At 36.9% G+C, this 288358-nt stretch overlaps 2 non-coding genes across 2 annotated transcripts; one reads left to right on the top strand and one right to left on the bottom strand.

Annotated features, from left to right (window-relative positions):
• Positions 1-142761: 142761 nt before the first annotated feature.
• Positions 142762-142833, bottom strand: TRNAC-ACA (transfer RNA cysteine (anticodon ACA)). Its single transcript has one exon. It is a non-coding gene; the product is annotated as a tRNA-Cys (tRNA).
• A 10317-nt stretch (positions 142834-153150) lies between these two features.
• On the top strand, positions 153151-153222 carry TRNAC-ACA (transfer RNA cysteine (anticodon ACA)). The gene has a single exon. It is a non-coding gene; the product is annotated as a tRNA-Cys (tRNA).
• Positions 153223-288358: the final 135136 nt, after the last annotated feature.

Here is a 288358-nt window from a genome sequence, read left to right as displayed (position 1 = left end):
CTGAAAGAGGAACTCCCCAGGTCAGTAGGTGCCCAATGTGCTACTGGAGATCAGTGGAGAAATAACTCCAGAAAGAATGAAGGAATGGAGCCAAAGCAAAAACAATACCGAGCTGTGGATGTGACTGGTGATAGAAGCAAGGTCCGATGCTGTAAAGAGCAATATTGCATAGGAACCTGGAATGTTAAGTGCATGAATCAAGGCAAATTGGAAGTGGTCAAACAAGAGATGGCAAGAGTGAACATCGACATTCTAGGAATCAGAGAACTAAAATGGACTGGAATGGGTGAATCTACGTCAGATGATCACTATATCTACTACTGTGGGCAGGAATCCATTAGAAGAAATGAAGTAGCCATCATGGTCAACAAAAGAGTCTGAAATGCATATGATAGGGCAACACTCTTATCACCTTGACACAGTTGTATATATTGGGGGTCTTGCTCACCTAATTTTTTGTGTATACAAATAAAGATGGTATTCATGCCACAAAATGGGATGTATTCTATATAGCGTATTATAAGTAGAGATAAATTGTTTTAAAAACTAAGAAAAACAGTGTATAGAACTGCTAAAATCAAGTAGTCTAAAGATTTCTGTTCATTTAATTGCTAAGTGAGCTTTACTTAAGTAATCCCATATCTATTTTTGTCAATTTCACATTGCATTTAGTTTTCTAGTTGCATTATATTTGTGAGTAAGCAATTATGAAAATACTCCATGATTATTACAACTGATGTTCAGTAGTATGGAAGGAAAATCTCTAGACTGCATTTGAGTGCCATTATTTCATGCATGCATTCTTTCAAAATCGAGTTTGTTTGTTGTTCTTTGTACCATACGTGGTTGATTCAGAGGGAAAAAAAAAATTCTCATTGTCTTCAAGAAGCACACTGTCAGGCTAGAGAGGGGCAATTGAATACATTAAACAGCTAAACAATTATTAATATCAAGCATGTTAAATATAAACTCTTACATGGAAGAGGGTTGGAGAAACCATTGAGAGGTTCCCACTCAACTGAGGTTTAAAAATGAGAAGCAGTTACCCTGTATAGATCTCTAAAGTTTAAATTGTGACACCATTTTATGGTCTCAAACCTGGCTGCTTTTTAAGTATCTCTTGAGGAGCTTCTGAAAACAAAACATAAAACAACAACAACAAAACCAAAATCAAACAGTGGTAATCCCCCACCCCTCCCACACAAGATTCTGACTCTTAAGGGTAGGGTGGTCCCAGATAATGGAAATTCAAATTTCTCCAGATGAATATAATTTGTACTGAAGGTTTGAGAACCACTGTCTGTCAAATCACAAAAGGAAGAAAATAGCTTTTAATCTCATTTTTGCACTTCTTTTAACTTATTTTAGAATTGGTAACATAAAATAATTAAAGTATTTTAGGACCCTGAAGCCTATCTATGTTGATTGTAAGAACTTAATTTGTCATCAAAATTACTTAGCTGTGTTACTTTTTTCCTTAGTCTCTTGTCAGGCTGGATTTATGTAGAAACTTAGGACTAGATCTTATGTCAACCTCTAGGAAATAATACTTGGATAGGAACCAAAAAGATAATTCTGTTATTTGGGAATATAGTACTTGTATAATTGTTTTTGTTCTTTCAATTGTAATGGCAATTTTTCAAAAGATTCTTAATTTTTTTCCCAAGCTAACCCCAAAATGGAATTTTATTTTAAATGCTTCATGATTGAAACAATTTGCAGAAAACATGTGCCTTATTAAGCCAACACCCAGGGAATGCTTCATGCAGACAGTTTCTACAACCATATAAATAGTGAGATGCTTAATAGAAATAATATACTTATATATTTCTATTTCTCTCAGCTTAAAAGTAAAACAGAAATGTGATCTAGCCCAAGTAGTTCTCCATCTTTCACACTTTACTTCTCCCAAATATTCTGTCAAATAATAAAATTTCCAAATTATTACAAATAGGGTGATATTTCATATACATCACTTTAGAAATTAATATGTGTTCAAAATTTTTTATTTGGAATTTAGAAATATTATCATTTGATTTCATTTAAAATGTCCATAAAGCTTCACTTATTCTATGACTTATAGTAAAGACAACTTGATATAACTTGAGTAAAGACAATTTGATTTAACTTGTAATATCGGAGCAAGAGGGGACTTTGATTTAAAATAAGTGATTTTTTTCTGTACCATCAACTTTAAATACTTCAGTGAAATAAGGAAGAATAAAGTATTTAAAATTAACATATTTTCAAGCTACACACATCTATAATGACAGTTATACTTATGTAGTGAAGTGAAAGTCACTCAGTCGTGTCCGATTCTCCAGGGTAGAATACTTGATCCCTTCTCCAGGGGATTTTCCCAACCCAGGGACCAAACCCAGGTCTCCCTCATTGCAGATAGATTCTTTACCAGCTGAGCCACAAGGGGAGCCCAGGAATACTGGAGTAGGTACCCTATCCCATCTCCAGCAAATCTTCTTGTGCCAGGAATTGAACTGGGGTCTCCTGCATTGCAGGTGGTTTCTTTACCAACTGAAATATCAGGGAAGCCCCTATACATATATATAAATGTAAATTTGCATATAGACTATATACATATATGTTATTGAAGAGTGAGTGAGTAAAAGTTGCTCAGTCGTGTCTGACTCTTTGTGACCCATGGACCCTGGAGAGTCCATGGAATTCTCCAGGCCAGAATACTGGACTGGGTAGACTTTCCCTTCTCTAGGGAATCTTCCCAACCCAGGGACTGAACCCACGTCTTCTGCATTGCAGGCAGATTCTTTACCAGCTGAGCCACAAACGAAGCCCATTATTGAAGAGGGTTTGCAGTAATTCTGACTTTCTGAAGTTGCATGGTGTGGAAATGAATGAAGTATTTGAGGAGGATAATTTTATCCTAAAGATGTATACAGCTTTGCAATAGGAAAAAGGCTTAGTGATAAGCTTTATTCTAAGAGAGATTATTTCAATAATCCTATTTGTAGTAGGGCTATTGATAACAGTGACAATGGCGTTCTGAAACCTGAGACACTATAATGCAAAGGGAATTCGGAAACCTCCTCACACCTATTGAATATTTCAATTCATTTTACTAAATCCTGACTCTTTCAGATTTTGAAAAAATACATTATTTATTATTATTATTACTAATATATTTCTACTTTCTTTACCCAAGTATTAAAATTTTCCAATTCCTTTTTTCTCTGATTCATACTTTGCTTTTTATTTTCTAAGATTCTTACTGTCTATCTCCAAAATACTAGGTTCTGTGTAATTGTAACACACACACATGATATCTTGAACTCTAGCCCTTCTTCCTGTTGAAAAGATTTTTTTTTATTGGATTGAGGAACAACTACCTTCCTCAAACATTTTAATCTCCTTGTAACCCCTTATATCAGAATTATCCCATATCTCTTATTGCACAACCATAGTCACATTACATGTATCTCAGATTATCTGATAAACATTTGTGCCTTTACTTTCTGGGCAGTGTGGTTAGAAGTGAATGAAGTTTGGAATGAGACAGGTTTTAGGGAAATTTATCTGGATTTCTCCTGGCCTCAAAATGGTGAGTACATGAAAGTGAGTTGCTCAGTCATGTCCATCTCTTTACAACCCCATAGACTACAGCTTGCAACCCCACAGACTGTAGCTTGCCAGGCTCCTCTGTCCATGGAATTCTCCAGGCAAGAATACTGGAGTGGGTAACCATTCCCTTCTCCAGGGGATCTTGCCAACTCAGGGATCAAACCCAGGTCCCCTGCACTGCAGTCAGATTCTTTACCATTTGAGCCACTGGAAAGCATACATAATTCAAATTTTACCGGCTGGTTCCTTCATCTTTAAATCCTATAATCTCTAAGAATACCCTGGAGTATGTACTGTGTGTTTATAATACTTCCACCCACTAGCCTGTCCCGACAGCCCAAGGTGTGTATTTACTTATGTCTCACACTTGTTTGCAAGATACAGAGGCCTCTGTTTCACTAGATCTCTCCTTGATCCCACACATTGCCAGGGCTGGTGACCCAAAGGGCAGATTGACTTCCTTTAGTTTGCTCTTTGTTATAAGATTTTCAAAAAAGTCTTGTGATGATTTACCAAAAGTTATCTGTAATCCTGTTTACTCTTGCTCTCTACATAGTTATAAACAGTTATCTCTTTTTGTGCTCAAAAATAGCACAGTTGCAGACTGACAGATAAAGGGAACAAATGAGTGGTTACTAGCAGAAGGTGGTGGGGGAAAATAAAGGGGTAGAGAAGTGGGAAATCTGAATTATTGGGTAGAAGATATGCTACAAGGGTATATTGTACAACATGGGGAATATAGCTTCTATTTTGTAATAACTGTAAATGGAGTTAACCTTTTAAAATTTTATTTTAAAAAGTAGTATAGTTGGGATGAGAAATTATATAGTCACTTAGTTAATCAAGCCTTTATGCCTCATCACCTCCCTCTTTCTTTCAAACCACAAACCCCCTCTGCCCGCACCAAAAAAAAAAAAAAAAAAGAAAGAAAGAAAGAAACAAAAAACACCCCTCTTGTAGTCCTAAAAAGGGAATTCAAATATTAAAGACCAAAGAGAAAGAGGCTGGGAAACAAGTTTCAGGTATAGCAACACTAGCCCACCTTTGGGAAAAAAACTATACCTTTCTTCCTGGGTTTTTCATATGTTATTACATTTAGATTTATTCCTTCTAAGATGGTTCTTCAGTGTCATATGGAAAGAGACTTCTGGCAAGTCTAGGTTCTCAGCAGTTCTCTTGGTGTGGGTAAATTATATTTGAGCTGAAACACTGTCCCCTATTCTAAACATCAAACAGCCACCCCTCTATAAATCCAAATTTGTCATCTAAACTCTTACCAGCACTCCAGCCCATGCACTCTCATTCTCACGCTGTGCTATTTTAACTATTTCTTTTAACTTCCATATGGCACCTCTTCCTAAGCCAAATTAATTTGCTTAATACCCTACAATCTTTATTTTATTTTTCCAATTGCAGTACCCCTTGCATTCCCTTTAGGGTAAAAACTATTTCCCTCTAAATTATGTCAGTATATGTCTATCAATTCAACTGACATCTGTGGAGTGCCCAGAATGTCCCAGGTACAGGGCTGGATGGTATTTCTCAACTCCTTAACAGTTGTACCTCACAGACTTTCAGAGCAATGTAATCTAGTGCTTTTGTTACACTTGACAATGGCTCCAGCTCCAGCTACCTGACTTATGTATCAATTTCATATAAGTTGACATAAATATTGACTAGCAATTTTTTCAATTTTCTCATCGTTTCTCATATCATTTTAAATTATAATGACAAATATAATATATACAAATAATTTGTATTAAATCATACTGCCTAGTTGCTTCCAGATGGGACTAGCACAAGGAGTTGCAGGAGATAAGGGTTTGATCCGGGGGTCAGGAAGAAATGACCCCCTGGAGAAAGAAATGGCAACCCATTCCAGTCTTCTTGTCTGGAAAATCTCATGAACAGAGGAGCCTGAAGGGCTACAGTCCATGGGGTCACAAAAGAGTGTGACACAACTGAGCAACTGAGCACACACAAACACACATACACACACACACAATGCCTAGTACAGTGTTCCCCTGAAATCCTGTGCACAGCTATTAAGGGCAATATTTCAAATTACATCTATTTCAGGTTAGTTTGATTATATTCTTTGCAGCCAAAGATGGAAAAGCTCTATACAGTCAGCAAAAAGAGATTGGAGCTGACTGTGCCTAAGATCATGAACTCCTTATTGCCAAATTCAGACTTAAAGAAGGTAGGGAAAACCACTAGACCATTCAGGTATGACCTAAATCAAATCCCTAATGATTATACAGTGAAAGTAACAAATAGATTCAAGGTATTAGATTTGATAGAGTGCCTGAAGAACTACGGATGGAGGTTCATGACATTGAACAGGACGTAGGGATCAAGACCATCTCCAAGAAAAAGAAATGTAAAAAGGCAAAATGGTTGTCTGATGAGGCCTTAAAAATAGGTGTGAAAAGAAGGGAAGCTAAAGGCAAAGGAGAAAGGACAGATATGCCCATTTGAATGCAGAGTTGTAAAGAATACCAAGGAGAGATATGAAAGCCTTCCTCAGTGATCAGTACAAAGAAATAGAGGAAAATAATAGAATGGGACAGACTAGAGATCCCTTCAGTAAAATTAGAGATACCAAGGGAATATTTCATGCAAAGTTGGGCATAATAAAGGACAGAAATGGTATGGACTTAACAGAAGCAGAAGATATTAAGAAGAGGTGGCAAGAACACAGAAGAACTATATAAAAACAGATCTTGATCCAGATAACCACGGTGGTGTGATCACTCACTACAGCCAGACATCCTTGAATGCGAAGTCAAATGGGCCTTAGGAAACATCACTACAAACAAAGCTAGTGGAGGTGCTGGAATTCCAGTTGAGCTATTTCAAATCCTAAAATGTAATGCTGTGAAAGTGTTGCATTCAATATGCCAGCAAGTCTGGAAAGCTCAGCAGTGGCCATAGGACTGGAAAAGGTCAGTTTTCATTCCACCCATGGCGGATTCATGTCAATGTATGGCAAAACCAATACAGTATTGTAAAGTAAAATAAAGTAAAAATAAAAATTAAAAATAATAAAAATAAAAATAGTATCAAAAAAAGAAAGTCATTGTGAAATAGTCTTCAAACTAGCCCAAAATTGCACTGATCACACATGCTAGCAAAGTAATGCTCAAAATTTTCCAAGCCAGGCTTCAACAGTATGTGAACTATGAACTTCCAGATGTTCAAGCTGGATGTAGACAAGGTAGAAGAACCAGAGATCAAAATGCCAACATCCGCTAGATCATCAAAAAAGCAAAAGAGTTCCAGAAAAACATCTACTTCTGCTTTATTGACTATGCCAAAGCCTTTGACTGTGTAGATCACAACAATCTGTGGACAATTCATAAGGAGATGTGAATACCAGACCACCTACCTGCCTCCTGAAAAATCTGTATGCAGATCAAGAAGCAACAGTTAGAACTGGACATGGAACAACAGACTGGTTCCAAATTGGTAAAGGAGTATGTCAAGACTGTGTATTTTCACCCTGTTTATTTAACTTATATGCAGAATACATCACGTGAAATGCCAGGCTGGATGAAGCACAAGCTGAAATCAAGATTGCCGGGAGAAATATCAATAACCTCAGATATGCAGATGACACCACCCTTATGGCAGAAATCGAAGAGGAACTAAAGAGCCTCTTGATGAAGGTGAAAGATGAGAGTAAAAATGTTGACTTAAAGCTCAACATTCAGAAAACGAAGATCATGGCATCTGGTCCCATCACTGCATGGGAAATAGATGGGGAAACAGTGGAAACAGTGGCTGACTTTATTTTGGGGGGCTCCAAAATCACTGCAGATGGTGACTGAAGCTATGAAATTAAAAGATGCTTGCTCCTTGGAAGAAAAGCTATGACCAACCTAGAAAGCATATTAAAAAGCAGAGACATTACTTTGCCAACAAAGGTCCATCTAGTCAAAGCTGTGGTTTTTCCAGTAGTCATGTATAGATGTTAGAGTTGGACTATAAAGAAAGCTGAGCACCAAATAATTGATGCTTTTGAACTGTGGTGTTGGAGAAGACTCTTGAGAATCCCTTGGACTGCATGGAGATCCAACTAGTCCATCCTAAAGGAAATCAGTCCTGAACATTCATTGGAAGGACTGATGCTGTAGCTGAAACTCTAATACTTTGGCCACCTGATATGAAGAACTGACTCATTTGAAAAGACCCTGATGCTGGGAAAGATTGAAGGTAGGAGAAGAGGCGGATGACAGAGCATAAGATGGTTGGATGGCATCAGTGATGCAATGGTCATGAGTTTGAGTAGGCTCCAGGTGCTGGTTATGGACAGCCTAGCTGGTGTGCTGCAGTCCATGGGTTCACAAAGAATCAGATACAACTGAATGACTGAACTGAACTGAACAGGTTAGTTAATAGACATATATGCCCCTTCCATCCAATATCAATCTAGTCAGTGTATTTTGCTAAAAGAGCACAAATTAATGACTGATGCAAGGCTGAGTTTCTTATTCTTCTTTCTAGTTTCTTGTAGTGCTAGAAAGTAAGAAAATAGTCAAATAAACAAAATGCAACACACACACAATACATATGTGATGAGTGTATAAAAGAGTCAAATAAAATAGCTCCCAATAGCATAAGCCAAAATAGTTTGACCAACAAAGTAGTATTAGACTAAATCCTAAGTCTTCCTGGTGGCTCAAGGGTGAAGAATCCATCTGCAATTCAGGAAACACAGATTTAATCCCTGGGTCTAAAGGATCCACTGGAGAAGGAAATGGCAACCCAATCCAGTGTTCTTGCCTGGGAAATTCCATGGACAGAGGAGCCTGGTGGGCGAGAGTCCATGGGGTTACAAAGAGTCGGACATGACTGAGCAACTAAGCAACAACATGAATCCAAGTTGATGTGAATGAATGAATACATAAATAAATATGAATAGATAAAATGTCTGAAGAAGAATAATTTCAAATAATTTGTGTAGTGTGAAAAGAAAATCAAAGTGGAATTAGTGTTGCTAAGATGTTTCTCTAAAATGAAGCCAGGAGGTCATTGAGGAAACATGACTTATGCATGTCTCATCCCGGATGGAATCTGACCTTTCGACCACTCATTGTCCTAAAAAAAAAAAAAAAAGACATTCAGAACATTTGCCAGAAAATCAAGATTTTTATCAGACCCTTACCCTAAACTAACGTATGAATACTTAAGGACAAAATGTCCTGACTTGCGGCGTCAGAGTTAATCACAATTCTCACCTAGCAACTTTGTCAGTCTTGTAGCTCTTTGTCTTTATAAGCCCTTGACTCTTTGACTTCTCTGGAACACTCTAAGTTTTACCCTCTTTGCAGCCTTGATACTAATTATTACTTGACAATGTAAGTACTCCCTTTGTGTTAAGGTTATCCAGAGAAATAGCCCACTGAATTGTGTGTAAATGCATACAGATTGAGAGATTTGTTTTAAGGTATTGCCTCATGTAATTGTATAGGCTCGGTAATTCAGAAATCTGCAGGGTAGGCTAGCAGGCTGGACACTAGGGGAGGAGTTACAGTTTCAGTCCAAAGACTGCTGACAGGATTCTTTTATCTCAGGAGAGGGCAGTCTTTTCTATTAAGACCTTCAACTGATTGGATGAGACCTACTCACTTTATGGAAGGTAATCTGCTTTACTCAGTCCACCAGTTTAGATGCAAACCTCATCCAAAAACTCTCTTCACCAAAACATCCAGAACAAGGTTTGACCAAATATATCAGGGTACCATGGCCCAGCATGGGCTTTCCTGGTGGCTCAGAGGTTAAAGCATCTGCCTGCAATGCGGGAGACCTGGGATCGATCCCTGGGTCGGAAAGATCCCCTGGAGAAGGAAATGGCAACCCACTCCAGTACTCTTGCCTGGAGAATCCCATGGACAGAGGAGCTTGGTGGGCTACAGTCCATGGGGTCGCAAAGAGTTGTACACAACTGAGCGACTTAAAAAAAAAAAAAAAGCCCAGCATAGTTGACACATTAAATGAACCATGATACTCCTCCAAAGATTGAGGATAACTCCCCTCTTCTTAAATATGGGGTGTCTATGGTGAATTCCTTCAGTGAGTACAGTTTAGAAAGAGGGGCAGAAGAATAACTTTGCAGTGGAAACATCAGCAAAGATAAACCATACTGATGTCTGTACCCTCAATATGATGTGATTTTAGCAGTTACCTCTGTGATCTTCTCCAGTACTCAAAATTCCAGTCTAATTATGAGAGAAACAGCAGACAGACAGATTCCAATTGATGAGCAATAAACAAAACACTTGGTCAGTACACCTCAAAACTACCAAGGTCATCAAAAACAGGAACGATCTTAGAAACTATCACAGTCTACAGAAACCTACGGAGATGATGGTTAAATGTATCATGGTGTCCTGTGGGGGATTCTGGTACAGGATAATGACCTTAGGTAAAAACTAAGAAATCTGAATAAAGTATGAATTTTTTTTAGTAATGACATTACAATATTGATTCATTAGTTGTGGCAAATGTACCAAAGTAATGTAAGACACTGGAAAAGAGTTGGACTGTGAAGAAAGCTGAGAGCCGAAGAATTGATGCTTTTGAAATGTGATGTTGAAGACTCTTGAGAGTCCCTTGGACTACAAGGAGATCCAACCAGTCCATTCTGAAGGAGATCAGCCCGGGGATTTCTTTGGAAGGAATGATGCTAAAGCTGAAACTCCAGTACTTTGGCCACCTCATGCGAAGAGTTGACTCATTGGAAAAGACTCTGATGCTGGGAGGGATTGGGGGCAGGAGGAGAAGGGGACGGACCCAGGATGAGATGGCTGGATGGCATCACGGACTCGATGGACGTGAGTCTGAGTGAACTCTGGGATTTGGTGATGGACAGGGAGGCCTGGCATGCTGCGATTCATGGGGTCGCAAAGAGTCTGACACAACTGAGCGACTGAACAGACTGGACTGAATGTAAGACACTAATAGGGGAAACTAGGTGTGGGTTTTGGAAGAACTCTCTAAAGGAATTCTCTGTACTATTTTTACAAAGTTTCTATAAATCTAAAACTCACCTAAAATAAAACACTTTTTACAAAGAAAATGAAAGAAACAAAACAAATATATATGGATTTTTATATCAGACAGGTCTTTAAGCAGGAAGGCCTCAGTTTAGTCGCTCAGTTGTGTCCGACTCTTTGTGACCCCATGGCCTGCAGCACACCAGGCCTCCCTGTCCATCACCAACTCCTGGAGCTTGCTCGAACTCATGTCCATCGCGTCGGTGATGCCGTCCAGGCATCTCATCCTCTGTTTCCCCTTCTCCTCCTGCCCCAAATCCCTCCCAGCATTAGGGTCTTTTCCAATGAGTCAGTTCTTTGCATCAGGTGGCCAAAGTATTGTAGTTTCAGCCTCAGCATCAGTCCTTCCCATGAATATTCAGGACTGATTTCCTTTAGGATGGACTGGTTGGATCTCCTTGCAGTCCAAGGGACTCTCAAGGGTCTTCTCCAACACCACAGTTCAAAAGCATCAATTCTTGAGTGCTCATCTTTCTTTATAGTCCAGTTCTCACATCCATATGTGACTACTGGAAAAACCATAGAGCTTTGACTAGACAGACCTTTGTTTTCAAGGTAATATCTCTGCTTTTTAACATGCTGTCTAGGTTGGTCATAGCTTTTCTTCCAAGGAGCAAGCATCTTTTAATTTCATGGCTGCAGTCGCCATCTGCAGTGATTTTGGAGCCTCCAAAACTAAAGTCTGTCACTGTTTCCATTGTTTCCCCATCTATTTGCCATGAAATGGTGGAATTGGATGCCATGACCTTATTTTTTTGAATGTTGAGTTGTAAGCCAGTAAGAATCCCTAAACTCACCCAATTTTATTATTCATACATATCACAAGATTGTAGAGAAAGTAAATTACAGAGTGAATATGTAAATTTACTAACAAATTGTGTGGCACAAAATATGAGCTCTATGACGTTAATTTCCTTGCTCCACTCATACCTCTTCAACAAAAGGTGTTATGCTCATTACTATTATTTTATGTTAAAATGTTAGCAAAACAATTGCTAACCTATTGTGACTGATTCATTGAGAAAATTAATTTTAAATTCAAAACTACAGCTCTACCATGCATACTTACTAAAAAATCTCCATCACTCATGGGAGGGAAGCAATAAAATCATGGAGAGAACAAACTTTCACTGCAGGTAATCAATAGTCTTGGAATATCTCAAAAGAAAAGACTAAAAGGAAAAGAAATCAAATAACCTACCACTGGCAGCATATGATGCTATATACTTAAACTGATGTATGTTGAATCTGGCAGTTTCCATGGCATTTAGCAGATAAATCTCTTTACCAGAACCCTCAGGTCAGCTAAAATGCACAGTAGACACATTTATGTCAGACTGCTTCAGTGGAGGAAACTCTGTTGGTGGTCATAGACACCGAAGATTCAGGTAAAGGAAATTCTGAATTAGGCAGTCTCCAATTTAATTATCCCCTGTACCACCTCTCTCCCCAGCACCCCCAAAGACACACACACACACACACACACACACACACACAATCACAATCTGTTTCTCTCTCAGAGAGTCCATGTCTAACATTTTGGATTTCAGGTTGTTCAACTGTACCTATACACTCATAAATTTTAAAACAAACACTGATTAAGCATGTGTGTCTAAGCTAGAAGTGTTCTTATTTTCAGACAGATGGCTAAAATTCAAATAATTTGCTTTGGGGAAATCTAAACATACTTTATCTCCCTGCACCCTAGACAGTGTGAAGTACTACGTTAAGCTGGGGTCAGTGCCTACGCTGCAAGCCATTAAATACCCCATGGTTCTTATTAAAGGAAATTATTTTCAACTGTGTGCCATGTGGCTCATCCCCACAGTCCATCAGATGGTTGAAATGATGTGTGAGTAGAGGAGTTTGTATATACAACCATACATACAAACATATAAAATCTTAAATGTGTGCAAGTAATTTAAAAAATCCTAAAAACCTTTAAAAAGGAATTTTAAAAAGAAAAATATTAAGTGAAACGTATGTGGATGTCTTTATATTTTAGTATCTTCGTTCCTGATTTTCATCAGAAAAGTTTAATAGCAATGTATTTGAAAAATTTATTTTCAAAAACAAGTAAAATAATTTGTATATTACTAGCTTGACTTATTTCAAGGCAGACAGTTTTAAAGTTTTAAATAAATTGCTCTTTTAAAAGAGCAATATTGAGCATTCTCAGTTTAGTACTTATATGCTCAGTTCAGTTCAGTCGCTCAGTTGTGTCCAACTATTTGCAACCCCATGAATCGCAGCACGCTAGGCCTCCCTGTCCATCACCAAATCCCAGAGTTCACTCAGACTCATGTCCATCGAGTCACTGATGCCATACAGCCATCTCATCCTCTGTTGTCCCCTTCTCCACCTCCCCCCAATCCCTCCCAGCATCAGAGTCTTTTCCAATGAGTCAACTCTTCGCATGAGGTGGCCAAAGTACTGGAGTTTCAGCTTTAGCGTCATTCCTTCCAAAGAAATCCCCGGGCTGATCTCCTTCAGAATGGACTGGTTGGATCTCCTTGCAGTCCAAGGGACTCTCAAGAGTCTTCTCCAACACCACAGTTCAAAAGCATCGATTCTTCGGCGCTCAGCTTTCTTCACAGTCCATCTCTCACATCCATACATGACCACAGGAAAAACCATAGCCTTGACTAGATGGACCTTTGTTGGCAAAGTAATGTCTCTGCTTTTCAATATGCTATCTAGGTTGGTCATAACTTTTCTTCCAAGGAGTAAGCATCTTTTAATTTCATGGCTGCAGTCACCATCTGCATTGATTTTGGAACCTCCAAAAATAAAGTCTGAAACTGTTTCCACTGTTTCCCCATCTATTTCCCATGAAGTGATGGGACCAGATGTCATGATCTTCATTTTCTAAATGTTGAGCTTTAAGCCAACTTTTTCACTCTCCTCTTTCATTCTCATCAAGAGGCTCTTTAGTTCCTCTTCACTTTCTGCCATAAGGGTGGTGTCATCTGCATATCTGAGGTTATTGATATTTCTCCCAGCAATCTTGATTCCACCCTGTGGTTCTTCCAGCCCAGCGTTTCTCATGATGTATTCTGCATAGAAGTTAAATAAGCAGGGTGACAATATACAGCCTTGACGTACTCCTTTTCCTATTTGGAACCAGTCTGTTGTTCCATCTCCAGTTCTAACTGTTGCTTCCTGGCCTGCATACAGACTTCTCAAGAGGCAGGTCAGGTGGTCTGGTATTCCCATCTGTTTCAGAATTTTTCACAGTTTCTTGTGATCCACACAGTCAAAGGCTTTGGCATAGTCAGTAAAGCAGAAATAGATGCTTTTCTGGAACGCTCTTGCTTTTTCGATGATCCAGAGGATGTTGGCAGTTTGATATCTGGTTCCTCTGCCTTTTCTAAAACTAACTTGAACATCTGGAAGTTCATGGTTCACATATTGCTGAAGCCTGGCTTGGAGAATTTTGAGTATTACTTTGCTAGCATGTGAGATGAGTGCAAATGTGCGGCAATTTGAGCATTCTTTTGTATTGCCTTTCTTTGGGATTGGAATGAACACTGACTGACCTTTTCCAGTCCTGTGGCCACTGATTAGTTTTCCAAATTTGCTGGCATATTGAGTGCCGCACTTTCACAGCATCATCTTTCAGGATTTGAAATAGCTCTATTGGAATTCCATCGCCTCCAGTAGCTTTGTTCGTAGTGATGCTTTCTAAGGCCCACTTGACTTCACATTCCAGGATGTCTAGCTCTTGGTGAGTGATTACGCCATCATGATTATCTTGGTCTTGAAGATCTTTTTTGTACAGTTCTTCCATGTATTCTTGCCTCCTCTTCTTAATATCTTCTGCTTCTGTTAGGTCCATACCATTTCTGTCCTTTATTGAGCCCATCTTTGCATGAATATTCCCTTGGTATCTCTAATTTTCTTGAAGAGATCTCTAGTCTTTCCCATTCTGTTGTTTTCCTTTATTCCTTTGCATTGATCACTGAGGAAGGTGTTCTTATCTCTTCTTGCTGTTCTTCGGAACTCTGCATTCAGATGCTTGTATCTTTCCTTTTGTCCTTTGCTTTTTGCTTCTCTTCTTTTCACAGCTATTTGTAAGGCCTCCCCAGACAGCCTTACAAATATGCTATTTATATGCTACCTGTTGGAGAGGGCAATGCCATTCCAATCCAGTACTCTTGCCTGGAAAATCCCACAGACGGAGGAGCCTGGTAGGCTGCATTCTATGGGGTCGCTAAGAGTCGGACACAACTGAACGACTTCACTTTGACTTTTCACTTTCATGCATTGGAGAAGGAGATGGCGGCCCACTCCAGTGTTCTTGCCTGGAGAATCCCAGGGGTAGGGGGAGCCTAATGGGCTGCCGTCTATGGGGTCGCACAGAGTCAGACATGACTGAAGTGACTTAGCAGCAGCAGCAGCATGCTACGTGTACCTAATGCATATCTTGTACTTATATGCTACTTGAACCTAAATGCATATCTAATCAAATAAATATCATTCACCATTGGCATATAAATGAGACACACATAAATATATCTTAATAAAACACTTTCTATTATGTGAGGCAAATTTGAAACCACTAATTTGCTAATTTATTTCTTTCCACAATCCTGTGAGCTAAATGAATATAGACATTACTGTTTGTATTTTACAGATAGTATTAGCTTACATGTCTAGAGTTCTTAACATATTATAAAATTTGTTTTAAAAATATTTAATATTTCACCCTTACACAATCCTATCATGTAGTATGTTTTTATTATTGTCATTTTAGAAGTGAGGAAACTGAAGAATAGAGAGTTTAAATATTTTAAGCAAGGTCATTCAGACAGTAACAAGACCCAAAATTCAGATACAGGTAGTATGACTCCAGAGTCTGATTGAGCCTGATCAATTATGTTATATTGTTTTTATAGGATAGATAAACAAACCAACCCACTAACAAAACTGACAAAGATAAACCAATGGCTTTGAATAAATTGTTTAAATTCACAGAGCCAACCAAGTGATGTCTTTAAAATTTTGTGCAACTCAAAGATAAGGATACATTTTGCCTTCATGCAAGTTTGGTTCAAATCAAGGCTCTACCATCTGACAGCTGTATAAACTTACAAAGTTGCTTAGTGTCTCTGAACCTTATTCCTTATCTTCAAAATAAGGTTGCTGGTATTTATTTTATAGATTCATTTCAATAATTAACTAAATAATTGAGTGTGTTTATGTTACCAAGCAAGGACTCACTGGCTGACACGCAATGAAGGTAATATTATAGCGCCACCTTTTGATGAAAGAAAAGGCTTTATTGTGCGTAGACTGGCAGGGAAACAGGAGGCAAGGCTCTCAAACCTGTTTCCTGATCTGCAGTTCAGTCAAACTTTTATGAGCTAGGGAGGAGAGCTGGTATGCAGAAGCATTAGTAAGGCAGGTTTTTATTGGAGGGCTTTGGAACATGGCCAATTATGCTAATATATGGTAAAGGGGGCGCAGGATCTTCCCAAACAATGGACCCTTCACTTCTGAAAGAATTTTCTCCTCTGCACATGCTTTAGCCGTATGACTTGTAGTTTTGTTCTGTTCTCTTGTGAAAACCAACTTAGTATCTTGTTATCTACAGAACAGAACCAGGTTGAGCTGGTCCTGCCTGCAGTTACATAACATATGTGAAACACTTGGATCTTAATAATACATTTTCAATAAATAGTAACTAAGTATACTCTTCAATAAATAGTATACTCTTCAGTAAACAGTAGCGAAGCAGGTTGGAGGAGATGGTGAAGGACCTGGAGGCCTGGCATGCTGTAGTTCATGCGCTTGCAAAGAATCAGACACGACTTAGTGACTAAACAAGAAAATACTCTTCTAAATTAAAAAAGCAGACTTTTGCTTCAAATTTAAGAACTGAATTATTTCATGGCAAGTGTAGTTATTTTGTTAGATGTAATCATTGTTTTGTCTTTTAAAGATGGGAATTCAATGATAATTTTTTTAATTTAGAAACATTAAAATTAACAAAGACATTTCCACAAAATATTAAGGTTATGATTGCATTTATAATGCTTCAATTAGCTCACATTCTACAATTTTTAATATGAATTAGAAATTGAACATTTAAAGATACACAGAAAATAGGAGTACAATTAACTTGACCCTAATTTTCCGGCCTTATATTGAGTTTACCTTCTCAATGTTTCCATCTTCATATTCTAACTTCTTGGAAAATATGTGATGGGAAAAATTAACCAGAAGGTATTAAAAATATTTTGCATATATTTTAAACAGGAATATGTCTGTCCCTCCAAATTGCCTATGGAAAAATCTTACATGTGTGTTTTATTTTTTTAAGTTTTAGTTAATCTTGTTGTAACAAATTTTATTATTTTTGATTACTTCTTTTAGTTATTCTCTTCAACAGTATCCTTTGCTAATGATTCCCTGTCCACATTTTCAAGCCCAACTTTATGTAGCCTGTTTATTATTTATTCAATAGTTATACATTTAGCTATAATGGAAATAGAGGCATAAACTGTGGACTGTGTAACCAAGAACCTGTAACATACTTGGGAATTTACGAACAATGAACATCAAACACTCATCAGAAAATCAAGGCAATGTGTGTGTGCATACTTTTCATAAAGAGTTCAGAGAAGAATAACAATAAAGTTAGTGATAACAAGGAACTTTAATTATTTACTCTGTGCCACACACTTCTTATGTCTTCTTTCACCTAATCCTCTCAACATCCTTAAGAATTAAGTATTATTACCATCCTCATTTTATCATTAAAACAACTAAAACATCAAAACGTTTAGTAGTTTGCCTTTAATTGTGCAAATATTAAATGGTACATTTGGGACTGGAAGTCAAGCAGCTAGACTCCAGAGTCAACGCACAGAACTCCATTGCTAATGCTTTACCTGCCCTGCGACCAGAGGAGAATAGTAAGAGGATAGAGAAGGATAGAGTTTATGACGGAGGAAGAGAAGAAAGGGAAAAGTATGACAGAAGAGAGGACAAAGGAGTCAGAGTTTGGAAGTCCTAGAAATATGAAATTCTTGAGATAGTCTAATGGGACTAAAACTGCCAAACCAGGTAGAGGTACTTCTGTTTCATGAAACTTTTGGAGATTTTGTGGAAATAAATCATTTAATGCAATAGGCACTAATACAAGTCATCTTCAAGCTAATTAAAGATGTACCAAGAAGGAAAGCAATCAGACTCAGAAAAGACATGTGGAAGACCATTTCTGCAGTATATGTGGTATGTAATTTAGATGTGAATTTTTATGATCACAGTAGAACAAAGAAAAGTTGGAAGGAAGGAAGAGATCTTTGGAATAACGTAATTTTTATATAAATGTCTGTTTATGCCATAGGCAACCACCTTCACCTCAATTAAATATATAATGATCTGTTCCCCATGCCTCATTAATTTTTCTCCTAACCATCATTTTTTTCAGTCAGTGGAGTCATTCATGAAGCTTCTCATTTGGCCCTATATGTAATCATGAAAACCCAGTCTTCCTAAAATAATGTTTCCATGTCCACAGCTTTCTCTTACTTAGCCTTCAAACGATTGTAAGAGTAATTTCACTAATAATTAATAATTTCACTAATATTGTGCTAGATTTTGCTTTCCTTTATTTATAGTCTGCTTTTGAACTATTCATAGATGTTTCTGCATGAATATCAATTTTATGATTTTTCTATTCTGTTTAAATATTCCTAAGAGATAGCATTGAATCCATAGAATTTAATCAATTATATTCACCACATATACCTAAAACTGCAGTATTGTCAAATAGGTAATGATTTAGCATATCAAATGAACTGAATCAGAAGCCAAGTTTTTTTTATTTTTTATTTTTTTGAGCTGTGCTAGAGCTAGTTAAAAGAGATAATAGCTATAAAATTTCCACTAAAGTCCAGATATTGAGTTTTTTACTATAAGAGATATACAAGCAATAAGAAAATTTATCAAAAGTTTTAAAATCTATAAGATGTATACAGTTGACCCTTGAACAACACAGGTTTGGACTGCATGGGTCCACTTATACATGGGTCTTTTTAAGTAATTATACAAAATATAAATGTACAACATTGTTTGCAAGACTTGAAGTGAATAGCGTATCCTTACATAGGCATAATATGAATCATATTTAACGTAAAATCAATAATGTGTTAGGTTTTTTTTTTTTTTGACTGTTCTATGACTCTGCTTTCAAATAACTACATCACTGTATAGAATACCTCTTCTTGTAATAGGAAAAATTGCCTATTAGTCAGACATGACTGAGCGACTTCCCTTTCACTTTTCACTTTCATGCATTGGAGAAGGAAATGGCAACCCACTCCAGCATTCTTGCCTGGAGAATCCCAGGCATGGGGGAGCCTGGTAGGCTGCCATCTATGGGGTCACACAGAGTCGAACACGACTGAAGCGACTTAGCAGCAGCAGCCTATCATCACATATATTTTTAAAATATAACAGTGTTTCCAAACTATATTATGAATATGACTTAAATGCCATATACTATGAAATTTTTATAATGATTCATTTATTAGTGTACAGGCTAGGCTACCATGAATCATTCATATTGCTGCTTCTTCATTATCAATAAATCACTATACCGGTTAATAAATATTAATTACTTTTTCACATTATCTTTTTATTTTTGGTGTCTAGTATTAGTAGTAGGAGAAGGCAATGGCAACCCACTCCAGTACTCTTGCCTGGAAAATCCCATGGACGGAGGAGCCTGGTAGGCTGCAGTCTATGGGGTCGCTAGAGTCAGACACGACTGAGCGACTTCACTTTCCCTTTTCACTTTCATGCATTGGAGAAGGAAATGGCAACCCACTCCATTGTTCTTGCCTGGAGAATCCCAGGGACGGTGGAGCCTGGTGGGCTGCTGTCTATGGGGTCGCACAGAGTTGGACGTGACTGAAGCGACTTAGCAGCAGCAGCAGCAGTGTTAGTATGTATAGCACATATACATACTGTGATCATATATCACATGATCAGATGATACATCTTGTAAACAAAGGATGTAAACTTATGATATCAGTAAATAAATGCTTTCTCTTTATGATTTTTAAAATAATGTTCTTTTTCTATAGTTTATTATAAGATATAGTCTGTAACATATAGCATGCAAAATGTGTGTTAATGGACTGTTTATGCTATCAGTAAGACTTCCTGTCAATAGTAAGTTATTAGTAATTAAGTTTTGGGGGAGTCAAAAGTCATGTGTGGATTTTTTAACTACACAGGGATCAATGTCCCTAACCCCTGCATTGTTCAAGGCTTAACTATGTACACACATATATCTCCAAATGAGCATAATACATAGAAAAGAAGGAGTCTAAAGTAGTAGTGATACTTCAAGCCTAAAGAAGAAAAAAAGAAAAACATAATCTGTTGAGGACATGGAAATTTTTTATGGAGGAAGAGTATTTGGTTAGACCTTAAATGATATGTAAGATTTAGACAAGAATTCAAGACTGAGTTGAAGAAAACAGTATAGTGGGTGCCCATTCAGGAGGTTTTGTCACCAGGTGGGAAATGTGAGGAGGAGAGACACAAAAGATAATAACAGCTAGCACTTATTAAATACATTCTATATCTAAAATACCTTGTAAAACACTCTGTTGAGAAATCTCGACCCCTTGTTCAGCGTCCTAATAACGTAGTGACTATTATGATTAATTTGTAAGTAAGGAAATTATATTAGACTAGTATAAAAATGTACTAAATCACTGAAGCAGATTCTGCCACTGCCCCACCTATATTGTCTTGGCCTGCTTGCAGGTAGCCTACAGACAATTCCCATAATCACAGAAATTGTCCTGCATCTCTATAGAAAAGCAGGGTTCAGTTCAGTTCAGTTCAGTCGCTCAGTCGTGTCCGACTCTTTGTGACCCCATGAATTGTAGCACGCCAGGCCTCCCTGTCCATCACCAACTCCCAGAGTTCACTCAGACTCACGTCCATCGAGTCCGTGATGCCATCCAGCCATCTCATCCTTGGTCATTCCCTTCTCCTCCTGCCCCCAATCCCTCCCAGCATCAAAGTCTTCTCCAATGAGTCAACTCTTCGCATGAGGTGCCCAAAGTACTGGAGTTTCAGCTTCAGCATCATTCCTTCCAAAGAAATCCCAGGGTTGATCTCCTTCAGAATGGACTGGTTGGATCTCCTTGCAGTCCAAGGGACTCTCAAGAGTCTTCTCCAACACCACAGTTCAAAAGCATCAATTCTTCAGCGCTCAGCCTTCTTCACAGTCCAACTCTCACATCCATACATGACCACAGGAAAAACCATAGCCTTGACTAGCCAGACCTTAGTCAGCCAAGTAATGTCTCTGCTTTTGAATATACTATCTAGGTTGGTCATAACTTTTCTTCCAAGGAGTAAGCGTCTTTTAATTTCACAGCTGCAGTCACCATCTGCAGTGATTTTGGATCCCCAAAAGATAAAGTCTGACACTGTTTCCACTGTTTCCCCATCTATTTCCCATGAAGTGATGGGACCAGATGCCATGATCTTTGTTTTCCAAATGTTGAGCTTTAGGCCAACTTTTTCGCTCTCCTCTTTCACTTTCATCAAGAGGCTTTTTAGTTCCTCTTCACTTTCTGCCATAAGGGTGGTGTCATCTGCATATCTGAGGTTATTAATATTTCTGGCAATCTTGATTCCAGCTTGTGTTTCTTCCAGTCCAGCATTTCTCATGATGTGCTCTGCATATAAGTTAAATAAGCATCTGAATGCAGAGTTCCAAAGAATAGCATGAAGAGATAAGAAAGCCTTCTTCAGGGATCAATGCAAAGAAATAGAGGAAAACAACAGAATGGGAAAGACTAGAGATCTCTTCAAGAAAATTAGAGATACCAAGGGAACATTTCATGCAAAGATGGGCTCGATAAAGGACAGAAATGGTATGGAACTAACAGAAGCAGAAGATATTAAGAAGAGGTGGCAAGAATACACAGAAGAACTGTACAAAAAAGTTCTTCACGACCCAGATAATCATGATGATGTGATCACTAATCTAGAGCCAGACATCTTGGAATGTGAAGTCAAGTGGGCCTTAGAAAGTATCACTACGAACAAAGCTTGTGGAGGTGATGGAATTCCAGTTGAGCTATTTCAAATCCTGAAAGATGATGCTGTGAAAGTGCTGCACTCAATATGCCAGCAAGTCTGGAAAACTCAGCAGTGGCCATAGGACTGGAAAAGATCAGTGTTCACTCCAATCCCAAAGAAAGGCAATGCCAAAGAATGCTCAAACTACCGCCCAATTGCACTCATCTCACATGCTAGTAAAGTAATGCTCAAAATTCTCCAAGCCAGACCTCGGCAATACGTGAACCGTGAACTCCCTGATGTTCAAGCTGGTTTTAGAAAAGGCAGAGGAACCAGGTCAAATTGCCAACATCCGCTGGATCATGGAAAAAGCAAGAGAGTTCCAGAAAAACATCTATTTCTGCTTTATTGACTATGCCAAAGCCTTTCACTGTGTGGATCACAAGAAACTGTGGACAATTCTGAAACAGATGGGAATACCAGACCACCTAACCTGCCTTTTGAGAAATCTGTATGCAGGTCAGGAAGCAAGAGTTATAACTGGACATGGAACAACAGACTTGTTCCAAATAGGAAAAGGAGTACGTCAAGGCTGTATATTGTCACCCTGCTTATTTAACTTCTATGCAGAGTACATCATGAGAAACGCTGGACTGGAAGAAATGCAGGGTGCTCTTTAGAAAAAATGTGTTTGACTCACTCTGGAAAAATGCTCAGTCAACTAGGGAGGAATGCTGGCACAATTCTGAAACATCTCCCAGAATAGCTCCCAGAAAATCTCTAATGAAATTGAGCTCCAATTACCTTAAAGTATAACCCATCCGTTTACATACTTTCTCCCATTTGCCTACTCCTACAGTTCTTCCTGTGTTTATCTTCCAAACAAGCTACCTTGGATTCTGACTTCAGATTCTTCTTTTGAAGTAAATCAACATAAGTCACTGGGTGTCTAAAACGTAGCTGCTGCTGCTGCTACTACTACTGCTAAGTCGCTTCAGTCATGTTGGACTCTGTGCAACCCCATAGATGGCAGCCCACCAGGCTCCCCCGTCCCTGGGATTCTCCAGGCAAGAACACTGGAGTGGGTTGCTATTCTCTTCTGCAATGCAGTGTAGCTAGAGATCATATTCTCAGAATAGAATTCTGAACTTGGACTGCTTGTCAGTCAGATGGCTCTGAGGATCACCATGTAGACAGTGAGTGGCATAGTGGTCCTTCTGTTATCTCGCAACATCACAGTACTATTAGATTGTTACCTATGGTGGATTGGAATGATACATAAGTAGAGAAGCACATGCACAAGCTCTTAAAAGCTATTGAGGGGACGTAATATTAAGGATTATGGAATTGGACGGTTTTTGTTAAGTGTTGTAGAAACCATTAAGAAAGAAAGAAAGACTCAGATCAGCTAACTTGAACTCAGATACTCTGTGAAAGCTAGAAAGTCTCCATGGAAACATTTTAAGAGACTGTCATCTTTTATATTCAAAAGGGCAGACTATGCAGAAACTCAGACTTATCCTAAGGGTGGAGGATTTTCAATGGGAAATTAACTCATAGCCCCAGCAAGCTCTTAAGGTCAGTGACTCTGTAGGGATAGAGATACCCTGAGAGTGGCAAGAATGTCATTTGAATGAATGTGCTTAAAAACTAGATTTCCCAGATTCTCTTAAAACTTAAGATTGGAGTGTGGCTCCCCATATTCTGGAGTTTATGCAAAAGACAGCTGAAACAGGTCTACCACAAAATTATGTTTGTTGTCTTCAAGAACTGCCCCTTCACTACCCCCTTGCCATTACTTCTAGGATAATAACTAGAGTCAGATCTCAGCATGAGCAGAGAAATAAAGTGCTATTCCTGTTGGGGGGAATAAAAGATTATTTATTGAAAGGTTGCAGAGCTCATCTAAGATATACTAAAACAGAAGCTGGGGGTACATACGTGAAAGTGGAGTGTTAGAGTGTTGAATCAGGTCCGGGATACTGGCAACTCAGATAGGGCAATGTTTATTGACATGGTGGCATTCTCCCATGAATCAGAATTTAACATCCTGGCAAGGATGCCTGGATTTAGTCCTAATATACTCCAGGAGTGACATCTTGAACTTTGTAGATGATGTATTGTTAACGAGATAGCAATGTTGCAATGCTTTGGTAAAATATTGAGGAAAAATGCAAATGTTCAGAAAGATGAGTATGCTAGAATGGACTAATTATGTTAAGCCAGATAACCAGCAGCTGTTTACATCTCCCAAGGGAACACAGAAGACTCTCCCTTCACTAAAATGTAGAAAAAGGGGACACTGACATCATCTAGAAACTGGTAGTGTCCATCCTAGGCCAAAATTAATGGGAGAAGAAAGACACTGTAATTGATCTAGGTTACCTAGTGTGAATAGGTATAATATAATTTAAAAAAATTAGAAGCCACATGGCAACATTTAACCATCAGAGACAAGGTTTCTTAATTACCATGATGGAGAGTGAGGCAAGAATTGAGTTTCAGGAGCCTTGGTCTTCCAGGATCTCTGGTATGGCTAACAGATCATGACATTCATAAAGCAAGATGTACTAGCCAGTGATGCTATTGCTTAACTTACATAACAAAATATGATTGAGATATCAAGAGCAGAAGAGTAACATCAGCCACAGTAATGAAAAATTACTCTCTCTCACACACTTTCCAGACTCTGAGATCTAGAGGCTGTTGACTGAAAGAGAGATCAGGAACATTTGAGGATGACTCTGCAGTGCTGCAGTAGGAATATGAAAAACGTATTTTCCAAATTCTTTCCCCAGAAGGCTTTTGACGTTACCTGAGCAACTGGGTGCTGGGATAAAGGCATATACACGTTCTAAGAGGTCTTGGACACATCATCTGAACTGACATTAATGCCAGGGGAATCAAAACACTATCCTGTCCTTGTTAGAACAGGCTATGCAGTGGTCAGACAGGTGTAGCCTGAGCTGTGTCTGCATTGAAGTTCAATCAGTGAGTCTACCAGATTTCCTGAGGTTATTATTGAGATGGACATACATTGCTGTAGACAGAACTCTCAGATTATTTCCATGATATGTGAGTAAGACCCATATGAGGGTAAAGGAAAATGACTTCAGTTTGAAAACTGGATAAGGACTCTCATCAGAACCGAAACATGCTGGTGCCCTAATTTCAGATTTCTAGCTTCCAGTAGGGTGGAAAATATATTTCTGTGTTTGCAAGCTACCAAATCTAGGTACTTGGTTATAGCAGTAGTCCCAAATGATGAAGACATCAGCCTATTCAGAAAAATCTGCAGATGGGAATCACATGTCTTATCTTTCAGTCCTCCTTTAGCAGACAGTGTATCAGTTCTGCTCCACATCACTAGATCCTTGTTACAGAGTACAGTACATAGACCTGAAGCACTGATATCATCTGGTAGTTTGTTAAAAATGCAGAATCTCAGCTCCCTTCCCCATCCTACCCTTTGCCCACTGTCCTAGACCAACTGGCCCAGAACCCACATTTTATTAAGATCCCAGTTGATGTTTGTACAGTACTATTTGGGAAGCATTGACTTAATTTTTCAATTGGATATTGAGCAATATGTCAATAATCAGCAGAAGCAGGTACTTGCTCAGAATGGATTCAGTGGATACACAGGAGAATGCTTTCATTAAGTGCATGAACCTGGGGGCATGTTACAATAGAGCCTATGCTTACCAATTTGTGGTAGCAATTTTCTATTCAGTTGCTGCTAGGATATTTTTTCCTTGAGGTAGTTAACTAAAAGGTGACCAATTCTAAAGATTTTATTGCTCATTACTATAATAAGATGAAAAGGCTATCTCCTTAAGATTATGTTAATGGTTTTGACCTCCCTTGAATTTCATCAAGAATGCGTCATTTAGGCCAGTATCCATTTCAGAAGTCTCCACTGTGCCAATTACCCTAGAACTGAGACATGCACATGCCTCTTGCCAACATACTTTGTAAAGTTTCTGATTAATATTATTTAATTAATGTATATGCTCAAGTACAATCTCTTTAGAGAGCTCTTCACTCCTGGTTCTATATAAAATAGAATGTATCTTCTATTTTATTAGTTTTTAAACATCTTCCTTATAGCAGATACTTCTAGACATTATGTTACATATATTTAAAAAATATTTTATGTCTCTGCAATTAGTTTTTAAGATACAATGAGGACAAGAAATTGATGTGATTCACCACCATACCCTAGTACCTAAAGTAATATGTGGCATATCATTGGCACCTAATACATGCATGCTAAGTTGCTGCAGTCATATCCAGCTCTTTCAGACCCTAGACCATAACCTGCCAGGCTCCTTTGTCAATGGAATTTCCCAAGAAAGAATACTAAAGTGGATTGCCGTTTCCTCTTCCAGAGGATTTTCCCAACCCAGGAATCAAAACACTGGTCTCTATGTCTCCTGCATTGGCAAATAGGTTCTTTACCACTAGAACTACATAGGAGGCCCATGTATTAAACTAAGAATCAGTGCCATTCGATAGTCTCCATAATTTAGATGCAAAGAACCAAAAGGTTAATAGCCTCCCCAGGCATGAATATTTCCAGCCTGAATGCCAGTTTGCTGTGCTGTGCTGTGCTGTGCTTAGTCATTCAGTTGTGTCCCACTCTTTGCTACCCCATGAACTGTAGCCTGCCATGCTCCTCCGCCAATGGGGATTCTCCAGGCAAGAATACTGGAATGGGTTGCCATGCCCTCCTCCAGGGGATCTTCTCAACCCAGGGATCGAACCTAGATCTCCCTCATTGCAGACAGATTCTTTACTGTCTGAGCCACCAGGGAAACCCAAGAATACTGGATTGGGTAACCTATCCCTCCTCAGGGGATCTTCCTGACCCAGGAATCAAACTGGAGTCTCCTCCAGTTTGCAGGTGGATTATTTACCAGCTGAGGACGAGCGAAGCCAGAATTGTAAAGATTAATCTAAGCCTAAGGGGATCTTTTGAAGTAGTCTCAAGTAGGTGCAATTATTAGAATGAAAAACCTGTGTTATGGCACCATTCTAATGGTTTCCTTCATCTGCACTCACTGAATTTCTTTACTCATATCTCAATAGCCTTTATTATCCCATATGCTTAAAAGGATATGCCAGTACAAAACTAAAAAATGGCAATGAAAATGTTTGACTATTAACTGTTAATTTACTACTCTAAGTGAAAGAGAAAAAAGGTTGATGCATATCTATAAAGTATTTATATCCCACCCAGACTCAAAAAAAATTTTTTTTAAAGTTAGTCAAGACAGAGAGAAGTGAGTTACCAAGAACAAGAAGGCAAGAGAAATGCAAGAACAATAGGTAACATGTTAGTTGATGTGAATTGTTGTTCACTTGAACAGTAAGATGGAAGACAACTAGGCGCTGAATTAGATTCCATGTGACTCCAAGGCAATGATGTTATTTAAAGAATGATCCCATATGTTTCTTTCTGCCAGTTTTCCCAAAGCACAACTACATATTCATGACTATGCTTTCTGTTACTTTATAATTTTAAGTTCTGGAACTGTTTGTGCCTTTTTTTCTCAAGATTATCATCAATGAGCTGAGTTTGCAAATGGTCTCTTATCTCTTTGTATGGATTCTTGTTTGTATGCTCTCAAAACTAATTTATCAGGACCTGCATAACTGTCTTCACATTTGTTCCAGATTGTGAAGTTAAAAGGTTCCCAGAGGATCAGATTAATCATAACCAACATCTGTTTACAAGCTACCTTTCTGTAAACTCAAATGCAGATGTATAAAACCAACTGATCAGAACTCAGTCTAACATATATTTGTTTATTTTGCCAAGAAAAATGGTTTTGACATATTAAATGATATTATCAATGAATATATTTAATTTTTAAATTTGTAAGACAGTGATTCTTAACAGTTGTTTTTAGAGATCAGATTTACTCATTAAAAAAAACAACTTTAAAAAGCAAATTTATCAAAGTTCAAAAAGTTAACTCATGCCATTAAAATTGGTCATAAGTACTGTCAAAATATGAGTCTGAATTTCACAATAAGGAGCTTATGATCTGAGCCACAGTCAGCTCCAGGTCTTGTTTATGCTGACATTAGAGTTTATCTATCTTTGGCTGCAAAGAATATAATCACTGATGTCAGTAATGACCGTCTAGTGATGTCCAAGTATAGATTCATCTCATGTGTTGTTGGAAGATGGTGTTTCATATTGAGAGAGTTAAAGTTTAGGGCCGGTTAAGGAGGAGGTGAACCTTCTCCCTCATTCTTTCCTTCACCTTATGCAACACTGTATCTTGCCTGAGAACTGGCCTTTCTTTTGGTCCAGAACTAATGATCACAGAGCATGTCTTACTCCTGGAAATGCTTTTCTTAGGCTCTTTTTTAATGATTCTAATTGTAACAAATCTTGCCTGGAAACCTGTTTCTCAAGACTTGTCCCCCTGATTCCTCAGCAACAGTATGTCTCTCCTGAGAGGTTGCCTGGAACCTCTTCTCCTTGGCTAATCTTGTGCCACAGTTATCTCAGTATGTGCGATTTGGGAAAGTGTCTGGTGGAAATTTTACAAACTTTGAGGTATTTTTTTAAACATATTTTCAGCAGCCAATTGAGAAGTATATAAGGCCCTCCCTAAACCAGTGAGAGTGGGTGCTCTCCTACCCTTTCTCATGTCTATGTCAGAAGCTTTTTTGTCACTTTCACTCTAAATAAAAATCTGCACAAAGCTCTGAATGACTGAAACTGTCTTTGGTCTCAGAGTGAAATCTTCTCCTTTGGAGACCATGAATCTGGCGACACCTTTCGCTATACACACGTTATCACCATGACTGCTTGTGTTCTCCTGGCAAAACTCTGTTAGCCTTTGCCCTGCTTCATTTTGTACTCCAAGACCAAACTTGCCTGTTACTCCATGTATCTCTTGACTTTCTACTTTTGCATTCCAATCCCCTATGATGAAAATGACATCTTTTTTTCAGTGTTACTTCTAGAAGGTCTTGTAGGTCTTCATAGAACCATTCAACTTCAGCTTCTTCAGCATTAGTGCTTGGGGCATAGACTTGGATTACTGTGATATTGAATGGTTTGCCTTGGAAACAAATGGAGATCACTCTTTTGTTTTCGAGATTGTACCCAAGTACTGCATTTTGGACTATTTTCTTGACTATGAGGGCTATTCCATTTCTTCTAAGGAATTCTTGCCCACAGAAGTAGATATAATGGTCTTCTGAATTAAATTTGCCCATTCCTGTCCATTTTAAAATTATTTCTATGTGTTTAGAAACTGCATCCAGACACTGAATTAAGTATATCTCATGGCATCATGGCATTCAATAAGCAAGATATGTGATAAGAAGCAATAGTCTGTGAATATCTAGGGCTAAATAACCTGTTTACATGTCAAACATGTTCTAAACAGTATAAAAAGTATGTGTTCACATTATTGAAACATACACATTACTGAAAAGAGGGCATACATTAAACTTGTCATATCTGACTCTATGTGACCTGCTGGTCTGTAGCCTGTCAGGCTACTTTGTCCATGGGATTTTTCCAGGCACAAATACTAGAGTGGTTTATCATTTCTTCCTCCAGGGGATCATCCCAACCTAGGGATTGAACTTGCAACTCTGAGTCTGCTGCATTGGTAGGCAGATTCTTTACCATTGTGCCACCTGGGAAGCCCCCAAGAGAGGACATGAGGAATCAAAAACTGGAATCATTCAGAATTCTGTATCCACAAAAGATAACATAAGTCTGAATAATGAAGTGGCAAATTCACTGTTACACAGTGCCAAAGTATGCTTATGATGAACTCCAGGAAACTTCAGTACTTACCTGCAGCTTTTACTATAAACTTTTCAAATATATTTATTTAGTGATCTTCATTCAAAGTTCAGATAAAATCTCCATTTGGGCAGGTTTATATCTTATGTCCTCATAAATTATTTTATGATACATGATTTGTTTGAAACTTGTGGTTAATATTCATTTCAAAAGTATGGTAGGATATTAGTAAGTAGTCAAAAATTTATAGCTTTTAGTTGATCATCGAAAAACCAAGAGAGTTCCAGAAAAACATCTACTTCTGCTTTATTTATTGACTACGCCAAAGCCTTTGACTGTAAGGATCACAATAAACTGTGGAAAATTCTTAAAGACATGGGAATACCATACCGCTGACCTGCCTCCTGAGAAATCTATATGCAGGTCAAAAAGCAACAGTGAGAACTGGAAATGGAACAAAAGTTATGTTCAGTTCAGTCTTTCAGTAGTGTCTGAATCTTTGCTACCCCATAGACTGCAGCACACCAGGCTTCCCTGTCCATCACCAACCCCTAGAGCCTACTCAAACTCATGTCTATCAAGTCAGTGATGCCATCCAAACATTTCATCCTCTGTCGTCCGCTTCTCCTCCTGCCTTCAATCTTCCCCAGCATCAGGGTCTTTTCCAATGAGTCAGCTCTTCACATCAGCTGGCCAAAGTATTGGAGTTTCAGCTTCAGCATCAGTCCTTCCAATGAACACCCAGGATTGATCTCTTTTAGGATGAACTGGTTGGATCTCCTTGCAGTCCAAGGGACTCTCAAGAGTCTTCTCCAACACCACAGTTCAAAAGCATCAATTCTTTGGTGCTCAGCTTTCTTTATAGTCCAACTCTCACATCCATACATGACTACTGGAAAAACCATAGCTTTGACTAGATGGACCTTTGTTGGTAAAGTAATGTGTCAGCTTTTTAATATGCTGTCTAGGTTGGTCATTGCTTTTCTTCCAAGGAGCAAGCATCTTTTAATTTTATTGCTGCAGTCACCATCTGTCATGATTTTGGAGCCCAAAATGATAAAGTCTCTCACTTTTTTTCATTATTCCCTCACCTATTTGCCATGAAGGGATGAAACTGGATGACCTAATCTTAGTTTTCTGAATGTTGAGTTTTAAGCCAACTTTTTCACTTTCCTCTTTCACTTTCATCAAGAGGCTCTTTAGTTCTTTGCTTTCTGCCTTAGGGTTTTTTGTCATCTGCGTATCTGAGGTTATTGATATTTCTCCCAGCAATCTTGATACTAGCTTGTGCTTCATCGACCCCAGCATTTCTCATGATGTACTCTGCATATGTTAAATAAGCAGGGTGACAATATACAGCCCTGACTCCTTTCCCAATTTGGAACCAGTCTGTTGTTCCATGTCCAGTTCTAGTTGTTGCTTCTTGATCTGCATACAAATTTCTCAGGAGGCAGGTAGGTGGTCTGGTATTCACATCTCTGTAAGAATTTTCCAGTTTGTTGTGATCCACACAGTCAAAGGCTTTGATATAGTCCATAGAGCAGAAGTAGATGTTTTTATTGCTCTCTCTTTCTTTTTCGATAATCCAGTGGATGTTGGCAATTTGGTCTCTGGTTCTTCTGTCTTTTCTAAATACAGCTTAAACATGTGGAAGTTCACGATTTACGTACTGTCTTGGAGAATTTTGAGCATAACTTTACTAGCGTGTGCTGTTGCTGCTGCTAAGTCGCTTCAGTCATGTCCAACTCTACATGACCCCATAGACGGTAGCCCACTAGGCACCCCCGTCCCTGGGATTCTTCAGACAAGAATACTGGAGTGGGTTGCCATTTCCTTCTCCAGCGCATGAAAGTGAAAAGTGAAAGTGAAGTTGCTCAGTCGTGTCAAACTCTTCGCAACCCCACGGACTGCAGCCCACCAGGCTCCTCCATCCATGGGATTTTCCAGGCAAGAATACTGGAGTGGGGTGCCATCGCCTTCTCCATACTAGTGTGTGAGATGAGTGCAATTGTGTGGTAGTTTGAGCATTCTTTAGCATTGCCTTTCTTCGGGATTGGAATGAAAACTGACATTTTCCAGTCCTGTGCCCACTGCTGAGTTTTCCAGATTTGCTGATATATTGAGTGTACCACTTTCACAGCATCATCTTTTAGGATTTGAAATAGGTCAACTGGAATTTCATTACCTCCACTAGCTTTGTTTAGACTGGTTTCAAATCGGGAAAGGAGTACGTCAAGACTGTATATTGTCACTTTGCTTATTTAACTTATATGCAGAGTACATCATGTGAAATGCCGGCTCCATGAATCAAAATTTCTGGGAGAAATATCAGTAACCTCACATATGCAGATGACATCACGCTTATAGCAGAAAGTGAAGAACTAAAGAGCCTCTTGATGAAAATAAAAGAGGAGAGTGAAAAAGTTGGCTTAAAACTCAACATTCAGAAAACTAACATCATGTCATCCAGTTCCATCACTTCATGGCAAATAGGTGAGGAAACAATAGAAACAGTGAGAAACTTTATTTTCCTGGGCTCCAAAAATCACTGCAGATGGTGACTGTAGCCATGAAGTTAAAAGGTACTTGCTCCTAGAAGAAAAGCAGTGGCCGTCCTAGACAGCATATTAAAAAGCAGAGACATTACTTTGCCAACAATGGTCCACCTAGTCAAAGCTATGTTTTTTCCAGTAGTCTTGTATGGATGTGAAAGTTGGACTATAAAGAAAGCTGAGCAACAAAGAATTGATGCTTTTGAACTGTGGTGTTAGAGAAGACTTTGAGAGTTCTTGGACTGAAAGGAGATCAAACCAGTCAATCCTAAAGGAAATCAGTCCTGAATACTCATTGGAAAGCCTGATGCTGAAGCTGAAACTGCAATACATTGGCCACCTGCGGCAAGAACTAACTCATTGGAAAAGACCCAGATGCTGGGAAAGATTGAGGGCAGAAGGGGATGGCAGAGGATGAGATGGTTGGATGGCATCACTGACTTGATGGATATGAGTTTGGGTAAGTTCCAGGAGTTAGTGATGGACAGGGAATCCTGGAGTGCTGCAGTCCATTGGCTCACAAAGGTCGGACATGACTGAGTTACTGAACTGAACTGAATTTATAGCTAGTTGTTGGTTTGTAATTTACTCACTCAAAATCAATTGCTATTATCTTTTTTAAACTTGTCATAAAATGTAAACATCACCTCTTATTTACAATATTTGGGAAAGATTTAGACCTTTTTTCATTAAATGTACTACTAAAATACCCTTTACTATGTGAAGTGTTCTTTCAAACCATAATGTAACCAAAGAATTTAACTGTACTTTTATATATATTATGCAGACTACCAAAATTACATAATGACATGAAATGAGAATCAGTGTATGTTTAATTAAAATCATTAGCAAAATGTAATAATAAAGGAGGCATTTGAATCTAGTGCAGGGTCTGTAACTTGAATATTCTAACAAGTTTTCAATAAAAAATTTTAAACTAATTTCTTCCAAATTTTCTGAAATTATCTTTAAAGAGAAGCATCTTCGTGCACATAAGCAGCTCTAAAAATAAAACAATCTCCAAATTTTAATGCAAAACCCATTGGATTAATGTTGCTAAACCTATAGAAAATTACATGTTTATTTAATCCATGTTTAAAAGATTTTAATTGAAATACACAAAAGCTCCAGTTTTAGTTATCCAGGATCTCCTGGATCACTCATTTCTGGTACTGGGTCTTAAGTAAAATGAGTGCAAAAGTCTAATGCACTGCTTAACCTCTAGGAATTTTATGTCAAGCATATAAAATAAAACAATACTGTAGTAAATATCATAATAAGTCCACCCAAATCTCCTCCCAAAAGAGCAATTTGCCAAAGATTTTGCTGTAAATATCCCAAGTGCCAGGCAATAGAAAGGAAAAAAGCAGATGATTTTCCTCTTGAAGAAATATTTGCCTTCATCATAAAGTCTGTACAGTTTCCTTGTGCATTTTCTCTTTTTTTAATGCATTTTACTTTCCTCTTCACCAGTATTACTTATATTTTGCTAATAACTCTAGTGATTTCACACTGAAACGTTGAAAGCAGAGGAAATGGTGTGAAAAAAGTAATGACTTTCTTTCATGTAGTTTATGAATGATAGATATTCTTAAAATGTTAGTTAAGAAGTATAAAATTGTTTGGATTCCTTGCTCACAGTTAAGTCAGTAATCCCCTCTCAGGCATTTTTGAGGATTGGCCATCCAGGTATTTCATGGCTCTGAAGGATGTCAGTCAACTTAAACCAATTAAGTCATTTCTAAAAAAGTTGTCCTGGTTAGGAAATCAGCATTTCTGAAATATTCTACCTCTGTTCTAATGTATGAGCATCAGAAAGTCTGACCAGCATCAGAAAACCCTTCGTTGTGACAGCCTTTAAAAGTATCTGAAAACTGTCATTATTGTCCTTCTAGGTATTACCATTCCAAGTAAAAATAGCCAGTTTCTTAAGCAATATTTTTTAATTCTTTATTTTTAGGTCAGTTTTAGGTTCCCAGCAATATTGAGCAGAATATATGGAGATTTTCCACATACCCACGGCCTGCGCATGCATAGTCTCCCCTTCTATTAACATCCTCACCAGAGTGGTACATTTGTTACAGTTGATGAACTTGCATTGACACATTATGCAAAGCCATAGTTTGTATGAGGATATGCTTTGTTGCTGTACGTTCTGTGATTGGGACAGATTTGTAACAACATAAATTTGCAATTACAGCTTACACAGATTGATTTATCTGCCCTCCAATTATTTTGCATCCACCTATTGTCTCTGCTCCCCATTCCTGGCAACTGCTGATTCTTTTGTTGTCTCCATAGTTTTGCCTTTTTCAAAATGTCATATGCTTGGTATTATATATAATTGTATGCGGTGTGTGCTAAGTCGCTTCAGTCCTGTCTAACTCTGTGCGACCCTGTGGACAGTAGCCTCCTGGCTCTTCTGTCCATGGGATTCTCCAGTCAAGAATACTGGAGTGGTTTGCTGTGCCCTCCTCTGGGGATCTTCCCAACCCAGGGAGGATTGAACCCATGTCTAGTCATAATGCTGCTGCTAAGTCACTTCAGTTGTGTCCTACTCTCTGCGACCCCATAGACAGCAGCCCACCAGGCTCCCCCGTCCCTGGGATTCTCCAGGCAAGAACACTGGAGTGGGTTGCCATTTCCTTCTCCAATTCATGAAAGTGAAAAGTGAAAGTGAAGTTGCTCAGTTGTGTCCGACTCCCAGCGACCCCATGGATTGCAGGCTACCAGGCTCCTCCGACCATGGGATTTTCTAGGCAAGAGTACTAGTACTTGACCTTTTCAGATTGGCTTCTTTAACTTAGTAATATTCATTTGCTTTCTCCATGTCTTTTCATGGAGAAAGCTGATTTTTTTCTAAGTGCTGAATATTTGCCTGCATGTACCACAGTCTATCAGTTCACCTACTGAAGAGCATTGTAGTTGCTTCCAAGTTTTGACAAGTGTGACTAAAGCTGATGTGCAGGTTTTTGTGTGGAGACAGTTTTCAGTTCCTTGGGATAAATACTAAGGGGCCCAATTGCTAGATCATGTGGTAAGAGTATGCTTAGTTTTGTAAGAAACCATCAGAACTCCTTCCAAAGGGACTGTATCATTTTGCATCCCTACCACCAATAAATGACAATTCTTGTTCTCCAGTATTTGCTGTTTTCAGTGTGTTCTGGATTTTAGCCATTCTAATAGGTATGTAAGTGATACCTTATTCTTATTTTAATTTGCATTTCTTTAATGGTATATGATGTGTAACATCTTTTCATATGCTTATTTGCCATCTGAATATCTTCTTTGGCGGAGTGTCCCTTTGGTCTTTGGCCCATTTTGTTAATCTGGTTGTTTACTTATTTTTCAGAGTTTTTTGGTCTTCAGTTGCTTTTCATGAGTAAAGGTTTCCAGCCCCTTTGCAACTCTGTCTACTGTGTCATACTCAGCCTAGTTTGTTAGGGTGATGATCAAACATTAACATGTTTTCTGTTGACAGTCTGACAAAGGGATCGTTTGAAACATATTGTGTAACCACTATGGATTTATTAGAAAGCAATACAGGGGAAAACTGTTCTTGGGAAGCCTCCACTGAAGTATCACAATAAGCTTTTCCTTTTGAGTTCATTATACTATTGAATTTTTCTCTGTTACCTTGTAGTCAAGTGAAAACCTTTTAAAAGTAGATTTATATTATTCTAGTTCAGCTATACTCTGTTTAAACCTAAGAATAAAAATGTATAATCATTACCATTAAATGTCATCTTAATTTTCAGCATGCCTTGGAATCTTTTTAGTATATCTATTGTAGTTATTATTGGTGATCTCAGGGTTTTTTAAATCTCCATATATGTGCTAAATATAATTTCTACCTTTCAATTGTTGAAGAACATGGACCAACTGATACTTTTGAATGTAGGCTTTCCTAAAGAGTAGCTTCTTATAAAATAGCATACACTGACTATTTTCACATTAGGTCATATAAACATAAACTTGGAAAGAATGCAGAAGGGAAAATGAGATTTATACTAAATGCATAAAATTTATGAAATATTTTAGTACAAGTGTATTAAATCTATGAAATATTTAATAGAAGTAAAACAAGGACAGTTTACACATACCATTTTCTAATTACTTATCAACCACACACATGCATTTTTTTCCCCTCATAGATTACAAAAATAATTATAGGAAGGAATCTAAATTGGTAACCTGTGAAAGTGTTAGTTGCTCAGTTGTGTCCAACTCTTTGCAATCCCATGGACTATAACCAGCCAGGTGCCTCTGTCCATGGGATTTTCCAGGCAAGAATACTGGATTGGGTAGCTATTCCCTTCTCCAGGGGATCATCCTGACCCCATAATGAACCCAGGCCTCCTGCACTGCAGGCAGATTCTTTACCATCTGAGCCACCAGGTAACCTGTGCAGTCTCATAAAAATGATCATACTGGTGGTAGCCAGAATAATTTCTATCTAAACTTCTCTAATCTTATCTGAACTATGCATAATCTCAAGCATAAGAGAAATTGGGCTTTAATTTGCATTTCTCTTCAAGATGTAGCTTCCCTGGTGGTTCGATCCCTGGGTCAGAAAGATCCTCTAGAAAAGGGAATGGCTACCCACTTCAGTATTCTTGTATGGAGAATTCCATGGACAGAGGAGCCTTGCAGGCTATAGTATATGGGATTGCAAAGAATTGGACACAACTGAGCAACCAGCACTTTTCAAGATATAGCAACTGAAAAGGTATCAAAAATGAACTTTAAAAAGAAATTTTCACATGGATTTTCATATAAATATTCTTCTTACACAAATGATAGATAGGTCTACAATTCAGTTCCAGTTCAGTTGCTCAGTTGTGTCTGACTCTTTGCTACCCCATGAACTGCAGCACACCAGGCCTCCCTGTCCATCATCAATAATTAACCAATTATAAAATGATAACAGTGATCATTTCTGAGTAACAAAACAAATTGTGACTTTTATCATTATTGTTATATCTTATTTCTTTTTTAATCTTTTTGCTCCAGCAATATTGACTTGTTTGTAGAGAAAGAAAGTTTTTAAGCTATTTCTGAAGATATTTCAAGTTAATAATTTAATTTAAATTTCCCATCTGTCCTTTTTTTCTTATTTATTAACATCATTGATACAGAATTTTGGAAAATAATCACTCAGTAGTTTATCTGCAACGGATTTGCCTATAGGTTTAAATCAAATGAAAGAGGTTGAAAATTAGTATCTTGGTCATTCAATACTACATTAAAAATAATCAGTGCAGATCCATTTTCAAAAGTAATAATTACTTTCATTCTTCATATTACTAGTTTAGACTTAGATCTTATATTCTTATACCTAAGAAGGAAAATCTGTTTCATTTTTCCCCAAATAGGTAGGAATACATGTTAACTTTTTACCAACCTTTTATACTGACTTACCTTGAATTTGCTATAATTAGAATGACTAGTGGCTATGTCCACTAATAAGTTCCAAATGTTTTGCAAAATTGCATTTCTTTATTTTTTACACAATTCTGTTTTGATGTCCATAGTTGCATTTAGCATATATGAAAACCAAGCATCAGCTAACAGTACCTGTATAACAGACAAAAAAGTATCAACTGGTTGCTTCACTAGCTTGGCTAATAGTGAGAATCTATAAACATTTAAATAGTTATAAAAATATTCCACTGAGTATGATAATATTGATTACTTAAGTAGAAAGAAGTTGTACCACATTCCTTTTGAATATATTGCCATTTTCAAGCTATATTAATCTCTAATAACATAATGGAGAGGGGAAAAAAAAGTCATCATTCCTAGGAGTTACAATACACCATTTTTCTTGGTTAAATTGCTGAATATATACATCACAATAAAATTCTAATTTTTATAAATAAAAATAAAACTCCAATAATATTAATATACACATAACACATAAATTCTAATAAAATCTGCTGTTAAAAACATTTTCTCAGGCAATGATGTACTGTGTTTGACATGAAAAATATCTATATTTTGAATCATGAACCAACTTCATGCTATTAGAAATAAAAATGTCTTCCAAACCAGTGGAAACTGGCATTCTTGTCTCGGCAGAAACAGTCTGGAAAAAAAAAATTCCCATTTTATAATCATTTCAGTATATGCAAGATGACATTTGAAAACATCTGGTTTTAATGATGTCCAGAGGACATTCCAGAATGGTGGGGTCTAGATGGGTAGATATGTAAAAAAGCCCTTCTTGTTAATTTTAATAAATGGAATGCATAAAATAAATAAATTTAAGTTAAAGAAAAATGGGAATCATTTGAGGGGAGGATTCTCTGAAAAGAGAATCACAAAATTAATTTAAATACCAGGATTATGTACAGTCTGATGAGCAACTGCTTGACTTGCTGATCTGAAATCACAGTTGATTTTTATCCAAGTTTTTTGACAGGCTGAAATAAATGGCATCAATTCAAACCATTCTGGCTCAGCATAATTGAGAATCAGTCTCCAGAACAATAGCCTGTTAATTCACTATCACATGTGAGAAAAATTAAGCTTGACCTTGTCTCCAGTGACTTTAGGATTTTTAATTTTTTGTCTTAATTTAGTAAGCTCACCTTCTTTGTACTTTACATAAGCAACATTGGTAATTGGTATAATAATTACCATATAGGAACAATGAAATTAATTTATAATTACTTTTTGTTGTTCATTTGCTAAGTAGTGTTTGACTCTTTGCAACCTCGTGAACTGTAGCAGGCAGGATTCCCTCTCCTTCACCAGCTCCCAGAGTCTGCCCCAACTCATGTCCATTGAGTCAGTGATGCCATCCAACCATCTCATTCTCTGCCACCCCCATCTCCACTTGCCCTCAATCCTTCCCAGCAACAGGGTCTTTTCCAATGAGTTGGCTCTTTGCATAAGGAAGACAAAATATTGGAGGTTCAACATCAGTCATTCCAATGAATATTCAGGGTTGATTTCCTTTAAAACTGACTGATTTGATCTCGTGCTCTCCAAGGGACTCTCAAGAGTCTTCTCCAGCACTACAGTTGTAAAGCATCAATTCTCTGATGCTCAGCCTTTTTTATGGTCCAACTCTCACATCCGTAAATGACTACTGGGAAAAACCATAGCTTTGATTATGTGGATCTTTTATCAGCAAAGTGATGTCTCTGCTTTTTAATATGCTCTCTAGGTTTATCATATCTTTTCTTCAATGGAGCAATCATCTTTTATTTTCATGGCTGCCGTCACCATTCACATTGATTTTGGAGACCAAGAAAACAATCTCTGTCACTGTTTCCACTTTTTCCCCATATATTTGCCATGAAGTGATGGGAACAGATGCCATGATCTTACCTTTTTGAATGTTGACTTTTAAGATAGCTTTTTCATTCTTCTCTTTCATTTTCGTCAAGAGGCTCTTTATTTTTTTCCTCTTTGCTTTCTGCCATTATGGTAGTGTCATCTGAAGTTGGCAGATGTGAAGTTATTGATATTTCTATTTTGACCTATGTGAAGTTATTGATATTTCTCCCAGAAGTATTGATACAAGCTTATGAGTCAATCAGCCTGTCGTTTCGCATGATGTACTGTGCATATAAGTTAAATAAGTAGAGTGACGATATAGAGGCTTGACGTACTCCTTTCGTGATTTGGACCCAGTTTGTTGTTCATGTCCAGTTCTAACTGTTGCTTCTTGACCTGCATACACATTTCTCGGAGGCAGGTCAGGTGGTCTGGTTTTCACATATCTTTAAGAATTTTCCACAGTTTGTTGTGATCCACACAGTCAAAGGCTTTGGCATAGTCAATAAAGCAAAAGTAGATGTTTTTCTGGAACTCTCTTGCTTTTTCAATGACCCAGCAGATGTTAGCAATTTGATCTCTGGTTCCCCTGCTTTTTATAAATCCAGCTTGAATATCTGAAAGTTCACAGTTTACGTACTGTTGAAGCCTGGCTTGGAGGATTTTGAGCATTACTTTGCTAGCATATGAGATGAGTGCAATTATGTGGTAGTTTGAGCCATCTTTGGCATTGCCTTTCTTTGGGATTGAAATGAACACTGACCTTCTATAGTCCTGTGGCCACTGCTGAGTTTTCCAAATTTGCTGGCATATTGAATGCAACACTTTCACAGCATCATCTTTTAGGATTTGAAATAGCTCCACTGGAATTCCCTCACCTCTACTAAGCTTTGTTCCTAGTGATGCTTTCTAAGGCCCACTTGACTTCACATTCCAGGGTGTCTGGCTCTAGGTGAATGATCACACAGTCATGGTTATCTGGGTCATGAAGATCTTTTTTGTATAGTTCTGTGTATTCTTGCCACCTCTTCTTAATATCTTCTACTTCTGTTAGGTCCATACCATTTCTGTCCTTTATTGTGCCCATCTTTGCATGAAATGTTAACTTGATATCTCTAATTTTCTTGAAGAGATCTCTAGTCTTCCCCATTCTATTGTTTTCCACTATTTCTTGCACTGGTCTCTGAGGAAGGCTTCCTTATATATCCTTGCTATTCTTTGGAACTCGACTTTCAAATGGGTATATCTTTCCTTTTCTCCTTTGCCTTTAGCTTCTGTTATGTTCAGTTATTTTTAAGGCCTCATCAGACAACAATTTTGCCTTTGCAATTTCTTTTTGTTGAGGATGGTCTTGATCCCAGTCTCCTGTACAATGTCATGAACCTCTGTCCTTAGTTCTTCAGGCACTCTGTCTATTAGATCTAATCCCTTAAATCTATTTCTCACTTCCACTGTATAATTGTAAGGCATTTGATTTAGGTCATATCTAAATGGTCTATTGGTTTTCCCTACTTTCTTCATTTTAAGTCTGAATTTTGCAATAACAGGTTTATAATCTGAGCCACAGTCTGCTTCATGTCTTGTTTTTGCTGACTGTATAGAGTTTCTCCATCTTTGGGTGCAAAGAATATATTCAATCTGACTTCAGTACTGACCATCTGGTGATGTCCATGTGTAGAGTCTTCTCTTGTGTTTTTGGAAGAGGGTGTTTCCTGTAACCACCAGTGCTTTCTCTTGGCAAAACTCTGTTAGCCTTTGATCTGCTTCATTCTGTACTCCAAGGCCAAATTTTCCTGTTACTCCAGGTATCTCTTGATTCCTACTTTTTCATTCCAATCCCCTATAATAAAAAGGACATCTTTTTTGGGTGTTTGTTCTAGAAGGTCTTGTAGGTCTTCATAGAAACATTCAAGTTCAGCTTCTTCAGCATTACTGATCAGGGCATAGACTTGGATTACTGTGATATTGAATGGTTTGCCTTGGAAACAAACAGAGAGCATTCTGTCATTTTTGAGATTGCATCCAAGTACTGCATTTTGGACTCTTCTGTTGACAGTGGTGGCTACTCTATTTCCCCAGTCTTGTGGAATTCCTGTAATTAAATTCCACTATCACAAGCTGGAATCAAGATTGCAGGGAGAAATATCAATAACCTCAGATATGCAGATGATTCCACCCTTATGGCAGAAAGAGAAGAAGAACTAAAGAACCTCTTGATGAAAATGAAAGAGGAGAGCGAAAAAGTTGGCTTAAAGCTCAACATTCAGAAAACGAAGATCATGGCATCTGGTCCCATCACTTCATGGGAAATAGATGGGGAAACAGTTGAAACAACGACTGGCTTTGTTTTTATGGGCTCCAAATCACTGCAGATGTTTATTGAAGCCATGAAATTAAAAGACAGTTACTCCTTGGAAAGAAAGTTATGATCAACCTAGACAGCATATTTAAAAGCAGAGACATTACTTTGCCAACAAAGGTCCATCTAGTCAAGGCTATGGTTTTTCCAGTGGTCATGTATGGATGTGAGTGTTGGACTGTGAAGAAAGCTGAGGGCCGAAGAATTGCTGCTTTTGAACTGTGATGTTGGAGAAGACTCTTGAGAGTCCCTTGGACTGCAAGGAGATCCAACTAGTCCATCCTAAAGGAGATCAGTCCTGGGTGTTCATTGAAAGGACTGATGTTGAAGCTGAAACTCCAATACATTGGCCGCCTGATACAAAGAACTGACTCATTTAAAAAGACCCTGATGCTGGGAAAGATTGAGAACAAGAGGAGAAGGGGACGACAGAGGATAAGATGGTTGGATGGCATCACTGACACTATGGACATGAGTTTGGGTGAACTCTAGGAATATGTGATGGACAGGGAGGCCTGGCATGCTGCGGTTCATGGGGTCACAAAGAGTTGGACACGACTAAGCGACTGAACCAAACTCATCCTTATAATTACTTTATATTATAAACTATAAGGAATTTTATCGAATTTGGTTTAAATTAAGCTAAATTTAAAGAGTTATTTCAGAATGTACAACTGGTAAAAAGATTTTTCCCAAAAGCATATAGAATTAAGAAGGAAAAGAAATCTAAGGTTTTATTTTATGGGTATGAGGTAAAATCAGTGAACTCAAAATTGCTTTGCTTTTTAAGATTTTTAGCTGAGTCCCAGCACAGAGCCCTAAGAATAGGATGGGGGTGGGGGGGGTCATCTCATTTTATTGTTTTACTCTGGGAAAATATTTTTTTACTGATATATAAAATTTCTATTTGGATAAATGAACAAAGCTTAGGGGCTCCTCTCCCCAAAGTAAGAAAAATAGTACCCAAAACTATGTACAACTTTTTGCCTGTATTAAGATAATGAATATCATATTGTCACTTGAAAAGATTAGAAATGTATTTTTCAATCTGATACTTTATGTTTTGGAAGTGGGGGTTGGTGACCTGGTAGGAAATTGGAGATTTGAAGAATCAGCTGCCTATGATGTTGAATAAAAGTTTATTCAATAGAAATTATAATAGAAAAAAAAAGTATTTTAGGGGGAACTTCCCAAAGATTAGCTATTTACTTGAGACATATATACCACTTGTTATGTGCCAACTACTTCTTTATGTGCTTTATAAATATTAACTTTCTGGTTTTCATAACAACTCAGAGGCACTTATTATTTTTTCTACTTCATGGTGAAGAAACTGAAGCTGAATCCGTTTGATAACTTGTTGAAGTTTATAGAGCAAATAAGTTGTAGAGCCACTGTATTGATCTTCATTTGGTGTTGACCAAGACTGGAATTAAAATCTGTTCAATTTTTAGAGAGACATTGAGAAAGTCTAGGGATTTATGACACTACCTGCTTTGGTCAGCATCAAGTTCTTAGAGTTAGTGTAATTTCTTGCTGTAGGATTTAGTCTGGAATTTTAAGAGCAGTCTGATTACACTAGATACAGAAAGAAAACTGTGTACTTGAGTTACTATAGTGCATCAGTATGTGAGATACAGTAGAGAAAGGAGAGAGACGGTCTCCACAGTCACTTCAATCACCCATAATTGAATCTGGAAATTCTCAGATGATTCTGACTTGAAAAAATTCAGATATAACACTCAATACCTGATTCTACTATAGTTTTGTCAACTGTGAAAACATAACATCTTATAAGGTTCTAAGAGAGCATTTGTAAACTTTTGCATCTTTGTCAAAATTCCAAAGTCATATATAGCCTCCTAAGCACTTAATAAAGTTCAATTAAATAGAGATTTCTATTCTGTGATAAGCAGAATCTCTCAGTTCAGTTCAGTTCAGTCGTTCAGTTATGTCCAACGCTTTGCAACCCCATGGGCTTCAGCATGCCAGGCCTCCCTGTCCATCACCAACTCCCAGGGTTTACTCAAACTCATCTCCATTGAGTCAGTGATGGCATCCAACCATCTCATCCTTTGTCATTCCCTTTTCCTGCAGCCTTCCATCTTTCCAGCATCAGGGTCTTTTCCAATGAGTCAGTTCTTTGCATCAGGTGCCCAAAGTATTGGAATTTCAGCCTCAACATCAATCCTTCCAATGAATATTCAGAACTGATTTCCTTTAGGATGGACTGGTTGGATCTTGGATCTCATTGCAGTCCAAGGAACTCTCAAGAACCACAGTTCAAAAGAATCAGTCCTACAGAGCTCAGTCCAATTCTCAATCCATACATGACTCCTGGAAAAACCATAGCCTTGACTAGATGGACCTTTGTTGCAAAGTAATATCTCTGCTTTTTAATATGCTGTCTAGGTGGGTCATAACGTTTCTTCTAAAGAGTAAGTGTCTTTTAATTTCGTGGCTGCAGTCACCATCTGCAGTCGTTTTGGAGCCCAAAAAATAAAGTCTGTAACTGTTTCCACTGTTTCTGCATCTATTTGCCATATTTCACTATTTGCTATTTTTCACTCTCCTCTTTTACTTTCCTCAAGAGGCTGTTTAGGCACTTTCTGCTCTAAGGGTGGTGTCATCTGCATATCTGAGGTTATTGATATTTCTCCTGAAAATCTTGATTCCAGCTTGTGCTTCATCCAGCCCAGAATTTCTCATGATGTACTCTGCATATAAGTTAAATAAGTAGGTTGACAATATACAGTCTTGATGTACTCCTTTTTCTATTTGGAACCAGTCTGTTTTTCCATGTCCAGTTGTAACTGTTGCTTACTGACCTGCATACAAATTTCTCAAGAGGCAGGTCAGGTGGTCTGGTATTCCCATCTCTTTAAGAGTTTTCCACACTTTGTTGTGATCCACACAATCAAAGGCTTTGGTAGTCAATAAAGCAGAAATAGATGTTTTTCTGGAACTCTTGCTTTTTCGATGACCCAGCAGATGTTGGCAATTTGATCTCTGGTTCCTCTGCCTTTTCTAAAACCAGCTTAACATCTGAAAGTTCACAGTTCACATGCTGTTGAAGCCTGGCTTGGAGAATTTTGATCATTACTTTGCTAGCATGTGAGATGAGTGCAATTGTGTGGTAGTTTGAGGATTCTTTGGTATTGCCTTTCTTTGAGATTGGAATGAAAACTGACCTTTTCCAATCCTTGCAGAATCTCTGGGTGAAAACGAAGTTTGAAACGGATCCTTCTAAGATACACATGCATACACAGATACTCACATCATGTACATGGTGTGGTCCCTTCATTTAGGAATACTGGAGTGAATTACCATTTCCTTCTCCAGGGGGTCTTCCCAGTTCATGGGCTGCATCTGCTTTTCCTGCATTGGCAGGCAGATTCTTTACCACTGAGCCACCTGGGAAGCCCAGCAGAATGCATGGATCTTTGTAAACTCTCAATAAAAGCTACTTCTGTCACAAGTATTAATAATAAGTGCAATATAAGTTAGATATGTAGTACTTACTATTTCTCTTTTTAAAAAACACTATACTTTTTCATAAAAATACAGTAGTTTTTGTTTCATTTCTGTCTAGCATTATGCTTTTACTTTTTCACATGCCATCACTCTAAGATGTACTCTGGAAATAAATGAGTAACATCTTTGTTGTAAACAAAGTTGTTTTACTGTTAGAAGGAGTATGCCAAATTGCAAAGAGTAAGTTTTCCTATTCCATTTTAATTATATTAAATGACTTTAGTTCATGATAGTCATTTGAGTTATTTTCATCAGCTTTCTTTCAATTTAAACCATGTCATATTCTTAAATATCTGTGCATGTAGTGCTTTCATTTTAAAGATGGAAAATACCTGTAGTTTACTCCTTATATATTTTTTTACCTTTTTTCTTCAAGAGAAATGCAGATAATTAATTTTCAAAATAAGCACACCAAGAAAATACTTTTCATTTAAAGCTATTACTTTTTAAGTACCTTGACTAACTTACTGAGTTTTCTTGAACACAGCAGAATGAATTAATTTGTGAAATGTACATGTTAAAACTATTTTCCAAATGGGTCTCTTTATTTATTTTAGGTACCTGTCTACAGGTGACTACATCAACACACTTAGAGAGCTGGTACTGTAGCATTGATATTAAATAACCGAATAAGTCAGCAGAAGAGAGTGGTCAACATAAAGTCCTGGAGAAAGATAGTTATTAGGACAGAACCGGATGGTATTTATTTAGCACATTCTAGAAAAGAGAGTCATTTAACCAGAAAACTCATATATTCGACAAGTATATTCCTGATACAGAGATTTGTGCATTAAGTAAACCTAGCCTGAAACAGATAAAATTTTAAATTATGTAACTCTTTGACCTGTATGAAATTACATAACAACTTAGTTTCTACCTAACAACTCTGTTTCTTAGAGGGTCTGCACTAGTCAATTTGATAAAATTGTCTAATCCAGCACTGTCCAATAGAAATATTATAAGGCAGTCTTACCTACTGGCCCACTGGGGAAGTCCCACATATGTGGGACATTTTAAAATGTTATAGCTGCCATGTTGAAAACAGTAAAAGGAGGCAAGTACAATTAGTTGTAATTATACGTTTTATCCCAGTATGTAAACAATTTTATTATGTAAACAATAGAAAATAATTAATGGGATTTAAAAAATTTTTTTCACTAACTCTCTGAAATTCAGTGTGTATTTTTTACTTATAGCATATCTCAATTTAGACTAGCCATATTTCAGATGTTCAGTAGGTATGTGTGGCTACCATATTGAAACCCTTTCTTTCTCTATCCTGTCTTATAAATCTTGAATCTGTGTACCTGAAAAATATTTCACATTTAGTCTCTGAGCTTAATGTAAAATGGATCACAGATAATATGAAAATTCTTGGTCTGTGAAGTTAACAACCTAATACCTAATTACCTAATAACCTTATTACCTAATAACTCCCTCTATAGATCTGTATATGAACTACCAGCTGATATCTAATAAACTATTTTTCTCTCAAAAGCAATAACTATATCTCATCACCTGTAATATGGGGATTATCATTGTAAATTTTCTTTGAGTAGTCTTTGAAGTTATATTTGACCATTAGTTTGTATATTTGAAGTATTAATCAAACAGAAAACTGCTATTTTCCCCAGATTTTATGAAAATTACTCTGAGATCTTCTTTCTTTGCCAGAATATACCCTTAAAAATGTTATTGACCATCACTGTTCTAAAAGTACAAGGAAAAGTTTGAGTCTCTCCTGCCGTTGGTCAAAAGCATTGCTCAGAGTATTGTTTCACTGCTTTGCTTTTTCAACATTACCATGAAAGGGAAAAGGGTGCCTCCTTCCCCACCAACCTTCTGCTCCCTGTCTTGAAATACTTTGCATGTCACTGATCCTCAACAAAATCCAGCCTGTTTAAATTAAAGTACTACATGGCATTATCTACATTCTTCTGGTGAATAGCCTGCATTTTATAGGCTGAAATGTCATTCATCTTGCATTATTTACCACTTGTGTAAATGGACTAGTTTTCAAGATGCTGTTGAAACAAAAACAATAGCAGAAAAGTTCTATTAGGAAAAGGGGCCCTCCGGCAGTTCTTGCTTCACAGTCCATTGCTTCCCACAATCAGTAAACTGTGGAGTTTACTAAAAGTAATTTAAACTAATGGTTTGGTAAAAGGCAATCCAAATAAGGTGCTATTATGGAGTAATGCAAGCTGCATTTTTTTCCTGATCAGTCACTGGAAGAAACTGCGCAGAGCTCTCGGAAGGAAATCTGTGAACACTTTTCACAGATCTTTTTCAAACAAGCAGCCTGCTATGCAGAGTGAGGGAACCAGCTTTCTAGGAAGTACCTTTGCGCATTGTGAAGTCTGCCATGTAATAGGGATCACCAAATCTGGAGATCCAAAAGGTTTCTTAGATCCCACTTCAGGGACTCAGGAAATTGTTAATGATAATGGAGGTCAACAAATACATAAATACGTAAAAATCTGGGTCAAATCCAGTGAGATATAGAATCAGAGTAAATATGAACCCAGACTACATGAAATTACAAAGGTTAATGGGGAGACAAACATAAATATCATGATCTGAATAAAGAGGTATTCTAGAAAGCTCTTGAATTTCAGGAGAGAAAGACTATAAACAATAGATCGTTTAAGTTGGATTTTACAGAACTTTAAGAAATATATTCATATGACTAAATCCAATTTTGTGAACACTTGCTTTAACACTAATATGAAATGGATAGCTTTTATATTCATGATTTAAGCATGATGAGCTACTTATGCAAACAAGGATAAAGCACTTTTATATCATCTACGCCATCTAATAATAAAAGTTCCTCTAAATGGTCCTATCCATGTAATACAAAATAAACTTGAATCAAATCAAGTAACAGGGATAATGTACTCTTAGAGGAAATTCAATCATTCCTTTGATGAAAAGGTAGACAATATTATATTATTATGCTGACTTTTTTTTTTTTTTTAATCATTTAGCCTGACTCTCTAGCAAGTCTGTTACCTTTGGCCTGATAATAAATAGCTTCCACCTGTCAACTGTACTACCTTTTGGTCTTTCTAGGAGTTACGTTGGACAGCAATGATCCCTCACTTTACTGGAACTACTATTTGCAGATGTGTTTAGCTGCAGTGCACATCTTAGTCTTTTCTCTCTCTCTTATGTACACTCTTTCTTTTAATTTTCAAAGTTAAAAAAAGGTTCATGCAAGTCATGTGTTGGTGAAGGCAGCACTAAACAACATTTCAAGCTTGAGGGGGATTGTGCACCATCAGATATAGCAGTCTAGAGCCACTGACAGTCTCAGCAGCTTATTTCTATTGCTCTCTTTCTAGGGAAGAAAGAAGATTCTTCCTTTTCTACCATCTTTTCCAAAGGAGCATCTACATAAAAGGGACTGGAGTCTCCAGGGGAAAATTTTCATCCATTTATCATGTATCCATCTTTCTTAGGTTTGAATAGGAATTCTCATGGCTGGAAAAGAGGTGGGTGTAGATCAGGATCAGGCTGGGAGAAATTTCCATCTTATTTGAATTTAAAATAAATTTTTTTTTCTAGGCTCTTGGACTTTGGCCTCAAGTCTGCTTCACAATGCCAAACACTTTTTTTTTCCTATTAAACATTTATAATAGTTCTTTTAAATGATTCTTTTTCTTCAGTTTTTTTTTTTTTCTCCATTTTTCCCCTGAAATAGAAATTATGGATGAAGTTCTAATTCTTCCTCGTGGTGGCTCATGAGGTTTGGTTAGACATCTTTTAAATGTTTACTAGATTTAGATGTGATGTTTACTTGCTCAATCCACATAGAGTTACTCAAAATGAGTACGAGATCTGACTCTACCAAAATATTTAATGACATAAAATTTGTAGAAATGGGATGTAGACACAAATGTCTATTTTGATGGCATATCTTTAGTAAAGTATGTTCATGAAAACAAGTTTGTATATTTTCAGCATAATTTAAAATGCTTAGCTTTTTTGTGCATGAAAAGGCACTATTTTGGCTTAATAAAAGGAAATTATAGTTAGTAATACACTTTTCATGCCTCTTCTCAGCAGTGATTAAATTTACAAGATGGTTAGATTCATAGGGCTGAATGTGGGTAAGTCACTGAGACAATACTTACGTTGGTGGGGAGCAGGATAATCCTGATGCAATTGTTAGGTAAAAGGCTGACTCCTTTCAGAACTGTACTGAAAAATATTCTCATCAAGAATTTTATATTAACCAGGATCTCAGGTGGAAGGAGTATGTCTAAAAATTATTGGTCTTTGTAAACACACACTCATAACTGTAATATTTTACTTCTGCCTCAAATATGACTAGAATCAATATGAGACATACACAGTCACAATTCCCTTAGATATAATTATCTAGTGCCTATACTAGTAAAGGTATTGTATTGACCAGCAGCAGTCTGGCTCCTCTTCTAACTGGAAGAACATAGGACGATGCTCTGTCACTGGCCTTACCTCTGAGCAGCTATTTTTTGCTCTTGCTGTCCTGACAGCTGTAATGTCCTTGCTGTTGATGTCCTGATCTGTGCTTTTCTTGTTCCTTGAAACCTGGTTACTTTTCTACATTCTTGTTCCAGAACTTCTCTTTATTACAGACAACTTTTATTACCTGGTACCCAATTTTTCCTTGTTTTTCTAACTCATCCTCATACTGAATGATTTCAGTGTTTTCTGTATGCAAATCACTTACTGCAGTTGATAGATGCTACTGATCTTAACTAGTAGTGTAACAAAATTATCTGGGATGCTTAATGAAAAACAGGTTTGGGTCCAACTCAAGTACATATGGTAAAAATATAAATAAAATTTCATCTTTCTCACGTGCTTCAAATCCATTCCTAAGGTCATTTTTGTATGTCCTTCCTGAAATATTTTATGAATATTCTAGAAAGTACTTGCTTTCATTTTCCTAAAATTGGGGTTATGCTTTATTCATTTGGATTGTTCTAATCAGTACATTTTTTCCCCTTTATATTACTTTCTATGGCTATCACCATACTGAACCTGATTCATTATTTTCCAACTGCATATTATTTAAGTATAATATATTTAACCTGTCTTCCACTGGTGGAAAATTAAATTGTTCTAACTAGACTATTATAAACTGCTACAACAAATGTCTTTTCCTATCTTTACACAATTGTGTTAATATTTTTCTAGTGTAAACTCTGGGAAGTAGAATTCCTGAGTCTAAGAGTTTATACACATTTGCCTTGAACAGATCCTGCCAAATTTCCTGCCAAAGTCGATCCAACTGTTTGCACTCACTCAGCAATATGACAGTGCTGGTTGCTCCCTGCCTTAGCCGAAAATAGGCATCATCACACTTGCGAACCCATGGATTATAACCTGTCAGCCTCCTCTGTCCATGGACTTCTACAAGCAAAAATATTGGAGTGGGTTTCCATTCCCTCCTCCAGGGTTTTAATCTTTACTCAACTTATAATATAGGATTTCCCAGGTGGCGCTAGTGGTAGAGAACCATCTGCTAATGCAGGAGTCATAAGAAGAGGGCATGGCAACTCACTCCAGTATTCATGCCTGGAGAATCCCATGGATAAAAGAGCCTGGTGGACTATGGTCCACAGGGTCTCAAAGAGTCAGAAAAGACAAGCAACTTAGCATGCACACTTGCACAAACTTATAATATACTCTCTAACTGGACTTTCATTTGTAATTCTTTACTTTTGAGTGAGGTTGAGTATTTTTTTCTGCTTATAAGCATATTTATGTACTTTGTTATAAACTCTCAGTTCCTATCTTTTTTGATGATTTGACTGTTGAGTTTGTAGTCTTTCTCCTTACTGATTTGTAAAACATTACATAACCTCATTAGTGATTTGTCATTTTTCAAAAACTAAATGTATCATTTATTTCTATATACATATTTTTTTCAATTAAAGTGGTAATTTTAAAATGATAATTAACTTTTTATTGAGATAGAACTCATATGCTTTTTGAAAAAGTACGATTCAATGATTTTTAGTATATTCACAAAGTTGTACATTATCACTACACTCAAATTCCAGAACATTTCAGCAGTCTGAAAGGAAACCCTGTATCTATTAAGCAGTCACTTGCCATTCCCCTTCCCCCTTACCCCAGCAAACACAGATCTACTCTAATAGAGACACTAATCTATCTCTATGAAGTGGTGATTTTTTAAATCTTTCGTATAGGTTCTGCATTCTATACCATGCATGAAAAGGTCTTAATTTTTCAATAATTTCTTATGGATTCTATTGGACCTCTAATTTTTCCCTAGTCTTTACATACATCATTCAACTAAGTTTTATTTTTACTTAACAGATTAATTTTTTTAATATCTTACTATAAAATTTTCAAATAAATAGAGAAGACGTAAGAATTTTAAAGTGTTATATACCCATCACGAAGATTCTACAAATCTATTTTAACTGTTTTAAGTCCATCTCACATCTTTCCATCTGTCATTTTGAGACAGATATTTAATATGACCTTGTGAAAATTATATATTACAGATACTATTGTTTCTAATTTTTCCACTTTATTGTAAGTTGCATTTTATTGTTCATTTCTGCCTTTTGCTAGAAACTTTATAGTATTTATTTTTTAAAACTATCAACAATGTACTTAAATTTTATGTAATTTTAGCTAATGAAAAATAACTGCACTATGAAAATGATGAAAATTTGAACACATATATGTCAACCTGTCTCAATTTCGTCATTTTTATTCCAAATTTGCCTTGTTCAGTTTTGTAACATTTCTAATCTTTTAAAATAATTATCTTAATTGTTTCATCTTTAATTAGTGGTAGTCATTCCTCACTACCTTAAAAAAAAACTTATTCATTCATGAGTTTTTATTTTGACTTTTTTTTTTCCATTGGCTGAATATTTTTGCTGATACTTTGTCTAGTTGTTTTAATAGTTCTTTCAAGATTAACTTGTTGGATCTATGATTTCTTACATGTTCGAGGACATAAAATTTATTTTTCTTAAAATTTTACAGACATAATTACACTTTCTTCTGTCAGTGATTCTGAAGTCCTTATTTCCCTCTCTTGCAGATGCATTTACATCTTGGTTGAAGATTTTGTTGTTGTTGTTGTCTTTAAGTTCATAATATTTATCAAGATACAAATAGGTTAAGAGTTACTTAATGATGTTTCCTAGAACAAATTGTACATTTTAATCTATAAATTATATTATTTATTTAAAAAAGCAATTCTTTCTCTAACTTAGATTTTTCCTTTAACTCTGTTGTCTTATCTAGAAATGCAATTATACAGACTAGATATTTTTAAACTTTTATATTTATCATCTTTGTGCTTTTATTTCACTGTCCCTTATAGCTTCATATAACGTAGCTTCTCCTATGCATGGACCAACTCAGTTTTCAATAGAATATATTTTTCCCTCAAATGCTAGCATTACTTTTTGAAATGATTTAATTTTATAAAAGATTCTCTCCAAGTTTTGTTCACTCATTTTTATTCACTTTTGGTGAGGGTAATTGTCTCTTATTTTTTTAAAAAATCATTTCTAATTTTTTATCTCCTTGAAAATAATTTTTGTACTTATTACTTCAAGATTATGGAGAGGTATTTTTTTCTCTGAACATTTCCGTGGGCAGTTCTTCAAAATTGAAATACTTCATTACCTTCTGTTATAATTTATCCTTTTTTAAATTTTTTCATTTCAATGTTGCCTGGACACTATTTTTTTTCCATTTCTGGTTTCTTCTTTTCTCCAAATAGAGATTTTAATAAGTCCAACTGATGCTGAAGAGCTGAGTGGGAGTAATTTGGGCAGATGGTGATTTGGGCAGCAGTTTGTGCTTTTATCATTCCCGTGTCCACCTGCCATACTTTGTCATCCTTAAAGTTCATCTTACTTTTACATAGAGTATGATTTGAAGGCAGAGGTTATTTACATTTATCTTATTATATTCCTCAGTTTTAAAACGGTCTCATTAATTATACTATAAACAAATTCATCACATTGATAACCTAGCTCCGAACCCACTAAACCTTTGATTCCTAGCTGGCAATTTCAATTTTGGCACATTCCTGGCTTTCCTTCAAACCTGGCTCCTCATAAGTCCATCTGGGCTCTTTCTTATCCTTATCTCATTGTGAAGTCAATTAGAAACTCATGATAATTATAAATGTCCCTAAAGGAACTTTATTGTGACCATTTTGCATGAAATGTTCCCTTGCTATCTCTAATTTTCTTGAAGAGATCCCTAGTCTTTCCCATTCTATTGTTTTCCTCTATATCTTTGCATTGATCACTAAGGAAGGCTTTTTTAATCTCTCCTTGCTATTCTTTGAAACTCTGCATTCAAATGGGTATATCTTTTCTTTTCTCCTTTGCCTTTAGCTTCTCTTTTCTCAGCTATTTGTAAGGCCTCATCAGACAACCATTTTGCCTTTTTGCATTTCTTTTTTGGGGGGATGGTCTTGATCACTGCCTCCTGTACAATGTCACGAACTTCCGTCCATAGTTTTTCAGGCACTCTGTCTATCAGATCTAATCCCTTGAATCTCCATTTGTCACTGCCACTGTATAATCATAAAAGATATGATTTAGGTCATACCTGAATGGTCCAGTGGTTTTCCCTACTTTCTTCCATTTATGTCTGAATTTGGCAATAAGGAGTTCATGATCTGAGCTACAGTCAGCTCCTGGTCTTGTTTTTGCTGACTGTATAGAGCATCTCCATTTTTAGGTGCAAAGAATATAATCAATCTGATTTCAATATTGACCATCTGTTGATGTCTATGTGTAGAGTATTCTCTTCTGTTGTTGGAATGGGCACAATAAAGGACAGAAATGGTATGGACCTAACAGAAGCAGAAGATATAAAGAAGAGGTGGCAAGAATACACAGAAGAACTGTACAAAAAAAGATCTTCATGACCCAGATAACCACAATGGTGTGATCACTCACCTAGAGCCAGACGTTCTGGAATGAGAAGTTAAGTGGGCCTTAAGAAGCATCACAACGAAGAAAGCTAGTGGAGGTGATAGAATTCCAGTTGAGTTATTTCAAATCCTGAAAGATGATGCTGTGAAAGTGCTGCACTCAATATGCCAGCAAATTTGGAAAACTCAGCAGTGGCCACAGGACTGGAAAAGGTCTGTTTTCACTCCAATCCCAAAGAAAGGCAATGTCAAAAAGAATGTTCAAAGTACTGCACAATTGCACTCATCTCACACGCTAGCAAAGTAATGCTCAAAATTCTCCAAGCCAGGCTTCAACAGTACGTGAACCGTGAACTTCCAGATATTCAAGCTGGATTAATAAAAAGCAGAGGAACCAGAGATCAAATTTCCAACATCTGCTGGATCATCAGAAAAGCAAGAGAGTTCCAGAAAAACATCTATTTTTGCTTTATTGACTGCACCAAAGCCTTTAACTGTATGGATATCAACAAACTGTGGAAAATTCTTCAAGAGATGGGAATACCAAACTACCTGACCTGCCTCCTGAGACATTGATATGCAGGTCAAGAAGAAACAGTTAGAATTGGACATGGGACAACAGACTGGTCCCAAATTGGTAAAGGAGTACGTAAGACTGTATATTGTCACCCTGCTTGTTTAACTTATATGCAGAATACATCATGTTAATAGCTGGGCTGGATGAAGCATAAGCTGAAATCAAGATTGCCAGGAGAAATATCAACAACCTCAGATAGACAGATGACAATACCCTATGACAGAAAAGGAAGAAGAACTAAAGAGCCTCTTGATGAAAGTGAAAAAGGAGATTGAAAAAGTTGGCTTAAAACTCAACATTCAAAAAACTAAGATTATGGCATCTGTTCCCATCATTTCATGGTAAATAGATGGGGAAACAATAGACACCATGTTTTTATATTGGGGGCTCCAAAATTACTGCAGATAGTGATTGCAGCCATGAAATGAAAAAACCCTTGGTCTTGGGAGAAAAGCTATGACCAACCTAGAAAGCATACTACAAAGCAGAGACATTACTTTGCCAACAAAGTTCTGTCTAGTCAAAGCTATGGTTTTTCCAGTATGCATATATGGATGTGAGAGTTGGACTATAAAGAAAGCTGAGCACTGAAGAATTGATGCTTTTGGCTGTAGTGTTGGAGAAAGAATCTTGAGAGTCCCTTCAACTGCAAGGAGATCCAACCAGTCAATCTTAAAGGAAATCAGTCCTGAATATTCATCGGAAGGATTAAAGCTAAAGCTGAAACTCCAATACTTTGGTTACCTGATGTGAACTGGCTTACTGAAAAAGATTCATATGCTGGGAAAGATTGAGGGCAGGAGGATAAGGGGATGACAGAGGATGAGATAGTTGGATGGCATCACCAACACAATGGACCTGAGTTTTAGTAGGTTCCGGGAGTTGGTGATGGACAGGGAAGCCTGGCATGTTGCAGTCCATGGGGTCGCAAAGAGTCGGATATAACTGAGCGACTGAACTGAACTAGGGTATCTTGGATACAACAAATTTGGATGTAGCATAATCAGTATAAGACAAAGGCTGGCAATAAATATACCAATATGGTGCTAATAGTTATCGCTAAATTGATGCATTAAAAATGATTTTAATTCTCTTAACATTTATTTTAAAAATTTCTTCCTGGAAGTTGAGTTTCCTTCCTCCTTTTTAAAAATTGTCCGAAAATTATTTCATGTGAATTTCTATTATTAGTGACATGGAAATTAGTAGACAAGAACTGTTACTTTTCATATGTTACTGGTACAAACTTTAATTTATATTTTCTCAGTCATGGTGGTTCCTTGGTCAGTTTTGGTGCTTTTTCTAAGAATTTTCCAGTTTTTTTTTTTTTTCTTTTAGGTAAAGCTACTAATACTACATGTGTTGCCCAGTTGGTAATAAATACAACTCCCTCTCTTTTTGTGTTATATTAAAATATACTTCAAGGTGAGATTTATTGTTGATTTTTAAAAACTGTTTTGAAAATACCATACTGAAGATTATGATTTGTTTAAACTATCCAAATTAAATCTTAAAACAAGTGAAATATCTTATTTTGCTAAAAGACGTGGTTAATTTCCAGATTTATGTAACTAACATCTAGCAAGTCTCAGTTAATGCTTTGGAAACATGAAACATGGAGTCCCTGGCCAATTTTCTCAGTGGATTGTATGATCTTTCCCTGACACTTTATGTGGTGGGTATGATCATAAAGTTTTTGCACATGCACCATATTAAGTATTTCAGAGGGAGAGGTTTGCCTACTTAGTCTCTAATTAGAATTTTTCACTAAACCTTAGCAGAAAATAAAAGTTCATAAATTTAAGGTCTTTGACGTTTTGTAATATTTGCACATGGAAATGATCATGTGAAGAACTACACCACCCAAGCAGCAGCTGTAAAAAATAATGTTTTCAAAGAAAGTTTGGAATTAAAATGAAAATGTGAGGCAAAATGAAAAAGTAAAACTTAACATAGCACCAGAATAAAAGATATATAGCTTTTTCATGTATTTTAGAGTAAACATTGAAGTTAAAGATATGAAAAAAGTTTTGTGTAATCAAGTTTCCTGAAGTGTTTACTACAGTGTTTCTAGATTTGTGTGTAAACACATCAAGTCCAAAAGGGCTGTGTGTAAAGTTGGGGATTACTTGCAACATGGACTCTGGCTCTTCCCCAAAGCATTTATAGCTTGTAGGATTCAAACCTTTCTTTTTTTTTTTTTCCATCATTTTCACAACTCTATCTTTAGGCAGTGATTTAAATAAAAATGATCTATGGCATTCAGTCTTATCCATTATCTTGGGTTATTTGTCTCTTGACTTTTTTCTTTCAAATTACTTTATTATACTTAAATTATCCTTTCTAAGGGCGATTTCACCCATTCACATTAGTAAAATTACCCTATCATATACCAGTAATCTACAAGTATACTATAAAAGGATAATAATTTAAACACTATTTCAATCTCCTGACAACTAAGAGTATACTGCCTTGACTCTCATGAGCGATATATTGATAATATATTAATATCACTTTAGAATTAATTTTGAAAAATACCATTAATAAATATGTATCAATGGTTGGGTATGTGCCATATTGCCTAGATAATATTTACTTGACCATAAAAATTTCATCCACTTCAATATCCAGCTCCTCCTTGGAGCTTTTGTAAGCCTTTAGATAGAAATAATGCACATTTATGTGCATACTGATCCCTCTTCTCACTATTATCACAGAGGATGTAGTTCTGCATCTTCAAAATTCATGCTTCCAATTTTGTTGTCCAGTAAAGGAATGGAAATGGTGCTAAATAAATAATGTTGATACAAAGGACATGCTATGCATTCTAAAACAAATTAGCAAAAATTTATTGTTCCATATTTAACTTTTGTATGAAAATTATTTTGAATAAAGGAAAAACTGATAATATTTGAAAAATACAGTTTTGACCCAGCTACTATTTTTGATTGTCAAATACCAATTTTTATATATTAACATAGAATATGTTTTAAAACATGTTAAAATTAAATATTTTTACTGGTAATTTTACATGAAGATAAAGACGATTTCTGAAATAAATGGTCAGTTGCATCATCTTTCATGCACACAAACTTAAATAAAAAGTGTTCATAAACATGAATTAGTAACCAACAATTTGTTATTCATGGGTTTTTATGAATATTTGTTTAAAAAGTAATTATGCAGATGGTCATTTAGAAAAAATTACCCAGTAACACTTTTTACATGCTTCTGTTTTCTACTGAATTACTGACATTAATCTGTTGATGTTCTTCTTCAGAGTTTTAATTACGTATTTCACTTTTGAGATAATCATCAGCATGTAAAGGAATGGATGATTATAATAATTCTGTTTCTCTTAGAAATCATCAAGTCCCTCAGATGCATAAACACTCCAGATAGGGAAATCTTTTCAAAAGAGAGCAGGAAAAATATATGAATATATTTGTACTCTGTAAAAATGCAGGTGTTATTTGTTGCCAAAACTTACATCACTAGATGTGGTTATAAGGTACCCAGAATCATATTATGATTTCTGCATTCTCAGACAGTTAGATATGCTTTAAACAACTTTGAAATTTTTCAGGCTAGTAGAACCAAGGATAACTATTGTTTCATATTTATGTTTTATATTCCAGAGGAAAATACTTTCAAATAAATATTCTTTATTACTTTTTAGTAAATTTTTAAGTCATCAGTGTATATTCACAATCGTGAAGTGATTCACAAGTGTAGTTTGTTCTCACCTTTTTTTTTTTAACCTTACTTTTTTTTTTTACCTTATATACAGCTTTCAAACCAACCATACTTTATAAAAGATTTCAATATTTGAACGATCATGTGTATATGACAACAAAGCTAACGTCTCTGAAAAGGTATTAACTTTATCTAAGGGGATTCCTAACAAGTTTCAGGAAAACAAGTATTTTGTTTCATCACATCTAAATTTTATTTTATCAGATTTAGGAAGGAAGAGTTGGCTGTTGAATATGAAGAACATCATGACTGGCTACTCGATAATCACAAAATGATTCTGGTTTTATATATAGTTGGAAATTTTAAAAAAATTTAAATTCCTTTAAAAATTCACAGAAGCAGAATTTTATAATATCCTCTTAAGTTAGTTGTTTTAATGGCAGTGTTTTTTTCTCTAGGACTAAATTACATGTGATTCATCAATGTATCAATAAATTAGTTGAACAAATGTGTTTGTGTTTGTGTGTGTGTGTGTGCATGCACACTTGTACATGAATATGCATGTGTAGCCATAACTGTTTTCCATGGAATAGAAAATTAATTATAAAATATACTTCCACTGAACTTGTAATTAGGTCATTCTTTTGGAAATTTCCAAATAGATATTTACTATATTAAAGTTTTTTGAGATATTTTAATTGTAGTTGATAAACTATCAGTTGTAACATAGCAAGCTAAATTTGGTGTCATAATACATAGATTTCAGTCTTAACTATCACATAATCATTTACTGGTTCTATTCCTTGACCTTAGTTGATCCTTCAATCTAAAGTAATAATTTTTTAGCAAACTATCATCATATTCAGCACAGTGTTTTGCATGGAGTTAATTCTCAATAAAATGCAATGAGTTAAAAGCATTGCATTTAGATAGCTGGAAGATTATGTATATGACACCATTGTGCAGATAACAGAGAAAAGAATACTTCAAAATATTTCTTGTAAGAATTCTTGACCATTCTTGGTGTAACTTTGTCCTTCTGTTTTACCTTCTTCAGATTGGTTAATCAATACAGAGAGAACTTTCGGAGAAATTATCTATTTGCAGACAAAAGAAAAACTGTTGCCTGCCATTTCAATAAATAAAAATGTTGTGGGCTTTCAAGCGGTTAGCCCCTGTAGCCACTCATTATGGTATGCCCTAAGAGAATTCAGGATGGAGAAAAACCAGAAGCATTTTGTGCTTTGGATACTAGCCCTAGATGGTTAAGATGCATATCCAAGGAATAATTTCAATGAACCCATATTCTTGCACCTTCCCATACACAGAAATGTTCTAAAATAATTAGCTTGAGATGTCTGCTTTTGTGATTAGCAGTAATCTTTTGATGTGTGACTGCAGTTGATTTGTTTGTTTTTTCCCAGCAAAAGTTCATATATCCTGGCTCCTCCCTTACCTCTTTGGCTCAGTTCTTCAGAGTTATCCGAGAGGCTGTTTCCTGGACTATAGCATCCACAAATAAAATATAACTTGCAACTTTTAGGTTGTGTGTTTTTCTTCAGTTCTCATATTATGGAAAATAGCTAACTTATTTTCTCTATACTCTCCTAGTTGACTCAGTAGTAATTTCTTTCTTATAAAAATATTTTTGACCTTTATTAAATATGTCATCACATAGATCAATCTTGGCAAGATTTAGGGAGATACAATTATTATTAAATATCCTATAAAGGGACACAATAAAGGGAATGCACATATTAACTACATTTTTTTTATTTACTGGGGAACAGTTTCCTTTGATTTCTTTCTCTTCTTCAGTCTCCTAAATTTCCTTCATCTTTCATTGACCACTTCATGCTGTTTAGTCAGTATATAGAAAGCGTACATAAAAGATTAGGTAGACAGAGATAAACAGGAACTTTTAAGTTATTCCCCTTGTTTCCCCTTAATAAGGATCATTTCGGTATTCGAGTGCAATTGACTTCTTCCAGCTTTCATGTTCCCAGTTCGCTTGAGGTATTGCTCATGGTTGTCACATCTCCTACTGTGGCTTTAAAAGTGATTTGAAAAGTCTGTTGTTTAAAACTCTGAGGCAGATGTTACTTTTACCACCACAGTCAAGCATGGCTCCTGTGTGTTTGACTTTCAAAATCCCTGCTAAGTTCCTTGCTGAGATCAGAAATGGTTTGTTTATTAAATCTATATCTTTACATAGTGTGGGGGGTCTAGAAAGAAATACCAGTTCTGTGACAAAATCCTAGGGGAATATATACCTACTTAATCTTTCATCCAACACCATTTTCCAGTAACAAAGACGTATGTCTAAATTTATGAAATGAGCAAATAGTGTTTTGGCTTTCATCAGTTTCAAGTTAGTTTATTCACTATCAGGAATTTCCAGAGTAGACGCTAGAGTTGTTTTGGATATAAGGCTGGAATATACTTATAGCTGATTCATGTAGTTGTATAGCAGAAACCAGTGCTATGTTGTAAAGCAATTATCTTCCAATTAAAAATATTTTTAGGAAGCATATTTTAATTGAATATGTTTGATGTAGTCTATTTGTAATTGAATGATATGGGGGACAATATAAATATTTGGTGGCTTTCGATATGGTATACAGGGGGACTCTTTGTATTCTTATTGCAACTTTTCTGTAAGTTGGAACATATATTTAAATTAAAACTGATGAGCAAAAATTATACTAATTGGTGCTTTCTAATTTCTGAGAATTTGGAAATAGCAAAAATATTTGTATGTGTTGGTATGGATAAATTTACTGTATGGAAAATAAAACATATTAAGACCACGAAGAACTTTAAAGATTTTCTAGAGACAAAATAAATCTATTTCCAAATTTACCACTTAATTTATATCCCTAAAAGACCACATTACTGTGGAAAGAAAAAGGGTTTTCAGGGAAAAGAGCAACAGAGAGAAAGTGAGGGATGTTCTCTTATTATCACATTTAATCCTGAGAAAAGTCCTTATATTATGTCTTATTACCTGATTTTCAGATTAAAAAATGAATTCATAAAGATTAAGTAGATTATGTAGAGTCACAAAGTTTGTAACTTAGTTTGTATCTAGCAACTGAATCCAAGTGTTTCTATTCCAATATCCATGTACACCCTCAGTCCCCAAAACAAGTAATTTTTAAATGGATTGATAGCTATATTTATTAAAATATATTTTAAAACATAAATATATTCAAATATATTGATGCTCATGTTTGTGCTCATGTTTAAGTACAAAGTCAAAAGTAATAAAAGTGTCTATAATGAAAAGTACATCCTTTCTCATTGCTGTTCCACGTTCTTACTAATTCATATTCCCAGTGATAGTCTAACCATGTATAAACATACAAGTAATTACCACTTTTACTTGTTTATATAAAAATCTTACTTTTAATTTACTTAATATATCTAAACATGTACATACAAGTGTTTATCACTTTTATTTGTTTACATAAAAATCTTAATTTACTTAACAATATGTCTAAACATGTAATTCAGTAAGCTATTCTGTAGCTCTTAATACATATTGTTGTTGCTGTTCAATTGCTCAGTCATGTCCGACTCTTTGCGACCCCATGGACTGCAGCATGCCAGGCTTTCTTATCCTTCACCATCTCCCAGAGTTTGCTCAAACTCAGGCCCATTGAGTCAATGGTGCCATTGAAACATCTCATCCTCTGTCGCCCCCTTCTCTTCCTGCCTTCAGTCTTTCCCAGCATCTGGTTCTTTTTCAGAGTCAGCTCTTTGCATCAGGTAGCCAAAGGAGTGGAGTTTCAACTCCAATGAATATTCTGGGTTGATTTCCTTTATGATTGACTGGTTTGATCTCCTTGCTGTCCAGGGGACTCTCAAGAGTCTTATCCAGCACCACAATTTGAAAGCATCAACCCATATTTTAGAATAAGATCTCCAGTTGATATTGTTTGGTTGCTCCCACACTTTCAGAATCAAACATTGCTACAGTGAATATCCTTTACTCACACAGGCTTCCCAGGTGGCTCAGTGGTAAAGAACCCACCTGACAATGCAGGAGATGAGATTCAGGAGATGCAGGTTCGATCCCTGGGTCTGGAAGATCCTCTGAAGGAGGAAATGGCAAACCATTCCTGTGTTCTTGCTTGAGAAATTCCATGGAGAGAGAATCCTGGTGGGCTACAGTCCATGGAGTCTCAAGCAGTCAGACACAACTGAGCACATACACATGTAAGCACGTCTATAAAAGTATACTACAATTAAAATTTCTTTATGCCAAAGAAATGTGCCATTGTAGTTTGATAAATGCCTGCTGAAGATAATGTACTGTTTTACTTGCCCCAAATATACATTTGAGAATGTCTGTTTCAAAAGTACAATGTTACAAATTGATAAAGAATTTTTTTCTCATTGTGTTTTAATTTGCTACTATTTTACATTTCATAAGGAGCCTTAGTTTTTGTATCATGAATTTAAAAGCCTATCTATTTCCTTTTTGGGGAAGTCTTTATTAATGACTTTTACTATTTCATTCTTGTCAAACTATGTTTCTGGTATAAAGTTCTTTATACCTTAAGTATATTTTACTGATATCAATCCTCCTCAAACTCATATCATTAATATTTTAAGTTGGTCTTTTGGTTTTTCAGTGTCTACATAATATCTTTTATGGAGAATTTAAAAATATTTATTAAATAACACTTACCAGTCTTTTCTGTTATGAATGAATGGGCACCATACCTATAAAGGATTTCTTTGCTCCCATATAAAATGTAAGTTTTTGGTACTTCCTTTATTCTTTCTTTACTTACATTAAACTTTTTATTTTTCTAGTTCTTTTGTTTGTCAGCTAGCCTAGTTTATTTATTTCCTATTATTATAGTGTATTTATTTCCTATTATACTCTAACAGGAAATTTATTTTAACTACAATAAATGGTGCAGTTATCTGTACACCATTTCTGTGATCTTTTGAGAAAGGCCAATTATTTTTTTACCCATAAATTTAGGTCTATTTCTGGTCTTAGTTGTATCAAATGAATTCTTCTTTCAGAAACTACTCATAGAAGCAGGCACATGTGACTAACCAGGAGATGAAGCCGCTGAGTGAACTGGCATGATGAGTCTCCTCTGCCCAGCAAGTCAGCTCTGCGCTACAAGGGGAGATGCTGCCAAGATTCCCAGGGCAGAAAAAGACAAAGACTTTAGAGGAGTCAGCATGTTCCTGTGGGCAGTTCTCTGTGGCGCTGAAACCACCACTTCTCTACATTTTACCAGCTCTCCAGGCCTTGTTTGGCCAAATTCTCAGACTGAAAAAGATAGAACTGGGTCTGTGCTCTTCCTGCCCTCAGAGAGTCTGAAACATCTGCAAATACAAAACCTTGTCTTTCTACCTCTGCACCAAGAGAAAAAAATAATTGCTTTGCTTCATAATATATTTCAGGAGGCCCATGAATCAAGGTAAATTGGATGAGGTCAAACAGGAGATGGCAGAGTGAACATCGACATTTTAGGAATCAGTGAACTAAAATGGACTAGAATGGGTGAATTTAACTCAGATGACCATTATATCTACTACTGTGGGCGAAAATACCCTGGAAGAAATGAAGTAGCCATCATAGTCAAAAAAAGAGTCCAAATGTAGTACTTGAATGCAATCTCAAAAAGGACAGAATGATCTCTGTTCATTGCCAAGGCAAGCCATTCAATATCACAGTAGTCCAAGCCTACGCCCCAACCAGTAATTCTGAAGAAGCTGAAGTTGAATACTTCTATGAAGACCTACAAGACCTTCTAGAATTAACACCCAAAAAAGATGTCCTCTTCATTACAGGGGACTGGAATGCAAAAGTAGGAATCAAGAGATACCTGGAGTAACAGGCAAATTTGGCCTTGGAAGGGAAAATGAACCAGGTCAAAGGCTAACAGAGTTTTGCCAAGAGAACACACTGGTCATAGCAAACACCTTCTTCCAACAACACAAGAGAAGACTCTACACACGGACATCACCAGATGGTCAGTACTGAAATCAGATTGATTACGTTCTTTGCACCTGAAAATGGAAAAGCTTTATACAATCAGCAAAAACAAGACCAGGAGCTGACTGTAGCTCAGATCATGAACTCCTTATTGCCAAATTCAGACATGAACTGAAGAAAGTAGGGAAAACCACTAGACCATTTGTGTGTGACCTGAATCAGATCTCTTATGATTATACAGTGGAAGTGACAAATAGAGATTCAAGGGATTAGATCTGATAGACAGAGTGGCTGAAGAACTATGGACAGAAGTTCATGACGTTGTACAGGAGGCAGAGATCAACACCATCTCCAAGAAAAAGAACTGCAAAAAGGCAAAATGGTTCTCTGAGGAGGCCTAACAAATAGCTGAGAAAAAGAGAAGTGAAAGGCAAAGGAGAAAAGGAAAGATATACTCATTTGAATGCAGAGCTCCAAAGAATAGCAAGGAGAGATAAAAAAGCCTTCCTTAGCAATCAATGCAAAGAAATTGAGGAAAACAATAGAATGTGCGAGACTAGACATCTCTTCAAGAAAATTAGAGATACCAAGGGAAGTTTTCATGCAAAGATGGGCTCGATAAAGGACAGAAATGGTATGGATCAGACAGAAGCAGAAGATATTAAGAAATGGTGGCAAGAATACACAGAAGAGCTGTACAAAAAAGATCTTCATGACTCAGATAACCACGATGGTGTGATCACTCACCTAGAGCCAGACATCCTGGAATGCGAAGTCAAGTGGGCCTTCGGAAGTGTCACTACAAACAAAGCTAGTGGAGGTAATGGAATTCCAGTTGAGCTATTTCAAATCCTAAAAGGTGATGGATGCTGTGAAAGTGCTGCACTCAATATGCCAGCAGATTTGGAATACTCAGCAGTGGCCACAGGACTGGAAAAGATCAGTTTTCATTCCAATCCCAAAGAAAGGCAATGCCAAAGAATCTTTAAACTACTGCACAATTGCATTCACCTCACACCTTAGCAAAACAATGCTCAAAATCCTCCAAGCCAGGTTTCAGCGGTACGTGAACTGTGAACTTCCAGATGTTCCAGCTGGATTTAGAAAAGGCAGAGGAACGAGAGATCAAATTGTCAACATCCACTGGATCACTGAAAAAGCACAAGAGTTCCAGAAAAACATCTACTTTGTGTTATTGATTATGCCAAAGCCTTTGACTCTGTGTATCACAACAAACTGTGGAAAATTCTTAAAGGGATGGGAATACCAGACCACCTGACCTGCCTCCTGAGAAATCTGTATGCAGATCAAAAAGCAACAGTTAGAATAGGACATGCAACCATAGACTGGTTTCAAATCGGGAAAGGAGTATGTCAAGGCTGTATATTGTCATCCTGCTTATTTAACTTATATGCAGAGTACATCACACAAAATGCCAGGCTGGATGAAGCACAAGTTGGAATCAAGATTGCCAGGGAATGTCAATAACCTCAGATATGAAGATGACACCACACTTATGGCAGAAAGCAGTGAAGAACTGAACAGCCTTTTGATGAAGTGAAGAGGAGAGTGAAGAAGTTGGCTTAAAACTCGCATTCAGAAAACTAAGATCATTTCATCCGGTCCCATCACTTCATGGCTAATAGATGGGGAAATAATGGAAACAGTGACAGACTTTCTTTACTTGGGTTCCAAGATCACTGCAGTTGGTGACTACAGCCATGAAATTAAAAGACGCTCCTTGGAAGAAAAGCTATGACCAACCTAGACAGCATATTAAAAAGCAGAGACATTACTTTGCCAACAAAGGTCCACCTAGTCAAAGCTGTGGTTTTTGCAGTAGTCATGTAAGGATATGAGGTGAAGGTGAAGTCACTCAGTCATGTCCGACTCTTTGCGACCCCGTGGACTGTAGCCTACCAGGCTCCTCCGTCCATGGGATTCTCCAGGCAAGGATATGAGAGTTGGACTATAAAGAAACCTGAATGCTGAAGAACTGATCCTTTTGAACTGTGGTATTGGAGAAGACTCTTGAGAGTCCCTTGGACTTCAAGGAGATCCAACCAGTTCATCCTAAAGGAAATCAGTCCTGAATATTCATTGGAAGGACTGATGCTGAAACTGAAGCTCCAATACTTTGGCCACCTTATGCAAAGAACTGACTCATTGGAAAAGACCCTGATGCTGGGAAAGATTGAAGGCAGGAGGAGAAGATGACAGAGGATGAGATGGTTGGATGACATCACTGACTCGATGGTCATGAGTTTGAGTAAGCTCCTGGAGTTGATGATAGACAGGGAAGCCTGGCGTGCTGCAGTCCATGGGGTCACAAAGAGTCGGACATGACTGAGTGACTGAATTGTACTGATGATACATATATAATATATTATATGTTATCTTATCTCTTGTTTATCTTTTATTCTTCCCCTCATAACTACTTTCCAGCATTTTTCTGATTATTCTTACACATTTACCAAATTAATGCTAGATATACCTATTATTCCTAAAATTTTATATGAATAACTTTAATGATATCTCATTAAGCTGAAAAATAATCTCAGAAGTATTATCTGTAAATTTCAAAGTCCATCATTTTAAGAACAGTGTTCAATATCTTTCAGTTTAATCAGAGTTCTTGTCCCATTGTTAGCATTTTATAATTTTGTTATTAAGTTTACACCTGAGGATCTTTGCCTTTCTGCTGTGTTTAATATTTACAGGCTTTGCTGTTCTAAATGGTTACAGGCTTAGCATTTACCCCTTGGGTTAAATTCAGTAACTTCCTTAAGCTTCAGATTATGCTGCTGTCCTTGGCTGTCGCTTTGGGGAAGGTTCTAAATCCCTGAGTAGCCATAAAGGTAGAATAAGAATTGGGAAATATAGATTCATGTTGAAGATATCATGATGACATATATGAAATACTCACACTAAGAAATTACCTTATTTTGCTGTAATTGTTTTTAATGAAGCTGATGCCCATGCCTAAGAAATAATTAGCAGTGTGTTAGGGACTCAAAGGAAAAGGCTAGGCTTGAGATGAATGATTTAGTTCCGAATCTGGACATGCTAGTTAGTTATGGATATGAATTAAAAGGGGTAGTACTTAAGAAGACATTGCATAGGCTGATTTCATACCTTATTATGAGAAGAGTTATAATAAGGAGTCCTATGTCTTGACATTTATGCAGAAACCAAGAGTATATCACTGTTTATTAGACACAGTCTGGTTTGATTGTCCAGGAGGGGACAGAAACCTAAAAAATTTCACAACATCCCCTCAACACACACGAAAAGTAATTGATCTAAAAACAAACCAAGAAAAATTAGTTTAACTTCCACAACGATTTTAGTACTATCTCAAACTTCCCCAGATGAGGAAATTAGAGCTAAAAAGTTAGTGAAAACTACTAATTTAATTGTTTTCCCTGTCATATGTTATGTTGGCTTGGAAACTGAAACACCCATTGGTCACTGCATCAAGCTCTGGGAGAATAAATTGGAACTAGGGGAAATATGCACATAGAACTATAGCTGTCTCTGCACCTTATTCCTTGTAGCTTCCCCAGTGGACTTTCTTTCCTAGAAACTACAGATATCTGTTCTGCAAATATATTCAACTTTGCTCCAGGAGTCACCACTGTAATGACTTTCATTATAGATCCAAAAGACAAGCCAGAATATGTTTTTCCTGTATTACAATGGAGGTTCCTATTTAATGTTAGAATTCTCCATTCAGATCCAAAGAACAATTTGAAGAATAAATACCCCATGTAACTGAAGTCCAAATATGAGCCTATTTTAAAATGTATTTGTTTAATTTACAAGCATATTTAGAGAGATAACAAGTATCTCTACATGGAACTGAATTACTTAGTATGTAATACGTTTATCTTAAGCTTTCCATAGTATTTAAGGCATTTACTGTGAATCAGCTTTATAAATGAAGCCATCTGTACAATGCCACTTTCTGATGGAACTCCAAAATTAATGAGGGAAAATAGAGTCAACAATATAAACAAACAACATAGTTCATTCACTAAATAAATATTTATAGTTGGTATTTTTTTAGACTATAGAAATACAGTATTATAAAACTGAATCTTTGTCCCCATGGAAGTAAAACTTTGGCTGGGATAGATATGCAATAATATTTTTTGAAAAGATTAAGTTAAATATATTCAGTGTATGTTACTATGGAGATAAGAGTGGCCAAGGTAGGACTCATTGGGAGGTTGGAACTTTAATCTTTTAGGGAGGAGAGGGAGCCAGCCTGCATTTAATATGTCTGTCCAATAGTGAGCTTCCAATACTTGCTCCAAAAGTTCTAGCTTGCTTCTATTCTGATTGACTGAAGGGCATGAAGTAACAAGCATTAAACATTTTTGATATGATTTCTAAGTGGACATGAATTTTTTTCTTAGAAATCATACCTCCTTTTATCCCCTAAGATCAGCATATCAGGTCTCTGAATCCTAAACCCATCTTTCTAAGTCCAAAAACAATGGACCCAGCATTAAGTTTCAACCAAAACCTCACCAATCATAGACCTTCCTAGGTTTCAAACTATAGATCTACAGAAGGGTTTCCAGTGTCCTTCTATGAGTAAAATTATGATATATGATATATAGAGCACAACAACTTCAGCTGTGTATATATATATCTATATCTATCTATCTATCTGTCTACACACATATATCCTCCTTTTTTGTGTGCCCATTGAAGTTAAATTTATTTAACTTGTAAAAAATAATTTTAAATAGCACAATCATATACATAGACACTGTGGTAATATCTATAAAGTAAACACTGTTAGGATGTCTCAAAATTACTCCAAAGAAACCTGATTTAATTATAAATGTAAATCAGAGTACACTCATTGTCATATTAACCAACTCATTTAATCCTTGAAAAACTCACATGTGGCTTATTTTAACTGGGTGACTTCTCAACTTCATACAGAGAGCTAAGGTGCAAAATCATGATTCAAACCGAGACTCCAAATCTAAATTATCAAAGCTGTAATATTAATGATATCTAGGTTACAAAAACTTGGAAGAAAATTTATATGTCACAAATTTTTTTTTATCTATAAATATTTATGGAGGAGTCAAAGATGAGAAAGGAAAAATAATAAAAAAAAATGCTGTGATATTTCAGAGAAAGCAGAAGTTGGCATTTGGACTAATCATAAATACTGCAAGGGGAAAGGAACTGGGAGCTATACAGTAATTCCCCTTCATAGGAATGAGTTCCATTCCAACAGTGCATTCATTAAGTACAGTTCAGTTGCTCAGTCGTGTCGGACTCTTTGCGACCCCATGAATCGCAGCACGCCAGGCCTCCCTGTCCATCACCAACTCCCGGAGTTCACTCAGACTCGCGTCCATTGAGTCAGTGATGCCATTCAGCCATCTCATCCTCTGTCGTCCCCTTCTCCTCCTGCCCCCAATCCCTCCCAGCATCAAAGTCTTTTCCAATGAGTCAACTCTTCGCATGAGGTGGCCAAAGTACTGGAGTTTCAGCTTTAGCATCATTCCTTCCAAAGAAATCCCAGGGATGAGCTCCTTCAGAATGGACTGGTTGGATCTCCTTGCAGTCCAAGGGACTCTCAAGAGTCTTCTCCAACACCACAGTTCAAAAGCATCAATTCTTTGGTGCTCAGCTTTCTTCACAGTCCAACTCTCACATCCATATGTGACTACTGGAAAAACCATAGCCTTGACTAGACGGAACTTAGTCAGCAAAGTAGTGTCTCTGCTTTTGAATATGCTATCTAGGTTGGTCATAACTTTTCTTCCAAGGAGTAAGCATCTTTTAATTTCATGGCTGCAATCACTATCTGCAGTGATTTTAGAGCCCCCAAAAATAAAGTCTGATACTATTTGTGATAGGACCGGATGCCATGATCTTCATTTTCTGAGTGTTGAGCTTTGAGCCAACTTTTTCACTCTCCTCTTTCACTTGCATCAAGAGGCTTTTTAGTTCCTCTTCACTTTCTGCCATAAGGGTGGTGTCATCTACATACCTGAGGTTATTGATATTTCTCCCAGCAATCTTGATTCCACTTTGTGTTGCTTCCAGTCCAGCATTTCTCATGATGTACTCTGCATAGAAGTTAAATAAGCAGGGTGACAATATACAGCCTTGACGTACTCCTTTTCCTATTTGGAACCAGTCTGTTGTTTCATGTCCAGTTTTTTGTTTTTTGTTTTTTTTTTTTTGCTTTATTATTATTATTATTATTTTCGCATTCATGTCCAATTCTAACTGTTCTAACTGTTGATTCCTGGCCTGCATACAGATTTCTCAAGAGGCAGGTCAGGTGGTCTGGTATTCCCATCTCTCTCAGAATTTTCCACAGTTTCTTGTGATCCACACAGTCAAAGGCTTTGGCATAGTCAATAAGGCAGAAATAGATGTCTTTCTGGAATTCTCTTGCTTTTTCCATGATTCAGCGGATGTTGGCAATTTGATCTCTGGTTCCTCTGCCTTTTCTAAAACCAGCTTGAACATCAGGAAGTTCACGGTTCATGTATTGCTGAAGCCTGGCTTGGAGAATTTTGAGCATTACCTTACTACTGTGTGAGATGAGTGCAATTGTGCGGCAGTTTGAGCATTCTCTTGGCATTGCCTTTCTTTAGGATTGAAATGAAAACTGACCTTTTCCAGTCTTATGGCCACTGCTGAGTTTTCCAAATTTGCTGGCATATTGAGTGCAGCACTTTCACAGCATCATCTTTCAGGATTTGAAATAGCTCGACTGGAATTCCATCACTTCCACTAGCTTTGTTCGTGGTGATGCTTTCTAAGGCCCACTTGACTTCACATTCCAGGATGTCTGGCTCTAGATGAGTGATCACACCATCGTGATTATCTGAGTCATGAAGATCTTTTTTGTACAGTTCTTCTGTGTATTCTCGCCATCTCTTCTTAATATCTTCTGCTTCTGTTAGGTCCCTACCATTTCTATCCTTTATCGAGCCCATCTTTGCATGAAATATTCCCTTGGTATCTCTAATTTTCTTGAAGAGATCTCTAGTCATTCCCATTCTGTTCTTTTCCTCTATTTCTTTGCACTGATCGCTGAAGAAGGCTTTCTTGTCTCTTCTTGCTATTCTTTGGAACTCTGCATTCAGATGCTTATATCTTCCCTTCTCTCCTTGGCTTTTCGCTTCTCTTCTTTTCACAGCTATTTGTAAGGATTCCTCAGACAGCCATTTTGCTTTTGTGCATTACTTTTCCATGGGGATGGTCTTGATCCCTGTCTCCTGTACAATGTCACGATCCTCCATCCATAGTTCATCAGGCACTCTGTCTATCAGATCTAGGCCCTTAAATCTATTTCTCACTTCCACTGTATAATCATAAGGGATTTGATTTAGGTCATACCTGAATGGTCTAGCGGTTTTCCCTACTTTCTTCAATTTAAGTCTGAATTTGGCAATAAGGAGTTCATGATCTGAGCCACAGTCAGCTCCTGGTCTTGTTTGTGTTGACTGAATACTGCTTCTCCATCTTTTGCTGCAGAGAATATAATCAACTTGATTTCAGTGTTGACCATCTGGTGATGTCCATGTGTAAAGTCTTCTCTTGTGTTGTTGGAAGAGGGTGTTTGCTATGACCATGCATTTTCTTGGCAAAACTCTATTAGTCTTTGCCCTGCTTCATTCCGCATTCCAAGGCCAAATTTGCCTGTTACTCCAGGTGTTTCTTGACTTCCTACTTTTGCATTCCAGTCTCCTATAATGAAAAGGACATCTTTTGGGGGTGTTAGTTCTAAAAGGTCTTGTAGGTCTTCATAGAACCATTCAACTTCAGCTTCTTCAGCGTTACTGGTTGAGGCATAGACTTGGATTACTGTGATATTGAATGGTTTGCCTTGAAAATGAACAGAGATCATTCTGTCATTTTTGAGATTGCATCCAAGTACTGCATTTTGGACTCTTTTGTTGACCATGATGGCTACTCCATTTCTTCTGAGGGATTCCTGCCCTCAGTAATAGATATAATGGTCATCTGAGTTAAAGTCACCCATTCCAGTCCATTTTAGTTCACTGATTCCTAGAATGTCGACGTTCACTCTTGCCATCTCCTGTTTGGCCACTTCCAATTTGCCTTGATTCATGGAACTGACATTCCAGGTTCCTATGCCATATTGCTCTTTACAGCATCAGACCTTGCTTCTATCACCAGTCACATCCACAGCTGGGTATTGTTTTTGCTTGGCTCCATCCCTGCATTCTTTCTGGAGTTATTTCTCCACTGACCTCCAGTAGCATATTGGGCACCTACTGACCTGGGTAGTACCTCTTTCAGTATCCTACCATTTTGCCTTTTCATACTGTTCATGGGGTTCTCAAGGCAAGAATACTGAAGTGGTTTGCCATTCCCTTCTCCAGTGGGCCACATTCTGTCAGCTCTCTCCACCATGACCCGCCCATCTTGGGTTTCATAAGTCCACAAAGTTAGCCTGGGTACCTGATCAGTACTAGGTACTAATGCAATCAACTATGCAGTACTATAATGTAACAAGTTTATACTTTTCACACAAATAATACATACGAGGAAACACACTAAACATTTAAACATTCAAAATCTTACAATAAGTACCTTGGAAAGTACAGTACAGTGCCAGCTACATCACTGCTGCTTTTACACTTGCTTCCAGCCATCCTGGGCTTGCTTGAAATACAGATATTGCACTGCTGTAGTCTATACAATACTGTACAGTAAAGTACACAGAAGCAGAGCCACTTCAGAGAATGCACACACATGATAATATACATCAGACATGTGAACTAACTTACCTGATTGGACATGCAAATACACATTCGCATCTTCAGTTCAGTTCAGTTCATTCGCTCAGTCATGTCTGACTCTTTGCGACCCCATGGACTGCAGAATGCCAGGCCTCCCTGTCCATCACCAACTCCTGGAGTTTACCCAAACTCATGTGCATTGAGTCAGTGATGCCATCTAACCATCTCATCCTCTGTCATCCCCTTCTCCTCCTGTCCTCAATCTTTCCCAGCATCAGGGTCTTTTCAAATGAGTCAGTTCTTTTGCATCAGGTAGCCAAAGTATTGGAGTTTCAGCTTTAACATCAGTCCTTCCAATGAACACTCAGGACTGATCTCCTTTAGGATGGACTGTTTGGATCTCCTTGAAGTCCAAGGGACTCTCACAGTCCTCCAACACCGCACTTCAAAAGCATCAATTTTTCAGTGCTTAGCTTTCTTTATATTCCAACTCTCACATCCATACATGACTGCTGGAAAACCATAGCCTTGACTAGATGGACCTTTGTTGGCAAAGTAATGTCTCTGCTTTTTAATATGCTGTCTAGGTTGATTATAACTTTCCTTCCAAGGAGTAAGCGTCTTTTAATTTCATCGCTGCAGTCACCATTTTCAAAGTTCTCTAATTGAAGGAAACTTCATACATAGGAGGCTTACTGTATTCTACAAGTTATTTTGGTCTTATTATAGTCCATGTGACTCTTCCCTCTTCCCTGTAATCACAGTTCAATTTTTTAATCTTAATACAAATGTGACAGAGAATTTTTCCCAAAGTTAACTTTCAACCCTGTATAAAATTTGACTAGCACTAACAATTATACAAAGTTTTAGCATTGCAGGCAGATTTTTTACTATCTGAGCCACTAGGGAAGCCCTTAGAAAGTGACAGGTAATTAAAAATAATACTATAAAATTTATTATATAATTCTATTCTCCCAGATCAGTAATATGGACAGGAATTTTCTCAGCTTATAGAAAGCAAAGAAATTAGTGTTCATATATTTTAAAAAAATGATTACTCAAAGCAATTTAGCTGACAAGTGACAGAACCAGAACTATAATCCAAATAGTCTAACCATTAGTTTTATAGTCCCTCTACCTAATAGTAGGGCTTCACTGGTGGAAAAGTGGTAAAGAATCTGCCTGTCAATGCAGGAAACACAGGTTCAATACCTAGGTCAGAAAGATCCCTTGGAGAAGGAAATAGTAACCCACTCCACTAGTCTTGCCTGGGAAATCCCATGGACAGAGGAGCCTGGCGGGCTGCAGTCCATGGAGTCTCAAAGTCAGACGTGACTTAGAGACTAAACAACAACAACCTAATGGTATGCAAATATATTATATTTTAGAGTATTATGGATTGCTGATCATTTTTTGATTTTGGTTTATGTATTTTTAAAAACTCAGCTATGAATTATATGGTCACTGCTTCAGGAATTAGTTTTGAATATTAAGGTTAGAAAAATCTAAGTGTCTGTTGTTTCAAGGAAGAGAAACTAAGACCAGCCCAAAATAGAATTTACTGAAAAGGCAGTGGGAGGTTCACAGGAAAAGTCACACGTGTGACTTTTGGAGGGTTTAGTATATCAGGATATGAGGTGGCGAATGTCTGTTTCCGTTCCAGAAGGAAACATAGTCTCTTTTCTACTGGAATCTCCTATCTAGGGATGTGATTTCTCTACTGACTCAGAGTCTGTGTTTTTCCTTAACTTTGCTTATGTTTATTGTGGTGCTATTTCAAGCCTTGACTCTCAGTGAAACTTCAGCTCCAGGGCCTATTACTGTATGTATTTCTGAGTTGATTTTTTTTTTTTTTTTTTTTTTTTTAAGATCAGACCACTCTGTTAAGTGTTCACCCTGTTAAGGTTAAATATATACTATGGCTTAATTTGATATGACCAAAAGAATGGATCTCATGATATAAACATGGGTTCCTAACATATCTTTTACAAATAACTTGGCTTTTCAGAGAGACTGATATGAAGGATTATAAAATTTTGTTAGTTGAAAAAATTCTTCCTTAGAACTTTATTGTCCCTAAGAGGCCATGGTATCCACATGTCTGACTGTACTTCTGTCTTCAGTTTTGCTTCAGTAGACACTTTCAATGCTTTCAGATGAAAGGGCTCAGAAAACATTTGGTAAATGTGTTCTTCTGGATAAGGTCAGACTATTTTGCACCTAAGGAATTTCTAATAAAATCAGTAGCCAGAATAAGATTTTATAAAGCAAAAACATGTGAACCATGACTGACAAAACTATGTGAGGTGTGACTAACAAAAATACTAGCCAGGATTTCTTGGGAGGAAATCAGCTAAGTCTGGGCAAAACTACTATGATTTTAGCAGATATGAGAGTATGAATCATTCAGAACTAGCAACTTTTAATCAGCATTGATTTTATTTTCTTAACATTTCATCTAGAAATGGTAGACTTACTGATACACTGAAAACTAATTAAAAGAATGCCTGCTTGTACTTTACACTGAGATTCCTCAAATATGAACAGTTTACCACACAAAATACATAGAGTCCATGAAACTTTCTGAACTCTTTCAAAATAAATGACAGACATGGCTCCTCCTGCCCTTAATTTCCTAGAAACAAGGACTCTCTTGCATAACCAAAGTACAATATAAATGTCAGAAAGACACCACTGACATAATAAAATGACCTAATCTATAGATATTATTCAAGTTTTGACTGTTTTCTCCACTAATGTCCTTTACTTGGTCAATGATTCTGTCCATATTCACATGAGGCTGTGATACTGTTTAATCTCCTTTAATTTGGAACAGATCTTCAGTATGTCTTTCAAGATCTCAATTCTTATGTGGAATATAGACTGTCTCTCAATTTAGTTTTATTTCCCTATAATTATCTTCAGATTTTGTATTTTGATGGAGTGCCACAGAAGTGATTTTATACTCTCAGTATATCATATCAGAAAACATGCTGTTGATTTGTCCCACTACTAATTACTATAAATTGATTATTCAATGATGGTGATATCTGGACGATTTCACTACTATAAATTTACTGTATTTTCTTTGCACTCAATTAGTATATTGAGAGACGATACTTTGTGATTACATTTAACCCTTGAACAATGCAGGATTAGAGGCCCCCACCCTCCACACAGTCAAAAATCCATGTACAAGTTATAACTGACCCTTCATATGTTAGTTTCTCCATATCTGAAGTTCTGCATCCTCAGATTCAAAGATCCGTGCATTGGATCATGTACTACCATAGTACATACTACTGGAAAAAGTCTGCCTATACATGGACCTGTTCAGCTCAAATTCATGTTGTTCAAGGGTCAGCTTATAAAGGCTTTTAATCATGTTTTCATCTCCTAATATTACCAGGAGTGATGGAGATTTTATAGGTCAGTGTGCTTCAGCTATTCTGGACTAGTCCTTAGTCTAGAGCAGAATGATTATTTCCCAATTTTAAAAAATGAATCTCAAATTTTGTTTCTAAGCAATTTTCCATTCTACTTTCTTAATGATATACACTGCTGTAGTAACTGCAAGCAAGTTTTAAGGGGAGGGATCTCTCCCTAGCCTATCTGGTGATTTGAAAGATCGATGTATTTAACATTTTGTTTAAACTCCATTTTATACTTTTTTTTCTTTGTTTTGCACTAGTTGTGGTCTTTGTTTGTTTTCCCTGTGCTGTTATATTTTTCTCCAAGTAGCAAATCAGGTGTAAGATTTTACCCATTTATTCAATAATGCTAGGCCAAACAGTGCTAATGAATTCTGAATATAGCAGAAACTTGTTTACTTTGACTAATCATTTTTCCCTGTAAAACCTTATAGCTTTTACCTTCTGGGGCCCCACCTTTGCTTTTTGGTCTGAGATCATCTTTACATGGGCTCTTCTTCCCCATCATCTATACAGGAGCAGATGCTTTAAACAAACTTTCTGAATTATTCTTTGATGTTAACCTAAAAATCCTCATTCTCTATGGCATAATTCATAAGGGTAGAATCAGAATTTCCCTGATTCAATAGTAGCAGACCCTTACTCTCATTATGGTTTTGAGTCTTTATATTTTTTTTATCAGTAATATGGCAGAATCTACAAAGATGTATATAATAATGTTTTAAAGCCAAGATATGGAAACATTATTTAATTAAATAAATATTGCCCTAATCTGAAAATAACAGAAACGAGTTAAGATGTGCACTATTTTTTACTGTAGTGTCCCATCCCCTAAACCTATCTCTAGAGTACCACAGCTTCTGTTTATAAAGGCAAACTACAGGATGTTAAAAATGTTTCTGAACTTGCTTGCTGCTGCTGCTGCTGCTAAATCGCTTCAGTCATGTCTGACTCTGTGCGACCCCATAGATGGCAGCCCACCAGGCTCCCCTGTCCCTGGAATTCTCCAGGCAAGAACACTGGAGTGGGTTGCCATTTCCTTCTCCAATGCATGAAAGTGAAAAGTGAAAAGGAAGTCGTTCAGTTGTGTCCGACTCTTCGCGACCCCATGGACTGCAGCCTACCAGGCTCCTCCATTCATGGGATCTTCCAGGCAAGAGTACTGGAGTGGGTTGCTATTGCCTTCTCCATGTGAACTTGCTTGGGTCAGCATAATTCAGGTTCCTCTAGTCTTAGGTTAGCACAACTCGGGGTGCTAACCAATCTTGCTGAAGCTTTGAAGGGGCAAGTTTGGAGTACATATAGTATACTCAAAGTGGGGGTTAAACAATTAAGGACTTTGAGGTTATTGTGTTGGAAATTGTAAATTTCTAATATTCATTTCTAAGTTTTATCTGAGAAATATAAACAATATGAGTGTTTTATCCTCAACCTGTGTGAATAAACCATAATTTGTTAAGGAAATAAAGCATAAATAAGACTTCCCTTGGTGCCCTTTATGCACATGCATACCTTGTTTCTTTGCACTTTGCCTTTTGTGCTTTGCAGATAGTGTTATTTGAAGGTAACTCTCTGCAAAAACATCTTTTGGCATCATTTTTTTTCAAAAACATTTGCTCACTGTGTGTTTCTGTATCTTGCAATATTTAATGTTTTATGTTATTATGTTTTTTATAGTGATCGATGATCAGTAATCTTTGATGTTATCCTCGTAATTATTTGGGGACAGCACAGACCGCACTCATACAAGATAGAGAACTTAATCTATAAATGTGTGTGTTTGACTGATCTACAAACAGGCCATTCCCCAATCTCTCTCAGCAGTATTGAAATTAGCCCAGTGAATGACCCTATGTGCATGCATGCATGGTCGTCAGCCATGTCCAACTCTTTGAGACCCTATGGACTGTAGCCTTCCAGGCTCCTCTGTCCATGAGGATTCTCCAGGCAAGAATACTGGAGTGGGTTGCCATGCCCTCCTCTGGGGTATCTTCCTGACCCAGGGATTAAACCTGCGTCTCTTATGTCTCCTGCATTGGCAGATGAGTTCTTTACAACTAGCTCCACCTGGGAAGACTGAATGACCCTACAATGGCCTCTAAGTGCACAAGTGAAAGGAAGAGTTTTGTGCCTCTAATTTTAAATGAAAAGTTAGAAATGATGAAGCTCAGTGAGAAGGGCAGGTTGAAAGATAAGACTGAAAGCTAGAGCTCTTATGCTGAACACTTGCATTGTGATTGCAAAGCAAAGGTTCTTTAAGGAAATTAAAAGTGCTACTCCAATGAATATATGAATAATAAAGTGAAATAGGCATACTGTTGAAATATAGAGAAGAAAGTTTAACTGTCTGAATAGATCAAGCCAGCTACAAAATTCCCTTAAGCCAAAGCCTAATCCAAGGCAAGGCTATAATTCTCTTCAATTCTGTAAAGACTGAGAGAGGTGAAGAAACTACAGAGAAAAGTTTGAAGCTAGCAGAGGTTGGTTCATAAGGTTTAAGGAGAGAAACTGTCTGAAACATTTCAGTACAAGGTGAAGCAGTAAGTGCTGATATAGAAGTTGCAGCAAGATCTAGCTAAGATATTTAATGAATACAGTTACACTAAATAGCAGATTTTCAATATAAAGGAAATAGTATATATTAGAAACTAATGCCATCCAGAACTTTCATAGCTAGCAAGGAGTTCATAGCTAGAGAGGAAAAGTCAATGCCATTGGCTCCAAACCTTCAAAGGAGAGGCTGACTCTCTTATTAGAGGCTAATGCAACTGGTGACTTTAAGTTGAAGCCAGTCCTTATTTACTACCACTAAAATCCAAAATCTACTAATTTACTCTTAAATTGGCTAAATCTACTCTGTCTCTTCTCTGTAAATGGAACAAAGAAGTTTGGATGACAGCACATCTGTTTTCAGCATAGTTTACTGAATATTTACAGCTCACTGTTGAGACCTGCTCCTCAGGAAAAAAAAAAAAAAAAGATTGTTTTCAAAATATTACTGCTCATGGATAATGCACACAGTCACCCAAGAACTCTGATGGAGATATATAGGATTAATGTGCTTTTATGCATGTTAACAAAACACCCATTCTGCAGTCCGTGAATCAAGGAGATTTACAGTCTCATGTTTTATTATTTAAGAAATAAATACATTTCAGGAGGCTATAGCTGCTGTAGAGAGTGATTGCCCTCATGAATCTGGACAAAGTCAATTGAAAACCTTCTGGAAAAGATTCACCATTATAGATGCTATTAAGACATATTTGTGATTTATGGAACAAGGTCAAAATATCAACATTAATGGGAGTTTGGAATAATTTGAATCCAAACACCATCTACTGATGACTTTGAGGGGTTCAAGACTTCATAGAGGAAGTAACTTCACCTGTGATGAGAATAACTAGAGAACGAGAATTAGAAGTGGAGCCTAAAGACATGAGTGAATTGCTGCAATTTCATGAAGAGTTGTTTCTTATGAGTGAGCAAAGAAAGCCATTTCCTGAGATGGAGTCTACTTCTAGTGAAGATGCTATAAAGATTGTTGAAGTGACAACACAGGATTTAGAATATTATCTAAACTTAGTTGATAAAGCATGGTCATGGATTGAGAGGATTGACTCCAGTTTATAAAGAAGTTCTACTATGTGTGCAAAGCTATCAAACAAGTGTTGCATGCTACAGAGGAATCATTTTAGAGAAAGGAAGGGTCAGTTAATTTACCGAACTTCACTGTTGTATTATTTTTTTTTAAATTGCCCCTGCCATCCATTCAGCAACCACCACCTTGATCAGTTAGTAGCCATCAGCATGGACAAGACACTCCACCAGCAAAAAGATTAGGACTTCTTGAAGCCTCAGATGATGGTTAGTGTTTTTTAGCAATAAGGTATTTAAAAATTAAGATATGTACATTTTTAGACATAATGATATTGCACACTTAGTATAGTATGGAGGTGGCTGCGGCCAGCTCCCTAAGTGCGGCTGAGAGGAGCTACCCCACGTCCAAGGTCAGGGGCAGCAGCCTAAAGTGCCAGGCTTCGACAACACAGGAATGGCCAAGAGGAGCTACCCTGCGTCCGAGGCCAGGGTCGGCGGCCGAGAGGAGCTACCCCACATCTGAGGTCAGGGGTGTCGACCGGGAAGAGCAACCCCACACTCGAGGCCAGAGGCCTCGGAGCAGTGGCTGCATGGGTGCAGGAGGGCCTAGAAGAGCCATCCCATGTTGAAGGTCAGGAAGGGCAGCGGTGAGGAGATAACCCTCATCCAGGGTCAGGAGCAGCGGCTGTGCTTTGCTGGAGCAGCCGTGAAGAGATACCCCACGCCCAAGTTAAGAGAAACCCAAGTAAGATTGTAGGTGTTGCAAGAGGGCATCAGAGGGCAGACACACTGAAACCATACTCACACAAAACTAGTCAATCTAATCACACTAGGACCACTGCTGCTGCTGCTGCTAAGTCACTTCAGTCGTGTCCGACTCTGTGTGACCCCAGGGATGGCAGCCCACCAGGCTCCCTGTCCCTGGGATTCTCCAGGCAAGAACAATGGAGTGGGTTGCCATTTCCTTCTCCAATGCATGAAAGTGAAAAGTGAAAGTGAAGTCGCTCAGTCATGTCCAACTCTTAGGGACACCATGGACTGCAGCCCACCAGGCTACTCCATTTGGGATTTTCCAGGCAAGAGTACTGGGGTGGGGTGCCATTGCCTTCTCACAGCCTTCTCTAACTCAATGAAACAAAGCCATGCCCGTGGGGCAACCCAAGATGGGCGGGACATGGTGGAGAGGTCTACAGAATGTGGCCCACTGGAGAAGGGAACGGCAAACCACTTCAATATTCTTGCCTTGAGAACCCCATGAACAGCATGAAAAGGCAAAATGATAGGATACTGAAAGAGGTACTCCCCAGGTCAGTAGGTGCCCAATATGCTACTGGAGGTCAGTGGAGAAATAACTCCAGAAAGAATGAAGGGATGGAGTGAAAGCAAAAACAATACCCAGCTGTGGATGTGACTGGTGATAGAAGCAAGGTCCGATGCTGTAAAGAGCAATATGGCATAGGAACGTGGAATGTCAGGTCCAAGAATCAAGGCAAATTAAAAGTGGCCAAACAGGAGATGGCAAGAGTGAACGTCGACATTCTAGGAATCAGCGAACTAAAATGGACTGGAATGGGTGAATTTAACTCAGATGACCACTATATCTACTACTGCGGGCAGGAATCCCTCGGAAGAAACGGAGTAGCCATCATGGTCAACAAAGAGTCCAAAATGCAGTACTTGGATGCAATCTCAAAAATGACAGAATGATCTCTGTTCATTTCCAAGGCGAACCATTCAATATCACAGTAATCCAAGTCTATGCCCCAACCAGTAACGCTGAAGAAGCTGAAGTTGAATGGTTCTATGAAGACCTACAAGACCTTTTAGAACTAACACCCCCAAAAGATGTCCTTTTCTGGGATTCCCTGGTGACTCAGAGGTAAAAGCATCTGCCTGCAATGCAGGAGACCTGGGTTCGATCCCTGGGTCGGGAAGTTCCCCTGGAGTAGGAAATGGCAACCCACTCCAGTATTCTTGCCTGGAGAATCTCAAGGACGGAGGAGCCTGGTGGGTTTAAGTTCATGGGGTCACAAAGAGTCGAATACAACTGAGCGACTTCACTTTCACTTTTCATTATAGGAGACTGGAATGCAAAAGTAGGAAGTCAAGAAACACCTGGAGTAACAGGCAAATTTGGCCTTGGAATGCAGAATGAAGCAGGGCAAAGACTAATAGAGTTTTGCCAGAAAATGCACTGGTCATAGCAAACACCCTCTTCCTAAAACACAAGAGAAGACTCTGCACATGGACATCACCAGATGGTCAACACTGAAATCAAGTTGATTATATTCTCTGCAGCCAAAGATGGAGAAGCTCTATACTGTCAACAAAACAAGGCCAGGAGCTGACTGTGGCTCAGATTATGAACTCCTTATTACCAAATTCAGACTTAAATTGAAGAAAGTAGGGAAAACCGCTAGACCATTCAGGTATGATCTAAATCAAATCCCTTATGATTATACAGTGGAAGTAAGAAATAGATTTAAGGGCCTAGATCTGATAGATAGAGTATCTGAGGAACTATGGACAGAGGTTTGTGACATTGTACAGCAGACAGGGATTAAGACCATCTCCACGGAAAAGAAATGCACAAAAGCAAAATGGCTGTCTGGGGAATCCTTACAAATAGCTGTGAAAAGTAGAGAAGTGAAAAGCCATGGAGAAAAGGGAAGATATAAGCATCTGAATGCAGAGTTCCGAAGAATAGCAAGAAGAGACAAGAAAGCCTTCTTCAGTGATCAGTGCAAAGAAATAGAGGAAAAGAACAGAATGGGAAAGACTAGAGATCTCTTCAAGAAAATTAGAGATACCAAGGGAATATTTCATGCAGAGATGGGCTCGATAAAGGACAGAAATGGTATGGACCTAACAGAAGCAGACGATATTAACAAGAGGTGGTAGAATACACAGAAGAACTGTACAAAAAAGATCTTCATGACACGGATAATCACAATGGTGTGATCACTCATCTAGAGCCAGACATCCTAGAATGTGAAGCCAAGTGGGCCTTAGAAAGCATCACTATGAACAAAGCTAGTGGAGGTGATGGAATTCCAGTTGAGCTATTTCAAATCCTGAAAGATGATGCTGTGAAAGTGCTGCACTCAATATGGCAGCAAATTGGGAAAACTCAGCAGTGGCCATAGGACTGGAAAAGGTCAGTTTTCATTCCAATCCCAAAGAAAGGCAATGGCAAAGTATGCTCAAACTGCCACACAATTGCATTCATCTCACATGCTAGTAAAGTAATGCTCAAAATTCTCCAAGCCAGGCTTCAGCAATACGTGAACCATGAACCTCCTGATGTTCAAGCTGGTTTTAGAAAAGGCAGAGGAACCAGAGATCAAATTGCCAACATCCGCTGGATCATGGAAAAAGCAAGAGAGTTCCAGAAAACATCTATTTCTGCTTTATTGACTATGCCAAAGCCTTTGACTGTGTGGATCACAAAAAAACTGTGGAAAATTCTGAGAGATGGGAATACCAGACCACCTAACCTGCCTCTTGAGAAATCTGTATGCAGGCCAGGAAGCAACAGTTAGAACTGGACATGTAACAACAGATGGTTCCAAATAGGAAAAGGAGTACGTCAAGGCTGTATATTGTCACCCTGCTTATTTAACTTCTATGCAGAGTACATCATGAGAAATGCTGGACTGGAAGAAACACAAGGTGGAATCAAGATTGCCAGGAGAAATATCAATAACCTCAGATATGCAGATGAAACCGCCCTTATGGCAGAAAGTGAAGAGGAACTAAAAGCCTCTTGATGCAAGTGAAAGAGGAGAGTGAAAAACTTGGCTCAAAGCTCAACATTCAGAAAACGAAGATCATGGCCTCTGGTCCCATCACTTCATGGGAAATAGATGGGGAAACAGTGGAAACAGTGTCAGACTTTATTTTTTTGGACTCCAAAATCACTGCAGATGGTGACTGCAGCCATGAAATTAAAAGATGCTTACTCCTTAGAAGGAATGTTATGAACAACCTAGATAGCATATTCAAAAGCAGAGACACTACTTTGCTGACTAAGTTCCGTCTAGTCAAGGCTATAGTTTTTCCAGTAGTCACATATGGATGTGAGAGTTGGACTGTGAAGAAGGCTGAGCACTGAAGAATTGATGCTTTTGAACTGTGGTGTTGGAGAAGACTCTTGAGAGTCCCTTGGACTGCAAGGAGATCCAACCAGTCCCTTCTTAAGGAGCTCAACACTGGAATTTCTTTAGAAGGAATGATGCTAAAGCTGAAACTCCAGTACTTTGGCCACCTCATGTGAAGTGTTGACTCATTGGAGAAGACTTTGATGCTGGGAGGGATTGGGGGCAGGAGGAGAAGGGGCGACAGAGGATGAGATGGCTGGATGGCATCACTGATTCGATGGACTTGAGTCTGAGTGAACTCTGGGAGTTGGTGATGGACAGGGAGGCCTGGCGTGCTGCAATTCATGGGGTCGCAAGAGTCAGACACGGCTGAGCGACTGAACTGAACTGATAGTATAAACATCAACAAGATGGTAGGCACTGGAGTGGTGGCTGCATTGTGCTGGAGCAACTTTGAGGGCATGCCACATATCCAGGGGCATAGGAGGAGCCCCACCAAGACAGTAGAAGGGGAGAAATCGCGTTTAGAGTCAAACCCCATACCTGCCAGAGGTGCTCAGAGGGTTCAAATATACCTTGCATGCACCAGGACCTAGAGACCCCACAGAAACTGAGAGAGAACTCTGAGTGTCTCCTGCGGGGGTACAGGTCAGCAGTGGACTGCCGCAGGGGCAGAGCTTCTGGGTGCAGTAGACCTGGGTATGGCATAAGCCTTCTTGGAGGGGATTGCCATTAACTGCACCATAGAGCTGCCAGAACTTATACAGGACTGGAAAGACAGACTCTTGGAGGGCACAAACAGAACCTTGTGCCCACTAGGACCCAGGAAAAAGGAGAAGTGACCCCTAAAGAGACCTATCCAGACTTGCCTGTGAGTGTCCAGGAGTCTCTGGCAGAGGCATGGATCAATGGTGGCCTGCTGCAGGGTTAGGGGCACTGAGTGTAGCAGTGTATGCATGGGACCTTTTGAAAGAGGTCATCACTATCTTCATTACCTCCACCATAGTTTGGCCTCAGGTCAAATAACAAGGAGGGAACACAGCCCTGCCCTTCAACAGAAAATTGGATTAAAGATTTACTGAGCATGGCCCCATCCATGAAAACAAGACCCAGTTTCCCCCTCAGTCAGTCTCTCCCATCATGAAATTATGAGCCATCTCCTATAGGGCCGCCCAAAACAGACAGGTCATGGTGGAGAATTCTGACAAAACATAGTCCACTGGAGAAGGGAATGGCACACCACTTCAGTATCCTTCCCTTGAGAACCCCATGAACAGTATGGAAAGGCAAAAAAATAGGACACTGAATGATGACCTCCCCAGGTCAATAGGTGCCCAATATGCTACTGAAGACCAGTGGAGAAGTAACCCCAGAAAGAATGAAGAGACAAAGAAAAACAACACCCAGTTGTAGATGTGATTGGTGATGGAAATGAAGACCAACGCTGTAAAAAGCAATATTGTATAGGAACCTGGAATGTTAGGTCCCTGTATCAAGGCAAATTGGATGTGGTCTAACAAGAGATGGCAAGAGTGAACATCGACATTTTAGGAATCAGTGAACTAAAATGGACTGAAGTGGGTGGGTTTAACTCAGATGACCATTATATCTACTACTGTGGCTAAGAATCACTTAGAAGAAATGGAGTAGCCATCATAGTCAACAAGAGAGTCTGAAATGCAGTATTTGGATGCAATCTCCAAAATGACAAAATGAACTCTGTTTGTTTCCCAGGCAACCCGTTCAATATCACAGTAATCCAAGCCTATGCCCTGATGAGTAACGCTGAAGAAGCTGAAGTTGAATGGTTCTATGAAGACCTACAAGGCCTTCTACTACTAACACCCAAAAAGATGTCCTTTTCATTATAGGGGACTGAAATGCAAAAATAGGAAGTCAAGAAATACCTGGTGTAACAGGCAAATTTGGCCTGGGAGTACAGAACGAAGAGAGCAAAGGCTAATAGAGTTTTGCCAAAAGAACAGACTGGTCATAGCAAACACCCTGTACAAATGGACATCACCAGATACTCAATACTGAAATCAGATTGATTATATTTTTTGCACCCAAAGATAGAGAAGCTCTATACTGTAGGAGAAGACAAGACTGGGAGCTGACTGTGGCTCAGATCATGAACTCCTAATTGCCAAATTGAGAAGTAAATTGAAGAAAGTACGGAAAACCACTAGACCATTCAGATATGACCTAAATCAAATCCCTTACAGTTATACAGTGGAAGTGACAAATAGATTCAAGGGATTAGATCTGATAGACAGAGTGCCTGAAGAACTATGGGAGGAGGTTCCTGACATTGTACGAGAGGCAGTGATCAAGACCATCCCCAAGAAAAAGAGTTACAAAATGGTTGTCTGAGGATGCCTTAAAAATAGCTATGAAAAGAGTAATGAAAGGCAAAGGAGAAAAGGAAAGATATACTCATCTGAATGCATAGTTCCAAAGAATAGCAAGGAGAGATAAGAAAGCCTTCCTCAGTGATCAGTGCAAAGAAGTAGAGAAAAACAATAGAATGGGAAAAACTAGATCTCATCAAGAAAATTAGAGATACCAAGGGAACTTTTCATACAAAGATGGGTACAATAAAGGACAGAAATGGTATGGACCCAACAGAAGCAGAAGATATTAAAAAGAGATGGTGAGAATATACAGAAGAACTACAAAAAAAGGTCCTCATGACCCAGATTATCATGATGCTGTGATCACTCATCTAGAGCCAGACATCCTGGATTACGAAGTCAAGTGGGCTTTAGGAAACATTACTATGAACAAAGCTAGTGGAGGTGATGGAAATCCAGTTGACCTACTTCAAATCCTAAAAGGTGCGAAAGTGCTGCACTCAATATGCCAGCAGATTTGGAATACTCAGGAGTGGCCACAGGACTGGAAAGGTTTCATTCCAATCCCAAAGAAAAGCAATGCCAAAGAATACTCAAACTACCACACAATTGCACTCATCTCACATGCCAGCAAAGTAATGCTCAAAATTCTCCAAGCCAGGCTTCAACAGTACATGAACTGTGAACTTCTAGATGTTCAAGCTGGATTTAGAAAAAGCAGAGGAACCAGAGATCAAATTGCCAACATCTGTAGGATCATCCAAAAAGCAAGAGTGTTCCAGAAAAACATCTATTTCTGCTTTATTGACTATGCCAAAGCCTTTGACTGTGTGGATCACAAAAAACTGTGGAAAATTCTTAAAGGGATGGGAATACCAGACCACCTGACCTGCCTCCTGAGAAATCTGTATGCAGATCAAGAAGCAACAGTTAGAACCGGACATGCAACCACAGACTGGTTCCAAATCAGAAAAGGAGTATGTCAAGGCTGTATATTGTCATCCTGCTTATTTAACTTATATGCAGAGTACATCATGAGAAACACTGGGCTGGAAAGAAGCACAAGCTGGAATCAAGATTTCTGGGAGAAATATCTATAACCTCAGATATGCAGATGACACCACCCTTATGGCAGAAAGTGAAGAAGAACTAAAGAGCCTCTTTATGAAAGTGAAATAGGAGAGTGAAAAAGTTGGCTTAAAACTCAACATTCAGAAAACTAAGATCATGGCATCCGGTCCCATCACTTCATGGGAAATAGATGGAGAAAGAGTGGAAACAGTATAGACTTTATTTTTTTGGACTCCAAAATCACTGCAGATGGTGACCGCAGCCATGAAATTAGAAGATGCTTGCTCCTTGGAAGGAAAGTTATGACCAACCTAGACAGCATATTAAAAAGCAGAAACATTACTTTGCCAGCAAAGTTCCATCTAGTCTAAGCTATGGTTTTTGCAGTACTCATGTATGGATGTGAGAGTTGGATTGTAAAGACAGCTGAGCACCAAAGAATGGATGCTTTTGAACTGTGGTGTTGGAGAAGACTCTTGAGAGTCTCTTGGACTTCATGGAGATCCAACCAGTCCATTCTAAAGGAAATCAGTCCTGAATATTCACTGGAAGGAATGATGCTGAAGCTGAAACTCCAGTACTTTGACCACCTGATGAGAAGAATTGACTCACTGGGAAAATACTCTGATGCTGGGAAAGATTGAAGGTGGGAGGAGAAGGGGACAACAGAGGATGAGATGGTTGGATGGCAGCACTGACTCAATGGACATGAGTTTGAGTAAACCCTGAGAGTTGGTGATGGATGGGGAATCCTGGCGTGCTGCAGTCCATGGGGTCGCAAAGAGTCAGACACGGCTGAGTGACTGAACTGAACTGAATAGTATAAACACAAAATTTATATGCACTGGGAAACCAAGATATTTGTGTGGCTCTTTTAATTGTAGTTGTCTGGAACTGAATTTGCAGTATCTCCAAGACATGACTGCACTGGGGCTTCCCTGGTGGCTCAGCAGTAAAGAATCCACCTGTGAATGCAGGAGACCTGGGTTTGATCCCTGGAGAAAAGATCCTCTGGAGAAGGGAATGGTGACCCACTCCAGTATTCTTGCCAGGAAAATTCTATGGACAGAGGAGCCTGGTGGGCTACAGTCCATGAGGCTGCAAAGAATCGGACACAACTGAGCTACTGAGCACACACAGGTCCCTGTATTAGTCAAAAGTAATTAAAACAAAACAAAAAAACCTAACTCTTTATCTCATAGATACAGAGAACAGATTGTTGGGTGCCAGAAGCAAGGGAGTGGTGTTTGAGCTAAATGGGTGAAGAGAGTTAAGAGATGCAAATTTCCAGCTATAAATGTCATAAGGAAGTAATGTACACTGTGGTTGCTACATTTCATAATACTGTATTATGTATTTGAAAGTTCTTAGGAGACTATATCTTCAAAGTTCTCATTACAAGAAAAGAAATTTGGAACATATTAGCTAGACTTTTTGGTGACATATTAACTAGATTTTTTATGGTGATCATTTTATGATATATTCAAATACTTGATCACTGTGTTGTACATCTGAAACTAATATAATGTTGTATGTTAATTGTACCTCAATTTTTGAAATACTGTGTATCCAGTTGACTATATGGTAGACTTACTAGCACTACTTGACACAACAAAACCTTGTTACCTTTTATTTACTTACTGAATGTATTTTTGAAATCTAAGTGATCCATTAATATCTGAAATGATTGGGATAAGTAATAGAAGTACTCAAGTAAATGAGGTTCATGAAAATTGACTATTTGTGAACCAAATATGGAGATTTCATTGGCTTAAGTTTTCAGGGTGTAATGAGAACATTTGTGTATCAGAAAAAGAATTGGAAATATATCAGTATCCTATCATGGGAGAATCAAATAGACTTCTATTTTCTAGCTATATTGTTTCCTGGTCACATTTTAGAAAATTAAATAACAATAGTACAAAATGATTGGAGAATTCTTAACACATATCAAAATGTGGAAAATTTCATCTGCAGTCATCAAATCTTAGATTCAAAGGGGCATTGAAAACTATCTTAATATTCTTCCCTCTGGTGGCGATTTGGTTGAAAGTTATGTAACCATATATATTATTATCTCTGTACATTTTTGTGTCCTTTTCTTAGCACACTCTTCTAACATCCAAATCAGAATAATGTTTTAGAGTCTCTAAATAATGATTTTTTTCTGCAATAATCTACAGAAACATTTTGCATGTATTTTAATGACCTTTCTTTCCAGAAGGTCATTAGGATATCTCCTTTGTTTTGGTGGGACAAACCATATGTTTAGTAACCTTTGAATAAACTAGTGTCATCACATTCTTGTTCTGCTTTTTGTCTGCTTTTTATGAGTTTACACATATAATCCCATAAATACCAAAGAGAAAATCAATTCCTAGCACTCATACTCCGATTATTAACATAATTCCACTAATTCATTTGTCTCTAAAGAAGCTCAACATTCAAGATGCATAATTTAAATTTACATTGCCTAGAAATATGGTTCAAATAGCCAAGGAAGAATAAAACAAAATTCCAGACTATGAAATCTTATCCTGTCTCTATATATTCTAATAGCTATAGACTTTGAAATGAAGTTAGATATAAAATTCCACACAATGAGAAATGGCAGCATATTAAATCTGAAGGAGATTGGTATCAAATTAGTACAGTATGTGTTACAAAATATGGTCATTAATAATAGTCTGACTTGAATGTCTAAAGAAAATCTTTAGCAACCATGATCGACTCCCAGTCCTTTTAAACAATTTTTTGACAAGGCATTGCTCTGCTAAACCATGGACAGTAAATAACTGAAAGCATGGAATGTATCATTGGAGGACCTACTGTTGATGAAATCATCGTGATTTTTATAGCCTAGCTCACTTTTACAAGCAGAAGTGCTGCAAGGGTCAAAGCCCTGTTTCATGTCGTATGGCAATTGAATGAAGCTGAACACCCACCGTGAGACACTGAGGTGGCCAGCTGGCATGGTGGTGGTGGCTCTGCAATATTGTTTTGCCCACCCACACAGTGCTCAAACCAGTAAATAAAGGACACAACAGTAGTTTTATAAAATTAACAACTATAAACAAGTAACTCATTAGATAAAATTATTGATAACAAAAAAGAGGAAAAAATTATATGTAAATTTAAATATAAGCTTGAAACCTTTTCAGATTCAATGAACCAGCCAGAGGGGAAAAAAAAAAAAGAAAAAACTCTTAAAATGCTATGTGAGACAATACAGCCTTCTACGTTCAAGTTTCAGCCAAGAAACTACAGAAAAGAACTAGATGTAACTACCAGTTTTAGCCATAATATTAACATGTAAAACACTGTAGGATGTCTTCAGTACCTTTCTTGGCATTCTAAAAACAAGCACTCTGTGAAGTAGAACAGGCTATACATTAAGTGGTCTGACATAGAACACTTATGTCATGCTCCATATTCAGAACTTAAAACAAAAACCTGACATTCTCATAAATGAAAACCAGTGGGTGTCTGGGGATGATTTAAATAGTGTGGAGCTCCCTAGTTGACACTTTTACATGTTTAAAAATAAATTTAATTTTACTTGCAAAAGAACTATATTGCATTTTCTAAATTGATTACAAGATGTACTCATAATTGTTTTTGTTCTTAGAATAATAAAATAACTAAGTTTTAAAAATTATTTTAACCAAAATAATAAACATAGGTTGAAAAAAATTGCTTTAGGTTAGATTGCTGCTGCTGCTAAGTCACTTTCTGTGGGACCCCATAGATGGCAGCACACCAGACTCCACCATCCCTGGGATTCTCCAGGCAAGAACACTGGAGTGGGTTGCCATTTCCTTTTCCAATGCATGAAAGTGAAAAGTGAAAGTGAAGTCACTCAGTCGTGTCTGACTCTTCACGATCCCATGGACTGCAGCCCACCAGGCTCCTCTGTCCATGGGATTTTCCAGGCAAGAGTACTGGAGTGGGTTGCCGTTGCCTTCTCCGTGGGTTAGATTAGCATGGGTCAAATGCTCTCATACAGAGACTGTATATTTTCTGTGAATAAAATTTCTAAAAAATTTCACAGGTAAAACATGATTTAATTTTTTTTTCCACATAAAGAACTCGGGTGTTCTGTAACTTTAAGTTCCATTTATTCTATTGTTCAGCAACCTCTGTTTACTTTTCATGTAGGGTATTTTGTACATATTTCTGTGTGATATTTCTGCTGGCTTACATTTGTAAACTATCTTCAAGTTTTTCAGATAAGCTAGAAATTGTGATTCCCAGTGAATGCATGTGATCACCAAGATAAAAGATAATCAAAGAAAGTATGATTTTAAAATAGGCCAGATTCTATTACAAGAGTAAATTATTGACTCTTTATCCCCCTGTTTTGAAGTTTTATAAATAGCAATACAAGCTCAATGAAATTGAAAATTTTTTATAGATTCACTTGGTTATAATTTTTTTCCTATAGCCTTCTTCAGTCTGGCCCACCTTCCTTCACAGTCTCAAATAATCAAGTTTTTTTTTTTTTTCAATGACAACAGCAACCATGCAAAAACGCAAATTGTGAGGATCAGAGGAGGAGAAAAAAGAAGGTAGAGCAAATTGTATCCTATTAGCACATTTTAAGAGTTTTATTTATTTATTATTGGCTGTGCTGGTCATCTTTGCTACACAGATTTTTCTCTAGTTGCAGCTAGCAGGGACTCCTGTCTAGTTTGGTACACAGGCTTCTCACTGTGGTGGCTTCTCTCTATTGCAGAGTGCAGGCTCTTCAGTAGTTGCTTTACTTGGGCTCACTCACTAGTAGGGTCTAGGGGTATCTAGAGCATAGCAGCAATTGTGTTGCATTAGCCCAGTTGTCTGATGATGTGTGGAATCTTCCTGGAGCAGGGACCAAACCTATGTCTGCTGCATTGACAAGCAGATTCTTATCTACCAGACCAGCAGGGAAGGCCCTATTAGTCCATTTTTACTACAATCAGTGTGCTAACATATATATATATAAATCAAATTACCTTCTAAAGGTGTTGAAATTGCCATCTCCCTCCAAGTGAGGCTGAGATGCTGAATTCCTATAGTAAGTATACAACCTTGGAACCTGCCTTCAGCTATAGGTAGAGACAAAGGAGAAATGAAATTGAATTCTAAGTGATGTGAGTGAGGAAGCAAAGAATAGGTTGCAATGACCAGTGTTTGTGGGGAAAAGCACTATCTGCTAGACATAAGTAAAGAGGACAGTTCAGTTCAGTTCAGTTCAGTTGCTCAGTCGTGTCTGACTCTTTGTGACCCCATGAATTGCAGCACGCTAGGCCTCCCTGTCCATCACCATCTGCCGGAGTTCACTCAAACTTACGTCCATCGAGTCGGTGATGCCATCCAGCCATCTCATCCTCTGTTAGTCCCCTTCTCCTCCTGCCCCCAATCCCTCCCAGATTCAGGGTCTTTTCCAATGAGTCAACTCTTTGCTTGAGGCGGCCAAAGTACTGGAGTTTCAGCTTTAGCATCAGTCCGTTCAAAGAACACCCAGGGCTGATCTCCTTTAGAATGGACTGGTTGGATCTCCTTGCAGTCCAAGGGACTCTCAAGAGTCTTCTCCAACACCACAGTTCAAAAGTATCAATTCTTCGGCGCTCAGCTTTCTTCACAGTCCAACTCTCACATCCACACCTGACCACTGGAAAAACCATAGCCTTGACTAGACGAACCTTTGTTGGCAAAGTAATGTTTCTGCTTTTGAATATGCTATCTATCTAGGTTGCTCATAACTTTCCTTCCAAGGAGTAAGCGTCTTTTAATTTCATGGCTGCAGTCACCATCTGCAGTGATTTTGGAGCCCCCCAAAATAAAGTCTGACACTGTTTCCACTGTTTCCCCATCTATTTTGTGGCATCTAGAAAATTTTCTGGGAAAAGGTTCATAGGGAACTGGAGATTTTGTAGCATGCTACTTAAATGTTTAAATAAATATTTCCATAATATACAAAATTCAGACTGATCATCAAAAAGAAACAGAAGGCCTGAGATATTGACTGAAAATAAGAAGGGACAGAGAAGTGAGGCTACAGGAAGCTGAGATGCAAGGTGAATTTGACATCGAAGAATTTCTCGGTGTCAGTCCACAAGGGTGTACTGAACTCTATGCAGCTGAGAGCAGATGTGAATGGAGGCATGCAAGGAAAGTTGGCCTTTGTGTAGGGTAGACTCAGCTTGCTCATGTGGAATGAGAGTACTGAACACAGAACTGGGAAATCTAAATTTTAATCTAGATTTGTTAATTACCTAGAAAATAATTTTGAAAAACAACATCACTGGAATGAAGTACCATCATCTGGAAATACGTCAATAGAGAAACACTAAGGCATATTAAATTTTTAATTTAATAAAATTAAAATTTAATTTAAGTTTTTAAAGTCAGTGTCAGTAAAATGAGATGGAATGAAGGAGAGGATCCCTGATATGACTATTATCCACAGTATATGGTTGTGATATGACATATCCGCAGTATTTCTACATAAAAATTGTGTATTTTTTATTAATATTTAGAGCTTCCCAGGTGTGTCAGACAGTAAAGAATCCACCTACAATGCAGGAGATCAGCGTTCAATCTCTGGGTTGGGAAGATCTCTGAGAAGGGAATGGCTACCCACTCCAATATTCTTACCTGGAGAATCCCATGAACAGAACAGCCTGGTGGGCTATAGTCCATGGAGTCGCAAAGAGTTGGACACAAATGAGTGACTAACATACACACACACCACTTTTACATGACTTCATCATGATGTTATATTTTGATTGGATTTAATCTGTGTTGTTTTAAAAATCTCCTCTTCTACCACCCTCGTGAAAGCAAAGAGTACATTTTTTTTAACTGCATAACATTTGAAACTGGACATTTTTCCTTCTTTTTGTAATACATATCCTTAAGTGGTTTAAAACAATCATTAGTTATGATTTATTTCTTGTATGTACAAAAAAGTAAACTATTTTCTCACTGTAGTAGTTTCCAAGATACCATATTGTAAATGACAAAGTATCTAGTTAACAAAAGAAACTGAAGTCATTAATAAGAAAAGCTGCTTTTCTGGAAACCCAAACATCTGAACAGCTAAGCTCTGAATAGAAATAAGCAATTTAAAGTTTTATGATAAGGCAAATATGTTTCTGTGACACCACTGGAGGTACATATGGTGAACCTAATTCTTCCTCTGGGAGGGGTAATCGCCTGCAGAGGGAATCCATCAGTGGGAATCCATCAGTCTGTGGTATAGACTGGGAAGGAGAGATGACAGAAAGAATGTTCTGTCTCATTTAAGAGTGGAAGCTGGGAGCTGATTCCATAGCCATTACAGAAATATCCTGTGCCTAAATTAAAAAATTTGATATTTTGCACTTTATGGTCCCTGAATTCTTTATGCAGGGTCTTTTTTTGGGGGTTCACTTGCAGCATTTTTTTTTCCTAGAAAAGAATAACTTTCTAGTATAAAGAATGACTTTACATAGGTGTTTTGGAGAAGGAAATGGCAACCCACTCCAGTATTCTTGCCTGGAGAACCCCATGGACGGAGGAGCCTGGTGGGCTACAGTCCACAGGGTCGCAAAGAGTCGGACATGACTGAGCAACTTCACTTTCTTTAGTGTAATTGGGAATGAACTAATCTGAATCTTAAGATTAAGCAAAAAGTATAAAATTAAGCTTCAAGTCATCATCTTTTTCCTTTTTCAGTTACTTCCTGCCAGATTCCAGCAATCATATTAAACTGAAGATGTGAAATGTTATTAAATAGGCTTAAGAACTATTTAGAGCTTCCCAGATAGCTAGTGGTAAACAGCCCACCTCCCAAAGCAGAAGACGTAAGGAGACATGGGTTCGATTCCTGAGTCAGGAAGATACTCTGGTGGAGGACATGGCAACCCACTTTGGTATTCTTGCTTGGCAAATCCCACAGAAAGAGAAGCCTGGTAGACTACAGTCCATGGGGTCGCAAAGAGTCGAACATGACTGAAGCAACGTAGCACACGCGTACTCAAGGATTATTTACAAAAAATAAATAAATAAATAATCTGGTATGTGTAATCTATAAAGCAGTGCATCACAGAGCAGATTACTATAAGAACACTGATTTTTAAAAAAATATTCTAATTGTAATGGTGTATTGCTAATCTGGTCAACTGCCTGAAACAATAGGATAAATATTTCATTTACTTAATAATCTATTGTTTGTAAATAATTTACATTTTCCCACAGTTATAAGTGAAAAATATGAAGTTAAGGAGAAAGCTAAGAAGTATTGTTTAAAAGCTCATGCATGTGATTATTATTCTGTTCTTGTTTTTAGTTGCTAATTTTAGCTGTTTAAACCCAAATTTAGAAAATGTTTTTATCTGAAAACACTTTTTTTTCCCATATTCTCCTGTTTCAGATGTAGTTAGTTTCCCCCTCTGGCATGACATTGTAGCTACAGAAGCATGACAGCCATTAAAGGAAATAGCTGCAGAGAAGAAAAGTGAAAGACTTTCAAATACGATGAAAATGCTTAACTACTCAATTTGACAGTGTGCCCCCAAAAGTAAGATTTTTAGTTATAATATTTTGAAAGGAAAGAAAATTTACTGAACAAATAGGACATGACCCAGATGTTTTATAATTTTAGGAACAACCTCAGGTAGTAATGCAAGTGAAGGTACTTAAGACAATTATTTTTCAAACTAATAATCATTTTACCAAAAAAAAAATCACACTACATCTTTTATTGCTTTGTACTAATGCATCATTTAAAATTGCCATAAAATGTCTTCTTGGGATGGTAGTGGCAGTTATTTCCCTGGTGGCTCAGATGGTAGAGAATCTGCCTGCAATGCAGGAAACCTGGGTTCAATCCCTGGGTCAGGAAGATCCTCTGGAGAAGGGAATGGCAACCCACTAGTATTCTTGCCTGGAGAATCCCATTGACAGAGGAGCCTGGCAGACTATAGTCCATGGGGTCACAAAGTGATGGACATGATTGAGTGACTTTCACTAGAAGTGGGGATTCCTAGAATGCATCCTTTAAAATTGCCATAAAATGTCTTCTTGGCACAGCAGTGGCAGTGATATTTCTTGTGGTGGTGATAACTACGATAACTTTTTCAAGTAATATGTTTTAAAACATCACTGAATATAGTAGCGTCTTATTATATCCTTACTCATTGGTGGATGAAACTCTCAAGAGTCTATAAAAGACAATCATAACCATCATAAAATGTGGATAATTCAAAGAACATATCAGTATAGAATCTCAGTAAATGCTCTGGAGTTTATGCATGAGAGCATCCTACATTGAGACGATAAGGCCAAACCCTTAGGCTTTATACCTCCCACTTGCTCAGCCACCCGGTAAAGATGTGAGCTGCTCTGGGAAGGAGTGTCCTCAGCAGGCGGCTACTTGCAGCTGAGACAGTCCTGAGGAAGTTGCTGACAGGTAGAGGCTGTCAGCAGACTCTCCTCTGTGGTCTGAGAGTTCTTCCTTGAATTGGGATTTAGAAAGTGGATTTACACATCTGTCACAAGGGTGGTAATACTGGAGAGTGTAGAAAGAGGTCAGATTCTGGACATATTTTAAAAGGTGGGGCTGATATAGTTTCCTGAGGGATTAGAAGTGTGCAATGAGAAAAGTAGTTGACAGGAAGAGCACTAGATTAGATATTTTTACCAAACTAAATATATGAAGGGTGATTTTTTTTTTTTTAAGGAGTATATTTGGAGGGTAGAAAAATGAAAAGTTCTGTTTGGGGTATATTAAATTTGAGCTGTGTATTAAATATCTCATACAAAATGTCAAATTTAGATTTAGATGTACAAGGTTAGTCAGGAGATTGGGGGTGGAAATGTAAATTGGGGCATTTTTACAGTTATAAGATTGGGCAGGGGTTAAGACAAGAAAGGCAAAAATAGAGGCAACACTTAGAGTTAATCCAACATTTAAACATTGGAGTGATGAAGAGGATCCAGAAAGGCGACTAAAAAAATTTTCCAATGAAATGATGCAGAACAAGAGAAGGAGCCAACTGAAGAAGATATTTCAGGTTTGGAAGATAGAGATCAAGATGTTTCTAAATCATTGAATCTGAATGTTTTTCATGTTATGATAGAAAAACTCTCCCTTGATTAACAAGGAGTGCAACATTATTGAAAACATTGTTGAAATATGGCATTTTCTCTATGAAAATGAATAACTAAACAATAACCATTGGCTTTCACAAAGTTGTATTTAACTTTGAATTGTATTTAAATGTGAATTAACTTTGACGAAAAAGAGAGTTTAATATGCTTAACTGTAGTGATTGTCTAGAAAAACATTCCAAATCCAGTCAAAATATATTCTCCTAAATACACAAAAGCCGTGTTCTCTGCATAAGTCTCTGCTTGGTCAGTAGCTAATTTTACATGAATGCCTTGCTTATGAAGGAATTTTGGGGGGGTTGATATATCTTAAAAAAATAGTGTTAGCTTAGGTTTTCCTTTTTTACTTTTATTTCTTTGTGTTAACTGCATATGTAAAACTGAATCTCAAAATAAATTTGTAGATATATTTAAATTATTTTTAATAATGTTATTTTAAAGTTTATTTAAGTAAAAAAATGAACATGAAAACCATCTGAGATTGTCAAGAGAACTTAAGTTTTTTTATAAGCATATTAAATACATGCTCATTTAGCATTTGGGCAAATATTATAATGCAGTTTTTTCACTCTAAATGAATAGTGTTGTCTTAGATATACTGAAACTACAGTAGCAGGCTATATTTGGAATAACTACTTTTAAATGTGACACCAGCATGCAATTAAAAAAATAATGAAAAACTATTTTGTTTATTTAAGAAAAAACATCACCTATATAATATTTATTGAACATTAGTTTGCCTACCTTCAAGGACATAAATAAAGTTAGTATATTTTACTCTTTCCATGCTGATATTTAGATTTAATAATTATTGAAACTTATTTTTTAATCCCTGTATAAAATTAGATTCTAATCCCCATTCTTTCAGTAATACAGTATTTATTGAAAAAAAAATCTTTGTTGTGAGGAATACCATAATATGTTAATTACTATATAACCACATGTACCCTGGAAAAATTTTCAAATTAAAATATTTATTTAAGTAAACCAAAATTATATTTGGGTATGTTCAATCAGACTGGCATTTGTTTCTGGTGGAAATACTTGTTTAAGTTTCAGTTTGTTAAAGGTTGTTTCAATTATAGTATTGTTTACATTTAAGACAGTGAGGGTAATATGAAATTTTTGTAATTTGCAAAGACATATTGAAAGTTAAAATGTAGTTTACCCATGAAATAACCTCGGCATGATTGGAATTTACTTTAAATTGTGAAAATTGTGAAACTTTGCCATAACTCAGTAAGTAAGGTCCAAAAATTCAACTGTGCAAAATATGGAGCAGTGTTAAAAAAAATTTTTTTTGTTTGTTTTGTTTCCCAGTGACTACATGGCAAAAGCAAAAGGGAAAGTTTGTTTTTATTTATTAGGCCAACTGGGAAAAGGACTGATCATTACAGACAAAAATGTAACCAAAAAATGCACCCTATACTAAACTAAGACTGAAATGATCATGAGACAGTCATTTGCTAACACTTCCTTCTCTTACCCCATCACCAAGAAGAAATTAGCTTTCACCCAACCTGCTCCTTTTGGGGAACTTGGGCAAGACAGAGTATTGGTGTTATTCATCAATACCACATAATCTGTATTTTGATACTGTGGATATTCTACTGTAATTTGAAATACCATCCACTCAACACTCTATTTGTACACTCATCATCTTGTTTATTGCCAAGGTTTATTTAGTTGACCTAACTGGCCAGTGGATTATAATATCCCCTTCCTCGTTGCCTTCCAGAGTGTTAATTAACAAGAAAGGTCTTTCCAAACTAAAGGACAGCCTTTCTGAGAAGAACATATGAAGGAGTTGTACTTCTCTAAGGAAAAGTCTTTATTTTGGGCTCCAAAATCACTGCAGATGGTGATTGCAACCATGAAATTAAAAGACGCTTACTCCTTGGAAGGAAAGTTATGACCAGCCTAGACAGCATATAAAAAGCAGAGACATTACTTTGCCAACAAAGGTCCATCTAGTCAAGGCTATGATTTTTCCAGTAGTCATCATGTATGGATGTGAGTGTTGGACTATAAAGAAAGCTGAGTTCTGAAGAATTGATGCTTTTGAACTGTGGTGTTGGAGAAGACTCTTGAGAGTCCCTTGGACTGCAAGGAGATCCAACCAGTCCATTCTAAAGGAGATCAGTCCTGGGTGTTCATTGGAAAGATTATGCTGAAGGTGAAACTCCATTACTTTGGGCACCTAATGTGAAGAACTGAATGATTAGAAAAGACTCTGATGCTGGGAAAGATTGGGGGCAGGAGGAGAAGGGGACGACAGAGGATGAGATGGTGATGGCGTCACTGACTCAATGGACATGAGTTTGGGTTAACTCCAGGAGTTGGTGATGGACAGGGAGGCCTGGCCTGCTGCAGTCCATGGGGTCACAAAGAGTTGGTCACGACTGAGCGAATAAACTGAACTGAACTGAACTGAACTGAAGGAAAACTCTAAACAGATGGTGTGTGTGTGTGTTTTCCTCATTTGTAAGGTATGGAGAAGTGTATATTTTATCAAAACTGTGTTAAAGAGTCTTGTTTGCTATATTTTATTTTAAAAAGAAAAAAAAAACACTAGAAAGAAGCTGATTTGTGTTGATGTATAGCAGAAACCAACACAACATTGTAAAGCAACTATCCTCCAATTAAAAAATAAAATTAGAGTGCTATCCCAATTTTTTTCTCCATTTACTATTTCTTCAACATATACTGGGGCCTATGGTAGCTAATGAGGATACAAATATGAATAATTCACAGCCTTTGTGCCTAAGCTGCTTATAGTCTAGGTGCAGTGAAAACCTGAACAATTGGAATATGTCATACAGGCTATAAAGGAAAAGTCGCAAGATTGAGTAGTGCCACCAAGGAGCAAGTAGATTTGAAGGTAGAGCAGGCCTAAACATCATGTTCGAAACAGTTTTCAAAATTAAATCCTGGCAAGTAATAAAATAGATTGATAATTTGATTTTTTTAAGTTACCATTTATAATAGATCAGCAATTCTTTCAAAGTCAGGTAAAAATAAAATATTTACTACCTTTAACTAAAAGGAAATTAAGGAGGAGATGGGGAGAGATCATAGGCAAAACTATTTCAGTTCTTTCTGATATATAGGGTTCTAGTATACTTACACTAGGGATTCACAAGACACACAGCCTGCATTCTCATAATGAAAAGATGATTATATTTCGCATACCCCTCCCTTAGGGGAGAAAACATTATTTAAAATCAGGTTAGCCAGCAAATACAATTGTTTAATTTCATCATGGGTTTGGAACCCAAGTGTAGCTTTATAGCCATATTAGCAAGCATTAGTTTTGGTGTGTTTTTCTACCAAATCCTTTTAACATTTCTTTGGGGAGATGAAAATACAGATTATCAGATTTCTTTTAATGCCTTTATCCACTGTCTCTATAACGAATTTCAAGATGAAAATGCCAGAGAGACTTTATGATAAATAGCATCATTGTGCTCTGGGATATTACACAATATAAACTATAAATCACCATCCTCAGAGTGGCTCCATCTTTTGTTGTTATAATTTTACTAGCTTCTAGCAGTTAAAGCAGCAAATAGAGGTGAATGAAAAAGTCTGCAAAGTACTGAGACTATAGATAACTCTGTTCTGTTCTGAATTTCCCTGTCTCTCAAAGTTCAAATTTAGAATGTATTTATTTAATGAGAATGTTTTAAGAAGAGCATTCAACATGCACTCCTTTTAAATCATGTTGAAGACAGTGCTCTTGCATTACCTACATTTGTTCCTGTTTCAAATCTGAATTCTTTTTCTAAAACATTTGTTATTATTTTAATTTGTTCCATTTAAATTATTAAATCATACTATATGATACACAACACCAATTAACAAGATCTTAGTAAAGGCCACAGATAAATATTCAAATTATTAAATACCCAGTTCTTAGTTTCCTTGCAAAATTTCTCCCTTATCATATCAATAAATAACACTTTTTCAGTTCCTACTCTCTTACAAATTTATGTATAATTAACCAGTCTCTTCAGGTGCTTCTCATACCTCCTTGACTGCTTTCTTTTTCTTTTATTGATTTTCCTTCTCTTCCTACGTTATAAATATTAATGTTACCTGAAATGTGGTGCTTTTCCCTCTACTCATCTCTGTACATTTTTCCTGAGCCATTTTGTCTGCTCCTAAGTTTTCAGTATATTTCAACTCTGTCAAGCTATTAAAATTATAACTTAGACAAGTCTTTTCTTCTAAAATCTTCAAAGACTGTATACCTCAATTTGATATTCAAATATTTTATAACATAGATTTCAAACATTGATTACATTCTTCATTTTCCAATTTGATGTGGAAATTCCAGTTTTTGCCATTCACACATTATATTAATTGAAACATGTTCTCAAGAGATGAAATCAGGAGTGTTGCATGGAAAGAGAAAAACCTTGTTTCAACCTTGTTCCAAAGAGAATGTAATATATGCATTTTTGACTCATTCCATTCAAACATTAACTATTCTAACAATTAGTCAATAATTGAATTATCAAACAAGTACTTTGATAGTCTTTATGGAATAATCTTATATGTTCTGTTCTTTATTGTATTTGAAATATCTGACTGATGAATTATGTATATTATTCCCTGCCAATAGTATATAGCCTTAAAATATTATAGTTTCACTATTTCTAATGGATGCTTAATGAACTATCACAAACAAGTTAATTCATGTATTGATTCAGTTTACAACTTTATATTGCTGTTCATTTTCATAAACATGAGTATCTTTCCAGCAGAACTGGTGAAAAATAACTCATTAAAAAAATTTTTAGAAACACTTAACTTTATAGTGTTTTGGAGCAATTTTTATAAGCAGATGAACTATCATTGGTCAGTGAAGGACGTCCTCTGAATGTAGATGTTTATTTATCAAAAATTACTGATGTGTTAATCCAGAGCAAAGTCATTGAAACAGTAGTTTAAGAGTTGGAGAGTTCTCTAGTGGAGAGATGTTTTGGACATTTTGAACTCCATTATTCTTCATCATTTTGTGCTATAGTCTTTTATTATTTTGGCAAAATAAGCTTTCAGTTGCCTTTAACTACATTAATTACTTGATTACCAATTCTTGTGTCATAAGTTCTTTTTTGCTGTAGTTGTTGTTTGCCTGTATGCTTCTGACTTCAAATCCTTTGGGTCAGCACTGAAAAAGTTATCACAAAAATCATCATATAGAAGGATGGGTTAAAAGGAAAAAAAAAAAGCATAATCGCTAGCCCAACTGAACATGGGCAGTGTTTGCGAGATGGATTTTAAAATTGTGAAATCAAACTGAAACTGCAAGTTTTGTTATATCCAAAAATGATATACTACACAATTTTTTGAGATATTTGTTGTTCAGTAACTAAGTTGTGTCCAACTCATTGAAACCCATGAACTGCAGCTTGCCAGGCTCTCCTCCCTGTCACTATCTCCAAGAGATTGCTCTTACTCATGTCTATGAGTCAGTGATGCCATCCAACCATCTCATACCCTGTTGTCCGCTTCTCCTCTTGCCCTCAATCCTGCCCAGCATTGGGATCTTTTCTAATAAGTTGGCTCTTTGCATCAGGTGACCAAAGTATTGGAGTTTTCAGCTTCAACATCAGTCCTTCCAATGAACTCAGGACTGATTTCCTTTAGAATTAACTGGCTTGATCTCCTTGTAGTCTAAGGGACTCTCAAGAGTCTTCTCCAGCACCACAGTTTGAAAGCATCAGCTCTTCAGTGTTCAGCCTTTTTTATGGTCCAGTTCTCACATCCATACATGACTATTGGATAAACCATAGCTTTGACTAGATGGACCTTGGTTGGCAAAGTTGTCTCTGCTTTTTAGTATGCTTTGTAGGTTTGTCATAGCTTTTCTTCCAAGGAGCAAGCATCTTTTAATTTCATGGCTGCCATCACATTCTGCACTGATTTTGGAGCCCAAGAAAATAAAACCTGTCAATCTTTCCACTTTTTCCCTGTTTATTTGCTATGAAGTGATGGGAGCAGATACCATGTTCTTAGTTTTTTGAATGTTGAATTTTAAGCCAGGCTTTTCACTCTCCTTTTACCTTCATGAAGAGACTTTTTAGTTCTTCTTCACATTCTGCTATTAGAGTGGTGTCATCTACATATCTGAGGTTGTTGATAATTCTCCAGGCAATCTAGATTCAAGGTTATGATTCATCCAGCCTGGCTTTTTGCTTGCTGCTGCTGCTGCTGCTAAGTCACTTCAGTCATGTCCAACTCTGTCCAACCCCATAGACGGCAGCCCACCAGGCTCCCTTGTCCCTGGGATTCTCCAGGCAAGAACACTGGAGTCGGTTGCCATTTCTATACTCTATATAAGTTAAATAAGCAAGGTGACAAAATACGGCCTTGACATACTCCTTTTCCAAGTTTGAACCAGTCACTTGTTCAATGTCCAGTTCTAACTGTTGCTTCTTATCCTGAATATAGGTTTCTCAGGAAGCAGGTAATATCAGGCAGGTGGTCTGATATTCCTATTTCTTTAAGAATTTTCCACAGATTGTTGTGATCCACAGTCAAAGGCATTAGTATAGTCAATGAAGCAGATGATTTTCTGGAAACGCTTGCTTTTCTATGATACAACAAATGTTGCCAATTTGATCTGTGGTTCCTCTTCCTTTCCTAAATTCAGCTTGAACATTAGGCAGTTCTTCATTCACATACTGCTGAAGCCTAGCTGGAAGGAATTTGAGCATAATGTTACTATTATGTAGTTCTGTGGTAATTTGAACATTCTTTGGCATTGCCCTTCTGTGGGATTGGAATGAACACTGTGTGGCCACTGCTGAGTTTTCCAGTCACTGGCATGTTGAGTGCAGCACTTTAACAGTATCATCTTCCTGGATTTTAAATAGCTCAGCTGGAATTCCATAATCTCCAGTAGTTTTGTTCCTAGTAATGCTTCCTAAGGTCCACTTGACTTCGCACTCCCAGATGTCTGGCTCTAGGCGAGTGACCACACCATCGTGGTTGTCCAAGTCATTAAGACCTTTTTGTACAGTTCTTCTGTGTATTCTTGCCATTTCTTCTTAATCTCTACTGTTTATTTTTAGGTCCTTGTCATTTGTGTCCTTTTCTGTGCCCATATTTGCATGAAATATTCCCTTTTCTGTCTCCAGTTTTCTTGAAGAGACCTCTAGTCTTTCCCATTCTATTGTTTTCTTCTATTTTTTTCATTGTTCACTGAAGAAGGCTTTCTTATCTCTTCTTGCTCTTCTCTGGAACTCTGCATTCAGCTTGGTGTATCTTTCTCGTTCTCCTTTGCCTTTCGCCTCTCTTCTTTTCACAGCTATTTGTAAGGCCTCCTCAGGTAGCCATTTTGCTTTCCTGCATATCTTTTTCTTGGGGATGGTTGCATGGTTTTGGTCACCACCTCCTGTACAATGCTATAAACCTCTTTCCATAGTTCTTCAGGGACTCTATCAGATCTAATCCCTTGAATCTATTTGTCACCTCCACTGTATAATCATAAGGGATGTGATTTAGGTCATATTGGAATGGTCTAATGGCTTTTCCCACTTTCTTCTCTTGAGCCTGAATTTTGCAATAAAGAACTGATGATCTGAACCACAGTCAACTCCAGGTCTTGTTTTTGCTCATTGTATAGACCTTCTCCATCTTTGGCTACAAAGAATATAATCAATTTGATTTCAGTATTGACCATTTGGTGATGTCCTTGTAGAGCTGTCTCTTATGTTGTTGAAAAAGGATGTTTGCTATGACCAGCGTGTTCTCTTGGCAGAATTCTGTTAGTCTTTGTCTTACTTCATTTTGTACTCCATTCTTATTGCTTCAGGTATCTCTTGACTTTCTACTTTTGCATTCCAGTCCCCTATGATGAAAAGGACATCTTTTTTTTTTTTTTTTTTAGGTGTTAGTTCTAGAATGTCTTGTAGGTCCTCATAGAACAGTTCAACTTCAGCTTCTCAGTCATTAGTGGTTGGGGCATAGACTTGGATTACTGTGATACTGAATGATTTGCCTTGGAAATGAATCGAGATTACTCATTCATTTTTGAGACTGCAGTCAAGTACTTCATTTCTAGCTCTTTTGTTGACTATCAGAGCTACTCCATTCTTTCTGAAGTATTCTTGCCCACTGTAGTAGATACAATGATCATCTGAATTAAAATCGCCCATTCCTCTCCATTTTAGTTCACTGATTCCTAAAATGTCGATGTTCACTCTTGCCATCTCCTGTTTGACCACTTCCAATTTACCTTGATTCATAGATATACCATTCCAGGTTCCTATGCAGTATTGTTCTTTACAGCACCAGCCTTTACTTTCACCACCAGACACATCCTTTTGATGAAGAAACTGTTACATATCTTGACTGTTTAAATATTAATAACTTATTGTGATTTTGCAGTATAGTTTCATAAGATATTACTATTAGGGAAAACAGGATTACCTTGCATTATTTCTAACTACTATATATGAATCCACAGTTATTTCAATACAAAGTTTAATTAAGGAATAAGCATATACCTTTAGTATGGATATTACAGATGGTGTTATGATTCAGCTGACAGATTGGAAGAAGATATAATCTATAAATTGAGTAGCACTAATATATATATATATATATATATATACACACACACACACAGAGAGAGAGACTTACAAGAAATTATATGCAATAAATACAAATAAGTTATCCATAGAAATATAGGCAAGACCTGAATATATAATTCATATGAGATAATGGTCAAATTGCTAATAAGTGTATGGGAAAATATGAAAGTTCACTGGAATCAGATACAAAGGATATCCCACCCACTTGGTTTGCAAAATTTGGAAGTTTAAACATTGTATGGTGTTTAAAGAGATGTGATGAAAGAATATACTGGTACAGCTTTCCTAGAGAGCAATCTGCAGTGCATAGTAATATATATATTGGATAAAACCTAAGACCTGGCAAGATAGTAATTTTTCCTTGTATGTAGCCCAGAATATTCATACACTGTTCCATTATGGGACATATACAAAGATGTTAGTTTCTATATGTTTTATTGTAGGGAGAAGTTTAAGACAGCTTAGGAATTTATTAATAGAGGAATAGATAAGCAAAATATAGTGAAATATGCAGGAAAGAATACTGAGCAGTTATCAGAAGCATCAAACTTGATTTAGACACAGTAAGATGGACAAATCTTAATATTATAACAATCAAATATTGCCAATTAATAAAAAATGTATATATATGTAATAATATATATATATATAATATGAAATCAGTACTGAAAATTTGCAAAGATACATATCTTACACACTAAGGAGTTTGATAATATGTAAGGAGGGCTTTAGGAATGAAGTTAAAAGAATACATAATAAACTAAATAAGTGATGTTATTGAAAAATTTAATACTTTATTGATAATATAATAGTAGGCCCTCCTGCTGCAAAAACAGTGACCAGAGCCTAAAACCAAAACCAAAGAGGTCTTAATTACCTGGCATAGAAACCCACCAATAGCTGAGGCCAGACCCTTCCCTCAGGGCTCATTACATATTGAGAAGTGGCTGAACCAGCTGGACTACCTCCAACCATTACCCTTGCAATGATTTATCCCTCAATTCACAGCTCCTAAAATATCAAAAAAGACCAGAAAGGGGGAGTCTTCTTTCTTGATTGCCGCCATTTGGTGAGACATAAACCAAGAGAATAATTAAAATCCCAAGAGAATCACTTGTAGCGCTTGGGAGAGCTGAGATAGCTATTCCATGTAATCTAAAGGAATCCTTAGCTTTGAGGAGTATATTCCAGGAACAGAGATAAGACTTAAGTCCAGGACCAGAGATGCCTTTGAGAAGAGTCACTCTGAATCTGCTGAATTGCTTGGAGAAATAACTCTGTGCACTTCTGAACTCAAAAAGTTATATAGATAAAAATCAGAACTGAGTCATGTATTTGTTATATAAAGGTCAGAAATTATCAATGCAAGGTCATATGTATCAGGATGACTTGAACATCTCTGCCTGATTGTTTTTTTGTTGTTGTTGTTGGGGGTGGGGCGAAAGGCTTAATTGTGATGTTTTCATCTAAAAGAGGATAAATATAACATCAAGTTATTTGGACATCAAGTTTCTAAAAAGATATGTGCACACTTAATTAGGCCAGGAGGGCTAGATTGAGATAGATTCATCATCAGTGTTTCAAAAGTGATGCTCTTTAGTAATTTATAAGGAAAGCAAGTTTCTAAAAAATAAGGATTATGTAAATTAGAAATCCAGGATCCATTTCTGGTACCTTATTGTCTCAACTCTCATATTTGATCTATCACCATGCCCTATTTTAAGAACTGTTTAGTTCTTTGAATCCATCCACTTATCCTATCAACTATCATCATCCTAGGCTAAGCTGGCATCATCTCTAAACACCATTATTGTAATGTCTCTGAACTTCCAGTATTCATTTTGGCTCTGTCCAAGCAGTTTACTACACTGAAGCCAGATCGTTTAAAAATACAATTTTAAATCACACTTTCACCCCAGTGCCACTCTCCATCCCCCAGCTTAGAATATTTTCAGGGTATTATATTGTGTATCTGTAGAACTGAAGGGAGGGAAGAAAAATTTCTTGTGGCCTACAAGTCCCTGCATATTCTAACTCCTACTAAAAATAACACCAGCAGAATTGTCTGTTGATTCAACAAAATTAAATGTACTATGTACACTACAATGAGGAAAAATGTCACCTTGGCAGAGTCTTAGTAGTGTCTCAAAAGAAGAACAGGGACAATATTTGTGAAGTTTTGAAATCTGAACTTAAGTGGTGTCAGGAGAGTCTTTCAAATCAGGGAACTTATTAGAATTGGACACAATTTGTGTCATTGGTGACCCAGTGTAGAAGTGAGTTTTAGGTAAATAGATAAGTGAACTTGTTGTCTAGGAGAGTAATGTATTCTTCTAATCAATGAGCTATTTCCCCAAATTAGTTCAGATAGATTTGTCTGTAGGAATTTCTCAAATGAACCAGAGAAGTACTTGCTGGTTTTCAGCCTATATTTCGGGACAAGAATTTCTTGAAGCCAGTAGGAAGGTCTTGTTAACTCAAATGGCCTCTGCTTTCAGTCCTCAATAGTTAAACTCTGTGAAGGGGAAAGGTTTCTGATCTCGTTCTTCAGCTTGAGTTTATGCTAGTTTTTCCTTCTCCTCCAGCCATATTCCCTTGCATATAATCAGGGAGTTGTATATTCCATGGTCTCTTTTTCAACAGTGTTTTGGCATATGCATTTCTTCCTGCACAGAACACTCTTCTTTTACTCTTTTCACATCTTACACTCCTATTTCATATTCATGGCTCAATAAGTGCTTCCTTGGAAAAGTCTTTCCTGACACCTCTGACCTGGATAAATCAGTCTATTGTGTGCTTCCACAAATCCATAAGTTGTTTATTTGTAAACTTATAATTTTATTTTGTTTGTTTCATTATTTGATTAAAGGGTAACTCCTCCACTAGACTCAACTAAGCTTTGGGAAGTAGATTTCCTATTGCTTTGGCTCACTCTTAGACTCCCAGTATCTGTTACACCGTGTCACATATTAGTTTCTGAAATATTTGATGAAGGATGAAAAGATTAATAGAAAACACCCCTCTATATAAAAAATACTTCTGATTTTACCTTCTACAAAGAAATAATATTCATAACAGACCCTCGGGTCATATAATTACCACCAGGAATCTTGAACATATCACTGGAAATGATTCTATAGAGTGAAGAAGTATTTTTTTCAGCAAATGGAGTGAAGACTCTGTATGACATAACTTAAATGCTTAAAGAATATGACCCTTTACTTCAAAATTGAAATTGCTGAATTGGGACTTATCAGTATGGAAGATGTTAACTAAAGTGATTCATGGTAATAAGGATTTATTCAAAGCACTTTATTAAATAATAAAAAATATTCAAAACATGAAATTATCCTCACTTTGCATTTCACAGTATTTTCTCAGAAGATATAATATATCCAAATATAAATATGAAAATCCAAGTTTAGCATCTGTGAACAATAAGGAAATGCTTTATTCATTATAATCAGAGATGCTAAGAAATTGAATGTGAGACTGATATTTTAAAAGCATGTATTTTAAAATATTTTTTTCTCAAGTTCAGTTTAGTTTATGTCATGGAAGATATTACTGACAATACACAACTGCACACATACACACATAACATACAAGCACAAGATATATGAAAGAAAATAAAAGTAAGTATCTTAAAAAAATTCAAATAAACCCTTCACTTCTCACTTTGACCAGCAAACTATAGGCTAAATTTAAGTGAACTGAAAGGAAATAAGATTTAAGCCTCTACCAAGCCCCAGCACTGAACTTAGCACTGTTGATATCAAAAGAAGAACATGAAGAAAATAAATTCTCTCTCCTAACTGGTTCTAAACCAGAGGAAAGAGATAAAAAAGCAATTGAATGAGAAGCATTTACATAAACTAAGTGGTAAAATAAGCATAAAACATTATAGAGAAGACAATGATTGACATGCTAATAAAGTAGGTAGACTTATAAAAGATTTGAACATTAAGGGAGATTTTGAACGTGAAGACACACTTTTAAAAACAAGGGAGCCCAAAGAAATACTAAAACATTTGCTTATACTCATCTTAAGTACTTTCTTCATAGGTCAACTTGCTTGAATGTAGTTAACTAAGAAAAAATATCTACTCTTAAGTCTTATCATAGTGTTTATAGAAATGTGCTGCCTCTGAGGACTTAATCTGTATAACTAAAGGACCAGAGCACACAAATGATGCTCTCAGAGTGCTCTGGCATGATAAACTATTAAGTTTAAATTTCATAATATGAAAGCCAGTCCCATCAGAAGTCCAGGTACCATAATTGGGAAACATTTCTTTGTGGAACCTTCTCATTTCTGCACAACTTGTGAAAAGAAGCACTGACAGGACTTTATTTTGAACTATCTTTATAAGTATATCTGTAAAAGGAACAGCCTTTAATAATGTCTCCTTCCAAATCAAAGGGCAAACTTACTGCTCATTATAAAAATTGAGATTCTCTTAACTCTCCTTTAATGTAACTCAGTGAATGTGCAGGCATCCATCTGGGCTCTTCTGATATATCCCATGAGACCTTTTATCAAAAAATTGATGAAAATTCAGAAATTTATAGATACTTATGTTGTATATTGTGGAACCAGGAATCTTGGGTCTTCTGAGAGCATTCATCAACTTGTTAGCTTAGAAACAGGGTCACATCACAGACATTTCAAAAGTTTTGACAGTTTGTGATATTGTAACAAAGATAACATAAACCAGATGATGCAAACAGCAAACATTTATTTTCATAATTCAGGAGCCTGGAAAGTCTAGGATCAAGGGACCAGCAGATCCTTCATCTGAAAAGGGCCTGCCTACTTCCTGGTTCATAGGTGGTCATCTTCTCCCTGGGTCTTTGATGTAAAGAGTGAGATTGCTCTCTGATATCTCTTTCATAAAGACACTGACTTAATTAACTCCCAAAGACCCCACCCCCTAACACTGTCACATTGGGGATTAGAATTTCAGCACATGAATGTTTGAGGGATACAAACATTCAATTCATAACAACAGTTTTGAAAATGAGAATGGGATGCTGACAGAGACATGGCTCTCTGGAAAGGAAGGATAAGGATAAGGTTAATTAACCAATTAACAGGATTTGAGGACCATCAGAATAAATAGCAGGTGTGTTAACCATACTATAAGTCTAATTCACAATAAATAGACTTCTACTTTCTTGCTTGTTACTGAGGAAGGATTAGATCAGTTGCTACAGGCTGAGTACAGCAAAATAGTTTCAGAGATAGTTTCCTGTATAGTATCTTGTTGCTTATCACTCTTCAGGTGGGGGGATTCCTTGCCTATTTGGTGGTCTTACCATTGCAACAGCAAATGTTAAGAATCATACTAGGTAGACAGAAGGTTTCTCCCCCATTCAGACAATAAAAAGATAAGCTCCTATGCTGAATGTGCAGGGAGGAAAAATTCACTAGTGCTGTGAGCAGAAATCAAATCATTTGTGAATACTTTAGAACTCTTGGAAGATGTTGTTGTTCAGTTGCTCAGTCGTGTCTGAATCTGTGACCCCATGGACTGCAGTACACCAGGCTTCCCTGTCCTTCACCATCTCCTCCAGGTTGCTCAAGTTCATGTCCGTTGAGTCAGTGATGCTATCTAAGCATCTCATCCTTTGTTGTCCCCTTCTCCTCCTGCCTTCAATCTTTCCCAGCATCAGGGTCTTTTCCAGTGAGTTGGCTCTTCCCATCAGGTGGCAAAAGTATTGGAGTTTCAGCCTCAGCATCAGTCCCTCCAATGAATATTCAGTATGGATTCCTTTAGAATTGACTGGTTTGATCTCCTTGTAGTCCAAGGGACTCTCGAGAGTCTTCTCCAACACCACAGTTCAAAAGCATCAATTCTTTGGCGCTCAGCCTTCTTTATAGTCTATCTCTCACATCCATACATGACTACTCAAAAAACCATAGCTTTAACTAGATGGACTTTTGTTGGCAAAGTAATATCTCTGCTTTTTAATACACTATCTAGGTTGTCATGGCTCTTCTTCCAAGGAGCAGGTGTCTTTTAATTTCATGGCTGCAGTCACCATTTGCAGTGATTTTTGGAAGATGAGGAAGTGGCAACAGCAGGGCTGTCTTAGATTATCATCTTAGCTTCTCTTGGAGTCTACTGTGCCAGCTTTAGATATATTCAGAGATAACAATAAAAGTTCTCAAAGTTTTATTGTAGTGATTTTTAATTCATCTAAGGAGCTTTGGCTCTCTCTGTGGAATTTTTCTGCACATAAAAGAAGCCTTGTACCCATTAAGATGAAGCCCGTATAAATTTAACAGATATTATCGTGACAGCAGGGTAGTTAATAACATACATAAAGATGGAGTGCTTTATAAAGCGTTGTCATGTGAGTTAATGACGGCTGAGTCAGCCAGCCAGTGGGTTCAAGGCCTATGACCCCAATGGGAAAGAAATCTGGCTCCACATGCAACACCAAGAAATCCCCAAAGCTGAAAGAGATGGTGTATCACCTGATATAGGGCATTGGGTGGACTGTGGACACTGGGTGGACCAAAACCGTAGTTTGATTGAGCTATCAGCAACAACTTCTATGCTCCAAGAACAGAAAATAAATTTATCTGGCTTATTATTATCTGGCTGACAATGAGAGTCACTCAGTTGCACCATGCCCCATATCTCTCACTCTTCCTCCAGCATGACATCATTACTTTAAGATGAATGAGGATTTGGTGTGGCAGCAAGGTGAACTGAAGATTCACATACCCATGGAGTGTGCTGAAGACCTTTGGGGTTAGGTTATCTCATGTGGTAAGAGTGGGAACCTGTATGCATGATTTTAGCCCATGGAGTTTGGACAGGATTACTAGTGAAAAAGTTAGGTAAACATGGTCTTAAAGGTGAGGATTATAAGATCCTATTGGACTAACTCAGTGTACTTTTATTACTTTTATATCTGAATCTATCAAACAAACTCATGTGCTATTTGCTTGTACTTCTCCATCATGTAAGTACCATACAGAATTCCTCTGATTGAGAATGTCAAAACAATAAAAAAACTACTAACAAGGCAAAGTCTGTGTAGTCAAAGCTATGGTGTTTTGAGTAGTTATGTATGGATGTGAGAGTTGGACCATAAAAATTCTGAGCACCAAAGAACTAATGCTTTTGAACTGTGATGCTGGAGAAGACTCTTGAAAGTCCCTTGAACAGCAAGGAGATCAAACCAGTCAATTCTAAAGGAAATAAACCCTGAATATACATTGGAATGGCCTATGCTGAAGCTGAAGCTTCAATACCTTGGTCACCCAATGGGAAGAGCCGACTCATTGGAAAAGACCCTGATGCTGGAAAGGCAGAAGGCAGGAAGAGAAGGGGATGACAGAGGATGAGATGGTTGGATGGCATTACTGATTCAATGGACATGAGCTTGAGCAAGCTCCAGGAGATGGTGAAGGACAGGGAAGCCTGGCCTGCTGCAGTCCATAGGGTCACAAAGAGTCAGACACGACTGAGTGACTGAACAACAACAAAACAAGCAAACTCATCTGCATTTGTCTCTAGTTGGTAAACCAGAATTTAGTGTGACTGTTTCCATCCCTGATATCTAAAACTTTTACTGTTCAGTTGATCTCTCAGTCACCTCCTGAATGGTCTTGGCAAATCAGAACCTCACTGGTCCTGAGCATGATGTAATCACAGCATTGCCAGCAGGAATGACAGATAAACACTTACATAATTCAAATGGCTGTTCACCAACTAACGTTTCTAGAGACCACATGGACACATTCATAATGATTAACTCTTGCTGGCAGTCAAGAAAAATCACGTATATTTTTGGACAACCTCCGGAACTGCAAAAATAAGACCTAGTGCCTTACTGGAGTTTTGGGATATGGAGACAAGGCATGTATCAAGGCCTTTTTCTTGTTCTTCATATTGGCTGATCCACAAAGGAGACCCTTTCAGTGGGACCCAAGCTAATATGCTGTTTGAAACCTGTCCATCTAGTTGTGGTGTACTCTTTGTCTTTGTGGTGCCCCAACATAAAGTAGCTTTTTTGGGCTCTAGGTCTCTGACTGACAGTTTTACCTAATAACCTCTCTAACAAAAAGACAGTGCTTACTCCTAAAGGTACTTCCTATGCTTTTGGATTTATTGCTTCCCTAACATAGCTCTCAAGTATACTACTTTTGAAAGCAGCTCTTATATTGTTACTGAGACATTACTTTGCCTACAAAGGTCCGTCTAGTCAAGGCTATGGTTTTTCCAGTGGTCATGTATGGATGCGAGAGTTGGACTGTGAAGAAAGCTGAGTGCCAAAGAATTGATGCTTTTGAACTGTGGTGTTGGAGAAGACTCTTGAGAGTCCCTTGAACTGCAAGGAGATCCAACCAGTCCATCCTAAAGGAGATCAGTCCTGGGTGTTCATTGGAAGGACTGATGCTGAAGCTGAAACTCCAATACTCTGGCTACCTCATGAGAAGATTTGACTTATTGGAAAAGATCCTGATGCTGGGAGGGATTGGGGGCAGGAGGAGATGGGGACGACAGAGGATGAGATGGCTGGATGGCATCACCGACTCTATGGACATGAGTTTGGGTAAACTCTGGGAGTTGGTGATGGACAGGGAGGCCTGGCATGCTGCAATTCATGGGGTCACAAAGAGTCAGACACAACTGAGTGACTGAACTGAACGGAACTAAAGAGTTGTCAAAACTGAAGGCCTGACCCAAACAAGGGAGCTTTGTGATTCTCTTGCTTGAAATTCCCATGATGGAGTAAATCAACTTGTACTCAATAACTAAGAAATAGAAATAACCAAAAAAGCATTACTTGTCCATTGGAATTGCCATATTCAAAATAGAACTTGCCTAGCCCCAGGGACATCTTGACATTACATGAAAAAGTAGCAGTAAACTCCTTCTCTGCCACCTGGAGCAAATCCCAGGTTCATGAGGGCCCTTAGTTCACCAAGGCTCCTTCAATGCCTGGGCTAGATTTAGTGATGATTCACCTTAGTTGAAACCCACTATTGTCACGGGTTCAGTAAAATCAGCTTTGTATAGCCCCAAACAGTCCAGATCACTCTGCATAGTGGGCAGAACTCAGGACCATTCTCATAGTTCTGACTGGGCCTTTAATGAGTCTTGTTATATTGTATTGACTCTTAGCTTGTTGCCCATGGCTCAGGTGCTTTATTTGCCACATTGAAGATGGCAGAATGGCAGATTAAAGAGATTCCTTTTGGGGACCATGGACTCTGGAAACAAATGTTGGCTGCTTCTCAGTCTATCTAGGGCACTTATGCAGATGCTCAGAATAGGGGATAGTTCCATGATAAATCGAACTGGCAGTAAGCTGCTGCACAAGGCTACGCCACTCCAGGTGTCATCATTACTGCCTGAGTCTATCAATTTGGGAGACATGCAACATACTCAGTGTTGTATTTGGCATACTGAGAAGGACTCCATGTTTTCCTTTTGTCTCTGACCCAGGAGTTTTGTGTCCTCTGCCAGCATCCATGGAACTCTAGCAACCTAACTTGTTCACTTGCAAATAGGATAAAATCTTAGACCTTTCACAAGTCTTGACACCAGCAGATAGGCATTTTCAAATTTGTGATTCAGCAGATTTTTTAGTTTTCATGTTAGCCTTGTGGAATGTAGTGTGTTCATACACATGTACACATGCCTTGCTGTTTCAGTTAACAAAAGCTATTTATAAAATCTCATTCTGAGTGTGTATAAAAATGGGAACTTTTGGACTATTACAAAGAGGAGCTTTCAAAATATGCTTTGTAGACACAAGGCTAACTAAGAGCAAGCTTAAATATTCCCTCCAAGTAAACTCTTGCATGAATACAATCTAAATCTTTAAGATTACTATTATTTATTTAAGAACAAAGATATCTCAAACACCTAGTATTTGTATCAAGCTCTAAGTAATCATAGGTAAAACATTCTATTATCATCACATAGCATTTTCTTATTACTGTTTTTTCTGTTAATATGTTACTTATTTCTAAGAATTATCAAGTTTTTAATGCACTTATTTTTCCAAAAACAATTGTCTTTATGAAATATGGTAAGTAAATTAGTGAAAGTAAAATATTGAATTCAAACTGAGTGGGTAGGATTTGAAAATCTATGATTTAAATTATTGTTAATAACAAACAATTTTACTCAAAATTATATTTCCTTTTCCATGAGAAATAGACTTATTAGATCTACTGCCGTGAAAACTAATGCATTCCATTCACCAGAACAAATGACAACTATGGGCTGGTTTTCCTTGCCATAGAAAACAGATGAGAATTTCAAAGTTAGCTTTCTTGGATTGGTTCCTGTATATGCAGTACCAACTGAAAACTCACCCCATCCTTGATGGTGGAAAGGTAAACACTCTCTCAACATTTTGTGAAGCTTCTTTATCATGAATAATGGAATGAATGTTTTATACAGATGAATAGTCTTTTTCTCCCTGGAAGAGGCAATGAATGAATAACCCTGCACTATCATTTGTTCAGTGTCGACAGAGCACTTGGACAAAAGTTTCACACAACAGGGTTTTATGGGAAGAAAACATCTTTTGACTATTTTTTTTTTTTAATGTTTGGGAATCATTTTATATTTTGGACTATTTTCTCTCCCAGAAATTGGTTACATGGTAAAGTATTTTCACCCATACTGTGGTTCTAGCATTGCCAGTTGAAAAGTGTTTTGTCATTATTTAGTGCCTTGTTATTCGTTTTAGCAACTTCTCTGTGAGGTTATGCAACATAATGAAATTGCCTTTATTTTTAATAACAATGTTCTAAAAATCCCATGGGCAGAGGATCTAGTTGGCCACAGTCCATGGGGCCACAAGGGGTCAGACAGGACTTAGTGACTAAAACCACCACCACCACCAAAAGTCAATTTCACTTTTGCATAAGAGGGTAGCAGAGCAGAGTTCATTGCAGAGTTCTCTGAAGGATTTGCTCCACTATTTTGTTGTCTGTCTGTGCACGATATGCCAAGTAAAATGTCGAACTATTTTTTTATCTGTTATTTTCTCATTTATTTATTAGACCCTGTTTTTACAAATTAGACAGCCTAGTAGTCTTCCTGGACTGATACAGATGCCATATTTTCATGAAACCTTAAAAGTTACTAGTTATTGTACCAAGTTCATATATTTATACCAAGTTCATTATTATTCCACCTACATTCAAAATGGGCATGACAGTTTAAGTTATCACTTGTAGATGTGTAGTTTTAATATGACTGACTTGCTGTGTTTCTGAAAGAAGTAGTGGGAAAAGCCAAAAACACATGACTGTCAGAATATTTGACCATTTGGATCCTATCTCTATACTCCTTTCAAACTTAAACACAAGATTCATGACCTTTGAGCTTTCTCTGTTTATTTAACTGACTGTCCAAATGGTTTAGAATAGTGTATGGAGTATAGTAAGTATACAAGTACACAAGCATCTACACTTTGAAGTTTGCAAAGCATTAGTTAAAATTCTAATTGCCTTTTCCTATTATAATTAATTCCTACTCAAGGAAAAGTAAATGTTGATAAAGTTATCCCATTTCAAGAGGTAAGAATTCTTCTAGAAAAATTGTTACTAAAAATTTGTTGATTCCTTTTTTATTTCAGAAGTACTGGAATTTCTATGAATACTCCTGTGATATTTACACAATGAGACCTTTAACCTTTGCTTTTTTAAAAAATATGATCTTAATTAAATAAACTTTATTAAGTTCTGCAAATGGAGCTTCTCTTTCAGAAAGATTATAATCACTTATGAGCTTCACGAAGAATCAGTAGGATAGTGATTATACTTCAAGTAAAGAAAACAACTACAATCCACAAAATCAATTAAGACTTTCTTGATCCTAAAAGAATTGATTCTCCTCCTGAATGCTCAAATAAGAATAACTCTAACTTTCTTCTGGTGGTTATTCTTTTATAATTCAGTTTAGGATCAAAGAGGCCAAAAAGTAAAAATATAAAACAAAAAACTCCCTTTTCTTGAGTTATGTATTAGTTGAGTATTGCTACAAAAGAGTGAAATGGGAGATCAAAACATAATCTTCCTGATCAGTGATCAAACGCACATCTCTTATAGTCTCCTGCATTGATAGCTGGGTTCTTTACCACTAGTACCACCTGGGAAGACCCTTTATTCCTCAGTAAAAGACAAATATAGTGAAAAAAAGGTAACTATATTTCTAGAAGATGGCTTTTTATCTCTGGGAGAGTGGGCTTTCTTATAATTAGGATAACTACATTATTCAGTATATCAACCAGGGAAGAAAAAAGGAGCAATGTTATTAATTACATTGAGCATAAATTGAGACCATCCTGACAAACTGAGACATATGTTTACACTATTTGTAATGAACCACAGACTTCAACAAATGCACCCATGCTATAACAGACTCTGCTGAATGATCCCAGACCTCTCTTCTGAAAGCAAACCATTTTTGCTTCATGCTGGAAAGCAGAAAAGAACACATATTCTCAGCAGGCAGATTTTTCTCCCAAGAAGGGAAGAACTGAGCCCAAACTTGTCAGTTTATTTTCCCAAATTTATTATGCCGAGTCTCTAATGTCAGAAGGGATTGACAAAGAGGGGCAATAGAAAGGTTGTGGGTTTCACACCAGTGAATATCTCTCCATGTGGAAGATAACATCAGGAGGGAATCACAGGTGTTCTTCCTTCACCCTCAAAACCTTCTACTACTTTCTGAGCACCAATCCTTATATATTCAGGACAAGTTCAGTACTTCACACAAAGGGTGTTTTAGTAGAAAACAAAGAATTACTAGGTTCTCAGCTCTTGTGTTTCCCAAAACTGATTTCAAAAAAACAAAGTTTATTGTAAAAACATATATATAAATAAATAATACATTACCAGTTAGAGACTGTTTTCATAGCCTCTAACCATGGAGAGGGTCTTCCCTGGTGGCTCAGAGGTTAAAGCATCTGCCTCTAATGCAGGAGACTTGGGTTCGATCCCTGGGTCAGGAAGATCCCCTGGAGAAGGAAATGGCAACCCACTCCAGTATTCTGGCCTGGAGAATCCCATGGATGGAAGAGCCTGGTGGGCTACAGTCCACGGGGTCGCAAAGAGTCGGACACGACTGAATGACTGAACTAACTAACTAACCATGGAGAGGAAAGGAAAAAAAAAAAAAAAAACATTGATGGAAACACGATAGTTAGATGCTGATATGTGACCATAAGAAAAGTTTGTGCTTCCCACCCTACAGAACATGATCCTGGCTTGAGGGTAGAAGGACGAGGCAAAAGAAGAAACCCAAGGTTTATACACATGAGAAAAGGTAAGACACTGCCTTACTTCTTGAATGAGGCCTCAGTGAATCTTTATGCCCAGCAGTTAAATAGAATAGAATAAAAATATTGCATGTGGCATCAATGAAATAAGCCTAGGATAGAATGTAGAATAGTACTTTTTTTTTTTTTTTTCCTCCTGAGCTGCAGGGTAAGTCACAGAGAACCAAAGAAATTGTCAACATTTTGTTTGAGAAAATGAAATGGGACAACAATGGAGAGACCAGATGAGGATACACATTAATGTTCAATCACCTTCCATTCCTTCCAAATAGCAATATATTAAGGCCCTAGAAATTATAGCAGTCCTAAAGAGAAGGAAGTAGATCTTCAACTACTAATATGATTTTGACTCTTTAAAAAATAATAGAGTAGGGGAAAATTGAACCATGGAAAAACAAAGTTATATTCACTGTTGTTCAGTTGCTCAGTCATGTCCGACTCTGTGACCCAATGGACTGCAGAATGCCAGGCTTCCCTGTCCTTCACTATCTCCCAGAGTTTGCTCAGACTCATGTCCATCAAGTTGCTGATACCATCCAACCATTTCATCCTCTGCCACCCTCTTCTCCTCCTGCCCTCAGTCTTTCCCAGCATCAGGGTCTTTTCCAATGAGTCAGCTCTTCACAGCAGGTAGCCCAAGTATTGGAGCTTCAGCTTCAGCATCAGTCCTTCCAATGAATATTCAGGGTTGATTTCCTTTAGGATTGACTAGTTTGATCTCCTTGTAGTCCAAGGGACCCTCAAGAGTCTTTCCCAGCACCACAGTTCAAAAGCATCAATTCTTTGTCGCTCTGTCTCATTATGGTCCAACTCTCACATCCACACATGACTATTGGAAAAATCACAGCCTTGACTACATGGATCCTTGTCAGCAAAGTGATGTCTCTGCTTTTTAATAAACTATCTAGGTTTGTCATAGTTTTTCTTCCAAGGTGCAAGCGTCCTTTAATTTCATGGCTGCAGTTACCATCCATAGTGATTTTGGAGCCAAAGAAAACAAAGTCTGTCACTATTTCCATTATTCCTCATCTATTTTTCATGAAGTGATGGGACCAGATGCCATGATCTTTGTTTTTTTGAATGTTGAGTTTTAAGCCAGCTTTTTCGCTCTCCTCTTTCACCTTCATCAAGAGGCTCTTTTGTTCCTCTTTGCTTTCTGCCATTAGGGTGGTGTCATCTGCGTATCTGAGGTTATTGATATTTTCTCTGAAGTGTTGGTTCCAGCTTGTGCTTCATCCAGCCTGACGTTGTGCATGATGTACTCTGCATATAAGTTAAGTAAGCAGAGTAACAATATACAGCTTTGATGTACTCCTTTCTCAATTTTGAACTAGTCCATTGTCCCATGTGCAGTTCTAACTGTTGCTTCTTGACCTGCATACAGATTTCTCAGGAGGCAGGTAAGGTAGTATGGTATTCCCATCTCTTTAAGAATTTTCCACAGTTTGTTGTGATCTACACAGCCAAAGGCTTTCAGTGTAGTCAGTTAAGCAGAAGTAGATTTTTTTTTTTCTGAAATTCCGTTGATTTTTCTGTGATCCAATGGATGTTGGCAATATGTTGACTCTTCACATTTATGGATTCTTGGCACATTTCAAATGATCTTCCCATATTTGGATAATTTGAATTATTCACCCCCAAAAGAAGTAAAATGTTTCTTTTGCAGTCTCTCTTGTACATGCACAGGAATGTGACCAGGATTTATGAACGAGATAAAGGCTTTCATTTGGAAATGAGCATTGTTAGGAAGTTGCCAGCCATTTAGTCATTCAGTCATGTCCGACTCTGTGAAACCATGGACTGTAGCCCACCAGGTTGCCTGAAAAATTCCATGGAATTTGGAGTGGGTTGCCATTCCCTTCTCCAGGGGATCTTCCTGACCTAGGAATCAAACCTGAGTCTCCTGCATTGTAGGCAGATTCTTTACCATCTGAGCCATTAGGGAAGCTCCTTAGGAAGAGGCAGCTCTGTGGAATAGACATTGCTTTATAGGGTAAAGGCAGAAGTGTACAGTTTTTGAATGGCAATATTATAAGTAATTCTTACTTTCAATCCTAGTTTTCTTAGTTTGCTAAAGCTTCCATAACAAAGAACACAAATCAAACCTGGACAGGCGACTGGGACGACCCAGAGGGATGGTCCTGGGAGGGAGGAGGGAGGGGGGTTCAGGATGGGGAACACGTGTATACCTATGGTGGATTCATGTTGATGTATGGCAAAACCAATGCAATACTGTAAAGTAATTAACCTCCAATTAAAATAAATAAATTTATATTTTAAAAAAAGAAAGAACACAAATCAACTGACTCGAACAATAGAAGTTTATTGTCTTGCAGTTTTAGAGGCCAGCAGTCTGCAGAGGTTGAAAATGTTGGGTTTTCCTGAGAGCTGTAGTGGAGGCAGTTCTGCATCTCCCCCAGGTTCTGGAGTTTTCTGGCAGCCTTTGACCTAGAGGTACACCATCCAATCTCTGCCTCTGCTGCAGATGTTTCAGTGTTAGTAGGTGAGCCCCATTCCCCTATGGTCCGTGTGCTTTCTCCAAGCTGGTGTTTTTGTGCTGGTTTTTGGGTCGAATGAGTCTGCCTGTTAGCCCTTTAAGAGCTGATTTTCCATTCCCTGCATTTCTATGGTTATATTTCCTGGACATATTCCATGTTCATTTTCAAAGCCAGGTATATGGAGGGCTTGCTCTCCTGTTTAGGATCTAACGGTTAGAGTGCCTCATGTGGTGCTCAAATCCCTTACTTTTTAGGGAGAAGTTTCACACCTCTGTGATCCTACCAATTGTAGCTCACCATAGTTTGGTGTGACTGTTTTTCCCTTGATGAGACTGTATCTCTGCCTCTCTTAGCCATTCAGTGACATACTTTTAGTCTGGGTTGTGAAGGTTCTAGTTATTCAGTCTTCAGGCCTCTTTCAGAGGTATTTATTCTACATGCAGATGTGTTATGTCCATGGGAGGAGTTGAGTTCAGGATCAGTCACCTCCCTATGCTGCCATCTTGAACCCTTTCCATATTTTTAAATGTGAAACTATACACTAGCAAAACAAAACAGAGAAACATGGTGGCCACAAAAATTCCTCACATTTTTTGAACATTTTTGTGCAATAATAAATAAACAAGTAAGAAAAGCAATTACAGCTAAAGACAGTAAATAGAACATAAGGATAAATCATTTCTGAGATGGACACCAATATAAAAAGTTCAAAAGTGTTGTCTCCTTACTTGAATTGCATGTAAGTAACAGATATTAGTAATCTGAAAGATTAATAAAATATGCTTTTACTTTTATCATTTGGTGGTTATGTTAATCATCTGGGCTCCTCTAATGACTGAGAATTTGAAGCATCTTCAAGATTTGAAATATCAGTCTGCTGAAAGTTCCCACTAGAGGACACAAGCTTTGAAACAGGAAGAAACATTGTCCTGGTGGAGCATGGATAAAGTTAACACATCAAGAAAATGGAAGTACACTCTTCATCACCAGATGCCATATAACTAGTATTAAGGCAGCACCTAGATTTTGTTCTACAACATAAAATCAACTAAACACTCTGTTGGAGAATAAGCTTTAGACTTAGATTAAAAAAAAAAATTATCAGTATGTTAAAAAAAAAAAGGAAGTTGAATACCTTAAGGTAGAGGAGAACTTAAATTTTAGCATATATCAGAATCACAGGAGCCCTTATTTGAAAAAGAAAAAGTTCAACCAATACTCTCAGAGTTTCTCATTAATCCTGTGGCAGGGCCACAGATTAATGAAATATGAGGGGGGGTTTTGCTCCTTTTTTGTCCTCTGCCCAGCAAATATCAATCTAATGACAAAACTGACCCCATGAAAAACATTAGTACCTGCTTTACTAATTGTGATTTTTATTACATCCTTTAATATTATTGCATGGTTGCACTTGGCTTTTTACAATTAGTTTTGAGGTTTGGAAATATTTTATTTTTTAATGGCAGATGCTCTCTTTCTCAAGCTTGGGGGGAAGGGGTCTTGGCTTATAACTGAAGCATTTGGGCAAAGTTTTTAATGGCATTAAAAAAAATACATTTACTTGGGAAAATAGCATCATGTGACAGAACCATAGCAATCATAACACCTCGGGTGCCAGAAAACACTCACTCTGGGTGGCTTGGATGACTCCAAATTCTTAAGAGCATTTTCTTTTATTTTGGTGGTGGTAGAAAGTCCCTGCAGTGCATTAAAGTCCACAGAGAACTAACAGCAACCCTGTCTCTAAAGCAACCAGTTTGTAGTTTATGAGCCTGCGAGGCAGAAGAATAACAGACGCATATCACTGACAGTTAACAAAGCTATCTTTCAGGATTTTCTTTTTCTTTTTTTCCCTTTTACCAGAAGTCTAATTTTTTAGAAAAACACTCTACTCATGATGACTTAAATTATTTCTGAAGAAGCATTTTCTTCCTCAAAAGCCATGATGTTATTTTAGCAATTCCTCAGGGCTTCCCCCCTCTTTTATATTTATATATAACATGAAAAATGATGTTTAAATATTTTTCTCTTTTTGCATATGATATGTGTGGCCTTATATCACAATTAATTCTGTAATCTTGGTAGTATTCTTTATGAAGAATAGGCATATTTGATTATGTGAAATCTTTTGCAAGAATCTATATAGTAGCATTAGTATCTAGCATATCTTGTAAATCTGTCTCTGAAAAATGAGATGTTTAGTCTTTTTTCTAGTTTATTTTCACTCGAAATTGTCATGTGTGAAGAGAGGGACTATCAAAAGTGGTCATAATTGTTCAGTTTCCAGTGTTTTACCAGTGTGAAATACCACAGCTTTACTAAAACTCTTTTCTTTTTGATAGATGTATCTTATGCCTGGTACCACAGTTAGTTTCAAAAGGTATTCTCTTACTTCAGATGTCCTGGCTTCATGTGGACAAACATTCCAAAGTAAGTTTATTAAGAAGGGGGAAATTAAGACACATAAAATATGGAATCTAGACACAGATAAGTTTTCATAAGATTCTCTTCTGTGAAGGTAGTTGGGAGTCTTAACCACAGATGGACTTCTCTGGTCAGCTTTCAAGGGCTCTCTGTCTGGTATTGTTTCTGGCAAGTAAGGCCAACTTCAGGTTGGTACCCTGAGTGGGTGGGTGAAATCCCCAAGCAATTCCACAATCCCGGTCTGCCCCATCCCTGCATTGTGTCCTACCTCAGGTCAGGCTAGCCTTGATCTCTACTCCATAAGTGAAAGACACTATCCCTCATCTACTCCAAAGCAACTCCTCTCTCTTCAGACTGACCTGCAATAACTTCCTAGAACTTATTGCCCTCCTTTGCATTCTCATTTCTAGAGTGATTCTTCTCAATTTCAAGTAATCCTTCTCTCTGTGCTCTTTCCTTTACCTAATGAAGCAAAAGAGAGTTCAAATGTCATCAGGAACCTGAAAGGCCATGTGAATGTGTGAAGTGGTGCTGGGGACTGGACATGATCATTGTTTTATCTCAGTCACTTTTTAAAAAAATCACCAGTTGGTGAAATCGAAGACCACCAACGAATAATGTCTTCTAATTATCTGACATCAGTTACAGGCAGGTGGTAGATGCAGTAAGGATATAGAGCTGCAACACTTTAAAAAAGTATATACATAGAGAGTTACATGCCTACTACATGCGTGTATATATATATATGTATTACAATATATCATATACATATATGTACAATATATACGCATCACCACCTTATAAATATATAGATATAGATTGTCTTTTCTAAACAAGTATTTATACTTTTGCTTCTAGAATTCAAAAGGCAGTATTTCAGAAATAATACAGGTAAAGGTTGAAAAAGGCATTTGCTAAAAAATATGTATCTTTTTATACAGGCACTGAACTACTACAGCACTGTTCTTAACAATACCTTATTTATTCGACATCATGATTCTCTCAAAATTTTATAATAGACTCTGCAGTTTTGAAGTGTGTGCTGTTTGAGGCAGAATAACAGAAGCATAGGTTTGTATATAATTTTAGGTCATTCTGGGTCCACTGATTAGTCAGAAATAGTTTCTATTAGAACAATGTGTGGTTTACATCAATATTTTAAATTACCTTGATACAGTGTAGTTCTGTGTTGAAACATAATATTCTAATAAATTTCTCAGCACTCACGGATTGCTTTACAACCCTGACAATTGTATATAAGGTCATTTAGCATGGCACATTTTACATCCTGACAGAGGGTAGCCCTGTGTCCCATGACTGTAAGCATTAGTGCTAAACATTTCAGAGGAAGATATATATTACCTACTCTAGTTGACCAACCTAAGGTGAAACCACTAGCATCAGCCCAGCTTTGTTTGTGTGCTTTAGTGAAATGCTTTTGATAACTTGGTCAGCTGTGAATCTCCTCCTCCATACAGAAATGCATGGTTTGTCATAACTCTTAGACTGGAGAAGCAATTCCTGTGGCTTCTCAGAAAGTTGATCTTTCTGACTTTAAATTTGGAATAGTTGAACATCTCTGACTGCTGTGCAGTCAGAGCAGGAGGGAGGCTGCTAAAGATACAAAGACTGCAGCTGTGTTTATTTTGGAAGACCCACAGTGCAGAGTCAATTGTTGTGCTTAGATTATAATGCATGGCTGAGATATCCAAGTGTACAAGGGATGGTGGACCAGAATTGGCTAACATGAGAGCAGATGGGCATCTGTAAGATGAAGTAATTGAAGAGAATGTCAATTAAATTGAACATTTGTACCTATGCTTAAACAAGCAATCATATTGTTCTGGGATGGAGATCTTAATTATATCTTCTTAACTGATTTGAAGGCAAAATATGTTCTCCTTATTTTCTCTTTAGCATTTCCACTTATTTGTAGAAAACAAAATGGAAGAAAACAAGTGGAAAGCAGATACCGATTTTTGACTACATGTAAATAAAACTTCCTTGTTGTTAGAAAAATTGTTTTACACAAAATGATTTTTAAAATGATGCCTATATTTTTAAACCTAGAGATTAAATGAACAATTATTTGTCCATGTGCTATATCAGTGAAAACCCTGTACTTTGACATCATGATCACCTTGTGCTAAATTTAAATGAACAATCAAATATTTCTAGTACCTTGATTCATGTTAATTATGATGTTTTATATTATTTTTAGAGGAAGTGTTTAAAAAAAAAAACAGCATATTTTCCCCCAAATAATAGTTTTAAGGCTGTTCCATTCCCTATCAGCAATCTGTAATATTTACAACTGGATCAATACACTGGACTTATTATTCTCTTAAATAGATCTTTGTGAAGGTGTGAACAAATGGAGACAATTTATATATTGTTCCTTAATATATCGGTCCTTAATAATTGTTCCTTTCTCTAACACTTCAGTGAAGTCTAAATGCTACAGAAAATATTATTTAAGAATAAATGGTTTAGTATGAAATCCCCTCCCATCAATAGAGCAAAATATAAAACCAAAGAACAAAACAAACAAAAAGATTTCAGGAAGAAAGAAAATCTTGGGAAACTAAAAGCATATGAATAATGTGGCTTCTGATTATATTTTAAGCAATATAGGAAATATAAATCAAGAACTGTGGTTTTAACACCTTTAAAAATTATAAAGTATTTTCTTATTACTTATTTTAGATGATCTAGACTCTTTTAGCCTAATGATTAATGATACATTGCTTAAGATAAAACTGCTTAGGGGGTCAATTTCCAGGAAAGTGTCCGCTAACAATTATTTTTTTTCTGTGAGAGAAAACTCCAATTGACCAAATGATACAGTAGGTATATTTAGAAAAGAGAAAAAAATAGATAAGAGAGGGAGAGATATGTATTTAATGTCACTATATAGTTAAATCTCTATGTGTATGTATGTGTGTTTTTCACTCAATCATGTCTGACTCTTGGCAACCACCTGGACTGTAGCCCGCCGGGTTTCTCTGTCCATGGGATTTTCCAGGCAAGAGTACTGGAGTGGTTTGACATTTCCTTCTCCTATAGATCACTATACAAGATTGCAAATAATAAAGTGTGCCTATTCTCTACGAAAAATATTGCCAAGATTGCAGAATTACTTATGATTTAAGGAGGGCCTTTCACATTAGATGCAAGAAGGAAAAAAACAATAGTCCCTTCTTGCAGCTGGGTGGGAGGGTTATCTGTATTATCTTTTCTTTTACTTCAGAAAAGTAAAATTCGAGAAGGTTACTTGTGCTTGGAAACTTTTAAAATACATAGAAGAAAGGTTCTATATTCTTCTACATTTCAGTAGTAGCTAAATATATATTTGCTGAACACTGCTCTCTTGATTTAAAACAAAACAACAAAAAACTTTTAAAGGAAATTAGAAATTGTCTGTTTCTGGTTATTTTGCACTAAAATCATAACTATAATGTTGCTTTCTTATTTTCCATTAGTTATGCAAAATAATTTTCAACAATTTCTGTAATCACTTTAGCTGCATTTCTCTTAAATGGAGGCCTATTTTCCAAGTACAAATAAATTTGAACAAAAGATTTGATTTCTTTTAGAAATTTCTCCAGATGTGAATTTTGAAATGTGGCTCATGCTATTATTCTGCTTTGCAGTAAAACATGGATTAAGGCCTAAGAAGAAGAAGAAAATGCTTGGTAAATGAGTAGATAATTAAACTTTGTTTGCCATTCCATCTACAGATTTTGATGTTTGCCAGAAAATAATATTGGCTTGCGAAATGGGGTGTTGGTTAACTTGAAGCCAGACAATTCAGTATTTAGGAAAATAATAACTGAATTTTGTTGAAAACAAGTTATTTTCAGATTTCATGTAATTCATATTGCTGCCATTTTGTATTTCTGCATGCTCTAGTTTAGCATGAGTAATGATGCTGAGCTTAATAGCATTATTTTTGCTCTACACTTGTCCCCTAATCAATCTTCTGCCACAGGTAATCAATATGACCAAATATGTTAGTCAAGTAATTCAAATTTAAAATGGCTCATATTAAAAAACACTTTTCATTTGATCATGTCATCTTGATTTCATATCATCAGAGGGACACAATTTATAAACCAAGATTTTGTCTTATAATGTTCGAAAATGCAGCTAATTTTAAAAGACATTTGTTGGTAAATTAGAAATATATATTGTATTATATATATGATGTATATATATATATACATCAAGGACTTCCTGGGTGGTGCAGTGGTAAAGAAACCTCCTGCCAATTCAGGAGATCCAAGAGATGGGGGTTCTATCCCTGGGTTGGGAAGACCCCCTGAAGTGAAAGTGGGTACCCACTCCAGTATTCTTGCTGGAAAAATTCCATAGACACAGGAGCCTGGTGGACTACAGTCCATGGGGTTGCACAGAGTCGGACACAACTGAGCACACACACATATATATCAATCACTTCAGTTTTTTCCTCCTTTAATGTATTGGATAAACAAAATTAAATACCATTTGGATATTGTTGCAACCAGACACACTTCTGTTCCAGTAATATATAATTTCATATTAACTGTAAACACTGGGTTGGAAGAAGCACAAGCTGGAATCAAGATTGCCATGCAGATGACACCACCCTTATGGCAGAAAGTGAAGAAGAACTGAAGAGCCTCTTGATGAAACTGAAAGTGGAGAGTGAAAAAGTTGGTTTAAAGCTCAACATTCAGAAAACAAAGATCATGGCATCCAGTCCCATCACTTCATGGGAAATAGATGGGAAACAGGGGAAACAGTGTCAGACTTTATTTTGGGGGACTCCAAAAGCACAGCAGATGGTAACTGCAGCCATGAAATTAAAAGACACTTACTCCTTGGAAGAAAAGTTATGACCAACCTAGATAGCATATTCAAAAGCAGAGACATTGCTTTGCCAACAAAGGTCCGTCTGGTCAAGGCTATGGTTTTTACTGTGGTCATGTATGGATGTAAGAGTTGGACTATAAAGAAGGCTGAGCACCGAAGAACTGATGCTTTTGAACTGTGGTGTTGGAGAAGACTCTTGAGAGTCCCTTGGACTGCAAGGAGATCCAACCAGTCCATTCTGAAGGAGAACAGCTGTGAGATTTCTTTGGAGGGAATGATGCTAAAGCTGAAACTCCAAAGTGAAACTTTGGCCACCTCATGTGAAGGGTTGACTCATTAGAAAAGACTCTGATGCTGGGAGGATTGGGGGCAGGAGGAGAAGGGGACGACAGAGGATGAGATGGCTGGATGGCATTACTGACTCGATGGACCTGAGTCTGAGTGAACTCCGGGAGTTGATGATGGACAGGTAGGCCTGGCATGCTGCAATTCATGTGGTTGCAAAGAGTCAGACACAACTGAGTGACTGAACTGAACTGAATGATACAAACTCACCAGTCAGACCAGCAAGCAATTTAAAGATTTATACCCTTCTCTGAGAAGACAAGGGCTTCCCTGATGGCTCAGACGGTAAAGAATCTACCTGCATGCAGGAGACCCAGGTTCGATCCTTGGGTCGGGAAGGTCCCCTGGAGAAGTGAATGGCAACCCACTGCGGTATTCTTGCCTGGAGAATCTCATAGACAGAGGAGCCTGGCAGGCCACAGTCCATGGAGTCGCAAAGAATTGGACAAGACTGAGCCATTAACACTTTGAGAAAACAAAGGAAACTAGGCACTCACATATTCACAGTGAGCATAACATTTGGTAACAGTCTTCTGGGGAGTAATTTGGCATCGTACATTACAATTTAATTGTGCACAGAAAGCTGTTTTATAGAAATTATATCACAGTACAGATGTTCACGGAAGCATTGCACTAGCAATGGACACTACTTACTTTCCCACCAATAAGGGAATAGTTAAACTATCATAGATTCATTAAAACGAATGCAAAGCAGAAAGAGGAGATATATATTGAATGAAGAGATGAAACATGGTATGTTCAACAAAATGAAGACTCATATTAGAAGTCTTAAAAGACTATTCTCTTTTCTATAAAGAATAATAGCTAAATATATTTATGCATATTATTTCAAAACATGCCTGGAAGAATAACAGCAAGCTTAGTTGGATAGAAAGTGGACATTGAGAGAGTTTGACTCCTTGCCTTTTAGTTTATGCCTATATAACTTCACAGTAAAATTTATTTCATAGATTTTTCTGCTAAAATCCAGTCCTGAAAACAGCACTTATTCCCCTTGGTCAGCATTTTTATTTTTTCCAGAAAACTATTCTTTATCCAAAACAAATATTTCTACTGTGCTACGAAACAAATTATTCAGCTTTAAAATTGCACAGCCTTTGCCATATACTAAATTCCACTAAGGCATGGCAAAACTCCATCTCCAATTCAGAAAATGTTTACGTTTGACCAGTGGGAATGATGATAAATTGTTTATGTTACTCTTTGTCTTCAGGGGAAATGTTTTCATTAAATCTGAATGCTATCTAATGATTAAGACAGGAAAGTGTGAGAAAGGCTACTACAGTTATTTAGTCACTAAATATCGATCACATTAAGATACAGCAAGGAGGGGTGGGGAATGGCCATGCTCTGCGCTCTTGGGCTCTCCTTGCTACCCAATCTCCTACTGTACAAGGTGGGAGTAAAATGTCTTTCTCACTAATAAATGACTTTTTCTTACAAGAAAATGTTATACTCTACTGTTGAATGTTTTTTTAGTGTTATGACTGTGTGTGTCTATATATGTGTGAATTCACAAGGAACTGCAAGGTTAAATAGGTGTCTGAGAAATGTGAGCTTTATGCCATCTCTAATATTTCCCTATCTCAAATTTGTTAAAATAAATTAATTGCTACACGTAAATATGTTTGCTTCTTTACTTTTATGGCTTCAGCATTTTAAAGTTCTTTAACAATTTAAAAAGCTAAGAAATTATAAAATTGTCAGGTAATTCAGTAGTCATGTATGGATGTGAGAGTTGGACTGTGAAGAAAGCTGAGCACCGAAGAATTGATGCTTTTGAACTGTGGTGTTGGAGAAGACTCTTGAGAGTCCCTTGGACTGCAAGGAGATCCAACCAGTCCAACCTAAAGGAGGTCAGTCCTGGGTGTTCATTGGAAGGACTGATGCTAAAGCTGAAACTCCAATACTTTGGCCACCTCATGTGAAGAGTTGACTCACTGGAAAAGACTCTGATGCTGGGAGGGATTGGGGGCAGGAGGAGAAGGGGACAACAGAAGATGAGATGGCTGGATGGCATCACCGACTTGATGGACGTGAGTTTGAATGAACTCCGGGAGTTGGTGATGGACAGGGAGGCCTGGCTTGCTGCAATTCATGGGGTTGCAAAGAGTCGGACACGACTGAGCGACTGAATTGAACTGAACTGAATATTTCCCTGTCTCAAATTAATTAAATTAATTGCTACAAGTAAATATGTTTGCTCTCTTACTTTTATGGCTTCAGCATTTTAAAGTTCTTTAACAATTTAAAAAGCTAAGAAATTATAAAATTGGCATGTAATTCCATATTCTGCATTTTGAATTAATATTACTCATTTTATATGTGTCTATATAAATATGGCTGAATGATACTAAATAACAAAATCTGTTATTTTATATTTAATCAAAACCAACCCTTCAACATTTGATATACTTAAATTTTTGGTATTTTCTATGATGCTGTGAGGGGCTTCCCAGGAATTGGGGGCAGGAGGAGAAGGGGCTTCCCAGGTGGCACTAGTGGTAAAGAACCCTCCTGCCAATGCTGGAGACATGGCAGATGTGGGTTCAATCCCTGAGTTCAGGTCAGGAAGATCCCCTGGAGGAGAGCATGGCAACCCACTCAGCATTTTTGACTGGAGTATCCCATGGGCAGAAAAGATACAGTCCATAGGGTCGCAAAGAGTCGGACACAACTGAAGCAACTTAGCACGCAAGATGTTGTGATGAGCAGATTTATATATCTGGATTCTTCTATTCTAATGTGTTGCTTTGGAGAAATTCCTGTAAATGAAATTATTAAACAATAAGACTTAAGCATGGCAAAATGTCCTCAAATTTAGCATTGTATATTTAGCAAAATATTAATAACATTGTCAACTAGAATATTAAATTTCGTAGTAATTTAGAATATTTATATAAATAAGAATACAAATGCTATTATTGAGTAATGAATCTTAGTTGATTTGAATTTGTTTTATATTTAAGTGAGGCCTATGTATTTTTTTCATAATAGCTTTGAGGTCCTATCTACCTGACTAATGGAAAATTCAGTTTAGTTTTATTTTGAGGACATTCTCCTTCCCTAGTTTTCTGTAGTTGTACATAAGGCAGTAATTTGTACTAAATATTCTAGTTGACAATGTTATTAATATTTTGCTAAATCAGTTCAGTTCAGTTGCTCAGTTGTGTCCAACTCTTTGCAATCCCAGGAATCGCAGCACGCCAAGCCTCCCCGTCCATCACCAGCTCCTGGAGTTTAACCCAAACTGATGTCCATCGAGTCTGGGAAGCCATCCAGCCATCTCATGCTCTGTCGTCCCCTTCTTCTCCTGCCCCCAATCCCTCCCAACGTCAGGGTCTTTTCCAATGAGTCAACTCTTCGCATGAGGTGGCCAAAGTACTGGAGGTTCAGCTTTAGCATCAGTCCTTCCAATGAACACCCAGGACTGATCTCCTTTAGGATGGATTTGTTGGATCTCCTTGCAGTCCAAGGGACTCTCAAGAGTCTTCTCCAACACCACAGTTCAAAAGCATCAATTCTTCGGCGCTCAGCTTTCTTCACAGTCCAACTCTCACATCCATACATGACCACTGGAAAAACCATAGCCTTGACTAGACGGACCTTTGTTGGCAAAGTAATGTCTCTGCTTTATAATATGCTATCTAGGTTGGTCATAACTTTTCTTCCAAGGAGTAAGCGTCTTTTAATTTCATGGCTGCAATCACCATCTGCAGTGATTTTGGAACTCCCCCCAAAATAAAGCCTGACACTATTTCCACTGTTTCCCATCTATTTCCCATGAAGTGATGGGACCAGATGCCATGATCTTTGTTTTCTGAATGTTGAGCTTTAAGGCAGCTTTTTCACTCTCCTCTTTCACTTTCATCAAGAGGCTTTGTAGTTCCTCTTCACTTTCTGCCATAAGGGTGGTGTCATCTGCATATCTGAGGTTATTGATATTTCTCCCAGCAATCTTGATTCCAGCATGTGCTTCTTCCAGCCTAGCATTTCTCATGATGTACTCTGCATAGAAGTTAAATAAGCAGGGTGACAACATACAGCCTTGATGTACTCCTTTTCCTATTTGGAACCAGTCTGTTGTACCATGTCCAGTTCTAACTGTTGCTTTCTGACCTGCATATAGGTTTCTCAAGAGGCAGGTCAAGTGGTCTGGTATTACCATCTCTTTCAGAATTTTCCACAGTTTATTGTGATCCACACAGTCAAAGGCTTTGGCATAGTCAATAAAGCAGAAATAGTTGTTTTTCTGGAACTCTCTTGCTTTTTCGATGATCCAGCGGATATTGGCAATTTGATCTCTGGTTCCTCTGCCTTTCTAAAACCAGCTTGAACATCAGGAAGTTCACAGTTCACTATTGCTGAATCCTGGCTTGGAGAATTTTGAGCATTACTTTACTAGAGTGTGAGATGAGTGCAAATATGTGGTAGTTTGAGCCTTCTTTGGCATTGCCTTTCTTTGGGATTGGAATGAAAACTGACCTTTTCCAGTCCTGTGGCCATTGCTGAGTTTTCCCAATTTGCTGCCATATTGAGTGCAGCACTTTCACAGCATCATCTTTCAGGATTTGAAATAGCTCAACTGGAATGCCATCACCTCTACTAGCTTTGTTCATAGTGATGCTTTCTAAGGCCCACTTGACTTCACATTCCAGTATGTCTGGCTCTAGGTGAGTGATCACGCCATCGTGATTATCTGGGTCGTGAAGCTCTTTTTTGTACAGTTCTTCTGTGTATTCTTGCTACCTCTTCTTAATATCTTCTGCTTCTGTTAGGTCCATACCATTTCTGCCCTTTATTGTGCCTATCTTTGCATGAAATGTTCCCGTGGTTTCTCTAATTTTTGCTAAATATACAATGCTAAATTTGAGGACATTTTGCCATACATCTTAAGTCTTATTGTTTATTTATAATCTCCAAAGCAACACAATAGAAGAAATCCAGATATATAAATCTGCTCATTAGAACATCATGTATGCTAGACCATATCCCGGTCTTTAGTTTGTTATAGTCTCCACTGCCAATATCCGTAATTTAAACCAAATTGATCCACTTAGATTTGTGAAATTTAGCTACCTTATACTTCCATCTAAGCTTTGTAGTCCATTACTGTGCCTCTCTCCAGTGTTCTTGCCTGGAGAATTCCAGGGATGGTGGAGGGACTGTTCCTCTCTATTGTATGTATACAGCCCCCTAACTGAGCGCAGCCAACTTCAGCAATGCTGAATTTTATTACATTACTGTATCAGAGACCCCCAAGACCACCTTCCGATTCAAAGACTCACTGTAAGGACTCACAGGACCCAGAAAATCATTATACTTACAGGTTCAACTTACTACAGAAGAAGGATACAGTTTGAAATCAGCAAAGGTAAAAAGCACATAAGGCAGAGTCCCTAAAGCGAGGGATACATACTTCCATGTGCCCTCTTCTGGTAGAATCTCAATGATAGTGCTTAACCTGCCGCCAATAATGTGTGACGTGTATGAAGTCTAGCCAAGCAGGGAAGCTCAACTGAGTCTGCATGTGCATGTTTTTTCCTGTAAGTTGGTCACTTATCCACGATCAAACGCCTTTATGCTGTTTTGCGCTCAGTCTTGTTCAATTCTTTGTGACCCCGTGGACTGTGGGCTGCCAGGTTCTTCTGTGTATAGAATTCCCCAGGCAAGAATACTGGAGTGGGTCGCCATTTCCTCCTCCAGGGATCTTCCTGACTCAGGGGTTGAACCCACATTTCTTGCATCTCCTACCAACTGTGCCACCTGGGGAGTCCTGAACACCTGCATGGCTGATGTTAGTTACATCACTGTCTCCAGCCCCTACAGAGAACAAACTGATAGCTTATAGCCCAAGTATTCAAGAAAACAAAAACACTCTTATCCAGTATGATTATGCCCAACTCTTTAAAAGGACCTGAGATTTTAAAAGCCAGAGATTTCTTTGAAAAATGTAATCCTCTTTACTCCCTATAATGCAAGGAATTTCAGGCCTTCAAAAATAAATAATTACAATGACTTCCTTGTCCTCTTTAACAGGATCAAAGGAAAAGCATTCCTCTCCTTCCCAGATACATGTAGAAGGGGGGAAAAAAAGTCTTCTTTGTCAATCTTTTCTTCCACAGACATAATGTATTCCCAGAGACATCATAGTTGTTTCAAGATACTAAATTATGAAGTTAATTTGTTCCATAGCAATAGTGATCAGAACAGTTAGATTTACACATATAACTAATAAATTTAAAATGAACCATTTTATGACTATGCTGGTTTTCCACTTAAATAGTCAAATTCTACTATATAAATTACAATATAGGTTGTTTAGAAAAATTTAGAAATAATAAACAACATTGAAATCATAGGTACTTAATGTAGATACAAATATGAATTTTCTACTGATCGAGTCTTTGGGGCTTCTTTTGTTTTCTTTTTAATTTAAATGTATTACAAAGAGGTGATTATTAACTTTTTAAAAAAGCATATGCAAATATGGCTTCCCAGGTGGCTCAGTGGGTAAAGAATCCACCTGCAATGCAAGAGACTCAGGAGACCCTGATGCCATCCCTGGGTTGCAAAGATCCCCTGGAGGTGGGCATGGAAACCCACTCTAGTATTCTTGGCTGGAAAATCCCATGGACAGGGCAGCCCGGAGGGCTGAAGTCCATAGGGTTGCAAAGAGTCTGACATTACTGAAGAAACTGAGCACACATACCTATGCAAATATATGGATATATTATTCATACATTAAGCCCCATGTTCTTTAGCCACAGAATTACTACTTGTTTGGCTTCTTCACAGTCACGTTTGAAAATCACAAGTTGTTTTTGTTTTTCTTTTTTTTTGTTGTAGCATATTTCTTTGTGAGGTGGCCTATGCAAATACAAGCATCTGCCTGTATCTATATTTTTAGACAATTTTTAGTAAACTGCACACTAGATTTTAACTTGCTTTTTCCTAAAATACTATATAAAATTGGAAATTTTTCTGTCTTGATTTGTATTTTTGTATGGCATTTTAGCCTTGTGTTTTTAGTATTTCTTTAGTCAACTATATTTTCTTTAATGACATTTAGAATTTTGGCTCACACGCTCAAAGATCTTTCTAGTTCTAATACAGAAATATTACAAATAAAAGAAATGTTAATAATACTAATACTGTTTGGCTTACTGTTGATGGTTGTGTTTAAGAATCTTCTTTATCACTTGTGTTTCGATTTCTTATGTTGTAATTAGATCAGAGACTGGTAGCATCTTTTCTCTCTCTGAAAGTACCAGTGCCCAGAGTCTGCTCGGTAATGACATTATGGATCCAGATTGTTTTGAGAGATGAAGATCCTTGCTGCTGATACAGGTGACCATGAGATCTGTCTGCGGCATCCACACAAAGGCCCTGCTCTCTGGAGTGTTGTACATAGTGTAGCAAAAGAGTATACATCTCATCAATCAAAACTCAGCTTTATTCAGTTCAGTTCAGTTGCTCAGTCATGTCCGACTCTTTGCGACCCCATGAACCGCAGCATGCCAGGCCTACCTGTCCAACACCAACCCTGGAGCCTACCCAAACTCATGTCTATTGAGTCGGTGATGCCATCTAACCATCCCATCCTCTGTTGTCCCCTTCTCCTCCTGCCCTCAATCTCTCCCAACATCAGGGTCTTTTCAAATGAGTCAGCTCTTCACATCAGGTGGCCAAATACTGGAGTTTCAGCTTCAACGTCAGTCCTTCCAATGAACATCCAGGATTGATCTCCTTTAGGATGGACTGGTTGGATCTCCTTGCAGTCCAAGGGACTCTCAAGAGTCTTCTCCAACACCACAGTTTAAAAGCATCAATTCTTCAGCACTCAGCTTTCTTTATAGTCCAACTGTCACATCTATACATGACCACTGGAAAAACCATAGCCTTGACAAGATGGACCTTTGTTGGCAAAGTAATGTTTCTGCTTTTTAATATGCTGTCTAGGTTGGTCATAACTTTCCTTCCAAGGAGTAAGCATCTTTTAATTTCAGGGCTTCAGTCACCATCTGCAGTGATTTTGGAGCCCCCAAAAATAAAGTCTGACACTGTTTCCACTCTTTCCCCATCTATTTGCCAGGAAGTAATGGGACCAGATGCCATGATCTTAGTTTTCTGAATGTTGAGCTTTAAGCCAACTTTTTCCCTCTCCTCTTTCACTTTCATCAAGAGGCTCTTTAGTTCTTCTTCAGTTTCTGCCATAAGGGTGGTGTCATCTGCTTATCAGAAGTTATTGATATTTCTCCTGGCAATCTTGATTCCAGCTTGTGCTTCATCCAGCTCAGCATTTCTCATGAGGTACCCTGCATATAAGTTAATTAAGCAGGGTGACAACTGCTTGACGTACTCCTTTTCCTATTTGGAACCAGTCTGTTGTTCCATGTCCAGTTCTGTTGCTTCCTGACAGCTTTATTACCTCATGCAAACTCATATGAACCAATAGAATTTCAACATGTTCTGTAGCTTAGAGTGCTCACTTACTGCCTCTGAACAGTACTCATGCTGTAGTTTGTCTCTTTCTTATATTTTTGCATCTTCTAACTAACTCTTTGTTTCTCTTAAAATCTAATATACATTGTAATCCTTTTAAAGAAAAATCAGGGTTGCATTCGTGACTTTTAAAAGACCGAGAGTGAAAACCTTGGGTCTTAAATTAATGCAGGATCAGTACAACTGTTGTAAATACGGAGGAGCATTTTGAGTGTTCTTCATCTTGTTACTAATCCATGCAAAAAAGAAAAAGAAAAAAAGAAGGCAATGACTAATTGTGATCCATTCAGATTTCAGTATTCAGTACTGTACATTTCACCCTGTGTAATAAGGCCCCCTCTCCTTTCTCTCTTTTTGTATTGTATGCAATTCTGAAACTGATTGAGTCATGAAAATAATTTGTGGTGGTGATTCTAATGTATTAAAAACATTTCTGTTGCTTTCTAAGTGGATTATGACATGGACTGAAAAGTCTTCCTCATGGTAGTTATATGTAGTTTCAAACATGAATAAACTTTTTGCTTTCATGGAAAAAAATACTAATATTTTCAATTTTGGCATTTTCCTGCTTATTTATTCACACTTTTTAAAGAATCATTTGCAATATATTCTCCAGGGGTCTAGAAAATTATCAGAACCATTATTTTAAAACATAGTATTTCCACTAATTTGTTATTATATTTTAAATTATCATATATATTTATATCAATGTATTAACTTTATATCTAATTATGCTGATATAGCTATGTATGTACCATCACAACTACTATTTTAATTGGTTGCATTTTGTCATATATTTTACTATCCAGTCCAATACTCCAATACTTTGGCCACCTCATGTGAAGAGTTGACTCATTGGAAAAGACTCTGATGCTAGGAGGGTTTGGGGGCAGGAGGAGAAAGGGATGACAGAGGATGAGATGGCTGGATGGCATCACCGAGTCAATGCACATGAGTTTGAGTGAACTCCAGGAGTTGGTGATGGACAGGGAGGCCTGGCATGCTGTGATTCATGGGGTCACAAAGAGTCGGACACGACTGAGCCACTGAGCTGAGCTGAAAACTACTTGATCTTCCCTATAGCTCAGACAGTAAAGAATCTGCCTGCAATTCAGGAGACGTGGGTTTGATCCCTGGGTTGGAAAGATCCCTGGAGAAGGGAATGACAACACAGTCCAGTATTCTTGCCTGGAGAATCCCGTGGACAGAGGAGCCTGGCAGGCCATAGTCCATGGGGTCACAAAGAGTCGGAAACAACTGAGTGATGAACACTACCACTACTAGAGCTACTTCATGACTTTACTTTGATTTTTAGAATTTTCTAGGTTAAACTGGCTTGTTTATTTTTCCAAATAAAATAGAATGTAGGAAACATAGCTTAGTAAGTTTTTAAATGAATATAGTGACACAGAATTAGAGGCTTGGATTAAAATGCCTTTTACAAGTGTTATAAAACAAACTTCAGGTCTCCAAAGATAAACTAACAAAAGCAGCCATGAAAACTGTATAGACACAAAGGAATGTATACTACATAAAACTCACTTCAGATGTGTCCCTGAGAATAATGGTTGAGAAAATAATCTTCCAGAGTATAGACACAAGGACCATGGAAAACACTGAAAAAACAAGTTCTTCCCAAAGGACAGAATTTCATCTTGGGAGACAGAAATAATGCCTGCCTCCATGGTGAAGAACAGATTTGCTTTCTCCTATAGGATTATTGTGATGTCACTTTATTTTAAGGATATAACAATGTCTCCCACTGGGGCAAAGGTTAACAGAATTGGTAGTAGTGTCATTGTAACATTGGGAGTTTCATAAACTCAGAATTCCTCCACTGGAATGAAGATCCACTGCATAAATAGCATTAGCCGGGGACACTCCACAGTTGTGGGACTTAGGGTGTCAATAATAACTGCAAACATGAAGTTCATGTTACTTTCTGTGCCACAAATGATACAGTTCTTTGTCTCTGACCCAGAATTCTTGTGATTTCTTTTTTTTATCATCAGTGACATAGAATAACTTGTTAACTTATAGCCAGGATAAAATTCAAAACTCTGGAGAGTTTTTTAATAATAATTTATCTTTTAAATATTAGGTTACCTGGACACAGTGCATTATATTGAATATATTGAATAGAACACAAAGAACTGCGCATCAGGTGATGAGCCTGGACTTCTATGTTCAATGTTGTTAATGGACAAGTTTGTGTAGTTACTCTTGGTAAAAAGGTGAGTATGTTCTATTTCTGTAGTGTTATGAGTTAAAATGTGTCCCCATCAAATTCGTATTTTGAAGACCTCACTCCCAGTATCCTCTAATGTCACCTTATTTGGCAATAAGAGTATTTCAGATGTAGTTAATTAAGTTGAGATGAGGTCATTTGATGGGTGTTAACCCAATGACTATATCTTTATAAAAACAGGAAATTTGAACACAAAGATATTCACACAGGGAGAGTACTGTGTGAAAATGAAGGCAGGTTTTGGGGTGAGGCTTCCAGATTGTGAGACAACATATTTCTGTTGCTTACATCACCCAGACTGTGGTAGTAAGTGCTTTGTTATGGCAGCTCTGGCAGGAAAATGGTAAAACGGATGTGTGGAAATCAGAAGAGCAGAGAATGACTGCCCAACAGGTGTCCTTTTATTTCTAGGATAACATTTAAACTGCACTCCCATTCTACCTTATATTCTGGTGGGGACTGGCATCTGAATTTTGGGTATCACAGAAGCCTGGGTTATGAAAACCTTTGACTCATTATCCTTCATGATGCCTTTTTGGTTTTCAACAGTAATCTTTGAAGCTGTGTTTTGAAAACAACATAAAAATTTTAAGAACATCTTTGAAACATTTCAGTTTTGAAGTTTATGAGAGTAAGAACTGCCTTATATCACTGAGGGATTTTATCTGTTCAAGGAGCTAATGTTATCTAGGCAAATACACAATAATAACTCCCTTACCAATAACCTGATCACAGTATATGGATTAATAATTTGGGCATATTTTGGAAAGTTTGTGTAGGGATGGTTGGAGGAGACTGAGAAGATACTGAATGTTTGTTTTACTTTACTAGGTATCATTAACTGTCCAATTTAATAAAACATACTTTGTTGGGTACCGTATATACTGAAAAACATGAGTGAGTATAATAGAGAACCACACTGTAAGTGGATTATCCAGATTTCCCTGAGTGGTGTTGGTACTAAATGTAAGCTATGAAAATGCTATCTAAGTACTTCATAATCCAACATTTTCTTACATTAAACTTAAATTGGTTTCCTGTAGTATTCTTCTAAAGAAATGTATGTTTTGGTAAAGACATTAATTTTCTGAGGACCAGCTATGAGTGACTACTTTAGAGTTAAAAGATAAGAACTAAAAACCACTTCTAGAATGGAGGCATGAGGAGGTTGGCAAGCTATCTCCTCAGTATAACCGGTGAATTGTTTTTCTAAAGAAAACATTTAAAGTCTATGGATATTGTCTTAAAGGCATACACTAAATGAAGAAATGTTTTTTCAAGAAAATCTAATTTTGGTAAGAATAGCAACTGTAGATGGCACTTGATCCATAACCTGGAGAAGGAAATGGAAACCCACTCCAGTATTTTTGCCTGGAGAATCCCATGGACAGATGAGCCTGGCAGGCTACAGTCCATGGAGTGGCAAGAGTCAGACTCGACTTAGTGACTAAACCAGTGATCCATAACCAGCTCCCTCTCCCCCCAGCTCCACAGACTTGTATGATAACATCTCTACTCTAGGTATGGTGAAGAAGATAGGACTTCCTCCACCTTCAGTAATCAATCTAGTGCTACAGTATCTTCCTGGGAGAGGCAATCATCCAGCATTTATCATTCCCCCAAGCTCCATGTCACAGAATCCATATTTCAAACTAGCACAAGAGAGGTTGGGTCTTCCTTCTTCTACCTGGTTTAACTTCTTCCACACAGTGATGGTTTCACTACAAGAGAGAAAGCCTGAGAATATTAGCATCTATTTATCCTTCCTGCAGCTTGCTTGAAGGGTAGACATTCTATGCAAGGAAAGGCAAGCAGAGAAGACCAAAGACAACTCGTTCACATGGTTCCTTGATCATCAAGCAGGAGTGTCTCTGAGACAAATGGATGGTTCTCTTTGCTGCCACCTTAAGGGGCTCAGAGGTCTTGCCCAGAAGGTGAAGTGAAGTGAAGTGAAGTCGCTCAGTTGTGTCTGACTCTTTGCGACCCCATGACTGTAGCCTACCAGGCTCTTCTGTTCATGGGATTTTCCAGGCAATGGTACTGGAGTGGATTGCCATTTCCTTCTCCAGCAGATCTTCCCAACCCAGGGATCGAACCTGGGTCTCCTGCATTGTAGACAGATGCTTTACCATCTGAGCCACCAGGGAAGTTAAGGTAAAGATAGGTAATTACTTTGCCAACAAAGGTCCATCTAGTTAAGGCTATGGTTTTTCCAGTAGTCATGTATGGATGTGAGAGTTGGACTATAAAGAAAGCTGAGCATCAAAGAATTGATGCTTTTGAACTGTGGTGTTGGAGAAGACTCTTGAGAGTCCCTTGGACTGCAAGGAGATCAAACCAGTCAATCCTGAAGGAAATCAGTCCTGATTATTAATTGCAAGCACTGATGTTGAAGCTGAAACTCCAATACTTTGGCCACCTGATGGGAAGAGGTAACTCATTTGAAAAGACCCTGATGCTGGGAAAGATTGAAGGCAGGAGGAGAAGGGGACAACAGAGGATGAGATGGTTGGATGGCATCACAGACTCTGTGGAGATTAGTTTGAGTAAACTCTGGGAGTTGGTGATGGACAGGGAGGCCAGGTGTGCTGCAGTCCATGGGGTCACAGAGTCGGACACGACTGAGCCACTGAACTGAACTGAAATATAAGTAATAAGAACACAGAGCTCCAAAGCCCCCCACCCCTCCAAAAATGACTGTACTTAGAACACAGTGTGTGTCACTAAAGTATAAGGTAAACTAAAAAAAAGAGAGGGGGGGGATTTTGGGGGTAAGCAATTTAGAGGAGGCTGATCACAACATAGAGAACCACAAACTAAACTATAGACCAGTTACTTTATCAGAGAATACCATGGAAAGAAAATGAAAAGAAAGCCTTACTGGAGTCAAAGCAAACCTTGAAGATTGACCTCCAAAATTATTTATTCAGGGCCTCAGACTTAGCTGGATTAGACTAAGGAGCAACTCATACTCCACAGTATAGTCAACACCAATAGAGCAATCAGCAGAGAGTTACTGGAGCCTAACTGCTATGTGTGATGCTAAAGAGGCAGATAGCCTAAGAGAAAGGAGAAAGTGAAGTCGCTCAGCTGTGTCCAACTCTTTGCGACCCCATGGACTGTAGCCCACTAGGCTCTTCCGTCCATGGGATTCTCTAGGCAAGAATACTGGAGTGGGTTGCCATTTCCTACTCCAGGGGATCTTTCCAACCCAGGGATCAAACCCAGGTCTCCTGCATTGCAGGAAGATGCTTTAACCTCTGAATGGAGGTTAAACCAAGGAATGGAGCTTAAGAGAAGGGGAAAGTCAAAGAAAGACCTGCTAAAACTGCCGACACACCAAGGTGTCTGTGCACATGCCCACGGCTGCCTACACCCTCTGATTAGTGACATTAGTGAAGTGAAAGTTGCTCACTTGTATCTGACTCTTTGCAACACCATGGACTATAGCCTGTCAGGCTCCTCTGTCCATGGGGATTCTCCAGGCAAGAATACTGGAGTGGGTAGCCTATCCCTTCTCCAGGGATCTTCCTGACTCAGGAATCGAACCAGGGTCTGCTACCTTGCAAGTGGATTCTTTACCAACTGAGCTACCAGGAAAGCTCATGGCATCAGAATGACATCAGAGGCCTTACATTATAGGGAAACACACAGGCTACAGTCCATGGGATCACAAAAGAGTCAGACAACGAGTTAATGACTAGACAACAACAGAGATACTTTATTAAAATAGTTCAGTCAAGTCTCTAAACAAATAAGCAGACAAGCAAACAGATCAGAACAATAATAATAAGCCATGGAGAAGGAAGATCTATGTCCAGAGTTGCAATAATATATTATCAGAAATCAACAATTTCTTCAACAAAAATTTATAAAACATGAAAAAAAAAAAGGAGGGAGGGTGTGATCCATACATGGAAACAAATTAAGCAACATAAATTTCCTGGGAGAGGACTTAGATTTTAGACTTAACAGACAAACATGCAAACTAACCATTATAATATGTTCAAAGAGATAAAACACTTAAATAAAGGAAGTTATGATGACAGTGTCTCATGAAATAAAGAATATAAATACAGGGAGATAAATAATGAACAAAGAATCATATAGAAATTATGGAATTTAAAATTGTTGTAACTGAAATGAAATTTCACTAGAAAGACACAGCAGTATATTTAAAACAGCAAAAACAATTGCCAGTGAACTTGTATTTAGATACATAGAGATTATGCAGTCTGAAGAGTTAAGAGAAAAAGACTAACAAACATAAAAAGAAAGCGAAAGTGAAGTCACTAAGTCACGTCCAACTCTTTGTGACCCCTTGGACTGTAGCCTACCAGGCTCCTCCGTCCAAGGGATTTTCCAGGCAAGAATACTACAGTGGGTTGCCATTTCCTTCTCCAGGGGATCTTCCCAACTGAGGGATCGAACCCAGGTCTCCCACGTTGCAGGCAGAAACTTTACCGCCTGAGTCACCAGTGAAGCCCAAGAAACATAAACAAATCTTCAAATAAATATCAGTTCAGTTCAGTTCAGTTCAGTCACTCAGTTGTGTCAGACTCTTTGTGACCCCATGGACTGCAGCATGCCAGGCTTCCCTGTCCATCACCACCTCCCGGAGCTTGCTTAGACTCATGCCCATCAAGTCAGTGAAGCCATCCAACCTCTGTCATCCCCTTCTTCTCCTAACTTCAATCTTTCCCAGCATTGGGGTCTTTACCAATGAATCAGTTCTTCACCTCAGGTGGCCAAAGTATTGGAATTTCAGCTTCACCGTCAGTCCTTCCAATGACTATTCAGGACTGATTTCCTTCAGGATTGACTAGTTTGATCTCCTTGCAGTCCATGACTCTCAAGAGTCTTCTCTAACACCACAGTTCAAAAGCATCGATTCTTTGGCACTCAGGTTTCTTTATGGTCCAACTCTCACATCTGTACATGACTACTGGGAAAACCATAGCTTTGACTAGACAGGCCTCTGTCGGCAAAGTAATGTCTCTGCTTTTTAATATGCCTTCTAAGTTGATCATAACTTTCCTCCCAAGGAGCAAGCATCTTTTAATTTCATGGCTGCAGTCATCATCTGCAGTGATTTTGGAGCCCAAGAAAATAAAGTCTGTCACTGTTTCCATTGTTTCCCCATCTATTTGCCATAAAGTGATGGGACTGGATGCCATGATCTTAGGTTTTTGATTGCTGAGTTTTAAGCCAACTCAAATAAATATAGGATACCAATACACACATTTTAGGAGTAGTAGAGAAAGAGGAGGAAGAGAAAAGGAAAGAAAAAATGTTTGGAGGAATAATAGCTGAAAACTTGCCAAATCTGATGAAATGTTAAATGGTCAATAAGCATCAGGAAATTCAAATCAAAATTGTAATGTGATACTACTTCACACTCACTAAGATGATAATCAAAAATATAAAAAAGTGTTGGCATAAATGTGGAGAATTTAGAAACCTCACACATCTCTACTGGGAATGTAGACTCAGGTACAGTCATTTTGAAAATAGTCTGGCAGTTCCTCATAAGTTTAAACTTGGAGTTGTCATATGACCCAGACATTCCATTCTTAGGTGTGTAATTAAGAGAACTGAAATCATATATCCAACCAAAAACTTATAAACAGATGTTCATAGCAACATTATTCACAATAGCCCTAAAGTGGAAATGATCCAAATGTCCATCAACTGATAAATAGAAAAATAAAAAGCTGTTTATTCATACAATTTTTTCATGATAGAAAATAATAAAATATTGATGCATGCTACAACATGAATGAACCCCAAGAAGATGATATTGGGTTAAAGAATTCAGGTATAAAAGGCTACATACTGTATGGTTCCATTGTTACAAAATGAACAGAACAGGCAAATATAGAGACAGAAAGTAGATTAGTGTTTGGCTAGGACTGAGAGTATTAGGGAAGGAAAAGTGACTGTTAATGGCTGTAAGGCTTGTTTTGGGGTGATGACAACATTTTAAATTCGATTTTATTGATGGTTGTACAACTTTTAGAATACACTAAGACTATTGACTTTTATACTTTAATTAGTGAATTGTATGGTATGTAAATATGAATCTAATTTCAATAAAGCTGTTATATTTTTGGAAAAGGATAAACATAGATTTCCATGTTTAAAGCCTATTGAGAAACTAAATATCCCCATGTGTGTTAATCACTCAGTCTTGTCCAACTCTTTGTAACCCCATGGACTATAGCCCACCAGGCTGCTCTGTTCATGGGATTCTCCAGGCAAGAATATTGGATTGGGTTGCCATGCCCTTCTCCAGGGGATCTTCCTGACTGAGGGATAGAACCCAGGTCTCCAGCATTGCAGGCAGATTCTTTACTATTTGAGCTGCTTGGGAAGTGCATGTCTCTAGGATCAATAAAAATTTGATAAGAGCTAGGAAACATTAATGAACAAACTCATTAATGAACAAACAGCTCAGTTGTGGAGGTGTTTCATTTGGGAAACCAGATAAGAATTAATATGAAAGGTGAAATTTGGGCTTCAGAATTATATCCATAGAAATTGAATGTACTCTGTGAGAATGGAAAAGACATAGCATCTTCTGGAATAGAGTAGAATGTACAGCAGAGGATTAACTTTGAAAAATGCAGCTTCTGAAGTGAAAAGGAAATCAAATCATGGCAAAGCTTCAGAAAGTTTTCAAAGACTTAAGTAAGATAGTAAAAAATCAGTGTATCAGTTGATTGCAGTTTCTTGGTAATAGAAATTCCTCACTTTTCAATAGCCATTGTTAAGGGTCTTTGGTCTTTAGAGGTACACAATTTCTGAAGCTTGACTTGGTTGTAAGGCTTATTTTTATTTTCAACAAATACCGCTTTGAAACATGACAGAGTTAGTTATTTTTCATGGTCAATGAGAAGAAAATTTTGAGGGTAGTCTAAATGACATGAAATGACTAACCAATAGTATACCACTAACATATTTATTTGCATTCTCCATTGGTCTCAAAGAATTTTCATTACTTGATTATTTGAAATAAGTGATATTGGAAGTTCAGAGATTTTGATTACTTCCTAGATTTTTACTTAATATCAGTTTCATGATTTCAGGAAACTGAAAAGTCTAAACACAAAACACATTCAAATCAATGAGCTTAGACTTTTTTTTTTTTCTTTTTAGAAACTAAGGAAATGTTACCCTAATGTAATATTATCCTGCCACATTGGCAAGAAAAGTCAATTCAAGCAAAATTTGTAATATGAATTTCTTTGATTTAATGTCAAACACTCTCCAAAATTGTCTTATGATTTCAATATTTAGGTTCAAAATGTAAATATTACATTTTAATAATGGCAGTGCTATTATTATATTTATGATTTTATTGTTTATGTAAATATTTTATGGCTGTGTGGGTATTTTAAAAACAACCATATGATCCGTCATATCCAGCCTTGTCATTTTGTTGGTGAAATTGAGTCCAAGAGAGATTGTGAGGGACACATGAGTTTACTACAGTTTAGTGTCAAAGATGGGATACAATGCAAACATCTTAATTCCAAGATCAGTGACTTTCCTTATATAACATCCAATAGATTAGCCAACAATAGTTTGGTTATCATAGAAGAAACGATGTGACATAGTAATAAACGATTTCTACTTCTGGCTTGTCAAGGATTTGGACTGTGTAGAATATAACACACCGCAAAGACATTTAGTGTATTGTGCTATACGACATTCAGCCACGGGGGCCTGTGAGAACTCGTATCTTCCTGGATGGCAAGGGGTCAGTTAAGTCAGTTCCGCCAAGCGCCAAGTCCTCGTGCTCGGCTGCAGTACTGCTGGCGTTCGCCTGCCTCAGCGTGGTCACAGTCTGAGTGCTCCCACAGCGTGTGGGAGGAATGATTGCATTAGGGTTTGAACAATAAAGATGCAGTTACCTTCTGCCGTTTCCAGATTTCCTGTGTGACAAACGTCAGAATTAAACTGTTCCAACATTCAGCACATTTTTATCCAGATAAATATTGAAAACATATTTAATGCAATATTGAAGGGATTAGAGCATTCAGAAAAGGGAAAGTTTGACTAATGCGGCAGCTGCAGAGCATTCCAGCGCACTCTGGCTTTCGCCAGCGTTTATTAGCCAGTCAAGCCTTTGACAATAAACAATTCGCGGGCCGCCCCCTGCTCTCCAGCGGATGCTTGTTGGGAGTTTGTTTTCATGACGGCATTCACAGCTCTTGTTTCTGCTGGTTGCCTATTATTACTGCTTAATGAACATTGGAAGGCTTTTAATCGAGCTTTAAATGTACTTTTAGTTGCATTCAAATGGATGATATTTTTATAATACTGGTCCGCTTGCAAAGGGTAAATAAACTAATATATGTCAAATATGGAATTTGCAACAAAGAGTAGTATATCTGTTAACTGCAAAATATGAGCTGGTTGTTTCTTAATACTTTATCTCAGAAACTTTGTATCTAAGATAAAATGAAACAAAATGCGGCTTTTTTTCAGCCTTCTTTTATATGTAATGCATTGTTTACATCTTTCTATTACTATGTTATCTCATGGGGTTAGAATCAGGCCTTCTTTTGAGCAAGTTCACATGCAAAGCGGTTGAGAAACGGTTGCAGAAACGGTCTGTTTCCTGATTGGATGGTTTTGTTCTGAGTGATCTGTTTCCAGGTCACAGTAGTAGTTCGATATGTTGAATCTCACTTTTGGATAGAATAGATCTTTAATGTAGTCTAAACTGTTTTTGGTAGTTAAAATTGGAAGGTATCCAAATGATATATGCCAAAGAAATAATTAAAACACGAGGAACTTTTTCCCCCTTGGAGAGTAATCTCTAATAAATATTTTGAGGTAAAAGTGGAAATCTAAACTCAGGAAATTAAACACAAACATCTCTAGGATTTAACTGCATAACTACAAATGTAAAAATAAAATTTAATTCAGAAGATAAAGACAGTAGTATGTTACCCATATATATCATTTTACTAGCAATTAATACTGTGTGTATATATATGTATATGCATACCGTATGTACCTGGCTATTAAAATTTAAATTTTGGTTACTTCTCTCTTTAATATATTTTGTCTAGAGAGTATTCTGAAATTATTTCAATAAGAATGAGACCAATGTGATTTCTGCCCATATAAATATGAGTAACATAAAAATGAAATTCCGTATATATAAGGATCCACATTTACATAAAATAGCAATGTAACATTTATTTAATCTAGCCTATTGTTTTTTGTTTTGGTCTCTAGGAGACCAAAATGTATAGATATTATCAATTAAATAACCAAATTAAGTTTGCATAATCTAAACATAAACTCTAAAACTTAAACTTCTTTATTAAGGGCCTCTACATCACCCTTGTGGAAAGGTTGTGAAGCTTTCGGGCAATAAAACTTTTGTGTTGTATGTAATGAAGAATTAGGGTGAAACATTCAGTTCCTAAGAAAATAAATATATTCAATTAACAATTATTTTAATTAAATAAGTATTATATGACAGTTTAAAGGGCTGTAGGTAAAATTTAAAACACAAATTAAATAAGAATTTATGTCCGAACTTATTGCATATCTGATATCAGTCAACCATTTATATTATATTATAAGCATTTATGGGCTTCCCTGGTGGCTCAGATGGTAAAGAATCCATCTGCAATGTGGGAAACCTGAGTCCTATCCCTGGGTTGGGAAGATCCCCTAGAGGAAGACATAGCAACCCACTCCAGTATTCTTGCCTGGAGAATCCCATGGACATAGGGTTGCAAAGAATCGCACATGGCTGAGTGATATATAATATAATAATTTATATCATAATCTGTAAAATGAATCTTTCAGCCTGGTAGCAATTTTCTCCTTTTTCAGAAAGACAACTAACTGACCAGTCCATATGTAGGTTGTGATTCCATAACATAAGTGTTCAGAAAAAAGATCTTCTTTATAAGAATGGGAGAATGGGGAAGGAAATATTCTCTTTACCCATATCTGAGATCTGTATGTGGTTGTTTCATATAAATTTCATATTTTTAAATGTACTTACCAGTATATATAATAGAATGTACTTTATCTGCTGATGTAGAAGCATATGAAATCAATAGCCTCTCATCTCAGGCTTATGGTTTGTGATTGTTTCCTACTGATTCAATAGAATGCATTATAATTTGTTTTCTATAAAACTTTTTTCTTAGTTATTGTATTGCTTTATATAGTTTTCCACACCTGCTCTATCCTTGAGGAAAACTCATGTTTTAGATAAATGAAAAAAATCAGAGTAAATTTTATAAGTGTGGTGGTTTAGTTGCTAAGTCATGTCCAACTCTTGCGACCCTGTGGACTGTAGCCCACCAGGCTTCTCTGTCCATGGAATTACCCAGGCAAGAATACTGGAGTCAGTTGCCATTTCCTTGGATATTCCCAACCCAGGGTTCAAATCTGGGTCTCCTGCATTGTGGGCAGATTCTTTACTAACTGAGCCACAAGGGAAGCCCCCATTTTATAGGTGCTTTAATAACAAATAATAAAAGGAAAAAAATCTTTTAAAAGAAGACTCTTTTTAAAAAGCCTTCAAAGAAGGGGATCAAATTTCTTTATACAAAATGGAGTATCTGGGCTGAATCTTAGAATACAAGTATTAAATGTTCAAAAAAGCAGTTTTCCTACAAGTGCTTCTGTGCTAAACAGTATAAAGTATTAGTAGTTTTAAGTGAAAAACTGAAAAAAAAAAATACCCACAGAGTTGTACACAAACCAAAAAGATATTTTTTAAAAAAGAAATACTATATTTTAATATGTTCATCAAAGCTCTTTAGGGGGGATGTAAGAAAAATATGTTTATTACTTGGCAAATATATTTTGAATATATAATAAATATAGAAGTAAAAGTAAAAAAACATTATTACTTACCTGAATGATACTGTGGAACATTTAACCAGAAAGTTCATTAAACTTTTCACTTCATTTTGATATTTTCACTGCTGGGACTGGTTGATTTAATCAAATATGGAATATGCATGCATATATATAATATTACTATATGTCCCCCTAATTCTTACATTGAAATCTTAATCCTCAAATATTATGGTATTAGAAAGTAAAGTGTTTGAGAGATGCTTAGTGTTTTCAAGAGGGTGAAGCCCTCCTGAATGGGACGGTGTTCTTGTGAAGGGGGCCGGGCTGAGATCCCTTGGCCCTTTCACCATGTGAGGGCACAGTGAGAAGGTGTCATCTGTGAACAAGGAAGCAGACCCTCACCAGAACAAAACTGTATTCATGTCATGACACTGGACTCCTTGGGCCCAGAACTTTGAGAAGTACCTGTTTTCTGTTTATGATAACTCACTTAATCTGTTGGTGTAAGTTAGCAGCCTAAAGGGACTAAGATAGACACACACACACACACATATGTATTTTTAACAATTTATTGAGTCACTTTTCCTCATTCTATTCTATAAGCAAGAACTCTTTCCAAGCCTTATCTGTGTGTCCCATAAATATTTGTTATGATCAAAATGAGGCTAAACCAAGAATACGTAATGTTAATATTATCCATTTTCATCTTGCCCAGTGTTCTTGTTTTGATCATTTCTTTGGCATATCATTTGGATACCTTCCAATTTTTAACTATTAAAAGTGATTTTTGGCTACATTAATGATCAATTCTACCCAAAAGTGAGACTCAAAAGATTGAACAACTAGTATGACCTGGTAATAGATCACTTGTAGAAAAACCTATCCAATCAGGAAAGAAACCACTTTGCAACCACTATGGCCTTTCCATGTGAATCTGCTTAGAATCAGACCTGCCTGATTCTAATCCCATGAGATAATATAGAGAGATGTAAACAGTGCATTACATATGAAAGAAAGCTGAAAAAAATGATATACTTCTTTTGTTTCATTCTATTTAAAAATACAAAGCTTTTGAAATAAAGTATTAAGAAACAACCAGCTCTGGTTTTGCAGTTAATTGTTGTTCAGTTGCTAAATGGTGTCCAACTCCTTACAACCACATGGACAGTAGCACATCAGATAAACAAGAAATAAAGGAGCCTCTAGGAAACATAGAAATCAAGAAGAAAAAGTTATTATCCTTAATATTCTCAGAGACATAAATAAATGTATCAATGCAAGAAGACCAGGAGGTAACAAAAAAGAACTTTTGGAAATACAAAACTTATGGCAGAAATGGAAACTCAGGATATTGACTGAAAACTTAAATTAGGGAAGCTTCCGATAAAGTAGACCAAAAAAGAGACAATTATGGGTAACAGGAGGAAAAAAGGTTAGAAAATCAAAGGATCAGATCTGAGTCCTAAAATCTCGATAAAAAGAGTCCATGCAAAAAAGAACTGAAAAAAAAGAATGAGGAAAATAAATTCATTCAAGAAATTACACTTGGAATGAAAGGATTCATTTCTTGATTAAATAGACCCACCAAATAGATGGGTCTGTTTAACATCTATGGGACTTCCCTGGTGGCTCAGATGGTAGAGCATCTGCCTACAGTGTGGGAGACCCAGGTTCGATCCCTGGGTTGGGAAGATCCTCTGGAGAAGGCAATGGCAACCCACTCCAGTACTCTTGCCTGGAAAATCCCATGGATGGATGAGCCTGGTGGGGTCACAAAGAGTCGGACACGACTGAGGGACTTCGCTTTAACATCTGTAAAACAACAGATGAAAACAAATCTGCTTCTGCATATGATCCAACAATTTCTGAATGTCCAACATCATTATCAATGAGAACAGCATGATTTTTAGAGAGGAAAAGTAATAGTTTTTATATGAGAAATCACATATCATATTTGAAGCTAGAAGACAACAAAGCTATGGCTTAAAATGTTGAGGTTAATTTTTCCAACCTAGTATTCTGTCACTAAAGGAACTATCAATTAAATGTGACTGTGGATGTTTTGCTATGCAAAATGTTGAAAAACTATTGACTTCCAATAACTCATTATCAAAAGCTACTAGTGGATAGTCTTAAAATAATTAGCAAGTAATTAAATTAACAAGTAATTAAATCACTGGGGTTGAATATATTTTTTAAAAAGAGGAAAAGTAAATTCATAGATGATATAGAACGAGATCTGGAGAACAAACATTCCAGACTAGAGCAAGGCAGAAATTGCTGATGACTTTTGTAGGACATCTGATGCATTTGGATATATTTTTTAAAATATTTATTTCTAGAAGTAAACTTGGAATTGGTGATTAATACATATAATTGGTGATTAATACATCGAAAACTAAGCAAATGGAGATAATTAGAAACTCCAAGGGAAAAAAAAATTGTTCAAGAATAGAAAAAAAGTAGCCTTAATATTATGTATGACTCAGTTGTGAATTATGTCTACATAGTCATAATCATATAAATGTGACTATTGATCTATCCAGAACTATAGCTGTGTTTATGAATGGACAGAAGAAAAGTGTTTTTGTTGCATTTTGTGGGATAGGGAGCTAACTCCCTGAGATTTAGATGTAAATAACAAATACAACAGCGTAACATAGTTAAAAGTAACTGCTTTTGAGAATCGGGGTTTTTTTTTAATTTATTTTAATTTTTTTTTGAGAATTAGTATTTTGAGGAGGGTTTAGAAGACTACCATTTTTCATAAAGAAAGTTCTCACTTTAAAAAACAAATAAGTTTGAGAAAATTATTAATAAATATAACTTTGACCCAAAAATGACCATTTAAAAAACAGGTTATATGAAATGGAAGAATAAAATACAATTGTGTTTAAGAGAGAAAACACTATTCTTTTTTTTTTTAACCTTTTATTTTGTATTGGTGTATAGCTGATAATCAATGTTGTCATAGTTTCAGGTGAGCAATGGAGGGACTAAGCCACACACATACATGTATCCATTCTTTCTTAAACTCCCCTCTCATCCAGTCTGCCACATAACATTGATCAGAGTTACATGTGCTTTACAGTAGGTCCTTGTTGGTTATCCATTTTATATACAGCAGTGTGTACATGTCCTTCCCAAACTACCTAACTATCCTTTACCCCCTTCCTTCCCCCAGACAACTGTAAGTTCATTTTCTAAGTATGTGAGTCTCTTTCTGTTGAAAACACTATTCTTGAGTAAGTAAGGTATGTGGAAAAGAACCATACTGACAGCAAAGTAACTGGGAAGCAATGAATTGTGTTTAATTCTATATGACCTATACAAGTACATGTATTCAGTTTTGTTTGTTCCTTAATTGCACTGAGACTGATGGCAAATTACTTGCAATTCTCTCTCAATGCTCACCAGATGGAATGTTTATCATATATTCCATTCTTTTCTTTGATCTGATAGAATACAGTTTACATTTAAATCTAATCCAATTTTATAAAGAAAATGTCTAATGTTAAAAAAATCACAAAATGCTAAAAGAACATTTACAGTACAATAAAATGCATGATCATAAACACTGTTACAAATCACACCATACATAAAACCACTTTAACTTTTAACCAGATTATCATCGGGAAGGCAATGTACACATTTGGAGATGCAGAGCCATTGCTTCAGTGTTTTAAATTAAAATGGAACTGTGCCAGAAGCAAAAATGAAACATACATACTAAAAAAATAAATAAATAAGAGGAGGAACAAAAAGAATAAACAGAACAAACCTAAAAACAATGAAGACAAATTTAATGTGCTCTAGGAGAGTTGTAATTTGAAATTGAGTATCAGTGAATTATTTTAAAATCATAGCACTAAATGGCCAACACATTAATGCATTCATTTTGAAGCTTTCCTGCACAAAGGATCAGATAAGAAATGTATTACAGTGGCCCAGAGAATGACATCACAAATAAGTATATTCATTTTGCTGACTGTTGGCAAAACAACAACATATTTGGCAGCATAAACAAGTAAGGGAAAAGGAGTGTGCTTTTTTAAATTTCCCCAAAATATTCTCATTAAACCCAACTCATGATTTCAAATTATGTATAGCCCAGGGTTAAAAGAAACAATGATCAAGTTGGACTCAGACTAAATTTGTGTTAAATGTTAGGAGTGCTAATAGTCAACATGACTGATTATAAACAAAGTTATTTTCCAAAATGCACTATTTATTTTGTTTCTCAGGAAAACTTTTATTAATAAAATGAAAGTAGTTTATTAAAGGTGCTTAGTTTATAAATACAAAATTAATCATTAAACCCATACACTGCAAAACAGCTCCCTCTATAAAGTAGAACAATGATTCATGTTTATACATTCAAGGTTGTATGTGTATGTGTATGTGTATGAGAGAGAGTGTTTCACGTGTAGGGGGTATCATTTAGTTCTTGGAAGTTTTTCATAATATTTCCTCATTCAAATACAAAATAATATTAAGTACAGATATAAAAAATACAATGCTATTTACTATATGAAAACTGACAATAATCAAATAAATAAATTTACTTTAGAAGAGATTACAAGCTTTTACCAAAGATATTCTTCTTCTAGATCTGTAGTTAATAGTCTCTTGATTCTGTCCTCTCAACGATCTGGAAAGATGTGAGCAGTCTAACGTGATATTCAAAGCCTGAGCTCTAAATCTCATATTGTCAGAGTAGTCTACTGTTGAATAAAGCTTGGGGAACATGAAGAATGTGCTTTGGTAAATTTTCCTGCTTTGATGTTTTGTTATTGTTCTTTGAGATTGCTTTACCCGAAGAACCTTTATGTCTTACTTCAGTCTTTGTGCCTCTCTGTGTGTGTGTTCATGTGTGTGTGTGTGTGTTCTTGGTAGGTGTCCAGTATGCTTTTCCCAGTAGCATATTGTACACCTACCAACTTGGGGGTGGGGTGGGGGGCTCATCTTCTAGTGTTGTATCTTTTTGCCTTCTCATTGTGTTATTGGGGTTCTTGAGTCAAGAATACTAAAGTGATTTTCCATTCCTTTCTCCAGTGGAACATGTTTTTTTGTGTCTGTTATTTAATTCAGGTTAATTAAAATCAGAGCACTGAATTTAATCATAAAATCCTGTCACTCCTTCTCTTGTAAGCTTCACAACGATTTCAACAAACCTTTAGACTCAAAGATCGATAAATTCAGTCAAATAGTTGATTCAGTCAAAAAGCTAGGCAAATTTACTTGATTAAAGTAGGTAATTTTGTGTGAATAATCAGACCGCTGATTCCTTATAAGGTATAGTTTAAAATGGAAGACCAAAGCATAAGAAAAGAATCCATAAATCTGGCAATGCTTTTCAACAAATTTTGAAAGTATAATCTTTGGAACCAGATAGATCTGTGTTCATTATCCATTTGGCAAATAGATTCGACTCTGGACTCTCTTATCTGTGAAACAGAACTGATATTACCTACAGTGGTTTTTGTTTTGCTTTGTTTTTCAAAATGTGGCTTTCCACAAGTCCATCTTCATCACAATCATTAGAGACTTACATTAAACATTGATTCCTGGGCCCTACCTCAGATCCTGGTGGTGCACATAAAACCTGCATTATTAACTAGTACCCCAAGTGAATTTTAGGCTGCCTAAAATTAAAGAGTCATGACTAAACCTCCAGATTACTGTTTAGATTAAATTAACAACAAAATATTTAGGGCCCTGGCAAACAAAGCTAATTTGAAACCTGTTTTTAATGAGGAAGCTATGAATTCTAAATGTAACATTGGCAAGTTTTTTGTTGCAAGGGAAGAGGAAGGTTCTAGTTAGGGCTGTTTTAGGGCCCCAGAGAGCAGCAGCCTGGCATGGTGAGACTAGAAAGTGCCCAGGCTTTCATGCGTTGGCATGTTATTGCTCTGAGCTCTAGAGCTCTTAAAATGCCCAGCCCTGAGTGTGTATGAAATGAACTGACATGAACATAATCTTGTGGGTTGTGTGGTTTGAGTAAGTGGATTTGCAGCAGGGAAGACAGGGCAAAACCAGCACTGTAAACATTATCTTTTTCCTCAAGGCCATTCCTCCTCCTCAGATAGTTTACCACTAGGTGAGCACTGCCTTTAAAAGACTTGAAAATATCTAGTAAATGGAGTAGAAAATTCAAGATAGTTAAGCCACAAAAAGGAAAGCAAAACAAACAACACACCTAAAAAGAGGTTCTGATCACTGTAACAACAAGAATGTATAATTTCTACTTCTCCTTGCTCTGCAGTTATCAATTGCAAACAAAGGAACTGATGAGGAAGCTCATTCTATTAATACATGCCTAATTAATTGAAACTAGATAATACTTATATGGGATATCAAGACTTATTTAAGGAAATAACCAAAGCACTATAAGCAAAGTATTCCATAACAGTGTTTCCATTTTTTTAATTTTGTTTTTTTTGTTTATATTTTTGTTTGTTTGTTTGTTTTGTTTTTGTTTTTTAAGCAAGGTATTAAAATTAGATTCCAAACTAGTGGTTTGTCTTGTTTTGGATTGAGCAAATTGGTTAGGTAGTAATACATTTTTCTTAAGTATCTAATTATGATTGAGAATATTGTACTCCCAAGTTTAAAATTGTGGTTTGAATGATTGTGTGGATTTGGTAAATACTTTTTATTTATTGTTCTTTAGATATAAAATATCAGTGTGTCCTGGGCTTCTTTTGATGGCTCAAGTGGTAAAGAATCAGCCTGCAATGCAAGAGATGTGGGTTTGATCCCTGGGTTGGGAAGATCCCCTGGAGGAGGAAATACCAACCCTCTCCAGTATTCTTGCCTGGAAAATCCCATGGACAGAGGAGTCTGGAGAGCTACAGACCATGGGGTCACAAAAGAGTGGTACACTACTGAGCACACACCCATGCATGATCGACGAGTTCTAAGGCTGTGAAAAATCAATTAAAAGAAGAAAAGTACATAGGTGTTAAAAATGATTAAAGGAAATGTTTAATGGAGGGAGAATATGAAAGGCTTATATTTTATTATTCCCTAGATGACACACACCTAGGGATTTATAAATGAGGCTTGAATTACACATCGGAAGTTAGAAAGCACACACAGCTCTACCTTTCCTGGTTCACTATGTTACAGTAGGTGGAACAAGTTCACGGAAAACCTGAGCTACATTTGTTATTAAAAAAAAAAAAAAGCCTCCTGTACATTTTGTAGAAGAAATAACGAGAAGAGGTCTGGTGCTTTGAGCTTGGTAAAGTATTCAGCATCAGTTTAGGAATTTGAAAAATCCAATCTCTGAATTTCACATAATTTTGGGAGCTGGTATATATGTGATTTGTCCATATGCACATCACTTACATAAACAATCTTCTTATTCACTGTACAGAAGAGGCAGAGATATGTGATCCCCTTGGGCAAATCAGGAGAAGGGAATGACTACCCACCCCAGTATTCTTGCCTGGGGAATTCCATGGACAGAGGAGCCTGGTGGGCTGCAGTCCTTGGGGTCACATAGAGCGACTGAGTGACTAATGCTTCAGGCAAATCAGTTATATTTAATGATTCAAGAACAAGGACGGGCAGGTAATCTTTTTGCCAGGACTAAATCTCTGAAAGGAAGAGTGAGTAGGGCATTTCTTTAAGGACTACTAGAATTAAGTTTGGGGAAAAAATGGGAAAATATGGTAAATAAGCTACATTTTCATTTTTAAATAAATAGAATTTAAAATATAACCCAAAATAATATTAAAAATCAAATCTAGAAAATTTTTAAGGAGCTCTTTTACTTGTAGAATGAGCATTAGAGAGAAGAAACCATTAAAAAAAGAAAAGTAATTTAAGGCATATAATTCATTTTTTTCATCATGGCGAAGTTGGGAAAAAGTCCTGATAACAAAGCTTACACACGAAAAGCTAAATGCATTTTAGGATATCAGTATTTTAAATCCTACACTTTCTACAGAATATTTATTTTATAGGTCTTTATAGCCACTCAGTTTATGTTTAGCAAGAACCGAATGCTGATATTTATGTTAGTTCAGTCTGTGAGACACTCTTGATAGGCCTATTTATGATTTAGAACTTTAGAATTTAGAGTGCCTACAGCTCAGGTTTCATGTTAGGTCTGGAGATTTTCCCTTCATGTCACAAAAATGTTTCATTTTGAATACAATAGTCTCACAGAATTATTGAAGGGAAAATTGTTCACATAAACAAACAAAAATCTAGGAATCTGTTGTGCTGTTTCCTGTACTCTCCCCAAAGAGTACTGTTGAACTTGCAGTCCTAAACAGGCTGTGGCCTGAAGACCTAAACATCAGTTCTTAGATCTTGTGAAGGACACTGCAAGAAAACTGGGGACAATTTTGTTACTTTTCCCCTTTTTTTTGCATATGGTTTTATTTGGCTATGTCGTGTGCCATGTGGCATCTTAGTTCCCTGACCAGGAATCAAACCCATGCCCTCTGCAATGGAAGTGAGGAGTTTTAACCACTGGGGAAGTTCCTTGTTTTCTTAATTTACATTTTGCCAGAAAAATCCTTAATCTGTCCTACTTCATAATGAACATTAACTCTTCTTAAACTTTTTGTAAGAAGCAAGGAGATCAAACCAGTCAGTACTAAAGGAAATCAATCCTGAATATACATTGGAAGGACTGGTGCTGAAGCTGAAGCTCCAATACTTTGGCCACCTGATGCAAAGAGCTGACTCTCTAGAAAAGACCCTGATGCTGGGAAAGATTGAGGGTAAGAGAAGGGGACCACAGAGGATGAGATGGTTGGATGGCATCACTAACTCAGTGGACATGAGTTTGAGCAAACTCCAGGAGACAGCGAAGGACAAGGAAGCCTGGTGTGCTGCAGTTCACAACATCGTGAAGGGTCAGACATCACTTAGCGGCTGAATAACAAACTTTGTCTAAAACATAGGAGTGGACAATCATATTGTTACTGGTACTAGATAGGGTCAAATTGCTGTAACTGTCAACATATATTAATAGATTCTTAGGCAACTAAGAAACTTCTCTCATGTCTCATTTTTGAGTTCAACAAACTGACCCAAAGTGAAATATCTGTATCTACATCACATGCTAGTGGCAGAGCTAGTTTCTAATGTAGCCTAATGTCATTTTCTTCTCTTTTCAATTATGACCATTATGTTAGAAAGTAGCTACTGTAAGTAAAATGCATATTCCTTGTCGCTCAGTCGTTTCCTAGTCTTTGCGATGCCATGGACTATAACCAGAGGCTCCTCTGTCTATGGAATTTCCAAGGCAAGAATACTGGAGTGGGTTGCCATTTCTTTCTCCAGGGGATCTTCCTGGCTCAGGGATCGAACCTACCTCTCCTGTGTCTTCTGCGTTGGCAGGCAGATTATTTGCCACTGAGCCACTGTGGGGAAGCCCAAATATGCATATCAGTAAGTTAAATACAGTTTTTGCATTTTCAGTTCACTATGCTTGGAAAATATTTTTAGCAGATTCAAGTTCCAGGGTAGTCTCATAAGTGGAGTATATTTGAACGGTTTTTTAAACTAAGATTGGAAGATATGCCTCGCACATATCAAAGAAACTTAAAATTCAGTATTTACCAAACATCTTCTAATGCAGGCTCCATGGAAACAGCTGGAATTTAAAAATGAAAAGACACTGATTGGTCTAAAGAATAGTATAATATCCTGTGGTAGTATATTATTTTTTGTAATGCACAGGTTATCAAAGTAGGAACATCTCCAAGAAAGAAGTGCAATAAATATTTGATAATTAATTCATTTCTTTTGCTAAAAAAACAGGGTCTTCCATTTACTACTTTCTAGTTTTATTAGCATAAAACTTGGGGGAGTCCCCCACTAGCACAACACATTAAAAGGGCTAGCCTCTTTACTGAACACTTGAATGCTACATACAAATCATTTTGGATCCTCTTACCAGTGATAAAGTATAACTTTCAAAAGGTAAAACCATGACTTTCAGGCAAATATGAAATGAACACCTGTCAAAAATTTAACTTAACTCATTATTCAATGAGTGAACCAGTAAAATATTGAGGCCGGGCCCATGATATATGCAAAACAAAGTATAAGCAATTTGATAAAGGAGTGTCAGGGCAAGATTGTTGGGTTAAAAATAAAACTGGTTATTGTCCACATAGGCCAATAAGCCATTACTTTTGAGGTTCATTGTTCCAAAGGAAAACAACTATTTGCATAACTGTCCGAAAAAGAATATGTAAATTGACTTCTGTCCCTAAAAAATTATAAAATAGCTCAATCAGTAGGAAGTCAGTCGAAAGTGTAAGTCCACATCACTGAAAGAAAACTGTTATCTCTTTTGCCTATTTTGCCTATTTTGTTTTTTGTTTTGACTATACGGGGTCTTCATTGCAGTGCTCAAGCTTTCTCTAGTCGCAGTGCACAGGCTTCTCTTGCTGGGGCATGGACTTTAGAGCACACAGGCTCTCTAGCTGTGGTACGCTGGCTTCCCTAGTTGCAGCACCCAGGCTTAGCTGCCCCACTGCATGTGGGATGTTAGTTTCCCAACCAGGGATCAAACCCACCTCCCCTGCTTTGGAAGGCAGAGTCTTAATCACTGGACCAGCAGGGATCCTCTCCTTTGCCTATTTTGAAGTTTGGGAAATCTTTTCTCACTGGGCTTCCCTGATGGCTCAGTTGGTAAAGACTCTGCCTGAAATGCAGGAGAACCCAGTTCGATTCCTGGGTCACAAAGATCCCCTGGAGAAGGGATAGGCTACCCACTCCAATATTCTTCAGTTTCCCCTTGTGGCTCAGCTTGTAAAGAATCTGCCTGCAATGTGGGAGACTTGGGTTCGATCCCTAGGTTGGGAAGATCTCCTAGAGAAAGGAAAGGCTGTATTCTGGCCTGGAGAATTCCATGAACTGTATGGTCCACAGGGTCGTAAAGAGTCAGACATGACTGAGCAACTTGCACTTCCACTTTCTCATACCAACATGCTTTTATATATTGAGGTCCTAGGCTTCTATACAAGAACCCCAAATATTTATAAGCTATTTCTTTTGTGTAGTCTTGGACTCATATTTTTAAAAAGATAACTGAATTTGAAATTCTAATAAGGATGATTTTTAGCAAAGAACAAAAATGTCCAGTTGTTGTGCCTAGGCTTAAATTAACATCAACCTCATAAGCTATGGAATCACTTTCATAAACAATATTTAAATTCAAGTTTTATGTTAATGTTTCTCATTATAGTGGGATAAGCTATTTAGTTTTGTTTTTCCAGAAATGTAACCTCCATATATTACATTGTTCCTGTGAGGAATTAGGCTTTGAAGAATGGTTTTGTCCTTCTCTTGTGACCCCATGGACTATAGCCCACCAGGCTCCTCTGTCCATGGGATTCTCCAGGCAAAATTACTGGAGTGGATTGCCATTTCCTTCTTCAGGGTATCTTCCCAACCCAGGAATTGAACCTGGGTCTCCTGCATTGCAGGCAGATTCTTTACCAGATGAGTTACAAAAGAAGCCCCATTAATAGTGGGATAAGCTATTTAGTTTTTTTATTTTTTCCAGAAATGTAACCTCCATATATTACATTGTTCCTGTGAGGAATTAGGCTTTGAATAATGGTTTTGAATAACCTCATATTACCAGGTATGTATTTCAAGAGTTGTTTTTTTGTTTGTTTGTTTGTTTTTAATATTTATTATGTTCAGATGAGTGAGTGCTCAATCGCTCAGTGAGGTCCAACTCTTTGCAACTACATGGACTATAGCCCACCAGGGTCCTCTGTCCATGGGACTTCCCAGGCAAGAATATTGGAATTGATTGACATTTCTCCTCCAGAGGATCTTCCCCACTCAGGGATTTAACCTACACGGGTAAGTCTATTATGTTGAGATACTGAATTTCTAAACAAAACTTGAACTAAAAAATTGAAAAAAAAAAACCATGAAATAATGGATAAGCTAAAAGGATTTTAAAATATTTTGAGACTCAATTTTTTTAAATTGAATTTTCAGAAATAATTATTAAGACCAGTATTTCTCATTCAGCCAAAACATCATTTCTTCACATAGGACAACCAAAGTAGATTTTCATCCCTTTCATAAACTATTTTGGCAAACTTAATTACAATGTTTATCAATGAAATCATTTTAAATTGCTTACTATAATCAGGATTACTCTCATAATAAACTAGTACATAAATTCAAGAATACAAGGATTGAACTTTGCTCATTACTATACATCCAGGACATAGAAAAGAGACCTAGTCCACAGTAAGTCCTTTTTGTTGACTGAATGAATTAACAAATGTTTTAAATTTGACAATATATGGTTTTTCCAGTAGTCAAGTATGAATGAGAGAGTGAAGTGAAAAGTGAAGTCGCTCAGTTGTGTCTGACTCTTTGTGACCCCATGGACTGTAGTCTACCAGGTTCCTCTGTCCATGGGATTTTCCAGGCAAGAGTACTGGAGTGGGTTGCCATTTCCTTCTCCAGGAGATCTTCCTGACCCAGGAAGATTGAACCCGGGTCTCCCGCATTGTAGGCAAACGCTTTACCATCTGAGCCACCAGGGAAGTACATGGATGAGAGAGTTGAACCATAAAGAATGCTGAGCACCAAAGAATTAATACTTTCAAACTGTGGTGCTGAAGAAGACTCTTGAGAGTCTCTTGGACAGCAAGAAGATCAAATCAGACAATCTTAAGAAAATCAACCCTGAATGTTCACTGGAAAGACTGATGCTGAAGCTGAAGTTCCAGTACATTGGCCATCTGTTGTGAAGGGCAGACTCATTGTAAAAGACCACCTGAGAAAAATTGAGGGCAGGAGGCGAACGAAGGGGGCAACAGAGGATGAGATGGTTGAATGACATCATCAACTCAATGGACATGCATTTGAGCAAACTCTGGGTGACAGTGAAGGACAGGGAAGCTTGCCATCCTGCAGTTCATTGGGTTGCAAAGAGTCGGACACAACTTACTGACTGAACAAAAAAAATACTTAATATTTATCATGATATTATTTAAAAGACTACATAGTGAACCACTGTACAAGCAGGATAATTCAATCTTGTAATCTTGAATAGATTTTCTGTTATTATTCATCATTATAAATGATTGTGCATCTTTGCATTCATCCCTAATTGTTTTGGGGTTATATTTTTGGAATTAAAGTTCTTTTGGATACATACTAACTGACCTTTCCAGTGTCTGTACAAATATAATAAACTGTTTCAGTGTAACTTTTTCCTTGACAATATTAAATCTGCCTCACTTTAGATTTTTTTTTTCAACCTTTGTACAGGGAGATAGCCTATTAACAATGTTGTGGTAGTTTCAAGAGAACAGTGAAAGGACTCAGCCATACATATACATGCATTTTCCCCTAAACTCCCCTCCCATCCAGGCTGCCGCATAACATAGAGTAGAGTTCCATGTGCTATATAGTAGGTTCTTAGAATTATTTTAAAACATATAGAATGTGTTTTGTATTATTGTTTTTGTTTTTCAACTAATATTTTAAAAACTAGCTTATAATGCTGTCTGGAAAGTTACTCATATTTTGTACAAATTGTAGCAAATAGAATTTAGGGCAACTATCACCCCAAGAAAATTTCTGCTCTATGTAATTCATCTCAGCAGTATTCAAACAATTGTTGATCTAGAGGTTTAAAAAAAAAAAAACAAAACAAGAGTTAATATAACTTAAAAATCTCTCATTTCTGGTATATGGTCCCATAAAGCTGGTATTTTTACATAATTTTTCTCATACATTTACCTTACCATTTGTTTGTGCAAAGCTTAGCAACTTCCCTTATTTTGGCAATGCTGAATGAATGTATTTCTGCTGGAAGTCCTGACATATTTATTTTATGCTCTTTCATAACGGTTACAAAATATGTGCTTCAAGATTTAGAAAAAAATATGCTCGCAACAAAAAGCTTAACTGTTAGAAGCTGCAATTTTTTCCTTTAAAATCCCTTGAAAATCTCATATTTGATTTTCTTAGTACTTTCCCTAATAATATAGAAAGCAAGATAATTCAGCTGTGAAAACAAGCAAAATTTCTTCTAATATAGAACAGCTGAGTTCTTCACTTTTATAAAGAATTTACTCCGGTAGCCACAGGTATTTTTTTTTAATCAATTTTCTATTATGGACACAGTGTGGTTAATTAAGGGTTCTCCATTCTTATTGTAGAAAACTTAGAAGAATAAAAAGACAGAGGGAGCCTGATTTTTTTTTTAATTCAGTTTGTGTTACATTGGCCTTGAAAAGAAAGAGAAGAGAATAATTTAGCCAAAAACAACAAACATCCAGTTACCACAAATTTCAAACTCTCAGGTTTAGAATGAAAGAGACCCATTAATTCAGGGATGTCAAGGCTGCTGGTGAAACTGAAAACCAAAAAATACCGTCCTGTGAGTTGCTCTAGCTAGCTGCCTTTAGAAGATACCTTTTTGGGGAAATATGCTATTTAAGTCCTTTGTTAAACAATGGAAAAGGGTGGAGGAAACAGAATCATGTTGTCTAAAGTATACATCCACTCATTCGGCATCCCAACGAAGTGCATAAACTCTGGCTGCTAAGAGGAAAATAGGAGTAACAGTTTCCTGAGAATTGTTAAGCCAACATGCTATTAAATATACCACCTAACATTGTTCTTTTCCTCTCCTTTTTCACTCTTGCAGCTACCACATGTGATGGAAAGAATCCAAGTTAAACACTCTAACCAGAGCATGTTCCAAGACAGATGACTGGGCCTCAGGCTTGGCCAATACAATGCACTTCTATTCTCTATTTATTTTTATAGTTCAAAGACCTGGCAGTAACCAAGTTGATGCCTGCCATAAGGACCAGTGTGCTCCTGATTACTGCCCAGTGATTTTTATATCTGTGTGCCAGCTACTCAGATAGACCACGTATAAAGAGTTGGGGGATTTTTTGAAAGGGAAAGAAACCCCAGCTTCCACTTACACTTTGAAATTTCAGATGATATACTGCCAACTTACAGACCTTGCTTTAATCAGAGCAGCCACATGAAAAGGCTGTTTCTATTTACCCTAGGTCATTTAGGAAACCAGCGATAAGTAAGCCGTGCAAAATTTCAACTTGTCTTAAAGTTGGCATGTTCTCCTCAACTAGAGTGGAGTCTTGATTTCATTTTCTGAGTAGAAATATTTACAAACCTGTCATACTTGAGTTTTAGTCTTCCTTCTGCCCACCAACAAGTAACTTTTTTAAATAATGCTCAGGGCAAATTGGAAGTTGTTTTCCAATGATGGGTCCATATAGATTTAAATAATTTCTAAACTACTGTAATTGTCTGTATGGTCCGGCCACTGAGGGTAGCTCTTCTCTTGCTCTCTGTACATCCTGTGCTTGACCAGTGCCTGCTTCACTCACACTCAGCTCACAATGGCTGACCTTCCTGTGTACTTGCTGCTGCCACGTGCATGCCTGCTAAGTTGCTTCAGTCACTGCTAACTCTTTACAACCCTATGGACTGTAGCCTACCAGGCTCCTCTGTCCATGGGATTCTCCAGGCAAGAATACTGGAGTGGGTTGCCATATCCTCCTCCAGGGGATCCGCCTGACCCAGGATCGAACCTGCATGTCTTATGTCTCCTGTTTGGCAGGTGGGTTCTTTACCACTAGAGCCACCTGGGAAGCCGCTGCCCCAGCTGATGACTGATCTATTCTTTAGATCAGAACATCTCCACCTGATAGCTTATCAAAGGGGTCATGAGGGACCCGTGCCTCTGCTGGTTTCTCTAGTAACCCACGAGGTCAATTCAGGTTGGCATATATTTAGGTAATTGACACCTTTCCCCTCCTCACAAGAGAGAAGACTGTCTAGGCTCTGCGTCTAGCTGCACACGGTGGGGAGACGCTCCAGGACCTGGCATCAGACAGGTAAGCTCCTCCATCCACTATACTACTGATGTCTGTGTCACTGACTCGGGGCTGTTTCTTCGGTCTCAGGAAGGTGCAAGGAAAGGCCTTGGAAGCCTACAGGGTGCACCCAACAATTGGTTGAGCAGCCAGGAGGCTGAGGAAACTCCCGTGAATGCTGGGAGGTAAGGACGGGGGGTGGAAGGTTGTGGGGGACTGTCTTCTAACACAGGGGCCGGAAAGGTGAAGGGGAATCCCTGGAGTGGACGTTCATAGCATGTGGGGTCCTGTGGTGGCAGTCCTTGATGTATGCAGCTGCCATTAGAGTGAGGAGAACTTGCAGACACTGTTGCCGAGTTACTGGCTACTATTGCAGTGGGGAAAAAGTTAGATAATGTGGGGGCCATGGGTGTGAGATGGCTGTTGTTTTTTATGTTAAGAAAGGCAACAGAAGCTGAGCTAATAGCTGAGGTGAAGGTTAACTTAATGTCAATTTCCGTTCTTCTGAAAGTGAGGCATGTGTCTGTGAGTGATATATATTATCTTCTATTACTATTTGTTTCAACTGAATTGCTGTTTAGAAACTTGATATTTAGGGGAAAAAAATGGCCAAGATAGAAATCTTTTGACATTCTAAAACTGGTTGTCATTTATGCTCCTAGAGAATGTTAGCTTTCTAGAAGGAATTGGTATTTCTCTTTCCGCACTTTTAAGATATAATCTACCTGAGAGTGAACAGGAAAAAAAGGGCCTTAAAAAACTCTAGCAGGAAAGCTGAGATCTCTGTGCCTATGCACAGATATGTGTATGTTTATCTGTATTTTGTAAGCAGAATAGCTCTTCCTTCAAACCATGTGGCCAAGATTAGTTTGTGAGTGACCTCTGTTTAATTGGCTTAAAAGAAATTAACTGCTTTATGTAAATTCTTGGAAATGTAAAGAAACACCCTAGGATAAAATTCAGGTTCAGGTGATCTGGGAAATATTCAGTACTGAATCATTATCTGGTACTGAAACCACTTAAGCTTGTTGATTTGATTAACATAAACATGTTTTTAAATTCATCAGGGTTTAAGAATTACACCTCCGTTGTACCTAGATTTGTGCATGTGGGTGTGCATGCTAAGTTGCTTCAGTCATGTCCTAGGTTTACTAGTGGTCAAATAAGACTTTATTATATCTGTTGCAAATTGGTCAGCAAAGAAAATAATGAAACTTTCGATGTAAATAAGCTTTTAGTTAAATTGTATAGGAATAATTGGCTTCCCAGGTGGCGCTAGTGGTAAAGAACCTGCCTGCCAATGCTAAGAAATGCAGGTTCGATCCCTCAGTCAGGAAGATTCCCCCGGAGAAGTCATGGCGACCCACTCCAGTATTCTTGCCTGGAGAATCCCATGGACAGAGGAGCCTGATGGTGCTATGATCCATAGGGTTGCAAAGAGTCGGACATGACTGAAGTGACTTAGCACGCATGCCCTTAGGAATAATTGTGTTTGGGGAATATCAATCTAAATGATCTCCCCAGATTTTGGTAACTTGAAGTTAAACTAAGTTAAATGAAGAGAATTCATTGACTATCTGGGCCATTTCAAATAGGATAAAATATTGGAACATTAATTCCTAGGCAGGTCTCTGTTTACCTATCCTTGATTTCTTAAGAGAGGAAGACGAAAGCATTAGTTTTCCAAACAGGAAATGCTGGTATGACAAATAATTCACAATTACTTTCTTCTTGGTTTTTGCCGGAGATTAAGGTTTTTATTTATGGTTGAGATTATAATCAGTCATAATTCCAGTTATAATTGAGAGGGTAACAGGCAGGAAGGCCAGGGGTCTCCAAATGGAGGAAATAAGCTGAAGGTGTCAGACATTTTTTACCTCTCTTAAGTGGCAGGAGGAAACAAACTACTAGTGTTAGACTTTTTCCCCTTCTCTCTACAAATTTAAAAAGAGGTTTCTCTTAAAATTCTGTGTTGCTATGACGACACCTGGTTCCACCTGAACTTAACTTTTCTCAAACCTTGAACTAACCAATGCATTTTTCTTACGGAAATGTTTGTCTTAAGCTATGTTAATGAACCATGTATTTACCCTAGACTCTGTCTTCAAGTTGGTTCCACCTAAGACTCAGAACTGACGTGACAAGCCAGTATGTTTTACTCATGCAAATGTTCTCTTAAGCTATGTTAATGAGACTGTATTTGCTTGGAAACCTGCCCTTCTTCAAGATTCATGTCAATCAGTTTATGGCCCAGGCCAATTCACCTTGTGCCAATGTTATTTCAAAATGCATGTTGTGGGTGAGGGGCCTGGTGCCAGTCTCTGAGTTTTGAAACATTTCTTTTCTCTAGCAGACTGCTAGTAGCTATATAACATCCGGCTAAATACTAGCCGGGGAGGGGGGGGCGGTGAGGGTGGGCACTCTTTCTTCCCCCTTCTGATGTCTATGTCAGAAGCTTTCTCTATCTCTTTTATACTTTAATAAAACTTTATTACACGAAAGCTCTGAGTGAGCAAGCCTGGTCACTGGCCCCGGATTGAATTCTTCTCCTCCAGAGGCCAAGAATCCCAGTGTCTTGCGTGGTTCAGCAACAACCTCTCATTATTACCAAGTTTCTTTACTGTCATGTTGTTATCAGGTGTTTAACCTCTCTGTAAGTCTTTTGTCATTTATAGAGTTACTATTGTGCTTCTGTTTTCGCAAAACTACTTCATAGGAAGCCCCTTTTGACAAGTATAGGTCTCTGATAAATTTCAGATCCTACTGCTGAGCTGGGGCAGAAATTAAAGAATCCTAAGTGAAAATCTGATATATTCATAAAGAGTTAACAGAGGGATTGGATATGGAGTGAACTGGTGAATATAGTTATAATGTTTATGGTTTTTGTCTGGACTATTACTGATTTAGAACTACTTTTTTCCAAATATAGGGAAATCCTTCATCCCTAGTTAGTTATGATCTACAGCAATATGGTAAACTACACTAGTGGGTAGAACTGAAACATCCTTGTCCCTCCAGAAAATGGAGACCCCTGGGTTCTGAGCAGCCTTAACCGGTAAATGGGAAAGACTGTCTCCTGACATATGCAGGAATCTCAATATTTTGGGGCCCTCCGGAAGAGAGAAATCTCCCTGAGATGGAGTCTGATGGCAGGCCTTTGGCACGGCTTTCTTTAATGGTAAACGACTTATGACATGAGGTCGTATCAATAAATGAGCATGAGGATATAACTCCAGACCATAAATTCACATAGCTTACAGATGTGCTGCTGCAGAAGCTTACAAGTAAATCTGTGATACCCTGATTGATGGAACTTGGAATGAAGTTTCTCTTAGAAATTGTATTGTAACAGTGGTTGGGTTTCTTGTTCACCATGGCCTACTAAATCTAAATTTAAACAAAGTGAAAAAAATACTTAAGAAATATTACTTTACTCTGGTGCTTGATTCATGGTTAGTACACAAGAAATATATATTGAATGACTAAATAAATTTATATATAATATATATTAAATTATAAATATACACACACACACATATATACAGTGTTTCTATGGAAACTTACATAAAGTTTTGATTCAGGTTGTTGCTACCTTTCAACACTAGTGTCCTTTACCCATCCTTTCTACTTCAAACCCAATCCCTGCAGCTGGATCAATATTATAACCTCTTCTAAGCATCAGTAAAAGAGAAGTAAGGCACAGGGATTTGTAGACCCTCTGTTCCTACAGAGACTTATAATACTGACATGGGCGAGCAACCTGAAGGAGAGTTACCTGTCATGATGGCTTCTTGGGAGGAAGGAGTGTGTTGGGTAGAGTTCTGGAGGAGGGGGGCGATGGCTCTACACAGTGACAGCATACATAGGGTTTCCTCCAAGAGGAGCATTTCCAGCTCACAGTCACCGGGATGCCGGTGGGACATGGATGGTCTTATCAGGCAGTGGGGAAAAAAATGGTCATTTTACTGACCACAGTTGTACATATTCTTTAAGTAGCCTAAAATCACCATCTTAAAAGGGGATGACATTTGCAAATTAGATCCAGATGGATATTCAAATAGAACAAGTCTTTGGGGATAGATAAAACTGCAGGTAGAAATCATATCTGGCAGTCAGAACACAATATTTAAAACAAATAGCAACAGAATATGGCTACAGAGGAGTCCTAACAAGGGATTTCCACAGCATAACTGGAGGTTCAGAACTAGGTGATAACAGAACTATATAGACAGGCAAAGGAGGAGACATGTCAGGACTTACATGAGGGGCTGCTAAATAGGAGGAAAAAAAACAGGTCCTTGAACTATAAAAATGACTAGATTTTATAGAGGAATAGAAAGTGCCTTCCTCATACTGGGGAAAGTAATAAGGACTAGGTTTGAGGAATATGGCACAAGTCCCTTAAGCAGAACAGGGACTTAAAAAAGGCAGACAGGTTTTGTTCTAGAGAATTTGATAGAGTTCCTGCATTTACTTGTGTTCCCCGGTAGACTCAGTAGTAAAGAATCCACCTGCAACCCAGGAGATGCAGGTTCAATCCCTGGGTCAGGAAGATCCCCTGGAGGAGGGGATGGCAACCCACTCCAGTATTCTCTGGAAAATTGCTTGGACATGGGAGGCTGGCAGGCTATGATTCGTGGAGGAACAGAGTTGGAAATGACAAGCGACTGAGCATGTGCACATGCCTATGTTTACTTAATATATAAAGTCTTGGTGCATTTCAGAAACCGGGGGACTAACCCTGTTCTTAGAAACAAATTGTTTTTACTTTGGGAAAACAGAGGGCTGTAGATCCTCAAGTCAGCAATCTCAACAGTCTAAGCCTGTGTCAGTCTATACAGCAGGTCTTTACATTTTCATTTTCTTCCTATTTTATCCCACTTCCTTCATTCATGTGTCCTTATGCTTCAGACTCTTCTTAAATTTAGACTCCATTTAAATGTAAATTGAAAGATAACTTCCCTGTATAATAATTTCCCTCTCTCTGCATCTTTTATAGTTATTTTTTTATCCCCTTATGTGTTTCTCTCTGATTTTTAGCCTTCAGATTGCATTTCTATTTTTGCCCACACCTGATGCAGCACTTTGTGCCATCAGGCAAAAGGTTTTCTGAATAGATTTCATATTTGTAATCTCTAAAGAGTTATTAGTTTAATTCCAAGTGACATCCTGAATAAACCATGCAAATCACCAAGGTCCATTTAGAACTGGCAGTAAATAGCACTAATTCAGACTGCATACAGAATTATTTAATAAGGTTTGGTGACCACACACATGGCACTGAATTCATCCGAGTAGAATTATCCATGAAGGTACATAAATGGCTTTTCATTGAGTTGTTTCCACAATTAAGTGAATGTTTCATGATTAATAATCTGAAAGAAGAAATCTGTACTCAGGAATGGACATGAGCTATGTCATGGACAATTTGAAAACTCAAATAATTGAATCTCAGGTTTATGTTTGCTTTGAATAGGAGATGTAAAGAAAAGTAAATGACCAACTGTAGTCAGTTTATCCCTTGGATTCCAGATGCTTAACAGGCATCTTGTAGAATCTTCAGGCATTAAATTATGGATCAAAAGGATTTTTGAATATAAGTCTGATTTGATGACAGCTAATGATAGTAGAACATCAATTTTAAAAAAGCAAATAGACCAAAGATTTACATCTTCCTGATCATTTATATCTGACAATTTTCTAGCCAATTAACATAATCTATATTTAAGTCAGTTTTAAATAAAATCCTGAAAGATGATGCTGTGAAAGTGCTGCACTCAATATGCCAGCAAATTTGGAAACTCAGCAGTGGCCACGGGACTGGAAAAGGTCAGTTTTAATTCCAATGCCAAAGAACGCTCGAACTACCGCACAATTGCACTCATCTCACATGCTAGTAAAGTAATGTTCAAAATTCTCCAAGTCAGGCTTCAGCAATATGTGAACTGTGAACTTCCAGATGTTCAAGCTGGTTTTAGAAAAGGCAGAGGAACCAGAGATCAAATTGCCAACATTGACTGAATCATTGAAAAAGCAAGAGAGTTCCAGAAAACATCTATTTCTGCTTTATTGACTATACCAAAGCCTTTGACTGTGTGGATCACAATAAACTGTGGAAAATTCTGAAAGAGATGGGAATACCAGACCATCTGACCTGCCTCTTGAGAAATCTGTATGCAGGTCAGGAAGCAACAGTTAGAACTAGACATGGAACAACAGACTGGTTAGGAAAAGGAGTATGTCAAGGCTGTATATTGTCACCCTGCTTATTTAACTTCTATGCAGAGTACATCATGAGAAACGCTGGGCTGGAAGAAGCACAAGCTGGAATCAAGATTGCTGGGAGACATATCTATAACCTCAGATATGCAGATGACACCACCCTTATGGCAGAAAGTGAAGAACTAAAGAGCCTCTTGATGAAAGTGAAAGAGGAGAGTGAAAAAGTTGGCTTAAAGCTCAACATTCAGAAAGCTAAGATCATGGCATCCGGTCCCATCACTTCATGGCAAATAGATGTGAAAACAGTGGCCGACTTTATATTTTTGGGCTCCAAAATCACTGCAGATGGTGATTGCAGCCATGAAATTAAAAGATGTTTACTCCTTGGAAGGAAAGTTATGACCAACCTAGACAGCATATTGAAAAGCAGAGACATTACTTTGCCAACATAGGTCCATCTAGTCAAGGCTATGGTTTTCCAGTGGTCATGTATGGATGTAAGAGTTGGACTATAAAGGCTGAGCACCGAAGAATTGATGCTTTTGATCTGTGGTGTTGGAGAGGACTCTTGAGAGACCCTTTGACAGCAAGGGGATCCAACCAGTCCATCTGAAAGGAGATCAGTCCTGGGTGTTCATTGGAAGGACTGATGTTGAAGCTGAAAGTCCAATACTTTGGCTACCTGATGCGAAGAGCTGACTCATTTGAAAAGACCTTGATGCTGGGAAAGATTGAGGGCAGGAGGAGAAGGGGATGACAGAGGATGAGATGGTTGGATGGCGTCACCGACTCAATGGACATGGGTTTGAGTAAACTCTGGTAGTTGGTGATGGACAGGGAGGACTGGTGTGCTGCAGTTTGTGGGATCGCAAAGAGTCAGACGTAACTGAACTAAATAAAATAGAAAACTTGTATTTTGAATAAGGCACGAATAAATGAATTCAGTTTAATCTCAGAATAATTTAAGAGGCAAACATAGGATGCTTCATTATACTGTACTTTCTGTAATATACTATATTATGCATCTTAGGACCAAACTACAAAACCAACTAAAAAGTGTTATTACCACATTTTAAACCAGAATCTGATCAAGCCTCTAAATCTAACTGCCAATTTATAGAGAATACGAGAAACAGAATACAAGTTAAAAAATACCAATTGGAGGCAATTAGCAAACTTTATGCTCCAGGAGATTACATAGAACAAATGACCTGATCTCTCTAGCAAATAAACTTCAAGGAAAAAAGACAGAAATTTAGAAAAAGGGGCTGGATATAAAATATTTAATCCAACTGTAGTGTATGGATTTTATTTATACCTTGATTCTAACAAACATTCTATAAAAGAAACTTTGAAGCCATTAGGGAATTTGAAATAGTTCATAATACTAAGAATTATCCTTAATAGTTTGGTAATAGAAATATGCTTCAAGATGGGTTCTTATAGATATATACTAAATATTAAGGATGAAATAGTATGATACTTGATTATATTAAAAAAAACAGAAGTGACAGGAATAAACAAGAGTTGTAGACAAATTAAGACTGGTCATGAATTGATAAGAACAGATAGTAAATTTTTTATTATAATAGTCTCTACATATTTATGAAATTAAAATTTTCCATGATGAGAAACTTAAAGTATCAAGCATTACATTACTACTAAATATTTATTGTTCAATACACAAATATAGTTAATCATTTTGCAAATTGATTTATATATAAAATATATATCACTACCTTGCTAATTCACCTATTAAATCTAATAACTTACATATACATTTTGGATTTCCTCTAAATTAAACACATGTCATCATCTCTTATTTCTTAACTTTTCTCTAACAGTGATGCTAATGGTTAAAATGAATATAACTTCTTGCTTAGGACTTTAACAACCAGGGAAAGTTACATATAGTAGGGTTCCTATTGCTACATTTGCAGTACTTGGGACAACTTAATGCATAAACTGGGTTATACTTATTCATGAATGTGCTGAGGAGTTTTCCTTTTAATATAATTGTATATTGTTTAATAGGAATAAAATACTGTTATATTTACCTATTCCTGGGAGTGTGTGTGTGCGTGCACTCAGTCATGTCTGAGTCTATGACCCTGTGGAGCCAGCCAGGCTCATCTGTCCATGGGATTCTTCAGGCAAGAATACTGGAGTGGTTTGCCATTTCCTTGTCCAGAGGATTTCCCCTGACCCACGGATTGAACCTATGTCTCCTCCATTGGCAGGTGAGTTCTAGCCACCAGGGAAGTCCATCCCTGGGACAGGCCTTGTCAATCACACCTATATAAATCTTGGCTTGGACTATAAATAATAATGAAATATTTCACATGTATATATGAAACAAAATTAACATAATATTCAACATCATTAGTCAATGCACATCAAAACTACAATGAGAAATCATTTCACACCTGTTAGACTTGCTATTGTCAAAAAGACAACAGATAATAAAAGTTGAGAATGTGGAGAAAGGGAACCCTAGTCACTGATGGTGAGAATGTAAACTGGTACAGTCATTATGGAAAATAGTATGACGGCACCTCAAAAAATAGTAGAAATAGAACTGTAATATGATCCAGTAGTTTTACTCCTGGGTATGTATCTGGAAAAACCAAAAACACTAATTCAAAAAGATATATACACACTTATGTTCAGTACAGCATTGTATACAATAGCCAAGATAAGGAAGCAGCTTAAATGTCCATCAACAGATGAGTAGATAAATATATAATACAATGAAGTTATTCACACATTAAAAATAATGCAAATTTGTCATTTGCAGCAATATAGGTGGACCTAGAGGGATTTATGCTTAGTGAAGTAAATCAGAGAAAGACTAATACCAGATGTTTTCACTTGTATGTGGAATCTAAAAAATTAAAGAATGGAATATATATAACAAAACAGAAACAGACTCATAGATACAGAGAACAAACTGTGGTTACTGTGGCGAGGGGAGTGGGGCAAGGGGCAAGATAGAAGAATGGGCATTGAGAGGTACAAACTAATATGTATAAAATAAGCTACAGTGATATATCATACAGCACATAGAATATAACTCATATTTTTATACTACCTTTAAATGGAGTATAACCTATAAAAAGATCGAATTGCTATGCTGCTGCTAAGTCACTTCAGTCATGTCTGGCTTTGTGCGATCCCATAGATGGCAGCTCACCAGGCTCCACCATCCCTGGGATTCTCCAGGCAAGAACACTGGAGTGGGTTGCCAGGCCCTGTCCAGTGCATGAAAGTGAAAAGTGAAAGTGAAGTCACTGAGTCGTGTCCAACTCTCAGCAACCCCATGGACTGCAGCCTACCAGGCTCCTTCGTCCATGGGATTTTCCAGGCAAGAGTACTGGAGTGGGGTGCCATTGCCTTCTCCGAATCACTATGCTATACACCTTTAAATAAATTAATATTGTAAATCAACTATACTTCAATTAAAAAACAATAAAATATTTTAAATTAACAAGACAACCAACAATGTAGAAGTGCCTTGATCGGATACATACATATCAGAGAATCATCAAGTCCAATTATTTGGGTGAAAATATTGGAACAACAGAGATAGATTCATATCATGGCATCTGATGGCATCTGATTCATGGAAGTACCTTTGAGATTGTCAGTTAGTTAGCACTTATCTCTGTCAAAAACTTTCTTCTGCATATGTCTTAGAACAAAATAAAAGGAAATAGTCTTGTACCGTGAGAAAGACTGTCCAGTGAACTAGTGAGAAAGGGAGAGATTCCGGAGGCAGATTCTTGGGTCTGTTATTAGTGAATGAGGACAAGCTGCTTACCGCTCCAGTGTCTCAGTCCCTCAAGTGTAAAACTAACATCACACTAGTTCATCAACTTAAAGGACCGAATAAATGAGTTATTCCTTAGAACAGTGCAGTATACAATATTATCAACATCATTATTTGATTATGACAGTTATTAAATGTTATTTTATTGGAGACATAATAAAATTAACACATGGGGCTTTTAGGTTTACCTCTATCTGCTGACTCTTCACAAAAGAGAAGAATGCTCAACAGAGATCATTTCCATTTATATATCATGGCAAACATGGCATTGGATGTATGAATGTGAATAAAATGTGTCTTATATCCACAAGGTGCTTTTACACATTTAAATTATCAGACACATGTTACAGGAGATACCAAAGAAGTACACAGAAGTTGCCGTAGGTGGGTAGAAGAAAGAATGGGGAATTTGACCCAAGGAGACTTCAAAAAAAACATTCTTGGAAGCCAGCATTCTAACTCTCTAGAAAGGTTTAGGACGATTTATTCAACAGTTAGTTGGGACCTGGAAGAACATGTACTTTCCAGGCAGAAGGAAAAGCTGGTGAAGAGACAAAGATCTGCAACAAGTTACTAGGCATAATGTACTCATTTATTCAGTTATTCAGCAAATAATTTTTGAATGCCAGATCTTGCAGACACTGTACTGAACAAAACATAAAAATTTCTGGTTTCATTAAAAATTACAAAAGACAATTGCAAAATAAGCTAGTATGCAATATCTCAGGTAGTAGATTAATTCTGTACAGAAAATCAAAGCAGAGTAAGGGCCTGGAGAGGGACCAGGGAAGTGGTACCACTTCTCAAGGTAAGTTTTGAGAAGATGGCATCTGAATAAAGACTTACAGAAAGTGAGGGAGCAGGCAGGGTAAAATAACTTTTCAAGTAGAAGAAACAGAAAGGGCAAAGACTTTGAGGCAGGGGTTTGGTTAACATGTTTGAGAAGTAGGAAGGAGGCCAGTGTGTCTGACACGGAATGAGTGAAGGGGAGTTAGAAGTTGAATGAAACATGAGAAAAGGGAAATGGGAAAAATGGGAATGGACTTTCAGGGTGTGGGAAGAATTCTGGATTTTGTACGAACTGAAGGATTTTGAACAAAGATGTGCTTTAATCTGATTTAAATTTTCAAGGACCCTGCCTAATATATGGTAAGATTATAAGGCAGCGGGGGGAGGGGGGCAGAGCTTTGAAGAAATAATGAAGTTTTCCCAGTAATCTACATGAATGATATCAGCACTAGGACCACGATAGTAGCATTTATATAATGAAAAACCGATTCAGAATGCATTTTGAAGGTATTGTTAACAGGATTGGCTAATGGACATGGAAAATAAGAGAAAAGCCGACCTCCAAGGTACTCCTACTTTTAAAGACTGAGCAGCTGAAACATAGTGTTTCCAGTTCAGTCACTCAGTCGTGTCCAACTCTTTGCGACCACATGAATCGCAGCACACCAGGCCTCCCTGTCCATCACCAACTCCCAGAGTTCACTCAGTCTCACGTCCATCAAGTCAGTGATGCCATCCAGCCATCTCATCCTCTGTCGTCCCCTTCTCCTCCTGCCCCCAATCCCTCCCAGCATCAGAGTCTTTTCCAATGAGTCAACTCTTCTCATGAGGTGGCCAAAGTACTGGAGTTTCAGCTTTAGCATCATTCCTTCCAAAGAAATCCCAGGGCTGATCTTCAGAATGGATTGGTAGGATATTCTTGCAGTCCAAAGGACTCTCAAGAGTCTTCTTTTGAACACCACAGTTCAAAAGCATCAATTCTTCGGCTCTCAGCCTTCTTCACAGTCCAACTCTCACATCCATACATGACCACTGGAAAAACCATAGCCTTGACTAGATGGACCTTAGTCGGCAAAGTAATGTCTAGTATGGAGAAACAGTATCTTCTGGGCATCTTAAATTCAAGATGTCTATCACGGACAGGCATATTCTACTGCCAGCTGTCTGGTATGACTGGAGCATCAGATTCAAATGAGGTGTACTGATCGCAAATAAGGCTGGGAGGTGAGTCGACTCTGTCACACATAAGGTTTTGAGTGCATAACAAGGACCATATACTTGACATTCCCAGCCTATATTGTGTGAATAAGCATCTCTTCTTTTGATTAGCACTCAATTACTTCAAAATACTATCTATTTCTGCCCCCACACTTGTTGTAGCCAAATGTATAATGAGTAGCCAAAGGCTCTGTATTGTACTTCCTTGTTCACCTCTGCCAGGGACTTTGCTTTGGGGGATTTTGTTCCTAATAAGAATTGAAGATCTGTTGGAAATAAGAGTCAACTTGAGGCCAGATAATTGAGGGTCTTGAAAATCAGCATGCTGCTGCTGCTAAGTCACTTCAGTTGTGTCTGACTCTGTGCGACCCCATAGATGGCAGCCCACCAGGGTCGCCCGTCCTTGGGATTCTTCAGGCAAGAACACTGGAGTGGGTTGCCATTTCCTTCTCCAATGTATGAAAGTGAAGTCGCTCAGTCGTATCCGACTCTTAGCGACCCCATGGACTGCAGCCTACCAGGCTCCTCCATCCATGGGATTTTCCAGGCAAGAGTACTGGAGTGGGGTGCCATCAGCATAGTTTTGACTTTATGGCTACTTAAATGTGCATGTTAGTTGAACTAAATAGCATTATGAAGACTGTCGTTGATGCTTCCCTGGTGGCTCAGTGGATGGGAATTCACCTGCCAGTGTGGAGGACATAGCTGGATCCCACATTTTGTGGAACAACTAAGCCCAAGCACCACAACTACTAAGCCTGTGCTCTAGGGCCTGCGAGCCACAACTACTGAACCTGCTAGCATAAGGCCTGTGCTCCACAAAAGGAACCACTGCAGTGAGGTGCCTGTGCACCCCAAGGAAGAGTAGCCCCTGCTCTCTGTGACTAGAGAAAGCCCATGCAAAGCAGTGAAGATTCAGCAGCACAGCCATAAATAAATAAGTGTGTATATATATATATATATATATATATATAAAAAACTGAGGTTAAAGAAGCTTAATCCAACAATATCAAAGAAAGATTGAACCTGAAGAAGACTTCCACTAGCAATGGAGTTAATTAGATTAGTGATATGAGACAGACTGGCAAAGGCCACGGGAGACATCCTATTGGGAAATCCTTCTCCCATTTTTAAATCATTATTTTTAATGGCATGTCATCAAATTATGATGTTTAACAGTCTTTTTTCAGTTATAAAAAGGAAAATTTAGAATCACATTCACATTTTGTTTCCCCTAATCCTATATTAAATTGGTTACCAAATACTGTATATCCTAGGTATTTAGTGTTTTTATTTACCTTTCTCTTCCTTCTGGTACTTCTGCCCACGTTCAAGAAATAACCATGTTTTGCCACAACTTTGATGAAATCATTGCTACCCACTGCTACAGTCACAGTTCCCTCCAAAGATGAGAGACTTTCTTGATGAAGTATCTTGTTTAACTTAGTGCTGTTAGTTTTTTAAGCTTCCATTAATAAGATCATCTACATTTTATTTTCATTTTTCTGTTTCCAAGAAGAATCTACAAAATGACTTCCTTGGAGGCTCAGATAAGTAAAGAATCTGCCTGTGAAGCAGGAGACCCAGATTCAATTCCTGGGTCAGGAAAGTTCCATGTAGAAGGGAATGGCTACCCACTCCAGTATTCTTGCCTGGAGAATTCCATGGACAGAGGAGCCTGGTGGGCTACAGTCCATGGAGTTGCAAAGTCGGACATGATTGAGCGAATAACAATTGTAACAATTTTACATATTTTCAAATGTTTTCCTTATAAAATAAGAACTTTTAAGTACAGTTATTTAGTCATAGCAGGGTTGATGATTTTGCATAATACACACATGAAACAGGTTTCATTTTAAAAGAATCTAGTTTTTTAAATCTCAGCATTCTTTTTGGGTAATTATATGTAAATATAAAACATCTATTTCAGAATTTCAAAACTATAGTTTTACTGTGAAAATTTTTTTATATGAGGTGTTCTGCTTTTTTATTCATGAAAATTAGAAAAAGTATATATTTTACAACTGTCAAACAGTTTGAGTAAATGTACATAAATTTTATTAACAATTTTATGTAGCTGTATATTTTCTGAATCTATTATAGATTTTAAAATGTGTGAACAAAAATGGAAAATGAGTGATTGTAACAATAAATCTATATCATAAAATGTTCAAAACACATTTGAATTATGATTACTTTTAGAGAAATTACATCATAAATTGCAATATATGAATAAAAATTGAAAAGATGATAATACTCTTTATAGAAGATTAGGCCTTTAATGTTTTTCTATTAATGTACATTATCCTATTTTGTTGAGGATCTTGCCAGTAACAATATATTTTTCACTGTTTTTTTGTGTATAAATTAATTTTAATTAAGCATGATTATTAATCATGATATTAATAAAAACATATTTAAATACTACATATGTCCAAATGAAGTTTGGTGATGTGACATAACTTCTCTGGTAGGTCTGTGTTAAAAAAAAACTAACTTCAAACAAGTGAGTCTTCTTTCCAGACTGCCTACAAATCAATGCTGGTTTATTATAAAACAGATTAAAATTTATGTCACAGTATCATTCACCCTTGAGAATACAAGATTCCTTATATTTTAAGAATTTACAACATAATAGAAAAGAAATAGTAGAAAAAAATTCCTTTTTCTCACCATTGAAAAATTTTAGAGGAAAATATATTTTATTATGATCATGCATATTAAATGGTATCACACTGAGTAATGCAGTGTTATAAACAAGCAGTCAGTTTAATCAACTCAGAAGAAAAATATTGGTTATTCTTAGTGGGTGAAGACTTCAACTGTTGCTTAGTACCCATTCTCTCCATTTCCTCTTTGTAATGAAACTCCTTGAAATTTTGCTGTGTGTACATTAATCTTCTAGAATTAATAGTAGGAAATGACTACATTTTCTAACCTGACTTGTAGGCAGGCATAGCTTTTGTGTATGTTTGGGAGAGTAGTATATCAGGAAAAATTGTTGTGAGCAACACTTGAAGTCATTACTTTAAAGAACAAAGAACACTATATAGATGTTCAGTGTAAATGGTATAATACAAGTACCTTGAAAGTTACTGGATTTTATGCATATTTATATAATACTAAAGTTTTGTCTACATTGCAAATGTTCCCTTATAATTGGAACAAGGTTAGGAATAAAAAGAGCAAGAGTGGAAAAAAAGGATAAAAGAATCAGAAGAAAAGAAAGCTGGAGGATATAAAAATTTGAAATTTCAATATATAAAGAAGGGCAATCTAAACTATTGCTATGTGAAACAGTTCAAATTAAAACAATTTTAATAAAAGATCCTTTATATATGTCTAAGCTCTTCCATCATCTTTTTGTTAAGGTAAGCAGACCTTTGTTGGCAAAGTAATGTCTCTGCTTTTTAATATGCTGTCTAGGTTGGTCATAGCTTTTCTTCCAAGGAGCAAGTATCCTTTAATTTCATGGCTACATTCACTGCAGTGATTTTGGAGTTCAAGAAAATAAAGTCTGTTACTGTTTCCTTTGTTTACCCTTCTATTTGCCATGAAGTGAATGGGACCAGATGTTATGATCTTAGTTTTTTGAATGTTGAGTTTTAAGTCAGTATTTTCACTCTCCTCTTTCACATTCATCAAGAGGTTCTTTAGTTCTTCTCTGCTTTCTGCTATAAGTGTGGTGTCATCTGCATATCTGAGGTTATTGATATTTCTTCCAATTATCTTCATTCCAGCTTGTGTTTCATCCAACCCAGCGTTTCTCATGATGTACTCTGCATATAAGTTAAATAAGCAGGCTGACAATATACAGCCTTGTCATACTCCTTTTCCAATTTGGAACCAGTCCATTGTTCCATGCCTGGTTCTAACTAATGTTTCTTGACCTGCATACAGATTTCTCTGGAGGCAGGTCAGGTGTTCTGGTATTCCCATCTCTTTAAGAATTTTCCACAGTTTATTGTGATCCACAAAGTCAAAGGCTTTGATGTAGTCAATGAAACAGAAATAGATGTTTTTCTGGAATTCTCTTACATTTTTGATAATCCAATGGATGTTAGCAATTTGATCTCTGGTTCCTCTGCCTTTTCTAAATCGAGCCTGAACATCTGGAAGTTCATGGTTCAGGTACTGTTGAAGCCTTGCTTGGAAAATCTTGAGCATTACTTAATAGCATGTGAGATGAGTGCAATTATGCGGTAGTTTGAGCATTCTTTGTCATTGCCTTTCTTTGGGATTGGAATGAAAACTGACCTTTTCCAGTCCTGTGGCCACTGCTGAGTTTTCCAAATTTGCTGGAAAATTGAGTGAAGCACTTTCACAGCATCATCTTTCAGGATTTGAAATAGTTCAACTGGAATTCCATCACCTCCGCTAGCTTTGTTAGTAGTGATGCTTCCTAAGGCCCACTTAACTTTGCAGTCTAGGGATGTCTGGCTCTAGGTGAGTGATCAAAATATTGTGGTTATCTGGGTCATCAAGATCTTTTTTGTATAGTTCTTCTATATATATATATATATTCTGTATATATATACATACAGTGTATGTAGTGTATTCTTGCCATCTCTTCTTAATATCTTCTGCTTCTTTTAGGTCCATACCATTTCTGTACTTTATTGTACCTGTCTTTGCCTTAAATAGCTGGGAAAATAAGAAGTAGCCTTACAAATAGCTGAAAAGAGAAGCAAAAGGCAAAGGAGAAATGGAAAGATATATAATTTGAATGCAGAGTTTCAAAGATTAGCAAGGAGAGATAAACCCTTCCTAAGTGATCAAGGGAAAGAAATAGAGGAAAACAATAGCATGGGAAAGACTAGAGGTCTCTTCAAGAAAATTAGAGATACCAAGGGAACATTTCATGCAAAGATGAGTATCTCATTAGATAATTAAATTAATAGCTCCTAAAGATATACATGGTGAGTATAAATAGAGGAATTAGCAACTGGCTTTCAAGATTAATGTGTATTTGTTTTTGAAATACATTTTAATTTAATATCAAAATAATATTTTGTTTTTATGGCATGTTTGAAATACTGAAATGTTTAACTAAAAGGATATGCCTCTATGCTTCTTTTGTCACTGGTCAAATTTTAAATGAACCTGAAATTTCTAATTTTATTTGTAAGAAAAGAGTTCAAATAAGAAACTGACAGGTATATTAAGCAACATGATTACTATTAGCCAGCACTGGTATCTGTCAACAATTAAAATGTTACAGAAAGATGGGATCTTTAGATTCTAACATTGTCTCCTCTGAGCACATATCTAATAGTAAAGCTGAACTTTAAAAAAAAAAAAAAACTCCCTTTCTTTGAGTTTCAGTTTTCCATCAGATAATTTTTCATGAATAATGGCAAATTTCACAGCTCTGATTTTCCTTTTTATTTTTCTTGCAGAAAATTCATAAAATAAAACCACATTGCTTTAAAGCAGAACACATGGTTAGTTTTTAGCAGAGAAGTGAAAAATCTCTAGTTTGTCTACCAATATAATTACTGGCAGCCGTTAAATTCTATATACAACATAAGGCATAAATTAGCTGATCACCAACATGTGTGTAGCCACAAGGTAACAAATATTAAATGCAGGAAAAAGGGAGAAAAATGAAATAAGTTAATAAATGATGACAAAGAGATAAAATGTATAGTTATGTTGATTAGATTTTGCTACATGTCATTTCTTTTAGTCTTCAATGCCAGTTGTTCAACATTTTTATAAAAGAGGTATTTTATGATATCAGTTTTCATTTTTAGTGATCTTATTGCAAGGTAAATTGCGTTTAGGCAAGGAAAATGAAAACAGCAACAAATGCAAATAAGGCCACATATTTCTAAGAGCTTAAAACTAATGTTAAGTTACCCTGTCAACACAGATTTAAAACCAAAAGGGAAAAAGAGTAAAGTGCCATAAGTAATTTGTTCCACTGTCCAATTTTACTGAAGACTCTAGTTCTGCAATTAGAAGCTGATGACAGCTCACCATACTTAACTTGAACGTGTAGGTTCTTTTTAACAAATCTGTGGAAAGAAAACACTGAAGATCTCACATTTTACAAACAATTCCCAAAGTTTCAGAATTATTAAAGAATAACTTAGATGAAAATATAAAATAAATAATATTCTATCCTTCATACATAGATATGTTAATCCCCAGTCAATATGCAGCATATGCTATTGAAAATTTTTTCTATCCTTAATGATGGATTTACTGTAGAAACTCACAACTTCCCTTATCCCCCTGTGATTGGAGGTATTTGATTGGGATCTAGTCATAGGACAGAGGGAAGCTGATTGGAATTCGCAAAACCTAACCACATTGCTTACACTCATTAGTATAGCAAAGCTGCCAACTAGAGACGGAAAAAAAAAAGGAAAACAGAAAAGAAGGAAAAGAATTAATGACAAACGTTACAAAAGTTGAATTTTAACTTGTAAAAGCTGACATTTGTTTCATGTTTGCACTTTGCAAATGATTTTTATATCCATTTTCTTATTTAAAAACAGTGTTATTCCCAGTAAGCAGGACTTATATAATCACACCCACATTATAAATTTGAAATTGTGACACAGAGGATTTGTGTAGTTAAAAGCCAGATTCAGGAAAGACAGAATTATATGATGGCTAAAACCTGGCTTCTGGTCTGAATTCAAGTCCCAAGTCTACCTCATAATCGGCCTTTGTCTTTCTGTAAAGTCAATTAACGGTTTTAGCCTTAAATACCTCTATCTATAAAACAGGGATAAAAAATTCTCAGCATCTTCTTCCTACCTTATGAAGATGCTGGGAAAATTACATAAGATAATAACCTAAAGTGCTTAGAATTTTACTTGGTATGAGCAAATGTTGATCTTACTACTATTGTATTACTTTTATTATTACTATTTATTATTATTCAAATATTCATGATCACCTCAGTACATCCTGCTTGAAATTGTGATAACATCTTTTTTTATTTTTAAAATGAGTATTTTATATAATATAAAATGCTTGGGCTATGTGATAATGAACTGTGACTATTCTTATCCTTGTAAATCATAGAGGTAAATTCTAACCCTGACTTTGTCACTTTTTATTGATGTGAGTCCCATCAGTAAACTTTCTTTGGGTCTCCATTTCTACTTTTGTTACATAAGAACATTGAAAACTGGAAAACACTGCACATGTGTAAAGTATTATTAGTACTTGGGAAATAATTGTTGGTGAAGTTGAATCTTACCATAGAACTTCTCTAGCCTCTCACCATCTGGTATTGCCTAACCAATCTTCAATTGAATTGTACCTTGCCATTTTCAAATAAAGGAAAAAGAAATTGTCTTTCAGTCTTAGTAATTTGTGTTTGCAAATATTTTCTTAAAGTAATTTTAAGAAAATCAGAAACATTATTGGGTAACCATCAAACAAGATACTGAAGTATGTGACTCATTCATTTCATGTTCAATGTGATCAGAGGAGTTAAAGTGAAGAGACAAAATGGAACCTTTTAGCTAGCACATGTGTTTTCATTGTATGTTGAGTTGTAAAATCCCAATCTTTGATTTTTAAAGTAATTTCTCTTTTGACTCTTTTCAAGAAAAGTAGTTTTGAACATGTGTGAAAGTGTAAAACAGTACAGCTTTAGAGGAGTTGTGATTAATTCCAGTCTACCTTGTGATGTGTTAACAAATGTATCAGCTCCATTTTGATTTGGATCTTTTCATATGAAAACAGCTAAAGAGAAATGGCTTCAATTTTTAGTCCCTACATAAGAAATTAGAGGTTCAAGGAGGAAAAAAAAAATCACCTTGCTACTAAATCGTGTTTATTTGGATGTGGTATCAAGATATAGAGTTTACAGAGAGAAGCAACCTATGCATATAACATCATTTAATAAATATTCATGTAACAACTCATCTGTACCACATACTCTTCTAGGCAGTGTAAATATAGCAAAATTACAACAAAAATATTTGTCCCTATATCCTTTACATTCCCAATGTATTGTGCGAGGTAACAAAGACAGTATGGCATGTTCTCATGGTTATATTTTAATGTAGCTGAATACTTTAAATCTACTCCCTGTGTTTGTATGTTCTCAGACATGCTTAATACTGTTAGTGAAAGGTGAATGAAGACCTTTGGGTTTATTCAAAAATGGTTGATAAAAATGTTTCTGTAGATGTCAGAGCAGACACAATTAATATGCTTTCAATAAATTTGGAAGCTGAGAGCATGCCACACAGATGACCCCACATTCTCCAATAGTCTGTGCATAACCATTACCTTAATATCAGAATTAATTAGCTTGACCCTCAACCAAGTTCTGTGGTGTGCTCAGAGTTCCCATCCTCTCTGCAGATCCCACTGGCATTCTCATGTAGGGGGTTGCAATTGATTCAGGTCTCTGAAACTGCTAAATTCTTGATCTTCATATCACTTCCTTTCCTATGACCTCTACTTCCTGTCAATTTGATCTATTCTGGACCTCACCCAGATTCTTTCAGTCATGTATAACTGACCCATGCAACTTTTCTGTGTTTCTGAACCCCTTGTCCCTTTCCCAACATTGTTCTCTGAATGGACAAAATTTCTGATGTTCTTTTACATGAACCATTTAACTTTATCCAAATTCCTTCTGTTTAGGCCCACCATGGCACCTTACTCTCTTCCAATATATGAGAATAAATAAAGGCCAGTCAAGTGACTCCAAAGAAGAGACAGGATTATTGCTTTTCCTCCTCTAGAAGGATGCATAATACACATATATTCACTTCCACTGTACACATATGTATGTATGAATTTGTGTATATGATTTCTTAGAAAATAACCCCCTAACCATCTATGTACAGTATCATCCACGTTTGTGTGACTGTCACTATGAGGACATAGAATAAGTTCTTGTCTGTCCTTGTCATTTAGGTGATATTGGATAAGTTAATTGACATTAGCCTTGGTTTACTTAAGTAAGAAATCAGAAACACTCTATGTCAGAGGATTCGGGGGAGAATTATATGAGATAATGGAAAATAGATGTTATGATTTGTAGTCACTCTGCACTTGGAGGAAAGCTAGTTTTTCTCTTTTTTTAAGTGGTTTTTTTTTAAATTTTATTATTATTTTACAAACCCTCACTTGTTTCTAGTCTGTCCTTTCTAGCAGTTTCTTTGCCTTTGGTCGGTCCTGCTTTTCAGATACCTGATTCTTTCCTCTAACTTTTGCTGCCTGTGATCCTCCCAGCCCTCCTGCCTGGAATACTTGCGTTTTTGTTTTTAATTTAGTATAATCTTTAATCTCTGTTTTCTGTTTACAAAAAAAAAAAAGAACAGATAAAAATATGCTCCCTTTTCCTCTCCTTTCCTCAGGTTCCTTATTGTTAACATCTTACATTAGTGTTGTATATTTGTTAAAACTGATGAACCAACTTGTTGTTTGGTCACTCAGTCGTATCTGACTCTTTGTGAGTCCTTGGACTGCAGTATGCCAGGTTTCTGTCCTTCACCATCTCCCAGAGTTTGCTCAAACTCATGTCCATTGAGTGGGTGATGCCATTCAACCATCTCATCCTCTGTTGTCCCCTTCTCCTCCAAGGTGCCTTCAATCTTTCCCAGCATCAGGGTCTTTTCTAATGACCCTGGACCAATATTGATACATTATTACTCACTTAAGTTCATGGTTTACATCAAGTTTTACTTATGTTGTACAGGTTTTGACAAATGCATAATGACATGTATCCATCATAATAATATCATTCAGAGTAGTTTCACTGATCTAAAACCCCTATGTTCTTTCCACACCAACATCTGCCTCTGGAATAATACAGTATATACCCTTTAAAGACTGGTGTCTCTCTCTAAGAAATAGACATCTAAGTTTTCTCCATGCCTGATTGTGGGTTGATAGCTCATTTCTTTTTAATGCTGAATAATATTCCATTGTATGAATACAGCAGAATTCCATTCACCTATTGTAGGATATCTTGGTTGCTTTATTTGGCAACTATGAATAAAATTACTATAAATACTCATGTGCAGATTTTTATGTGTTCAGCTCATTTGGGAAGATACCTAAGATCACAAATGCAGGATCATGTGGTGCGACTATCCTTAATTTTCTAAGAAACTGCCAAAATGGTCGTTGTTTGTTTGTTTGTTTTTACTGCCTCTAGGGATGAATGAGAGTTTGAATGGATTTTAGTCAATTCAAAATCACCTTGTTTTAATTTGAAATTTCCCTAATGACATCCATTGTTGAGCTTCACATGATTATTTGACATCTGGATATATTCTTTTATGAGGTGTCTGTACTGATTTCTCTCCCATTTTTAAATTGGGTAGCTTCTTACTGTTCACTTTTAAGAGTTCTTTGTGTACTTGGAATACAAGTTATTTATCATATATGTGTTTTGTAAATATTTTATCCCAATCTAGGGTGTGTCTTTTTATCTTCTTAGTAGAGTCTTGTGCAAAGCAGAAGTTTTAAATGTATTCATATCTAAAATAGGAAGTTTTTCTTCCAAGGATCAGTGGTGTGTCTATAACTACTCAACAATTTCAAAGTCACGTTTGATTTTACCCTGTATTTTATTAGAGTTTTGTGTTTTCTTTGTTTTTTTTTTGTCTATTCTGTCACCAATGCAATATTTTAATTGCTGTGCTGTGCTTAGTTGCTCAGTTGTGTCTGACTCTCTGCAACCCCATGGACTGTAGCCCACCAGTCTCCTCTGTCCATGGAGATACTGCAGGCAAGAATACTGGAGTGAGTTGCCATGCCCTCCGATGTATTAATACGAAGTTCTGAAGTGTGTAAGGTCAGCCCTTAAACTACTACTTCTGTATGATTGTGTTGGTTATTCAGGGTCTTTTTGTCTAGAAACTGGAGAATCCATCTTACACATTCACAAAATCATTTCCTTGGATTTTGATGGGAGTTGCCTTGAATCTCTAGATCAAGTGGGAATAAGTAACATCATAAAAATATTGTCTTCCCATCAATCAATGTGGGCTATTTATTTAGATCTTTCATTATAGTTTGTCCTTGTTCAGTCACTCTGTCATGTCCAACTCTGTGTGACCCCATGGACTGTAGCACTCCAGTGTTCCCTGTCCTTCACCATCTCCTAGACTTTTGTCATTATACTAATGTATATCTTGTACATCTTGGCTAGATTTATATCCCAGTGTTTCATTATTTTTGGCGCTGATGTCAGTGATACTGTATTCTTAATTTCAAATTTCAGCTGTTCATTGCTCGTGTATAAGAGAGCAATTGACTTTTGTATATTAATTTTGTATCTTGAAACTTTCCTGTGATAGCTTATTAGGAGTGTTTTGGCCCATTACATGCAATTTATTTACATTAAAAATTACATCATTTGTGAACAAAGACAGTATGTATTCCTTTCCAGTATGCATGCCTTTTAATTATATATTATTGCATTGGCTAGGACTTCCAGTATGATATTACATAGAAGTGATGTGATAGGTTTTTTTGCTTTTTTCAGATCTTAGAGGGAACACATGTGTTTCCTCACCATTAATTATGATGCTAGCTCTAGGTTTGTTGGAGATGTCTTTTTCAAATTCAGGACATTCCCTTCTGTTTTTAGTTTGCCGAGAGTTTTTCATTATGAATGGGTGTTGCATTTTGTCAAATGTTTTTTCTGGATCTATATTATAATCATGATTTATCTTTAGACTTTTGATATGATGGGTTACATTAATGTTCAAATGTTGAACTAGCCCTGCACACCTTGAATGAATCCCACTTGATTGAGATTATATTTCTGTTTATACATTGGTAGACTCTATTTGCTAATATTTTTGTATATGTGGCTCAGATGGTAAAGCATCTGTCTACAATGTGAGAGACCTGGGTTCAGTCCCTGGGTTGGAAAGATTCCCTGGAGAAGGAAATGGAAATGGCAACCCAGCTCTTGCCTTGAAAATCCCATGGACATAGGAGCTTGGTGCAGGCTACTATTCATGGGGTCGCAAAGAGTCAGGCATGACTGAGTGACTTCACTTTCACTTTATGACAAATATACATCTATATTCTTTTTCCTTGTAAAATCCTATTTTGAGGATGGAGGTATTTATGGTAATATTGGCTTCATAAGAGTTAGGAAATATTCCTTCTGTTTCTGTTTTCTGGAATTGATTGTATAAAATTGGTACACTTTTTCCTAAACGTTTGGCAAAATTCAGCAGCAAAACCATCTAGCCTGGGTACTTTCTGTTTGAAATGTTATCATATTGATTAAATTTGTCTGATAAAGATTGACATATTCAGATTCATCTGTTTTTTTCTTGTTTGAGTTTTGGTGGATTGTATTTCATGGAATGGTCCATTTTATCTAAGTTATTAAGTTTGTAAGCATAGACTTCATCATGATATTCTCTTATGGTCCTTTCAGCATTAATGGATCCATCATGATGGTTTCATTTATATTCTTCTTGCTTCTCTCTCCTTCCCTCCTTTCCTCTCTTTCATTTTCAGCCTGGCTAGCATCTTGTTAATTTTATTGATCTTCTCAAGAACTAGCTTTTGGTTTCATTGATTTTCCTGTGACCTCCTGCCAATGCAGGAGACATTCAGTTTCATTAATTTCTGGAATAATTATTTCCTTCTGATTGCTTCAGGTTTATATTGATCTTCATTTTCAAGTTTCCTAAAGTGAAAACTTAGGTTATCAATGTTAGATCTTTCTTCTTTTTAAAAATATTTGTACATTTATATATGATACACATTTCTCTTTAAGCACTGCACTTATTGCATTCTACAAATGTCTATAAGTTGTATTTTGTTTTCATTCATTAAAAAAAAATGACATTTATTCTTTGACCCATGTGTTATTTAGAAGTGTGATTGTTAATTGTCAAATATTTTGGGATTGTCCAGCAATCCTTTTTGTTACCGATTTCCAGTTTAATGTCACTGTGACCTGCGTGAACATAGCTCATTTGGTTTCTATCCTATTAAAGGTGTTGGCCCGGAATGTGGTTTGTCTTGGTGAACATTCAACATAAGAAAAACGTGTGTTTTACTTTTGTTTACTATTCAGTATTCTATGAATGTAATTTAGATTTAGTTGATTAATTAATGCTGTTCAATTAAACTGCCCTTACTGATACTTGCCATTTATGGATAGAACTGTGTTGGAATCTTGACTAGTGGTTTTCTCTTTGTAAATCTATTGCTTTTGTCTCACATTTAATTTTGATGCTCTGTGATTAGAGACATACACTTACAGATTTTTATGTCTTCTTGCAGAATTAATCCATTTATCAAAATGTAATGCCCATCTTTATTTCTTTATACATTTTCTTTTCCTGAAGTTAACTTTGTCTGAAATTAATAGTTATTCCAATTTCTTTTGAGTTGTATTAACATGCTGTATCCATACCTTTCTCCATACCTTTACTTTTTGTAAAGCGAATTTCTTGTAAATATCATTAAGTTTTTTTTTTTTGTCTTATCCACATTATCATTCTCTGTTTTTTATTGGTGCATTTAGATTAGCATATTTATTGACTTATATCAGTAATCACTTTAAATATATTTAAAATTTCTCAGTGGAAAAGGGTGAAAGGAAAGCAAAGCAGCTGAGTAGTGATGGAGAAACTACAACAAAGAATATAAAAATTTATAGTTAAGATAATCAAGAAATGATGTCACAACCATTCTGAAGTTGAGAAATAACAAGGAATAATCAATGAATTAGAAAAGCAATAATGTGCTGTATCTTTTAAAGTTATATACCAATAAAAGACTTATTTTTATTTTTATTAAAGCAACCTTCTTAGCTACACTTTGATGGGGTTACAAAAATGTCACAGCATCAACCTAAAGGGGTGGGAAGGGCAGTGATGGGAGGGAGGTTCCGGAGGGAAGGGATATATGTATACTTAGGGCTGATTCATGTTGTTATATGGCAGAAACCAACACAACATTCTAAAGCAATTACCCTCCAATTAAAAATAAATGTTAAAAAAATTACATGCAAATACATACAACAGAAAGATGGAGAGTAGAAATTAGTAGTAGTCTACAAGTTGATCATCAATGTCTTGGGAAAACCAGAAACAGTGATGACGTAGTCTTTGAGACTTTTTAAAAAATGTTCAATAACTTCCCTATATTATTCTCCTAAGTATACTAAGAACTGGGCATGCTGTTAGTCCATTATTGAGACAAGGAAAGTGAAGTCAAAGGTTGCTAATGAATTTACTCTAGATTTTAAAGATAGAAATCCAGATAATAAATTATAGATTTGAACAGAAATCCCTGTGTATCTCTCTGTCTGCTGCATTGTGTAGTGTCTGCCTTAAACAGAAATGGGAAGGGAAAGGAACATACTATTGAATGCTGCAGATGTTAAGCAGTAGCTGTTGAAAGAACCCTGAGGCAAACACCACATCTTGTGGTTTCCATTTCCATTTAACTCTCTTTCAGCAAGGTAGGCTTACCGTATTTATGGTTACCTACTGAAGCTTTGCAACTATAGGTATTTGATATAGACTTCATCTGGATAAGAACATCTAAGAACTCCTTTTTCTACACATGCTTTGCAAATTTTCAGTGGAGCAAAACATTTAGCACAGCATGTGGTACTAATGTCATCAATGTGATTTAGTGTTACCCTGAAGCAAATCACTGAGGATGATTTCCACCCCAAATTCTTGACAATTCTGGGAAGCACAGTGGAAATTCTGATGGAACATCAGTCATTAAGGATTGTTAAGAGACTCATGTGACAGACTCTTCCTAAAAGAAATTTTACATGGGGAGAACCCAAATAATAAAAACTATATTTAAAATAACTTTTATATGGGAAGTGCATATTATGCTAAATTCCCGTTGTTTTCTTTCCCTGCAGAGTGAATATAGGCAATGTAGACAGAATCTTGGCCTAGGTCTTTTACAAAAGATCTTGTATTTTACTTTCCATCATTAGCTTAGCATTCAAGCCCTCATATTCTCCTATTCTTTAAACTAGATACTATAATACATACCTGTATTTTTGAACAGTGTTGTTGTAGGGATTAAAAAAATATTCTCTATATTCTCTGTTCATCAGACCAACATGCTGTGTATCTACAACAATAGTTAAATAATGCCATATATGAAAGCCTTTATAATTTGCTTGATTCCAAGTTATTCTATAAATCTACATAAAATATCAATATGAGAGTACATGCCTCTTTTTTTTTTTTTTTGGCCTTCCCTGGGAGCATGGAGACCTTAGTCCCCTGATCTGGAATTGAACCTATACCCCTGCAGTGGAAGCAGGAGTCTTAACCACTAGACTGCCAGAAGGTCCCCATACATGCCACTCTTTATCTTATATCAATTGTGGTCAAACTATAGCTCAATGGTCTAATACTGTCCTCCACCTCCTATACTTTTAAATGTTTTTCGAGAAGGCAGTCAAACTGTGTTCATTCATTTATTATTGTTTATGGTTGTATTCCTCGCACAATGAATGCAGTGAATAGTTGTGATCAGAAACCTTATGCCTCACAAAATCTAAAATATTTACTATCTGATTCTTTAAAGGAAATGTTCATAATACCTGCCCTGACTCTACTCTTTTTTTTTTTTTTAACTGCATTTTGCCATTACTGATTTTTGTGGAGGTTTGTCATTAAATTTTAAATGTTCTCATCATTCATTAAAAATACATAAAAAGCCAGCTGCCTAAATTAGAAAAAAGAGCACTGTTCATTTTCTTCGTGTCATTTTCTACTATCCATATGATCAATGACTTAATAGTACCTCTCTTTCATTAAGCATTAGTTGTGTAGCAGAACCCAGAATATGCACTTTACATATTTCCTTCCTAATATTCAAGCCAAAATAAAACAAGCAGAAAAAACAATCTTTTGCGTGTAATATAAGTAAAAATCAATTGTCACACAACCAGAAAAATAATTTATCTCTTCATCAGCCTCTAAGAACATTGCTATATATTTTATGTGTGCTGGAATTTCTCTTCTAAATATACATCTCAAAGTGGAATGTTCAGTTTATTTCCCAGACCTAGTCTCAGTACTCTATACATCATTGATATTAATCTGTCCCTCAAGTCAGAAATACAGGAAATTTCTTCATTTTCCAACTGCCTCTCATAACCTAATATTTTTCATGTCTTACTGATTTTTACCTTCTAATATTTTTTTTTCTTCTGCTTCAACCACTATTATGGTTCAGATGCTCAACAAGGCTTATCAACTTTAACAGCATCTGTTGTTATTTTTACTTTATTAATATAATGCCTACCCATAATATGGTACAGCAACAACTCTCCTCTTTGGAGGATGTGCTCCTTCCTTTTCCTCTTACCTATACACCTTGACATTCAGTTGAAAGTTGCTATCTTCCTATAGGACCTTGTCTCCCTGACAACAGTGATTAAATGAGAAAAGAAAAATAAGAATTTCACCCAATCTGAACCTGTCACATTACACTATATCCTGAACTTCATAGTGAGTAACCTGCAAAGGTGGGCATGGATCCAAGTCAGAGTCTTTCTTTTTAAGTTTCTGACCTGACCTAGGGTCTTCCCTGGAGGCTAGAGACTGTCATCAACCTTGATTTCAGCCTTTTTGAAGAAGGCTACAGTGACAGGAACAAACACTGGATTGCAGAGAAGAGCAATACTCAATCATTAAGTTATATAAGGTTTCTCTCTCCTGGGCCTTGCCCTATCTCTGCCTTTCCCTAAGCTTGGTTATAAGGAACAAAATATTACTATCATTTGCTTAAACTATTTTAAGCTTGGCTTGTATGACTTGCAACTAAAAGGATCTTGAGTAATATTCTTTAAAATGCATGGCCTGCACCCCTCTAAATCCATCCCATATGTTGTTGATAAGGTAATCTATGCAATGCCCCTTGAAATATTTAATACTGCATTAAATTTGACAAGATAAAAGTCCCATGGCATACAGACCCTCTAATATTTCACTTCATCCAATTTTTCAGTCTTATCTTCACCCAATCTTGTCTTAACATTTAACAGGCTGTGGTTTCCTTACTACAGAATGCTATTAATATTTCACAGCATAATTTTTTGTTTTGTTTGTTTTTATATTTGATTAAAATTTCCTTATTTATTTATATATTATGTTGCTTTACTAATCCTTACTCATCCTCCAAAGCTCACTTCTCTAGAAGCAGTTCCATGATCCGTTCTCCTTTCCTATGTCAAATGGGGCAATATACCTCTAAATATGTGCATGTGCTTCTATTCCACAGTATACATACAATATGCAGCTGTGTTAAATCTATAAGAATATCAGGTTTCTTTCCCAGTGTCTACCGTAACTTATGTATCTGTTCATCACAGCTGGAAATTCAGTTCAATTCAGTCGCTCAGTCGTGCCCCACTCTGCGACCCCATGGACTTCAGCATGCCAGGCATCCCTGTCCATCACCAACTCCCGGAGCTTGCTCAGATCCATGTCCATTGAGTCGGTGAGGCTATCCAACCATCTCATCCTCTGTCATCCCTTTCTCCTCCTGCCCTCATTCTTTCCCAGTATCAGGGTCTTTTATAAGAGTCAGCTCTTCGCATCAGATAGCCCAAGTATTGGAGTTTCAGTTTCAGCATCAGTCTTCCAGTGAATATTCAGGACTGCTTTCCTTTAGGATTAACTGGTTGGATCTCCCTGCAGTCCAAGAGACTCTCAAGAGTTTTCTCCAACACCGCAGTTCAAAAGCATCAATTCTTTGGCACTCAGCTTTCTTTATAGTCCACCTTTCACATCCATACATGACTACTGGAAAAACCATATCTTTGACTAGACGGACCTTTGTTGGCAAAGTAATGTCTCTGCTTTTTAATATGCTATCTAGGTTGGTCCTAGCTTTTCTCCCAAGGAGCAAGGGTCTTTTAATTTCATGGCTACAATCACCATCTGCAGTGATTTTGGAGCCCTCCCCTCCCCTCTCCCAAAAATAAAGTCTCTTACTGTTTCTACTGTTTCCCCATCTATTTCCCATGAAGTGATGGGACCAGATGCCATGATCTTAGTTTTCTGAATGTTGAGCTTTAAGCCAACTTTTTCACTCTCCTCTTTCACTTTTATCAAGAGGCTCTTTAGTTCTTCTTCGCTTTCTGCCATAAGGGTGGTGTCATCTGCATATCTGAGGTTAGTAATATTTCTCCTGGCATTCTTGATGCTAGGTTGTGCTTCCTCCAGCCCAGAGTTTCTCATGATGTACTCTGCATATAAGTTAAATAAGCAGGGTGACAATGTACAGCCTTGATGTACTCCTTTCCCTATTTGGAACAAGTCTATTGTTCTATGCTTGGTTCTAATTGTTATTTCTTGACCTGCCTTTCAGGAGGCAGGTCAGGTGGTCTGGTATTCCCATCTCTAAGAATTTTGCACAGCTTGTTGTGATCCACACAGTCAAAGGCTTTGACATAGTCAGTAAAGCAGAAATAAATGTATTTCTGGAGTTCTCTTGCTTTTTTTGTGATTCAATGGATGTTGGCAGTTTGATCTCTGGTTCCTCTGCCTTTTCTAAATTCAGCTTAAACATCTAGAAGTTCATGATTCAGGTACTGTTGAAGCCTGGCTTAGAGAATTTTGAGCATTTCTTTGCTAGCGTATGAGATGAATGCAATTGTGCGGTAGTTTGAGCATTCTTTGTCATTGCCTTTCTTTGGGATTGGAATGAAAACTGAGCTTTTCCAGTCCTGCAGCCATTGCTGAGTTTTCCAAATTTGCTGGCATATTGAGTGCAGCACTTTCACAGCATCATCTTTTAGGATTTGAAATAGCTCAACTGGAATTCCATCACCTCCACTAGCTTTGTTCATAGTGATGCTTCCTAAGGCCCACTTGACTTCACATTCCAGGATGTCTGGCTCTAGGTGAGTGATTACACCATTGTGGTTATCTGGGTCATTAAAATCTTTTTTATATAATTCTTCTGTGTATTCTTGCCACCTCTTCTTAATATATTCTGCTTCTGTTGTATTCATACCATTTCTATCCTTTATTGTGCCCATCTTTATGTGTCCTTTAATGTGCCTGTTTCCATCTGGGGAAGGGAATGGCAAACCCCTTCCCTTTGCCAGGCAGAATTACATATTGCCCCAGGGAATATGTTCCTGGTATTACATGTTGCTTATTATATTATTTTCATTAGTTTTTACACTTATAAAATTCTAAACACATAGAGATACTGGAAAAATTAATCTAGAAAATTCATAGTCAGGATTGATGACATTGACAATTTAAGCATATGTAACTTTTTACATTCCACGATTTTCCATTAACCAGTTAATGGTATTCTTGTTTAACAAACATGTTTTTGACTTATACAAGTAGCTATTTAACATATCTAGACAGTAAACATATTAGGGATGAAGATATAGCAAGATACTAAAATTTTATATCTCAAGTATCAGTTCTAAAAATTAAAAATCAAGAGAAAAAAGATGTATCCTTTGCTGAAGATTAATACTGTCTGAGCACAGCAGTCTTACTAAATAGTGACATAAAAGTAAGTTGATAAAATATGTGGCTCTTTCATTCTCTGTAATAATACCATCACCTGAACCACAAACAGGGAACACATTTGGCTTAAGAAGGAATGATAAGCATATGAAATATGGTCAGAATTTAGTTAATGATAGCAAATTGTTTTTTTTAAATCTTAACCATGATAAATGTAATATCATAGAAATACATTTATTAAGCATTTTTTTATTTATAAGATATATTAAAATCCATTTGGTACATTGATTATCTCAGGCTTTCTGATCAAATGTCAACTATAACACTTAATATTTAAAGGAAATTTTAGTAGTGCATCCTTCTTAAATTTACCATAAGCACATATTATTTTGAAGGGACAGAAATAACACAGAAATCACATGACATATTTCTGAAGCTAAATCCTATAGTTCAGGGGATGGTGATTACATTCCTAAAATGCCCTATTTGGTCTGCTCTGGTCCAGATGGATGCAGAGATGACCAACTTACAGAGCAAATGCTTTAAATCTATAGATTTAAAAAACATTTTTGTTTTACATAGACCTAGATTATCACCTTAGCTATGAGTTAATAGATGCTTAACTTACTTTATTAGGCTAGTGCCATTTGAGGATAATAATTTCTGCCTTGCAGAGTTCATATAAGCACTGCATATAACTTACATAAAGCATGTGGCCAAAAGTCCTGTACAAACCAGGCACAACCAAAGAGCGCTCTAACTTTAGATGCCTTTTTCTGTCTTTGTGGTCCAAGACATATTAACTTGTTTTATCTGGAAAAATTAAGAAGTGCACTTATTGTCAATATATTTAAGACCAAAATTTTCAAAACTCAGTTAACTTTTGGAGTCATGAATGATCTAACATAATTTGAGCTCTCATTTTATGCTACCGTAAGCTGTATTATAGTTGATCAGACTGATAGCCATAGCTGTTCTACACTTCGTCCTCTAGTTCTTCACTTCTCAAAGAGGATGATTTGGTTAGCATTAGAGCCATCCTGTGTAATGTCCATAACAACCTGACATTGTCAGGCTAAGAGCCATTGAAAAGACAAGACAAGGTTGAAACCTCTCAAGAGTCTTCTTTCCCCTTCGTATATTTTGTTCTGTTTCTTCAATTTGTCTGAAGTCTGTTGTTATTATCTACTGGAGGCTGGATCTAATAGAATTTGCTCAGCTTTACTATAAGCAGAAGTACACTGCAGTTATTTATAAATGTAATTTAAAATTCACTCTTATTGTTTGGAAAAATTCATTAATGTTGTTTGACAGAATTGATACTAAAATCACTGATGCATCTAGTGAGAACAGTAAATTTTCATATCCAATTTCACATGAAGAATAAAAAGATAAGTGCATGTTGACAAACTGCATCTTAATACTGTTCAGTCAGTTCTGTTCAGTTGCTCAGTTGTGTCCGACTCTTTGTGACCCCATGAATTGCAGCACACTAGGCTTCCCTGTCCATCACCAACTCCTGGAATTCACTCAAACTCATGTCTATCGAGTCAGTGATGCCTTCCAGCAATCTCATCCTCTGCCGTCCCCTTCTACTCCTGCCCCCAATCCCTCCCAGATTCAGAGTCTTTTCCAATGAGTCAACTCTTTGCATGAGGTGGCCAAAGTACTGGAGTTGCAGCTTTAGCATCATTCCTTCCAAAGAACACCCAGGACTGATCTTTAGAATGGACTGGTTGGATCTCCTTGCAGTCCAAGGGACTCTCAAGAGTCTTCAGCACCACAGTTCAAAAGCATCAGTTCTTTGGCGCTCAGCTTTCTTCACAATCCAACTCTCACATCCATACATGACCACTTAACCATAGCCTTGACTAGATGGACCTTTGTTGGCAAAGTAACGTCTCTACTTTTGAATATGCTATCTAGGTTGGTCATAACTTTCCTTTCAAGGAGTACTGCTGCTAAGTCACTTCAGTCATGTCTGACTCTGTGTGACCCCATAGATGGCAGCCCACCAGGCTCCCCATCCCTGGGATTCTCCAGGCAAGAACACTGGAGTGGATTGCCATTTCCTTCTCCAATGCATGAAAGTGAAAAGGAAGTCATTCAGTCGTGTCCAACTCTTCACGACCCCATAGATTGCAGCCCACCAGTCTCCTCCATCCATGGGAATTTCCAGGCAAGAGTACTGGAGTGGGCTCCCATTGCCTTCTCCATTCAAGGAGTAAGTGTCTTTTAATTTCATGGCTGCATCTGCAATCACCATCTGCAGTGATTTTTGGAGCCCAAAAGAATAGTCTGACGCTGTTTCCACTGTTTCCCCATCTATTTGCCATGATGTGATGGGACCAGATGCCAAGATCTTCATTTTCTGAATGTTGACCTTTAAGCCAACTTTTTCACTCTCCTCTTTCACTTTCATCAAGAGGCTTTTAGTTCCTCTTCACTTGCTGCCATAAGGGTGGTGTTATCTGCATAACTGAGGTTATTGATATTTCTCCTGTCAATCTTGATTCCAGCTTGTGCTTCTTTCAGCCCAGAGTTTCTTATGATGTACTCTGCATATAAGTTAAATAACTGTTACTATAAGCTAATTTTTTTAAAGAAGTTCTTAGAAAATATTGTTCTTTAAAAGGATGTACAAGATGTGCCTTCGTAAAATGTAATAGATAACTTATTTTATTTTCCTCTATACGATGTACTGTGTATTTTGATGTGTTAGCAGTTATCAGTATAAGTCTCCTCTTTGAGTGTAAGTAAGTGGACATTATTTGGAAATTCTTGCTAGCAAATTAAAATACAATCCTGAGTCAATCAATAGATTGTTAAGAGTTCTGCTTGTTTTTCTCATTTTAGATACTTTTTATTTTGACATCTAGGCTTTTATTTTCAGTCATGTGTTTTACTTTAACCACTCTTTAAAAGATGAAATAGTTTTGTAAGTCAATGTTTTTGTCTAACTACCTATAGAATTTTTTCTTTATATTCCTCCTCTTATCACTCCAGGTTATCTTGCCCAGATTTAGAACAAGACATGAAAATAATTTGTCATTTGAGGAAAAAAAATAGCAATTTAATATAGGCCATCACAAATATAAATTTTAAATACTTTGGAGGCACGTCAAAAATCTAGACTCTAACTGATTTTATGAATATTAGGTAACTGTTCAACTAACAGCTAAAGTAAGAGCCTATGAGTCTCATTGTATTTTATCTGCTTTTAATAATGCTGGTCTTATAGAATGAATTAGGAAGTGTGCTCTCTGTTTCTATTTTCTGGAACAATTATACAGAATTGATATAATTTCTTCTTTAAATGTTACTAGAATTTACCAGTGAAACCATCTTGGTCTGCTGCTTTTTAAAGTATTTCTTGATTATTTAATATTTTTATATAAAAAGATGTTCACATTATCTACTTTTCCTTACATGATCTTGGTAGTTTGTTTCTTTCAATGAATTGTTTCATTTAATCTAAGTTATCAAACTTCTTGTGGACCATAGAGTTGTTCAAAATATTACTTTAGTATCATTTAAATTTCCATCAGATCAGTAGGGATGCCCCTGTTTCATTTCTGGTGCTAATAGTATCTTCTCTCCTTTAGTCATAATTAGCCTGGATAGAGGTTTCTTAATTTTATTGATCTTTTCTATGAAACAGCCCTTGGTTTTATTCAATTTTTTTCTACTGACTTCATTTTTTCAATTTTATTGTTGTCTACTATAAATTGTATTATTTTTTCTGCTAGCTTTAAGCTAAAATTGCTTTCTTTAGTTTATCAGGGGAAGCTTAGGTATATGGATTTTAGATCTATGTTCTTTTCTAATCTATACATTGATTATATAACTTTCAATCTAATCACTACTTTTGTTGCATCTCACATTATTTGATATGTTGTACTTTTGTTTTCCTTTGGTTCAGTTCAAAGTATTTTTCTATTTCTCTTGAAACATTTTTTAATCCATGGGTTATTAACAGTTGTGCTGTTTAATCTCCCTGTATTTGTGAAATTTATAGCTCTATTTCTGTTACTGATTTCTAGTTGCATTTCATTGTGTATGTCACCATACTAAAATTTTAACCTATTTTTGTGTCTTCCTGAGATGCACTGTTTTGTTGGATATTCTGCTTTGTGTTAGTGTTTGTCTTACACTGAAGCTGAAAAGAACATTTTAAAGATTCTTTCTGAAATTGTATACCTGCTTTTAATGAAAACTTAGAGTATATACCTATTTGTTACATGTTCATTTTATGTCTCAGTTCAGTTGCTCAGGCATGTCCAACTCCATGGACTGCAGCACGCCAGGCTTCCCTGTCCATCCCAACTCCTGGAGTTTACTCAAACTCATGTCCATCGATTCAGTGATGCCATCTAAGCATCTCATTCTCTGTTGTCCCCTTCTCCTCCCACCTTCAATCATTCCCAGAAACAAGATCTTTGCCAAGGAGTCAGTTCTTTGTATCAGGTGGCCAAAATATTGGAATTTCAGCTTCAGCATTAGTCCTTCCAATGAATATTCGGGACTGATCTCCTTTAGGTTGGACTGGTTGGATCTCCTTGCAGTCCAAGGGACTCTCAAGAGCATTCTCCAACACCAAAGTTTAAAAACATCAATTCTGCGGCGCTCAGCTTTCTTTATAGTCCAATTCTCATATCCATACACATCTGCTAGAAAAACCATAGCTTTGACTAGACAGACCTTTGTCGGGAAAGTAATGTCTCTGCTTTTTAATATGCTGTCTAGGTTGGACATAGCTTTTCTTCCAAGGAGCAAGCATCTTTTAATTTCATGGCTTCAGTCACAATCTGCAGTGATTTTGGAGCCCCTCACAATAAAGTCTGTCACTGTTTCCACTGTTTCCCATCTATTTGCCATGAAGTGATGGGACCAGATGCCGTGATCTTCATTTTTTGAATGTTGAGTTTTAAGCCAGCTTTTTCAGTCTCCTCTTTCACCCTCATGAAGAGGCTCTTTAGTTCCTCTTCACTTTTCTGCCATGAAGGTACTGTCATCTGCATATCTGAGGTTATTGGTATTTCCCCTGGCAATCTGGATTCCAGCTTGTACTTCACCAGCCCAGCATGTCACATGATGTGCTCTACATATAAGTTAAATGGGTGACCCCAGACCATAATAGGTTATGGCATTATTTATCACCTCAAGTCCAATATTATTTTAATTATAATACAACTGAAATGTTTCAATATTATTGTTAACCATCTTGTAAATAACTGTTGTGAATCTATATGACTCAATTGGTTTAGCAAAAATATTGTTATTATCTATAGTTCAAAAGAAAGCCTAAGAAAGCCCAAAGACATAACTTTTACAAAAATTCAAAAGAGCGCTTTATTAATTTGTGGGCTCATTTTCACATTTACAGTGAAATATTATTGAATGTTGTTAGTATAGAATTCTGAATACTTTAAAATAAGTCTATGAAGCTCACTGTCTTTAGAAAATATATTCTAATATGCACATTAAATTTCTGGATGGCCTATTCTAAATTTATATTCATATCTATTTTTATTTTTTATTTTTTTTAATTTTTATTTTTACTTTATTTTACTTTACAATACTGTATTGGTTTTGCCATACATTGACATGAATCCACCATGGGTGTACATGAGTTCCCAAACATGAACCCGTGCACCAGCCCCAAGCATCCTGTATCCTGTATCCTGCATCGAACATAGACTGGCGATTCGTTTCTTACATGATAGTATATATGTTTCAATGCCATTGTCCCAAATCATCCCTCCCTCTCCCTCTCCCTCAGAGTCCAAAAGTCCGTTCTACACATCTGTGTCTCTTTTGCTGTCTCGCATACAGGGTCATCATTACCATCTTTCTAAATTCCATATATATGTGGTTTTTTTTTTTTTAAGCAGGTAAATATACCCTACCCTACCTTCAAGAAACTTAAGATACTCTATAAGAGATAGAACAGTGCAGAAAAGAAAAGTAAGACCCTAAAAAGTCTAAAAGAGATAGAGATGTGTGGAAGTTTAGAGAAAAGCATCTCTCTCCAGTTGCAGAATCAGTGAAGAATTTGTGGAGAATGCAGTACATGAAAGTTTTAAAAGTAGATGGAATATGACCCTATGGTGTATCATGGAAGAACCCATTTAAAAGACTGAAAAGAAAAAAAAAAAAAAAGACTGAAAAGAGTGAGGGATTTACAAATATAAGTCAGGTTTTTTTTTTTTTTTTTTTTTTTTAAGGAGTGTTTAATACATTAAGGAGATGAAGTATTCCTATACATAAATTTTGAGCAGATGTTATTCATGTAGAGATACAGAAAGGGACACAGGATTTTTAAGCAGAAAAAGCTTCAAATGCTAGTTAAGATTTAAATGCTGGTTTTGCCACTCTTCTTTGTATTATGTTGAAACAAACTGTTTAACTTTTCTGGGTTAGATGTCTCACCTATATAAATGATAATATCTAATTCACTGTGCTGTTAATGAGGATAAATCGTAAGATGAACACATCATGATGAGTAAGACTGAGAGTTAGAAGGAAAAATAATTCTGTAGTCTGACAGGCAAGGCTATCTGACAGGCGAGGAATTGGAATTCCTTGATATATAAACTGTGATCTTTGGCAAACTAATATCACTAGGCTTCAATTTACTCACCTATTAGAAATCAATAACTGTACTTTCTAAAGGGTATTCTGAAGATATAGTTGAATCAAGAGCCAAGTAAATGTCCCATTTCAGAAAAATGAGATGCTACAATTAGTTATATTTTAGAAAGATTCATTTTTCAAAAGTGCACAGTTTAAAACCAAATATAGAAAAAACAGTAAACCGATTATGTCAGTTGTCCAAATGTAAATAAAAGGAAATCTCAGTGTGGTTAGTGGCAGGTAAAGTACAAAGAATTAGGTATTTATGTTATGAAATCAATAGTACTTAATGGTTATAAGTTTTGCCCCAATTGAATACTTGGAATTCATTCAAAAATGTTGTACATCATGTTTTAAGAAGATGCTAGTGGCATTGATTAAGAAAATCAGTAAGAGTATTAGGTTTAGAAAGAAAACATATGACAATATTGACATTATGATCTCAACAGGGAATGTTGGTAGGAACAGGAAAATAATCATGTGAAACACACAGTTTGAGTGAAGGGGTAAATTTGAAAAACATTTCATTGGAATGTCTTTAAGAATATGAACATATGCAATATGAAGAGCATATTTCAGATGTTGAAAATAAGTTGTATCCTACTGCTAGAGACTTTTTTATTGGTTTCTCCTAAACAATACAGCAGCAGCAGCAACCAATATACAGACATTTCTATAGGCTACAAGTCGCATACACACATCAAAATGTTTGTTTTTTGTTAGTGAATGCTATGCTCAAAGACCATAGTGCTGAGATCATACATGAATCTGAGTTTATTTAAAACTAATATTTTTTAATGAAAATGCATTTAATTCACAAATATGTTTTATTTCATTTATAATATCTAGATTATTTTTCAATTCTAGCATTTCCTTTTGGTAATTATCATTTGAAATTAGTAATTTCTTACTTTGAATTAACTTCAGTAATCACAATTTGAACTAAAAAGCTCTCATATTTCATAAAGTTCGTGTGGTGAATATTTGCCCCTATTTCCAAATGTTACATGGATAGGAGAATGTCATTTCATTTTGGAGCTTTAGTTCAGCCACAATTTGTTCCCAATACCACTCTTTTAAATTAATACTTTTTTTTTTATTTAATGAAAGATTCTTTAAATTCTACAGCACTTTTGCAATTTTCAAAAGTTCCACACACACAAGATTTCATATAATTTCATAATAAACCTTTTTTTTCTGCCTACCCCTGTATTGCCTCTCTCCACTGGTAACCACTAGTTCTCAGAATATGTTTGTGTTCGAACATTCTTTGACTTCACACTCATAACTGATCTAAATGTTGCAGTTCGTGTCAATACATAAGAACTTTTAAAAACTGTAATAATAATAGGTTTAAGAAAACAGAAGTAGAAACTGACAAAGCAGATGAAAAGATGAAGTCATTCAACAGAGGGTAGTGAATAAAAATAAACAGATAAAGGACTAAAATATGGACAATCTGAAATTATTAACTCAAAGAGTGAGTTGAACCGACTGGATTCAGCAGAGGACAGGGTTATGGAGCTAGAAGATGAGTCATTAGAGTATATCTACACTGATGTGAAAAACGGGGAAGCGAGGCCCTGGACATAAATGGGCTCACAGAATTAGAAGTGCCACACTGAGAACGCTGTATCTGTTAATAGCAGATTCACAGCCAAAACTGTGTTTGTCAACCAAGTAATATCCAAAATTTCAAGTGTGTTTAGTCTACGTATTGCTTATATATGTAGCCAAAGGGGCCTTTGATAGAATACATTTTGCAGAGGTATGATGTCACAGATCATAGATTTGATAATACCATTGTTTGTTTACCTTTCACAATATTCTATTAATTCTACTCTCATTAATCACTGTATGGATATCATCAATAGCAGTAATTAAAACCATATTCTTGATTAGATTTATGCCAGTATCTTCCAAGGAAAACATCCATGCTTTCAAGCTTTGCTTTAACTTGCTCTTTTTTGATCCAATAAACTTTATTTTAAAACAATGGTGTCTTATTGTAAAATTGAACTTTCCATTTAACAACATGTACTTACATTTATTTTATTTAATTCATAAACATTTTACCTTAAACACAGGGGTATTATACAGAGTATTAAGAAGAATTTGGAGAATTCTGTGCAGAAAATTTCAGGTTAAATGTCAGGTACTCTATTGGCCTCCTTAGCTCTATAAATGGTTGCAAAGCAGTGTTTGAACAAGTCATTTGCTCTAATAGAGTGCAGTAGGTCATTCCAAGTAAAAGACTGGATCAAAAATTTCTACTCACAAGATCAACTCTTTTATTAGACATTACCACCTACAACCATATGCAACAATTTAGTCTTTGCCAAAAGGATGTTTATAGTAACTGTAGCATAAGTTACATGTACTACTCTGAAACAATGGGGTTGTTTAAAGCCATAAATCCGTGAAACAAATCAAACAAAGTGTTTTAGAGATATGCAGACATAGCTATGAACATAGCCAAAGAATGAGGTCAGTATGTGGTTACATTGCCTTCATGATAAAATATTTAAAGTCGTTCTACACAATCTACTTCAAAGGAATATATAATGCTAGTTATTAAAACAAACTAGTAACTTCAGTTTTAGTTGTTTCTTCTTTCCTAATCTCATTTCCAAAACAAAGTTTGAATTTCTTCATTTCCCTGGCTTAAAAGGAATTTATCTGTAGAGAGTAATAGGTAGAAATGCAACAAAAGCCTTGTAGATCTGTGTGGATATGAAACAAAGTGGAAAAAAAATGAGTACCACTCTATTTTCTGTATAATGTATTCAGGTGATGAACATATTGCTAATGTGTCTGGAACGGAAAAGTAAACATAACTGAATCCACAATGTCATCTTTTAAAAAGTTATTAAGAAAGTACAAGATGAAGTAATACTCAAGCTGTTTTGTCTAAGCTAACTGGCCTGAGCTAGAGAACACTGTTCAACAAGAAATTGTTTCTTATAACATAGAAAATACTTTGGTTTCCTTAGGTTATTTTCCATGACAAAAATTAGAAGTTTGAAACAAAAAATGTTTGCCACATCTCTCCTTGTTAGACTTCAGAGTCACAGATGTAAGAAAATACGTGTTCATGATCCTTTTCTAAAATCTTTTCTTGGAAAATATTGATAAATGCACATTTTTTTCCTTAACAGAATTTTTTATTTAAAATATATATACATATATTTTAATCTACTTATCAAAGACATATTGGGTTAGCCAAAAAGTTCACTTGGAACTTTTTTTTGTGTATGTGATTAGTTGCTCAGTTGTGTCTGAGTCTTTGTGTGACCCATGGACTATAACCTGTCAGGGTCCTTTGTCCATGGGAATTCTTCAGGCAAGAATGCTCGATGGAGTAGGTTGCCATTCCCCCCTCCAGGGGATCTTCCCAACCCAGGGATCAAACCCAGGTCTCTCCTGCATTGCATGTAGATTCTTTACAGTCTGAGCCACCAGGGAACTTTATGGACAACCATAAATATTTGCATCTGTATGAAAATTCTTGCATCTTCTTGGTAATTAATCTCCAATAGCTAGCTGAATATTTTTCTAGACATGTCAGGTATAATTAACATTGTTATCTTCAATAATAAAATATTTAATGACATTTAAATATTAATATAGTTGATTCCGTGACTAGACCAGTGAGAAAGATAAGGTTTTTAACCTAATGCTGTAGGTAATGCATGGCACTTACATTGCTGGTAAAGAAAGTAAGGTGTAACTATAGTATTTCTAATTTCAGGAAAAAATCTTTAGGGAATAATAAGTGTTGTTACACATAAACATGAGATTTTTTCTACATTAAATATATGGTTGTATCATTCATTGAAGAGTTAGGCGTTGTAGTATTTACAATTCCACACTTTCTGTTTGCCATTGTTATTGGAATTTCAGGTAATGGAAAGTTTAGCACTCCTCAGAACACTTGTTTGGGAAAAATTCAGTGAGACTCCAGAGGAAAGCAAATAAAACAGTGGTATGAGCCAGGACAAGCTGAAGATCGTTGTGCCAATTATCTGCTTTGAAAATGATCACTTAGCTTAGAAGTATTAATTCTGAAATTAATCAGTGTGGATTTTGAATGTGTATTTATGCATTTGCACATGTTATTGTTTGTATTTTTATTTCATAAATGTTACATGCACATTGTAGAACATAAGGACAATATAGAAAAAAAAATAAACACAAAAATCATTCTACTTCATCTGGTAACATATTTCTTTCCAATTTTATGTCTTTATTTTAAAATCTTTATTTAAAATTGTTATTATAAGATACAGCCAGTTTGATTTCCAGCCTTTTTTAAAAACTCTACTTTGAAATGGATTTAGATTTACAAAGCAGTTGCAAAGATAGTGCAGCACATCTGTCCTATAGACCCTTCACGTAGCTTCCTCTAATGTTAGCATCTTTATCTAATTATGGAACATTTGTTAAAAAGCAAGAGATTAACAGTGGTGCAGTACTACTAACTGAACTACAGACCTACTCAGATTTCACTGTTTTCTACCAGTGAATTTTTACTGTTCCAGGATCCAACATAAGATTATACATTGAATTTAATAAGCATTATTCGTTTTTGAAACCTAACATTTTGTGTTTGCTTTTGTATATGGCCTTTAAAAGGAAGATTCAGTTGTGTGTTCTGAGGAGAAGATACTGATTATATATCCAAGAAAGACCCCTCAGAAACAACTGTTGTGTAGACGTGTAAAAAAAAAAATAGTGAAAAATCTGATCTCCATTAAATATAAGAACTAGGTTTAACATTCAGGAAGGAAAATGCTTCAGTTAAATGGAAGATGACATGAAATCTTGGTCATCTTCATGGAAAGGATTAGGGATCTTCAGAAGTATTAACACAATATTGAACTTTCGCAAATTAAGCTTGAAAACAAAAATCTCATACTCATTCTGGGATGAACAGAATGAAAAAGGATGAGGGACAAAGGAAGAAATTTACATTTTCCATTAATGAGTTTAGTTTGGCTGTATTCCAAAAATGCCACCCACAAACACTTTGAAATGAGGCTGGGGAGCATGGTAAACTATAGCAATGGCATTAATTGAATTTTATCAGAGATAATTAATATCACTAAATGAAATCCTATTTTAAACCCCACATCAAGGAAACAAAACATTTTTTTTCGAAGTTTGTTTCATACCAAATTCCATATTTTCTTCAGAATACAATTTCTTTCTGCTTTTCTAAGATTAAGACAATTGAAGATGCAAAACCCAGAAAGAAAACACTTTATCTTGCTAATCATAGGGGAAAATATAAATATAACTCCCTGGCAGAATTCATGTTCTACTTAAAAGTTCGGGATACTGAATTTAAAGTTGATCAACATGCTTGTGTTCACTTGCTTGCTTTTCATCATATTTTTGTAGTGTTAATCACATAGAAAAACACTACAGATTCATAAGTATACAGCTCAATGAATTATTACAGAGCAAAGACCCTTTTAGCCAAAGTCAGGTGGAGAAACGGGATATTGACCTCATTCTATAGGCTTCATTTGTGCCACCTTCCAATCAATAACCTCTTTGCTTCCCAAAGTAAGTTGCTATAATTTGCTTGATTTTGGAATTAATGTAATTGGAATCATCCAAAATATATGTTTTAAGTTCTGGCCCCTTTCTTTCAATGTTATGATTATGATATTAATTTATGCTATTGCTACAGCTATAATGAGTTCCCTTTAATGCTCTATACTATTAACATTTTATGAACATTTCTCTTTTCCCATTCTTCTAGTATGAATATTTGGATAATTATCATTTTCTCTTATTAGAGTAATAGTGCTATGAGTATTCTGCATGTGTTTTTGTTTTACACTTGTATGCATTCTATTAGTATACACTTACTGGTGGGATTTCTTGTATTACACTGTGACTATGTTTAACTTAATAGAAAATGTCAAACACTTTTATGGAGGGAATATACCAAATTATCTTTTCACAAGATGTGTAAAAATACCTGTTGCTCCAAATTCGCACCACCACTTGTACTGTTAGTCTGTATAATTTTCTATTCCTTTGGGGGTTGGGAAGATCCCCTGGAGGAAGAAATGGCAACCCACTCTAGTATTCTTGCCTGAAGAATCCCATGGACAGAGGAGCCCGGAAAGCTATAGTCCATAGGTTCACACAGAGTTGGACACAACTGAACGACTTAACATGGGGTATAGACATGTTGTTATGCCCTTAATATGCTTTTTCATTATGAGTAATGATGTTAGGCAAATTTTCATGTGTTCGGTGGCTAACTGGATACACTTTTAGTGACATGCTATACAGTGAGTTCTTTAGGTATCTTCTTCAATGTTAAGATTTCTTATCAATTTAATAGTGTCTTTTGATATAGTAAATTATATTAATATTGGTCTTTTTCTTTAAGTTAATTTTTTCATGTCCTTTTTCTTTCCTGATGCCAAGGTCATAAATATATTTTTCCACTAGTATCTAGAACCTTCCTAATTTTGTTTATTATATTTAAACACAGTCGACTTGCAGTTTGTGTGTGTGTGTGTGTGTTTTTGATGTGAGTTTGCTTTTTCTCCTTATACAAATCAACTTTACACATAGGTAGCTTGTTGAACAGAGAAGGCAATGGCAACCCACTCCAGTACTCTTGCCTGGAAACTCCCAGGTACAGAGGAGCTTGGTAGGCTACAATCCATGGGGTCACTAGGAGTCGGACATGACTGAGCAACTTCACTTTCCCTTTTCACCTTCATGCATTGGAGAAGGAAATGGCAACCCACTCCGGTGTTCTTGCCTCGAGAATCTCAGGGACGGGGAGCCTGGTGGCTGCTGTCTCTGAGGTCGCAGAGTCAGACACGACTGAAGCGAATTAGCAGCTGCAGCAGCTTGTTGAAATGGTTGAATGTATCATGTGGATTCATACTATTTTGTGTTGTCTACCACATCAAATCCTATCACTCAAAATTCTTTAATAGTCTTGGCTAATATTAGACCTTTACATGTCCAAGTAAAATTAGATAGGTTTTGCCAATTTCCACAAGAGAGATCTGATGATATTTTGATTATAATTACATTGAATCTAGTAAAACAAGGAAGAATTGTCATTACTATAATATTGACTCTTCAAGTTATTTTGAACACGTGGCACATGCCTCAATATTTATATCATTTAAAATATTTGTTAATATTTCATAGAATTTTATATATAAGTTTTATGTATCTTTCATATTTAATAACATTTTTATTATCAAGGACATTTTAGGTGTTATATTTCATGGTAGTATCATTATCTGGAAGGCTCTTTTACTAAGAAAAATAAATAAAAATGAGATGTGATAATCAAGACCAAGTTACATTGGTGGAGTGAAATACTAACCAAGGAATTTTTACATTTGTTAGGAACCAACTGAGAGAATATAGAGCCAAGTTTTTATCTGCAGACTATATAGAATGAAAAAAGAAAGGTTTCTAAAGCTATCTACCAAATAGTAAAATGGAACAAGATTCAGTTCAGTTGCTCAGCCATGTCTGACTCTTTGCGACCCCATGAATCGCAGCATGCCAGGCCTCCCTGTCCATCACCAACTCCCAGAGTTCACTCAAACTCACGTCCATCGAGTCAGTGATGCCATCCAGCCATCTCATCCTCTGTCGTCCCCTTCTCCTCCTGCCCCCAATCCCTCCCAGCATCAGAGTCTTTTCCAAGATTAATAAGCTACAATTTTGGAACAGAGACTAATTTACATAGATGAAAGTGAAAGAGAAGTTACTCAGTCATGTCCAACTCTTTGCGACCCCATGGACTGTAGCCTACCAGGCTCCACCGTCCATGGAATTTTACTGGAGTGGGTTGCCATTTCTTCTCCAGGGGATCTTCCTGACCCAGGGATTGAACCCAGGTCTCCAGCATTGCAGGTAGATGTTTTACTCTCTGAGCCACCAGAGAAGCCAAGGAGTTCTCCAATTTACATAGATGAATCACCAAAAAAAGTTTCCTTCTAGACTCTTAGACATTCTGCTCTCTATCAATATATATTTCTTCATTTTATAATGCAATGAATCGTACATTTGAAACAGTAGATAACATCTTAACTCACCCCTCCTTTTTACACACTCTTGTTGAATTATGGAGGAGTTAATTTTTAAATAATATCTTCTTTCAGTTAGTGATTTCTCATTTAACTAGAGATAACTATTTGTGCTTTGTACAGTTAGGAAATTCCTTTATGGTTAAAAAGTATTCAGAAGGCATTGATAGTTTATACCTGCTGATTATACTGTCAAGATAAAATTAACTAGTTGTATAGAAAGACTATGAAAATATGAGTAAACAAATGTAGACCATGAAATAGTTATAGTTCAACAGGAGACATGATAACATGGAATATTCCAATATTATAAAGACAATAAACACTCCATTATCCAGTATTGAGTGTCTAATGTGTCTAGTCCTCAGAAATTTTGTACAAGATCTGAGACTAAAGACTAAGGACCATTAGTTTAGTTTTTTTTATTTTAAGTTCGCCTAGAAAGCCCTTTTTGAAGTTCTTAGTTTATAAAATCATATTCCACAGTAGCATTTGTAGTTTTCTATATTTAATTAACTGTTACAAATACATACCAGTATGGTTTAGACAAGGATGCTAACTCTTTTAAAACTCTAATATTTATGAATTTTTGTCCTAGTTTGCTAAAGCCTAGATGTGGTTAGGATATGTTAGACTTGGGATATGTTAGAATGTTAGAGATAGCCTGGTAAATTCTAAGGCTCTTTATGAGGTTAAGAAAACAAATACAAATTTGAGGACAATTTAGAATAAGCAGTAGACAACTATGATCTTGAAATTCATGGGAAATGCAACACATAGAGCTTGTAATTTTTTAAACAAATGATTAGTGGATGTTTGTTTTATAATAGGCATTTTGTTAAATTGTGGGAGATGAATATACAATGGTTCTAAATCATCTTAGCAAAAAGAAAGGATCCATAACAATTACTGATGTGTGAAAGATGTGAACATAGCGTATTGAAGGAAAAATAAGAAAATATTCTTGATGATGTGGAGTACTGATATATGACTGGACAAATGTAAGTTTGATGTAGAAGTAGTAAGGTAAAGTGGATTGCATGAAAATATTGATTGCTACACTGAGAAGTCCGAATTTACTTCTGATGTTACCAATAACCACAGTAAATTGTAAATATAGTATCATAAATGAGGTTATATTACAAAATAGAAGATGTTTTAGTCTTTTTTCTAAGTAGTTCCCCTACATTATTTTGTCTTTGAGGTGTAAATTAAATACATATATATTCAATTGTATGGTCTTAGGGACATACATACATCCAAGAGACCGCAGTTACAAACAAGGTAATAAATATATACATCACCTCAGGAAGTTTAGCCTTGCCACTTTGGCTATTGTTTGCTTTTTAAATTTGTTTTTGTTTGTGTTTTATTGATGGTAAGAATATGGAACATCAGCTTGAACTTCTTAATTTTTTTAAGTTTTCAAAACTGAGTTGTTAGCTATATAGGTACTATGTTTTACCATAGATTCCTAGAACTTGTTCATTTTACATAACTGAAACTTTATACCCATTGAAACTCTTAATTTCCCCTTCTCACCAGGAAATTACCATTTTACTCTGTGTTTTAAGTCTGAATATTTCGGATACCTTACAAGTGGAATTGTGCAGGGTTTGTTCTTCTGTGACTGGCTCTTATCAGTTAGTATGTATTCTAGGTTCACCCATGTTGTTGCAGAGATGTCCTTGTTTTCTTTAAGGAAGAATAATAATTGCATTTTATGTTTATACCACAATTTTCTTTATTCATTCATCAGTCAGTGAACATTTAGGTTTTGTTTTGTTTTCCCCATGTCTTGGCAGTTGTAAATAATCCTGCAGTAGAGTGCAGACATTTGAGATCCTGGTTTAAATTCTTTTGGATACTTATCTCAATATGGGAATGCTGAATCATATCATAGATCTATTTTTAATATTTGGAGATATAGCAGCTGTTCTATTTTACATTCCTACCAGTGTACAAAGGGTCCAATTTATCCACATCCTCACCAGTAGTTTTTGTCTTTCTTATTTTAATAGCTACCCTGACAGGTATGAGGTGATGGCTCATTATGGTTTGATTTTAAGTGCGATCTTATTTGGTTTTGCTTTTAAATTTGTTGATTAATGATATTGAGTACCTTTTCAAACACCCTTTGGACACTTGTTTGTCTTTGGAGAAATATCTTTTCAAATCCTTAGCCCATTCTGTTACTGGGTTATTTGTTATTTGTGTATGTGTATGCTTTTTATGATATCCTGGTTGCACTGGGTCTTTGTTACAGTGTGTGGGCTTCTCACTGAGGTTACTTCTTTCATTGAAGAACATGGGCTCTAGGCACACGGGATTCAGTAGGTGTGTTATGTGGGCTCAGTAGTTGTGGCACTCAGCTTAGCTGCTCTGCCACATGTGAAATCTTCCCTGATCAGGGATCAAACCCATGTTCCCTTCTTTGGCAGACTGATTCTTAATGAATGGATCAGCAGGGAAGTCCCTTTGTGTATTTTTTATGCTATTGAAATGTATGAGTTCCTTATATATTTTAGGTATTAACCCTTTAAAAGATATAAGGTTTGCAAACATTTTCTACCATTCGGAAGCTTCCTTTACATTCTAATTCTTGTATCCTTTGCTTTGCAGAAGGTTTTAGCTTGACAATCACTACTGTCTTTTTTGCTTTCGTTGCCTGTGTTTTGGGTGTTACATTTAATTACTGCCAGAGCTAATATCAAGAAGTCTTTCACCTATGTTATCTTCTGGGAATTTTATAGTTTCATGTCTTATGTTTGTCTTTGATCCACTTCCAGATCATTTTTGTATATGGTATAAGTTAGAGGTCCAGTTTCATTCTTTATCATGTGGCTATCCAGTTTTCCCAATATCATTTGTTGAAGAGACTATCCTTTCCCTATTGTGTATTCTAGGCACTTTTTTTTTTTTTTTTTTTTTTTTAAGATCAGTTGACATTTTATGTATGGCTTTGTTTCTGAGCTCGGTATTCTAGTCCATTGGTATAAATGACTATCTTTATGCCAGTATCTTACTTAAAATTATTTTATTTAGGCTGTGCTGGGTCTTTGTTGCTGTGTTGTAGACAGTCTAGTTGCAATGAGTGGGGGCTACTCTCCAGTGCAGTGTGCGGGCTTCAGTAATTGCTGTTCTTGGGCTCTAGGCTCAGGCTCAGTAGCTGTGGTGCACAGGCTTAGTTGCCCTGTAGTATGTGGAATCGTTCATGCAAAGATGGGCACAAAAAAGGACAGAAGTGGTATGGACCTACAGGAGCAGAAGATATTAAGAAGAGGTGGCACATATATGCAGAAGAATGGTCTAAAACAGATCTCCATGACCCAGATAACTGTGATGGTGTGATCACTCTCCTGCAACCAGACATCCTGGAATGTGGAGTAAAGCAGGCCTTAGGAAGCATCACTATGAACAAAGTTAGTGGAGGAGATGGAACTCCACTTGAACTATTTCAAATCCTAAAAGATGATGCTGTGAAAGTGTTGCACTCAATATGCCAGCAAATTTGGAAAATTCAGCAGTGGCCACAGAACTGGAAAAGGTCAATTTTCATTCCAATCCCAAAGAAAGGCAATGCCAAAGAATGTTCAAAGTACTGCACATTTGCACTCATCTCACACGCTAGCAAAGTAATGCTCAAAATTCTCAAAGCCAGGCTTCAACAGTATGTGAACCATGAACTTCCTGATGTTCAAGCTGGATTTATAAAAAGCAGAGGAACCAGAGATCAAGTTGCCAACATCTGCTGGATCATGGAAAAAGCAAAAGAGTTCCAGAAAAACATCTATTTCTGCTTTATTGACTATGCCAAAGCCACTGACTGTGTGGATCACAACAAACTGTGGAAAATTCTTCAGGAGATGGGAATACCAGGCCACCTGAGCTACCTCCTGAGAAATCTGTATGCAGGCCAGGAAGCAACATTTAGAACTGGACATGGAACAACAGACTGGTTCCAAATCAGGAAAGGAGTATGTCAGGACTGTATATTGTCACCCTGCTTCTTTAACTTATATGTAGAGTACATCATGTGAAATGCCAGGCTGGATGATGCACAAGATGGAGTCAAGATTGCCAGGAGAAATACCAGTAACCTCAGATATGCAGGTGACACCACCCTTATGGCAGAATGCTAAGAACAACTAAAGAGCCTCTTGAAAGTGAAAGAGGAGAGTGGAAAAGTTGGCTTAAAGCTCAACATTCAGAAAACTAAGATCATGGCATCCAGTCCATCACTTCATGGGAAATAGACTGGGGAAGAGTGACAGACTTTATTTTGGGGGGGCTCCAAAATCACTGCAGATGGTGACTGCAGCCATGAAATTAAAAGATGCTTGCTCTTTGGAAGAAAAGCTGTGACCGACCTAGACAGCATACTAAAAAGCAGAGACATTACTTTCCCGACAAAAGTCTGTCTAGTCAAAGCTATGGTTTTTGCAGTAGCCCTGTATAGATGTGAGAGTTGGACTATAAAGAAAGCTGAACACCGAATAATTGATGTTTTTGAAGTGTAGTGTTGAAGAAGACTCTTGAGAGTCCCTTGGACTGCAAGGAGATCCAACCAGTTAATCCTAAAGGAACTCAGTCCTGAATATTCATTGGAAGGACCAAAGCTGAAGCTAAAACTCCGATACTTTGGCCACCTGATGCAAAGAACCAACTCATTGGCAAAGACCCTGATTCTGGGACAGATTTAAGGAGGGAGGAGAAGAGGATGACAGAGGATGAGATGGTTAGATGGCATCACCAATCCAATGGACATGAGTTTGAGTAGGCTCTGGGAGTTGGTGATGGACAGAGGGGCCGGGTGTGCTGTAATCCATGGGGTCATAAAGAGTCAGACTGACTGACTAACTGGATCAGATGTGAAATCTTCCTGAACCAGGGATCAAACCCCTGTATTGGCAGGTTTATTCTTAAGCAGTGAACCACCAGCAAAGTCCCATACTTTAATAACCATAATTTTGTAATGATATTGGAAAATAGGAAGTTTCCATAACATTTTTATTCTGCTTGACAGATTTAGCCATGGATCCGTCACAACTGTTTCATATTTATTTCTTTATTGTTGCCATACTCTTGTAAGTTATAATATTTAATGGCAAATTCCTAGAGCCATCTAGATCTAAATTTGATTTTATAATTCCCTATGTACTAGCTATATAACAGTGGAGAGGTATTTAGCATTCCTGTGCTCAATTTCTTCAGGTAAAAATTGTAGATACTTGTATATCATTTCTGGATATTCTAATGCACACAGTGACCAGTCAGTCCAAAGCTCAAACTGTAATAAAGGAAGTTAAGTCAACTCTGGCACATATTATATATATAATAATTTCTCCTAACTTGAGTGACATTTGATTAAAAAAAAACACAATTTTAACAATACTGAATTTTATGCTTGACCATTTGTATATACAAGTATTGTAGTTCAGTTCAGTTGCTCAGTCATGTCCAACTCTTTGCGAGCCCATGAATTGCAGCACGCCAGGCCTCCCTGTCCATCACCAACTCCTGGAGTTCACTCAGACTCACATCCATCAAGTCAGTGATGGCCATCCAGCCGTCTCATCCTCTGTTGTCCCCTTCTCCTCCTGCCCCCAATCCCTCCCAGCATCAGAGTCTTTTCCAATGAGTCAACTCTTCACATGAGGTGGCCAAAGTACTGGAGTTTCAGCTTTAGCATCATTCCTTCCAAAGAAATCCCAGGGTTGATCTCCTTCAGAATGGACTGGTTGGATCTCCTTGCAGTCCAAGGGACTCTCAAGAGTCTTCTCCAACACCACAGTTCAAAAGCATCAATTCTTTGGCACTCAGCCTTCTTCACAGTCCAACTCTCACAGCCATACATGACCACAGGAAAAACCATAGCCTTGACTAGACAGACCTTAGTCAGCAAAGTAATGTCTTTGCTTTTGAATATGCTATCTAGGTTGGTCATAGTAGGGATTGCTATATCATGCCATATGCATTTCCTATATACCAAGGAAAATAGTTTTTAACTTGGCATATCATTTCCCCAAATAGACTTCATTTGCCACCTGACTTGAAGATGGTTGTTTCCGTGGAATAATTTCTGGGCAACTAAATGTATAATAGAAGACAGAAGTCTTGGAGATAATTTCCGTCGTTTTTTTCCTTGAATATAGTTGATTTACAATGTTGGGTTAAATGCTAGTATACAGTACAGTGGCTGTTTTACATCTACATGCATTCTTTTTAATATTTTTTATTATGGTTTATCATAGGATATTGAATAGAGTTCTCTATGCTATGCAGTAGGACTTTGTTTATCCAATTTATATATAAAATGTTACATCTGCTAACCACAACCTTCCATTCTATCCCTCATCTGACTCCCTCCCCCTTGACAACCACCTTTCATAGATAATTTCATTTGTGTGAGACTTTATATCCACATATAAGTGAAATCATATGATATTTGTCTCTTCTTTTTCTGGTTTCACTTAATATGATGCTCTCTAGTTGCATCCATGTTGCTGAAAATGGCTTGTTATGGCTGAGTAGTATTCCATTGTATAATTGGGCAACATTGTTTTTTGAAATATAATTGTCTTGTTTTTACTAGTTCTGAAGTATCACATAGTGATTTGATATTTTAATACATTATAAATGGATCACCTTAGTAAGTCTAGCTATGATATGCTACCATACAAAGATATTGCGTACTTTTTGACTATTTTCCCCACACTGTACATTTTATAACTGTGACTCATTTATTTGGTAACAAGAAATTTGTATGTATTCACCACCCTCACCTGTTTCCCTCATTCCACCTACTCACTTCCCTCTGGTAACCACAAGTTTGTTCTCTGTGTTTATGAGTTTGTTTCTGTTTTGTTGTGTTTGTTCACTTAATTTTTTTTTATTGGCATACAGTTGATTTACAGTGTACTGATAGCTTCAGGTGTACAGACAAGTGAATCAGTTATACATATATCCACTCTTTTTTTTAGATTTTTTCCCATAATAAGCTATTACATAGTACTAAGTTTGTGTTATACAGTAGCTCCTTATTAGTTATCTATTTTATATATAGCAATGTGTATATGTCAGTCCCAATCTTCTAATTTATCCTGACCACTCCTTACCCCTGGTAACCATAAGTTCATTTGCTACATCTGTAACTCTGTTTTTCTCTTTTCTGTTTTAGAGATGTTCACTTGTAGTCTTTTTATTAGATTCTACACAAATAAGTGATATAAGTGATACCATGTGATATTTGTCTTTGTCTGACTTCACTCAGTATGACAATTTCTGGGTCCATTCATATTGTTGCAAATGAAATTATTTCTTTCTTTTATGGCTGAATAAGATTCTCTATATATATACCACATCTTTATCCATTTGTCTGCCAGTGGGCATTTGTGTTTTTTCCAAATCTTGGCTATTATGACTAGTGCTTCTGTGAACATAGTGGTACATATATCCTGATGAATTACACTTTTGTGCAAATATATGCCCCTAGGTGGGATTGGTGGATCATATGTTAATTCTTTTTTTTTTTAATTTTGCTTTTGTTTTAGCTTTCTGAGGAACCTCTATACTGTTTTCCCAGTGGCTGCACCAACTTATATTTGGGAATAATTTCTAAACACACACTCACATGTCTCAGACACACATAAGAAAATACGATTCTTTTTTTATTGAAGTATATTTGATATATGGGCTTCCCTGGTGGCTCAGATGGTAAAGAACCTCCATGCAATGGGGAGACCCAGGTTGGGTCCCTGGAGAAGGGAATGGCTACCCACTACCATATCCTCGCCTGGAAAATTCCATGGACAAAGGAGCCTGGTGGAGTACAGTCCATGGGGTTGCAAAGAGTCAGACACACTCTTGTAGTTGATGTATAATGTATTATATGAACTACAAGTGTACTATACAGTGATTCACAATTTTAAAGGTACTCTATTTATAATTTTCATAAAATATTGACTATTTTACTCAAGTACATATAAGCCTGTAACTTATTTTATAGCTAATAGTTTATACCTCTTAATCTCCTGCTCCTATAAAGTCCCCCCTCCTTTCCTCTCACCACTGGGTAACCACTAGTTTGGTTTCTGTATCTGTGACTCTGCTTCCTTTTGATATACTCATTAGTTCCACTGAATGGGAGAAAATATTTGCAAATGATATGACTGATAAGGGGTTACTATCCAACATGTGTAAAAAACTCATACAACTTAACATCAAAAAACACAAAAACTTGATTATAAAATAGGCAGAAGAACTGAATAGACATTTTTGCAAACAGGACATGCAGATGGCTAACAGGCACTTGTCAAGATGTTCAATATCACTCATTATCAGGGAAATGTAAATCAAAACCACACTAAGCTAACACCTCACCTCCATGAGAATGGGTATTGTCAAAAAGAACACAAGTAACAAAAGCTGGCAATGTGGAGAAAAGGGAACCATTGTACTCTGTTGGTGGGAATGTAAATTAGTGCAGCCACTATGGAAAATAGTATGGTGGTTTCTCAAAATAACTAAAAATAGAATTACCATTTGACCCAGCAATTCTCCTTCTAAATGTATGTCCAAAAAATTCAAAAAACACAAATTCAAAAAAATACATGCTCAGTGTTCATGCTGCTGCTGCTAAGTCGCTTCAGTCATGGCTGACTCTATGCAACCCCATAGATGGCAGGCCACCAGGCTCCTCTAGGCAAGAATACTGAATTGGGTTTCCATTTCTTTCTCCATCAGTGTTTATAATAGCATTATATACACTTGCCAAGATATGGAAGCAACCTAAGTGTCCATCAGCAGATGAATGGATAAAGAAGACGTGATACACACACAGAGAGAAACACATAGCCAATGGAATATTTCTCAGCCATAAAAAGATTGAAATTTTGCCATTTGCAGCAACATGGATGTACTTGGAGGGGATTATGCTAATTGAAGTAGGTCAGAAAAGATAAATACTGTATGATATCACTTGTGTGTGGGATTGAAAAATGATGCTTATAAAGACCATGCATGTCTCTCTTACTCATGGGGTATACCAGATAGGATTGAGATAACTGTGGGCTATGAGATGGGCTTACTAAAACTCTAACTGCTTGAGAGACAGTATAGGTTAAAACTATAGTGCTAAGTTAGAACAATATTTCAATATTGCTATGAACTAAATGTCCATATACCTCCAAAATTTACATGTTGAAATCCTACTGACAATGTGATGGAATTAGGAGTGGGGCTTATGGGAGAGGTATTAAGTCATAAGGGTGAAGGTGAGGATGAAGCCCTTATGAATGGGATTGATGCCCTTAAAAAGACACACCAAAGGGCTTCCTTGGCACTTTCTACCATATGAGGAAAAAGCAAGAATACAGCTATCTGTGAACCAGGATGCAGGCCCTCACCAGACACTGACTGAATCTGTTGATTCTCTCATCTAGGACTTCTCAGTAAACCAGAACTGTGAGAAATACATTTCTGGTATTTATAAACTACCCGGTTTATGGTAGTTTGTTATAGCAATCCATATTGACTAAGACAAACATTATCCATGTATTTTTATACAAATTAGCCTCTCTGTGCCTCATTTTCTCTATCCTTAAATAGGGATAATAATAACTTAAACAGTTCCAAAGAATAAATGATATATTAATGTCCACAATGTTATCCATTTGTTTTCTCTTTCATGGTCAGACTACTTGTTCAAGAGCACTTCCTAGATTCCTTCAGCTTACTCATTCCTTTTTTTACTGGCCATTCTATATGTTTAAATATATAGCACCTGATAATATCAATTCTGCCAATGATTGATATAGCATCGGTAATGAAGGCAGAGACCTAATAAGATATACACAGTATATCATATACATGTGTATTTCTTATTTTTGGTTCAATATAGAAAAGATCTTGGTATGTAGTTCCTTTTCTTGAATGTAATCAAATATCCAAAATTCTGTGAAGGCTAAATTTATACTGGAAAATTACTGAGTACTTGTTAGAAAGTAATACTGCAAGATAAGATGATGAGTAATACTATCTATATTTTGTGTGTTTCATGGTAGTGACATTTCTGGGAAACCCAACTCTTATCACTCTTCTATTTTTTAATTAAATTAATAAAAGTTTAGGGCCATAAATGGCAGTATGAGTAATTGTGTCAGTTATTCCATATTAGTCAATGAGTCAGTTCTTTGATCTTAGTAATTATATTTGGACTGAATAACACATACAAAAGGAGTTAGGGCTTCTCTGGTGGTTCAGATGGTAAAGAATCCCCCTGCAATGCGGGAGAACTGGGTTCAATCCCTGGGTTGGGAAGATCCCCTGGAGGAGGGCATGGCAACCCACTCCAGTATTCTTGCCTGGAGAATCCCCATGGACAGAGGAGCCTGCAGGGCTACAGTCCATTTGGTTGCAAAGAGTCGGACAAGACTGAGTGACTAAGCACATGTTTATAATAATGAAGAATATAGTTTCCATGACTGCTGATAAAATATCATCTCATCAATAGAAAATAACTTTTTGATATATGCAAACACTATTCACATATAATGTCCAATATCCTTTAAGATATAAGTTATCTCCCATTACAATATTACTTTGCAAAAAATACTATTACATAAATAAAATGACTATTTACCTTATCTCAAAGGGCATAGGAACCATAGACATTGACTTTATTTGCCCTTAAATTAGATATACATCAATAGTAATATTATGGAATAAAAGTGAGGTTTAACTGAAAATAGGAAGAAATAAGAATCTTTAGACTGCAGGAGAATTATTTCATTCCCTGGCAGAATTTTTTTTTTTTAATCCATGTAAGCATTTGACCACACTCAACATTAGTTGAATATCGCATTGGGTTCTTATTTGTGTTTAAAATCTAATGCTTGCCATTTGTGGTTTATTTTTCCATGGTCATCGTCTTACTGCATGGGAAAAGATGATCTAGGTCTAAATAAAATAATCATTTTTATAGTTAATGCCCATACACTGCTCAGGTTGTAAAAGAAAATAATCACCCTGTGTTGTCCCTCATGAAATGTCAAAGGTCTATTATGAAGCCCCCACCAGTAATGTTTTGATCTTTTGCCAAATCAACATAGTGGGCTCTTTTATTTCACATAGAAATGACACTCAAGTGCCAGAAATACAACTTTGGAAAAATGCATTTTTCACTTGCAAAAAACTGACTATTAAATAAACCTTTAGGAATTTTACCATCTGAAAGTGTGTTTTATAGTAAGAAATATACATAAATAATATTATATTTTGGAAAATTTCACTCTGACTACAGGCAAAGTGACACTCAAAACATTTACCACTTTACAAAATTTTATCATTAAATGTAGACAAGTTTAAGTATCTGTAGTGTTACTGAAAGTTGTTTAATTGTGAGTTGTGAAATTATTTACACAACTCAAGATTCTGATTTATGTGAAAAGAAAATGCTCCTAGATGGCGGCAGAGGATAGGGTGTTTAGATAGCATCATCGACTCAATGGACATGAATTTGAGCAAACTCTGGTAGATAGTAAAGGACAGAGGAGTCTCACATGCTACAGTCCATGAGGTCACAGAGTTGGACATGACTTAGCAACTGAACAACAATAATCCAGGTGACCTGATTTGAAATGTCACATATGAGATGCTAACTACCTATAAGTATCCTCAGTTCTTCTCATCACTAAAAAAAGGAAAGAAACAGGAATATGTCAATAACATATCTTACCATTTGTATAATTAAGAATAGTGCAATGTTTGTTGACAATATCCCCATGATTTTCTGAATTTTTAGAGTTCCTAATATAGTTATGAACCTCATTTCAATGTAACAGTGAAAAAATAAAGTGCATGTTAAGTGATGCAGACATAAATGACTTCTTCCATGTAAATTGCTATAGGTAAGAGAATTCATCTTTGCAGCAAATCTTTTAAGTATATGCTTAGGAGTAAAGCAGAACAATTTTGTGTAAATAATGTTTTGTAAAAAAGAATGTAGAACAGGATACAAATATATATAATTTAATGGAAATACTATCACTAATGATACAGATTGCCAAATGGAATTCTCTTGTCTCTAGAAGCTGTGTTTACTGCCTTTTTCCAAAGTGACTTAATGGATTTTTTAAACCATGTCTTCAGTTACATTGTTCTTGTTAAATGGAAACTTTAATTTTGAGCTTCTCCTGATTCCATTTAATGGAAAAGTCTCTTTTGCATAATTCCACAGCTTTTCTTTATAGGAAATATCTTTTGTAAAATTTTGCTCTGTCCTTATAGTTAGTGGAAGAATTTTGAAAAATGAAAATGCACATTTCGACCATAAGTCTTGCTCCTTATTTAGGTATATTACTGGAATTACCTCTGTTAAACAGCTCCAGATTTCTCAAATGATATAAGATCTAATGAAGGGAAGAGAGTGCATTATGACAAAAAAGATTTTTAAAAACATATCTTCAAGATAAAATTTCCATATATTTGTTCAATAAACATGTGTTGAGTGCTTACTATCTGCCAGGCTAAGGATCAAGAATTGGAATTACATAGATACATAAGATTCCTAGATTATTCCCATATGAACTATTTTTTGCTCTACACTTTGAGAATTTTTGCCTACAAAATTAAAACTTTATTTTCTGAGCTTCAATAACTTTATTATAATTAACACTTTTTGAAAATAGTAAAAACTCATTATTCACAAAACTAGGATCATGGCAACCATTCCCATCACTTCATGGTAAATAGATGGGGAAACAACAGAAACAGTGACAGACTTTATTTTCTTGGGCTCCAAACTCACTGTGGATAGTGACTGTTACGGCCATGAAATTAAAAGATGCTTGCTCCTTGGAAGAAAAGCTGTAACAAACCTAGACAGCATATTAAAAAGCAGAGACATTAGTTTGCTGACAAAGGTCCATATTGTCAAAGCTATGATTTTTCCAATAGTCATGTATGGATGTGAGAGTTGGACCACGAAGAAAGCTAAATATCGAAGAATTGATGCTTTTGAACTGTGGTGTTGGAGAAGACTCTTGATAGTTCCTAGGACTGCAAGGAGATCCACCAGTCTATCCTAAAGGAAATTAGTCCTGAATATTGATTGGAGAGACTGATGTTGAAGCTCCAATACTCGGCCACCTGATGCAAAGAACTGACTCGTTGGAAAAGAGCCTGATTCTGGGAAAGATTGAAGACAGGAAGAGAAGGGGATGACAGAGGGTGATATGTTTGGATGGCATCACTGACGTGATGGACATGAGTTTAAGTAAGCTCTGGGAAATGGTGAAGGACAGGGAAGCCAGGCATGCTGCAGTCAATGGGATTGCAAAGGGTCAGACAGGGCTGAGTGACTGAAGAATAACATCAGTAAATACAGCATTAATGTGTCTGATTCAAAACAGCATACATATTATCTCTTCTTTCATATGGAACTCAAGTGATAGAGCTGAATAAAAATGGTAACTATGTAAATTAAAAACACAACCAGGGAAAGAACTGAATGACTCAACTGCTGAGGAAGATTTTTTTTTTCATTAATATAGATAAAAATAGAAAACATATAGAAAGAGAATGGAGGTGTGATAAGGTTCTCAGGAAACCAAAATTAGGAGGGAGAAGAGACCAACAATGTGTCCAGGCAAAGCTTTAGACAAAACCTCTTGAAAAGCTCTGGCAAAAAGAAAGTCATTTTTTCCCCCCGAGTGCCATTTGACTCAGAAATATTAAATGTGTCAGATGGTTGAATTGAATTAATGGATCTGAAAGCATAGGGATTAGTTTAAGTTTTGTAAATGGAACAGATGACACTTTTCACTACCCACACCAAATTCCACCATCAGTCTTAACCAACAACAAGTATCAACTCCCCAGAACTACTTTCCACAAAAAAGGATCACAGATTTTCTGGGGAAAACTAGGATTTCTAACATGGATTTGATGTACTAGCCAATATATCTGTATTTTGCTTCTTTGAGCTAAATATGCAAGATTCAGCTTCCATTTTCTTTAAAATGAAGACTATTAGTCAAGAAACTTAACCCGTAGAAATAGTTAACCATTAGCTTTTATGTTGCATCATTTTAAAAATAAAGGTCAAAAATGGAAACTAAACTTTTGTGAAAAGCTTAGAGATGACATTTAACAATAGTTACCAAAACATTACTTCAGATGAAACAGAAGTAATTCAGAAAACAAAACCTTAAAAATAATACTACTTGATAACTTGAGAGAAATTTAAGAAAATACTGCATTACTACCCCACCATCTCAAAAACAAAATGGGAGCTAAAAGTGATTGCCTAGAGGAGTGTCACCTGGGATGAGGACAAATGGGCCCAGACAGGGTATTTTTCATTTTAGTCTGTCTGAACTATTTAATTTTGCTCATATGGAAGTATTAATTTGATTTAGAATTAACTAATTGATAATGGCCCCACAGCAAATTCTTACACATTTCAAATTCTTCTTTGTGGTTATTTCAGTCAGTATAATGTTGCAGATATGCCAGATTTTTAACGAATATTATCTTGCTGCTTATTTAAAATGTCTAAATTGCATATTTCAAAGGCAAATTATGGTTACTGTCCACTACTCTATTCCTTCTCCTTAAACCTGGTCCTTTCCAGAGTTCAGAATTATGTGGAAGGTCTCCACCACCTATTTAGCATAAAGATGAGAAACTAGAATCCTAGGCAATATTCTTTTTTTTTTAAATATAAATTTATTTAATTGGAGGTTAATTACAATATTGTATTGGCAATATTCTTAACATTCTTCCACGTACTCTTGCACAATGAATCCATCATCAAGTATCATCTTGATTCTTCTAAGAATTTATCAATCTGAATGTCTGTGCTTAAGTGAAGTGAAAGTGTTAGTCACTTAGTCCTGTCTGACTCTTTGTGACCCCAGGCTAAAGTCTTCATTGCTTCTTACAATGCTATTGTAATGACCTCCTACTTGGTTTATTAGAATCTTTTTTCTCACACTTTTCTCCTTTGGCATTTCCACTGCAGCCAGCGTCATCTTTTCAGAACACATTTCCCATGTTGCTCACCTCCTTCTTAAGGAAATTGCGTACATCATTTCGTCTTCTTGGAAATAGTTCTCTTTTCCCTTGTTGTCTAGTTAACGTTTACACATCCTTTAGATATAAACTCAATATTGGGTCTTTTTAATTCAGTCACATTATTGGGACTTTTTAATTCGGTACAGAGACAGCCAGTACTCTGATACTTCCCTGCTCAGCACTTAACTTGTAGGTATTTAGACACTGATTTGATTATTATTCCTTTATAGCACTCTACCATAAGCTTCACAATAGAGGGGATCATGTAAAATCTGTTCATCACTTCATTCCTGTGTTTTGAAGAGTGTCTTGTTTGTAATAAATGCTGAAGTAATATTATTGAATAAATTGACTATTTACAAAATATTCATTTATTCAAACAGTTACAAAAACAAACAGCCACGGTTCCTGCCATACATTTTCTCAATTTGTGACGTGTTTTCTCTTTCAAAATTTTTTGACAGTCATAGTCTATTTTTTATTCTTTATAGTATATTGCCCTTTATGTTTTTTTTTTTTTTTCCTAGAAAACAGCCTACTTCTACCAGGCATTTAAACTTATTAATGGGAAATTAGCATATATTATTTTTCTTTGTTTCCATAGTTGTGATTTTCCATCTTTCTTTTTTTCATCTTTCTCTCTTCTCTTGCTTAAATTGTAGGAGTTAATTATATAATTAATGAAGTTAAGAGAACTCAAAGTTAAGAGAATTTTGCTGGTTATATCACTTTCACTCTGCATCTTTTTTTAAATGATTTATTTATTTTTTGTTTTTTTAATTTTTATTTTGGAGTATTTGATTTACAGTGTTGTCTTACTTTCAGGTGTATAGCAAAGTGATTTAGTTATATATGTATCTATTTTTCCAATTCTCTTCCCATATAGGTTATTACAGAGTACTGAGTAGCATTCCCTGTGCTAATCAGTGGATGCTTATTGATTATCTATTTTATATATAGTAGTGTGTATATGTTAATCCCAACCTCCTAATTTATTCTTCCTCCCAACCTTTTCCATTTGGTAACCATAGTTTTCTAAGTCTGTAAATCTGTTTCTATTTTGTAATTAAGTTCATTTATATTAATCATTTTTTAGATTCCAAATATAAGTGATATCATGATATTTGTCCTTTTCTATCTGACTTCACATGATAACCTCTAGATCCATCCATGTTGTGGAAATGACATTATGCCATTCTTTTTATAGCTGAGTAGTATTTCATTACATATGGACCACATCTTTTTTATCCATTCCTCTGTTGATGGACATTTAGGTTGCTTCCATGCATTGGCTATTGTAAACAGTGCTGCAGTGAACATTGAGGTGAATGTATCTTTTTGAAGTTTATTTTCCCAGATATATGCCCAGGAATGATATTGCTGGATTATATGTTAGCCTTGTTTTTAGTTTTTAAGGAACCCCCATATTGTTCTCTAAAGTGGTTGTACCAATTTACATCCCTGCCGTGTAAAAGTGTTCCCTTTTTTCTCCCTAAACCTTTCCAGCACTTATTGTTTGCAGACTTTTTGATAATGGCCATTCTGACAAGTGTGAGGTGAAACCTCATTGTAGTTTTGATTTACATTTCTCTAACAAGCAGCAGTGTTGAGCATCTTTTCATGTGCTTTTTGGCCATCTGTATGTCGTCTTTCAGGAAGATCCCCTGGAGAAGGGCATGGCAACCTACGAGAGTATTCTTGCCTAGAGAATTGGACATGACTGAGCAACTAACACGTCTTCTTTGGAGAAATGTCTATTTAGATATTCTGCCCATTTTTTGATTGGGCTGGTTGTTAAGATTTTTTATATTAAGCTGCATGAGCTGTTTATACACTTTGAAGATGAATCTCATGTTGGTCTCAACATTCGGGAATATTTTCTCTCATTTTGTGGGATGTCTTCATTTTGTTTATGGTTTTCTTTGCTGTGCAAAAGCTTTTAAGTTCAATTAGGTCCCATTTGTTTGTTTTTATTTTCATTACTCTAGGATGTGGATTCAAGATATTTCTGCAATTTATGTCTTAGTGGTCTCTCTATATTTTCCTCTAAGAGTTTTATAGTATCAGGTTTTATATTTAGGTCTTTAATCCATTTTGAGTTTATTTTTTGTATAGGATTAGAGAATGTTCTAACTTCATGTGGTTATCCAGTTTTCTCAGCATCACATATTGAAGAGACTGTCTTTTCTCCATTTTATATTCTTGCCACTTTTGTGTAGACCATAGGGGTATGGGTTTATATCTGGGTTTTCTATTCTGTTCTGACCCATAAGCCTGTCTTTGTGGCAGTGCCATCAGACTTTGATTACTGGAGCTTTACAGTATAGTCTGAAGTCAGGGAGTATGATTACTCCAGCTGTGTTTTTCCTCCTCCAGGCTGACTGCTTGGACTATTGGGGATCTTTTGGGTTTCCATACAAATTTTAAGATTTTTTGCTTTAGATCTGCAAAAAATGCTACTGACAATTTTATTGGGATCACATTGGATCTGGAGATTATCTCAGGTAATATAGTCATTTTGACAATACTAGTTCTTTCAATTGTTAATTTTTATTGACAATTGTCAATTTTTATATTTTATATATAGATCCTATTAGATTCTTCCAAGAAATAATCATGTTGTCTCTGAATAGTAGAAAATATTTCATCCTTACAGTCACATTCATTATGTTCTTTTCTGGCCTTTATTGTTCTGACTTCGACCTCCACATAAATGTTTAATAAAATTTGTAATGGTACATATCCTTGTTTCTTCTCAGTCTCAAGGTAACAGTTTATAATATTTTATTAATGAAAATTTCCAAGTAAACAAAGAACTGAAAGAATTATATGTAAAAAAGCTATATCTTAACACCTAAACTATATAATTAATATTTTAATATATTTGCTTATAACCAATTTATCTAGCTCTCAATCCCTCCATTTATCCATCAATTCAACTTATTTCTATTGCACTTCAAAGTAATTTCAGATCAGTAAATTTCAGCTTTTAAAGTAGAATTAAATATTTTACAGCGTGTTTTGAAGTAAAAATTACTCATGTGTGGCAAGGCACAAGTCTAAGTTTACTAAGTAAAATAACATGTACTCTGACAAGAACATACATCTGTGTAACACAAATTTCCATCAAGATATAAAGCAAGAATCACAAAACAGGAAGTTGCTTCATACCCCTTTCCAGTCCATTAATGCCCTCACTTTCTCTCCCCCAAGGTCATCTACTCTTCTAATTCTCTTTACCACAGATTAGTTTTATCTTTCCTACAAATTTATATAAAATCAGTAGCACTCTTTTGGTTGTCTTCTTTCACATACCACATGGTGTCGTGTTTGAGACTTTAGAACTTTTTATTGAGGAGGAGCATTCCATTGCATGAATATGGTGAATTTTACTCATTTTGCTCTGGATGAATAACTAATGTGATTCTGTATTTAGTTATTGTGAAAAAATCTATTTCTGCTTTATTGACTATGCCAAAGCCTTTGACTGTGTGGATCACAAGAAACTGGAAAATTCTGAAAGAGATGGGAATACCAGACCACCTAACCTGCCTCTTGAGAAATCTGTATGCAGGTCAGGAAGCAACAGTTAGAACTGAACATGGAACAACAGACTGGTTCCAAATAGGAAAAGGAGTAAGCCAAGGCTATATATTGTCACCCTACTTATTTAACTTATATGCAAAATACATCATGAGAAATGCTGAGCTGGAGGAAGCACAAGCTGAAATCAAGATTGCTGGGAGAAATATCAATAACCTCAGATATGCAGATGACACCACCCTTATGTCAGAAAGTGAAGAAGAATTAAAGAGTCTCTTGATGAAAGTGAAAGACAATAGTGAAAGAGTTGGCTTAAAACTCAACATTCAGAAAATTAAGATCATGGCATCTGGCCCCATCACTTCATGGCAAATAGATGGGGAAATAGTGGCTAACTTTATTTTGGGGGGCTCCAAAATCACTGCAAATGGTGATTTCAGCCATGAAATTAAAAGATGTTTACTCCTTGGAAGGAAAGTTATGACCAACCTAGACAGCATATTAAAAAGCAGGGACATTACTTTGCCAACAAAGGTCCATCTAGTCAAGGCTATGATTTTTCCAGTGGTCATGTATGGATGTGAGAGTTAGACTATAGAGAAAGCTGAGCGTCGAATTGATGCTTTTGAACTGTGTTGTTGGAGAAGACTCTTGAGAGTCCCTTGGACTGCAGGGAGATCCAACCAGTTCATCCTAAAGGAGATCAGTCCTGGGTGTTCTTTGGAAGGACTGATGTTGAAGCTGAAGCTCCAATTCTTTGGCTACCTGATGCAAAGAGCTGACTCATTTGAAAAGACCTTGATATTGGGGAGGATTGAAGGCAGGAGGAGAAGGGGACAGCAGAGGATGAGATGGTTGGATGGCATCACCGACTTGATGGACATGAGTTTGGGTGGACTTCGGGAGTTGGTGATGGACAGGGAAGCCTGGTGTACTGTGGTTCATGGGGTAGCAAAGAGTTGGACATGACTGAATGACTTAACTGATTTTATGAAAATATGTCATTGTTGTCCTTGTGACTTTATGGATGTCTATTTTTATTTGGGAGCAGGGTAAATAATTAGGTTTAGAATAATTTGAATAGGTAGTGATGTGTTTATGAGGACTTCCCAGGTGGTCCTGGTGGTAAAGAACCCACCTGCCAGTGGAGGAGAGATGTAAAGAACATGGGTTTGATTCCTGGGTCACAAAGATTCCCTGGAGAAGAGCATGGCAACCGCTCCAGTATTCTTCCTGGAGAATACCTCTGTCCATGGATTTATGTATGCAGAACTTTTTATAGAATAAGTGTGTGATTTTACAGTCTCATGAAAAATGTTGGAAAGTTTGAGTTGCTCTATATTCTTGACAATACATGATAATTTCAGTCTTTTAATTATTCAGGGGAACATGTAGTAGCATTTAGCTGTGATTTTAAATTGTATTTGTCTGAAGATGAATGAAATTAAACACATTTCCATGTACGTATTATCCTGTATAAAGCAGAATCCTTTGTAAAGTATCCATTTAAACCTTATTTTTACTGGTAAATTATCACTGTTCTTATATATATATATATATCCTAAATAGCAGTCCTGTCTCAGATATCTATACTGTGGATATTCCCCTGGTGTCTTGCCTATTCACTTATTTTTAAAGCATTTGCTTGATGATGAGAGTTTTTTTTTTTTTTCAATAAGGTATCTATATATTTTTAGTGTGATGTCTGACTACTTTATTATTTTATGGTAATTGCTTAATGGTTCCCTGACTTATGTTGTTGTTGTGCAGTTGCTCAGTCATGTCCGACTCTATGTGACCCCATGGACTGCAGCACACCAGGCTTCCCTGTCCTTCATTATCTCCAGGAGTTTGCTCAAACTGATGTCCAGTGAGTCGGTAATGCCATTTAACCATCTCATCCTCTGTCGTCCCATCTCTTTCTGCCCTCAGACTTTCCCATCATCAGTGTCTTTTCCAATGGGTCTGCTCTTTGCATCAGGTGGCAAAAGTATTTGAGCTTCAGCATCAGTCCTTCCAATGAATATTCAGGATTGATTTCCTTTAGGATTGCTTGGTTTGATTCCCTTGCTATCCCAGGGACTCTCAAGAGTCTTCTCCAGCAGCACAATTTGAAAGTATCAGTTCTTCAGCTCTAACCCTTCTTTATGGCCCAAATCTCACATCCATACTAGAAAAACCATAGCTTTGATTATACGGACCTTTGTTGGCAAAATGATGTCTCCTCTTCCCTGGTGGCTCAGTAAAAAAATCCACCTGCAATGTGGGAGATCTGAGTTTGATCCCTGGGCTGGCAAGATTCCCTGAAGGAGGGCATGGCAACCCACTCCAGTCTTCCTGACTGGAGAATACCCATGGACAGGGGAGCCTGGAAGATTGCAGTCCACCAGGTCACAAAAAGTTAGACTTGACTGAGTGACTAAGCACAGAACAGATTTGCCGTAGTTTTTTCTTCCAAGGTCTTCCCTGGTGGCTCTGATGGTAAAGCATATCCCTGCAATGCAGGAGACATAGGTTCAATCCCTGGGTCAGGAAGATCCTCTGGAGAAGGAAATGGCAACCCACTCTAGTACTCTTGCCTGGAAAATCCCATGGTTGGAGAAACCTGATAGGTTACAGTCCATGGGGTTGCAAAGAGTCTGACATGACTAAGCAACTTCACTTTCACTTTTCTTCCAAGGAGCAAGCAGCTTTTAATTTAAATGTTGCAGTCACTGTCCGAAGTGATTTTGGAGCCAAGAAAATAATGACTTCACTGTTTCCATTTTGTCCCAATCTATTTGCCATGAGGTGTTTCCCAGTAGCTCAGCTGGTAAAGAATCTGCCTGCAATGAAGGGGATTCTGGTTCGTTTCCTAGGTCAGGAAGATCCCCTGGGGAAGTGTTAGGCTACCCACTCAAGTATTCTTGGGATTCCCTGGTGGGTCAGTAGGTAAAGAATCCACCTGCAAAGTGGGAGATGTGGGTTTGATCCCTGGGTTGGGAAGATCCCCTGGAAGAAGGCATGGCAACCCACTCCAGTATTCCTGCCTGGGGAATCCCCATGGACAGAGGAGCCTGGCAGGCTGCAATCCATGGGGTCACAAAGATTCAGACATGACTGAGAGACTAAGCACCTTTCCCATGAAGTGATTGGACTGGATGCCATGATCTTAACTTTTTAAATACTGACTTTTAAGCCAGCTTTTTCACTCTCCTCATTCACTTTCATTTTGAGGCTCTTTAGTTCCTCTTTGCTTTCTGCTATAAGGGTGTCATCTGCATAACTGAGATTATTGACATTTCTCCCAGTAGTCTTGTTTTCAGCTTGTGAATCATCAGGCTGGCATGTCGTATGATGTACTCTACATATAAGTTAAATAATCAGAGTGACATATTCCTTTCCCAATTTTGAACTAGTCCATTTTACATGTCCAGTTCTAACTTTTGCTTCTTGACCTGCTTTAGGTTTCTCAGGAGGCAGGTAAGGTGGTCTGATATTCCCATCCCCTTCAGAATTTTCCACATTTTGTTGTTATGCACACAGACAAAGGCTTTAGCATACTTAGTAAAGCATATGTTTTCCTGGAATTGTCTTATTTTTCTTTCTTTTTTTTTAGGGTTTATTTATTTATTTTTTGTCTTTTTTTAATTTGTTTTTTATTTTTTAATTTTAAAATCTTTAATTCTTACATGCGTTCCCAAACATGAACCCCCCCTCCCACCTCCCTCCCCATAACATCTCTCTGGGTCATCCCCATGCACCAGCCCCAAGCATGCTGTATCCTGCATCAGACATAGACTGGCGATTTGATTCTTACATGATAGTATACATGTTAGAATGCCATTCTCCCAAATCATCCCACCCTCTCCCTCTCCCTCTCCCTCTGAGTCCAAAAGTCCGTTATACACATCTGTGTCTTTTTTGCTGTCTTGATCCAGTGGATGTTGGTAGTTTGATCTCTGGTTCCTCTGCCTTTTCTAAATCCAGCTTCTACATCTGCAAGTTCTTGGTTCATGTACTTTGGGAGTTAGCTTGAAGGGTATGAGCATTACCTTGTTAGCATGTGAAATGAGTGCAATTGTGTGGTAGTTTGAACATTCTTTGGCATTGCCATACTTTGAGATTGGAATAAAAACTGACCTTTTCCAACCCTGTGGCCACTGCTGAGTTTTCCAAAGTTGCTAACATATGGAGTGCAGCACTTTCACAGCATTATCTTTCAGGATTTGAAATAGATCAACTGGAATTCCATCACCTCCATAGCTTTGTTCATAGTAATGCTTCCTAAGATACACTTGACTTTGCATGCCAGGATGTCTGGCTGTAAGTGAGTGATCACACCATCATGGTTATCTGGGTCATAAAGATCTTTTTTGTACAGTGCTTCTTTGTATTCTTGCCACCTTTTCTTAATCTCTTCTGCTTCTCTTAGGTCCCTTGTTTTTTTCCTTCAATGTACTCATATTTGCGTGAAATGTTCCCTTGGTATATCTAATTTTCTTGAAGAGATCTCTAGTTTTTCTCATTCTATTGTTTTCCTCTGTTTCTTTGCATTGTTCACTTAAGAAAGGCTTTCTTTTCTCTCCTTCCTATTCTTTGGAGATCTGCATTCAGATGGGTATAACTTTCCTTTTTGCTTCTTTTCTTTTCTCAGCTATTTTTAAGGCCTCCTCTGACAATCACTTTGCCATCTTGCATTTATTTCTCTCGGAGATAGTTTTGGTAACTGCCTCCTGTTCAGTGTTACAAACCTCTGCCCATAGCTCATCAGACAGTCTTAACAGATCTAATCCCTTGAATCTGTCACTTCCACCATATAACCATAAGGGATTTGACTTAGGTCATAACTGAATGGCTTAGTGGTTTTCCCTACTTTCTTCAATTTAAGTCTAAATTTTGCAATAAGGAGCTCATGATCTCAGCAACAGTCAGCTCCAGGTCTTTTTTTTTTTTTTGCTGACTGTATAGAGGTTCTCCATCTTCAGTTGCAAAGAACACAATCTTCTGATTTTGGAATTGACTATCTGGTGATGTCCATGTGTAGTGTCATCTCTTATGATGTTAGAAGATATTTACTATAACCAATGTGTTCTCTTGGCAAAATTCTGTTAGCCTTTGCCCTGCTTCTTTTTGTACTCTGAGGCCAAACCTGCCTGTTACTGTAGGAATCTCTTGACTTCCTACTTTTGCATTCCAGTCCCCTATGATGAAATGGACATCTTTTTTTGGTGTTAGTTCTAGAAGGTCGTGTAGGTCTTCATAGAACTGTTCAACTTCAGCTTCTTCAGCAGTACTGGTTGGAATATAGACTTGGATTACTGTGATATTCAATGGTTTGCCTTCAAACAGATCATTCTGTCATTTTTGAGACTGCATCCACAAACTGCATTTCAGACTCTCTTGTTGACTATGAGGGCTACCCATTTCTTTTAATGGATTCTTGCCTAGAGTAGTAGACATAATGGTCATCTGAATTACATTCACCCTTTTCCAGTTCCTAAAATTTCGATGTTCATTCTTGCCGTCTCCTATTTTACCACACCCAATTTACCTTGATTCATGGAACTAACATTCCAGGTTCCTATGCAAGATTGTTCTTTTCAGTATTGGACTTTACTTTAACTACCAGACACAACCACAACTGGGGATTGTTTCTGCTTTGACTCAGCCTCTTCATTCTTTCTGGAGCTATTTCTCCACTCTTCTCTAGTAGCATACCTTCTGACCTGGCAGACTCATCTTCAGTGTCATATCTTTTTGCCTTTTTATAGGGTTCTCAAGGTGAGAATGATGAAGTGGTTTGCCATTCCTTTCTCCAGTGGACCATGCTCCTGTCTTTGAAACATTTATCTGCTGTTGAGTCAAGATATTTGCTCCTATCTTCTTCTGGAAAGTTTTAGATAATATGTGTATTTATATGACCCAATTTAAATTATTTTGGGGATTTGATGTGAACTACAGAAGGCAATGGCACCCCACTCCAGTACTCTTGCCTGGAAAATCCCATGGATGGAGGAGCCTGGTGGGCTGCAGTCCATGGGGTCGCTAAGAGTCGGACATAACTGAGCAATGTCACTTTCACTTTTCACTTTCGTGCATTGGAGAAGGAAATGGCAACCCACTCCAGTGTTCTTGCCTGGAGAATCCCAGGGATGGGGGAGGCTGGTGAACTGCCATCTATGGGGTCGCACAGAGTTGGACACAACTGAAGTGACTTAGCAGTAGCAGCAAAGAAGGAAATGGCAACCCACTCCAGTATTCTTGCCTGGAGAATCCTGTGGACAGAGGAGCCTGGAGGGCTACTGTCCATACAGTCACACACAGTCAGACATGACTGAAGTGACTTAGCACGCATGCATGCATTGGAGAAGGAAATGGCAACCCACTCCAGTATTCTTGCCTGGAGAATCCCAGGGACAGAAGAGCCTGGTGGGCTACCATCTCTGGGGTTACACAGAGTTGGACATGACTAAAACAACTTAGCAGCAGCAGCAGCATCACTAGACAAGGGCAAATTTTCTATGCTTAGGTAGATAAGACAAAGAAAATTTGAGAAAGAACCATGAATCCAAGTTTCTGTTTGAAGACCTTCAATAGACACTTGCCATGAGATCCAGAAAGTGCCAGATCAAATAACTATCAAATTGTGAGATGGTGGTCAGAGATCTGGAAGAAAATAACAGATGAAATAATGTAGCACTTTCTATAGAACTGCTAGCCCAGAGGAAAATAATGTCTGAAAAACAGAGACTTCAATGATTCAGAATAAGAAGTCACTCAGAATATTCACTTCCAAATATTAAGACATATGTATGCTTTCGCTAAATATTTTGTTTAAATTTTCCTTTTTATGTATGTATAAGAATGATAATTGATTAAAAATAAATGTATGAGTAAATCTAAGTTAACATTCAAAACATATTTATTAAGAGCCTGCAGACTGGTATATTTGTTTTGTGCATTTGCAAAAATGAATGTTATTAAAAGTTCACAACATGAGGTAAAAGATGGAGAATACGTATGAAAGAATAACTATGAAAAGAGACAAAAATTGTAAGCCAACCGAATCCTAAATAAAGGTAATTATTAAACAGTACTGCGATCATGTTTCCAAAGCAAAATAATTTAGGGAGAAAAGGAGATTTTATTTATTTTAATTTTAATTAAATTTTAAATATTCTTAGGTATATAAGACAATAATAATTTACACCTAATATGAAATCTATCAAAACTTCAAAAGCTTCTTTCATAATACATTTTGTATAATCCAAAAAGAAACTTTTTTTTTCTTTTTGATTGAAGTATAGTTGATTTCAAATGTGTTAGTTTCAGGTGTACAGAAAACTGATTCAGTTATACATACACATGTATTTATATTTGTTGTTGTTATTCAGTCATTAAGTTGTGTGCAACTCTTTGTGACCCCAGGGACTGCAGCACACTGGGCTTCCCTGTTATTCACTGTCTCCCTGACCTTGCTCAAACTTATGTCCATTGAGTCAGTGATGCCATCCAACCATCTTTGTCATCCCCTTATATGTTTGCCTACAGTCTTTCCCAAATCAAGGTCGTTTGCAATGAGTTGGCTCTTCACATTAGGTGGCCAAAGTATTGGAGCTTCAGCTTCAGCATCAGTTCTTCCAATGAACATTCAAGGTTGATTTCCTTTAGAATTGACTGGTTTGATCCCTTTGAAGTTCAAGGGACTCTCAAGAGTCTTCTCCAGCACACAATTTGAAGGCATCAATTCTCTGATGCTCAGCCTTCTTTATGGTCCAACTCTCACATCCATACATGACTAATGGAAAAATCATAGCATTGACTATATGGACCTTTGTTGGCAAAGTGATGTCTTTACTTTTTAATACACTGTTTAGGTTTGTCATAGCTTTCCGTGGGTGTGTGGGGGTGTGTGTGTGTGTGTGTGTGTGTGTGTGTGTGTGTGTGTGTGTGTGTGTAGGAACCTGGCTGGCTATAGTCCATAGGGTCACAAACAGTTGGACACAACTGAAGTGACTTAGGACACATGCACATACATATATACACAAATACATATTCATTTTCAGATTCTTTTGCTTTTTAGGTTATTACAAACTATTGAGTATGGTTCCTGTGCTATACAGGAGGTCCATGGTGGTTATCTACTTTACACATAGCAGTGTGTATACATTAATCTCAGATTATCCCTCTTCCTGCCTCCTTGGTTACCACAGGTTTGTTTTCTATATTTATGGATCTATTTATGTTTTGTCTATAACTTCACTTATATCATCTATTTTTTTAAATTTGAAATGTCACAAATATCATCTTTGTCTTTCTCTGACTTACTTCACCTAGCATAATATCTAGGTCCATCCATGTTGCTGAATGGTATTCTTTCATTCTTTTTTATGGATGAGTAATATCCCATTGTATATATGTACCACATGTTTATCCATACCTCTGTCATGGGCACTTAGGTTGCTTCTGTTCCCTGGGTGTTGTAAATAGTGCTGCAACAACACTTTATATTCCCCACCAACAGTATAAGAAGGTTTTAAGGAGGAAAAAAAAATCAAGAATTTTTGTTCTCAGAAACAAATAGCAATTTTAAAACTTTTAATTTTTCTTCTTGAAGTAATTCCCCCAGGATTGAAAATGGCATTTTAAGATTTATATTTATATTCAAGATTATAAGAAACTTTCAGGTGGTTGATTTTAAATTCAAAGAAAGAGCAATTTCTCTTTATTTTTCAGGTATTTTGAATGCCAAAGGAAATGAAAATGCTTTTGAGAGAATACTTTCTATACTAATTACTTATATAATTTTCTCTGAATGCAAAGACTAAGAGATTTCTAGAAAAATACTTTCAGAACAGAGTAATATAGGGGCAGAGTATAAACAGGATACTTGCCTTCACCTGGCCTAGAATGCTAGTCCTGTTCCTACAGTAACAGTAGTCTTTATGTGTTCCATAGCAATAGGCTGATGCTTTATGAAGCTTTGGAAAACCCACATGATGATGTAACAGCATAAATTTAATTTTATTTGCTTAAACTTGATCATGTTTTCCTAAATAATATTTCTAAGGAGTTTTCCCTCCAATAAACTTTGTAGTATATCTGGCCCAAGTATTTGTTACATGTTAACAGCAACTTTTCCATTTGCTCAGTGCTTTGTCTCTCTAAAACTCAGGATTTATATTCTGCTCATTGAAACTTGTTATCTGTTGTTTTTGTTTATCAGCAAAATGCCAGCTGAAGTTGTGTTCGCTGTGTGTTAGATTCCTGCTCATATTATGACAGGGGGTGGGTTTTATCCCCAGCTTGATATGAAGAAAATAGATTTCTTGGAAAGTCAATTGTTAAAAAGAAAAATCCATTACTAAGTAGAAACAGACTCATTAAATGTCACTCTATGGTGACCAATAAATATTTGTTGCATGACATTTGTATTGCAGGAATAGGTTTTTCTAAAACAAGTCTGTGAGCCTGTTCTTACGAGAGTTGGCTGGAAATTAGATCTGAGGCATTGTGGAGTACAGAACCCCTTTCCCTCTCTTTCTAAGAAATGATAATCTTAAGAATCTTGTTGCAAGTCATCAGAACTTCAGTCCCTTACAGTTAACCTGGAATTGCTTATTTTCCTTTATTTGAAGGCACATTTTACTGTTCTTGGTATTCATTTTCTCTATGCCAGGATCTCCTCCATACCTCTTAGTTTTGTTTTTGTTTTTTTTTTAAACACAGTTTCCTCTTTTGAGGTGTGACCCCATTCTGGTATCTCATGCTCTTAGATATACCCAGCTGGACGTTGAATTCCAGAGAAGAGCAAGGAGAGCTAAGAAGGCCTTCTTAAAGGAACAATTCAAAGAAATAGAATAAAACAATAGAATGGGAAAGAATTTCCAGGAGAAATGTCAACAACCTCAGATGTGCACTCAGATGATATCACTCTACTGGCAGAAAGTAAAGAGGAACTAAAGAGCCTCTTGATGAGGATGAAAGAGGAAAGTGAATAATCTGTCTTAAAACTCAGCATTCAAATATCATGGCTTCTGGTCCCATCACTTGATGGCAAATAGAAAGGGAAAAAGTGGAAGCAGTGACAGATTTTATTTTCTTGGGCTCCAAAATCACTGCAGATGGTGACTGCAGTCATAAGCACTTGCTCCTTGAAAGAAAAGTTATGACAAACCTAGACAGCATATTAAAAACCAGAGACATCACTTTGCTTACAAAAGTATATGTAGTCAAGGCTATGGTTTTTCCAGTATGGTTTTTCATACATGAATGCGAGAGTTGGACCATAAAGAAGGTTGAACACCAAAAATTGATGCTTTCAAATTATGGTGCTGGAAAAGACTCTTGAGAGTCCCTTGGACAGCAAGGAAACAAAACCAGTCAATCTTAAAGGGAATTGATCCTGAACATTCATTGGAAGGGACTGATGCTGAAGCTCCAATCCCTTGGCCACCTGATGTGAAGGGCTGACTGACTGGAAAATATCTTAATGCTGGGAAAGATTGAAGACAAAAGGATAAGGGGTCCATGGAACATGAGATAGTTAGATAGCATCACTGATTCAGTGGACATGAATTTGAGCAAATTGGGAGGTAGAAAAGGACAGAGGAGCCTGGTGTGCCACAGTCTGTGGTGTCTCAAAGAGTCAAATACGATTTAGCAACTGAACAACAACAAAGATGTTCTTAGGACCCTTCCAAGGGGTATAAAACAGGTGTCCATCCCTTTTGAAACCTTCCGGTTCTCTATCCTTTGAGTATCAAGCAGAATAATCATCTAGTTCTTCTCTTTTCCTTCAAACACTTACCTTTCTCTTCTTGGACAAAATATCTGTCCTTGTGATGTCAGCTTTTGAAAAACAAAGGCCTATTAATCTTCTCCTAAAAAAGAAAATCCAGATTTGGAAAACTGAGGTGAATTTAATGTAGCATGCTCTCTTCAGATCCACACAATTGAGAACAAAAGAGAATTATTATTCTCATTGATTGTTGCACAATTATACACCATTCTCTGATAACACTAGTTGAGGTTTTATTCTTTGTCTTCCCCTGCCTTATCTTCTTTTTATTGCTAATACAGTATTGTATCCTACAAGGTAGCCTGGTAAATTTCTTGAATCGGTCTACTCTCCATCTCTCAGGGAACTCACAAAGATTAAAATATCTCCTATCTCACCAGGACTACTACAGGATATATACCTATCTCTTATCCACTAGATTTTTTTTTCAGAGAGGGAGGTGATTTTAAAATGCAAATCTCCTTTATTGCCATTGTCCCACCTTCCCACATACCCTTTTCTTGAACTTTATTTTTTTTAATTTAAAAGTTTTACATTTATTTTAGTGTTTTAATTGAAGTATAGTTGTTCCACAGTGATTCAGGTGTGTAGCAAAGTGATGTTATACATCTGTATAGATTCTTTTCCATTGTAAGTTAAGATACTGCATGTAGCTCCCTGTGCTATACAATAGATCCTTGTGGTTTATTTTACACATATAGTAGTGTGTATCTGGGGATTCCCTTTGGGTCAGATGGTAAAGAATCTGCTTGCAATGTAGGAGACCAGGGTTTGATCCCAGGTTGGGAAGATCCCATCTTCCCTGGTAGCTCAGTTGGTAAAGAATCCACCTGCAATGCAGGAGACCTGGGTTTGATCCCTGGGTTGGGAAGATCTGGAGAAGAGAAAGGCCACCCACTCCAGTATTCTGGCCTGGAGAGTTCCATGGACTGTGTATAGTCCACGGGGTTGCAAAGAGTCAGACATAACTGAGTGACTCTCACTTCACTTCACTTTTTGGGAAGATGCCCTGATGCAGGAAATGACAACCCACTCCAGTATTCTTGCCATGGGAAATCCCATGGACAGAGGAGCCTGGAAGGCTGCAATTCATGGGGTCACAAAGAGTATCTGTTAAATCCAGATTCCCAACTGATGCCTCCTTACCCTTTTTCACCTTTGATAATGATGTTTTCTATGTCCGTAAGTCTATTTCAGTTTTGTAAACAAGTTCATTTGTGTATCATTTTTTCTGACTCTACATAAAAGTGACACCCTATGATGATTTTCTTTTTTTGTTAGACTTATTTTACTTAGCATGATCATCTCTATGTTGACCCATGTTGATACAAATAGCATCATTTTGTTCTCTTTTAACAGTTAAGCAATATTACTCTGTGTGTGTGTGTATGTATGTGTGTATGGACACTCAGGTTGCTTCCATACCTTGGCAATTGTAAATCATGCTGCTGTGAACATTGGGTTGCATGTATGTTTTCAAAATAGTGTTTTTATTTCTACCAGAAACTCAGGAGTAGAATTGCTGGATCATATGACAATTCTATGTTTAGTTTTTTGAGAAACCTCCCAACTATTTTCCCCTGTTCAGTTCAGTTCAGTCACTCAGTCGTGTCCGACTCTTTGCAACCCCATGAATCGCAGCACCCCAGGCCTCCCTGTCCATCACCATCTCCCGGAGTTCACTCAGACTCACGTCCATCGAGTCCGTGATGCCATCCAGCCATCTCATCCTCGGTCGTCCCCTTCTCTTCCTGCCCCCAATCCCTCCCAGCATCAGAGTCTTTTCCAATGAGTCAACTCTTTGCATGAGGTGGCCAAAGTACTGGAGTTTCAGCTTTAGCATCATTCCTTTCAAAGAAATCCCAGGGCTGATCTCCTTCAGAATGGACTGGTTGGATCTCCTTGCAGTCCAAGGGACTCTCAACAGTCTTCTCCAACATCACAGTTCAAAAGCATCAATTCCCCTGTAGCTGTACCTATTTATGTTCTCACAATGTAAGACAGTTCCTTTTTTCCATCTCCTTGCCAGAATTTGTTATTCATAAATTTTTTGATGCTAGCCATTTAACAGGTATGAGGTGATATCCTTTGTGTTTTTTTTAAAGACATTTTAAAAAATTAATTAATTGTGTCTTTGGCCATGGGTCTTCGTGGCAGTACACAGGCTCTTTGTTGCTATGTGGAGGTTTTCTGTAGTAGGAGTGAACAAGGGAAAGTTTCTAGTTGCTGTGGGCAGACATTGCTGTGGTTTTTCTTGTTGTGGATCACAGGTTCTAGGATGCTCAGGCTTCAGTAGTTAAGGCACATGGTCTCTAAAGCACATGGGCTTCTGTAGTTGGAGCACGCAGCTGTGTGGTGCATGGACTTATTTACCCTGCAGCATCTGAGACTTTAGTTCCTGGGCCAGGTATCCAGCCTATGTTCCCTGCATTGGTATGTGGATTCACAACCACTGAGCCACCAGGGAAGCCCCTCATTGTGGGTTTGATTTTCAGTTTTCTAATAATTAGTGATGCTAAGCATCTTTGCAGTGCCTGCTGGCCATCTATCACTTCTCTGGAGAAATGTCTATTCAGTTTTTCTGCTCATTTTTTTATTAGATTTTTTTTTGATATTGAGTTGTATGAGCTGTTTATATATGTTGGGTATTAGCCCTTTATTGATCATTTGCAAATATCTTTTCATTCAGTAGGTTGTGTTTTCATTTTGTCATGATTTCCTTTGTTATAAAAGCTTTTAAGTTGAAATAAACCTCATTTGTTTTTTAAAAATAATTTGTTTCCTTTTTCTTTATGTGACAGATCCAAAAAAAGTATTGTTGTGATTTGTGTCAGAGAGTTCTGCCTCTGTTTTCCTCTAGAAGTTATATGGCATCCTCTGTTACATTTAGGTCTTTACCATTTGGGTTTACTTTTGTATATAGTGTTAGAGAATGTTCTGATTTCATCATTTTACATGTAACTATCCAGTTTTCCTGGTGCACGCAAGGTTTGTTTGAACCCTTTGAGCATCTCTGGCAAGTATGGGGTTTGATTCTACATGCGATTTCACCCCTCTGACCATCTTGCTGGGGTTTCTCCTTTGCCCTTGGACATGTGTATCTCCTCAATGTTGCTGAGAGAGTGACAGAAATTAGTGACATTGTATAGGAGGCAGTGATCAAGACCATCCCCAAGAAAAAGAAATGGAAAAACACAAAATGATTCTCCGAGGAGGCCCTCCAAATAGCTAAGAAAAGAAGAGAAGCCAAAGGCAAAGGAAAAAGGGAAAGATATTCCCATTTGAATGCAGAATTCCAAAGAATTGCAAGGAGAGATACAGTCTTCATCAGTCAGCAATGCAAAGAAATAGACGAAAACAATAGAATGGGAAGGACTAGAGATATCTTCAAGAAAATTAGAAATACCAAGGGAATATTTCATGCAAAGTTGGTCACAATAAAGGACAGAAATGGTATGGACCTAACGGAAGCAAAAGATATTAAGAGGTGGTGGCAAGAATACACCGAACTATACAAAGAAGGTCTTCATGACTCAGATAATCATGATGGTGTGATCACTGACCTAGAGACAGACATTCTGGAATGTCAAGTCAAGTGGGCCTTAAGAAATATCACTATGAAAAAGCTAGTAGAGCTGACAGAATTCCAGTTGAGCTATTTCAAATCTGAAAAGATGATGCTGTGAAAGTGCTGCACTCAATATGCCAGCAAATTTGGAAAACGCAGCAATGCCACAGGAATGGAAAAGGTCAGTTGTCATCCCAATCCCAAAGAAAGGCAAAGCCAAAGAATGATCAAACTACCACACAATTGCACTCATCTCACACGCTAGCAAAGTAATGCTCAAAATTCTCCAAGCCAGGCTTCAGCAGTACATGAACCGTGAACTTCCAGCTGTTCAAGCTGAATTTAGAAATGGCAGAGGAACCAGAGATCAAATTGCCAACATCCATCGGATCATCGAAAACTCGAGAGAGTTCCAGAAAAACAAAAAAAGATTTTTTTTGTTTGGCTTTATTGACTATGACAAAGCCTTTGCCTGTGTGGATCACAAGAAACAGTGGAAAATTCTGAGAGAGATGTGAATACCAGACTATCTGACCTGCCTCCTGAGAAATCTGTTTTCAGGTCAAGGAGCAATAGTTAGAACTGGACATGGAAGAAGCTGGTTTTAAATCAGGAAAGGAGTACATCAAGGCTGTACATTGTCACTCTACTTATTTAACATATATACAGAGTACATCATGAGAAATGCTGGACTGGATGAAGCACAAGCTGGAATCAAGATTGCTAGGGGAAATATCAATAACCTCAGACATGCAAGTGACACCACCCTTATGGCAGAAAGTGAAGAAAAACTAAAGAGTCTCTTTATGAAAGCGAAGGAAGAGAGTGAAAAAGTTGGCTTAAAACTCAACATTCAGAAAATTTAGATCATGGCATCTGGTCCCAGCACTTCTTGGCAAATAGATGGGGAAACAGTGGAAAGAATGAGAGACTTTATTATTATTTTTTTTTCGTGTTCCCAAATCACTGCAGATGGTGACTGCAGCCATGAAATTAAAAGATGCTTGCTCCTTGGAAGAAAAGTTATGACCAATCTAGACAGCCTATTAAAAAGCAGAGACATGATTTGGGAGAATGGCATTGAAACACGTATACTATCATGTAAGAATCGAATCGCCAGTCTATGTCTGATGCAGGATACAGCATGCTTGGGGCTGGTGCATGGGGATGACCCAGAGGGATGTTGTGGGGAGGGAGGTGGGAGGGGGGCTCATGTTTGGGAACGCATGTACACCTGTGGTGGATTCATGTCAATGTATGGAAAAACCAATGCAGTATTGTAAAGTAAAGTAAAAATAAAAATTTTTAAAAATAGATTAAAAAAAAAGGCAGAGACATTACGTTGTCAACAAACGTCTGTCTAGTCTAGTCTGTTTTTTTTCAGTAGTCATGTATGGATGTGAGATTTGGACTATAAAAAAAGCTGAGCACAGAAGAATTGATGCTTTTGAAGTGTGGTGTTGGAGAAGACTCTTGTGTCTCCCTTGGATTGCAAGGAAACCTAACCAGTCCATCATTGGAAAAGATCCTGATGCTGGGAAAGATTGAAGGCAGGAGGAGAAGGGGACGACAGAGGATGATATATTTGGGTGGCATCACCTACTCAATGGACATCAGTTTGAGTAACCTCTGGGAGTTGTTGATGAGCAGGGAAGCCTGGTATACTACAGTCCATGGGATCAGAGTCAGACACGACTGAGTGACTGAACTGTCTGAACTGATCCAGTTTTCCCAACATCACATATTGAAGAGACTTTTTTCCATTGTATATTTTCACCTCCTTTTGTCACAGATTGACCACAGGTGCATGGGTTTATTTCTGGGATTTCTATCCTATTCCATTGATCTTGTGTCTGTGTGCTAGTACCATACTGTTTTGATTACTATAGCTTTGCTGTATAGTATGAAGTCAGGGATCCAGATTCCTCCATCTCTGTTCTTCCTCAAGTTTATTTTGATTTAGGGATCACTTATGTTTCCATACACATTTTTTTTGGTCTCAGTTTTTTTTTTGAAAAATACCATTGGTAATCTAAAAGAAATTGCATTGAATCTGTAGATTTCCTTTTATAATATGGTCACTTTAACAATACTGTTTTTTTCAATCCTGCAGCACAGTATAGTGTTCCATCTGTTTGTGTCATCTTTGATATCTTTCATCTCCATCATTTAATTTTCAAAGTACAGGACTTTCCTCTCTATGTGTATTTATACCAAAGTATCATTTTGATGTGATAGTAAATGGGTTCCTTAATTTCTCATTTCTGACATTTTGTTGTTAGCATAAAGACATACAACAGATTTATGTGTATTAATTTTGTATCTTGCAACTTGACCAAACTCACTGATGAGCTTTACTAGTTTTCTGGCAGCATTTTTTTTGATTTCCAAATATGGTACCATGTTGCCTGGAAACAGTGACAGTTTTATGTCCTCCTTTTCAATTTGGATTCTTTTGTTTCTTTTTCTTCTTTCATTGCTGTGTCTGCTGCTACTAGTGCTACTAAGTCGCTTCAGTCTTGTCTGACTCTGTGCAACCCCATAGACAGCAACCAACCAAGCTCCCTCATCCCTGGGATTCTCTAGGCAAGAATACTGGAGTGGGTTGCCATTTCCTTCTCCAATGCGTGAAAGTGAAGTCGCTCAGTCGTGTCCGACTCTTAGCGACCCCATGGACTGCAGCCTACCAGGCTCCTCCGTCCATGGGATTTTCCAGGAAAGAGTACTGGAGTGGGGTGTCATTGCTGTGTCTAGGACTTCCAAAACTATGTTGAATAAAAGCCAGAGTGAGCATCCTTGTCTTATTTATGATCTTTACATGGAATGCTTTTGGTTTCTCACTTAGTTGTGGGTTTTTCATATATAGTCTTTATTTTGTTAAGGTAAGTTCCCTCCATGCCTACTTTCTAGAGAATTTTTTAATCATAAATAGGTATTTAATTTTATCAAAAGTGTTTTCTGCATCTATTGACATGATCCTATGGCTTTTATTCTTCAGTTTGCTAATGTAGTGTATCACATTGGTTGTGCAGATATTGAAAAATCATTGCAGCCCTGGGATAAGTCCCACTTGATTATGGCGCATGATCCTTTATTGTATTGTTAGACTCAGTTTGCAAGTATTTTGTTGAGGATTTTTGCATCTATATTCACCAGTGATATTGACCTATAGTTTCTTTCATTTTTGTAATAATATCTTTGTCTATTTTTGTATCAAGGTGATGGCAGTCTCATAGAATGATTTCAGAAGTGTTCCTTCCTCTGCAATTTTTTGGAATCATTTCAGAAATATAGGCATTAACTCTTCTCTGAAAGTTTGGTATAATTCTCCCATGAAGTCTTTTAGTCCTGGACTTTTGTTTATAGGGAGTTCTTAAATTACTGAGTTAATTTCAGTGCTAACAGCTGGTCTGTTCAGATTTTTTGTTTCTTCCTGGTTTAGTCTTAGGAGATTACCTTTCTAATAATCCATTTATTCTAAGTTGTCCATTTTATTAGTGTACAGTTGCTTGTAGTAGTCTCTCATGATCCTCTGTTTCTGTGTGTATGTTGCAAGTTCTCCTTTTTCATTTCTGATTTTACTGATTTGAGCCTTCTATCTTTTTTGTTGATGAATCTGGCTAAAGGTTTATCAATTTTGTTTATCTTTCCAAAGAATCAGCTTTTAGTTTCATTGACTTGTTTTCTTATAGTTTAAATCTCTATTTTATTTTTGATCTGAACTTTATGATTTCCTTCCTTCTAACTTTAGGTTTTGTTCTTTGAAGATTAAGTTTTAAGTTTAGTTTGTTTATTTGAAAATTTTCATTGCCTTATATATTGAGGAGCTCCCATGTTGGGAGTATATATATTTACAATTATTATATCTTCTTAGATTGATCCCTTGATCATTATGTAGTGTCCTTCTTTGTTTTTTATAACAATCTTATTTTAAAGTTGATTTTCCCAGCTTTCTTCTGATTTCCACTTGCAAGGAATATCTTCTCCTGTCTTCTCACTTTCAGACTGTATGTTTCTTTGGATCTAAGGTGAGTCTTTTGTAGATAGCATAAATATGAGTTTTGGTGTTTTTTTTTTTTTTTTTTTTTCTGTCCATTCAGCCAGTCTGTATCCTTTGGTGGAGTGCTTAGTCCGTATTATATTTTACATCTAATTGTTCTGCATATCTCTTAACTTATGTTATGGATGCAGCTGATTTTATTACTTGTGTCTTTTAAACTCTCTATGAGCTTTGTATCTAGATGATTCCTCCGTTAACTGTGTGTTTACCAATGAGCTTCTTCCTTCTGTGATTTTATTGCTTCTAGTTGGGGCCTTTTATTTTTGCCTAGGGAATTTCCTTTAACATTCATTATAAAGCCACTTTGTTGGTGCTGTATTCTTTTAGCTTTTCCTTATATGTTAAAATTTTGATTTTTCCATCGTATCTGAATGAGAATCTTACTACATATTCTTTGTTGTAGATTTTTCCCTTTCATCACTTTAAATATCAATATATCATGCTACTACTCCCTTCTGGTCCACAGACTTTCTGCTGAAAAATCAGCTGGTAACCTTATGTGAGTTCCCCTGTATGCTACTTGATGTATTTCCCTTGCTGATTTTAGTAGTCTCTCATTATCTTTAATTTTTGTTATTTTGATTACAGTGTGTCTTGATATATTTCTCTTTGAGCTAATTCTGTAAAGGACTCTGTTTCCTGGTCTTGGGTGACTGTTTCCTTTCTCAGGTTGGGGAGATTTTCAGCTATTATGTCTTCAAATATTTTCTTGGGCCCTTTCTCTATCCTCATTCTTGGACCCTTATAATGCAAATATTAGTGTAACTGATGTTGTTCCAAATGTTCCTTAAACTGTCCTCATTTCTTTTCATTCTTGTTTCTATCCCGTGTCAGTGATTTCCACTACTCTGTCTTTGAACTTACTGATCCATCTGTCTGAGTCAGTTTACTACTGATTCCTTTGCATGTATTTTTCACTTCAGTTATTGTATTTTTCATCTCTTTGGCCATTGTTTATATATTCTCTTTGTTAAAAACTTCTGATCTCTCTGCATCCAACCTCCTGACTTCTTTTTTTGGTTCATCTTTACGATCATTACTCTGAACTCTTTCTCGGGTAGATTGCTTATCTCCATTTCGCTCAGTTCTTCTGGAGTTTTATCTTGATCCTTAATCTGGAACATACTCCTCTACTGCCTCATTTTGTCTAAGTTACTATTTGCAGTTTTAAGGATGTGGTAGGTTTGTTACATTTCCTGACCTTGGAGAAGTGGCCCTCTGTAGGAGGCATCCTGTGCATCCGAACAGTGTACTCTTGTCACCCAAGTTATATGGTGTTCCCTCTAAGAGGGCTGAATGTGTCCTTCTGTTGTTGTGGGCTGACTGTGGGCAGTCTGGTTGGTCCCTAGTCTGTCCCTGGTCGCAAGGCTGGGTTCTGCCTTGTGTGGATGCTGCTGTCTTCTGTTTAGTAGGGCCTAGTCATGAGGTGGCTGGTTGTGAAATTATTCTGGACCCCAGTGCTAGTGCTGGCTCACTGGTGGGTGAAATCAGGGTCTCAAAAGACTCTGATCTGTTGCCCACCCATTGGCAGATAAACCCATATCCTGGGTTTAGTGCCAGACTATTGGCAGGCAGAGCTGGTTCCTGATACAGCTGGATATAGGTTCTAGGGTGCCCAGAAAGTTTCATTTGCATGCTAGTGGGCAAGACCCTCGCCCAGATATTCACAGGGTAGAGTCTGGCCTGTGATGTAAGATTGTAGTTTTCTTGGTCAGGGTCTGCCCCTGGTGTTTGAAGCTGACCTAGGGACTCATGCAGGCTTTCTGGCAGAAAAGGCTGGTGCCTGTCCCCTGGTATGTAAAGCAGGATGTTGGCCTTTGGTAGTTGAGCTGTGTCAAGGCTCATGTCCAGAGGTGACTATGGGCTCTGTAGTCTTTAGGCAGCCTGCGTGCTGATGGCTGGGGCTGTGTCCTCACCCAGTTAGTCATTTGGCTTGAGGCATCCTAGCACTGAATCCTACAGGCTGTTGAGTGAGCCAGGTCTTGGCATTAATGATCCAAGATGTAGGCTTCTAGGAACGTCCATGCAGCAGAGTGTTCACTGATATATCTGACATCAATGTCTGTGTCTCTGGGGTGAGCCACAGCTGTCACCCCCTCCCTCCCCTCTTCAGGAGACTCTGGCCTGGGCCCTTACCAAATTACTTCTTTTACCTTGGCTCCTGGTATGTGAGAGACTTTGCGCCCTTTAAGATCGAATTCTCTATTTCCCCCAGTTCTGTGAGGCTTCTGCAATTAAGCCCTGCTGGCCTTGAAAGTCAAATCCTCTAGGCTCTCACCTTCCCAGTGCCTGAAGCCCAGGGCAGGAAGCCTGACATGGGGCTCAGAACATTCACTCCTGTGAGAGAACCTCTGCAATATGAAATGCCCCCCAGTTTGTGGGTCACCCATTCTGAGTCTGTTTCTCCTACCTGTCTTGTGGGTCATTCCTTCTTTATGTCTTTAGTTGTAGGTTCCAGTGTTTTTCTCTGATGTTTGTTCTGAAGATAGTTGTGATTTTGGTGTGGCTATGAGAGTAAGTGATCTCAGGGTCTTTCTACTCGCTAAATTTGCTGCTTTCTAAACCTCTTAAAGTGGAGAAGCCAATGGCACCCCACTCCAGTACTCTTGCCTGGAAAATCCCATGGATGGAGGAGACTTGTAGGCTGCAGTCCATGTGGTCGTGAAGAGTCGGACACGACTGAGCGACTTTCCTTTCACTTTTCACTTCCATGCACTGGAGAAGGAAATGGCAACCCACTCCAGTGTTTTTGCCTGAAGAATCCCAGGGACGGGGCAGCCTGGTGGGCTGCTGTCTATGGGGTTGCACGGAGTCGGACACAACTGATGTGACTTAGCGGCAGCAGCAGCAAACCTCTTGAAGACCTTCAAATGGCTTCTCTTTTCTCTAACAATAAAGCTCGACACTTTAGCCTGTAAAATCCTGGCCGAGTTGACCCTTCTCTGATCTCCCCAACTAATTTTGCACCTACACCACCTTGCTCTCTGGACTTAGCAACGTTGCTTTCATTCACTGTCCCCTTGGTTCTTAGACCCTGGTGCCTACCAAACATCTTCCAGTTTTCACCCACCACACTCATACAAAGGGTTCTTTCACTTGGTGTTGCTTCTTCTTGAAGCCCATTTCCCATTTTACACAGATGCCTTATATTTCTTCTCCAGATTTTATTTGAATTATTTCCCTGATCTTATTTTTCAAAATCCCTGCTCCCTCTGCATGCATACTCAGTTGCGTCCAGCTGTTTGTGGTCCCATTGACTATAGCCTGCCAGGCTTCTTTGTCCATGGGATTTCCCAGGCAAGAAAACTGGAGTGGGTTGCCAATTTCTTCTCCAGGTGATCGTCCCAACCTAGGGATCAATCCCATGTCTCCTGCATCTTCTGCTCTGGCAGGTAGATTCTCTACCACTAGTTTCACCCGGAAGGCCTCTTTTCAAAATTAAAGCGTCCCTATCATAACCACTCCTCCACAGACTACATCAACATTCATTTAAATAATTATTTTAATGTCTTTGATGTCTGTCTTCAGACAGAATTTTACCTTAATGAAAGCACAGCTCTGTAAGATTTTGTTTATACACTATGAAATTCCATTTCTGGTATTTTGTAGGCAGTGTGTAAATATTTGCCAAAAGAATACTCATATCCAGTACCGTAGTTAACTAGACTAATTTATTTGTAGTTATGGTTTCTTTTTTTCTATACTTTTTCTTCTTGTGAGACTGGAGTGTGGAGTAATTTGGAGTAAGTAAAAAGGGGAACGAGCATTCACACATTATAGGGAAAGTCCTAAAGACTATTATTAAGATTTCATTCTTTCTTTCATAAAGTGCAAAAATTGAAATTAAAAAGTTTTAGTACATTCTCATGAATTAGTTTTCCATTTTAAAATTATTTACTAGAAAACTATTTTTTAATTAAAAATCAGAAATTACTATTTTTGTGTAAATTTTCATTATTTCAGAGTATAGTTGATTTACTTTCTGAGTCACCAAAGAAGCCCTTTTTGAGGCTTCCCAGTTGGCACTAGTGGTAAAGAACCTGCCTACCAATTCAGGAGAAACAAGAGACAGTGGGTTCAATCCCTGGGTCAGGTAGATCCCCCGGAGGAGGGCATGGCAACCCACTCTAGTATTCTTGCATGGAGAATCCCATGGACAGAGGAGCCTGTGGGCTACAGTCCATAGGGTCACAAAGAATCAGACACAACTGAAGCAAAGTGTCCATACACACACACACACACGTGTATAGAGAGGAGAGTGTCGATTTATAATGTGTTACTTTCAGGTGTACAGCAAAATGATTCAGTTATACATATGCAGATGGTCTTATCTAGATTCTATTTTCTTCATAAAGAACTAACCATTTTGTCTTCCCTGGCAGTTCAATGGTAAAGACTCCACCTGCCAATGCAGAGGGCACGGGTTCAATCCTTGATCCAGGGAGATTCCACATGTCACGGAGTGACTGTGCCTGTGTGCCACAACTACTGAGCCTGTATTCCAGAGCCCAGGAGCTGAAACTACTGAAGCCCACGCCACCTAGAGCCCATGGTCCAAAACAAGGGAAGCCACTGCAGGGAAAAGCCTATGTGCTGCAACTGGAGAGTAGCCAGCGCTTGCCAGTTAGAGAAAGCCCACACAGCAAGGAGCCCAGTGCAACCAAAAGTAAACGAATCATAAAAACAACCACTTTATTTACTTATTTATTTTGGACACACCACACAGTGTACAGAATCTTCCTCAACCAGGGATACCACCTGTGCCCCTGCAGTGAAGGTGGAAAGTGGAGTCTAAACCACTGGATCACCCAGGTGGGTCCCCCCTCCCTTTTTATTTTTATTTTTAATAAAGAATGTACTCTTTTATTTACTTTAGATTCTTTCATCATATAGGTTATCCCTGAATACTGAGTAGAGTTCCCTGTTGGAAGCAACAAGTTTCAAAAACCAACAAGGTTTCCTATATTGTATGTAGGCGTACGGTTGGCTTTCTATATTATATATAGTAGCATGTGTATGTTGGTTTCCTATATTATATATAGTAGTATGTATATGTTCATCCCAAACTCCTGATTTTTCCTCACTCTGATATTTCCCCTTTGGTAACCATAAGTTTGTTTTTGATATCTGTAAGTGTGTTTCTGTTTGTAAATAAGTTCATTTGTTTTATTTTTAAAATAACTTTATTTATTAAAAAAATAAATAACATCACATGAGTGATGTCATCTGATACTTGTCTTTACCTGTCTGACTGACTTAGTCTTATAATCTCTAGGTTCATTAATGTTGCTGCAAATGCAAGAGGTTTCTCTGAATTAGTTTTGTATTCTGCAACTTTACCAAATTCATTAAGTTCTAATAGTTTTCTGGTGCCATCTTTATGACTGTCTATGTACAGTATTATACCATCTGCAAATAGTGACAGTTTTACTTCTTTTTCAATTTTGATTCATTTTATTTCTTTTTCTTCTCTGGTTGCTGTGGCTAAGACTTCCTAAACTATGTTGAATAAAAGTGGCAACAATGGACATACTAGCCTTGTTATTGACCTTAGTGGGAGGGCTTCTAGCTTTTCACCCTTGTGAATCATGTTAGCTGTGGATTTGTCATATATGTCCTTTACTAGGTTGAAGTGAGTTCACTCTATGCCCACTCTCTGGAGAGTTTTCATTATAAATTGGTGTTGAATTTTGTCAAAAGCCTTTTGTGCATCTATGGAAATGTTCATATGATTTTTGTTTTTCACTTTGTTAATGTGTGATGTATCACATAATTGATTTATGGATATTAAAAATTCTTGTATCCTTGAGATAAATCCCACTTGATCATCTTGTATGATCCTTTTAAGGTATTGTTGGATTCAATTTGCTAGTTTTTTGTTGACGATTTTTGCATCTATTTTCATTAGTGATATTGGCTTGTAATGTTCTTTCTTGTGTGATTATCTTTGTTTTTGGTATCAGGGTGCTGGTGGCCTCATGGAATGAGCTTGAGAGTATTCCTTTCTCTGAAATTTTTTGAATGGGTTTCAGAAGGATAGGTGTTAACTCTTTTGTAAATTTGATAGAATTCACTTGTGAAGCCATCTGGTACAGGACTTATTGCTGGAAAATTTTTAATCACAGTTTCAACTTAAGTACTTGTGATTGATCTGTTCATAACTCCTGTTTATTCCTACTTCAGTCTTGGAAGATTGCATCTTTCTAAGAAGTTCTCCATTTTTTTTTTTCTCCTATCTTGTCCATTTTATCAGCACACAGTTACCTATAGTAGTCTACTATGGCCCTTTGTATTTCTGTGGTGTCAGTTGTAACTTATCCTTCTTCCAATTTTAATGATTTGAGCCCCCCCCTTTTTTTTTTACTTTGATGAGTCTAACTAAAGGTTTATCAGTTTTGTTTATCTTCTCAAAGTATGAGCTTTTAGTTTCATCGATCTTTGCTATTATTTTATTCAGCTCATTTATTTGTGCTCAGTCTGTATGCTTTCTTCCCTTCTGTTGAAAGTAGAAGTGAAAGTTGCTCAGTCATGTCCGACTCTGCAACCTCATGGACTATACAGACCATGGAATTCTCCAGGCCAGAATACTGGAGTAGGTAGCCTTTCCTTTCTCCAGGGGATCTTCCCAACGAAGGAATGGAACCCAGGTCTCCCACATTGCAAGCGGATTCTTTACCATGTGAGCCACAAGGGAAGCCCCACCCTACTGTTAATACTAACTTTAGGTTTTGTTCTTCTTTCTGTAGTTGCTTTAGGTGTAAGTTTAGATCGTTTGGGATTTTTCTTGATTTCCTGAGGTAAGATTTTAGTGCTATAAACTTCTCCCTGGTGGATCAGCAGGAAAAGAAACCTCCTGCAATGAGAGAGACCTGGGACTGGTTCCTGGATTCCATGGGGTCGCAAAGAGTCAGACATGACTGAGCACCTTCCACTTAGAACTACTTTTCCTGTGTCCCATAGATTTTACACTGTCATATTTCCATTGTTATTTGTCTCTAGGTATTTTTTGTTTTCCTTAGTGATCCATTGGTTGTTCAGTAACATACTGTTTAGTTGCCACAATTTGTGTTTGTGTATTTTACAGGTTATTTTTGTAGGTGATTTTTAATGTCATAGTGGTGGTTGGAACCATACTTGGTATGGTTTCAATTTTCTTAAATTAATCAAAATTTGTATTGTACCCCAAGATGCGATGTATCCTAGGTAGAGGTGCTGTGTGTGCTCAGATGCTCAGTCATGTCTGACTATTTGCAACCCCATGGACTGTAGCCCACTAGGCTCCTCTGTGCATGGGATTTCCCAGGCAAGAATACTGGAGTGGATTGCTGTTTCCTTCTCCAGGGGGTCTTCCCAATCCAGGGATGGAACCCACACCTCTGGCATTGGCAAGCAGATTCTTCAGTGCTAAGCCACCAGGGAAGCCCATAGCACTCCGTATATGTACAAGATTGTCTTAAGTCACTGATGTTTTAAGTTTCTGGTGTACAGCAGAGTAATTCAGTTATATAATAATAATATTGTATATATTTTGTATTTGTTTCCATTATGGTTTATATAAGATATTGACTATAGTTCACTATAGGAGACATACAGGAGCACCTGAATAGGTGCTATACAGGAGACATTGTACTTTGCAGCATTTAAAAAAATATACCTCAATAATAATAGTGATTAAAGACATTATGAAATATGCATATAGTAGAATGACATATATCTGGAAAACAAAAGCAGAAGCTCTTAATTCTTTAGTATGAAAATATCTTCCACATCTTTGTAAATAAAACAAATTACAGAAAATGTATATATCATACTACAAATTTTGCAAAAATTGAGAAAAATGGTATATATCTATATCTGCATTGGCTTCCATATATAACAAAATTATCCAGAAGATAAATAAAAATGAGTAATATGTGTTATCAAAATTACGGTACACAGAGGTTAGAAAGAAGACTGAATATGTACTCATATCTTTTTTATTTGTCATGTGAATTCATCATCTGCCAATTAGAACACAAAAATCTATTGATTCTAGAATCATAACCATAGTTTCACCTGACTAATTCTCAATGGGCCACATTACTTGTATATTTCTTCTCTGTTTTCTTTGGCTTATAACCTTACTACAGATAGGAGTGCTATCTGCCTCAATATTTATGCAATATTTTCCATGCATATATGTTTCATGTATATTTAAATGAATTGAACTGGTTTTCTTCATATATAAACATCCTAACACTCTGTGTTATTTTCTCTTCTCATTCTCTTAAAGTAAACCAAAGTTTATCCAAATATGTAACTTCTGAACTATCATTCTTCTTTAACCCCAGATACATCATGTGTATAGATCTATTGGCCTCATTATTTTAATTACCTTGATTCACATATATGCTCTATAAAATATTACCTCTTCTATATCTAGTTATATTATTGCTTTAGAAAATGCTTACATCCCAAAATGCAGCATTTTATTCCCTTATCAACATTGAAATATAAATGTTAAACATTATACAAAATAACAAATTATCCTAAGAATTTTAATGCAGTTGTTTTGTACTTGTGGAAATTAGGCTCGTATTAAGCGGTTACCATGTCAAGACTCTGTATATAGATTTTTTCTTTGTTTGGGCCTATTGTAAATACTCAAGACATATAAACAAAATCATATTAAATATAAATATATAAAGTATATCCTAGTCAATTTAGAATGAGTTTTATTTATAAAACTTTAGGGATTTGTAGAACCACTTGTTTCTTTTAATGAGTAATAAGAACTAAGATTTCACTATACTGAAGATAAAACCAAGGGGCCAACCAATCAGATAAGGACAAAATTAAAGGTCCTCTTGGGTTTATCTCCCAGAAATATGCCATCTAATTCAAATAGATTTCAGAGTCATTTGAACCTTAGTTGAAAAGTAGAATTTATCAAGTTCTGGCCTTCATATTCTAAGTGCAGAGACCTATCAATGTCTGTCTCTTGGCTACCCTCTTTGTAATAAATGTAGGCTTGATGTATAATGAAAACCAGCTGAGTAGTTCAAGGTACAGATGACTTCTTTTCTTCTTATTCCAACTAAGATTGGTCTTACTCTTCATAATCTCTCACAGCTGCCAAAAATCTATTTTATCTTTGCATGAGGTGAGGTTTCCATTAACAACCATTAGAGTAGCAGAGGTCAGACGTCCAGTGTCAGATGTGCTACTAAAAAGAGGTCCTGAGCAAAGAAAATGTCTACTGAGAGGGGGTAAAAATCATTCCAAAATCTTTGGAACTCATAAAGGTGCTTTGTTCTTTCATATTTCCCTTGCATTTATTGTTGACAAGATAATTTGGGGGAGAAAAAAGAAATGAGAATTTATGTGAGAACTCATCAATTATGCTTACTGAAAAGAAATTGAATTAGAGCTTGACTCACAAAATTTTGCCTATTGGATTGCTAATATCTTCAGTTTACAAGCTATAATGATGCTATCTCTGGTTGTAAATATTATTGGTAATTTCAAAACTTGGTCATGTTGGAAGATTCTCTGGTTCAACTCGTAAGAAAGACATCAGTGGAGGCAACAAGAACCCTCATTCTTGTTGAATAAAAAGCTAAGTTTGGGTGGAAAAATAACTCTTAGTATAAAGGGAAAGAAAGTGAAAATCACTCAGTCATGTCTGACTCTTTGCAACCCCATGGACTATACAGTCCATGGAAATCTCCAGCCCAGAATAGTAGAATGGGTAGCCTTTCCTTTCTCCAGGGGATCTTCCCAACCCAGGAACTGAACCCAGATCTCTGGATTTTTTACCAGCTGAGCCACAAGGGAACCTCAACTCTTAGTTATAAATGCCTAAGTTAAGAAACTAACATCCCCAAGAGTATAAATACATATGTAGATATCATTATATCATTTCATTCATTCATATATTGTCCTATTCATCCAGTATATTCTATCCCACATATACATTATTATTTACTGTGTGTCTACTATGTATAAGATCTACCAAATCAGAATTTCTAGAGAGAGGTCCAGGTTTAATTCTATAATTAAATTCCAGTTGATTGTGATTCACAGACAGATTTTAAGTAATAATCTTAAAAGTGTAACCCAAGCTTCAATCAGGCAAGCCAAATATAATTCATTTTATTATGGGACTGAATAAAAATGAAGCTAGAAACTTATAGTACCTGAATTTGATATTGAGACCTCAAAATATCACTATATTATCTACCAAGATGTCTTCCCATAGATATTTCATAACCATATCAATTTCCATATATTCATAAGTGGAATCTGGTTTTTTTTTTTTTTTGGCTGAAACTTTTCTTTCTGTATTTAATATCATGGTAAGTCAGTGACTAACCAATGGTGAATCATAGATTATTGGGTGACTGATTTTCACATGTGAAGAAAGTTCTATAGAAACCTAGTAGTCACTCCAGAACCCAAAGAATATATTCGAGAATTTTGTAGCTTTACTGCAACTTTTTTCCAACCCCATTCACTTCTTTTTTTTTTCCTATAATTTCATCAATACTGATATGTTGAAAAAAATCTCTTATTTTCTACAGGTGAATCAAGGTAAATATATGAACTCAGTCAGCCATCTTGAAGCAGTAGTCTCTATAATCATGTTCTATTTTCTAGCCACTGAAGAACAATCAAAAGTATAACTTAAGTTACATTAAGTTACAGACTCAACAGGTGCAACCTTCCCTGTTTTATGATATTATGGAAAATCTATGTTGCAATAAAACTTGCTTTATAGATAATCCTAGTTCTTTCTTTTGAATTTTGATGTAAAGTTTACTATCTTAGAAAGGGGGAATATCTTAGGAGACTGAAAGTGAAATGTTTGCTATAGAATAAATATACTGTCTTTCTTTATGCTTGTAGATGTGGAATAATTATGAATATTAAAATTAATAAGTCCTTTTAGCATTTCATGATAGTTTTTCTTGTCTTAATCATGTTTAATTGAAAATGTTTTGCTTTTCTCCAGGCCAATGACTGTTCTTTCCAGAATGAACTCTGTGCCTTCATCTGCTTGCAATAAGCCATGATTCATACTTGTACTAAAGTATACAAAAGGGTGTGTCTATTGAGAGGGGATAAATCATTTTCTTAATGATCTTACTAAGCAATGATGCCCCATCTGATACTAAGTGGTAGAGTATTAAATAAAAAGGTGGACAAACCTAGATATAACTCATCTTTTGGCTATCTGCAGTCTGTGTGGCCTATATTTTCCTCAATTTTTCTGATCTCACTCAGTGTATAAATGGAAAATCATTAGAATTTCAAAGGTATTTTTTTCCCAATGATTATTAATTTCCTTATTTTCTATAACATAATATACCCCAATGGACAATTATCTAAATATGTGTTCTGTAAGATGAAGTTAATGTTTATACTTAGCAGTATATATATTGCTGAGTCAGTTATAAAGCAGATTTACCTTAAGCAATTATTATTGTATATTACACATTGCTTCATTTTGCTATGATTAATTTTATGGAAATTTTATGAGATAATTATTACATAATTAAAATACAAATGACATGAGCAATAATTGCCAAGCCTTTGGAAAAAAGTTTCTTTTTTTCAGTCATACTACTTTTGATTGTTTTGAGATACCTCATCTGAAAATACTCAAAGTGAACATTTTGTGAGTAGCTTGGATTAATATCATGTTTCCCCCAATATTTATCTGAAACTTCTATCAAATCTTAATGTATCACACATTTATCAGTTGAATAGTTTAGTTCTCTATACTCATACCCTGGCATTTCATATATAGCATTACTTTTGTTTGTTTTATTTAGTTTTCGAGTAATTTGATTGAATTTTGAGGAAAGGTAATGTTACAAAAATATTTGGACAGTTCAAATTGGAATTCCAGCAGTCAAAGAAAAAAATTTAAACCCCAATTAAATGTGATTATGATTTTTATTACTTTGAGTAATTTAATAGCATGATAATCTATTGTTGGAAGTAACATAAAATCATATCTCACCTAGACTGAACAATAGGACAGTTTACCACTTCACGTAGCCAGAATTCTCAGTACTGGGTGATCCAGGATGGTTAATTCAGCAACTTAATATCATTATCAAGAATGCAGCTTTTTTTGAGTCTCTTCAGTCTGCTCTTCTGAGTGAGTAACCTTGGCCTCAAGTTGGTATCTCTCATCTCAGGGTAACTGTCATCATTTAAGTGGCACAGCAAAGGTGAAACTCTCTACCTCATGTAAAAGGACTCCTTCCTAAATAAGAAGGTAACATATTTCTGAAATTCCCAGGAGACGTTACTTCATATCACCTTGACCTCTAAACAAATCACTGACATGAAAAACGAAAATGTGTGATTGATTTAGAATGATAGGCATTTAAGTCTAAATCATGTAGGAGAGACTGGGCACTTAAAATTGAGGTGAGCCAACATGGATGACCTGGTGGATGGCCCCTTGGTAGGTAATAGCCAATCCTTACTAAAAGAAGAAAGTTGAGTTTCTCCTGTATTCCCCTTTGTTGAATCACATAACCTAAACTAAAATTTTATCTAACACCTCCTCTGATGCTTGACTATTATATATTAATAAAATATTCTAAGATTGGTAATCAAGAATCCATTGACCATCACCTGTGTCAAATAGCTGGGACTACATGCATATATCTAGATTTAGAAAATAGATTGTGGTATACAACTCCAGCAACTGGGCAAAGTTAGCTCCAAAAGGACGCGTTCAGGGCAAAAAACAAATATTGATATCTTTACCCCTTTTTTTGTTCACCTATTCTTTCATGAATATTTAAGAAGCTTCCCATTCACTATATGCAAGTAATGTATGAAGTGCTAGAGATAAAAAACAAACTAAAAAAAAGTCTGATTATGACAGTGCTCTCAAGTTAATCATAACAACCAAGTAAAAACCAAACAAATGAGCGATTACACTACTTTGTGACAAATGCTATGGCAAAGATATGCAAAATGTGCTATAAAGACATATAGAGAGAGCATGACACTTATTTTTAAAAATATTTATTGGAGTATAATGGATTTACAGTATTATGTTAGTTTCAAGTATATATCAAAGTGAATCAGTTATACATAGACAAATATCCACTCTTTGTTAGATTCTATTGCCATGTAAATCATTACAGAGTATTGAGGAGAGCGCCTTGTATTATAGAGTAGGTCCTTACTAGTTATCTATTTCTTATATATCAGTCAGTTCAGTCGCTCAGTCATGTCCGACTCTTTGCGACCCCATGAATCTCTGCAGGCCAGGCCTCCCTGTCCATCACCAACTCCCGGAGTTCTCTCGAACTCATGTGCATCAAGTCTTTGATGCCATCCAGCCATTTCATCCTCTCTTGTCCCCTTCTCCTCCTTACCCCAATCCCTCCCAGCATCAGAGTCTTTTCCAATGAGTCAGCTCTTCGCATGAGGTGGCAAAAGTATTGGAGTTTCAGCTTTAGCGTCAGTCTTTCCAATGAACACCCAGGACTGATCTCCTTCAGAATGGACTGGTTGGATCTCCTTGCCGCCCAGGGGACTCTCAAGAGTCTTCTCCAACACCACGTAGTGTGTATATGCCAGTTTCAGTCTCCCAATATATCCCCCTCTCCCTTCCCCCTTTACAACCATATGTCTGTTTTCTACCACTGTGACTCTATTTCTGTTTTATAAGGGGTTTATTTGTACCATTTTTCTGGATTGCATATATAAGCAATATCATATTATATTTGTCTTTCTCTGACTCCACTCAGTATGACAATTTCTAGGTCCATCCATGTCGCTGCAAATGACATTTTGTTTTCTCTAATGGCTGAGTAATATTCCATTGTATATATGTACCACATCATCTTTATCCATTCTTCTGTCAATTGACATTTAGGTTGCGTCCATGTCCTGGCTACTATAAATGGCATTTCAATGAACATTGGGTACATGTATCTCTTCAAATCATGGTTTTCTCTGGTATATGCCCAGGAATGGTATTGTGGATCATGTGGTGGCTCTATTTTTCATTTTTTAAGGAACCTCCATACTATTCTCCATAGTGTCTGTACCAATTTACATCAGTTTCAGAGGTCAGCTAGAGCTTCCACCTCCTAGTAAAAGTGCTGTCTATGAAGAATAAGTCTTAAAACATGAAAGAGTCAACTTCATGAAATGGCAAGAGAGATGGTGTTGTAAGTAAATGAACCACAGATATAAAGGTGTGTGCATGTTTCTGGTGTGTGTGTATTATGAGAGTAAGGAAAGGCTGAATTGAAGTCTGAAGAGCACTAGACTCAAGGTAGCAAAGAGTTGTAAGTGAAAGACATGAAGTTTGGGTCAATATGAATGGCCTTTTCTAGCAGGTCAAGGAGTTTGAAAAAGAACCTTGAAGGCATTAGAAAGTCATTAGAGGATTTTTAGTAGAAAAATGACACAATTATATTTGCAATTTAAGGTTCATTCTTGTTGAAATGTAGAGGATAAACTGTGGTTGGGAATTGATTAAGAGACTGTTTTCAGTAGCACAAATGAGGAATTAGAATTCTCTGAAGCTAGATAGTGAAAGACAGGGAAGTTTGAAAAGAAGGGGCCAATTTGAGAAATATTTAAAGATATAATTGACAGATATATTGTGGGGAAATAATTAAAAATGAGGACTCCAGGAGGCTTGTCAACTTTCTGACTTGGGAGCATTTCTCAGGAGTACTGTCACTGGTGAGATCAGGATGTCTGGGAGGTAAAGGTTTAATAAGTAATCAAAAATTAATCATATACTCACCACTGCAGTGTATCAGGGAAAGTTAACTTGCTTAACTCTCATATTTATTCTCTATTTTCTACTATGTGAAAATACAATTCTTTATTTATAATCCATCTGAAATATAGCTCATCAGGGAAAGCATCCCTGAAATCTCCCGGCTGCCTTCTCAACATGACTCTCTGGTCCCTATCTTTTCACTCTCCCAGGTAGGACACACATCACAGCCTGTGGCATACATTTATCTGGACAACCAGACTGTGAGCTTCTTAGAGACAAAATACTTTCATATCTATGTTTGAAACTCCTCAATGTCTACCCTCCTCCAAATACTTGCATATAATAAGCACTCAATAAATATTTTGTGAATTGAGCCAACAAACAATATTCTTCATTGAATTCCTTTAAAATGAAAACAATAGATGCTTGGGTCCCACCCCACTGCTGAGTTGAAGGTAAGGTCACTTCTTGCCAGTAGGCTATGACTGACTTTAATTAAACATTTTATACCATTCATCTGCTGCTGGTAACGTGTCTTTTAAAACACAGGAAACATTAATCTATAGATGAATAGGATAAAATCCTTTTACAATATTTTTCTCAGTTACAGGGAGATTATATACTAACCACAATATTTCGGCTCCATTCTAGAATCATAGAAGAATGCATACTATCAATAGACACCTACAGTGAGGGTAATAATGTGCATATGGTACGTTATAACATCCTTATGCTAGCTTCAAAAACTAAGGGAAAAAAAAGTGTGGAGAATGTTATGACTTAAACAATACAAGCGTGTGCATTAAGTCAGGTCTTTAAAGGACGGATTCCACATGTGGGAAACATAAGTGAGGGCACAATGAGTTTCACTGTGTGGTAACTCCTTATCCTGCTTCATTTGGTTGACCTGTATCATTGCACTGTGGGTGTCCACCACTGCTCTCTAGGTGGGAGTGATGGGAAGACGGGAAGGCAGGCAATGTGTTAGCCAGGCAGCAAACCTGTACCAGAGCCGAGGAAGCAGGTATGTGCAGCTCTTACCATGACCTGTAGTGTAAGTATGCATTGCTCACGTGGATAGAATTGATTCACCAGCACAGCTATGTCCAAGAACTATCAGGTTGAAGATGATGAAAAAATTGAAGGCAGAGGTGCTAAACAAGCAAATAAGCCTGAAGTGGTTTTGGAGTTGGAGAATGACTAGTCATTCATTTTCTTTTCAGTTTATCTTCAATACACCTTTTGCAGACAGGAATGGTGGTGGAGAAACCTTGGAAAGGCAGAAATACTATGAAAAAATGTATATTGAGCATTCTGTGACTTCATTTCTCTACTCTCACTTACCTGATGATTCTCATCTGGGAATAACTTTCCTTTTCTCTGTTTTACTGGGAAGTGGATTGGTATGTTTGTATTGTATGATCTGGTATTGATTTAACAGTTTCAAACCATGAAGATAACACTTACAATAACTGAGCTGCCACCTTCTTCCTGTTTTTTTTTTTTTTTTTTTAAGATTCTTTTCTGTCTTCCAAGTTTTGTGAAATTCTTTGCAATACTCTGGACCCTTTTCTCATTCTTACAGTGTTTGTTTAAGGAATATTGGCCATTTCTACCTTGTAGTTTCCTTTGCAATCTAGATTTGTATACAAACTAAATACTTGATCTCTTTATCTGAACATTTCACAGGAACCTCAATCTCAGAGTTTTTTGGAACTCACCCTTTTTTTTTTTCCTCTCCTCTATATATCATCACCGCTGCTGCTAAGTCGCTTCAGTCGTGTCCGACTCTGTGCGACCCCACAGACGGCAGCCCACCAGGCTCCCAGTCCCTGGGATTCTCCAGGCAAGAACAATGGAGTGGGGTGCCATTTCCTTCTCCAATGCATGAAGGTGAAAAGTGAAAGTGAAGTTGCTCAGTTGTGCCCGACTCTTAGCGACCCCATGGACTGCAGCCTACCAGGCTCCTCTGTCCATGGATTTTCCAGGCAAGAGTACTGGAGTGGGGTGCCATTGCCTTCTCCAGTTGGGCCTATGATGGTCAATCAAACCTGAAAAGATGCATTTTTTTTTTCAGGAAGCTTCTAGTCTACCTGGGTAGTAGATATGGGAATGGGTAATGAGAGTCATCATATAAATAAACACATACATGAACCTACATTTACAAATTGTGATAAGTAAAGGGAAACAAAAAGATTGAGGACCCCATAAGAGAGAATTAAAAGAAGCATTCATTTAGATGAATCATCATCATAATCACACTTTTTCATCCTCCTCATCTAAACCATTTCTAAATTTTTAATACTTAACTGCCAAAACACACCTTGCTGCTGCTGTTAAGTTGCTTCTGTCGTGTCCAACTCTGTGCGACCCCATAGATGGCAGCCCACCAGACTCCGCCATCCCTGGGATTCTCCAGGCAAGAAAAACACATCTTAAATTCATCCATATCTTTCCATGTGCTGGCTTTTCTTGCCTAGAATGTTCTCCTCTCAAACTTCTCTCTACTAATTTATTTTTATTCTTCAAGTTGCCACTTAAACAGTACCCACACAGATTCTAGACAGTCATCATGGAAAGTCAATGCAAATGTCACCCCCTGCCATTATTTACTCTCTGAACACTATTTTATATATATATATATATATATATATATATATATAGGTATATGTATGTGTATATATATATATAAAAGTATAAGTTTTTTGTGCCAAGCTTTCTATAACTGAAGAAAGGTTAAAATTTTACACAACCTCCTGCTCCTTCTGCCTCTGTAACTCAGCTTGCTCCTTGCGAAGTCTGGATCAGGTAGGTCAGGTAGTCTCAGAAAGTGGGAACTTACAATACTAGGAACTGGAGCTTATCTCTCTCACCCTTGACCTGCCCCTGCAAACCTCTTAATCATGCCTGTCCATCTTGACTGCTGTTCCTGCATGCACAAAACCCCTTAGTTTAAACCAGCCTATTAGCAGCTAGTATTGCCCACTATAGTCTGTCCATAACAGCTCTATAACCCCTTTGCTCGGGGCTCAGAGCTTGGAGTGTTAACCCCTCTGGGTCTGCCGGTGTAATAAACCTGAGTTCTCTAACTCTCCACGTGTGGTGCTTGGTTTCTCGATTACTGGTTTCTGCAACATAACAACAGGAGTCTCCTCTTGTATCTCTGAACTTTGCACAGTGCTTTGGACACTGCAGGATACTGATCATCATTTGTAGACTAAGCTAATTTTATAACCTTTCTATATGTAGTTGTTGTTATTTAGTTGCTAAGTCATACCTGACTCTCTGCAACCCCATGGACTGTAGCCCACCAGGATCCTCTGTCCATGGGACTTTCCAGGCAAGAATACTGGCATGGGTTGCCACTTCCTACTCCAGGCGATCTTTCTGACCCAGGGATTGAACCCACATCTCCTGCATTGGCAGGTAGATTCTTTACTACTGAGTGACCCTTTTATATGTACCTGCATGCCTGCTCAGTCACTCAGCTGTGTTCACACTTTGTGACCCCATGAACTGTAGCCTGCTGGTCTCCTCTGTCCATGGAGTTTTCTAGGCAAGAATACTGGTGTGGGTTGCTATTTTCTACTCCAGGGAATCTTCCTGATCCAGGGATTGAACCCATGTCTGTTGGATCTCCTGCACTGGTAGGTGGATTCTTTACCACTGTACGAAACCCTTTATATGTACAAGGGTTATCAGTTTCCTTAGTAACTTCATAAAATACCGTAAGATTATAAATCACATAATGTTTGAAAATTCTTTCAAAATATATTATTTTTGTTTATATTTTTCTTTATATATTGCCGATTTGTAGAAACTTTTTTAATGTTTAATCTTTATGTGCACTCAAGATAATATTGCAAATCATATGTTAAGTGTGACCCAGAAAAACATCATTCTTAAGTATGATATTTATCAGGTTGGTATTAATTATTTACTAATCACGTTAAGGATTATATTGCTCAGAGGACACACAAAAAAACTCAGTTTCTACTCCCAGATTTCCTTTGTTATAGGCTAAAGTCAGAATAGTAACAACAAAGGAAAGGTATGCATTGAAAAGACTCCAGACATCTGTTGCGGTATCCTACACCTGGGCCAGGTTAAAAAAAAATGCATATTGTCATTGGGCTTTGAATCATCAGCAAATGATCTTGGTACCATGAGCCAAATTCTGCTTGTGTTGAAGATTTCTATGTTGAGCTAGTCATGTACGTGTATTCTATCTGTGCCACCAGCCTTGACTGTAAACCAGATAATAATCATAAATTGTACTATTATAAATACATAGCATTGACAGATGAGGAATCATTTGTCCCATAGTTTTATGGAATGACCAAGAGTCAAACATTCAGTTAATCCAGGTCACCTGACACCCATACACTGCAATTGAATGGAACTTAGCATGTCTACAGTAATTTAAAAATTCTTCGATATATTACCAGATTTAAACTTCACACTGATAAGAAGTTACACTTTCTATTACTATACAAATGGTGGACATTAAACTCAGAAAGGTAAGGTGAGTTACTCAGAATTAAATAGCAAACAATAGCACTGAAAGTCAGATATCTTTTAAGTCCAGTTGTTTTTTTTTCCTATTTTGCCTGAACTGGCTCCCAAGCAGTCTACTTTTTTCAGATTTCTCCAAAGTACCTTTAAAATAGTCAATAAAAATTGAACTTGGCTATTATCTACATTTACATTCCCTATTCATCTTTCTTTATCTGTAATACCTTGTGACAATTTATCCTATAAATTCTTAAAATTCTATATATCCTGTTTCTTTCCTATTTATATCAAATGTGAATAACAAATTTTAGGCCATCCATCATCTCATGATCTTCACGCGTCCCCAAGCCTAATTATCTTACATGGTTTTGTTATTCCACTGAAGGGCAGCTTTGGGAGAGTGGAGGAAGCATGTGGAGTTGCCTTAGTGAATAATTCACCATTGTGGAAAATGGATTAAATATATACCATATTGAGGGAATAGAGATTTAAAGATTTTGCAGAAGGCACTTGCCATGAGTACCTGTGCATGTGTGTTTCCAAATATTTTATTGATATCTGTTACTCTAATCTACTTCTGAGCAGGCACTCTTTGCAACACTTAGCAGCTTATACCACAGAGATCTTCATGATTTCTTCTCTGATTACTTAGCCTCAAAGAATCAATAATGAATCTTTGCATCTAATTTAATTTAATTTAGCCATTATTTATTCTCCCTTCTGGGGTCTTAGTGAGATGGTAGAGTGGAAAGTTATTTTGTTTGCCTATTTGCTTTGAATGGAATATTGAACATTACCAACTAGAAGAAACAGCACAGGATTTAAAATAAGAAGCCATGGGTTTGGGTGCTTCTTTTTATTTATTTATTCACTGTTCATTTATTTATCCATTCATTCTCTTATATAAAATGGTGGAAAAGAATGATCTACTTGACACAATTACTTGAATGAAGAAATCAGACTGTGCAAACAACAGTTTTTTGTAAACTAACACTGCTAACTTTTAGCTATATTGTTACAGATGTTTTTCTCCTTGCATAAAATAAGAGTATCTCCATTTTAGTACGGTAGACATGATAGAATACATACACCATTTATTTCCTCCTTTCTTATAATCAACTAAGAAGATGGTAAAGAAATACAAAAGCCATAATTCCCCATAAAGAGAACAGGAGAAAGGACAGCAATAACTGTGAGATTTGCACACATTTCTAGAAAGTATAAATCCACTGTAGGGGTAGTTAATGAGAGAAATCCAATAGTGGAAAAAATAGCCTTGAATATGGACACAGGAAAAATAGTCAAATGTAATCATTCAAAGGTGTTTTGTATAATTTGCAGGTTGAAAGAGAGAAGTGGATCTGAAAACAAAGCCTGTAAATGGGAAAGTCTGGGCTTATCTTTCTCACCATAATTTCTAAATTCTAGTTATCTATCCAGGCCAAATACTGTCATATTTTCCTAAAAAGTGATTGATGAAATGTCTCAGGATAACCAAGGCAGTTTTTTTGAGGGTGCTATCACTTCAGGACAAAGCTTTCTCATTTATAAATTCCAAAGGCTACTCAACTAGTCCTATTTTCATATGCAATCTCCTGGCAGTTTTCCTATCTTGTTCTTAAATATGAATAGAAATCAGAGATCACCAGGCATTTGAGGAAAACTTTTTTTATATGGCAGATTGCCCATGGGATAAGCAATAAGAAAAAGTTAACACCAGAAGAAACATACAATTCTGGAAACAAAATGGAAAAACATATCCTCCTAAGCTATAGAAAAGGATTTTTTAAATAAAAGAACAATCAGAGAATGAGCCTGGTACTGTGCTGGCAAGTTTCCATTACCTAAGCAGAAGAACAATCAGGGCACTATTATTTTGAAGCTTTGGAAATATCAAAGTGTCAACATGTAGCACCTTCCAATGTCTTGAATAATAAAAACCTTAAATTTTAATCAAACAGTCATCTAATACACAAAAGCACAGTTCATATATCAAAAATGCAATTTAGGTATTTATAATACAGCATCCTGTATTACAGTACTTGTTTGTGTATCCCATCTTCCTCAAGGTAGAATCTCAACAGCATTACAATATGGAGCAATGATACAAATACATGGATGGTAGTAGGAAGGAATAAGGTGTAGTGCTCAAGGACAGATACTCAGAGCAAACCTGCCTGGGTGCAATACTGACTACCCTTAGGGGTGCAGGTGTCCCCATTACTTGATATATATTCCTCAGTTTACCTGTCTGTAAACTGGTGACAGTAATAGCTGCTCGCCCACAGTTTCTATGAATACTAAATGATTCATTGTCTTAATAGAATGCTTGGGACAGTGCCTGATAGGTGTTTTGCACTCTACTACCAAATGGCACCCCATTCTACTACTCTTGCCTGGAAAATCCCATGGATGGAGGAGCCTGGAAGGCTGCAGTCAATGGGGTCGCTGAGGGTCAGACACAACTGAGCGACTTCACTGTCACTTTTCACTTTCATGCATTGGAAAAGTAAATGGCACCCCACTCCAGTGTTCTTGCCTGGAGAATCCCAGGGACAGGGGAGCCTGGTGGGCTGCTGTCTCAGGGGTCTCACAGAGTCGGACACAACTGAAGCGACTTAGCAACAGCAGCAACTGATGGTTATATAGATACAAATGAAATATGGTATTGCATCTTTGTCTAAAATTAACATGGCTACTTTAATCTTCTAAAATTAGTGTTAGCAGCATATCTTTCTCCATCCTTTATTTCATCTATGTCTTCATACTTAAAATCATTTTCTTATAGACACCTATGATTGGGTCTTGTTTTTTTATCCACTCTGACAATCTCTCTTGGTTGGAGTATTTAGAACACTCACATTTAAAATGACTGCTAACATAATGGGTTAATATCCATCATACTTATAACTGTTTTCGACTTATTTTCCTTATTTTTTGTTTTTGTCTTCCACTTTTTTTGGCTTCTCTAATTTTAATGGGCATTTTATATTATTCTATTTTCCTTCAGTCCTATCATATTATACTTATATTTTTTTAATGTAATGGTTGTCCTAGGATTGGCAACATACTCTTACAAGTGATCCAGTTTCACTTTCAAATAACATAACACTACTTCACAAATAGTACAAGTACCTTATAACTAAGTATGTCCAATTCCTCTCTCCCAACCCTTATAATGTTGCTGTCATTTCGCATATCCATAAGCAGTGATCATCAAATATACTATAACTATTACCTTGAACATTTATTCTGTTAAGAAAAAGAGACAATATTTTGTTTTACCTCAGTTATTGCTTCTCTACAATGCTTCCTTTATGTATATCCTGGATTTAAATCTGTGCAATTTTCCTTTTCTCTGAAGAACTTCTTTTATTGTTTTTCTAAAAGGCAGTTCAGTTGCTGACATATGCACTCAGTTTTGATTCAGAATGCCTTTATTTTGCCTTCGTCTTTGAAAGGTAGTTTATTAGGTTCAGAATACTAGGTTGGTGATTTTTTTTCTTTATTGACACTTTATATTTAACATCTGAAATATTGTGTCCCATTCTTTTTCCTTGCATGGTTTCTGATGTCTGATGGAGTTCTTTTCCTTTGTTCTTCTGTAGGTAAGATTCTCTTCACCCCATCCCCAGCTTCTTTCAGGACTGTATCTTGGATTTTCTGCAATGTGCACCTGATGTATGTGTGTATACATATATATATATATATGTGTGTGTGTGTTCATCCTGGTTGGTGTTCTCTGAGCTTCCTGTAGTAAACATTTCTCACTGATTTTTAGAACCAATTAATTCATTTTTATTGAAGTATGAGTGAGTGAAGTGAGTGAAGTCGCTCAGTCGCGTCCGACTTTTTATGACCCCGTGGACGGTAGGCCACCAGGCTCCTCCAGCCATGGGATTTGCCAGGCAAGAATAGTGGAGTGGGTTGCCATTTCCTTCTCCAGGGGCTCTTCCCGACCCAGGGATTGAACCCGGGTCTCCCACAATGCAGGCAGATGCTTAAACCTCTGAGCCGCCAGGGAAGCTTTACATATAATATTATGTAAGTTACAGGTATACAACAGTGATTCACAGTTTTAAAGGTTATAGTCCATGTATAGTTATTTTAAGATATTTGCTATATTCCCTGTGCTATATAATAAATATATCCTTGGAACTTAATTTATATGTTATAATTTGTACCTCTTAATACCCTACCCCTAACATTCCCCTCCTCCCTTCTCTCTGCCCACTAGTTACCACTTTCTTTTCTATATCTGTGAGTCTGTGTCTCTTTTGTCAAATTTACTAGTTTAAGGTTTTAGATTCTACATGTAAGTGATATCATATAGTATTTGTCTTTGTCTGACTTATTTCATTTAGCATAATACTAAGTCCATTCATGTTACAAGTGGCAAAATTTCATTCTTAAATGGTTGAGCAGTATACCATTATATATACTCATATGTATACCACATCCTTATCAAATCCTCTCCTGGTGGACACTTAGGTTGTGTCCTTATCTTGGCAAATGTAAATAATGCTGCTATGCACTTTGGGGTGCAAGTATCTTTCTAAGTCAGTCTTTCTGATTTCTGTTGTTGTTGAAAGCCTGACATGATGTATTGGGTAAAAACACCTACAACAGATAGACAGGTCTTTAGTGTGTGAGGTTTTGTGTTTATCTGGCTAGAAGTTAGGCTCTTTTTGCTGTAGCTGTAGTGTTAGAGGCCGAAAGTTCCCCTAGTGTTCTTTTTGGCCTACCTCATTGCCTTTTGGTTTTCCTATGGATTCCTAAAAAAGGGCCTGAGGATTATAGCAATTTTAGCTACTATCTCCGGTTATTATATAGGAGCGCTGCTGACGTGAACATAAAGTTAACCTGAGGTAGACAGTACCCTCCTTTCACATCTAAAGCTAAAGCAGCATGGAGTTATTACCCTTGCCCAGATTGGTGGGCTTGGTTAAACCTTAGCTGGTCAGGCTCTGCTAAAAGTTTCCCTTGAGGAGAAGCCTTATGAAGAAAAACAGAGAGCTCTTGTCTTATTTCAAAATGATTGCTTTTTCCCCTCTGCCTGCTGGAAGCACAAAAGGATTTTTCTCAGATCTTCACAGTGAGACCTGATAGGGCTTCTGGAAGTAAAATTCAGGAAAGAGTGGAGGCCCCCAATATTGGACTCCCTTGGATCTAGTCCACTCTAAGCCTCCAACAATTTGTCAATTACAGTGTAATAAGTTTCTACTGATACAGGCTTCAGTTTTGGGCTTCTGATGCTAAGCTGCTTCTCACAATAAGCTGTGATTATCTGCCTCTGATTATCTGTCTCTTCAGCTTCCAGGGCTTCATTTTACCTATGAGCTCAGTTCTCTGATCTAACAAGAGCTGTTGATTTTTAGTTCGTTCAGTTTCTTTCTTGTTGTGAAGAAGGAGTGATGACTTCCAAGCTTGTAACATGTTGGATCAGAAACCAAAACTTCAAGTATCGCATCTTACAAATTTCTACCCACAGGAATTATTCATCGTATTTCATTGTTTTGGGCCCTCTGACAAAGTCAAAGTAAGAATCTGGCAAATTGGAAAATAAAACAATATATGATTGAGAGTGAAAGAAGCAAAAGATAAATACTTCCTGGCTGATTGTTAAACCCTCTGTATGTAGTAGTAAATTCAGAGAGAGGTCTTAATTTGCCTATTTCACTCAAACAATGGTCATTTTTTCCTAGCTTTCATTAGCTTCTCCCTGCAATATGAGTTCTTCTGTGGCTTTTATTTATAGTCATGTTGTCTGCTGTTTCTCTTTATGAGCCAATTTACATCTTTTGGGAGTAGACAGGGTGAAATTCAGAATGATTTAGGAACCAGCTGGATACAGTAACTTGCCATGTTTTTTCTCTGCCTATGAAGAGAACATCTGCTAGATATGCTGGATGGAGTGTGCTTTTGTCTTCAGATGGAATCAGACATGTTCATGTATTTCCATTCTGAAGAGAAAATGTTGCTATGGTGTATTAAAAAGAAAAAAATCCCACCTGTAAGTAACAATTTGCTAATACACTATGGCAGAGTTATGTTCTATTTTAAGGTCTTGGATGGAATGCATCTTCACTGCACAGAAAGTGAGGAGAAAATGAGCTGCGACCATGCTTGCCATGGCCTTTCCTTAGGTTGTTAAATCTCCTGCTGAGAAAACACAGGAAATATTAATATTCTGACAGGAACTGTCAAGGTTCACATGGCGGTCTTATGCCAAGCAGGCTTAGTAATACTTGAAGGAAAATAATCCTAAACAAGCTGGAGAAAAATCTGAGCATAAAATTGTTACCATTTTAAGGTCTTTCTTTTAACATTGAAAAAATAATACACTTGTTAGCAGCTAAGATAATAATTCCCAATCTTTTTGGCTAAAGCATATTGCCAATAATTGACTATATCACTAACTTTCAATTCTGCCAAGTAGTATATAAACACATTTAAACACATGTATATGACACATATAGAATTCTTATTTTACAAATTTAAAAATAGATCTTGATCAGAAATAGCTGCTGGTAGATACTGTTACATTATATCTATAGATTCCTTTTTTCTCCCATCATATATCAGTACTACAAATGACCAAATACACACTGACATTAAAGGTACTTTTTGATGGCAATAGCCATCATTTAGACTTCTAATTCTTCGATTATTTCCTGGTAGCTTTAAAATGCAAAATTTACTTCTTGCCTAATACAGGCAAATACTCATCCAAATACATTTTCTTCCCAGAAAGATCCTTAAACTTCATTCAAATGGTAATATAATAAAACTATATACAAATCAATTAATTATATGTATGGCATTAATTTTATCTTCATCTGTACCACATGTTCTTAGTTTAAGCTACCATCATCCCTTCTCTTATCTATTGAAATACCTACTAACCAACTTTCCACATCAACTTTCGCTTCCCCTTTGATTACTTATCTATGTGGCATACTGAGCAACCATTTCAAAAAACATATTTGACCTTGACATTCTCTGCTGAGACCACACTTTGTCTTTCCATCACTCTTGACAAAGACCTACAGGGCTCTGTGTGCCCCAGCCACTGCCCACATCCCCAGATCTCTGTGCTCAGTATCATGCAGCTTCTCTCCTCCCCTCCTGTAAGTGAGGCTCAGACCCCTAGTGGGTCTTTATCAAGTTGTTCACATTGTTTGGTGCCCTCTTTCCCCTTCTCTTTGTCCTTAGTTAACTCCTAACTCATCCCTCAAGGGAGTATTTCTTACTCTACTTCCTTCCCTCTCAGGATGGGGTCAGATCTCCGGTAAGCCATGGTCAGCTCACATACCTTTCCCTCCATAGAATTTATCACTATGGACTATCACACCATGGGAAGAACATGCATCAAACAGATGCATTCAAGTCTTGCCTGACATTTAATTGAGGAAGGCACTGCATGTGCTGGAGTAATGAACTCCCAGCACATTTTCATATGAGTGGACATGCACAGGCATATATTAAGAGGGAAAAAGAGGTTGAAAGACAAGTGCAAAACTGACACCTTCCTAATAGATGACACATTTTTAAGAACTTAAACTATATACTCATATTTGCACTGAAATACAGATGGTGTTTATCAGTGCATTAGCAGGGAATGTAATACAGTGGTTATGTATCTTCTTTCATATTTGTTTAAAGTCAACATAGTTCATCCTTATTATTCTCAGGTTCCATATTTGCATGTTCATCCACTTGCTAAAACTTATTTTAACCCCCAAGTTGATATTCACTGCACTTTCAAGTCATTTCCAGATGTGTGCAAAGCTGCAAGAAAACTGAGTTGCCCAACACTCCTGTTGCCAGCTGAAGTGGAACACGGAGGTTGCCTGTTTGTTTCAGCTCTCATTCAGAGACCAGCAGAGGATGGAAACTGTAGGAGCAGTGCAGTGCAAGAAGCTCTTATCCTGGGGCCAGTTGGACAGGTTCTAATCTCAACTTGGGCTATTATTAGTTGGACAGCCTCAGGTGAGCAACTTAACACTTGTGAATATGCTTTCTTCTTTTGTTAAAGTAAGAAAATAGACTCTCCCAGAATGAGTTGAGTTGTTATGATTTAATCTGAGACTTAAGATTTAAGGTTATAATACCTGTGTCTGGTTTGTGTGTATGTGTGTGCATGCACACACATACACGCACCCCTACCTCTCCCCAGGAGCAATTATTTAATATTTGCTAATTTAATGTTCTTGGCAACTTTCTGGAATACAACTAACATGAATAATGAGAATCAACTGTTGTTTATTAAAAATGAAATGTAACTTCAAATTTATGGGCCTTTGAAACAAGAAGTCCATAGACCACAGGTCGAAAATTGATGACCTGAAATAATGTTTTTAATCTTAACATGAAGAAATTTATACTCAGAGAGTTTAAAACAGTTTGCTTAAATAGCACAACTATTCATTGAGAGAAATAATATCTAGACTCAGATATGCTAGTTCTCTCAGAGTACTAAACTTTTCACAAATTATCCAAAATGGAAACTGAATCTAAAATATAAGGACCAGTATTTGAAAGAAAGTTGTCTGCAGTAGTGGGAGTTTTAGTTTCTCATTATCTCAAAATCCTGTTTGTTCTCATACAAAAAATACATAATAGTATCTCCCCTGAAAAGTTATCATGAGGGTCAAATAAAGGGATGATTTTACAATTTAATTGAAATGTATAAATTGCAATGGAGAAAGTCTTAGATAAGTTTATGTGCTTTATATATATATATGCTGCTGTATATGTCTCTGATTAAAAGCAAGCAGAAACAATTTGGATTTGAAACAATTTAAAATTTTTCAACTCATCTTGCAAGATTATCTGGCCTAACAAGGTATTCTCACAAAGAAATAGGTGTTATGATCAAAATATTAAAATTTAGTATAGGGTTAGTTGGTTATTTAATTGTAAAGTGACTATTCACCAATGTTTATCTAATTTTTTCAAAAGCTATTAAGAAAATGGTCTTCTAGTGAAAAACTAAATCACTTTTGACCAATTCCTCCCCATTGTGGTACTTGACATAAGAAATTTTACAGCCCAGATTTTCGCTATAGATTTGTCTCCACATCTATAATCTTGAGCCAAGTACATGGCTGCCTGTAATAAAGATGATGTTTCCCAGCTTCCCTTGCAGCTAATTGTAACCTCATAGCAGAGTTTTCATCGCTGGGTTTGAATAGAAGTATAATGTGACAGCTTCTGAGAAATCTGCTTAAAAGAGAGCTAACACAGATTCTTGGTCCCTTCTCTCCTCCTAACCTCTTTGAAAGTAGACTATGGAGATAACAACAAGCTTCACCACATGGCTCAGTGGGAAGGAATCCACTGGCAATGCAGGAGACACAGATTAGATCCCTGAGTTGGGAAGATCCCCTGCAGGAAGAAATGACGATCCACTCCAGTCCATAAGGTTGTAAAGAGTTGGATATGACTGAACAAATGAGCACACGCACGACCAGTTTCATGGCCATCGGGACAGTGTGATCTCATAGGACCTGGTGCACAGAAGTACCTCACACTTGATTAATTGGCCTGCTATAGCCCTCCAGAAGGTCTGAATTTCACATTTGAGCATATGCTGTGTAAATGACAGGCTTCCTTGGTGACTCAGATGGTAAATAATCTGCCTGTAATATAGGGGAACCAGGTTCGATCCCTGGGTTGGTAAGATACTCTGGAGATAGGAATGACAACCCACTCCAATACTCTTGCCAGGAGAATTCTATGGACAGAGGAGCCGGATGGGCTACAATCCATGGGGTCACAAACCGTCAGACACTACTGAGCATATATACTTTGTAACTGAAGCACAGAACATATATGCAGTATGTGCTTCAGATGTTTATCATTTCTTTATGTACAGCATTCTCAATGCCTCATGAAGTAAGAATCCCAGTGGACAATATGTGGGAGTTCAGCAAGATGCAAAGTGAATACAAGGTAAACATGTTACCTGTTTGACTAAATAAGTAGTGAATGCTCTCAGTTCTAAGAGACTATGCTTTGTGTTTGAGGAAAAACTTGCTTCTGATTTAGAAACAAGGCAATTGATATTCAAACACAAAGGATAGGCACCCTTGTCATATCCTTTCTTATTTGTGTCCTTAATTTTTTAGACTAGTCAACCACTTATGCCAAAAATGATGACTGGGAAGGAAAGGGAAAGATAAGGCAATCTATAGTTGTCTTTTCTCTCTTCCTTTATGCATCAGTAAGGCAAAGGTACAGAGTGGTGGTAGATTATGCACATGTTAAAGAAACAAAAGAACAAAACAAAAACATTTGAGTTAGTTTCATGTACTGTTTTTCATCATTCTGGATGTATGAGGTATGAAATATAAATTGTGTATTTGGCTATTGCATATATGAATTAAATGCTTTTAGATTTGAATCTAAAACTAGCATCATACAATATAAAGGTAAGTGATAAAATCCATGCTAATAATAAAAAAATTCAACTTTTCTTAGCATTAATAATAATTTTTAAAATACCCTTATAAGCTCAGAAACTGCAAAAGAAATAAGTGCCTTTATGTATTTTAGTACCTTTAACAATATATTTTTCCTGTTTTTTAAAAAGAGTCCCACATTTTTATTTCCCTTTGTGCCCTGGGAAAATTTATAGCCAGTCTTATATAGAGGTGATGGCTAAAAATTATTCTTGGTCCATGAGATTGGGGTCCAAACACTAGCATTGGCAGATGGAAATCTGGAAGCAGGCTGGGTTCCATATGACTGCTAAGAATTATAAACCAGCCATGGGCTGTTCACATCCAGATTTTCCAGAATGAGAAATAAACTTCTATCATGTTTAACCAACCATGTAGGGGAGGTTCTGTTATTTGGTAATTCATACAAGCACTGAATTGAAGAAAAGGAGTTTTAAAAGGAGCATATTTCACTGTCATTACAGACACTATCCTGTAGCTAAGACATAAGGAGATATTTTTTAGGAAAAAAAAAAAAAACGCAGTCACAGAGATGAGTGAGCAGGTTCATAATGAGACTTATGTGACTAACTGATTAACTATCTTGAATCTGTACAAATTCTGTTGTATGTTCATTTATTTATTGATTTACAAAATCCAAACAGCCCTAGACAAAATGATTTGTTTTGATCTTTAGAAGCAGACCCTTGAATTAAAATAAGTCAGTATTGGCATCTTTTCATCAGAGACATATATTTTTTGTTTGTATGATTTGAATATATTCATAAAGACAATGAAAATAAAGTAACCATAATATGAATCAATCCATCTCTCATGAAATTAACAGTTGAACTCAATGTTTGCTTTAGCAGTAACGACATGAGTAGGGAGGTCAACACTGACATCTCTTGAGTTCCTGCTACGTGCAGGTCTTTGGTTGTGCTTCATAGTCATCATCACTTTCACTCTCACAAAAGCACAGTGAGGGTAAATAAAACCATCATTTTACAGACCAGAAAACACTAGCTCAGTGAAGTGACTTTAGTTGCCCAAGGTGGCATTGCCAGGATATATTTAAATCTAAGTATTTTGGTTATGGTAAAAAAAAAAAAAAAAGAGGAGCTTTGAAAGCATACTGTCATCCAGGCAGAGAGAGTGGCATTAATCATTTGTGGAAGAACTTGTGAAGTCTTAGATTAACTGAGTTTTTGAGAACTAGAAAGGTCTTGCTATTTCATCTACAACTTTAATCAAATTTCAGTACGCACTACTGACCCTAGGAACTAGTAAGTTTCACATGAAGCCAATGGAAAAAGGGATCATGAAGACAGATGGAGCATTTGGATCCATGCACGATTATTGCCTTATGTTCTTTTATATGATCCTTGTAAAAAATAGGTCAGCTTAGCTGTCTTACTCAGATGAAAATGCAATAAATGTTTACACAATTCATCACTTAAAGAATCTAAATTTAATTTCCTACTTGGACTCCTGTCTGTAATAAAAATATGGAAGAAACAGCCTGTGTTATTTACCTCTTGAGAATGACAAGTTATAAAGTGGGATCTTTGAGATAGTAAGCATGGATGTTTCCATAGCTTTTTGTTCAAATCAGTGCAGCTGTCATAGTCATCAGTATAAACTGATTTGACCACATGATCTACCTTACCTATTTGTCAACCAGCTTCATTTGTGAAGGTCATGAAAATCACCCAGTTTGTCATTACAATATCTACTTATAGAAACATTCTGTTTATCAGGTCTTGTTAAAATGAAATTTAATTGACCTTTACAGGAACAGCAAGGTTTGAAGATTGGTAACTATAATTGAAACTTTTTTTTTTAATGAAAGAGAATATTAGAATCAGAGGCTTCCTAGTAAAATATTAAATTACTTAAAAAATCATTCATTGATAACATGTTATGAATTTTGAGGGTTTCATACCTTTCAGAGGCCCTTATCCATTTTGTGCTTATTGAAATGTCAATGTTTAAGATTTATTCTTGTTCTTTACTAGGCTTGAACTTTTATCCATAAAAACCATCATTGAATATTAAGATATTTATAATCAAATATAACTCATTTTTTAAAAGGCTCTCCTTTGGAAGAGCTGAGTATAGAATACTCTGGTAATGAATGGTTTGATTAAAAGGTAGAAAGAAAATTTAGAATGTATGTAGAATGAACAGAAAAGTAACTGAGGAAGAATTTTTGAATAATGTTAATGCCAGAATTTGTCTCACCACTATTACTAGAGATTGTTTGCTTCCTTTTAATAGGGAAAGAAAACAAATCCTAGTAGATATTCACTTCATTTATTGTGTCTTATTTTTTTTAAACAAATTTAATGCCCTGAAAGTACAGGAAAACTGACAACTGTGTGGACAAAATGTGATTACAAGTTATCCTTACAAGAAGACAAATCCTAGTAGATATTCTTTACTTATTGTGTCTTATTTTTTAAACAAATTTAATGCCCTGAAAGTATAGGAGAACTGACAACTTTGTGGACAAAATGTGATTACAAGTTTTCCTTGTGTTGAGACACATTTTTGACGTGGTAAATATACACATTAACAGTTAAATGTGTGTTATAAGTTTTAGCTTAGATTTGCTGAAAAAAGAAAAGTAAATATTAGTTACACAATGGACATGAGAAAAAAAAAATTGTGGAGGTAGACATTTAATCATTACGACTCTGGAGGGGACAGACAAAAATGGTTGTTGCCTAGGTTTTTCCCTGAAGGAGTTCTGAGTGAATAAAAGTTACCGAGTGTAACTTTCTTCCTTTTTTTTTTTTTTTCCTTTTTATAATGTGTCACTTGCTCTATTTTGAGGCTTTGTGCTGCTGTTTTAAGGGATGATTTCCTCAAATGTTTTGTGACACATTTTTGTTCACAAATCCCATTCATCTTTTTGTTATGTTCATTATTGGCCCCTCTGGCTACTGACAAAACCAGAGACTTTTTGCAATGGTGTTTCCAAAGGGTCCCCTGCACCTGGGTCTAAGTAATTGCCTTGGACGCTACTCTGCATCTTCAGCATCCAAACTAGAGCTGGAACTTCAGCCTACAAGCCTGTTCACCCAGTTTTCCAGAGAGGCAGGAGAATGGCAGAGAATGCTAGCTGCTCCAAGACACTCCCAGGCCATCACCAGACCAGAGCCTGAAGCTCCACCTCTTGTGTATTCTCATGGCAATATTAGAGCTCCCGAGAATCACACCCACTTGTTCTAACCCTGCTCTAATTTTCACCACTATTTGTGATTGGCTAAGTTTTTACATAGTTGTATTGACCTACATAGTTGATTTTCTGTGTACCTCTCTTTTCTCTCTGTGTCTCTCTTTTTTCTTTTTCTTTCTTTGTAATTATTCTTGCTATCAGTGGAGTTACTCATTCTACAAGTCTTTTCTATCATTTTTGTTGTTGCTGTTCAGTCACTAAGTTGTGTCCAACACTTCTGTGACACGATGGACTGACTGTAGTTTGCCAGGCTCCTCTGTCCCTGGAATTTCCCAGACAAGAATACTGGAGTGGGTTGTCATTTCCTTCTCCAAGGCATCTTCCTGACCCAGGGATCAAATCCTTTTTCTGCACTGGCAGGAGGATTATTTACCACTGAGCCACCAGGGAAGACCCTTTCTATCATTTACTGTGCTTTTAAGTAGAAAGGACAATTGATGTTGGTGCACTTATGCTCCCAGGTGGCACTAGTGAAAAAGAACCTGCCTGCCAATGCAGGAGACGTAAGAGACACAAGTTTGATCCCTTGGTTGGGAAGATCCCCTGGAGGAGGGCATGGCAACTCGCTCCAGTATTCTTTTCTGGAGAATTCCAAGGATAGCAGAGCCTGGTAGGCTACAGTCCACAGGGTCACAAAGAGTTGGACACAACTGAAATGACTTAGCACATAAACACTTATGCTCAGATCATTATCTCTACGGTAATTTTAAAACAAAAAGTTAAAATCATGGAGGATATTCAAGGTTCCTTATACTACCATGGTCTCATAGTTCAATTTTTATTCCCATTTGGTTTGATTGAGTCTTAATCCTCATTTCCAACTCTTCCCGAGTACATTTTAAGGCTAGCAAACAGTTATTGAGAATAAGTAAGTTTAAGACATCTTTAACTATTCCTTCTCATATCTCCGTAGACTATTTTCACAACATATTACATGGTGAAGAAAAATATTATTTTGAATATAGTTAGTTCTAATATATAACTTTGAATACAAATTCTTATGTCCCTTTACTAAATTGTAAATAAAACTGATTTTTAAAAGAAATATAATCTCCCTTAATCTCAAAAGAATGAGCTCTTGTATGCTCTCTGAACTGAAGAGCTGCTTAAGGACTGGCACCTTCTCGCTTTAGATTTGCTCTTAGCCATTGTTCTTCACTCACTCAGTCATGTCCGACTTTTGGTGACCCCACGGACAGCAGCACACCAGGCTTCCCTGTCCTTCACCCATCTCCCAGAGCTTGCTCAGACTCATGTCTCTTGGGTTAGTGATGCCATCCAATCATCTCGTCCTCTGTCATCCCCTTCTCCCCCTCAGTCTTTCCTGGCATCAGGGTCTTTAATGAGCTGGCTGTTCCCATCAGGTAGCCAAAGTTTTGGAGCCCTTCGCCATAGGTACACTATTTCTATTTTGTTCTCAGGATTAGCACAGTGTTTTGTATACAGTAGGCTCTCTTTAAGTGTATCTGAAAGAGTAGAGTGTATACCAACAAAAGAAAAGAAAGGGAGAGGGAAATTTAACCTTTCCCAGAAATCTAACTTATAAAAGTGATCGTCTTCTTCTTTTATGCCTTGTAAAACAAAGAAACCTGTAATTTTCACATGAATAATTTTGCCCCATTACAACAAATTATATGATTATTTTCAATTGGCCTGATTTCAGATGCATAAAAACTTGCTTCAAGTTTTCATTAGAGAAATAAAATAGAAACAAAAGCTATAACAGCATTTATTGCCAAAAGTATTTATTTAGTACTTCTCTGTAAAACACTGAGGAAGTGGTTGCTATGATTCTTTTACTCAATAAACCTGCAATCTAGTGAATTAAGAGTAAATAAGGAATTATTGGTTTATTATGCATCTTTGGAATTTGTATAAGAACTAGCTTCAATTACACAGTTTAATCATGTGTTTCCCTGTTTACTCAGGGACATTCCTTTTGAACAATAATAGTGTCCAGACAATGATCATGAGTCATGATGGTGATCTTGAGTATTGGCCAACTAGAGGCATTTGTACCTGGGACAATTAACTGAATCAATTAAAGGAAGGACAGGAGAGGTCAAATCAGGCATTATTTTACTTATCCTCTTTTTAGCTTAATCCACAGTGTACGTGGAAACTTTCTACGATCTCCAAAATGTGCAGATTAAGCAGTTCAAAGTGTGAAATTGCCACACATGTGTAAGTTTAAAGGTAAACAGACTTTTTAAAAAATTTACTTTTAGCTTTTACTAATGGCCTTTATTTATATCTCTAGTATTTACCAGGACTGAATGTAAATGAAGGAGATTCATAAACCCTTTTGTTTGACTTCCCTAGTTTCATTATAATCTTCCTCTGAAATGTGAAACTTCTATTTCATGAATTAAAACATTTACTGTCAGTAAAATTGACTGTTAAGTTGTAAGAGTGATAGAACATTGCAAAAAAGTTATATAATTTTTAAAATGTCATAAAGATATAGTTTTCTTTGGCTTCTAGACCTACATATATCACACGTTTCCCCTAAAATTAGGAAACAAAAGTTAAAAAAAGGTCATTCTATTAACAAAACAATTCAATTTTAGCCAAGCAAGGTAGAACTGAATCTATGTCAGAAGTTCTCATCTATCATGTAAAATTTTGTTCCATTTCAAAACTTAACTATATACATGCTGACTTTCATTTCATAAAAAGGAATAAATCGGAGTGCCTTAGTGGAGAAAAAGTATGAAGAAAAAGAGAAAATTTGGCAAAAGATGCAAGTTTTCTGCTTCCATGTACCTCTCTTGCTTCAGTATATTTTATCTTACTCTCTAGGCATTGATGTACAATATACTCTTTCATGTTCTTTCTTTGAGTTCTTGGTTTTTCTCCTTTTTCTGTCTATTGTACCTTAATTAGCATATAAGTAAAGTGAAATCAAAATTAAAATTACCTGAATTCATGGTTTATTAGCAGCTGTATTGAATTATTTAACATGATATTTGAGAGCATTTTTGTAAAGTAATATTAGCCTGGTCTAACATGGAGTCTAGTGTTGAGATTGAGAACAAAGGACTTCACAGAACTAGAAGAAATCATTTTGAAACTTTGTATGGAAACACAAAATGCCTCAAATAGCTAGGACAATCTTAGTAGGAAGAACAGAGCTGGAGGAATCACACTCCTTGCTTCAGACTACACTACAAAGCTACAGTAATCAAAACAGTATGGTATAGATGAGTAGAAATAAACTCACACAATTATGTTCAGTTAATTAACAAAGGAGGCAAGAATATACAATGGAGAAAAGACAGCAGTGCTGGGAAAATTGTACAGCTCCATGTAAAAGAGTGAAAATAGAACACTCTGTAACACTGTATATGAAAGTAATTCAAATTAGATTAAAGGCACAAATGTAATGACAGTGAAAGTCACTCAGTCATGTCCAACTGTGACCCTAGGGACTGTAACCTGCCAGGCTTCCCTGTCTATGGAATGTAATACTGGAAGCCATATAACTCCTAGAGGAAAACATAGAACACTCTGACATAAATCACAGCAATTTTCCTTTTGATCTGTCTTCTAAAACAAAGGAAAGTAAAAGCAAAAAATAAAATGGGACCTAATTAAATTTAAAAGCTTTGCACAGCAAATAAAACCATGGACAAATAAGACAACCTACAGAATGGGAGAAAATATTTGAAGATCTTATGACTGATAAGGGGTTAACATCCAACACACATAAATAGCTCAGACAACTCACCACCAAAAAAAAAAAAAACACCACAAAACAACAACAACCCAATCAAAAGTGTGCAGAGGAACTAAACAGACATTTTTCTAAAGAGCAAATGCAGATGACTGGCACATGAAAAGATGCTTAACATCATTAATCATCAGAGAAATGCAAATCAAAACCACAATGAAATATTACCTCACCCCTGCCAGGATAGCTGTCAAAAACAACACAATTGTCAGATGTTGGCAAGGATATAGAGAAAAGGCAACACTTTTAGACTGAATTTAAATTGGTGCAGCTACTATGAAAGAGTTTGGAGACTTCTCAAACTACTACAACTGGAACTGCCATATGACCCATCAATTCTACTCCAAGTTATATATTTGAAAAAACTGAAACACTAATTTGAAATGATGCAGGCATCCCAATGTTCACAGCAGCATTAGTTACAATAGCCAAGATATGGAAACATCCTAAGTGTCCATGACTGTCTGTGCTGTGCTCAGATTCTTAGTCGTGTCCTATCTTTGTGATTCCATGGACTATACACACCAGGCTCCTCTAACCATGGAATTCCCAGGCAAGAATACTGGAGTAGGTTACCATTTCCTTCTCCAGGTGTTCTTCCCAATCCAGGGACTGAATGCATGTCTCCTGCACTGGCAGGCATGTTTTTAACACTGAGCTACCTGGGAAGCCCAAGTGTCCATCACAGATGAATGGACAAAGAACCTGTGATATACACAATGGAATACTACTCAGACATTAAAAAAAAGAATGCAGTTTTGCTATTTGTTGCAACACAGACAGACTTGGAGCACATTAAGCAAATTGAAATCAGCCTGACAGATATTGTATGATATCACTTATACGTGGAATCTAAAAACTAAATAATGAATGTAACAAAAAAGTAGATTCATAGACATAGAGAACAATGAGATTAAGGTGGAGGGGATATATGGAGGCAAGGGGTGAAGAGGTATAGATTATTAGGTATAAAATAAACTGCAAGAATATATTGTATAA

Source organism: Ovis aries, chromosome 17, assembly GCF_016772045.2.
Source record: "Ovis aries strain OAR_USU_Benz2616 breed Rambouillet chromosome 17, ARS-UI_Ramb_v3.0, whole genome shotgun sequence".
Taxonomy (NCBI): Eukaryota; Metazoa; Chordata; class Mammalia; order Artiodactyla; family Bovidae; genus Ovis; species Ovis aries.
This window is presented reverse-complemented; position numbering and strand designations above follow the sequence as displayed.